Source organism: Mobula hypostoma, chromosome 1 (assembly GCF_963921235.1).
Source record: "Mobula hypostoma chromosome 1, sMobHyp1.1, whole genome shotgun sequence".
Lineage (NCBI taxonomy): Eukaryota > Metazoa > Chordata > Chondrichthyes > Myliobatiformes > Myliobatidae > Mobula > Mobula hypostoma.
Genome location: NC_086097.1, coordinates 88,541,268 through 88,810,626, shown reverse-complemented (window position 1 = coordinate 88,810,626; position 269,359 = coordinate 88,541,268). Strand labels below are relative to the sequence as shown.

The following is a 269,359-nucleotide window of genomic DNA, read 5'->3' as shown; positions in this document are numbered from 1 at the left end:
TGTCCCTACACCTCATCTCTTGCAACCATTCAGGGCCCCAAACAGTCCTTCCAGGTGAGACAACACTTCACTTGTGAGTCTGTTGGGGTCATCTATTGCATCCGGTGCTCCCGGTGTGGCCTCCTTTACATCGGTGAAACCCGACGCAGATTGGGGGACGGCTTCATCAAGCACCTCCACTCTGCCACGACAGACAGGATCTCCCGGTAGCCATTGTCCATACATGGCCTCCTCTACTGCCATGATGAGGCCAAACTCAGGTTGGAGGAGCAACACCTCACATACTGTCTAGGTAGTCTCCAGCCCCTTGGTATGAACATAGAATTCTCCAACTTCCGGTAATTCTCTACCTCCACTTCCTCTAACCCTATTTCACTCTACCCCCTCCCCCAGCTCCCTCATGGTTCCCCCTCCTTCTTCTACCCATTGTTTTCAGGGCTATGATGTCAATGTTTCCCCTCCCCCACCGCTTTGTCTTTCAAATTACTGGTCTATCAACTGACGCTACAAGCATTCTTCAAATCCTTCCCCATCTTTCATTCTTCAGTCCTGACGAAGGGTTCCGGCCCGAAACGTCAACTCATCGTTTCTGACTGATGCTGCCCGACCTGCTGAGTTCATCCAGCGTACTGAAAGTGCAGTTGATAGATGAAGGCAGGTGGGTGGGATGCATATTTTCTTGCAGTTCTCTGTATTTGTAAATGATCCTCAATATACTTTCAATGTTAAAATAAGTACCATATACATATGCAGATTCCTTACCTGCTCAATGTCGTGCTGAAGGTGTGCTTTCTTTATTTTCCTCCTTGCACAAATGTAAATAATTCATGGTGCCTTTTGAGCAAAAGTTGAGGAAAGTTCCTGGTGCATTGGCAGACAGAACTAAGAGAATTAGTTGTTCATTTACTAAGTTTCAGTTTCTGGGATGTAATGTCCATAAATTGGCTGCAGAGTTTACTTCGTTACAGCCAGAAAGTACATTTTGCAAGTTGTAATTGTCACAACATGGACTCTGCCACGGAGTCTGAGTGCCCTCACATGTGGGCAGCTGAATGGGGTCAGCAATCATGCTTGTGAGTATTCATATTCCATATGTACTCTTGTCTAGGCCTTTCAACATTCAAAAGGTTTCAATGAGATCCCCCCTTATCCTTCTAAATTCCAGTGAATACAGAATCAGAGCCATCAAACGTTCCTCGTATGATTGTGCTGTATTTCACTCCCTTTGTTTCACTGTCATTTTGAGTCTTGACCAAAGCACAGTGAAATCTATGCTCCCTGCTTATCTTAGTCTTTGTTCCGGGGAAGAATACTACAGCTTAGATTGACGCTGTAAAGGGGGTGGAATTAATTTTGTATTAAGTTCCTGCTTCTGAGCTGCAGCGCTGGTGCTAGCTTTAGTTTGAGAGTTTTAGTTAATGACCCTGTTAGCCTGACATTTATTATTTTTTCCTTTTGTTCTGCACAGTTCTTATTAAAATTTAGTGAACTGTTCAATCTGCTTCAGTGTCTCTCCTCTACACTGGGCCATCACCACACCATCTTGTCAGCAAGACCTGAACCACCAAAATAGAGCCAGCACAGAGAGAGAGAGAGAGCAGCTGACATGGATCTAATAATTATTGGTCAGCTAGGAGAATAGTTAAAGTCAATAGAGGCTGTGATGGCAGAGGTGGCTCATGTAAAGCGACAGCTACTCGCAGATTGATAAACTCAGCTCAAACTGAAGTTCTTGGAAGAGAAGTTAGTCAGTAGAGACTGGGTTGGCAGAAGTGACCCACGATGTGATAACTACTTCCAGAGTGGTGAACCCAGTCCAAGCAGGAAGGACAGGTGTCCAGTTGAGCACTCACCACAGACAGCCAAAATCAAGTTACATTTATTACTGCTCCCACTGCTACTGTTCAGCAGATCAGCACTCCATTACTGCTCTCGCTGCTGCAATTCAGCAGCCTCAGCTCCTAATGCCTCAACTCCCGTGACAGCATCCGGACTGCCAGACAAATACTCTGGTGACCCCAACAGCTGCAGGAATTTTAATACCCAGTGTGTGAGCTGAATTTCCGATCCAGCCATATTGGTTCAGTCCCTCAACACCAGCTCCATAGCAAAGAAAGCCCAGCAGTGTCTCTACTTTCTGCGAAGACTGAGAAAAGTCCATCTCCCACCCCCCATCCTCACCACATTCTACAGAGGTTGTATTGAGAGCATCCTGAGCAGCTGCGTCACTGCCTGGTTCGGGAATTGCACCATCTCGGATCGCAAGACCCTGCAGCGGATAGTGAGGTCAGCTGACTCTTCCCACCATTAGAGACATTTACACCACACGCTGCATCCGTAAAGCAAACAACATTATGAAGGACCCCACGCACCCCTCTTACAAACTCTTCTCCCTCCTGCCATCTGGCAAAAGGCACCGAAGTATTCGGGCTCTCACGACCAGACTATGTAACAGTTTCTTCCCCCGAGCCATCAGACTCCTCAATACCCAGAGCCTGGACTGACACCAACCTACTGCCCTCTACTGTGCCTATTGTCTTGTTTATTATTTATTGTAGTGCCCGCACTGTGTTGTGCACTTTATGCAGTCCTAGGTAGGTCTGTAGTCTAGTGTTGTTTTACGTAGTTCAGTGTAGTTTTTGTATTGTTCATGTAGCACCATGGTCATATCTCGTTTTTACTGTGTACTGTACCAGCAGTTATGGTCCAAATGACAATAAAAAGTGACTTGACTTAACTTGAAAAAGAAAACCTTCCCACACCAGTGTTCTCCAGAACCTTCTCCCAATTCCACCATCCTGATTGGCGGACACCACATTCCTAAGTTGAGCAGCAAAGCCCTTCTTACCGAGCCTCTTCTTACGAGGGGGAACTTCTTTTCTCAGAGAGTGATGGCTGTGTGGAACCATCTTCCAGTAGAAGTGGTAGAGGCAGGTTCAATTTTGTCATTTAAAAAAAAATTGGATAGGTATATGGACAGGAAAGGAAAGGAGGGTTATGGACTGAGTGCAAGTAGATGGGACTAGGTGAGAGTAAGCGTTCGGCACGGACTAGAAGGGCCGAGATGGCCTGTTTCTGTGCTGTAATTTTTAAATAGTTGTATGTTATATGGTTATCTCAGCTCAAACCCAAACAGGATGAAAGCAGAACAGACTGCTCTTACAGAACTGCTAAAATGAAATACCTACAGCATAACTGTAAAAATCTTAACCAGGGCTTAACAGGCATAAATTGGCTTACATGGTAAATCTCTCAGACAGACCCCCACTTAGCCTGTTCAATGCTCTATGAGAACAAGGTTCTCTGCAGCCCAGTCTTTCCACCAATTTGTACTTGAGTTCAAGAGAGTGTTTGATCTTCCAGTATGGGGCCATGAGGCTGACTCCTGGACCGCGCCAAGGGGAAGGAACAGTGGAGTGCTATGCAGTAAAGTTCTGCACACTTGTGGTTGAGACTGGGAGGAACAAGAGAGCCTTTATCACTAGTTTCCAGCGTAGGCTAGACACAGGAGTTTGCCTCTGCAAAGGGGGATGAGTGGAAAACAACATTCAACATTGCCAATGGCCACTGTGAGTACCTCATTTCAATTGGTCTGGCCAGTGCTGTAGCTGTTTTCAGGCTCTGGTCAATGATAGGCTCTGGAACATGTAGAATCAATTAGTTTTTATGTACTTGGACGACATTCTTATCTATTCCCACTCTCGTCAGGAACACTTCCCGAGAGGTCTCAAACAGCTCCTCGAGAACAAACTTTATGCCAAGCCAGAAAGTGTAAGTTCCACAAAGAGCAGGTATTGTTCCTGGGCTGTATCTTTACCTCCTTCAGTGTTCAAATGGGCCCATGTAAAGTTCAGGCAGTCACAGCGTGGCCAAACCATCCACGATCAAATAGGTGCAGCACTTCATGGAGTTTACAAACTTTTATCATAACTTCAGTTCCATTGTGACCCCCAAAATTGCACTCACCAAGAAGACCTCTGCAGGATTCCTACAGACAAGTGAGGGAGACCAAGCAGTCTCAGAACTAAAGCAAAGCTACACTATTGCCAGTGATGCACGTCCAGATCCATCCCATCCATTCATCTTCAGAGCTGATGCATCAGATGTCGGCATTGGAGCTGTACTCTCCCAACGCTCTTCTGTAGAGAATTGGCTGCCCCACTGCACCTTTCTTTCCCACCGCTTGACTCCTGCAGAGTGTAACCATGATGTTGGGAACTGAAAACTTCTGGCAGTCAAGGAAACTCTGGAGGCATGGCGACACTGGTTGGAGGGGGCCGAGCACCCCTTACTGGTATGGACAGATCACAGGACCTTTTCTATACATCTGTTACGCCAGGGGATTCAACTCCCATCAAACCCATTGGACTCTCTACTTCATTCGTTTTAATTTCTCCCTACCTGCTGTCCAGGCAACAAGAATACCAAGGCTGATGCCCTCTCCCACCAGTTTGACACCTCTGAGAACAGTGCCAATCCAGAGCACATCTTTTCTTGCTCTTGATTAGCTGCCCCAGTAATCTGGGGGGTTGAGGGCCACCCAACATTCAGATCCAGGCCCAGGTGGGGAGCCTCCAAACTGGCTGTTGGTCACTACCGCTCTGCACTCCAGAGTGTTGGAGTGGGGTCATGCTTCCTGTCTGGTTGGCCATTGAGGATTCAATGGACCTTGAATTTATAAAGAGACTACTTTGGTGTCTGTCTAAGTCTCAGGATGTCCCCAACTTCATCTCTGCCAGTCCCACTTATGCTCAGAACAAGATGACCCTCCTGTCAGTGTCCTTCTGGTCTACTCTATCTGCTGCCCGTGCCTCATCACCGCTGGTCCCACGTCTCGGTGGATTTCACACAGGCCTAGCTCTGTCAAATTGAAACACTATCATTCTGGCAGTGTCATAACCATGGATTCGGTAGCGCAGCAGATACTGAAATTACACTCATGAATATGCACGTGTCAGCTAATTATTATTTCATTGTGATAGCACTTAATTCCATTAATTCTGTTGTAGTATTTGTCGAGACTTGGACACAGCCAATGCTTCGCTACCTGTTTGCATTCTGCCTTGTGTGAGAAATTGGTCTGTCGAGTCAACTGACTCTGAAGACTAGCGGTATTCGTTTTATTCTGAGTTGTTCTTTTCAGCTGCAGTGTAGGCTCCGGTTTCCGTTTGAATGTTTTAGTCAACGGCCCTGTTTGGCCCAGCATTTATTGTTTTCTTTTTCCCTTTAACACTGTTCGCATTAAAGTCTGTGAACTGTCGACCTGTTTTCAGTGTCTCTCACTCCACACTTGAGTCATTTCCGCATCAGGTGACAGACAGTCTCGACTACACAAAGATGGACCCAGCAGAGAGAGAGCAGCTGACCTTGGCCATGAGATCCATTGGTCAGAGTAATATGTCAATGCAACAATGTTTCGATGGAATTCCTATGTATAAACTGTTGTTTCTGTCTCCATTGTGACAGAAGGATTTTGCCAAGTGATGGGCCCAGCAAAGTTTGAACAGTGACGTTTTGACATTGGTGGCTTGAAGAGAGGGTGCCTTTATTTTGAATGCATGTCCTGACTCTACATTCCGAGAGTCCCGAGTCTACATTCCGAGCTTCTCTAGTCTACATTGAGTTATCCGGCATCCATTCCAAGCTTTTCAAATCACAAGAACCCAGGTTCCCAGCTTTGTGGTGCTGTGACTCAGGTCTGCATAACAAATGAGTGCTTCAAGCAAGCTTATCGATTGATTCAACAAATCATCATTCAAGTCAATAGTGTAAATTCTGGAAGAGCCCTACTCCAAAGGCTGATCCCTGGCTGGAGTGTGCAAATACACAAATAAAGTAACCCTATCAAGGGTATTTTTAACCGCTTGATGAAAGTCATGGTGCAGACAGGGAAAATTGAACTGTCATGTAGCAAATTAGACAAATCTACAGAGAACAACAGGAATTCTGCAGATGCTGGAAATTCAAGCAACATACATCAAAGTTGCTGGTGAACGCAGCAGGCCAAGCAGCATCTATAGGAAGAGGTACAGTCGACGTTTCAGGCCGAGACCCTTCGTCAGGACGTCCTGACGAAGGGTCTCGGCCTGAAACGTCGACTGTACCTCTTCCCATAGATGCTGCTTGGCCTGCTGCGTTCACCAGCAACTTTGATGTAAATCTACAGAGAAACAGCTATCTTAGCGATGAAAGAAACCTGGCTATGTTGTCTTGATCTGTAAAATTGAGAGTATATCCTAATTTTCTCTGGAAAAATTGTGAAAGATAAAACACTGTGAACAAGATTTGAAAAGGTTCCTTCCCTAGGTTTCAAGTTTCATGTTTTCAAGGTTTCCCAAGGACATTTCTCTATGTTCCCAAGGTTTTTATTTTTCCGATTGTTTCCAAGGCTTCTTCAATGTGTTTAGGGTTTTTCAATATCCTCCCCATCTTGGGGACTCCCAAGCCTCCCTCTCAGCTCCGCCTGAGGTTTCTTGATCTCACTCGAGGTTCCCCGGTTTGTCAGTCTGTTGGGGTTCCCAGGACTCAGTCTCTCTGGATCCCCAAGTCTCCCTGCCTCTCGAGTTCCCCATGCCTCCCTCTTAAGTTCCCTAGGTCTCTTGAGTCATCCCTAGATCTCGAGTTTTCAGATCTTCCTGGGCCATCAGGTGCCGGCTAGTGGGAGGGGGGTCCTGTAGTGTCTTCTTCAGTCCTGTTCAGGGCATCAGAGCATTAGGCTCTGAGGTTTTAGAGCACCTGAATTGGTTAATTGTTGCTTAACAACAGTTATGAATGGTTTAAGATTTCCTTGTGTTTTTCTCGGGTGACTCACTCTTTGTAAAGCGGGTTTCCTGGTGCTTTCTGTTTAAGTTTGTTAAGTTTATTTCAATAGGCTCAGAGATTCTGTGTTAGTTTTATTCTCGAAGCAGACACCTAATGAGCTCCAATCGGAGGGTCCTCATTTTGATAATGATTCATCTCATGGTGTCACTTGGTCGAGCTACCTCTGTATAAGCTCTTGTTTCTGTCTCTACATAGAAGTCTTTGATTCCGATATTGGCAATGCACGCCATGGTTCTTATCTATCAGCATCACTGAAGGACATCTTGGACAAGTTCCTCATTTGGGACTTCTAGTGGACACAGGTCTGTGGCGCCTCAGGGGCTGTGCCTAGAGAGGGGGGCCCTGTTACATCTACGGATTCAGCAGCGCAGCAGATACAGCAATTGTGCTTGTGAATATGCCCATGTCAGCTAATTATTATTTCACTGTGATAGCATTTAACTCCATTCATTCTGTCATAGTATTTGTCGAGACTTGGACACAGCAACGCTCCGCTGCCTGCTTGCATTCGGCCTTGCCTGAGAAATTGGACTGTCGAGTCAACTGACTCTGAGGACTCAAACACAAGGAAACCTGCAGTTGCTGGAATTTCAAGCAACACACATAAAAGTTGCTGGTGAATGCAGCAGGCCAGGCAGCATCTCTAGGAAGAGGTACAGTCAACGTTTCGGGCCGAGACCCTTCGTCCTGACGTCAGGACGAAGGGTCTCGGCCTGAAACGTTGACTGTACCTCTTCCTAGAGATGCTGCCTGCTGCGTTCACCAGCAACTTTTATGTGTGTGACTCTGAGGACTAGCGATACTCGTTTTATTTTTAGTCGTTTTTTTCAGCTGCAGTGTCGGCTTCGGTTTCCATTTGAGAGTTTTAGTCAACGGCCCTGTTTGGCCTAGCATTTATTGTTTTCTTTTCCCTTTAACACTGTTCGCATTAAAGTGTGTGAACTGTCGACCTGCTTCAGTGTCTCTCACTCCGCACTTGGGCCATATCTGCATTGGGTGACAGACAGTTGTAGACCAGTTCTCCAAAGCTGCCTACGTAAATGCTCTCCCCAAGTGCCTGTCAGCTCATGAAACTGCCACCCTCAGCGTTCAGCACGTGTTCATGCTCCATGGCTCCCCTCAGCACGTAATGTCTGATCAAGGACCACAGTACAGATCTCATTTTTTGGAATGCTTTCTGTTCTCTTTTGGAAGCCACAGCCAGCTTCTCATCTGGTTTCCTCCCGCAATCTAATGTCCAGGCTGGGAGAGTGAATCAGGAGCCGGTGACAACCCTGTGCTGCATTGTCTCTTCCAACCTCATGACCTGGAATTCCCAACTAGTTGGGGACAGAGATTGTCCACAATAACTTCCAATCATCCTCCACAGACATGTCCCCCTTTGAATGCCCAAAGGGATTCCAGCCAGCATGCTTCCCTGACCAAGAGATTGACGTGGGAGACCCTGCTGCTGAACTGTTGGTCTAATACTACAAGCATTGACGTGGGAGACCCTGCTGCTGAACTGTTGGTCTAACACTACAAGCACACGTGGAGACGGGCCAAAGCACCTCTGCTGCACAGTCAGCAACAATATGCCCGGCAGGCTGATTAGCTCTGCTGACACATGAGGACTCTCAAGCCTGGGGAGAGAGTCTGGCTGGCACCTAGAGTTCGTCCTTTGAAAGTTCAGAGCTGCAAGTTGGCCCCACCCTATGTGGGTCCATTTGTAATGGAGAGGGTTATCAACTGAGCCTTCTATACATGGCGCTTACCATCATCGATGTTTCCCAGCTCAAGCCGGCAACTGTCTCCTCTTTTAGTCCAGTCAGCACCCCCCCCCCAACTCCGCTTAGTGGATGGACCTCTTGTCTATTCTGTGTGGCGCCTCCTGGCATCATGTCGGGTGCAGGGTAGAGTCCAGTATCTTGTGTATTGGGAGGGGTGTGACCCTGAGGAACGTTCGTGGGTTCCCACCAATCTGGGCAGGTCTCTCCTCCAGGACTTCCACCACAGGTCTCTGGAACTGCGCCTAGGGAGGGGGACCCTGTAACAACCACAGACTCTGCTGCCGAGTCTGAGCACCCACGCAGGCAGGCAGCTGAACGGGGTCGGCCATCATGCTCCTGAGTATGCATGTTCCAGCCAGTTAGTGTTTCATTGTGGTTGTGTTTAACTCCCTTCCTTCCACTTCAGTCTTGTCAACTCTTGACCAAAGTACAGCGACAGCAATGCTCCCTGCTTACCTTTATCCTCATCCCGAGGAAAGAAGACTACAGCTCCAATTGACCCTGTAAAGGAGCGGAATAAATGTAGTATTAAGTTACTGCTTCCGCACCACGGTATTAGCTTTAGCTTTAATTTGAGAGTTTTAGTTAATGGCTCTGCTTTTCTTTTTGTTCTGATATGTTCTTATTAAAATTCAGTGAACTGTTCAATCCTCGTCATTGTTTCCCCCTCTGTACTTTGGGGCATCACCGGACATCGTTGTCAGTAAATATGAAAATTTGTATGTATAGTAGATGTAATTTCTTTATACTTAACCTAGCAACAGTCTTTAAAATAATAAATTTAAGTAGCGATCGGGATATATTCCTTATAGATCTCCCCTGGCATATGTTAAAACAAAAACAAAAATGCTCACCAGTTAAAATTAACTTGATTCCCTAGTATCAGATTATGGATTGGGCAGCTCATTCCTTCCCACAGGATTTTTAAAATTATTCCAGAAGGGTGGTATCCAAATATCAGAATTAGAATCTGGAAAGCACTGCTTTAAATGGTGGTGTAGACAGGTACTCTCACAACATTTCTTAGATGTATCTTGACAAACGTGGATAAACCAGGGAAGTTGAGATTATCCTCTGTAGAAAAAAGTTGAGAGACTCAAAGTTCAGCTCCTCAAAATTGTGAAGTGTCAAGACAAGGAGAAGCTGTTCCCATTGATGGCTGGTTGCCAAGACATGGTCGGGTATAGCCCATGTACTGGAAAACCGGATTATATATTGATGGTTGTCATGGGCTTAGTGGGTTAACGTGACTGTTTATGTCCAATATGAGTCTATGACTCTAAAACGTTGGTTCAGTCATCAGAATCTAGTCTTTTATGTTCACTCAATCTTTCTACTTAGGATATGTTCATAGTTCATCATATGTTCATAATGTTCATAGAGTCCTACCACAATAGAAATTTATTGCCTGGTGATCCACAGAAGTCTAAGAGAGAACACAGCAAAAGTGAGAAGATTAGGTCTGAACACCTGCTGTGGCAGAGAGGGATGAAAATTAGTTCGACATTGAGACATGACGTTTCTTTTCCCCTCTATATTGTATGTGTGTGTGTGTGTGTGTGTGTGTGTGTGTGTGTTGACTGCATTGCCCAATCATAACTGGCTGCTTGACTGACATCAACTCTGATGGTCTACCGGGTCATCATCGTACTTCTATTTGGGGGAGGGTGCTGTGTGCAAGTTACTGTTCCATTTCCTCACATCACCATAGTGACTGTGCTTCAGAAATTGCTGTATTAATTCCAAAGCTCTTTTGGTGTTGTACAAACATGATTCACTGCTTTTTGGAAAGAAGCCATCAGCCATCAAGCCAACTTTAGTTTACTGCAAGAACAGTCCAGTCAGTCTCATTCCTTAGATCTTTCCCTGAAGCCCCAGATTGTTCTTATATTTGATTGATTTGTATTTGAACAAATTCTTTGAACTATTTTGTTTTGACCATTACTTCAAGCAGAAGATTCCAAATTACAGCTAATCAATGTGTGAAAAATCTTCCTTCCTGGTACTTTTACCAATTATTTCAAGGAGGAAGGAGAAGATGGCGGCGCAATGCAGTGCGCACGGCCACTTCAAATTGATATCATATCTGTGAAGTAGGATGCCATGCACAGTCCTGATTTGATAGAGACAGACGTGAAGAAGCACGGAGGAACATCTGGAGTAACTTCTGAAATGCCTGCTTCGCTGCCACTGCTATTGTGTGATTGAGAATCTCCGGAGGGAAGGCCCCAAATCCTCAGCCTTGCCTATTGCCTGTTGCTGGGGCCAGGGTTGAAGCGCTCGGCAGAGATGGTGCTCGGTGCATCGGTGTCAGACAGCTGGTCGGAGGCTCGGAGTTTTCGGACGGACTCGGAGTCGGACTGTGGTCGGATGCTTCCAGGATGCTGGATCAGCAAGTTTACGGCGCTGGAGGTTTACTGTCTGCGTCAGATGATGGGACTTTCAAGAGACTTTGAGACTTTACCATGCCCATGGTCTGTTCTTATCAAAATACGGTATTGCTTTGCACTGTTGTAACTATATGTTATAATTATGTGGTTTTTGTCAGTTTTTCAGTCTTGGTTTGTCATGTGTTTCTGTGATATCGTTCTGGAAAAACATTGTATCATTTCTTAGTGCATGCATTATTAAATGACAATAAAAGAGGACTGCGTGTCCTTATAATCTAATCTAAAGTCTATGTCTTCTGATTCTCAACACATCTATCAATAGGAAGTTGCTTCTTATTTAGCCCCATTCACTCTAGGCAAAATAGACTCAGCCCATCCAATTTCTTATAACGCAGGACCTCCAGTCCAGATAACATCCTTGTTAATCTTTTCTGTACATTCTCTTCTTAACCCCATCCAACAGCGTGGTTGGAGAACTTTATATGTGACCTAATCAACATTTTGTATAAGTCTAACATAACATCCCAGCTCCTATATTTTTATATGCTAAACAGCGAGATTATTTCCATTCTTGGATAATCTAAGCCAGGGGTTCCCAACCTGGAGTCCATGGACCCCTGGGTTAATAGTAGGTATCCATGGCATAAAAAATGTTGGGAATGCTAGATCTAAGCTCTTAATTCTCTCCGATTTTTAAAACGGGAATGTTATCAAAAAGCACACAGTCCCATTCATTTATTTCTATACCCACATTTAAGACGCTCCAGCCAAGTATGGAATACTCTAAAGCAAGTTCTAAAGTTCCTTTTAGAGTGGAAGCACTTTATACAGTGGTTCCCAAACTTTTTTGGGTTAATGGAGCAGATCATATCCCCAGCATCCCCTACTTTTCCGGCCATTACATAAAAACTATAAAGAATTTTGATTTACAATGCACAGTGAAAAAATATAAACTGCAAATTCAAAGGAGTAACAAATAATTGAAAAAAATATTCAAGTATATTTGAAGCTACAAATAAAATTACTTACTTATTTAATTACAGTAAAACAACTTCCGTCAACAATTTTAGAGCATACGTTAGTAGTCCAACTTGTCATGACTTCATTTGTTTTTCAGTTTTCAGTGAGATGGATGGATTTGGTGCAGTGACATCAGCCTCGCAATGTCAGGCTGAATGTCACTCAGGAGTCTCAGATCCCTATGTTCAGTAATTTGAGTCTGTTTTGTTGATTTGATCAAAGCTGGGCGACTGCATTGAAACAGCACTCCACTAATTATGTTGTTGGAAAGCCAATAAAGAGCATCTTGACTTTTCTCCAGAGTGCAGGGTGGTGTTCAGAGATTTCTTTCTACAACCAAAAATCCTGATATGGTTTTTTGAACATCGGCTTCAGCTCAAGCTCATTTTGTAGCAAGATCAGTTCTTCCTTCATCCTTTATGTTAATTCCTCTTTACAACTGTTCAAGAATGGATTGATTACCCAATCTGGAATTTGGATTGAGAGAAGATCCTGAAATCTCTTTTGACATGTCCTTACGCTCACCCACGTGGGCACAGAGTACTTGGAGATCAACATCTGGTATTTTTTCTTTCTCTTCCAATTCGGAGAGGCTTGGAAATTCGAAAAGGTCAGTGGCAAACATGTTTTGAAGTGTCTTCTGTTTCTGAAAGTTTTCACAAAGTGACTGAAAATAAGCCAAGTTGTGGTTCTTTTTATCGGAGTGTATTCTCTTCAAATGTTCAAGGAGCCTGGATAGTTTCATTGCCTCATTTGAAAAAACATTTTCATACTGCAGACAGATAGACTGCTGTTGGTTGCTTGGTGCTGGTATAAATCCATATTTCAGATGCTCCACACCATACTGTCTACACTTCTTTTTCGTTTGGCCTGCTTCCGCCATTTTCATTATGAATTAACGACCACGGTCAATTTCCGGTTGTTTAAGTCTAACTTCAAGTGCTGTGAAAAGTGGAAACTTATGGTGTCATCATAGCTCAGGCAAAATCTGATTCTCTGTATGAAGGTACATAAGTGGGGGCAGTGATATCCTGGTTGAACCATGGACTACGGAAATGCAGTAAAGACCATTCGAAAGGGCAGATTCTGAACTTTACCCCATTGAATGCCATACTCTAATTCTCAAGAAATGCATCACTGCATGATTAGAGAATGGGAATTGTACTAGCTGTCACTGTACCACAGTAGTGAATGGTAGTTGATGTGTAGGGCAGGCCTGGAAGTAAACATAATTTCTTCAGTCCAGGTTTCTCATGATATGCCAAGTTCAGAAGTGTCACATTGCTTTTTAATAACCATAATGCACTTTGAACGAATTCTGATAACGGTGTGTTAGCAAGAGATGAGGTGATTACGTGATCATTGTAATCAATTATGAAGCACTGAGGATCAAATAGTTATAATAACTAATTAATTTCTTAAATTAAGCCTGTAATCCCTCAGCTGCCCCCCTTGCTACCTGCAACATGAAGGATTAACTTGCCTGCCGGTCGAAAGCCGCTTCTGCTGTGCCAGTCACTGAGTGGCCTGTTCAAAGGATGTGGTTAGCTCTCTCCCACTGGCTGTCTTCGCGCCACGGCACCAGCTTCCAGATTCGGGCACTGCAGGGGTATACCAATAGTGCACGTGGGAGGCTCGGTCTACTTACGCTAGGGCCTCCCTTCAGGCTGGGTCACGATCAGGACTGAAGAACCATTGAGAAAGTATGCTGCAGGTAGGAAGGCCCATGCGCACACTTGGGTAAGTACCTGTTGATTGAATGCTGTAGTTGTGTAATTTGGGGGCACCTGTTTGAGTTAGAGAGGTTATTGAATGTTTAATATCATAGTGTAACTTGGGGGGCTTAGATAAGTACTTGCTTGATTTAGATGCTTGGTTGAGTGTTTCACTGTTTGTTTGTAAATAAATAGTAAATTAAAAGCATGCTTACTCGCAATCAGTGTCCTCTGTTCCACTTACCGAATCCTCAAATCTGTTTCCCCATAACCCTACTGAGCACTTCCGCCCCCCGCATTACCCCTGCTATTTTTATCACCCCTTTATAAACTCGCACCACCCCAGAGAGTTGATGTTGCCCACTTTGGGAACCACTCCTTTATACTAAGGATGACGTGTGTGGTTCTCCTCTGGAGATTTTCCAAGGCTACTATATCAACCAGCATGTGGTAGGAACAAATGTAGACACGGTACTCCAGATGTGGTCTAACCAGTAACCTGAATGGTGTCATACAGGGGAAGCACGGTTAGCTGTTCGAGAGGCTGTGAGTTGGAGAACATGCTGATCTGAACGGGCAGCTACATCTAGTGAAAATGAATTCAGTTTTACATGATAATAAGGAGAGGACATATAGACTAAAAAATAAAGGAGCAGAGAGATTTATAAGTTTGCTACAAAGTAAAAGGAAAGTAAAACAAAATATGGAATTTTCACTTTTGCAGCTTTGACAGCAGAATGCAAATTCAAATTATTGTTATCATAGGCCAAAGTTCTGGAATTCTAAACTTGATAACACAGTACAAGTATTTCACCCAGATGATTCAAATGACTTGCCGCGACTCAGATTCGATGAGGGCAGTTAATGTCCGTTCTGTCTTTGTGTCCAGATATCAAGCATAAATAAGAGATGGTGCTGCCAGGGGCATTGTCTGCCTGTTACTACAATTTACATTTGTGCAATATCTTTGAAGTGTCACAAGGTGTTTTATTATTTTAAAGTACTGTATAAATTCAAAGTTGTACTCTATCAAACAAAACACTGTATTGGGAATAGGAGACCTGCAGTCATATGGCTGATACATTGAAATTCTTGTCATTAAAGAATTGCAACAGAACATTAAAATGTATTCATCTCAATGAAAGCTTAGAAACTTACATTTGTTATTTACAACACTATTTCTCCCTCAGTTAAATTTCGGCCCATGACTCATTCCTGGAGATCTGTTATTCCATACATAAACTGTCTAAATCCCATATTTAGATTCCACTTTGTAACTTTCTTCCTGATCTCCATTATTCTGTACTGAAACCACCTGAACCCATAGTTTTGATTCCAATTTGAACCTTATTCCTAGTTAATTGGTTTGCTATAAATTTACACTACTGGGGCCTCTTGATTAGATTCCGGCCAAGAACTCGACATTCTTTCTAATGAATATTTATGCAAATTCTCCTTCTCTGGGTGCTGTAGTGGTGTAACAGTTGGCCCGATACTATTACAGCTCAGGGCACCAGAGTTAGAGTTCACTCCTGGCATCCTCTGTAAGGAGTTTATACGTCCTCCCCGTGAAGTGGGTGCGTTCTCCCCCGCATGCGCCGGTTTCCTCCCACAGTCCAAAGACCTACCGGGTAGGTTCATTGGTCATTGTAAATGGTCCCATGACTAGGTTAGGGTTAATCAGGGGTATTGGGGGGGCTGCTGGGGGTGGGGGGGCTTGGCTGGAAGGTCTGGAAGGGCCTACCCTGTGCTGTATCTCTGAATAAATAAATTCATTTTTGATTGATGGATACAACAGAATTAATTGTCACAGGACGTTCCACGGAAAAATATTTTTCAGCCTAATTGCTGTTGGATTTCTAATTTTCTTGCCAGAATATTCAGCAGAGGATTTGGCTGTTTTGTAAAAACCTGAAGTGGGAACAGGAACAAACAAAAGTAGTAATTAGATATGCTGAACGGAAATAATTTCAAAATTAACTTAGGCAAAAAAAATGTTGAGTTATGTTACTGAAGTATTTGCTCTAAACCTTTGGCCTGCTTACTGTTTTCTGCTGTGTAAAAGTTTTCTGTCTAATTCAGGACAGAACAGAGGTAGCTCTTAATGCGTTTGACATGTTTGAATACCACAAATCTCTGAAGCTGCACACACATAACTGTGCCATTGAGAAGAACTGGCACACGCTGGTGTGATCAAACGCTGCAAAAACGTCAGTTATGTTCAGCGGAAGCATCAAAGTGGAAATCATACCCCAGGTCGAGTCTGTTCTGTCTTTCCCCTAGATTGCTGGCGATATTGTGGCTGGAATTTTTTTAACCGTTTTCTACCTTCGTATGGATACCTTGAACATAGGATGCAGAAGGAGAAGTGAAATGCTGCAGAAAAGATGAAATAAAACAGAAAGCCCAGGAAACTCTCAGCAGGACGAGCACAGAGTTTGTCCTGATGAAGGGTCTTGGCCCAAAATATCGACTGTTTATTCCCCGGCGTAAATGCTGCCTGACCTGCTGAGTTCCTCTTCATTTTGTGCATTGCAATTGGGGCGGACAGCCTTGTTTGGAGATAGCAATAGAGTAATGTGTAGATAGATTGTCACAGAATTGAAACATTAAACTTTGATAAAGATAGGAATGTGTGAAGATGATTCAATCCCCCATGCTTCTTCCCATTCAATTGCATTTAAATATTAAACCTATCTACACTCCTAATATTCCCATTTAGTAAAAGTCTACCAGTCACTTTTTGGATGATTCTAATGACCCTTAGAAGCCATTTGAGAGAGCGAGCTCCAGAATTCTGAAAAGATGTGCTCCCAAACATCGGCCCTGTGTAGCTTCAATCTCACTTCATTGTCACCCACCCTTGTTGTGAAGTTCCCACCAGGGGAACCATCCACTTGCAACCATCCTAAGCTCTACACCCCCAATATGACTCAGTTGACACCATTCAGTCAGCTGGAGTCCACGCTGGAGTCAGTGCTGTCCCCAGTGTTCACTCAGCAGAAGATAAGCCATATGGTGTTTGACTGCAGACTGCTGCAACGTTCATAGACTCAGGGTCTTTGACTGCTTATGACTGTATTTTGCTCATTTCTTCTAAGTGCTTGCTATATGTGCTGTGTATATTGTATGAATATTGGTACAGTGCTTTGCTCCTTGGCTCCAGAGTAACGTTGTTTCATTTGGCTATATTCATGGATATTCATGAATGGTTGAATAGCAATTAAACTTGAACTTGCAGGTTCTGAGTTCAAGCCCTGTTTGGGAGAATGAATGCATTTGATCCAAACCAACACTCCAGTGAATGTTCCACCAACAGAGGAAATGGCCTTTTAAACTGAGAGCCCATTCAGTTTCTCAGGTGAACTTCATATTTTCTTATATGATTTGGATTTCTTTATGGTACAGAAGGAAACTTTGGTCCCATCAAGTCTTTGCTGGCTTTCAGAGCAATCCCACCAAATCCATACCTCCCACTTATTTCCCAGTAACCTATTCTCTTTCTGTTATGTTTCGTAACTTCAAAACATCAAACTAATTCAAAGGAAAACTAGAGTTGAGAGATACATACTGTACATAGAACATAGAAATTTACAGCACATTACAGGCCCTTTGGCCCACAATGTTGTGCCAACTATATAACCTACTCTAGAAACTGCCTAGAATTTCCCTAGTGCATAGCCCTCTACTTTTCTAAGTTCCATGTACCTATCTTAGAGGCTGTTAAAAGACCCTGTTGTATCCGGTTCCACCACAGCCACCAGCAGTGCATTCAATGCACCCACCACTCTCTGTGTGAAAAACTTACCCCTGACATCCCCTCGGTACCTATTTACAAGCACCTTGTTGTAACATGGATGAAATCATCGGAGAGGCAGAGTCACTGGTAGATACAAAGCAGCTTCTTTATTCGACCCAACAAGGTACAGCAGGCATCTTACGGATGGAGACGCTTTCCACAGAAAGGTCTGCTAGCTCAATGTGGGCTCGATATTTATATGCTAAACACAAAGGCAGTCGCTACTTAAAAAGTTATAGACAATGCATAGATGATGTTTTCGATTGAAGCTACATACAAAATATCACACCATCCTTTCCTTCCGACGCCAACATGTCTGGGTTGGTATCCACAGCCTTTAGGATTTACTTGGCATTTTATGTGCTAACATAGAAGACAATTAATATTTATAATGTATAGATAATACTGTTTTCAAAACTACAGCATTAGGTCAAACTATGGTGCCAGAAGCATCTGGTATTCGCACCCTTTTAGGAAGCACATTGTCAAACAGTTAAAATAGAAGTCTGGTGGCCAAAGTCATCGTCAAAGTCAAAGTGTAAACAAATCATCTACCTAAAAAAAACTCACTCTAACACACCTTAAAACTATGACCCCTCGTGTTAGCCATTTCAGCCTGGGAAAAAGCCTCTGACTATCCACACGATCAATGCCCCTCATCATCTTATACAACTCTATCAGGTCACCTCTCATCTTCCATCGCACCAAGGAGAAAAGGCCAAGTGTACTCCACCTATTCTCATAAGTTACACCCTCCAATCCAGGCAACATCCTTGTAAATATCCTCTGCACTCTCTCTATAGTTTCCACATCAATCCTGTAGTGAGGTGACCAGAACTGAACACAGTACTCCAAGTGCGTTCTGATCAAGGTCTTATGAGTATTAGTTCGTGTTTACTTTAAGCAAGGTACACATTTATCACATTGTAACGTCATGATGTTTACAATTTACGCACTTTTATACATCACCCACAATGCGTTATGTAAACAACAAAGAATGCTTAATCAAACAATATTTTTACAATAATGCACAAATACTACTGAAATGTTAAATACACAACTCTCACATTTTATCAACAGGGACACCTCTTTTTCCCTTATTAGGGAGAGAGAGACAGCTGAATTACTGGGTGAACATGTAGTCTTTGGGGTACTGCAACTCTGTTTCTTTATTGATGCTTTGCTGCATGTTTGAGTGCTCGGTGGGGGGTGCTGATGCATTTTGGCTGGTGGTGGAGGGGGGGTTATTGCCTTGCTGCTGTTTGTGTGGGAGGGAGGAGCTGGGGGGGACTTTGGGGTTCTAATGTTTAACTATCATTCATTCTTTGGGACACTCCTCTGTTTTTGTGGATGTTTGTAAAGAAAAAGAATTTCAGGATATATATTGTATACATTTCTCTGGCATTAAATGTACCTATTGAACTTCAATACTAGATTATCTATAAGAAATTTGTCCATGGTCAGTAGTGAAAACCTACTATGTTGCATCATAATCTGCTTCTAAAATTCAGCTCCATTGAAACTAATGGAATAAATTTCAATAGCAGAGTAGAACATACTGATACAATAACATACTGATCTTAAATGCGCTGGAACAGCTTTTGGACGTCTCTGAACAAGAGTCTTTCATGATTGTGACATCTGAACAGACACTAAAATGTTAGTGTACAAAGCAGTGGTAATCCCAACGCTCCTGTATTCATCAGAAACCTGGACAACATACCGACGACATCCGAAGGCACTTGAAAAGTTCCATCAATGCTGTCTTCGAAACATCTTAAATATCAGCTGGGAAGATAGAAGAACCAACATCAGTGTGCTAAATGAAGTAAAAACAACAAGCATTGAAGCCTACATCATCAAGAACCAACTAAGATGGAGCAGTCATGTTGTTTGGATGAAAGACGGACGTCTGCCGAAACAAATCTTCTGCTCCCAGTTTAAAGAAGGCAAACGTGAAAGAGGTAGACAACAGAAGAGATTCAAGGACGTCTTAAAAACCAACATGAAGAAATGTAACATTGACATTAACAATTGGGAAACCAATGCCAAGGACAGGAAACTCTGGCAAGGCATCATCAGAGAAGGAACAGCAACTTTCAAAGCCAACAGATGTGCAGAATTAGAAGAAAAGAGAAGAAAATGGAAAGAGAGGTAGCAACAACCAAAGCCCAATCTGCCATCTGGAGCTACCTGTTCTGAATGTAGAATAACTTTCAAAGCCAAGATTGGACTCATAAGCCACTTGAGAGCCCATAAATAGATCAACAGAACGAAGACCATCACCAACCTCGAGGGATAGCCACGATGACCACCACAATATAGCTCCTATATACCCTTGAAGATAAGCAGAGTAATATTATCCCTCATTTTCTGTCATCATTATGGCAATGTTGTCTGTAGAAGCTTGCTTTGAGCAACTGTCTATTGAGAACAGTGCATGTAGAACCTTGGTTTTTAGCACCAGTGCAGAGAACAAGTGTGCCTCACATCTTTCCTGACCCTGCTGTATCTTCACGGCTGGGTTATAGCAGGTGCCACTGGATCACGTGTATTTCACTGTTGTTCTCAGTACACCAATTCCTGCCTCACTCTTCCCCACCCAGCCCTTTGTAGTGGAATGGAGTCCGGAGTGCTCCATGTAAGTGAGGAGATCCAGCTCGAACACAAGCTATGTAGCTACTGCACCTACTTCAGACTGTCATTTACTAGTTCAGTGCTCTTTTTTTGTTTACAGCCCATGGAAAATAGAAGTAACATCTGACATAAAACGCCTGTTATCTTAAACTTTGGCACCAAAAGGATAAATTAAAAAGCTGTGTGTTTATATTATGGCCCTCAGGAACTCAAGAATTTCCAGAGCACTTTAAAGGCACTGAAATACCTTTTGATAATATAATCCTGGCAGCATCCCTTTCAGGCTTCATTTTACCTGTTGACTTTGCCCAAGAAATCCCTGATGCATACAATCACACATCCAATAATATCCCAATTTCTGTGTGATTTCTTCTCTTACTTCCGTCAGCTCTGCTGTTCATAACTTCTTAGCCTCAACGATTGTCATTTTCATCTCAACTCTCATGGAGTTGTACAACTGAGAAAGGATCCTCCAGCCCATTGCATCTAATCCCATGTACCTACATCCTTTGATGCCTTGCCTATTTGAGTGCCTGTCTAAATATATCTAAAACAGAGTAATTGCATCTGTTTCCACCACCTCCTCTGGCAGCACATTCCAGATACCATCAACTTCCTTTGAATGCAAGTTATGAAGTTTGTAGCTAGTTTTTAATCAAAAGATTTTCATTGTCTATAAAGCACTCTGGAAATCCTTAAGTTCCTGCAGCCGTAACATAAAATAACTTGGAGTGCGTTATATTGAGATGGGCAATGGGAGACCATCCTGATATCAATGTCTTGAACTGCCAGCTACAATGATGGGGTTATTTGCCACATCATATCTGCTGCAGTGTGGCCTTTCTACATGATGCACAGCAGAGCTTCACACTGTTACCTTCCACCTTGCAGATTATCATGCACCTCATGGTGACAGAGGGTAGGTGTCAGCCCCTCCAGTTGAGCTATGTCTTTTTGTGTGTTTCCGCCTCGCCGTCATTCTGTGTTTTGTATTGCCATGTGCTCTTGTTTGTTTTCATGCCCCATGTGTTCCTGTACCTGCCCCGGCTCTACTCCGGCCCCTGTATCACTGATTACTCCACCCCTCACCTGTTTCCATTATTACCTGTATTGCTGCCACCTTTGTCTCATTGTGCTCCACCTATCTAATGCCCCTGTTTATTGCTCAGTGTATTTTAGTCCTGTGTTTTCACCTGTGTTTCGCCAGATTGGGCCAGTGAGTTCTCCTGAGCCTTTCCAGCATTCATATATAAACTCTGTCCTTCTCAGTATTGACCTTACCTGTTTATCTTGATTGTCCTGGTTTTTGACTCTGCCTGTTTCTTGATTCTGATTTTTGGATTTCTCTGGATTTTTGATCTCTGCCTGCACTTTGACGCCAACTTTGTTGCCCCCCTGGATTTGTTACTCAATAAATTTCGCAGTGTGCTCAGTACTGGGTCTGCGATTGGGCCCCTGCTCCAGTGCCCTGACAGGCAGGAGTCAATCACAGAATGGGACTCAAGCAGGTCGATGAAGAGGTGGGATGAGCACATTTACTGAAGACTCCTGCCCCTTGTTGTCCCTCTCTTCCAGCTGACAATCCAACAACACAGATTAAACACCATAGAAATAATGACCAGGCATTTCCCAATGAAGTTAATTGAAAATAAGTATTGGGCAGGACATTTGATCATGAAATACTTCTATTTGATCCCATCCCAAGGAAAAGATGAGATCTTTGTTTCATATGCCATGTGAAAACCAGTAGCTGCAACACTGCATCTTCTTCTCAAGGACTTCATTGGAGAATCCTTCCAGACATTTATATTCATGATTCAGGAGTGGGGCTTCAACCTATAAAGTTCTGTTGCAATATCATGTGTCCTAGCCAGAGATACTGGGGAAGTTCTGAGGGGATTACAGTTAAGACTGTCACAATGAATACACTTCTTCTACTCTGAATTAGTTGACCTGTTGGAGGTGCCCTTTTGAGGGATGAGATGTTGAAACTGGCATCAATTAATGCTTTCAAATGGACGTAGGAGGTCAACATTTTTCTGAAGAGAGTAAGTTCTGTTAAATTCCCACTGATTCAATCACTACAATCATTCAAGATTGCTCTGTGTCATTTCCAGCATACAAGTGTAAAGGAGAACAAAATAATTGTTCCTCTAGGTCACCTGCACTGTCACTGATGTTATTAACTCTGGGGATCTCCCATCCACTGCTACAAACCTCATAGTTCCTCGACCCCATACCTCCCATTTTTACCTCCTCCCCAACATCCATAAACCTGCTTGTCCAGGTAGACCCATTGTTTCTGTTTGTTCTTGCCCCACTGAACTTGTATCCGCATACCTTGACTCTGTTTTATCCCCCCAGTTCAGTCGCTTCCTACTTGTATCCATGACACCTCACATGCTCTTGATCTTTCAATGATTTCAAGATCCCTGGCCCTGAGCATTTTATTTTCACCATGGATGTCCATTCCCTATACACCTCCATTCCCCATCAGGAAGCCTCAAAGGTCTTCGCTTCTTTCTGGACACCTGATGCAACCAGTTCCCCTCTGCTATCACTCTCCTCCATCAAGCGGAACTTGTCCTCGCTCTCAATAATTTCTCCTTTGGCTCCTCCCACTTCCCTCAAACAAAAGGTGTCGCCATGGGAACTTGCATGGGTCCCAGCTCTGCCTGCCTTTTTGTCGGCTATGTGGAACAGTCCATATTCTAAGCCTACACTGGTGTCACTCCCCAACTTTTCCTGTGCTACTCTAATGACTACACTGGTGCTGCTTCCTGCACCCATGCTGAGCTCATCGATTTCATCCACATTGCCTCCAACTTCCACCCTGCCCTCAAATTTACCCGGTCTATTTCTAACACCTCCCTCCCTTTTCTCGTTCTGTGTCTCTATCTCTGGAGACAGTTAATCCACTGATGTCTTTTATAAACCTACTGATTCTCACAGCTACCTGTCGCACCCTGTCTCTTGTAAAAATGCCAGTCCCTTCCCTCAGATCCTCTGCCTCCACCACATCTGCTCTCAGGAGGAGGCTTTTTATTCCAGAACGAAGGAGATGTCCTCCTTCTTCAAAGAAAGGGGCTTTCCTTCCTCCACATTCAACAATGCCTTCACCCGCATCTCTTTTATTTCATGCATGTCTGCCCTCATCCCATACTCCCACCGCCACACCAGGAATAGGGTTCCTCTTGTCCACCCACCAGCCTCAATGTTCAGCACATAATTTTCTGTAAGCCACCATCTCCAATGGGATCCCACCACCACGCACATCTTTCCCTCCCTCCACTTCCTGCTTTCTACAAGGATCCATCCCTATGTGACTCCCTTGTCCATACGTCCTTCCCCACTGATTTCCCTCCTGGTACTTATCCTTGCAAGCTGAGCAAGTGCCACGCCAGCCCCTACACCTCCTCCCTCACTGCCGTCCAGGGCTCCAAACAGTCCTTCCGGATGAGGCAACACTTCAGCTGTGTGTATTTTGGGGTATCTGGTGCTCCTGGTGTGGCCTCCTGTATATTGGTGAGACCCGACATAGATGGGGAGACTGCTTTTCCAAGCCAGAAAAAACAGGGTCAGCCATTTCAATTCTACTTCCCATTACCAGTTAAACTTGTCAGTCCATGGCCTTCTTTATGCCATGATAAGGCCACACTCAATCTGGAGAAGCAACACTTTATGTTCTGTCTGGGTAGCCTCCAACCTGATGGCATGAAAACTGATTTCTCAAATTTCCAGTAATTTCCCTCCTCCCTTTTCTTTCACCATTCCCCATTCCCTTTGCCCTCTCTCACCTTATCTCCTTGTCTGCCCATCACCTCCCTCCGGTGCTCCTCCCCCTTTCCCTTTCTTGGATGGCCTTCTGTCCTCTCCTATCAGATTCTCCCTCCTCCAAGCCTTTACCTTTTTCACCAATCAACTTCCAAGCTCTTCACTTCACTACCCCCCCTCCCGGTTTCACCTATCATCTTAAAGAAGTACCTTCCTCCCCTCCCCCCACTTTCTTACTCTGACCTCATCTCTTTTTCTCAGTCCTGATGAAGGGTCTCAGACCAAAACGTCAAATGTTTATCTTTTCCATAGATGCTGCCTGGCTTGCCAAGTTCCTCCAGCATTTTGTGAGCATTACTTTGATTTCCAGCATCTTGCTTTAGCTTTAAAAAGATTCCTTCCTATTGCCAATGCAGCTTAGACCCAGCTTATAAGTGTAAAGACTGAAGCATGAGCTACCATGTTTGTCTAGGAACTTAACCTTTCTAGTTGATGGCAGAGATCCCACATTACAAAAGCCAGATTTCAGTCATGAAGTGCCACAGTTGAATTAGAAACTGTTAGGAAGATTATGGACAGGGTTTCTTGAATTCCCTTTGGACGACTTTATGTACTTTTGCCTTATTCAGTCTTAGCAGAATGACAGTACACCACCCTTTGCTGTGACTCCAGCAACACCTCCCTCCTTGGTGAAGATTCACTTCAGATCTCCATTATGTCTTCCATCTCTGTAAGTACACTTTCGGTCTTTGATTCCACCCCCCGTCCCTTTTCCTGTTCACATTCATATTGAATATTTTCATGTTGGTTGCCAGTCTATTCTCAGCCTCTGTGTTAATAACTTCTGTCCTAAACTTCTGGCTTCTGTCCTACGCTCTTTTTTGAAGTTCTGTGGTTTTTTTTTCTCTTTCTCTTTGTTCTCCAAGGAATCTGGCATTAATTGCCCCACCCTTTCCTTCATGGGAATATACCTAGTCACTAGCTGATGCAGATCTACTTGAATTACAGTTTACTTGCCAAAATTGGGTTCCAGTTTATCCAAATCAGATCTGTTCTCATTGAAATGAACTCTTCGCCAATCAATTATTTTCAGCATACATCTTCCATTTTAACCTTAATAATATTATGATCTCTGTTTCCTCAATGTGCTTTGATTGATACTTTCCCGACATGATCTGGCTCAATTATCATAACAGATCTGAGGATTTTGCCTTACTTGTTGGTCTTGATATGTACTGACCAAGGGTGTTCTCAGAACAAGATTGTCAAACTTCTCACCTTATCCATCCCTTATATTATTGCCATCCGCTCTATATTTACCACTGACTGGTGTGGTGTGGATAATCAGTCATACTATCTGCTCCTGAGATCAAACAAAAGACCATTTCTTTCAGTTGATTTTACACTTGCAAATGAGAGGGAGCGGTTCATTTTATGAGGTTTTGTCCACACATACTCTGTCATTTTACAAAGCACAGCGTTCTGCGGAATAAGGTATAGTAACCCATTCAATATGGGGGAAAGTTTGTTTATTTATATTTATTACTTATTTAGTGATACAGGGCAGAACAGGCCCTTCCAACCCAATGAGCCACACTACCCAGCAACCCCACTATTTAACCCTAGCCTAATCACTGGACAATTTATTGACATACTAACCGGTATATCCTTGGAATATGGGAGGAAATCATTGAGCTTGTGATTGGTCCTTTCTGACATTAGTAACGCTACATGTTCAGCAATTGTGAGAATTCCATACTCTGGTGGTTTCACAGCTGGGTCCCATCCTTAGCTATTCTAATTAGGCCTCAGAATACTCCTGGAGGCCTTCCAGGGCTATCTCTGGCTCTGGTCTTCAGCTGGCCCCATACACTGCCAATAGGCTTGGCCACCTCTCTGCAATATGATGAGAGTGCCTCTAGCAAAGGGTGTTCTACAGATCTGCTGTCATTTTACAGAAATCTATGCGTATCTTAACTTGTCATGCACCAGCAAGCTTTTTGCCAAACTTGTAGAATTGTTACTGCAGAATGTCTAATTAACTACTAAATAAGGATTCCCCATTTCCTCATAACTAACTATAGATAAATGCTGCTGTCGCTTTGTGGGCATGGACAATATTTCTGTTGTCTTATTTAGCACGAATTCCCATTTAATTGCTCCTTCCTTTTTTTTGCACCGTTTTGGCAATATTCCTGCAGATTTTCTTCTCAATGTCCCCATGTTGGCAACCTGCAGGATAATCCCTACATGGAAAATCAAACAGTACAGCATTGTACAGACCACACCTTTCAGCCCAAAATCTTTTAATATACAACAAGATCAACCTAACCCTTTCCTCCCACATAACCCTTCATTTTTCATTCACCCATGTGCCTATCTAAGGGACTCGTAAATGCCCCTCATGCTTATTTAATTTATTTTTTTATACATATTTCTTTTTGTAATTTATAGATTTTTATTATGTATTGCAATGCACTGCTGCTGCAGAACAACAAATGCTGGTATTAAACCTAAAACAAAAATCTCCTCCGCACCCCTCTGAAACTTCCACATCCTTCCTATATGAGGCAAGCAGAACTAAAAGCAATACTCTATGGGTCTAACCAGAGTCACCTACTGACTCCTATGGTTATCTTGACTGTACCTCTTCCCACCGTATCTCCTGTAAAAAATGTTATTCCCTTTTCTCAGTTCCTTTGCTTCTGTTGCATTTATCCTCAGGATGAGTTTTCCTTACCAGGACATCAGAGGTGTCTTCCTCCTTCAAAGAAAGGGGTTTCCCTCCCTCCACTGTTGATGCTGCCCTCTCCCGCATCTCCTCCATTTTTCAAATGTGCACATTCACCCCATTTTTCCGCTGCCTTAACAGTGACGGAGTTCCTCTTGTCCTTACCCACCACCCCAAGAGCCTCCACATCGACACATGTTCCTCCGCAACTTCCGCTATCTCCAAAGGCATCCTACCACTAAACTTATCTTTACCACCCACCTTCCGCTTTCCACAGGGACCTCTCCCTCTGCGATTCCCCGGTCCATTTGTCCTTCCCAACTAATCTCCCTCCTGGCATTTAACCCGGCAAGCGACCTAAGTAATACCCCAGCTCATACAACTCCATTCAGGGCTTCAAACCGCCTTTCCAAGTGAGCCTGCACTTCACCTGCGAATCTGCTGGGATCGTCTGTTGTGTCCAATGCTCCTGATGTGGCCTCCTCTACATTAGTAAGACCGGTCGTAAGTTGGGGGGCCGCATCGTCAAGCACCTCTGCTCCACCTGCCAAAAGCAGAACTTCGGGTGGTCAAACATTTTAATTCCCATTCCCATTCCTGTTCTGACATATCAGTCCACGGCCTCCTCTAATGCCAAGATGAGGCCACCCTCAGGATGGAGGAGCAACACCTTATATTCCGTCTGGATAGCTTCCAACCTGATAGTATGAATATTGATTTCTCCTTCTGATAATTATTTTTTTTCCTCCCCATCCCCTCTTACTCTATTCCTCTCTCTGGCCTTTTACCTCTTCTCACCTGCCTATCACTTCCCCCTGGATCCTACCACTACTACACCGACTCAGGCCTAGGGGGCCGGCGTCGGGCATGATGACGAACTCTCCACTTCTCCCTCTTCCTCATCGGTGTGTTCAGTTCATCTACATTAGCCGCGCCGCTGTCTTCTAGGAGCGTGTTGACCATAGTCTTGGGAGGGCGCCCAGGGTTCATCCTCCCATGCTTGGGCTCCCATATGATGACTAGGCTGGCAGGTTGCTCGGAGTGGCGTAGACAGTGCCCAGCTAGTTGCAGTCTTCTTGCCTCGATTTTAGTGGTGAGCATCGGTAGGTCATCATAGAGCACAACGTTCGTTATGTGCTGTTGCCAACTCACGTAAAGAGCCATCCCCTGGATCCCCTCCTCCCTTTCTCCTGTGATCCACTTTCCTCTCCTATCAGATTCCTTCCTCTCCAACTCTCTATCTTTCCCACCCACTTGGCTTCACCTGTCACCCCCCCCCGCCCAGCTATCCTCCTTCTCCTCACCCCACCTTCTTATTCTGACGCCTTTCTCCTTTCCTTCTCAGTCCTGAAGGAAGAGTCTCGGCCCGAAACATTGACTGTTAGTCAATTCTATAGATGCTTCCTAGATGGCTGGTGATGTTGTGGCATCTGCACCGGACTTTGAGGCGAATGGTCCTGGGTCTGAATCTGGCCGGTTCCTTGCACGCTTTCTATCCGTGCCGGTTGAGCATCGAGCTAGCAACTCTGCCTCGTAAAATCAGCCAAAATGCTAAAGCTAGGGTAAGGCTGCAGCCTGCTGCACCACAAGGTGCAGAGAGGAACAACAATAGATGCTGCCTGATGCCCTGAGTTCCTCCAGAATTTAGTGTGTAACTTTGGATTTCTAGCATCTGGATTTACAGCTCTTGAACTTAGTCCCCTGACTAATGAAGGCCAAACACCATATGATTTCTAAACCACCCTATCAACTTTTATGGCCACTTTGAGGGAATCTATGGACTTGGACCTCAAGATCCCTATGTTACTCCCCACTTCTATGAATCCTGTCATTTACCCTGTATTCTGGCTTCAAGTTTGACCTTCCAATGTGCATCACGTTCTCACTTTTCCAGATTGGCCTCCATCTGTAACTTCCTAGTGCAGCTCTGCACCCTATCAATGTTTTGTTGTAAACTACGCACCACTTTATTATACACATCTGTATACCTGCTTGTTAATGCAAATATCTAATTAACCAATTATGTCTCAGTATCTCAATGCCTAAAAGTATGCAGGCATGGTCAAGAGGTTCATTTGTTCTTCACACCAAACATCAGTAAGGGGAAGAAATGTGATCTAAATGACTTTGATTGTGGAATGATTGTTGGTGCCAGACAGGGTGGTTTGATTATCTCAGAAAATGTTCACCTCCTGGCATCTTCACGTACAACAGTCCCTAGAGTTTACAGAGAATGACGTGAAAAACATAAAGTCAAATCCAGTGAGTGGCAGTTCTGTGGGTGAAAATGCCTTGTTAATGAGAGAGGTCAGAGGAGAATGGCAGACTGGTTGAAACTGACAGGAAGGCAACATTATCTCAAATAACCACGCATTACAACAGTGGTTTGCACAGCACGTCAGACATTGAAGCGAAGTGGATGGGCTACAGCAGCAGGTCCACAAAAATACGCTCAGAAGCCACTTTATTATGTATAAAGTATTATTATACATCATATTTTATGTATAATAAAGTAGCCACTGAGTGTATGCCAACCTTCAGAACTGTCCACAATACCACCAACCTTTATGTCATCTGCAGTTCCTTTGTAGTTTCTTAATATAAATTAGATAAAATCCAATTTCATTGAAATAATGTTAACTTCAAATCTATTCTAAGTTGCTCTCTAACAGTCGCTGCCTGACCTGCTGAATATTTCCATCATATTCTGTTTTTAGTTTAATTCCCATAATCCTTTCAGGAACTATCAAAACTTTGTAGCACAGTAACGTAACTTTAATAAGGGGTTGGCTACTTTGAAATGAAGTTAGGATAAATCTTTTCATTGAGAGAATTGATCAGTCAGTTCACTTAAAAAAGACAATGATAGATCCCTGCGTACCAGAGAAATAACAAGGAAAGAAATAATAATTGAAGATGGTTTGAGACAGGTGATCGGATATGATGTTATCGTATGGCAGTACAGGGTCAGGTTACCTACTCCCACTTCTAGTTCTTATGTTCTTGTGCTCTTTATGGATCTATTTCCTTTAGAGCAATGATTCCCCTTAGCACTACGCATGCACACTGATCTGTTATCTACGCATGTATATTGCTCTCTCTTTCTCTCATTGCAATGTGAATACACTAGTTAAAGCCATCCTGAGTATGCGCTTTTATTTTATTTGATATGTAGTTATACAGCCACAATAAATTGGCAACGAGTACCAACCTGAAAATTAGTGAATATCACCAACTGCACCAACAGTCATGGGGAGACAGCAAGAGGAAAGAGTTAAACAGTGCAGAGAAGATCATCACGGACGCTAACAAAGGGATGCGTGAGTAACAGTGAAGGACACACGACTAGCAAAGTTGAAGTAAAAATAATGCGATGGTGGCCTCGGTTGGGAAAGTTGGCGAATTGGATAGAGCTAATGAGGACCGGGAATCGTATACAGGTTTCCCCGCCATCCGAAGGTAGAGCGTTCCTATGAAATGGTTTGTAAGCCGGAATGTCATAAAGCGAAGAAGCAATTACCATTTATTTATATGGCAAAAATTTGTGAGCGTCCGCAGACCCAAAAATAACCTACCAAATCATGCCAATTAACACATAAAACCTAAAATAACAGTAACATATAGTAAAAGCAGGAATGGTATGATAAATACACAGCCTATATAAATTAGAAATACTTCTCTACAACGATTCCCTGCACTGTTCTCGGTAGCGAAAATCTCACGCAAGCACTCTCAGCAGAAACACAGCGCAAGTGCTTTTGGCAGAAAAGCTCACGCATGCGCTCTTGGCAGAACATTCTCTCCAGTAACCTTTAAGCTATGAAGCTGCCGAATCATACCAAATAACACATAAAAATACATAGCCTATGTAAAGTAGAAATCATGTATGTACAGTGTAGTATCACTTACCGGAATTGGGACAGTGCCGAGCACACTGATGCTGGTGTGTTAGACTGAGTCATTGGAGGTTGGGGTGGTGCAGTGGCCCCCACCCTCCAGGCCGCTGTCCGATACCGATCCGCGAAGCGTGCAGGGGTCCAGCGGTAGCCGGGAGGCACCCAGCACATCTTTAAGAAAAAAGCTGAAATAAACAAGTTAATTACGCCCGGCACATAAATGTCGGCCCAGATCAGCGGCGACGCAATTGGCAATTGCCTCTGATCTGGGCCGACAATTACGTGCTGTGCGGCACCTAATTAATTAGCTTGTTTATTTCGGCTTTTTTCTTAAAGATGTGCTGGATGCCTCCCGGCTACCGCTGCATTCTCTGCGAATCGGTATCTGTCCGTGGCCCGGAGGTTGGGACCACTGGGGTGGTGGGGCAAAGTGGTGTCATCTCATCGTCGATCAGGGCAGGCAGGTCATCTTCTTCTATGTCTGCCTGCCTCGATGGCGAAGGTTGAGGTTTGTCGTCTGCTGTGGCTGATGTGGAAGGCTTGAAAAATGACAGTATGCTTGACTGCTAGCCTCATGCATTTTTCTATCATTCAGTTCTTTGTAAGCACTCAAACCATCCTGCAAATATGCCCTAAACCGACGTACCCGTTCAAATTTAAAGTCGTACTTTATCATTGCAGCGAAAATCTCACGCAGTTGCTTCATGTTCAGTTCCTGGACGACTTCACTTTCTGTCCATTCACTACTGCATTTGGTTTTGATTGTTATCCTTTCCTCTTCCAATTGCATCAGCTCTTCTTCTATCAGTTCTTGGTCATGAGATGCCAAAACCTCTGCAACGTCATCTTCGTCAACTTCCACAAGCCAAACTCACTTTGTCCTTATTTCGCTCACCACGATCGAAACGCTTAATTATGTCTAGTTTTACGCTAAGTATAACACACTTATGAGCTCTTTTAGGCTTTTCCGATACCTTAGAACTCATCTTGCTAACGGATGCTCACAGGCACGTGTTTCAGCAATGCCGGCGAGAATGCAGTTCCGAATCTGGGGGAGAGCGGCTGCCCGGGGAACGCGCTTTTTTTCGCGTGCTGCTTTTTTCATAACAGTGAAAACACCTTCTGTTAGCGAAAACAGGTAACTAATGTAGGTCTTTTGTAACAGCGAGGTTTCGTAAAGTGAACGTTCGAAAAGCAGGGGACACCTGTATTGAGAGGGTTGAACTGTATTGTAATGCGAACAATGTGGATGGGGTAAAGAAAGCCACCATACTTTTTAGCTTAATGGGTGCTAAAATGTACAAGCTGTTATGTAACCTAGTAACTCCTGAAAAGCGAGCAAGCAAGACGTCCGACAAAATTGTTACAATTTTAAAAAATCACTTGAGCCCTAAACTGCTGGTAATAGCTGAGAGATTTAGATTTTACAAAAGGAACCAGTCAAAGCATTTCTGAATCTACTGCAGAACTGCACAAACTTTCCCAGTACTGTGACTTTGGAGGTGGACCTTCTGATGCATTAAGGGACAGCCTTGTGTTGGGCACGCGGCCAAGTGGTTAAGGTGTTCATCTAGTTACCTCAAGGTTGCTAGTTCGAGCCTCAGCCGTGGTAGCGTGTTTGTGCCCTTGAGCAAGGCACTTAATCACACATTGCTCTAGTCTGTGCGAGGAGTGGCGCCCCACACAGACTTCCAATCTGCGCCTTGTAAGGCATGAAAATGCTCGACGCAGGCCTCTCATGGTCTGAGTTGACGTTCTCCCTGTATGTGACATTAATGTCAAAGCACTCAGAAGAGACTACTGTCAGAAGAGACATAACCTTAGAATGGGCATTGACCATTGCAATATCATAAGAGACTGCAGCAAAGGATACAGCAGAACTACAGAAATAGAGTTTAGAATGTGAAATGCACAAGATGTCCTGAATGGTGCAAAAATCCAAAAATGTTTTCAGTGGGGCAAATCCTCCCGTGATGCAAATGACTGTTGGTTCAAAGAAGAAGTTTGCAGAAAGTGCCACAGACAAGGTCATAGAGCGTGAAAGTTAAACAAAAAGCACAACCAAGGAGAAAAGCCACACAGAGTGAAATGTTTCAAACACAAAACTAAATAAATGCATAAAGTGACTAAATATGAAATGGAATTAGACAATACAGAGTCTGTCAAAGGTGAGCTGTCATGCCTAGAACTGCATAGTATAACTGAAGCAGATCACAAAATCATCTGGATCACAATAGATGTGTCCAGTGTAAAACTGAAAATGGAGCTGAATACAGGGCCAGTTTTGGGCATGATTCCAGAGGCCGACTACAACAAACTGTTTTCTCAGATACCATTAGAAAATACCTCAGTGATGTTAAAGACCTACACAGGTGAAAAAGTGTCTCCTAGTGGAAAACTGAAAGTGAATGTGACTTACGGAGGCCAAACACAGCAGTAAGAAGTACTAACTAGAGACTGGCAAAGCACAATCGACCAAGTGCTCCAAGATATCCCAGGAACACAATGTTACCTTGATGATGTCATCGTGACTGGGAAAAATGATGAAGAGCCCCTGAAGAACCTTGGTAAAGTGCTTACCAGGCTAAGTGAGTATGGTCTGAGTGCAAAGAGAGAGAAATGTGAGTTTTTCAAGTATAAAATCTCATATTGTGGACATGTCATTGACAAGCATGACTTACATAAGTCACAAAAGAAGATTGAAGCAATATTACAGACACCCAAACCTGAAAATTTGTCACAATTCAGGTCATACTTGGGCCTTGTAAACTACTACCACTGGTTTCTCCCAAATATTGCTGCAGTGCTGCACCCATTGAATGCACTGTTACAGACAGCAGCAAAGTGGGAATGGTCAGAAAGATGTGAAAAAGCATTCAAGGAAACATAGAGACTAATAACATCAGACGAACTGCTCACCCATTATGACCCATCCCTGCCCATCAGACTGCATACAATACATCCCCTTAGGGCATTGGATCTGTCTTGTCACATACTGTAAAAGATGGATCTGAACATCCGATTGCGTTTGCTTCAAAATCACTGATGAATGCAGAATGCAACTATGCACAGATTGACCAAGACACTTTTAGTCTACTATGGGGAATAAAGAAGTTCCACCACTACCACTAGGGACAAAAGTTTATGCTAGTGACAGATCCCCAGCCCCTTGTGTCTATTTTCAGTCCCAGGAAGGAAACTCCAGTGATGTCTGTTACCCTGTTGTAACGTTAGAAACTTTTCCTAGGAGCCCACGCTTATGTCATAGAGTTCAAGGGTACCAAACAACACAGCAACACTGACAGCTTGTCATGTCTTCCACTGAAAACAACTGAAGCAGAGAAGTCTTCATTCTGTGACACAGCAGAGATGTTCCACACTGCATTGGTGGACCAGTTGCCAGTAAAAAATTCTGAAATACAAAAAGAAACAAGGAATGACCCAACATTGTCAAAAATCTTTGATATCGCCATGCACGGATGGCCAGCTCATGGTAATCCTATGTTTCCACAGTTCTCAGTGAGATCAAAGAACCTTGATGTGGGGATCTTGTGTTGTGGTTCCCTCTAAACTGTGCACCAGAGTGTTAGAGAATCTGTGTGAAGGACACCTGGGCACAGTCAAGATGAAGTCTCACCTGGAGTTAGGTGTGGTGGCTGGGAATAGATAGACAGATTGAAGACTTAAACAAAAACTGTTCAGGATGCCAAGAAGTTCAAAATGTACCCCCACAGGCACTGCTACACCTGTAGGAGTGTCCGTCTTCACCATGGCAAAGAACGCCTATTAGCTTTGCTGGGCCATTCATGGATTCCATGTTTCTGGTTGCTGTGGATGCTCATTTGAAGTGGCCAGAGGTTATACCAATGAAGTCAACCATTTCAGTAAGGACTTTCTCTGCTTTGAGGACTATCTTCACCAGAAATAGCTTACCAGAACAAACTGTGAGTGATGTGGACCACAATACACATCAGAATAATTCAGTGTTCATGAAGAAAAATGGCATCAAACATTTCGAGTCAGCTCCTCACCACCCAGCAATGAATGGCTTAGCTGACAGGTTTGCCCAAAACTTCAAGAAATCCAGTAAAGTGATGGCCAAGGAAGACATTTCTCTACAGCACAAAGTGGACCCCCTCCTTTTTGTGCATTGGAACTCTGTTCATACGACAACAAGTCAAACACCTGTCATGCTGCTCATGAGCAGATCTGAGATCTCGTATAAATCTCTTGAACCCAGATCTCCAGAGGGAAGTGCAGAATAAGCAGTTCAGCCAGTTGCCGAGTGAAACAGCAAGGAGCTTCAAGACTGGCCAGAAAGTCCTAGTGTGTGATTACTGAGAAGACAAGCGGACACCTGGTAGGATAGCTACAAGTACTGGACCACTGATGTACTCAGTGGATGTTGGAGATCAGACATGTGGACTGGATGCTGGATGCTCAGCTGAGGAACACACCTGAGTTGACTACATCCAACAAGACGGACACAATACAGCCACTGGACTTACCTCTCCGTGGTGATCATGTCACTAACAACAATATGATATCAGCAACTGAGAACGTTGTCTTTGACAAGACACCGGCCAAACCTGATGCTACTCCACAGGTCCAAAGGCTCTATCCTGAAAGAAACAGAGTGCCACTCAAAAGACTGAACCTTTTGTATAGTGAAGCTAATTGTGGACTCCGTGAAAATTTGAATATGCTTGTTAAAGGGAAATTGAATGTTTTGTTACATATACAGTTTTTTATCACATTAATTTGAAAGGGGAGGAAACGTAATGTATGGATCTGTTTCTTTTAGATCAATGACTCTCTTTAGCACTACGTATGTGCACTGATCTGTTGTGTACACATGTGGATTGCTTTCTCTCTCTCTCTTGCTGTAATGTAAGTACACCAGTTAAAGCCATTTCACATGCAAGCATTTATTTTAATTGATATGTAGTTGTACAGACACAACACTCTTGATTGCTCTATTTAGCACATAAAATTGAGGGAAAGCAGAAAGGACTTATTTATCCTAGGCATTAAGATCAATAACTGGTGGAAACAGATTTAAGGATTAAGGAGATAAGCCAGCATGGTTTCCTTAAGCGAAAATCTTGCTTGACAGACCTGTTGGAATCCTTTGAGGAAATAACATGCAGGATTGACAAAGGAGAATCAGTAGATGTTGTATACTTGGATTCTCTGAAGGTCTTTGACAAGGTGCTGCACCTGGGGCTGTTTAGCAAGATTAGGAGCCCATGGTATTACAGGAAAGATACTAACATGCATAGAGCATTGGCTGATGAGCAGGAGGCAAAGGGTGGCAATAAAGTGAGCCTTTTCTGATTGCCTACCTGTAACTAGTGGTGTTTCCCCAGGGATCAGTGTTGGGACCACTTCTTTTGAAGTTGTACGTCAATTATTTGGGTGATAGAATTGATGGCTTTGTGGCCAAGTTTGCATACGACAAGAAGCTAGGTGGAGGTGTAGGTAGTGCTGATGAAGCAGGGAGGCTGCGGAGGGACTTTGACAGATTAGGATAATGGCAAAGAAGTGGCAGATGGAATAGAGTGTTGGGAAGTGCATGGTCATTCTCTTTGGGAGAAGGAACAATAGCATAGACTATTCTCTAAATATGGAAACATTTCAAAAATATGAGGTGCAAAGGGACTTGGGAGTCCTATTGCAGGATCTGCGAAAGATTAACTTGCAGGTTGGGTTGGCGTTGAGGAAGGCAAATGCTATGTTAGCATTCATTTTGAGAGGACTAGAATATAAAAACATGGATGTGGTGCTGGTGCTGGTGATGCGTCCCTTGAAATAATCTGACCAGTTTTGAACTCCTCATCTAAGAAAGGATGTGCTGACATTGGAAAGAGTTCAGAGGAGGTTTATGAGAATTATTCCGGAAATGAAAGAGTTAACATATGAGGAGTGTTTGATGGCCCTGAGGCTGTACTCACTGGATTTAGAAGAATGAACGAGGATCTCACTGAAACCTATTGAATGTTGAAAGGAGTAGATGGAATGGATGTAGAGAAGATGTTTCTATAGTGAAGGGATCTAGGACCAGAGGGCATAGCCTCAGAATAGAGGGCCATTCATTTAGAATGGAAATGAGGAAGAATCACTGTAGCCAGAGGGTGGTGAATCTGTGGAGTTTGTTGCCACAGGCAGCCGGGGAAGCAAGGTCATTGGGAGTACTTGGGGCAGAGGTTGATAGCTCTTTGATTAGTCAGGGTGTGAAAGGTTACGGGGAGAGGGCAGGAGAATGAGATTGCGAGGGAATTGGATCAGCCATGATGAAATGGTGGAACAGACTCGATGGCCAGAATGGCCTAATTCTTCTCCGTTGTCTTACGATCTTAGGTCTTAAGGTGAGTTTGTTCTGACTGGAAAGGATGTTGGAGGAATTCCATCTCATCATTCTTAAAAAAATTACTTGCATGAACACTTGAAGAGACATAACCTTCATGGGTTTCTTTGGGTTTAGACTAAAGTTTCACTAAACATGAAAGAGGTGGACCAAATGGACAGTATATTTTTGTGGTGCTACATTGTGTTCAGTTTTCAGCAGCTGCCTCATAGTAGATTCAACAGAGCAATGCATTTATTTCAAGATTCACTAAGCTGTAAGGAATTAAATCACAATGTTTGATTATGTTGCAAGGTCTGATTGCATTGACTAGACTTGCCCCTTGATATAGAAAAAGGAATGGTGAATTAAAGGAGGGAATTAAGATGATTAAAAGATTTGTTAGGGTGTCTCTGTCGGGGAATGTTTATTGCTGTTGCTGACTTATATTCCCACCTCTTTGAATCTTTGAATCTTTTTAGCCAATGCAAAGTTGCGCAATTTGTAGGTAAGATTCATTGCCTTAACAAGTACCAAGTCTCTACTCAACAAGTGAAAATGGCTCACGACTGATTGCAAAAGGATGCTGCAATGAACTTTCATGCTCAGAGCCACAACCAATGCAGACAGAGATGAGGAGAACATTTAAAAATCTGGAATGATTAGAGCTTTATGTGTAAATTGTACATGAAAGATTAAACTGGATTACAGCGCACTCATGACAATTTCTAGGTGAAAGAGCACCTAGTGTAAAACTGGGTTCAGCACTTCGATATGGAACTTGTGTTAGCACATTTGATATTCTGGCATCAGTTGTGCACCTAACGATGTCACTATTGATTGACTGCCTACCAGCATTGATTAGTTCTTCAGAGCACAGTCTGTAACTTTTGAAAACGATCATGGCATCAAAAATAGCACATTGGACTACTTGATGGTGCTTCCACTATTTAAAAGAACTCACTAACATTGGGTGACTTAACTGGGTACCTTTGACATGCACAGCAGAAACACTTTTCCAAAATCCACTATAGGGTCTATGTTGTCCCCTGTACAGCTATTGAAATACCTATACAACTTGTACCGTGGTGTTGATGTGGCAATGCCTAGCTGCATCTACTCTCTCCATGGGTCAGTACAAGTGATCACACAATTGTCCACCATGCCTCCCCATTTGCTGCTCACCACTGCATCAAAGAAGTCACCCATACATTGTGTTTGTAGCAAGATGATCACATTTACTCAGATTTCTGTGAGAAACATGTGGCAGATACAATAGACTGCAGATGCTGCAATCTGGAGAAAAAGCAAATTTCTGGAGCAGGGGTTCCCATCCTGGGGGTCGATGAACCCCTTGCTTAATGGTATTGGTCCATGACATAAGAATGGCTGGGAACCCCTGCCTTAAAGGAACTCAGCAGCCAGGCAGCATCTGTGGAAGGGAATGGACAGTTGATGTTTCCAAAAGTTGGTTGCCCATTTCCCTCCACAAATACTGCCTGACCAGTTAAATTCCTCCAGCAGCCTGTATGGAAGAGAGAGCATCTCAGATGCCAGGATTTGCCAACAGGGCTCCTTCCTACACATGTGAGCAGGCATTGGCTGCATACATGTTCTCATTAGAGCTGGTCTCAACAACCTGGACTTTTTCTCCTAAATAAAAGTTTCCCCATGCCTATATCTCATCCTGAAGACAGCTGCTGATGGGGTCTAGCCAGTCTTTTGGTCCTTTTGTCCCATCTCTTCCCTTAGATTACTTTGCTGTTGAGAATGTTCAGAGTCTCCCAGAAAACTATGGAATTTTCTGTCTTCTCTGGTTTGTGTGACTGCTACGGGTAAGGCTTTGTTAAAGGCCACACACTTTACGGACTGGTTTACCACAGTTTGTCAGAAATGCTGTTCACCTAAGTGTTTTACAGGAGTTGCACAAGTTCTGTTCTACCACATGTCCTTTGTGTAAAGCACCACTACCCCGTCTTAATTTCTTTTTTGTGAATTTCATTACATTTTCATAGGGAAATTAAATGAGTGCTAATGATTTGGTGAGATTTACAGCTCAGTACACCAAAAAAAAGGCATATACATTTTCTAGGCAAAGCTTACTTTTTGCTTCTAATGGAGTTTGACATTGTGTAATGACTCTGGCTGGTTCCTCATTTGTTTACCTCAGTCAGTTCAGATTGGTAACAACATTTCCTTCATGATCTCCATCTGCAAAGTTGTACCACAAGGCTGTGTGTTCAGCCCCCTGCTCTACTCGCTTTAAACCTATGACTGTGTGGTTAAGAACAGCTCCAATGCCATATTCAAGTTTGTTGGTGTCACCACTGTCAGGGGCTGAATCAAAGGTGGTGATGAATCAGCATACGGGAGGGAGGTTGAAAATCTGGCTGAGTGGTGTCATAGCAACAACTTTTCACTCAATGTCAGCAAGATCATGGAACTGATCATAGACTACAGGAGAGGGAAACCAGAGGACCATGAGCCAGTCCTCATCGGAGGATCAAAGGTGAAGAGGGTCAGCAGCATTAAATTCCTGGCTGTACTATTTCAGTGGACCTGTCCTGGGCCCAGCATGCAAATGCAGTTGTGAAGAAAGCACAGCAGCGTCTGTACTTCCTTAGGAGTTTGCGGAGATTTTGCATAACATCTAAAACTTTGATAAACTTCTATAGATGTGTAGTGGAAATTATATTGACTGGCTACATCACAGCCTGGTATGGGAACACCAATGCCTCTGAATGGGAAATCCTACAAAAAGTGGTGGGTTTGGCCCAGTACGTCATGGGTAAAGCCCTCCCGATCATCGAGCACATCTACGTGAAATGCTGTTGTAGGAAAGCAGCTTCCATCATCAAGGACCCCCAACACCCAGGACTTGCTTGCTTCTCACTGCTGCCATCAGGTAGAAGGTGCAAGTTCCTCAGGACTCGTCCCACCAGTTTCAAGAACAGCTGCTACCCCTCAACAATCAGGCCTGTGAACAAAAGGGGATAACTACACTCAACTTCACTTGCCCCATTATTGAACTGTTCCCACAACCAATGATCTGACTTTCAAGGACTCTTTATCTCATTATCCCCGTTCTCTTTATTTATCACTATTTATTTATATTTACACTTGCACAGCTTGCTGTCCTCTGCACTCTGGTTGATGTTTCATTGATCCTTTTACAGTTACTGTTCTATAGATTTGCTGAGTATGCCCACAAGAAAATGAATCTCAGGGTTGGATATGGTGACATAAATGTACTTTGATAATAAAAGTTACTTTGACCTTTGAAAGGACAAGCCCAAAGAGACTTTGTTGCTGTTTATATACATATGGTTCTGTGCAGTTAGCTTATCAACTTTACCGAGTATTGGAAGTGAACACTTCAGAGTAGTTGTACATAAGGTGAAGAGTGAAAGCAGCTACAATAGCAGAGTGGAAGGGCTTTTAGACAGATACAAACATTTGCAGGGAGTAGAGGGAAAGGAATCATGTGCAGGCAGAAAAGATTCAGTTTAATTTAGCATCGTGCTTGGGGCATACATTGTGGGCCAAAATGTTTGTTGCTGTGCTGTACAGTTCTCTGGTCTGTGTTCAGTGCTGTGGAAAGAAGGGAACTATTTCCAGAAATAGTAAGGGACAGAGGGTCCAGTGAGATGGAGGAACTGAGCGAAATACATGTTAGTAGGGAAGTGGTGTTAGGTAAATTGAAGGGATTGAAGGCAGATAAATCCCCAGGGCCAGATGGTCTGCATCCCAGAGTGCTTAAGGAAGTGGCCCAAGAAATAGTGGATGCATTAGTGATAATTTTTCAAAACTCGTTAGATTCTGGACTAGTTCCTGAGGATTGGAGGGTGGCTAATGTAACCCCACTTTTTAAAAAAGGAGGGAGAGAGAAACCGGGGAATTATAGGCCGGTTAGCCTAACGTCGGTGGTGGGGAAACTGCTGGAGTCAGTTATCAAGGATGTGATAACAGCACATTTGGAAAGCGGTGAAATGATCGGACAAAGTCAGCATGGATTTGTGAAAGGAAAATCATGTCTGACGAATCTCATAGAATTTTTTGAGGATGTAACTAGTAGAGTGGATAGGGGAGAACCAGTGGATGTGGTATATTTGGATTTTCAAAAGGCTTTTGACAAGGTCCCACATAGGAGATTAGTGTGCAAACTTAAAGCACACGGTATTGGGGGTAAGGTATTGGTGTGGGTGGAGAATTGGTTAGCAGACAGGAAGCAAAGAGTGGGAATAAACGGGACCTTTTCAGAATGGCAGGCGGTGACTAGTGGGGTACCGCAAGGCTCAGTGCTGGGACCCCAGTTGTTTACAATATATATTAATGACTTGGATGAGGGAATTAAATGCAGCATCTCCAAGTTTGCGGATGACACGAAGCTGGGTGGCAGTGTTAGCAGTGAGGAGGATGCTAAGAGGATGCAGGGTGACTTGGATAGGTTGGGTGAGTGGGCAAACTCATGGCAGATGCAATTTAATGTGGATAAATTTGAAGTTATCCACTTTGGTGGCAAAAATAGGAAAACAGATTATTATCTGAATGGTGGCCGATTAGGAAAAGGGGAGGTGCAACGAGACCTGGGTGTCATTATACACCAGTCATTGAAAGTGGGCATGCAGGTACAGCAGGGGGTGAAAAAGGCGAACGGTATGCTGGCATTTATAGCGAGAGGATTCGAGTACAGGAGCAGGGAGGTACTACTGCAGTTGTACAAGGCCTTGGTGAGACCACACCTGGAGTATTGTGTGCAGTTTTGGTCCCCTAATCTGAGGAAAGACATCTTTGCCATAGAGGGAGTACAAAGAAGGTTCACCAGATTGATTCCTGGGATGGCAGGTCTTTCATATGAAGAAAGACTGGATGAACTGGGCTTGTACTCGTTGGAATTTAGAAGATTGAGGGGGGATCTGATTGAAACGTATAAGATCCTAAAGGGATTGGACAGGCTAGATGCAGGAAGATTGTTCCCGATGTTGGGGAGGGCTAGAACGAGGGGTCACAGTTTGAGGATAGAGGGGAAGCCTTTTAGGACCGAGGTTAGGAAAAACTTCTTCACACAGAGAGTGGTGAATCTGTGGAATTCTCTGCCACAGCAAACTGTTGAGGCCAGTTCATTAGCTATGTTTAAAAGGAAGTTAGATATGGCCCTTGTGGCTACAGGGGTCAGGGGGTATGGAGGGAAGGCTGGGTTCTGAGTTGGATGATCAGCCATGATCATAATAAATGGCGGTGCAGGCTCGAAGGGCCGAATGGCCTACTCCTGCACCTATTTTCTATGTTTCTATGTTTCTATGAACTGCCGGGGGTATGGGGACCATTGCTGACCTGCTTTGTTCAGAGAACCATTGTTCCAGGAGAGCACACTAGAGTAGTCAGAAAGAGAACACATTCCTTTGCTAAGTCGAAATCACTACACCGGATGATGTCAATACCATGGTTACCATCAAATGTGGCGTGAGTCATAGATGGCTAAAGAACAAACAACACAGGATCAATCACACACACACACACACACACACACATATGGACTCTCTGGCTATCCATCCCATAGGATGATGATGGTTCCTTTCAGTCAGTTAGTGGGGTTTGGTATGTGTGTCCTGGAGTGGCTGTACAGGACTGCTTGCCACATACTGGGCAGGTGAGGCCTGGACGGGCAGCAGGGGCAGAAGCTCTGTTGTGGCACTTCCTGTGCCTTTCCTCTGTTGCCTCGTTGAGCTTGTTCTCAGCAGCGTCCACACCTTTTCTGATGGCGTCCCTCCACCGTGAGCGATCTTGAGCCAGATCCTCCCATGTTGATGGGGCAATGTCAGCTTTCTTGAGGCTCCTGTACAGAACATCCTTGTACCGTAGTCGCTGGCCTCCTCGTTTTTGGGTACCACTGGACAGTTGGCTGTACAAGATGTCCTTGGGCAGTCTTCCGTCAGGCATTCTGACAACATGTCCTACCCAGCGCAGTTGGGCTGACATCACCAAGGTTGAAACTGCTGGCATTCCGGCTCGAGAGAGGACCTCAGTATTGGAGACCTTGTCTCATCAGGTGATCTTCATCAGAGAACGTAGGTGATGCTCAAGCTGGCGTAAGTGACTCTGATATGAGCACCACGTCTCACATTTGTATAGCAAGGCTGATATGACAACGGCCCTGTATACCTTGCACTTGGTGGCCAACCTGACGTTCTGTGACCAAACTCGATCTTTCAGCTGACCAGAGGCAAAGCAGGCTTTTCTGGTTTTTGACTCAGTCTCTACATCCAGAGAAGCTGAGGATGTTATTGTGCTGCCCAGGTAGCAAAACTTGTTGACAGCATTGAGACGAGTGTCATCAATGAGGACAGTTGGTTCTTCGTAGCTTGAGCCAGGAGCCGGTTGGTACAAAACTTCCGTCTTGTTCAGGCTGATTGTCAGTCCGAAGCTTTTGGCTGTACTGGCAAAGCGACTGGTGATCGCCTGTAAGTCTTCGAGAGAGTGGGCAACCAGTGCACAGTCATCAGCAAACTGCAGCTCATGCACCACGATGTCCCTGACTTCTGTTTTTGCTCTCAGTCTTGCGAGGTTGAGGAGCCCGCCATCAGCTCTCATTTGTGGGAAGACCCCTGACTTCAGGTCTGATGTGGCATCCTGAAGAACAGCAATGAAGAATAGTCCAAACAGAGTAGAAGCCAGAACACAACCCTGTTTTACGCCATTGCTGATGGAAAATGGGTCTGACCACTCACCACACATGTTGATGTGGTTTTCCATGCCTTCGTGGAACTGACAGATGATGTTGGTTAGGCTTGGGGGGGGGGCAACCGAATTTTGGTAGGAGCTTCCACAGGCCATCACTACCAACAGTGTCAAACACTTTAGTTAGATCAACAAATATGACATAGAATCTTCTCTGCTGTTCAACACATTTCTCTTGGAGCTGCCTCAGTGAAAAGATCATGTCCACTGTACTACGACCTGTTCAAAAACCACACTGGCTTTCTATAAGAATGTTGTCACTGATATTGGACAACAAGCGTCTAAGGATGATCTTCGCGAGGCATTTTCCCGCAACTGACAGAAGAGAGATGCCATGGTAATTGTTGCAGTTTCTCTTTTCTCCCTTGTTCTTGTAGATGGTCACGATTGATGTGTCTTTGAAGTCTTGTGGTAGTTCTGCAGCTCCCCACAACTTTGTGAACAGCTGGTGCAGGCATGATGTCAGTGTGTGACCACCATACTGGTAGGTCTCGGTTGCGACCCGGTCAGGTCCTGGTGCTTTGTTGGGTTTTAGCTGTCTGATAGCTTTGATGATCTCATGAAGAGTAGGGGGAGCATCTATCTCGAACAGTATGGGTCGAGGGTGTACTCTGCCCAGTGCTTCATCGGTGATGGTTCCTGGTCTGTTCAGCAGCTTGTAGAAGTGTTCTTGCCATCTTTTCATGCGCTCTGACTTCTCAGTGAAAATGGGTGTACTGTCCTTGCTCAGGAGTTGTGAGGTGCCTTGTTTTGATGGACCATACACAACCTTGATTGCTTCATAGAAGCTTCTTGAGTCATCACAGTCAGCGAAGGCTTGTAACTCCTTGGCCTTGTTGGCCCACCACTGGTCTTTCATAGCTCTGAGCTGCCTCTGCAAAGTTGATATTGCACTCAAAATGGACTAGGGAGAAATGCAATATGCACACCCAGTGAAATATTTTCATAGCAGATTGATCAGACAGAAGCTGTGGAGAGGCAGTAGAAATAATTGGAATCATGACAATTTGTAATCAGTGTTCATCGTTTGAAGGTTGTGATATAGAAGGATGGCATGTATGCTGAACAGTATTTACCTTGGAAGAGCTGTGTGATGCAAACTGAGACAAACAAGAAAAATCTGCAGATGTTAGAGTGATTTTATTTTACTGAGAGAGGAAGTCCCACGCTTCTTCCCAAATCCACACTGGCTCTCTGGTAGAAGTCCCCAGTCAAGGTGTCATCTGAGACAATTGAGAAGAAGCCTGGCAAAGGTCTTGCCTGTGATAGACAGCAAGGATACTTCCTGATAGTTGTCGCAGGACTATAGCTTTCCCTTCACTCATGCAGGTGAATGATGGATACGTCTTTAAATTCCTGTAGAAACATCGCTTGCTGCCACATGTGTTAGAAGAGCTAATGGAGCTTTTCTGTTGGCATTGCACTGCCTTCCTTGTAGGCCTCAGCTGGTATTATGTCTGATCCAGGCGATTTGCTGCTAAGAGCTGACTTTATGGGTCTCAGCTACGGTCGGTGGAATATCCAGTGATTCATTGACAGACACTTGACATGATGTTTGCTGCAAGGCAGCTGCAGGAGAAATGGCGGGAGCAAATGCTGACCTGTTCTGCTATGTCAATCTGACTAAGGCCTTTGACACTGTTAGCGGAGACATTCTGTGGAAGATCATGGTGAAGTATGGATGCCCGAGGAAGTTCATTACATTGGGCAGCAATTCCATGATGGCTAGAGTTCTGGACAATGGTGAGATATCTGGGTCTATCCCTATTTGAAGCCAGGCTGTGTTCTTGGTGCTATTCAGTCTGGTATTTTCTGTCATGTTGACTGATGCCCTCAGAGATGGCGGCATAGGCATTGACATCAGATCCTGCATTGATGGGAAACTATCCAAACTCAGAAAGCTCCAAGCAAAAACTAAGGTTATGACATAAACATGAGAAAGACTGTGATGCTGGAGATCCAAAGCAACACGCAGAAAATGCAGGTCAGTTAGCAGCTTTGGAAATGAATAAACAGTCGACATTTCAGGCCGAGATCCTTCTTCAGGACTGGGAAGGAAGGGGAGGGAGATGCCAAAATAAAATGGTGGGGGCAGGGGAAGGAGGATAGCTAGAAAGGTGAAGCCAGGAGGGTAGGAAAGATAAAGGGCTGGAGAGGAAGGAATCTGATAGGAGAGGAGAGTGGACCATAGGAGAAAGGGAAAGAGGAGGGGACCCATGGAAGGGTGTTGATAGGTAAGTGAGAAGAGGTAAGAGGCCAGAGTTTGGAATGGAAGAGGGGAGGGTGAGGGAAAATTTCTTTTAATGGAAGAAATCGATATTCCTGTCATTAAGTTGGAGGCTATCCAGATGGAATATAAGGTGCTGCTCCTCCATCCTTGCTGCCTTGCTGTCTACTACATCTGGTATTCCCAATACTGCCTCCTCTATATTGGTGGTGAGACCCATCGCGAATCTGGCCATTGCTTCATTGAGCACCTCCACTCCATCTGCCAGAAGTGGAACTTCCCGGTGGTCAAACAGTTTAATTCCCATTCGCATTCTGACATGTCAGTCCACGGCTTCCTCTTGTGCCGAAAAAACATAGGTACTTCATGTTAGAATAGACAGGGTGGTGTTTACTTAGAGGGGGATTGCAGTGCACAGTGAACAGTGTTTTACAGAGGAGGGACAGTATGCAGTGGACTGCGCCTTACAGAATGAGAGCTCTGTGTACTAAACATCAGTTTGTACAAAAAGACATATGGTACTCAGATACTGTTGTAGTGTTACATGGCTTAAAAATTTTGTCACAATTTGGACAGAAAGACAGTTAAGTAAATACATAGGAGAAAACAAGCAACAGTCCTGAATCATCTTAAGTAACTAAATTGATTTAGTCACATTTGTGCTGAATACAGACATTTTATAAACTTTTCTTCACTTGCTAGAAAGGGAAACTATCTGGGATAAACTCAAAATATTTGTTTCAGAATTTGGGCCTGTAGAGGCAATATGATCTGGCTTAACTGAGAGTTCAACTCTGATGTTAGGCTGCCCTCTGCCTATAGTAATCTGAATGTTCTGGACCAGCAATTATATGTGTGTTGCTTGAATGTTCTGGATGTTATTTTTATTGATTGTATGAATTTTCTTCCCTGCACATTGGGTGTTTGTTAGACTCCTTTTAAAAAAAAAAATCTGTTCCATTGGGTTTCTTTGTGTTGTGGCTGCCTGTAAGGAGATGATTCTCAAGGTTGTATAAAGTATACATACATTGATAATAAATGTACTTGGAACTTTGAATATTGAACATCAAGCCTGTCACTGACATCGCCTCCACTGGAGATCATCCCACCATCCCAACCCATTGTCCCCCAGTGCTACACCCCTAGTTCTTGAATGGAACTTGACATATTGGGGAAATTCACATAAATGGTGGGTATAGAAATCAAGGCAAATCATGCTTCCTGATGTAAGTAAGTTGTTCCCAGAATGAAAACAATTTTTTTTCAGAACATCATTGCACTATCCCCGTAAGTATCTTGTCTCTAATTCTCTGGGGGAGCTTGACAATAATAATCTTTAGGCAATGGAAGTCACTTTATGTAGATAACAATTAAATAACAGAATCCCCCTTTTTATTACTCAACACTTTCAAAAAGCACAGTGCGCTCTGGAATAAAAAATTCTCTGGTTGCAGTTTGGTAACGTTCAAATCATGTAACTATACTAACCCCACTGGCCACAGTGATTACGGTTTTTTTTTGCAATCTCTATTAAAATTCGAGGTTAGGTTCTCATGGTTTCAGCAAGCACTCTAGAAAACTCTTACATCAGAAATACACAGCCACAGCCCCGGGAGACAGCCCGAATGAGGGCACACTCACTAGTGATACAACCTTGCAACTTGCAAGAATCAATGTTGCATAAAGGATGGTTGAAACAGGGGAGGGAAGTTTCGCCCCTTCTTGGCAAAATTTTCTACAGAAGTGGTTTGCAATTGCCTTCTTCTGGGCAGTGTTTTTACAAGGGGTGGGGGGGGGGTAACCCCAGCCATTATCAATACTCTTCAGAGACTGTCTGCCTGGAGTCAGTGGTCACATATCCGGGAGTTGTGATTGCACCACCTGATCCCATGGCTTCATGCGACTCTGATTGGGGGACTAAGCGGGTGCTATGCCTTGCCCAAGGGTGACTTGCAGGCTAGCAGAGGGAAGGAGCACCCTACACCTCACTTGGTAGAGACGTATCTCTATCCTGCCAACTGATAGGAACATTGAGAATTTATTAGAGGATATCACCAGCAGCAGAGGTGTCCTGTGTAAGAGGCTGTTCAATCATAGCAGGAGGTTACTGGGGGCGGCGGGGGTGGGGGTGGGGGAAACACAAAAACAGACCACACTGGAGCATCTGTGGAAAGAGAAACCAGTTAATGTTTCAGGTCTGTGACCATTCTACAGACATGGGGGAAGAATGGAGTTTTCTAAACAGAGTGAGGTGTAAGACAAAAGGCTTTATGGAGATTGGTTAGGACAGATCAGGTGATAAGGAGCAAGCGCTCTTTACACTAATGGGGGGGGGGTCTGCGTTCAATGAAAATAGATGAGAAAATCATAATGGGAAACAACGAGAGAGCAGTTTACCTGAAGTTGAAAGCAGCTAACTCAGTGTGGTGAATCCCATCTGATTCAGTGCAATGTAGATAACAATCTACTGGCTACACTTACCTGCAGAGCTGTTGTGATGAACAGTGTGTACCATCAGTTCTAGATCTCTCACGATAGAAAAGGGGGCAAGGAAGAAACCTTCCACTGGCTCACAGAGGACAGTAAAAAGAGAATCACCCCTTCCATTGACATTTAGGGTCTTTGTTTTTATTTTTAAGATCACAGAGTGATACAGCAATGCTCAAGCTTTGGTGCATTCCATTAAAATAGCAAACAATCAGTAAACTTTGAATGCTTGTCATTTCCTCCCTCTTTCCACCTGGTGATTAACTAGCACTCCAGAGAACAGCAGTTGTACATACTCCACATGCATAGTTTTATGCTAGCAATATTGTGCTTCCAGACAAAGTGAAAATTTTGTGTGTTTACTACATCTCCTAACAAGTTCCCAAGATATGACAGGAATATAGACCGGTTGTAGCCTCAGGTACATGGCTCAGCTAGGGCTTGTTGTTGCTCAATGGTTTATAGGGTCCTCTTTAGTATTATTGAGATTTCTTCCAAGGATGACATCTTTGCCACCACAATCATCTTGATTTCTAAAGACCCCTAGTTGGTGAACACCATTACATATTTGTACGGGTTTTCATGATTTCAGTCAGGACCAGTAGTCGGCCATTCATCCTCTCAAATCTGTTCCACTACAGCTGGCTTTATACGCATTCCCAGCTACAGGTACCTGAACAAAAATCTATCACAAACAACTAAAAGTTTCAATTAACCTTAAGCAAGCTTTCAGGGAAGAGAATTACAGGTTACATGTGTTGCAATGTGCTTAAAGTAATAGAAGTCAGTGCTTTCAAAGTTTAAGTTGTAGCCATACTCAGCCTCTTTCTGTAGCTAGAGGCTGATCTTCTGCTCATGAACTGAACTTGCAGTTGTAAGTAGACATATTCGTGCATGTACATAAACTATTAAAAAATTATAGACCAGTACAAAAAGGCTTATAGAATGCTGGAGGTCAAGAATACAAATAGAAGTTATGCTAACACTGTACAAAGCTTTGCTAAAACTGTTGATGCAGTCTTGTGAGCAGTTTCAGGCACAGACTAGGATCAGAGTTGACAAGATTTCTGAACAGATTTACTAGAATAGAAACCTAGATTCAAGGATTAAATTACGAAGTGGAATTATGCAAATTAGTGCTGTAAGAGACAATTTCCATTGGAGTATAACATAGATAATCATCCAGGCCTCTTAGGATGGTCACAAAATAGACAGAGGGTGGCAGAAATTTGTAAGTCACTTCTGCAAATAGGAATGCATGCTAGTTCTGAAGCTAGATAGGTCTCATTAGCTCAGAGTTCAGCTGTAAATTTATTTAAAGTTTGTTTGAAAATATTGAAAACTTATCCAAGCACTGCCTTTTTGCATTGAACTCTTCCTACTCTCATCTCAAGGACAGTGATATTATACTCATCTTGTGAACTGTACAGTGTGGTAGTCATCCTGGGCTGAACCACGGTGACCATTCGGATTTTACTCTGGGATCCACAATAACCAAACTCAGTCTGGTCCTCACCTGACACTGCCTGCTTGCACCTTCCACGCTGAAAGGAGCCTGTGGTCCTCCAAAGCCCAGCTGTCACAGTGAACACAATGGCCCTCTGACACTTGCATTGGCAGCAGCTAACTAAATGTGGCTGACCCCCTTCTCATTCAGTTCCATAATGGCTGCCTGCAGTTTCCTTTGGAACTGTTATAGAAAATAGGTGCAGGAGTAGGCCATTCGGCCCTTCGAGCCTGCACCGCCACTTATTATGATCATGGTTGATCATCCAACTCAGAACCCCGCCCCAGCCTTCCCTCCATACCCCCTGACCCCCGTAGCCACAAGGGCCATATCTAACTCCCTCTTAAATATAGCCAATGAACTGGCCTCAACTGTTTCCTGTGGCAGAGAATTCCACAGATTCACCACTCTCTGTGTGAAGAAGTTTTTCCTAATCTCGGTCCTAAAAGGCTTCCCCTCTATCCTCAGACTGTGGCCCCTCGTTCTGGACTTCCCCAACATCGGGAACAATCTTCCTGCATCTAGCCTGTCCAATCCCTTTAGGATCTTATACGTTTCAATCAGATCCCCCCTCAATCTTCTAAATTCCAACGAGTACAAGCCCAGTTCATCCAGTCTTTCTTCATATGAAAGTCCTGCCATCCCAGGAATCAATCTGGTGAACCTTCTTTGTACTCCCTCTATGGCAAAGATGTCTTTCCTCAGATTAGGGGACCAAAACTGCACACAATACTCCAGGTGTGGTCTCACCAAGGCCTTGTACAACTGCAGTAGTACCTCCCTGCTCCTGTACTCGAATCCTCTTGCTATAAATGCCAGCATACCATTCGCCTTTTTCACCGCCTGCTGTACCTGCATGCCCACTTTCAATGACTGGTGTATAATGACACCCAGGTCTCGTTGCACCTCCCCTTTTCCTAATCGGCCACCATTCAGATAATAATCTGTTTTCCTATTTTTGCCACCAAAGTGGATAACTTCACATTTATCCACATTAAATTGCATCTGCCATGAATTTGCCCACTCACCCAACCTATCCAAGTCACCCTGCATCCTCTTAGCATCCTCCTCACTGCTAACACTGCCACCCAGCTTCGTGTCATCCGCAAACTTGGAGATGCTGCATTTAATTCCCTCATCCAAGTCATTAATATATATTTTAAACAACTGGGGTCCCAGCACTGAGCCTTGCGGTACCCCACTAGTCACCGCCTGCCATTCTGAAAAGGTCCCGTTTATTCCCACTCTTTGCTTCCTGTCTGCTAACCAATTCTCCACCCACACCAATACCTTACCCCCAATACCGTGTGCTTTAAGTTTGCACACTAATCTCCTGTGTGGGACCTTGTCAAAAGCCTTTTGAAAATCCAAATATACCACATCCACTGGTTCTCCCCTATCCACTCTACCAGTTACATCCTCAAAAAATTCTATGAGATTCATCAGACATGATTTTCCTTTCACAAATCCATGCTGACTTTGTCCGATCATTTCACCGCTTTCCAAATGTGCTGTTATCACATCCTTGATAACTGACTCCAGCAGTTTCCCCACCACCGACGTTAGGCTAACCGGTCTATAATTCCCCGGTTTCTCTCTCCCTCCTTTTATAGGGAGCACTCTGCGATATCAGTGCTTATGCGTTAGGCTCTTTTCCAACAACCACTGGACTTTTCAAATACTATAGTGAAAACAGGCTGAAAGGGTTAAATAGCCTTCTCTTATCCCTGTATATATAACTGGCCTGGAATGGTCCGCTATGAGGCTAATGTCCTTTCTCTAACATATCCTGGTATTATCTGGAAAATGGCATTCATTGCTATAGTGAGGTTGAGCTTATTTTTGACTGAGGACAAGACATTTGCATTGACTTGCGAGTGTGAATCAGCATCATTCCATTTCTTAAGCCTTTTAAGCCCCTCTCTAGATTTGCCAAGATCCCTGTGCAGATCTCTGCAAGCCATCTTGACTGGCATGCCAGTCGCCACAACAAGAATTAATTCACGTTTGAAAACATTCCAAAGCACTTGGCAGGAGCATCGGCAGGCAAAATTTGACACCAAGGCAAAGGAGATATAAAAGCACTTGTCTAAGTGTGCAGACTGTGCCATGTTACTAATTGATTACGAGTTTCACAAGTATAATTGCAAGAGTGTGGAGTGAAAAATTGCATCACCAAAACAAAAAGAAAACTAGTGGACTACCTTTGGAAGTGCTACCTTACGAAGTATTTCAAAATGAATTTTCTGTAGCTATCTGTGCCATCACACTAAGTGCAACGTTGTCTCTGATCTCAATCATAACATTGCAACAGCTTGCTGCTTTAATCCAATTATTTGCCATTTTCTACATTCATAATTTATTTTGCTGCAGCCATTAGAAATAACCATGAGAATATAATCACTTGCTGTTTTTATGATTTGAGATCATCTGCGTTTGCAGAGGAAGCTCTTTGATGGTGGAAAAATGTCCTGACCCTGTTACACAGCACTGTCTATAGCTTGCTGCCAGAGCTGTCAGGTACGCAGATGGATTCATGGCAGGGCACAGGCTCCTGTGCTTCCATTTTCAAGTTATGGTGCAGGATGTGTGGTACAATATAAATATAAAAGATGTGGAAGAAACAGTGATACATCATCTCTAAGACGTAATTAGGTACAACAATTGGCCATAAAATAAACCTTTAATATGTTTTTAATTATAATTACTAATTACGTTGTGAACTGTACAATTCTGTCTCCTGCCCCAATGACTGACATAAACACGCAAAAACTAGCAATTTAAGTGTTGTAAATATATACATGCTTAACCTTATAGTATGTTTTTTACATGAGGATTATTTTCATGTATCTGCAAAGGACGACATTGCTGCAATTTAGTTTCCAAGGACACCTTCAGGTATAAATCTTTTGAGGCTGTCAGTGAAACTTAAAGCAACTGGTTTTCTTCATTTTAGTAGTGCTTTATTCGGACTAAAATGCATCAAATATTAAAGGTTTGCTTTGACATGCTGCCATATTATCTATTGCAAACACTTCTAGAGGCAAAACACATTGTAATTCAGTATTAATTATTTGGTGTATAGAGTACTAGATGAATTATGGGTAGGGTAACAGGGGAGCCATAGAGACATTCAGCTCAGAAACAGCTCCTTGGGCTCTCCATTTATGTGCCAGCCATCAGGCACTCAATTACAATAAACTTACACTAATCCTGTTCCATTCTCCCCTCATTCTCATAAACTCCACATGGATTCTGCCACAAACTCAGACTAGGAGCATTTACAATGATTAATTAACCTACTGACCTGCAAAATCTTTGGGATGTGGGAGGAAATGAGAGCACTGGAGGAAACACATGTGGTTCACGGTGAGAAAGTGCAAATTGCAGAGAGAGCACTGGAGATCAGAACTGAACCCAGGTCACTCTCCTGACGTGTTATGCCAGTGTGTCACTACAGTTTCAAGATGCATGTGCAGGAATTCATCTGAAACAATGCAGCTTTGTCTCAGTAGTGGACTGTTCGCCCGGATTGTATAGTCCAAAGTCAGTCTTGAGTACATCAGCTCATGGGAGGAGTAAACAGTATCGGGAAAGACAATTATTCTCTTTAAACTGCTTTTTACATACCCAATGGAAATATCTGTCATGGGGAGCAAAGAGGTCTTTGATAAAGCACGCATTGTGGTAAATATGTTCTGAAGTAGCAACAGCAGAAATGCAAACAAATCTTTAATATGTCCTGCTGTATTATTTAAGTAAAAGTATAATCCAGATGAAATAATTAATCATTTAATTTAAAGATTCACTGTGAAAATCAGTAAAATAAAAAAATATTGCATTCTTTACTACTTTGCTGGACGAATCACTGCTTGATCTAGTAATGAATCAGAGGGTGCAGAGAGATCTAGCTAATAATGGTCATGACAGAAGACTTAAAACTGAGGATACTTAAAATAAAGGCAAAATGGCAAAAATGACTTAGAAGTAATGAGAGACATACTATTTTAAAAACTGTTCATTATAGAACACAGAAGATATATATTTCACTGAAAGGTTAAGTCTATATAGGCAACCTCCACAGAGCGATTGAGCAAATTTTCAACTAAAAAAAAACTAAGCACACACTAGCTGCATGAGTAATAATGGAGAGAAAGACAAATGGAAATACAAAGATGGTAGAAAAGAGTCAGAAAGGCAAAAGTGAGCTACATGATTGAAGTATCAAGGAAATTGAACATTTGACAGATCCATGCATATATAAAGAAAAATTATGAAAAGAGTGGTCTCACCAAGGAATGCACAAACCAAATAAATATTGCAGGTTAGGCACTGGCTATGTTCTGCTGAATGATTCACCTCATGACATAGCATAGCTTTTTCACCATCTATAGTCATAAGTGCGGAGAGATGGAATCGTTTCCCACTTGCCTGGATCAGTGCAGCATCCAGGAGAAAGCAGCTACTTTGATCCACCACTCTAAAAGCTAATGCCCTCCACCAATGGCACTCATAGCTGCAGTATATACACTAACAAGTATTTTCACCTAGGTGACTCCAACCTTCCAAATCTACAGCTGTCACCAAGAAAAACATCAGGGGCAAAGAGCATAGGGGAACCTGAGCACTGCAGATTGTCTTTATAGATATGGCAGAGAATCAGATAGATCGCTCTTATGTAGATGTGATATGCAGATAATTGGCCAAGTGGCGTCCTTCTGTTCAGTAAAGATTGCGGAATTTTGATTCTGTAGTTCTTCATTATGTAAATCCTGAAACTCCCTGCCCAGCAACATCGTGGGACTTCTTTAACTGGAAGAAGTGCAGCAGTTTAGCCTCACCATCAGCTTCTCAAGGGCATTTATCACTGGACAATAAACGATGGTGTTTTTACCCCTGCAAATTCCATAAACAGATTAAAGAAGTCAATCACAATGTTTTGACTTTGAAGAATAAATTTCAAAGTTTGCAGATGGCAGAAAATTGAAAGGTTAGGTCAATACAGAAGAAAATTACATAAAACTATGGTGAGCTGTTAATAAACACAAAGAACGGGCAGTATAGGCTTCCACGTGCTTCCTAGAGTTAAGTGTTTAAATGTGAATAACAAAGTCATTTAGAGAAAAGTGTTAACAAATAAAAACAAGCAGCTACTCGATAATAAAGCCCTAAACATGCAAACATAAACAGAATAAATTCTGTTTATGTGTGAGGCCTTCAAAGCGAAATTTTGAGAGTACAAAGCTTGCATGTGCCTGTCAGAATAAAAGGTAAAGTTAACAGGTTTGGGAATATCGGTTTTCAGGAGATTTTGATGCCATGGTTAAGGGAAAAAAGGAGATGCATAGCAGGTTTCGGCAGACAGGAATAAATGAGGTACTTATAGAGTATAAGAAATGCAAGAGAACACTTAAGAAGTAAATCAGGAAGGATAAAAGAAGTTTTCCCTAGCAGATGAGATGAAAGAGAATCCTAAGGGATTCTACAACTATGGTAAGAGTGAAAGGATTGCAAGGGACAAAACTGGTCCCCTGGAATATTAGAATGGTAATCTATGCATGGAGCCAAAAGAGATGTGGAGGTTGTAAATCATTTTTTTTTGCATCTGTATCTACTCAGGAGACAGACACAGAGTGAGGCAAAGCAGCAGTGAGGGCATGGACCCTATACAGATTACAGAGGAGGAGATGTTTGCTATCTTGAGGCAAATAGGGGTGGATAAATCCCAGGACCTGACATGGTGTTCCCTTGAACCCTGTAGGAGGCAAATGCAGAAATTGCAAGGGCCCTAGCAGAGATATTCAACTCATCCTTAGCGACAGGTGAGTTACTGGAGGAGTAGAAGATAGCTAATATTGTTCCGCCGTTTAAGAAAGGTTCTAAAAATAAACGAGGAATTTATAGGCCAGTGATCCTGACATCAGTAGTGGGAAAGTTATTGGAGGGTATTCTAAGGGTCTGGATATATGAATGTTTGGATAGACTGGGATTGATCTGGGATAGTTAGCATGTCTTTGTGTGTGTAGGTCATGTCTAACCCATCTTATTGAGCTTTCAAGGAAGTTTCCCGGAAAGCTGATGAAGCAAGACAGAGGACGTTGTCTACGTTGACTTTAGCAAGGCATTTGACAAGGTCCCACATGGGAGGTTGGTCAAGAAGGTTCAGTGCTTGGCATTCAAGATGAGGTAGCAAATTGGATTAGACATTGGCTTTGTGGGAGATGCCAGAGAGTGGTAGTAGATGGTTACCTCTCTGTCTGGAGGTCTGTGACTAGTGGAGTGCCACAGGGATCGGTGTTGGGTCCATTGTTGTCTGTCATCTATATCAGTGATCTGGATGATAATATGATTAACTGGATCAGCCAATTTGCAGATAACACTAAGACTGGGAATGCAGTGAGCAGTGAAGAAGATTGTCACAGCTTGCAGTGGGATCTGGACCAGCTGGAAAAACAGGCTGAAAAATGGCAGATGGAATTTAATGCAAACAAGTGCAAGGTGTTGCACTTCAGTAGGACTAACCAAGGTAGGTCTTACACAGTGAACTGTAGGACACTGAAGAGTGCAGTAGAACAAAGGGATCTAGGAATACAGGTCCATAATTCAGTGAAAGTGACATCACACATAGGCAGGGTCATTAAAGAAAACTTCTGTCACATTGACCTTCATAAATCAGAAAATTGAGTACAGGAGAGAGGATGTTATGTTGAAGTTGTATAAGACATTGGTGAGGCCTAATTTGGAGTATTGTGTGCAGTTTTGGTCACCTACCTTCAGGAAAAATGTCAATAATGTTAAAAGAGTACAGAGAAAATTTACAGGATGTTGCCAGGACTGGAGGACTTGAGTTAAAAGGAAAGATTGAATAGGTTAGGACTTTATTTCTTGAAATGCAGAAGACTGAGGGGAGCTTTGATAGAGGTATACAAAATTAGGGGTATAGGTAGGGTAAATGCAAGTAGGCTTTTTCCACTGAGGTTGTGTGCTACTACAACTAGTGGTCATGGTTTAAGGGTTAAAGGTGAAAACAGTAAGGGGAACTTGAGGGGAATCTTCAGTCAGAGGGTCCTGAGAGTGCAGAATGAGCTGCCAATGCAAGTGGTGCATTCATTCTTGACTTCAACGTTTAAATTTGGATAGGTACATGGATGGCAGGGGTATGGACAGCAATGATCAGAGTGCAGGTCGATGAGACTAAGCTATTTAAATGGTTTGGCATTGACTAGAGAGGCCAAAGGGCCTGTTTCTGTGCTGTACTCTATTGTGCAGATGCTGGAAATCCAGAGCAACATACACAATATGCTGGAGGAACTCAGCAGGTTAGGCAGCATCTATGAAAGTGAACCAACTGTTGACGTTTTGGGCCGAGACCCTTCTTCAGGACTGGAAAGGAAGGTGGAAGATGCCAGAATGAAAAGGTGGGGCGAGGGGAAAGAGGACTAGCTAGAAGGTGACAGCTGAAGCCAGGTTGGTGAGAAAGGTCAAGAGCTGGAGAAGGAGGAATCTAATAAAAGAGGAGAATGTACCAGCACAGAACAGGGAGATGATAGGCAGGTGAGAAGAAGAGCTAAGAGGCCAGAGCAGGGAATAGAATAAGAGTGAAGTGGGAGTGAAAAATATTACTGGAAGGAGAAATCAGTCTTCACACCATCAGGTTGAAGGCTACTTTGATGGAATATTAAGTGCTGCTCCTCCACCCTGAGCAGGGCCTCATCAGGCAAAGGAGATAGCCATGGACCAACATGTCTGAATAGGAATGGGGATAGGAACAAAACAGTTCCCCAATTTAGCGATCTCACCAATGTAGAGTCTGCTGCATCGGCAGCACCAGATACAACAGACAATTGCAACAAATCCACAGGTGAAGTTGTTGCCTCACCTGGAAGGGCTGCTTGGGACCCTGAATAGAGGTGAGGGAGAAGGTGAATGGGTAGGTGTAACATTTCTTTTGCTTGTAGGGGTATGTGCCAGGAGGGAGATTAGTGGGGAGAGAGACATGGACAAGAGAATCATGAAGGGAGCAATCCCAAAGGGAAAACAGAGAGTGGGGGGTGGGGAGGGAGAAGGTAAAGATGCTCTTGGTGGTAAGATCCCATTGAAAATGGCGGAAGGTGGATGCAGAGGTTCATGGAGTGGTAGGTGAGGACAAAAGGAACTATCACTTTTAAGGCGGAGGTCACAAAATGCAGGAGGAACTCAGCAAGTCAGGCAGCATCTATAGAAATGAATAAACAGTTGACGTTTCGGGCCGAGACCCTTCTTCAGGACTGGAAAATTGTCGAGCACCTTTGCTCCATCCACCAAAAGCGGTATTTCCTGGGGCCAACTGTCTTAATTCCTATCCCCATTCCCATTCCAATATATCAATCCATGGCCTCCTCTTTTGCCATGATGACACCACACTCAGGGTGGAGGACTTCCAGAGTGGTTATATTTAAGATAGAAATGGCTGCAGTTGCTTTCCATTTCAGGAAGCAGTATGTTTAGATACCCGTTGTGATTAAATGAACAAAGTTGTGACTAACATATTCTATACAGGATTCTAAGAAAAACGTGGTAGGAATATGAATGAGTTCCTATAAGAAGTGTCTGATGATGAAAGCAGAGAAGAATTCAAAGCAAAGTTAGATAAACAGTTGAAGAAAAGAGAAACAGATGGCTAAGTGATGAGGGGTGGGATGCTATGCATATAGAACAGCAACATAATCCAATTAAGTCCTCTTTCTCTACTTTTCTCATGTGTTCATCTATGTCATAGAAGGAGGCCACCCTGCACATCGGTCTGTGCCAAGTCTCAGAGCAATCTCACTTCCCAGTCTTGAACTGAAAGACTGGCCATCCTTTTGTCTCCACCGACGCTGTCTAACTTGCTGACTTCTTCCGGATTTTTACTCTGGATATTAGAAGTTACAATCTCTTCTGTCTCTATTTCCCTGTAACCTTTTCCCTCCCCATGCTCATCAAGTTCCCCTGTATATTCCTGCCACTCACCCTCAATGGGAAAACTATAAGTAAATTTAATTCAGAATCTCTGAACAGTGCTCCTGACTTCCAAAGGGAAATCTCTGTCAAAGAGATGGTTAGCTTCCTGCACATCATCAGAAAGCCTTAAAGCATTTTTTAGACAATACAGTTGTTTTAAATTGTAGGGAATACGGTGACAGCAAGCATAACAGCAAACTTCTGCAGAGCAGGACTCCTATTTGCTGTTAGTCAAGCTAAATCTGCTACTGTAAGGGCAATTGAAGAACTAATATTGGCCAACATATATTTTCACTGGGCCGCTTTTCCTCTGAACTTGCAAAGTTTAGGTCTGAACATAATCTAAATTTCTGACCTGTACGGCGATATAGCTACGAAGGTGCTGGCTACTTTCTTAACAGTGTGTTGTACAGTCTGTACTATGGTGTCTTTTCCTTTGGCGTTATTAGATCCCGATCTGTCAATAACTGTACCAAAATATCCAAAAGGTAATGATAATAAAGCTAAACTGAAATGTGGCTTCTGTATGCCAAGCTGAAAAACACTTATGAGGCTCCTTTAATTAAACTTGAGTTTAAAGCTAACCTATGCATTGTTATAGCGTTACTTTCCATCCTGTGTTTCACTGTGATCAGTCAGAATAGTTCATAACTACACTTATGCTGGAACACCTTTATAGTTTACACAAGGTGCATTAAATACTCTAAGGTGCAAAAATGAGAAAGATGGAAGACTCATGGTTGGCTGAAGTGAATGTGAAGCTCAGGGAAACTGAGCTGGTTATTGCCTATAGATACATCAATCTGCCTCATCCTTGGCAAAGGACCTTCAATATAAGCACCTGCTCCCTTGCTTGCAATTTATAAACCTCCTCCTAATAGTTCTCAGTCACATGTGGTTAAAAAGTTCTTTTATACAAATTGATTCTGTGAATTCACAAGCAATTCCCATTACAATATCTAGAAGGTCAGAACATTCACATAGTTTCACTGGCAGCCAGAAATTCTATCTCTGCTTCCCTGCGCCTAAGATAATCTAATTTTATTATTTCTTAGTAAAAAAAAAGGTGATCTCCTTTGATACAGTTGTGGTAATTCGTTCTGCACTGAGGAAGGATTAAAATGTCCTGATGTCGAGTTGTACCATAGAACTCCTCACAGTGCTCCTTTACATGGTGACTCCCAGGAGTATAGGTACAAGTCTCTTCTCATCTCATTGCAAACAGCAAGCCCGAGTTGCTGTCAGGACGACTGCATGAGACCGGTAAGCCGTTTGCCAGTCAGAGATTTGCCCTACAAAACATAAAGGCATTTTCAAATACAGTACATCTAACACTGGCACTTATCATTACTTGAAACACTGATTAGACTATTGATAAAGCTACACAGGAATTCACTGTGGCTGCTCGAAATTTTCATAACATTTCCAAATCAAACACACCCAAAAACATTTGGAGTGTTGCTTTCTCCAAATATGAGTTGAAGGCCTGTAATGAGGAAAGTCTGAGTTTATACAAAAAAATGCATGGCTCTTAAAAACACACCTTTCATACAATGAATTCTTTTAAAATGCAGTCATTCCTGCATAAACAAACAATTTCATGAACCACAGGTTCAACAAACCCAGGTATACACAAAAAAATAAACTATTAGTTTAATTCTGTTGGTCAGTACACCAAAAGCTGTCTATTATTCTTTGGCCTGACACCTGGGTTCTTCACATTCATCTGACAACTGGAGAGGGAAGAAAGAATTAAACATCACACTCAAAGAATGAAAATGATGGCACGGCATATCACTCCTGTGTTAAATTTTCAACCTTGATTATGACAGCATGAATATTGATATGGGGTTGGACTTGACCTCCCAAACTGCTACTGTTGGTGGATGTACTGATGCAATGGCTTAAGTAATTTTCCACTGGTACTATTAGTGTTAACCCACAAAATCCAATCAAAGCAGAAAGGACAATGGACAGTAAAGAGCATCTGAAGAGTAAGGACACCAATATTAGACAATTGTTTATTGACTGCAGCTCTGCCTTCAATACCATAATTGCCAGCAAACTCATCTCCAGGCTCCTAGATCTGAGACTCAACATCTGTCCCTGTCACTTTCTCTTTCTGCTTTCCAATTACCCCTGCCAGTCATTCCTCCACACCTCCTGTTTGTTCCTCTGTCCTTCCTTTTCCTTCTGGCATCACATGTAGATAGGGTAGTTAAGAGAGCTTTTGGCACATTGGTCTCCATACATAAAACTATTGAGTACTGGAGTTAGGATGTTATGTTGAAGTTGCATAAAATGTTGGAGAGGCCAAATTTGGAATGTTGTGTGCAGTTCTGGTCACATATCTACACAGGAAAGATATCAGTAAGCTTGATAGACTGCAGAGAAGATTAACAAGGATACTGCCAGGACTTGAGGAAAATTATAGGGAAAGTTTGAATAGGTTAGGAGTTTATTCACTAGAGTGTATGAAAATGAAGGGAGATTTGATAGAGATATACAAAATTATGAGGGGTATAGATAGGGTAAATGCCAGCAGGCTTTTTCCACTGAGGTTGGGTGAGACTAGAACCAGAGGTAACGGTAAAGTGAACATGAGGGGAACTTCTTCAATTGGAGGATGGTGAAAGGGTGAAACGAGCTGCCAGTAGAAGTGGTGGATGTGGGTTCGGTTTCAACATTTAAGAGAAATTTGGATAGGTATATGGATGGGACGGGTGTGGAGGGATATGGTCCCGGTGTAGGAAAGTGGCTCAGAAAATCACAGCCCAAACTTTGCTGAAGTTTTTCCAGTGCTGCATTATCCTTATTTATATGAGGTGCATGATCAATATGACATGCACATCAATGAACTCTGTAATTAAATAATATGGAGTATATTTGATATGCTGTTGGTTCTCTTAAAAATCTGCTGCAGCATACATTCAATCCGTCAGTACACTTATAACTATAAATAGGCATCCATTCCTATAAACATGATTTCTACATATATACTGTATATGGTTTAGTATTTAATCATATGCAAGGGTGGTGACAGATTTTGTGCGAGTGTGCCCAAATTGGCATAAATTTTCTAAAACATGCTCTCATGTACCATGGTAATTTTGAGCAGAGGTTATTATTGATTAAGAAATTAGCAACAATAATTATAGACTCCTGTGAAAACATCTCACTGTCCTCTAATTCTGAAAGTTCATTTGTTGTTTCATTTGGCAGTAAAGATAAACATTATGTATCTTTTTACTATGGGTGGCGTTTAAAGAATTGTGGGTCAGCACTACTTGCCACATGCCAACAAAATTTTTCAGTGTTCCATCTCCAGCTGGCATGCCATAGGTTTGCCATCCTTGAACATAACAATTGAAGAGTTTTCATATACTCAATCCCAGCTTTGACTATAAATGGTGATTTAGCAGCTAATACATCAGATTCCACAAGACCATAAGAGAAAGGAGCAGAGTTGCATATTCTCTGCCATTTTATCATGGCCGATCCCTTTTCTCTTTCAACCCTATTCTCCTGCCTTCCAGTCACCACTAGTCACCCCATCAGCCATATGGCAGATATAGCAATGACAATGTGGTCGTCATCCCAACAATCTGTCACTAGAATAGGAATTTGAATTCAACATGCATCATGAATAAAATATTATCTTTTCTTTCATTTATTCCAAGGAAAATCACTGATAATGTTTCCTTTAATCTAAAGTCAATTCCAGAGCGCGCTAGGTGGAATTTCATTGCCAGAAATTGGGAGGCAAAAGGAAGGAATGGAGGCATTAAGGAGGCAAGGCTGAGAAGCTAAGACTTAAAGCACTGAAACATTCGAACTGAAGCTTGTGTGAATGTAACTGCTCACACAGTGACAAGTAAATGTTTTACTGACAGACGACGTGTAGAAATCAGCAGTTTTAAAATAAAATTCATGATTGCTTTTATCTGCTCAGTCTGAAAAATAGTTTATCTTAATTTATTTGACTCATTCAGGGAAAATATTGTCCTAATAGGAGAGATTAAGTAGACTTCAGGTTGGGTTTCCTTTCATTGGACCATAGGAGGCAACACGGGAAAATGGGGCTAATTTGTAGCCTCTATGGTCAGCATGGCCAAATTGGTCTGGAGGGCCTGTTTGCATTCTGCATTACTCTATGTCTTTAAGCTGAGGGATAACCCTATTGTCACTTATATGGCCATGCTGTCGATATGAATCTTAGCATCAATCTTTTTCTCCAGGTCAGATGAGTTTAGAACTGGAGGGCATGGGTTTAAAGTGAGAGGGAAGAAGTTTAAAGGAGATTTGAGGAATAGGTTTTCACATGGAAGGTAATGAATATTGTGAATGAGCTGCCAAAGCTGTGGTGGAGGCAGATACAAATCAAAAGTTTAAAATGCATTTGGACTAGTACTTGGATAGGAAAGGTGTAGAGGGATATAGATAGATATATACTTTATTGATCCCAAAGGAAATTACACTGTCACAGTAGCATTACGAGTGTGGATAAATTATATTTTCTTTATTTAGATATACTGCACAGTAACAGTAACAGGCCCTTCCATCGTAACGAGCCCGTATTGTCCCATTACACCCAATTACCTTACTAACAGGAACATTTTTGGAACGTGGGAGGAAACTGGAGTAGCCATGAGAATGTACAAACTCATAAACAACACTTCTAATTTTCTCCAAATTTAAACACAGCATAGTTTGAGAAAACCAATGAAATGTAGCAGGAGGATTAATCCCTTTCCAATTCAGCAAAATGGATCTTCTAGCCATTAAAGTAAGAAATGCAATCATCCGACGAACTGAAGAGGTTAAATGATTTGATTCTATCATTGGTAACCCAAAAGTAGCAGTAATTGGGTGAGGTTGTAAGTCTATATTCAAAACGGTTGAAATAATATCAAAAATATCTTTCCAATATTTTTTCAACAAAGGACATGACCAAAACATGTGAGTTAAAGAAGCTATCTTGTAGTGACATCTATCACATATAGGATTTATATAAGAGTAATAACGAGATAATTTATCTTTGGACATATGAGCCCTATGCACTACTTTAAACTTATCAATGCATATTTAGCACATATGGAGGATGAGTTAACTAATTGAAGAATTTTTTTTCCCATTTTTTATCGGTACAGTAATCTTGAGTTCTCTTTCCCAATCAGTTTTGATTGGGAAAGACTTGGAGGCCATTTATTCAACATTTTCATATGATGTAATTTGACCATTTCCAAACTTATTTTACTTCTTCGTAATGTTGGTTGAGAGGAACAGAGTCGTCGACACTAAGGTTTTCTTTTTTCTCTTTGTTTACGATGTTACAAAACAAAGAGAAACAAAGAGTTTAGTTTTTTTTGGGGGGGTTATTATTTTTTTCCTTTTTCATGATTTTTTTAGATATTTTTCTTTGTTTTATATTATTCATTTGTATCCTATATGATTGGGAGTTTTATCATTTAAGTGTTATCTGGCTTTATAATCACTTATGTTAATTATAACAATGTATTCCCAATAACTTCGTACTACTACCATGTTATGTTTATTTTTATGAAATTAATAAAAGATTGAAGAAGAGAATGTACAAACTCCTTATAGATTGCAGTGAAATTGAAGCTGAGTCACTGACGATATAATATCATTATGCTAACCACTGTGCCACAGTTGAGCTGGCACTACATTAGATTGGTATTGATCCAACCACTGTCAGTGTGGAGAAGCTGGGATGAAAGGGCCCATATTTATGCTGTACAATATTATAATTTCATGTAACACATTTTCAGTAGGTATGTGAACAGGAGAATTGGGGTTTGTGGGCGAATTACAGAAACAAAGGTAGGGTGAAGGAGATGAGGGTTATATGATACATGTAGTGATGCTGCAGAGTAAGACTGGACAGTAATGGGAGCAATATGAGTGGAAATAACAGTATTATTAGAAAAGCTGTTGCTAGTTAAAATGGGAGGAATTGTTAGATCTAGAAGTGTTGAATTCAGTACTCAGTCTGAAAGGATGTAAGATGCCTAATGAAGAAATTAAGTGTTATCCTTTCAGTCTGCACTGAGTTTTGGAGACTAACAATGTAAAGTTCTGAACAACATTAGGTGGGAGAATTAAAATGGCAATTTGAAAACTTAAGTTACTCATTAAAAACACACACACACACACACACACACACACACACACACACACACACACACACACACACAGTAGCTCAGTAAAGTAGAGGCACTAAATCTGCTTTGTTCCTTTGCCTGAGCTATTGCCCATGCCCACCACTATCAGACAATGTTTGAATAAGGGAAAACATGTATTACTCTGTGACTCTACGCTAAAGGGACAGAGCAGAGCAGCACCACACGAAGCAAACCAAATCTTGGGGCCATCCTTGAAGCTAGATCTTCTTCATAGAAACAACCCTCCTGGAATTGGTCTGCCCAGTGTAAGGAACAGCACATCCCGAGTAGTGGATATGTACACTAAACAACTAAAACTCTTGGAAAAAGTGTCTGAGTTGTCCGAAGTGGAAAGAGCAAGGGCTCCATATCTTCTGGGTGCACAGAAGATGGCGTGGTGGGGGGAGAGAATGAGAGTGGTTGATATGATTGTGGATTGAAGCTGATGTTGCAGAAGGGATGATTTCGTTAAGAATGCTACGGCAGTGGAAACTAAGTTTGAAGGTGGTGTTGTCTTGGATGTGGCATAAATGGGAAAAGAATGAATGGGGGAGACTGGCTGAAGGCAAACTGAAGACCATCACGGTTCATGGAAGGAATGAAGGGTTGAGTGCAGGAGTGCGGGAAATGTGATCTGAGTGAAGTGTGCTGGAGGGAAAAAGGGAGAAATATCTGATGTCCTTGAAGGGAAGGAAACATCCTCAAAATTGACGATGTGCAGGTGGACAAAAGAAATAAAGTCCTTACAATGCAGGGAGTAGATGCTCATTTTGCTAAAGTAGCAAAGGGAATCAATGCTTATAATTGATATTGGCTGGAATTTTAACTAATTGACCAGACAACTACCGATCTATATCTCCAAAGTAACCCTGGCCTCCTGCAACAGAAATATTTCCTTTGTTCTTTCCATCTCTTCCTACCTTTTGTGCCACTTAACTGTCTTCTTCCTTTCACAGTTGTGATCAAGGTTTTCATCATAGAACAGTACCGCACAACCAACCTATAGTTGCTGTGCTCAACCAACTAAATTAGTAATCAAATGACCAACTAATCTCTTCTGCCTACACAATGTCCATGTCCTTCCATATTGCTTACCTTCATGCACTTATCTCAAAGTTCAAAGTACATTTATTATCAAAGTATGTCATGTATACTGTATACAACCTTGAGATTTGTCTCCGTATGTCTGCCTTTACCACCACTCCAGGCAGTGCGTTCCAGGCACCCACCATTTTCTGTGTAAAAAATTTTCACCTCACATCTTTGGACTTATCCCCTCCCATCTTAAAAGCATTCTCTCTGGTATTAGACATTACCACCTGGGGAAAATATATTGCCTGAACAATCTATCTATAGTATACCTCTCATAATTTTATTAACCTTTATCAGATCTTCCGTTAGCCTTCGACGCTCCAGAGAAAACAACCCAAGTTTGTTCAGTCTCTCGTTGTAGAATATGCCCTCTAATCCAGGCAGCATCCTGGTAATCCTCTTCTGCACACTCTCCAAAGCCTCAACATCTTTCCTATAAAGAGGTGACCAGGATTGATTGCAATACTCCAGATATGGCCTAACTACAGTCTTATTAAGCTGCAATATAACTTGCTGACTTTTGAACTCAATGCCTCCACTAATAAAGACAAGTATGCCATGTGCTTTCTTAACCACCCTATCAACCTGTGTAGTCACTTGCAGGGAGCCATGAACGTAGACCCCATGACCTCTCTGTTAAGGGTCTTGTTCTTAACTGTGTACTGTGTCTTTACATTTGGCTGGGTTAAACTCCATCTGTGAGTTCACTGCCCATATCTGCATGTGATCTACTATATAATCCCGCTGTATTCTTTGCCAGTCTTCTGTGCAATCCACAACACCAATCATCAGCAAACTTACCGACCCACTCATCTATATTTTCATCCAGGTCATTTATATACCTCACAAACAGCAGAGGTCCTAGTACAGATCAACGTGGAACACCAGTGACCACAGACCTCCAGCTAAAGTAAATCTCTTCAACCACTACCATCTGTCTTCTGTGGGCAAGCCATTTCTGAATACAAACAGCCAAATCACCGTGGATCCCAAGGATCTTACTCTTCTAGATCAGCCTCCCATAAGGGACCTTGTCAAACGCCTTACTAAAATCCATGTAGACAACATTCACAGCTCTCTTTTCATCAATCATCTTTGTCACTTCGTCAAAAAACTGAATCGAGTTAGTAAAACATGACCTGCCCACACAAAACCATGCTGGTTCTCCCTAACTAGACCATGGTTTTCCAAAATGCTCATGAATCTCATCCTTAAGAATTACCTCCAGTAACTTCCCTACACCTGGCATAAAACTCACCAGTCTATAGCTTCCAGGATTATCCCTGGTTCTCTTCTTGAGTAACAGAACAACATTAGCTATTTGTCAGTCTTCCAGGACCTTGCCTATGGCTGGAGAGGACATGAAGGTATTAGTCAAGACCCCAGCAATCCTTTACTTTGCCTCTTTCAATAACTTGGGGTACATATCATCAGGTCCTGGGGACTTACCAACTTAATGATCCAAAACTACTTGCTCGGCTCTGATCTCCCTCTCCGCCATGTCCTTCTCCTTAGTAAATACTGATGTAAAGTATTTATTAAGGACCTCACCCATATCCCTTGCATCCAAGCAAATGTTCCCCTCCTTTATCCTTGAATGGTCCTACACTCTCTATAGTTATTCTCTTTCTCTTGATGTACAGAATGTATAGAATGTCTTGGGATTCTCTTTAATCCTACTTGTCAAGGATATTTCATGACTGCTCCTGGCTTTCCTAATTCCCTTCCTGAGTTCTTTTCTGGCTTCTTTGTAATCCTCAAGGGCTCTGTTTGATTTTGAATACCTAAGTTTTACATACTTTTCTTTTTTCTTCTTAACAATGTTCATCACTTCCCTCGACAACCAAGGTTCTCGTACCTTACCACCCTTGTCCTTCCTTCTGACTGGAACATACCTGTCCTGTACTCTGTGCAGATGGTCTTTAAACACCCTCCACATGTCAGAAGTAGACTTGCCCAAAAACAGCTGTTCCTAATTAACTCTCCCTAGTTCCTGCCTAATGCTCTTGTAATTTGTCCTGCACCAATTTAAAACTCCCCCGCAAGATCCATACTTAACTTTATCTATATCTGTCTTAAAACTTAAGGAGTTGTGGTGACTGTTCCCTAACTGTTCACTCACTGAAAGGTTGGTCACCTGGCTAGGCTCATTATGCAACACCTGGCCCAAAAAAGCCCCTCCTCTTGATGGTCTACCTACATATTGAATAAAAGGAACCCTCCTGGAATCACCTAATAAATTCTGCCCCATCTAAGCATCTTGCACTGAGGGTCCCAATTTATATTAGAGAAGTTAAAGTTCCCCATAACAACAACCCTATTGCTTTTACAGTCTTCCTTAATCTACCTGCATATCTATACCTGAATATCCTGGTGTCTATTCGGGGTCTGCAGTACAATCTAATCAGAGTGATTGCACTCTTCCTATTTTTGAATTCTACCCATATAGACTCAGTGAATCATATCCCTGCATCATATCCCTTCTGAGTCCAGTTGTGATACTGGCTCTGATTAGTCATGCAAGTACCCTGAATCTTTTATATTCCTCTCTAAAACATCTAAACCTTGGGACACTAAGCATCCATTCCTGTCCCTCTCTCAACCGAATCTCTGCATTGGCCACGACAACATGAAATACTAACTTAGTTTCTTTTTCTATTAATGCTGCCTGACCAGCTGTGCGTTCCCAACAGTTTCTATTTCTATTTTAACTAACAGGTTCCAGTTCACGCAACATCCTCATAAATCTCTTTTGCACTCTCTCCATTGCAATCAAATCCTCTGGAAAATTTAGTGTCTGGAAATTCATGCAGGACACAAGTTATGATCTAATTAGCACTTCATCAAAAGATTCTGACGAAAGGTTGCTAACTGTTTTTATCTCCACAGATGCTGCCTGAAGTGCTTAGCATATTCAGCATTTTCAGTATAATTTCATAATTCTAGCATTTACAGTATTTTTTCTTTATGTGTAAAGCAGTTAGTCTAAGGCCATTAAAAAACTGTATAATCAAAAGAAGTACTTCGCAGTTGTCCTTCGTTAAGTTTTCCTGTCCCAGAGGATGAATGTGGTTTTACAAACTCGAGCTTTATGTCAAGAGGGTTGTGAAACTCACCACACTGCGAGTGAACTTTTCCAGCGAGGTTCTGCGGCCCTGTTCATTCTCAGGCTAGAGCAGAAGGAAGCAATCAGAAAATAAAGCTGAGAGAATGACAACATAAACTCCATATTTATTAGCAGCAAGTGGGAGTTAAAGTGAGGGAGGGAAAATTAACTTATTGTTAAACAGGCAGCTTAACAGTGGAATGGAGATAAAAATACACTGAAGTGGATGGCTTACATTGAGCAAAGCTCTACTGCTCTGACAACAATTCTGCTATATTTTATTTATTTAATGACACAGCACAGAGTAACCCTTCTGGCCCTTTGAGCTACGGTGCCCCAGCAACCACGATTTAACCCTAACCTAATCACGGGAAAATTTACAATGACACAGTAAGTCTTTGGACTGTGGGAGGAAACCAGATCACCCGGGAAAACCCCATGCATTCAACAGGAAGGACGTACAGATACTCCTGACTGATGGTGCCAGAACTGAACTCTGAACTCCGATTCCCTGAGCTGTAATCGGGTCATGCTAACCACTTTGCTACCGTGGCACCCAGAGTATACTCTAGTTCCTGTGTTGAAAGGGAGTGGTGTGCTGACTTAAAAGCTGCTGACAACTAGGTGCTTCTTGCTATATAGATACACAAGAGAATGCCAATGTCCGAATCCACATCAGCGTCTTGATTTAGGGCCTCGACCTGAAAAATTGACCATACCCTCATCTCCACTGATGCTGCCTGATCCATTGAGTTCTTCCAGCAGTTTGTGCTTTGCTCATTGTTATATGTCATTTTAGCTGATTCCCCATGCAATACAGAAAGGATCTATCAAAGACTTGAGAAAGAGACTGTTGTTCCCAGAAACTACCACGACTAAAAAAAGATTTTGTGAGTTGAGAATTGTCAAATCAGCCAGGTCTCTGCTCCTGATTGCTGTCCCATTACTTGTCTACGTATGGGCATCTCTGCCTTTGAATAATCCATTACTGACTATGAAGCTCACAGGATACTAATCAGCTGGGCTAGGCATCTGACACTCCTGAAAACAGCTACCCATACAAAGGGAGGAAAAATTGGCGCAGATTTGAGAGAGAACAATTTATGAAAAGAGCATCTTAATAATTCCTAGTGTCTTCATTTGTAAGCCAACTTGAAATGCATCCCACCTGTACACTGTTCCACAGACTCAAAGTTTGTTGCTTTTCCAGGACAGGCAGATGGGACACCTTCATTGGTTCACATTTTCTCACAAATCTCTCTGGTTATCCTTGGACTGACCACTCCCTTGCTTCCCAGGGACACTAAGATTAACCTACAGCAATCCAAAGAGTGTGCAAGTTGACATCAGCCAATATTGTGTGAGCAGTGGTCGGATTCTGCTGCCACTTGTCTTTACTAATAAATGGAAGCAGAATATTTTGCCTAAAACTCGGAACAACCCGCACGGACATAAATGCTTAACAGATGATGAATAGAATGATCACTTCCCAATGTAAGAAGACACAGCTTTCTTGGACAGTACCTTCCTTTTTGCCTGTAAGAGTTCCTGATAGGCATTGGAACGCAGAAAACGAGCATAACTGTCACTTTTCATCAGCTTATAGATGTGTTCCTGAAAGACAAGATGATTTCTGGCTGTTTGCTTTCAATTTATCACCACAAACATGTAACCATTTATGAAAAAGAAACCAATATATCAACATAAGAACTTGTGATGAACATGGTATGTTGAAGGTTAGTTCATTCCTAATGGCAAACCTTCTAACCACAGGACTGTTATGCTTTCTTACAAATTGCAGTGCTTAGCATTTGTACCTTTATTTACTTAGAGGCTATGGAATTTTGGCATCTCCCCAACTAGATGCACCATAGAGAACACCACATCCAGATGCATTGCAGCTTGGTATGGCCATTGCTCTGCCCAAGACTGCAAGAAATTGCAGAGAGTTGAGGATGCAGCTCACTCCATCATGCAAACTAGTTCCCCCCAAATTAACCACCTACACCTCTGTGATGGATATTCACTTTCCAGAGCCTGAGAGGCTTATTGCTGACCTCAGCTTTCGAGCACAGCAGCATAGCCTTTCTGAAGGATCGGAGTTGCTTGTGACGAAGTTAAACTTCTAACGGGTATTCCTTGTTCAGCTTCTTGTTGCAAACAAGAATCAGTCTTCTGTTCTTAATGTAAGTTGCAACCAGCAATCAGTTTGAAATTAAAAGCACAGCTTTGCCGACAGCATTGTTTACACAGCACAGGCTGCTGGCCCACAGAAGGGGCTGGCTGCCCAAGAGATATGGTTTGCAAAGGAGAGTGACCATGAGACTTCTTGTTTTGCATTAGTCAAACGCAAGACAATGGAGTTATGTTAGTTGGCCTACATCAAACCAGAGAACTACAGCTAAGTTATTTACATCATTGTGATTACCTGCAACTCATTGGTATGTTCTGTTAGCTTGTAAGTTTCATACCTGTGCTTGGAAATCCTTTGTAGTTTATAAATCATTTGTAATTTGGAAATCTTTCGTATATCAGAAATACTCTGTGTGTTAAGAACTATTTGTCTAAATTTAAACATGTATTGTTAAATGCGAACACGAGGAAATCTGCAGATGCTGGAATTTCAAGCAACACACATAAAAGTTGCTGGTGAACACAGTAGGCCAGGCAGCATCTCTAGGAAGAGGTACAGTCAATGTTTCGGGCCAAGACCCTTCGTCAGGACTAACTGAAAGAAGAGCTAGTAAGAGATTTGAAAGTGGGAAGGGGAGGGGGAGATCCAAAATGATAGGAGAAGACAGGAGGGGGAGGGATGGAGCCAAGATCTGGACAGTTGATTGGCAAAAGGGATATGAGAGGATCATGGGACAGGAGGCCTAGTGAGAAAGACAAGGGGCGGGGAACCCAGAGGATGGGCAAGGGGTATAGTCAGAGGGACAGAGGGAGAAAAAGGAGAGAGAGAAAAAGAATGTGTGTATATAAATAAATAACGGATGGGGTACGAGGGGGAGGTGGGGCATTAGTGGAAGTTTGAGAAGTCAATGTTCATGCCATCAGGTTGGAGGTGTTTGAGAAGTCAATGTTCATGCCATCAGGCCATCCTTCTGTCCCATGATCCTCTCATATCCCTTTTGCCAATCAACTGTCCAGCTCTTGGCTCCATCCTTCCTAGCTTATCGATCAGGGCTGTGGGAATGATGACGTTAAACGCTGAGCTATAGTCAATGAGCAGCATCCTGATAAAGGTGTTTGTGTTGTCCAGATGATCTAAGGCCGAGTGAAGAGTCATTGAGATTGCATCTGCCATAGATCTATTGTGCTGATAGGCAAATTGCGGTGGGTCCAGGTCCTTGCTGAGGCAAGAGTTGATTCTAGCCATGACCAACCTCTCAAAACAATTCATCACTGTAGATCTGAGTGCTACTGGATGAAAGTCGTTAATGCAGCTCACACTACTCTTCATGGGCACTAGTATAACCGTTGTCCTTTTGAAGCTTGAAAATACTTACCACCAGGCTCAAGGACATCTTCTATCTCACTCTTAAATGGACCGCTTGTAGAATAGAGATGAACTCTCGATCTCTCAGTCTACCTTGTCATGCCTATGCCCCTTATTTGTCTCCCTGCACTACCTTCTCTGTAGATGTAACACTATATTCTGCATTCTGTTGTTGCTTGTCCTTTAGTTCTACCTTGATGTACTTGTGTTTGGAATGATCTGCTTGGATAGCATGCACAACAAAGTTTTTCACTGTGACAATACTAATTACTAATTAAATGCACGATCCAACTAGCCTATGCTTTCTCCTCCTGAAACTGGGAAAACAAAGCTTTTTGTCAGACATCTCCACACCTGACTGAACTATTCAGCACGATGGAAGGATGAGAAAATATGATGAAAGAATATGTTCTGCATTCACTAATGTCTTTAATCTCAGCCACTTCGTGGAAATTGTTTGGACAGATTAACTACTTATTATAGATCTTGCCTGACCTGGTGACTTTGAAGTAAATCATCCCACTATTGTACAAAGGAGATTCCATCTTACATTAATTATATTACCGGATTCGAGCTTGTTGCCACCGACGAGTGGACTGAGAAGTCTAAATGATTGACAAGTAATATGAAGCACAGATCAGGATTTTTAAATTTTAATGCTGGTTTATAATGTAACTGCAGGAACCCCGTGCTGTAACACTAAATAAAAATGTAACACCCTGGGAAAGGCTTCACTGCTAACATAATGGTCTTTCTGTAGAAGCAGTGTTGGATTATGGTTAGAGGTAGCGGGTATTTTGGAACGTGAGCTGTCTCAATCAGGGGTTTGGCAGGACCTGAGTGTGTATTCCCTAGACTTACACAGCCAAGGAAACCAGTGGGAGTTCAAAAATAAAAATAAAAATAGAATATATGATTCCCATTGATGAAAACTGGCCATGATCCCAGTGTGAAATAAATGAACCAACTATCCAAAGAAGTTGCCCATTTCTGACGCCTTAAGACTTAGTGCCAATTAGGGAGCATATGTCAGGGCAGAGAGTTGATCAAGATTTTCAGGAGATGGCTTATGTTAAAATTTACCTCCAATATAAAACTAAATACAGCAGTTTCATTTCTAAGCAACAGACAGAAAATGCTGGAGGAACTCAGCAGGTCAGGCGGCACCTACGGAAATGAATAAACAGTCGATGTTTCGGGCCAAGACCCTTCTTCAGGACTAACATATTTCATTTCTAACACATTTTTATCTTTGTGCTTATCATTGTGTTTGTTTATTTTTGGTCTATAGGCTACATTTGGTACATTTAAAACTTTTAATTATGACAAAAATTTTATTTATAAAAACAAAATCCTCCTTCACAATATCAAACTATGGGTTTAAGGAACTTACACCATTGTTAATATAAATAAGTTCAGGAAGCTAGCAATTAGATTGTCCCAACAAATCTATTTGATCATTCAGAAGTGTCTCCCACTTCCCACTGGCATTTCAAGGCAAAGTGAACAATGTCATTGTCAAGGCAAAGTAGAGTCAAGGCAAAGTGAACAATGTCATTGTAACTACTGAAACTGTACTGAATCACCTACAGTTACCATTGATCTCAAAGGTATAAAATGTGATGTACTTTTAAGTTTGTGAGCCTCTACTGAGAGTGTTTCCACAAGAATACCTGCTTGTGCTGAATAGATTTCTATATCACCAGCTTCAGTGTCTCTCCAGTGACTTCAATCAGTCACAACATTAATTTGCACATAGTAAATTCTCAAAGTATTGTGTTGATTTCCTGTTGATCTACCTTGATAACTAATGTAACATGCTGTAAGGATTCACTGCTAATGTAATGGCTTCTCTGTAATGTTCACTGCTGAGGTAATTGTTTCTCTGAAGCAGCAATGTTTGGGTTATGGCTGGAGATAACAGGACTATGGTTATGCATGTTAGCCAATCAGGAGATTGTTGTTCTGTCTTGTGGATCTGGAAGGAGACTTTTCACGGTCTTTTGCCGCAGAAAGATGAGGAGAGAAGACAAGAATGGAGAGAGTTGGTAGACCGCTGGACGGGGTGGACTTGGAGCGAGGGTCCAAAGTGCAGCGATGATCGGAGGAGGTTGATAGTGGACGACCGGCTTGTCAGTGAGATCCAACATTACGCAACAGAATGTTTAATAAGATTGGGCCCCTTATCTTTTTTTTTGTTTTCTTTACTAACCATATAGTCAAAGTCAGAATTATAAAGCTTAATCGTTTAATCGCGTATTGTGTACTGTTTGTTATTTCAGGGTACTGATTTGTAACAGGGGACACATCATGCAGCATCCACCCAAATGAGATTTCTTAAGTTTGGCCTGGCTGGGGGCTATCACTCCCTAAATTAAGCTGCTAGCTGAAGTGAGAGTTACACTTAAAATATGGTAACATACAGGTGAAGAACAAGGCATTATAGAGTCATACAGCTTCGAAATGCATCATCTGGCCCATTACATCCAAGCAGATATTTTGCCTCTCTACACTAATCCCATTTGTAATATATCCCTCAATGCTTTGCCTATCGAAGTACCTGTCCAAATGCCTCTTAAATGTGGTAATTGTTGTTAAATATACTTTCGTGAAAAAATATCTTACAAATATATTTCACTGTATTAGTAATGTGGGCTCAGTGATAACAATGAATAATTAATTAAAATACGTTGGTTCATGGAAAAACTCTTGATCTTCTGCAGGTTTTCCCTATCTCAGGCTGTACAATTGAGTGGAAACTTGAACCAACACTTTGGAAAGGCCATGAACTTAAAGCACAATTTGCACCCAGTTTGCTAATTAAATCCAAATGGAAACTTCACTCCCAAAATTGAAACTGAACAGGTGTCCTGACTATAAACTCGGTAATAAAAGGCTCTTGTCAATGGAAGGGCAGCTGATTTACATTGTACCAGCTTTTAACAGAGCTATATCAAATTGCTATTTATAGTTCTCTGCAGAAAGTAAAAAGAACATTTGCCACGAGCTATAGCCTTTGTGTTTTATCTTTGGTAGTCTGACTGCTGCATAAGAGTTTGAAATTTGAAAATTAAAAATATTAACTTAAGTACATACATACTTTATGTCCATTATGATATTCTTGACTGGATTGAGTTCAGTAGATAGTGCACACTTTAGCTAGTTACCAACTTCAGGCAGGTATGGGAAGCAGGGGTTATCAAGCTCATCTTATGTGCGATGTCCATCTTAATTCATTAAGCTTGTTAACATTCATCCAGGCAGCCTTTTGCGGGTGAAACAAGAGAGCTGCCACCTTTGGGCATATTTACATTGTGAGGCCAGCTCCAACATAAAGGAAACCCTGAGTTGCTGTGTAAATTAAAGTTCGTTCCACCTTAAGGATATCAGATGATCAACTGAGTGTTCTAACATTTTCCATTTTTATTTCAGATTTCTGGCAGCCGGTTAAAATGATTAACTTTTAATTAGCCACACCATGATCACTGGATTGCGAGTGCTTACCAATTATCTTTGCAGAATTGAATTGCATAAGCGTTAATGACACATCACTCTCTGACGAACTTAATGCTTTTAATTCATGCTTTGAGAGGGAGAACTGTGACGTGCCTGCATTAGTCCACACAGCAACGGATGATGCTGTGATCTCAGTCTCAGAGACTGACATCAAGGCATCCTCAGGACAGTAATTCCATGGCATCAGGTGTACCCCTGATGGTGTACCTGAACGGATACGAAAACCTTGCACTCCAACTGGTTGGAGTGCTCAGTAACATCCTTAACCTCTCACTTCTGCAGTCTGAGATTCCCACCTGCTTCAGATTGTACTGATGTCTAAAAAATGTCGGGTGACCTGCCTCAATGACTACCAGCCAGTAGTGCTTATACCTACCATAATGAAGTGCTTCAAGTGGTTGGTTATGGCTTAAGTCAACCCTTGCCTCAGTGAGGATGTGGACCCATTTCAATTTGTCTATTACCACAACTGGTCTGCAGCAGATGCTACGTCGCTAGCTCTCCACTCTGCTTTGGATGGCTGGACAACAGGAAAATGTACATCAGGGCTTTGTTCAATGACTACAGCTCATCATTGAACACCATCATCTCCTCAGAAACTATCATCAAGCTCCAAGACTTAGGCATCCATACCTTCCTCTGCAATTGGATCCTTCACTTTCTCATTGGGAGATCATAATCAGTCCAGATCAAAAACCTCATCTCCACCTCAATGCCCATCAAAACTGGTGCACGGGAGACTTGGTGATTGAACCTCTGCTCTGCTCTCCATATACTCTCCTACAATTTTGTGGCTAGGCATACAGTAGGTTCAATACCATCTACAAGTGTCTCAATTATGCAACTGTTGTTGGCACAATGGAGGATGGTGACAAGGAAGCATGCAGCAGTGAGTTAGGCAAGCCGGTTAAATGGTGTCATAGCAACAACCTTACACCCAATGTCAGCAAGAGTGAGGAAGTGATTGTGGATGTTAGGAAGTGGAAGCCAGGCAAACCCACACCAACTCTCTCTGAAATGTCTACAGTAGAAAAGGTTGAGCAACTTCAAGTACCTGAATGTCAACTTCCGAAAGACTCATCGTACGTTCAGCACATACTGTAGATACAGCCACAAAGAAGGCTCACTAGCATCTCTACTTTTATTCAGAAGTATGAGGAGATTTGGTATATCATCAAATACTCTAACAAGCTTCCACAGATGTACAGTGGAAGACATTCTGACTGGTTGCATCATGGTCTGGTATGGAAACTCCAATACACAGCAACACAAGAGACTACACAAAGTGGTCGCCTCAGCCAGCGCTATCATGGGTAAAGCTCTCACTACCATCAAGGACACCTAATGTCTCAGGAAAGCATCATCTATCATCAGTGACCCCCACCCTTCAGGCTGTGTGTTCTTTTCATTGCTGCCATCAGCCAGGAGGCACAGGGGGATGAAGAGCTACACCTGAATGATTAACTACAGCTTCTTTCCCACTGCAATCAAGTGTTTGAACTGACTTGAAAAGCCTTGACACTACTATGGACTATATTTTTCTCTTTTTTCTCTCTAGCTCGCACTTTTGTTGTCATTAAAGAAGATTCCTTCTTCTTGATTCCTTAAACTTTTCCACCTGTCATCTCTCAGCTTCTCACTTCATCCCTCTCCCCCCACCCACCGTCCCCTTCACTTCGCTTCATTTGTCAGCCCGTACTCTTGCCTCTCCCCAACTTTCTTATTCTGGCTTCTTTCCCCTTCCTTTCTAGTCTTTAATAAGGCTTTTGGCTCAAAATGTCAATTTCTCCTTCACAGATGCTGCCTGACCTGCTGAGTTCCTCCAGCATTTTGTAAGGATGTCTCTGGACTTCCATCATCTGCAGAATCTCGTGTTTATGTCGTCGTCATTGTTTGGTTTGAACATGTTGAAGTTACGTATAACTTATGTTAATTTGTGTTTGCCCTTTTCTTGTAATGTATCCTATTAGTACCATATATTTCTAATTTTCATGGCATTTACTGTGTCTGTATGCCCATGGCAGTGATAAACTTGAACTTGTGTGTATTTTGCAGAAGTGTTCAGCGGGAATGACTTCATTAGCAAATGTCTTGCTAAAATACAGTTTTAGCAAGTATTAAGTTAGAGATATAAACTATGTGTAAGCAAGAATAATAATTTGAACTTGTTTCTTTGGAGAGAGGTTACAAGGGACCTATTTGCTCCTTGTACTTTTAGCAGCACAGTCAACAATGGGACCTCACATAACTGACTAAACAAGGGAGTGGCCATTTCTACATCTTGACTGCACAAAATCTATCACTAAGGATTAAGGGAGATTACTGTGGAAATAAAGCATGTAATCCAAACGTGTGGTAGCACAGCCATATAAGCCTTACAGCTCTGATTGCCTTTGTTTGTTTTTAAGCAGATGGACTTTTGGCTCAAGTGACTCAAATAGCAGGGAAATGCCATCTGCCAGTAGTCTCTTTAAGGCCAATAAAAACAGGAGTGTATCCCAGGTGTAGGACCAGATGGAGCACTGACTAGATTGACTTCAGAAACAGGTGATCACAAGCTACATCTTCAAGCATAAAACTGTGGATATCCGACAAGGCTGTGGCTCACAACTGCCTCCTCAAGGGAAATGACAGAAAGGCAATACCGGCTGGCTTTGCAAGTAATGCCTTTCAAAGTAACTTGGCTGGTTGTATTGTGGTTCGATACAGCACTTCGAATGCACGGAAATGTAAGAGGAATGAACTCAGCCCAGATACATCATGGTTCACTGGTTCAATTTGATATCAGAGAACGTACATAGTATACAACCTGAAATTCTTACTCTCCGCATTCGTGAAAAAGAAGAAAACCCGCAAAGAATGAATGACAGGAAAATGTTACAACCTCAAAGCAACAAGCTAAAGCATCAGCCCTCCTCCCTCTCCCGTCTGCCTCAGCAAAGCATCAGCTCTCCTCCCTCTCCTGTCCATCTCAGCAAAGCATCAGCCCTCCGCCTTCTCCTGCCTGCCTCAGCAAAAGCATCAGCCCTCCTCCCTCACCCGTCTGCCTCAGCAAAAGCATCAGCCCTCTTCCCTCTCCCGTCTGCCTCAGCAAAGCATCAGCCCTCTTCCCTCTCCTGTCCATCTCAGCAAAAGCATCAGCTCTCCTCCCTCTCCTGTCTGCCTCAGCAAAGCATCAGCTCTCCTCCCTTTCCTGTCCATCTCAGCAAAGCATCAGCCCTCCTCCCTCTCCTGTCCATCTCAGCAAAAGCATCAGCCCTCTTCCCTCTCCTGTCCATCTCAGCAAAAGCATCAGCTCTCCTCCCTCTCCTGTCTGCCTCAGCAAAGCATCAGCTCTCCTCCCTTTCCTGTCCATCTCAGCAAAGCATCAGCCCTCCTCCCTCTCCTGTCCATCTCAGCAAAAGCATCAGCCCTCTTCCCTCTCCTGTCTGCCTCAGCAAAAGCATCAGCCCTCCTCCCTTACCCGTCTGCCTCAGCAAAAGCATCAGCCCTCTTCCCTCTCCTGTCCATCTCAGCAAAAGCATCAGCTCTCCTCCCTCTCCCATCTGCCTCAGCAAAAGCATCAGCTCTCCTCCCTCTCCTGTCTGCCTCAGCAAAAGCATCAGCTCTCCTCCCTCTCCCATCTGCCTCAACAAAAGCACAGGCTCCTCCACCACCCACCATGCAAGCAATAGCAAAGACCCCAAAGAGACCGTGATCTAAAGTCCATCAGAAACCACTGTTCACCCCAAGAGTTCAATGAGTCACAGGCTCTCTCTCTCTTTGTATAGCAACACTATGCCCGCGTTAATCACATTGCACCCCAATGGATGATTTATTTTGTTTTAATTGTGCTCTTTCTTGTATAATTTTGTCTAATCTATGTTTTCCTTGTTAATGCTATGTATTTGCAGCTATGTGCCTGTGATGCTGTTGCAGGTAATTCTTTTCACTCTACCTGTGCATACTTTCATTTGTGCCTATGGAAATAAATTGAACTGTCAATTTTATGCCCAATGAATAAATTGCTATGAAGACATGGAACTGAGATGCACTGTGGCTCCCTACCCCTCTCCTCCCTTCACGGTAGGAAGTCAGTGTCACTAGCACGGCTTGCATTTATTACCTATCACTAATTGCCCTTGAGAAGTCAATGCCACTTGACCCACACTTCGGAAACTCTGAATGGAGATGAGGGTAGAGGTGTATAGGCAGCTGTAGTTCTTGCAGGGATAAATACTGAGAGGGACAAATGGAGTAGGGAATTGCAGGGTAAGGTAAGGACCTTGTTTAGTGGTAGGATCCCTTTGGAGATGGAGGAAGTTGTTGAGGATAAATGAGCTAGGGTTTTCTTTTTGGAGCAATGGAGGATGAGAGACGATGATAGAGGTGGATACGATTATGAGAGGCATAGACAGAGTGAACAGCCAGCACCATTTTTTTCCCAGGACAGCATCGGCCAATACCAGAGAACAGTCATTTAAGGTGAGTGATAGAAAGTTTAGGGGAGATGTTAGAAATAGTTTTTTTTTAAACAGGGAGTCAATCATGGGTACGTACTACTAAGGTAATAATAGAGGATAAAGCAACAGGGGCATTTAAGAGGATCTTAAATGGGTGTAAGAAAAATGGAGGGTTATGCACTATGTATGAGGTAAGGGTTAGATGGATTGTGGATAAGTTCATGGCATAATATCATGGGCTGAAGGTCCCCTACTGTACTATGCTGTTCTATGTGTTATGAGATTTGAACAGGCAGGAAATGGAGGGATACAGACAATGTGCAAGCAGATGTACAATTGACTAGAAGCTCAACACTTCTATAATGATTGGCTTAAGTTTGACCAAGTGTTTCAAACCTTCACAGCTGAAATTGGGGTGTCATGGTCAGCACAAACATTGTGGGCTGAAGGGCTTGTCCCTGTGCTTTACTCTTCTGTGATCGGTGACGCATTGTTAGGACCTTGCAACACAATTATTACGTACGGTCTGAGACAGCATTAGCAGTGCAGTGTGCAGCTAAGGTTTACAGTCTGCTTTGACCCTAGGGGTCCTACCTAATTGCTACACTACAAGAGTGGCTGATTGGTTAATGCCCAACATTCAGGCATATTCAGCCATTAGTTTATAATCATCTAATACTGCTTGACTTTTAAAAACATAGTTTATTTGATGTTAATGCAATTAAACTTAAAACTAACAAACCTGTGCATCTTCAAAAGAATACCTCCCTGGATCCTTGACATTTTGACTGGTTATCTCATATGAATGGGAATCGAGATTAATAGCACTGGGTGCCCCAGGAGCAAGAAATTCTTGCCAGGTTTCTTGAACTTTGTCTGGAACTTCCACGAGCGGTTGCTTCTTCAAATCTTCTGCGGCTAACCAAAATCTGAAGATGGAAAAAATGCATAGGAACTTAAAATGCTCTCAAAAGATTACAAATTTAAGGCAGTAATCATTAATGGACAAGTATAGTCATTGCTCCAACAAGCTAGTTGGCAATGATCTGTTATGATTAAACACTTTCAATGCTGGAATTAATATTTGTTCAAATGTAGCATGTTCAAACATTACAGATACATCAGATCCATAATTGTTGCACAGCATTAAGATTCCAGAGAATTATATATATAGGAAAGACATACGTATTTTGTCATGAAACCTATAATATTTATTTACTGAGGATCTGCATTCCCAAATTACAGAGAATCAATTCCATAGATTTAGATCTGACTTCCAATGGAATGCCCTACATTTCTTCACACCTCAAAGACTAATCATCTCTCACAAAAACTGTCCATCTCAAACTTGTATATTGCTCTTATCTTGGGAAAATTTGGTTCATGATCTCTTGCATTTCAGAGGAGAATGAGAATAAACACAGGTTGACTTCATGGCATGTCAGAGATTATTGGTTTAATGCCATGCACTATGGACAGTTGTCCATGATTAATTGTTTTAAGCTGGCTCTTGTGTTTCAAACCTTCACAGCTGGATGAACAATGGCTATTTTATTCTATACATAAATCTGGCATGGATTTAAACACATCTCCAAGTTATGAGGAGAATGTGTTAATCCTCTCTGTACTATCTACTCTGTCACATCAGTGTTTTTGAAAGAATTTTGATAACCAACCTTGGATTCATGAGCTTTTGGTACTTACACAAAAATTTATTCTATAATATTTATTGTGGAAAAATTATCTCTGGGTTCGCTGTGTCTTCTCCTGTCCATGCTTGGCAGGGAGCTACGTCTCAACAAAGGCAAAATGAAGTGCAAATATGTCTTAGACAATACAACATTGCTTCCATTTTCCAATGGCATACATGAGCAATGCACTACCCTTGTATAACAATTCACATAGGTTAAACAGCACGGAAATTTGTTTCCCTATGTAATCTTTTGTTTTCTCTTGTATACCTAACCAGCTTTCTTTAAATACTGCTACAATATTCACCTCAATCACTCTCTGCAGTAGCCAAATTTTCTATTAATATTGTAACACCTGTGTAGTGCTTGTCTTATCTCATATGACTGGTCGTCATATTCTTTATGAGAAGATCAAATTACATTGAGCTACACTAGGTGCTTGTGGGCCATCAGAAACTCTAGATATCGGAAGAAGGCAGTGAATAGAAAACACACACTTCTGGAGGTAAGTTTTGTCTATAAAAATACTAGATATACAAAACATTTACATGAGTAAGAACAATTGAAAATTACAACATTTCGTTTAGGTTCAAAATCTCAGATCTCAAACAAAAATCAAATTCCTGTTTAGTTAGAGTCAATGATATTTACTGGAATAACATTCGTTACTCCAATTTCTCTAACACTACTATTACTCCTTATTTAAAGGTTTACAGGTTAACTTTTCTTTTTTTAATCCCTAGTTAGTTAGAAAGCTAATTGAATTCCTATTCTTAAGTATTACAGTTAACTTAAGTTTCAGTTCAAGTCAGTATGTCTACAAATTCAAAAATTATACATCTATACAGCTGAACTCTTTTCACAGCAATTCTCCAATATCACAACTTTTAAACAAAGTAAATCTCATTCACTATTATCAAAGTCTTTGCAAAAAAACAATCAGTTCCCGCAGAAAATCAAATTCAGATCCTTTGAATGAAAATGAACTTATACATCCAACCGTATTAAACCCCCTAAGTCAAACATTTTGTTCCCGCACTGTTTCTTCATCTTGGGTGGCTTGCCATCTTGATTTATTGGATGAAATAGTTGATCATCCAGGAAAGTTGCTTCACAATACTTGCACAAAAAAAACTAACCAAATCCCTTGGTATGATTTAACAGAGCTAATTCCCAGTTACACAGGAGAGATCTTGGACACTTGTCTCTGCCGATATTGTCTTGTTACAGCTGTAGCTTCAACAGGTCTTTTATCGCTATCATCTCTCCTCCAGAGGTTTCATCCTGAGGTTTTCAAGTAAATAAGGTAGAGATACTCACTACTAATTCCATTTTTAACAGTTTATATCTTTAGTTTCTAATAGTTTGCTGCGTTTCTCTCACTTTCCCGCACTGCGTCAGCCAAGCCTCGTTCTCTCCCCTCCCCCCCTCAGTTCTTTTTTTTTAAATTTGGTAAACCTTGTTTTTATCCCTCCACAGGCAGAGCTTTCTAACATCACATCTTTGGGTTTAATTAACCTGGGTTACAGTATATCTCTTTTTATAGGATTGTGGCATGGCTGACATTGTGAGCATTACCCAAAGAAGGTGGTGGTGAGTTGCCTTCTTGAACCACTGTATTATTTTCTGGGGAAGTTGTTGCTGTTGGAGACAGGGTTTCAGAAATTTAGATCCATATAGAGTGAAGGAATGTTGGTATAGGTATTTCCAAGTCACGGTGGTGTACAACTGGAGGGGAACCCACAAGTGCTTGAGGTTCTTATACTTCTTGGTAGCAGTAATTATGAATATGGGAGGAACTGCAGACCTATAGACCACTGTTGAGCTCATGGTGGAAGAAAATAACGTTTAGGCTATAGATGGGTTGCCAACCAAATGTGCTGTTCTGCCCTCTGTAATGTTGAACTTATTTCGTGTTTTGTAGCGATAATCAGGTAGGTAAGAGGAGATTAGACATCATGCTCTCAAATATGTATCTTAATTATAGTGGAAAGACATTGAGATTTCAGGAAATGAATGATTTGCTGGAGGATATCTAGTCCTTGAGGTACTCTTGTAGCAACAATATTAAGGTGTTGAGCTTCTAGTCAATAGCGCCCACCATGAGGTAGACGGCAATTCCAGAAGTAAGATTTTCTTGCAGCAGACGGTTCATTGTTTGACACTTCTATGGCATAAAAGTTACTAAACACTTATCAACCTTTGTCTCATTGTCAGTTACTCTCGGTTATTTCTTGATATCATGTGGAACGAATCAAGCTGTCTGAAGCCTGACTACCATAACCCATTATTCCCTTCTACCTCCTACCTTAAACATATTTATGCTGCTTGCTTGAATCACTCTAAACTTCAGAGTTCCACATTCCTTTGCTCCTTAGGTAAGGAATTTTCTTCAGAAATCTGTGCTTTATTTTCTCTTGACTACTTTAATTGAAGACCTCCATTTAGTGCATACTCTCATTATATCTACATGGATAAAACTTATTAAAGTTCTACAGATCAGGTCCCCTTGGTCTTCCCTTTTTAGGTGAAAAGAGATTGACTGTACCACAGTACATAATTATCTATTTAAATGTTTATTTTCCTTTTATATCATCTCAATGTGTACTTAAGAATGTATAAATAATTGTAGTTTTATACATATAAAAAAATGGAAAAGGTTATATGTGTGAAAAAAGTACATGATAATTGTGAATTCCTTATCCAAATAAAAATAAAATAAAAAAAAATACGCAAAAATCACTTGATATGGTAACCATTCTACCATAGTATTGTAACAAGTGGTATCAAAATCTCATAAGACTGGTTTGGAAGGACAATTATTAAAGGTAGAAAGAGGAGACTAGTTCGGCTAATCATAGGAATAAACATATGTAAGTATAGTAATACAGACTTCAGAATTTAACAATATAATAATAGTCATGTATGGGGGTTCATATTGTAATGCATTTTTCATGTGGGAATGACCTGTACAAAATTTTCAAATGTTATCTAAGCAAGATTCAGTTCAAGTTGATCATTTCACTTCTACAACTTTATTCACTCAGATATATATACTAGAGCTCATTTTATTTCTTATTATTTTAAGGTTTTAAGGAGGCAAAACGTAATCATTTGCATTCATGTCCTCAAGGTCTATTCTGCTTCTCAATGCAGTTTTAATTTCACATTTTCAACAACTGCTTTCTTACTAATGAAGTTTTGATTCCAAAATCCATCTTGTAAATTAGAGTGGAATAATAATAGTGCTAAAATCGTGATTTTTATTAACAACCTGGATGTGGGGGTAGAAGGGTGGGTTGGCAAGTTTGCAGACGACACAAAGGTTGGTGGTGTTTGTAGATAGTGTAGAGGATTGTGAAAGATTGCAGAGAGACATTGATAGGATGCAGGAGTGGGCTGAGAAGTGGCAGATGGAGTTCAACCCGGAGAAGTGTGAGGTGGTACACTTTGGAAGGACAAACTCCAAGGCAGAGTACAAAGTAAATGGTAGGATACTTGGTAGTGTGGAGGTGCAGAGGGATCTCGGGGTACATGTCCACAGATCCCTGAAAGTTGCCTCACAGGTGGATAGGGTAGTTAAGAAAGCTTATGGGGTGTTAGCTTTCATAAGTCGAGGGATAGAGTTTAAGAGTTGCGATGTAATGATGCAGCTCTATAAAACTCTGGTTTGGTCACGCTTGGAGTACTGTGTCCAGTTCTGGTCGCCTCAGTATAGGAAGGATGTGGAAGCATTGGAAAGGGTACAGAGGAGATTTACCAGGATGCTGCTTGGTTTAGAAAGTATGCATTATGATCAGAGATTAAGGGAGCTAGGGCTTTACTCTCTGGAGAGAAGGAGGATGAGAGGAGACATGATAGAGGTGTATAAGATATTTAGAGGAATAGATAGAGTGGATAGCCAGCGCCTCTTCCCCAGGGCACCACTGCTCAACACAAGAGGACATGGCTTTAAGGTAAGGGGTGGGAAGTTCAAGGGGGATATTAGAGGAAGGCTTTTTATTCAGAAAGTGGTTGGTGCGTGGAATGCACTGCCTGAGTCAGTGGTGGAGGCAGATACACTGGTGAAGTTTAAGAGACTACTAGACAGGTATATGGAGGAATCTAAGGTGGGGGCTTATATGGGAGGCAGGGTTTGAGGGTCGGCACAACATTGTGGGCCGAAGGGCCTGTACTGTGCTGTACTATTCTATGTTCTATGTTCTAAACAGCGACTCCTTTGCTTGCATCTTCAGAAACAGCTCCACTTTCATCTTTAATATATTTATTTTTCCCTTTTAGGGTTCTTTTGAAGACCCTGACCTGGACTTGTGCGCTGACTTTGGTTCTTTGCGGGAATGGGACCCGTTCTCGGGGTTTCACAACTGGCTGTTGTTCGCACACCAAGGGCTTGACCTAAGAGTCTGGCTTGGATTTGGAAGCCTAGGATCTCGGGGCTCTGGAGATGGGCAGATTGAGGGTTGGTGTCACGGCATGAAACCCGTGTATTGTCGGGGAATATCTACAGTTGTATGCCAAGTTTTTTGGATACAGAGCTCGAAAAAATTGACATAACGAAATTTTAAAATCGTAAACCAGCGAGTTGTTTGTTATGTCTCCCTGCTCACTGGGAAAACGGAGACACCTCTTTCTCCCTTATTAGGGAGAGAGAGAACCTGTGGTATGTCATATACCAGGTGAAACGCGAAGTCTTTGGGGTAACTGCAAGTCTGTGTCTTTGCTATTGCTTTGCTCACACTTGAGTGCTCAGTGGTGGGTGCCATTGCTTTTTTTGCTAGTGGGGGGAGTGGAATTGTCACTTGCGTGTGAGAGGGAGGGGAGCTGGGCGGGACTTTGGGGTTCTAACATTTAAATGTCGTTCATTCTTTGGGGCACTCCTCTGTTTTCGTGGATGGTTGCGAAGAAAAAGCATTGTATACATTTCTCTGATATTAATTTGGACCGTTGAACCCTTGAATCTTGGAATTAAGGTTAAATATGTCACAGATCGTTCTGCCATTTGATGACAGTATCTTGACCCCAAATCTTTCATTAATTCTGATTTTGTTCATAAAACAAAATGTCTCTTAATGAAGAAATTTACATAACTATACAGGGAAAATGAAGGGAAATTTGTCTGGTGCAAATGACAAAGGTTGTTTGGATAGCAGTAAGCGCTACTTTGATATTAGTGCTGAAAAGAAATGGACAGATTTTCAATTTAGTAGCAAGTAGCACAAGTTGACACATCAACTTGCATATCAGTCCATTTGCAATGTGAACCTTTGGTTAATACCATTGTTAAAGATATTGGTTGAAATTTCCATTAGTGAACATAATGAAACTAGAAACCTTTGATCATGGATGGCATTTTGTTACATCAAGGCGCTGGTCTAAATTTTGATATCAGTATTGAGCTTTATACAGTAAGTGGTCTCTTATCTGTTAAAGTAACAGACAAACATGAACTTTTGCAGTTATTAAATAATTGAACAATTCATGGATTTTCATTAGCTAGCTTGCTAACAGGATAGATCAATGTTTAAATGCTTTCACTTAAGTGGTAGTTCTTTGATTTTTGTAAATATATTAATTATAATAATACCCTCCAAAATTTAAGCCCTTCTTTAGTTTATTTCATATTTTGACTGCAAGGTAAAGATACAATTATAATAGAGTGCACAGAAAGAGAAGCTAGAGTTTAGGAGAATGTTTCCAATATTTAAACCAGCAATCTCATATAATTTTGGCTAGATATTCATCCAACAGTGGTACAGTTAGTGGAGCTGCTCAGAGGCCTGGGTTCTATCCTAAATTCCCACCCTGTCTGTGTGGAGTTTGCACATTCTCACTGAAACCACGTAGGTTACCCTGTGGGTGCTCTGGTTTTCTCCCATATCCTAAAGACATGCAAACTAGTAGGTTGTCACGCAGGTGAGAAACTGCTAGAAAATTCAGCAGTCTAATGAACAAGGAGGCAATTAAAAGAGAGAGAGGACTCTGACTTTGTTTTGATAACACTTTTAATCGGGGCCTGCGTCCCGGATAGGAACAGATTTGGTTGGAGCCAATTTTTGAAATTGTGTCGGGGCTTGTCTTGATTGGGGAAATCCCTTGTAATTAATCTTTGTGTGGAAAAACAGCAGAAATGGATGTTGTGAAATTTCTGGCAAAGCCAAACCCTGCGGTTTTGCCGACAGCTAAAAAGGATGATGTGCGGGACATTGCTAAAGAATTGAGAATTGAGGTAAAGAAGGGTATGACTAAGATAGAAATTCAAAGAGAAATAGTTGAATCTTATGTTTCGACGAAACAATTTACTGAGAATGTATTGAAAATGTTTGCTGGAGGTAAACTTACTGGGTGGAGCAACGCAGGCTGCAACTGAAACGTCTCGAGGCCAAACAGGCAGAAAATCAGAGAGAAGAGGCAGAAAGACAGAGGGAGTTTGAGAGGGAGATGCAGCATCAAGAGGGTCAAGTGTCAGGCAGTGGTGGTGAGAGGGGTGCATCAATTAATGTCAGTCAGGAAATTAAGTTGGTACCTCCATTTGCTGAAGGAGATGTTGATAGGTACTTCCTACATTTTGAGAAAGTGGCTCAGAACAGGAAGTGGCTGACGGAGGACTGGGCAGTATTGCTGCAAAGTGTGTTAAAAGGGAAGGCGCAGCAAGCATATTCTGCCTTGTCTGTGACTGAGTCGACTAATTATGATGCTGTGAAGGAGGCTGTGCTTAAGGTCTATGAAATGGTGCCAGAAGCGAACTGACAGAAGTTTCGGGGTTTGAGGACGTCTGGGAACCAGACATATATAGAGTTTGCCCGTGAAAAGGAGAAGTACTTTGATCGGTGGTGTGCCTCAAAAGAAGTAGACGAGGACTACGACAAAGTGAGACAGCTGATGCTGATCGAGGAATTTAAAGAGTGTGTCCCTAGTGAGACACAGACATACTTTGAAGAGAAAGAGGTTGAGACTCTTTCCACGGCCGCTAGGTTAGCGGATAAGTTTGCCCTGACTCATAAGATTACGTTTTTCCCGAACAAGGGTTATCAGAAGAGTTACCAGGATAATCCGCCGAGTAAAACAGAAAACAAGGCAGAAGCTAGTGACAGAGGTAAAGGGGAGGGGAAACCAACCAAAGATAAGTTTTCCAGTTTTACCTGTTACTACTGAAGGAAGCCCGGCCATGTGGCATCTAACCATCTTATTCAGAAGAAAGAAATGGGAAAGGAGAAGGGGAAAACCCCCAATGCATGTGCACCAGTGGCTGAGACCACACAAAGGAAGGTGGGATCTGGCCAAGTTCAGGAAGGGATTGAGTAGTTTATTATCAAGGGTCTTGTGTCTGTGAAGGAGGGGTCACCCCTAGTTCCAGTGAGAATCTGGCGCGATACTGGAGCCGTTCAGTCACTGATATTAAGTGATGTCTTAGAATTTGGTGACGAGACAAAAACGGACCAAATGAATATTCTGGAAGGTATTGGCAAGGGAACAGAGGTCGCGCCTTTGCACAAAATAATTTTGAAATGTGACTTAGTGTCTGGACCAGTTGAGATAGGCATATGACCTAAATTACCGATAGCTAACGTGGACGTCTTGTTGGGAAATGACCTGGCAGGAAAAGATGTATACCCAGAGTTACAGCTAACAAGCCGGCCTGCTGTTAGTGAGACAAGTGCAGACAGTGAACTTTATCCCACATGCGCAATCACAAGACGCACGACAAGGAAGGCTGCAGAAGTGAAGCGATCTGAACGGGAGGGGTCAGGTGCCCGCGATAGCAAAGACAGGGGTACAGATCCTACTGACTTATCTGAAACTTTTCTACCATCTGTGTTCAACCAGGACCCAGGTAGTGAGGCGGATAAGAGGGGTTTGTCATTGTCCAGGTGGAAGCTTGTGGAAGAGCAGGATAGGGATCCTGAGATTGCAGTTTTAAAAGGGACAGCTCTTTCTGAGAATGAAATTCAGAGGGAGTCAATGGGTTACTATCTGAAGGATGCGGTAGTAATGAGGAAGTGGAAACCACTGACAGCACCTGCCGATGAGGATAGGGCTGTGGTGCACCAGGTGGTGGTTCTGAAGGGTTACCGTACAGAAAATTTAAAGATGACTGATACAATGCCTTTAGGGGGACATCTTGGAGTTAGAAAGACAGGGCATGAGATTATGAAAGAATTTCATTGGCCCGGTATAAGAAAGGATGTGGTGGTTTTTTGTAAAACTTGTCACACATATCAAGTGGTAGGGAAACTGAATCAGCCTATCCCACAAGAGCCACTTCGCCCCATACCAGCTTTTGACGAACCTTTCTCTAGGGTCATTGTGGATGTGTTGGCCCACTGCCAAAGACTGCAGGGTACCACCAATACCTGTTAACCATTATGTATGCTGCCTCTAGGTTCCCAGAAGCAATACCCCTCAGGAACCTAAAGGCTAAAACAGTGGTGAAGGCACTTATTAAGTTCTTCACATTAGTGGGTCTGCCCAAGGAGATACAATCGGATCAGGGCAGTAATTTTACTTTGGGTGTATTTCAACAGGTAGTTACAGAACTGGGAGTGAAACTAATTTCGTCCACAGCATACCATCCCCAATCCCAGGGAGCGATAGAGAGGTTTCACTCTACCCTCAAAACCATGATTAAAACATGCTGTATGGAAAACGGAAAACATTGGGATGAGAGTATACCTATACTCCTAATTGCAATAAGAGATTCGATCCAGGCATCATCCATAAGGCTGCAACATGTCCAGTTAGAAGATGGGATGTAGTTCCTCAAGCTTGTGTTGGACCTTATTACAACAGTACAAGGCCACTGACTGAGAGGGCAGTAGGATGGAGAACACAATTGGCAGGCAATAGGAAGCTCTGGGTCACCCATGTGGACCCAACACAGCGGTCCATGAAGCAGTGACACAATTTATGTTCAGTTGCTCCAAGTATAGAGGAATCAACATTGTTAACACTGAATACAGTCTACTAGATTTAAGACCATAAAACATAGGAGCAGAATTAGGCTACTCAACCCATTGAATCTTCTCCATCATGGCTGATTTATTATCCCTCTCAACCCCATTTTCCCTGCCTTTTTCCCTGTATCCTTTCACACCCTGACTACCCAAGAACATATAAAACTCCGCTTTAAATATACTCAGTGGTTACATACTCATGCCCTCTTCTCATTGTTACCATCAGGTAGGATGTACAGGAGCCTGAAGGCCCACACTCAGTATTCAGGAACAGCTTCTTCCCCTCTGCCAACCGATTTCTAAATGGACATTGAACCCATGAACATTACCTCTCTAATTTTTTAAAGATTATTTCTGTTTTTGCACTATTTTTAATTTAACTATTTAATATACATTTATACAGTTACTGTAATTGATTTACTTATTTTTTATATATGTATCATGTACTGTATTGTACTGCTGCCACTAAGTTATCAAACTTCAGGACATATGTTGGTGATAGTAAACCTGATTCTGATTCTGATTTAGCATCCACCAACAGTGGCAATGAATTTCACAGATTCACAACCCGGTGGCTAAAGAAATTCCTTTTCATCTCTGTTCTAAATGGATGTCCCCTATTCTGAGGCCGTCCCTCTGGTCCTAGACTCCCCGACTACAGGAAACATCCTCTCCCTATCCACTCTATCTAGGTCTTTCAATATTTGATAGGTTTCAGTGAGATTCCCCCCACCCCCCAAGTTTTCTAAACTCCTGAGAGTACAGGCCCAGAGCCATCAAACACTCCTCATATGTTAACCATTTCATTCCCAGAATTATTCTTGTGAACCTCCTCTGGATCCTCTCCAATGCCAGTACATCTTTTCTGAGATAAGGGGTCCAAAGCAGCTCACACTACTCCAACTGCGGTCTGACTAATGCTCTGTAAAGCCTCAGCATCACATCTAACTTATATTCTAGTCCTCTCAAAATGAATGCTAATATTGCATTTGCCTTCCTTACCACCAGCTCAACCTGCAAGTTAACATTTAGGGAATCCTGCACGAGCACTCCCAGGTCCCTTTGCATCTCTGAGTTTTGAATTTTCTCTCCATTTAGAAAATAGTCTACCCATGATTCCTTCTACCAAAGTGCATGAGCATACAGTTCCCTACACTGCATTCCATTAGCCCACTCTTCCCATCTGTTCAAGTCATTCTGCAGATTTCCCCCTTCCTCAACACTACCTGCCCCTCCACTTACCCTTGTATCATCTGCAAACTTCTCCATTAAGCCATCAATTCTGTCATCCAAATCACAGACATATAACTCAAAAAGAATTAGTCTCAATAAGCACCACTAGTCACCAGCAGTCAACCAAAATAGGCCCCCTTTATTCTGCCTCCTGCCAGTCATTCAATCTTCTATCCATGCTAGTATCATTCCTGAATACCATGGGCTCTTATCTTTTTAAGCATCCTCATGTGTTGCACTTTGTCGAAGGCATTCGGAAAATCGAAGCAAGATCCATTGACTCTCCTTTGTCTATTCCGCCTGTTATTTTTTCATAGATTCCAACAGATTATCAGGCAAGATTTCTGTTTAAGGACTTTGGCTTACTTTAACATGTGGCTCCAAGTACCCCGAAACCTCATGCTTAATAATGGACTTGAACATCTTTCCAACCACTGAAGTAAGGCTAACTAGACTGTAATTTCCTTTATTCTGCTTCCCTCAGTACTTAAAGATGGAGTGACAATTGCAATTTTCCAGTCTTCCGGAACCATTCCAGAATCTAGTGATTCTTGAAAGATCATTACTAATATCTCTACAATCATTTCTCTTTCAGAGCTCTGAGGTGTAGTCCACCTGGTCTGTTTCTTTGTCTCCCATTATTACCTCTCCAGAGTAATGTTCCAACAGTCCAATATCCACTCTCACCTCTCATTTACTGTTTATATATGTCAAAAAACTTTTGGTATCCTCTTTAATATTATTTGCTAGCTTTCCTCCATAGTTCATCTTTTTTCTCCTTATGGCTTTTTTAGTTGCCTTCTGTTGGTTTTTAAAAGCTTCCCAATCTTCTAATTACCCACTAATTTTTGGTATTATATACCCTCTCTTTTGCTTTAATGCTGTCTTTGACTTCCCTTGTCAGCCACGGTTGTGTTATCGTCCCTTCAGAACACTTCATCTTGGGATGTATTTATCCAGAAACTTCCAAATTACCCCCAGAAACTCCAGCCATTGCAATTCTGCAGTCATCCCTGCCATTGTCCCCATCCAATCAACTCTGACCAACTCCAGCCTCATTCCTCTGTAATTCCCTTTCCTCACTGTAAGACCATAAGACATAGGAGGACATCTCTGTTCTAAATGGATGCCTCTGTAATATTTTTACATCTGACTTTATCTTCTCCGTCTCAAACTTCGGGGTGAATTCTATCATATTATGATCACTAGCTTCTAAGATCTTCTTTACCTTCAGCTCCCTAATCAAATCTGGTTCACTACACAACATTCAATCCAGAATTGTCTTTCCCCTAGTGGGCTCAACCACAAGCTGCTCTAAAAAATGGCATCTCGCAGGTATTTTACAAATTCCCTCTCTTGGAATCTACCACCAACCTAATTTTCCCAATACACCTGCATATTGAAATCCTTCAGGACTATAACATTGTCCTTATTACATGCCTTTTCTACTTCTTGTTGAAATTTATATCCCACATCCTGCTTGGGCACCTGTATACAACTCCCATCACGGTCTTTTTTCCCTTGCAGTTTCTTAACTCTACACAGAAACATTCTACATCTTCCAATCCTATGTCACCTCTTTGAGTGTTTCATTTCACTTTTTACCAACAGAGCCACACCACCCCCTCTGCCTAATTGCCTGTCATTTCAATACAAGGTGTATCCTTGGATATTAAGCTTACAACTATGATCTTTCAGCCACGACTCAGTGATGTCCACAATGTAATACCTGTCAATCTCTAACTGCGCTATAATATGATCTACCTTATTCCATGTACTGCGTGCATTCAAATATAATATAACACTTCAGTCCCGTATTCTTCTTGCTTTTGCTCCCATGTCACACTTCAACTCATCCCACTGACTGCAATTGTGCCCTATCATCTGCCAGAAGAAGTGCAAGTTTTAGTTCTCTGGGAGTGAGGTCTCAGCCTGACCTGCACAGCAGTCTATGTTCTCATTGAATAACTGTTCCCATTGTTTATCCCAAAGGTCACTCTGGGTTTTATCCTAGAGGCATCACCCCTCCTTTATACTTACTGTAGATTAACAAGTTTCTTTCGTTTCCTTCCCTGTTCTGATGAAGTCTCCAACCTTACCCATTAATTCTAGTTTCCCTTCCTACAGATATAGCCTGATCTGCCATGTACTTCCAACATTTTCTGTTTCAATCACTATTTCTACAGATGTTTTCCATAGCCTCATAGCATTGTAAAATAAAGTTTTCTGCTGTTCTTTGCCATAAAGAACGGAAGCTCGAAGTTTTCGGACGGATGGACTCAGTGTCGGCTGTGGTCAGCTGCTTCCAAGTCATCGGCAAGTTGACGGTGCCTGGAGGTTTATGGCAGGGAGTTTCTCCCTTTTGCCGCCTGCTATCGGGGACTCGGGAGTCGATTGACTTGGGGACTTTGAGACTATGAGACTATTTTTACCGTGCCTATGGTTTGATCTTCATCAAATTATGGTATTGCTTTGCACTGCTGTAACTATATGTTATAATTATGTGGTTCTGTCAGTGTTAGTCTTTGGTTTGTCCTGTTTACTGTGATATCACTCCGGAGAAACATTGTATCATTTCTTAATGCATGTATGCATTTCTAAATGACAATGAAAGAGGACTGAGTGTTCTCATAATCTAATCTAAATGTAAACTTACATTTAAATACACCCCAGTCTATGGACTGATTTCTTGATTAAAGATCCTTTAGTACAGGGCTAATCACTTTACCTCAGATTCTCGGAGCTAAACTCAGACTCCAGGAACTTCAGGAACTGTTCACGTCCTACAGGGTCCTTTAGCACTTCATCGAAGGAGAATCCCCATCTCCTCACACGTTGCTGGCTGGGCTCTTTGCTTAATGTACATGAAAAAGAAGAGGAAAATCTTTTCAGAAAAATAAATCTCATGTTTGTTGTTTCCAAGAATTCTTTCAAAGCAATTAAGGCAAGAATATGCATTTATATGCCACCATATCTCAATCTGATGCTCTAATACCATGACTTGCCACTATTGAATTGAATTGAATTGACTTCATTACTTATATCCTTTAAATACATGAGGAAAAGTCTTTTATGTTACATCTCGGTTCAAATGTGCAATGTGCATTTATAGTAATTTATAATAAATATTATGTACAACGGGATAGTTAAAATAACATAAGAATACAGTAGCTTCAGCATGAATTAAGCAGTCTGATGGCCTGGTGGAAGAAGCTGTCCTGGAGCCTGTTGTTCCTGGCTTTTATGCTGCAGTACAGTTTCCTGGATGGTAGCAGCTGGAACAGTTGTGGTTGGGGTGACTTGGGTCTCCAATGATCTTTCGGGCCCTTTTTACGCACCTGTCACTGTAAATGCCTTGAATAGTGGGAAGTTCACATCTACATATGAGCTGGGCTGTCCGCACCACCCTCTGCAGAGTCCTGCGATTGAGGGAAGTACAATTCCCATACCAGACATTGATGCAGCCAGACAGGATGCTCTCAATCGTGCCCCTATAGAAAGTTCTTAGAATTTGGGGGCCCATACCAAACTTCTTCAACCATCTGAGGTGAAACATGTGCTGTTGTGCCTTTTTCACCACACAGCTGGTACATACAGACTATGTGAGATCCTCGGTGATGGTTATGCTGAGGAACTTGAAGCTGTTCACCCTCTCAACCCCAGATCTATTTATGTCTATAGGGGTTAGTTTGTCTCCATTCCTCCTGTAGTCCACAACTAGCTCCTTTGTTTTTGCAACGTTGAAGGAGAGGTTGTTTTCTTGATACCACTGTTTTAGGGTGATGACTTCTTCTCTGTAGGCTGCCTTGTTATTATTTGACATTAGGCCAATCAATGTAGTATTGTCAGCAAATTTAATTAGCCGATTGGAGCTGTGGGTGGTGACTGTCATGGGTATACAGAGAGTAAAGGAGGGGGCTTAGTACACAGTCCTGAGGGACACCTGTGTTGAGCGTCAGAGGGGCAGAGGTGAGGGAGCCCAATCATATCACCGGCCAACAATCCGACAGCAAGTCCAGGATCCAGATGCACAAGGCAGGGTGAAGGCCGAGGTCTCTGTGCTTCTTGTTGAGCCTGGAGGGAATTATGCTGTTGAATGCTGAACTGTAGTCCAAGAACAGCATTCTCACAAAAGCCTTCCTCTTCTCTAGATGTGTAAGGACAGTGTGTAGAGCTGTGGTTATCTGTCGATCGGTTGTGTCAGTAGGTGAATTGTAGGGGGTTCAGTGTGGGTGGCAGCATGGTAAGCTGCAGATGTAGTCCTTGACCAGTCTCTCAAAGCATTTGCTTATTATTGAGGTGAGTGAGACAGGACGCCAGTTGTTCAGACATGTTACCTTGGTCTTTTTAGGTACAGGGACAATGGTGGATGATCTGAAGTAGGAGGTCACTCTACACTGGGAAAGGGAGAGATTAAAAATGTCTGTAAACACACCTGCCAGTTGTGCAATGCACATCCTAAGTACCCGTCCTGAGATACCGTCCGGTCCCACAGCCTTGGGACTGTCCACTCGTTGGAAACACCTGAGTACTTCAGCCTCAGAGATGACCAAGCTGCTGGTTGCATCATCAGCAGGTCTCCTCAGGGGCTCAGTATTGGCGACATCGAATTGAGCATTAAAAAGATTTAGCTCGTCTGGGAGACAGGCATCAATGTTGGAAACTCCATTATGTTTAGCTTTGAAGTTTGTGATGGTGTGCAGATCTTGCCATAAGCTGCGTGTGTTGTTGGTGGAACATTAAGTCTGAATCTTGTCTCTGTATTGTTGTTTTGCTGCTTTGATGACTTTGCGCAGATTGTAGCTACATTTCTTGAGTTCATGTTGGTTACCAGCAATGTAAGCTCTGTGTCGCGCGGTAAGTGCTGCTCGCACGGAACTGTTGATCCAGGGTTTCTGATTCGGGAAGACCCTGACCGATTTTGGGAGGACAACATCCTCGATACACTTTAGGATAACCCCATCCGTGAACTCGAAGACATCCTCATCAAGGAAGACTTTCCAGTCAGTGTCATCAAAGCAGTCCTGCAGCATGGAGGCCGAATGATTGGACCAACAGTGGATGGTTTTAACTATGGCCGTCTCTTGTTCCAACTGCTGCCTGTACTTTGGCAGCAACAAGATGGAGGAGTGATCTGATTTTCCACATGGATGGTGAAGGAGTGCTTTGTAAGCGTTGCGGAAGTGAGAGTAGCAGTGATTGAGTATGCTATCTCCCCGTGTGCTCAGCTGGATGTGTTGGCAAATCGTTGGAGAGACTTTAGTCAGTGACGCTCTTTTAAAGTCACCAGCGACGATGAAGGCAGCCTCTGGGTGTGCAGTCTCCAGGGTGCTATGGTCTCGTACAGTTCCTTGAGAGCCAGGTCAGTATCAGCCTGCGGCAGAATATACACAGCTGTGATAACAACAGCCGTGAACTCCCTAGGCAGCCAGTAAGGTCTATACAGCAGCACCAGGTACTCCAGATCTGGGGAACAAAATTAGTTGAGGGCATGCAAGTTCCGGGGGTCGCAGCATGCATTGACCATGAAGCATACCCCACCTCTCTTACTCTTCCAAGTGAGGTTTTTTGACCTGTCCACCCGGAACAGGGAGAACCCGTAAAGCTTGATGGCATGATCCGATATCTCCTCCATCAGCCAGGTATCCACGAAGCACAAAACGTTGTATTCCTTTGTTTCCTGCTAGTAGGAGATTCTGGCTCTCAGTTGACACAGCTTATTGTCCAGGGGCTGAACGTTAGCCAGGAGTATGCTAGGGAGCAGTGGCCGATTAGCACGCCGTCTCAACCTCACCAGAATGCCATCCCTTCTCCCCCATCTCCGACGCCGCTTCCGAGGTAGCAGCAGTGTAGTAGGCGAGTTTCCATTGATAGCGCAAGCAGGGTATCCCAGTGTAGAAAAGGCGGCACCTAGTGGGTAAATGCCATCCTCTTGATGTTCAGGAGAGTCAGTCTATTCAATCTGATGCAACTATCAGCCACTTGAACAAGAAATGCGAAGGAAATCGCAGAAATCAAAAGTATACTGTTTGGAATGGAGCTCGCAACATGGCCACTATACGTGGCGCCATCTTGTCATTGCTCTTTTATCATAACAAAATTACACCAGTTGTACAATCCCTATGTCCTGATAATTAGCTTGTCCATTAGCATTCGACACCAATACTGCCTGGTATAAACAAATTATTTCATATGGTTTAATGAAGCATATAAATATGTTCAATAGTGATATTATTGTGAACATAAAAAGTGGTTACCGTCTTTGCAATTCAAGAAGACAGAAACAAAATATGATAGATTAGACTTCGCTCTGTTGAATTCCAGGTTTTGTTGTGTGTCCTGTGGGCAAATATCAAATAGAAGGCATCTTTCTTCTCTGGAATTGCCCAATGCCCTGTTCCACACATATAGCAAATTTTGTTATTCTAGCTGAGGGGGTAAAGTGGGCCAGACAACATGACATTGCTTGCCTTCCCTTTAGATCAGGGGTTCTTTACCTTCTTTATACCCTACCATTAATCAAGGGGTCCGTGGACCCCGGATGGGAACCCCTACTATAGACATAGTTTCTTCTGTCCAACTGCACAACTCATGAAGAGCAAATGTTGAACAGAGATAATGTTGCTTTCTCTCAGCCTTTTGAATCCTAAAGTAATCTAGCGCCTGTCTCAATAAAGAAATTCTGAGCATAGGACTTATTATCCATAAAATCAAGAGTACAAATTTAATCAAACAGAGGATCTCTAAATCTAAGATAGATAGAAGCAAATTTCATCTGAAGTACATTTTCTATCATTTTGGCGAAGGAGGTAAAAGATGTCCACTTTCAAGACTGGTTGCCACGTGACTGCATCAGCTCCTTCACAAACCACTCTGAACATCCCTTCCAAAACCTCCCTGATGACTGTGACTCCTAACCACCCCTATCACTGTCACAAGACCTCCTTCAATACTCTCAGTGACTGCTGCAAGCAAGCTACCGCCACTCGCAGTCCTCCAACCACATATCTGATTGGCACTCCGTGACAGCTCCTGTTCCCTTCAATTTTCTCAGTAAATGTTCATGAATCCTCTTTGTTTGCTGACCTTTTTCACCCATCCTCAGTGATGCCATTACTGACCTCTTTGAATGCCGGCTCTTGTAACTACCTCTGCGACTATCTCAGCACCCCTTACCCTACTACCCTCAATAAAGTACTGTTCTGATTACCTTGACTGCTTACCTCTAAACCATCTCTCCACTAATCCTTCACCCCAACACTCACTCTCGACTGCCTGGATTAGGACCACTGACTACCTTGAACTCCAAGCTCTCAGTTACCGCTCCCCAAGCGCCATCTGTTCAGTCCCTTGCTTCCTTCCACCACAACTCAATCATTCCCCCAATGCCAATGTGAGCTCTAAACGGAGGAGCAAATCTCAGACTAATTTCAAGATAAGCATACAAGAAACAGTGATAAACTGAAAATTTCTGTTATTGTAATGTAAATTGAGAAAAAAAAACAATGCCGGGAGTACGGAAATGAAAGTATCCCTGAAACTCTTTGATCAGCAAGCTATGAGAAACCCAGTGGACACTGGGGTAAGTTTAAAGGCTGATTTATACTTGTGTGTACTAGCTTACGCTGTAGCCTATGCAAGTGGGCTACGCCGTTGTGAACATTTATACTTGTGCGTTGGTGTGTCTGCGTCGCTCTGCAATTCACCGGCAAAACGCTAGCTGGTGGTGGGGTTTCTATGCCACTGTGTTGAGTTTCTTCGTGTTGAAACTCAACACGAAGAAACTCAAACTTCAAACAAGGTGACTGAAACTGAAGGAGGGTGAATTTTCTGTGCTTGTCCGGCCACTGAGAGACATGGACGAGGAAATGCATTTCAAATATTTTTGGATGTCGGCAGGTAGATTTGATGATTTGGTTCATCATCTCCAACCATTTATTTCGCATCGGTGTACGCACAGTATACTCAGAGACTGGCAATCACCATTCGAGTTTTAGCTTCAGGTGGAAGTCAACAGGCTGTAGCAGCTAGCTACAAACTGGCGTCAAGCACAGGGTCCTCCATAATTTCAGAGGTCTGTAAAGCTTTATGGAAAGCATTGCAGCCAGAGTTCCTTCCCTGCCCTTCAGTCACCCAATGGGAAGCTGTTGTAGCGTAGGAGGAAATGCAATTCTACCAAGTGGACCAATCACAGTTGTTGCGGTCTGTGTTGCCGTGACGTGTAGTTACATTTTGGGAGAGGTGTGCGTTAGGCTACAGCGTAGGGTTGGTGTAGAGTACAGCGTAGGGTACGCTGCTACACCGTACATTTGATGCACAAGTATAAATCAGCCTTCAGGATAACATCAAGGTGATGACTGCATCACAGAGGGTGGTAGGTCGAATAGCAATGAAAGGGGACAAGGGTCAACCAGTGGTCAAGGTAGCAAATGGAAGAGAACTAATTTCATTCAATTGAAATATGATCTGATGCAGGGAACATAACTAAAAACTACAATAAATGAGGAGGAGGAGGGAGATTGAGTATACAGTAGATTCAACACATTCATGCGAAGGGAAAGGAATTAAGATTTTAATTGCAATCAAACGGGGTGACAAATAAACCAGGCCAGTTTCAGATCAATCAGGCATCATCAACGGATGGGTTTCGTGGGTTGGGGATTAGGGGACCATTGAAAGATTGGACTTGAAATTCATTTACATAAGAGGGCTGTTCAGATGAAAATTTGCACAACTGGGTGTGAAGGAGTGTAGCACCCAGCTCCAGGTTCTCACTCATTGCAGCACTCTTTCTTACAACTCAGGGTGGCACGGTGGCGTAGTGGCTTGAACAATGCTTTACAGAACAGGTGACCCAGGGTTCAGTTCCTGCAGGAGTTTGTACATTCTTCCTGTGACTGCATGGGTTTCCTCCGGGTGCTCTGGTTTCCTCCCACAGTCCAAAGGCCTGCTGGTTGGTAGGGTAATTGGTTATTGTACATTGTCCTGTGATTAGGCTGGGGTTAAATCAGGGGATCGCTGGGCGGTGTGGCTCGAAGGGCTAGAAGGACCTATTCCACACTGTATCTCAATACATAAATAAATAAATAAACTTTCCCAAATTATGTCAACAAAAATGAAGCACTCAAAGTTCATCTCTAAAATGATCTTCAACACCTTTGGTCTGAAAAATTGCTCTAAGCAACTGAATTTTACTGAACCTCTTCCCTTATTTACACTCGGTGCACTTTATTAGGTACACTTATACATCTGTTTGTTAATGCAAATTTCTAAGGAGCCAATCATGTGACAGCAACCCAATGCATAAAAGCAGGCAGACATGATCAAGAGGTTCAATTGTTGTTCAATACAAACATCAGAATGGGGAAGAAATGTGACCTAAGTGACCTTGATCATGGAATGATCATTGGTGCCAGACAGGGTGATTTGAGTATCTCAGAAACTGCTGATTTCCTGGGATTTTCATGCACAATAGTCCCTAGAGCTTACAGGGAGTGGAGCAAAAGGCAAAAGAAAACATCCAGTGAGCATCAGGTTGGTGGGTGAAAACACATTGTTAATGAGAGAGGTCAGAGGAGAATGGCCAGATTCGTTCAAGCTGATAATAACTCAAATAACTATGCGGTACAACAGCGGTGTGCAGAAGAGCATCTTATAACCATATAACAATTACAGCACAGAAACAGAACATCTCGGCCCTTCTAGTCCGTGCTGAACTCCTACTCTCACCTAGTCCCACCGACCTGCACTTGGTCCATAACCCTCCATTCCCTTCCTGTCCATATATCTATACAATTTAACTTTAAATGACAACATCAAACCTGCCTCAACCACTTCTGCTGGAAGCTCGTTCCACACAGCTACCACTCTCTGAGTAAAGAAGTTCCCCCTCATGTTACCCCTAAACTTTTGTCCTTTAACCCTCAACTCATGTCCTCTTGTTTGAATCTCCCCCACTCTCAATGGAAAAAGCCTATCCACATCAACTCTATCAATCCCCCTCATAATTTTAAACACCTCTATCAAGTCCCCTCTCAACCTTCTACACTCCAAAGAATAAAGACCTAACTTGTTCAACCTTTCTCTGTAACTTAGGAGATGAAACCCAGGCAACATTTTAGTGAACCTCCTCTGTACTCTCTCAATTTTATTGACATCTTTCCTATAATTCAGTGACCAGAACTGTACACAATACTCCAAATTTGGCCTTACCAATGCCTTATACAATTTCAACATTACATCCCAACTCCTATACTCAATGCTCTGATCTATAAAGGCCAGCATACCAAAAGCTTTTTTCACCACCCTATCCACATGAGATTCCACCTTCAGGGAACTATGCACCATTATTCCTACATCCCTCTGTTCTACAGCATTCTTCAATGTCCTACCATTTACCATGTATGTCCTATTTTGATTAGTCATACCAAAATATAGCACCTCACATCTTTCAGCATTAAACTCCATCTGCCATCTTTCAGCCCACTCTTCTAACTGGCCTAAATCTCTCTGCAAGCTTTGAAAACCTACTTCATTATCCACAACGCCACCTATCTTAGTATCATCTGCATACTTACTAATCCAATTTACCATTCCATCCTCCAGATCATTAATATATATGACAAACAACATTGGACCCAGTACAGATCCCTGAGGCACACCGCTACACACCGTCCTCTAATCTGACACACTGTTAACCACCACTACTCTCTGGCGTCTCCCATCCAGCCACTGCTGAATCCATTTTACTACTTCGATATTAATGCCTAACGATTGAACCTTCCTAACTAACCTTCCGCGTGGAACCTTGTCAAAGGCCTTACTGAAGTCCATATAGACAACATCCACCGCTTTACCCTCGTCAACTTTCCTGGTAACCTCATCAAAACATTCAATAAGATTTATCAAACATGACCTTCCACGCACAAATCCATGTTGACTGTTCCTAATCAGACCCTATCTATCCAGGTAATTATATATACCATCTCTAAGAATACTTTCCATCAATTTACCCACCACTGACGTCAAACTCACAGGCCGATAATTGCTAGGTTTACTCTTAGAACCCCTTTTAAACAATGGAACCACATGAGCAATACACCAATCTTCCGGCACCATCCCCGTTTCTAACGACATTTGAAATATTTCTGTCAGAGCCCCTTCTATTTCCACACTAACTTCCCTCAAGATCCTAGGGAATATCTTGTCTGGACCCGGAGACTTACCCACTTTTATGTTCCTTAAAAGCGCTAGTACTTCCTCTTCTTTAATCGCCATACTTTCCATAACTACCCTTCTTGTTACCTTTACCTTACACAATTCAATATCCTTCTCCTTAGTGAATACCGAAGATCCACTCTGATTCTCCAAGGGACCAATCCTATCCCCCACTGTCCTTTTGCTATTTATATAACTGTAGAAACCCTTTGGATTTATTTTCACCTTACTTGCTAAAGCTGCCTCATATCTTCTTTTAGCTTTTCTAATTTCTTTCTTAAGATTCTTTTTACATTCTTTATATTCCTCGAGCACCTCATTAACTCCAAGCTGCCTATATTTATTGTAAATCCCTCTCTTTTTCAGAACCAAGTTTCATATATCCCTTGAAAACCATGGCTCTCTCAAACTTTTAACCTTTCCTTTCAACCTAACAGGAACATAAAGATCCTGTACCCTCAAAATTTCACCTTTAAATGACCTCCATTTCTCTATTACATCCTTCCCATGAAACAAATTGTCCCAATCCACTCCTTCTAAATCCTTTTGCATCTCCTCAAAGTTAGCCTTTCCTCATCAAAAATCTCAACCCTGGGTCGAGTCCTATCCTTCTCCATAATTATATTGAAACTAATGGTATTGTGATCACTGGACCCGAAGTGCTCCCCAACACAAACCTCGTCACCTGCTCTATCTCATTTCCTAACAGGAGATCCAACACTGCCCCTTCTCTAGTTGGTACCTCTATGTATTGCTCCAAAAACCTATCTTGCACACATTTGACAAACTTCAAACCATCCAGCCCTTTTACAGAATGGGCTTCCCAGTCTATGTGTGGAAAATTAAAATCTCCCACAATTACAACCTTGTGCTTACTACAAATATCTGCTATCTCCTTACAAATTTGTTCCTCCAATTCTCGCTCCCCATTAGGTGGTCTATAACACACCCCTATAAGTGTCACTACACCTTTCCCATTCCTCAATTCCACCCAAATAGCCTCCCTCGATGAGTCCACTAATCTATCCTGCCAGAGGACAGCTGTTATATTTTATCTGACAAGCAATGTAACACCTCTTGCCCCTCCTATTCTATCACACCTGAAGCAACGAAATCCTGTAATATTTAGTTGCCAAACACACCCCTCCTGCAACCACGTTTCACTAATAGCTACAACATCATATTTCCAGGTATCAATCTAAGCTCATCCACCTTTCTTACAATGCTCCTAGCATTAAAATAGATGCATTTAAGAAACTCTCCACCTTTTACTCTCTTTTTGTCCTTAATGGAGCAAACAACTTTGTTATCTTTTTCTTCCTTCTCCCCTACATCTTTGGTCTGAGTGCTCCTGATCTCTGTCCCCTGCCTATCCTCCCTCACACATTGTCTACTAGCTTTCTCTATTTGTGAACTAACCTCCTCTCTCCTAGTCTCTTTAATTTGATTCCCACCCCCCAACCATTCTAGTTTAAAGTCACCTCAGTAGCCTTCGCTAATCTCCCCGCCAGGATATTGGTCCTCCTAGGATTCAAGTGTAACCCGTCCTTTTTGTATAGGTCACACCAGCACCAAAAGAGCTCCCAATGATCCAAAAACTTGAATCCCTGCCCCCTGCTCCAATCCCTCAGCCACGCACTTATCCTCCAACTCATTGCATTCCTACTCTCACTGTCACGTAGCACAGGCAGTAATCCCAAGATTACTACATTTGCGGTCCTTTTTCTCAACTCCCTTCCTAACTCCCTATATTCTCCTTTCAGGACCTCTTCCCTTTTCCTACCTATGTCATTGGTACCTATATGTACCACGACCTCTGGCTCCTCTCCCTCCCACTTCAGGATATCTTGGACGCGATCAGAAATATACCGGACCCTGGCACCAGGGAGGCAAACTACCATCCAGATCTCCGGACTGTGTCCACAGAATCGCCTATCTGACCCCCTTATCTTTGAATGCACAACACATTGAACTTTGAAGTAAATGGGCTACAGCAACAGAAGACCACAGACATACACTCAGTGGTCACTTTATTTGGTACAGGAGGTATCCAATAAAGTGGCCATTGAATGTATATTGCTAACATTCAAACTGCAATCTGCTACAGGGAGAAGACAGGAGAATTGGGTTGAAAAAAGTCAGCCAGGATTGAACAGGCCAGATGGCTTAATTCTTTTCCTATATCTTCTGATCGCAGCAAACTGGGCATCCAACAAGCACACCCAAAGCAGGTAAACTGCAACTTCTTTTCAATGGGCTGGTGAAATAGGCTGCCATATTACAGAATAAATGTAGTTCTCCTTGCAAAGAAGAGTACGGAGAGAAAATATAATTTAAAAAAACAAATTTTGATCTTGTTAAATCTTCTAATAAATCTTCATCTTGAACTTATTTGAATATTGCATACAGACATGGTTTTATATTTTGAGTTTCTAACAAGTATGCATCTTTAACCTTTCCCACTTTTGAAAGGATTGCAATAATCCCTGGAATGGATCCCACATCAGATCTCAGGGGTGGAGCAGCAATAATCACTTTGCATTGATACGATGAGCTGAAAGTTAGTTTATCTTTTTATGTCATGACTTATCTCCTCCAATTAACAAATCCTTTTTTTTTTACCTGGCTTCCATGTCCCAGAATGTGCTGTCATCACTGATCCAAGGATTTGGAGGATCTTGTGGAGTCAGGAGGGGATCATATTCGAAATACTGCTCAGTGTAACTGACTAAACTGAAAATCAAAACACCAGAAAAGCATTAGTAAAAAGGAGGAACTACTGATGAAATCTGAAATCAGAACAGGAAGAGTTGGAAATACTCAACAGGTCAGGCGGCATCTTTGGAGAGAAACAGAGATACGCTTTTTGAGTCAACGGAATTGGAAAAAGTTAGAGATGTAATATGTTTTATGCAAAAACTGGAGAAAGGAATGGGGAATGATGAGGGGGAATTCGCAAAGGAGTGACGGTGCAAGTTATTAAGTGGTTGGAATGGAACAAGTAAGTTGCCAACAAAAATAAATCTCTTCAGAGGAGCTTTGAATAGAAAGAAGAGAATGTTACCAGAACCAAATACAGCAGCAGTGGTGTGATCTAAAGCTGTCTACCTGAACAATGAGGTAATGCTTCAGACACTTCTGTCAGATCTCATTAGCAGCGTGTTTAAGGCAGACAGAATAAAGTGGGTAGGTGGGGAACCACAGTGGCCAATAAACTCAAAGTCATGACTGCAGATTGAATGGAGCTGTAGCTGGTGCCCAGAATGCCTGTTCCCTTTAAGTTCACTGCCTTCACTGGAAAAATTATGACACAATGTAGATTGTAAAAAAATACATCAAGTAAATGTGTTTGAATATTAATAGGAGTAAAATAAAAATCTGAAGAATGTCCAAAGTCTGGAATTATCAAAGGGCTCTGTAATATAAACAAGTAAATAGGGAAATTGGTTTATTATTGTCACAGTGAAAAATATTGTTTTGCATGATGTCCATACAGATCATTACACTCCAGGTGACCCAGGTTCAATTCCTGCCATGTGGGTTTCCTCCGGGTGCTCTGGTTTCCTCCCATAGTCCAAAGACATACTGGTTGGTAGGTTAATTGGTCACTGTAAATTGCCCCGTGATTAGGCTAGGTTTAAATCAGGGGATTGTTAGGTGGCGTGGCTTGATGAGCTGGAGGGCCTATTCCGTGCTGTATCTCAATAAATACATAAATAAATCATCTGATCATATCAGTACATTGAGGTAGTACAAGGGGAAAGCAATAACAGAATACAGTTACAGAGGAAGTGTGGTTCAGGGAGACAGTAAGGTGCAAGACAATAATGAGGTGGATTGTGAGATGGATATTCCATCTTACTGGAAAAGTGGGCAGTGCAATAGTTTCAGCCTGGTGGCAAACACTCTCAGGCTTTTGTTTCATTTACCATAATCGCATTATTGAATACGAATGGCGGCATCATCAACAGCTTTATAAAGTTGAAATTTCAAAAAATGTTCAAAATAGATTTATTATTAAAGTACGTGTATGAGATTCATTTTCTTGTGGGCATTCATCATGGAACATAGAAATACAAAAGAGTCAATGAAAAACTACACAAAGTGGGAAATATAAATGGACACTATTGTAAGTGAGTCTATCATTTTTACTGGAATGGATAGTGTGTCTTTAATAATTGGGACACTTCATTAGCACTTAAATCAGGCCTCACAATAGATGCTGGTGTTAATTTGGCTATTGATAGTAGTGAAATGGAGTCAACAGTTCTCAGCTCAGGAAGGTGAGCATGATAAATCAGGAGGAATAGGAAATCAGTTCCTCCTCCACCTACTGCAACCCACTGCCTGCCAGCCCGCAACAACACCATCAGCAACCTTTGTTAATCATCATCTTATTCAGTACCTTTGCAAATGGCAACCTGAATCATTGCCACTCGACACATCACTCCTCTGAGACCTAGGCTGAAATATGCCGGCCCCATATATCACAATCTCCATCATCAGACCGCAATCCAGGGATCAAACCATGACTTGGCTTGCCCCCTGCCCCATCCAGAGCTCATCCCAACCCCATTGCCTGACTGCAGCCGGAAAGGCTGTGCTGATGTACTGTTGGCAAGGAAATAAAGTTTGAAAAAGAATAATGAAGGCTTGTTGTTAATTATACAGTGTTAAGGGAGAGATGAGTGGTGGGGCCGAGATGCGTCTCTATCGAAAGAGGTGTAAGGAGTTCCTTTCCTCCGCTGGCCTGCAGGTCACCCTTACAGCACCTGCTTAGCACCCGGATCAGGGTCACCTGATGCCAAGGGAGCAGCTGGTGGAATGTCATACGAACAGCTGGTGCATATCACAAACCATTGACACCAGGCAGATAATCTCTGAAGAATATTGATAATGGCTGGATTCACACATCTTGTAAAGTCACTGCCCAGAAGAAGGCAAAGGCAAACTATTTCGGTAGAAAAAATTGCCAAGAACAATGATGGTCATGGAAAGACCATGTCGCCCACATCATACAATACTGCACATAACGAACGAATGATCAGGGACAGAATTATGGCATTGGGACAACTGTTGTTTATGGCCAAAATGAGCTTTCTCCCACTTATCCCATCTAAGCTTTTCACAATCTTTCTTATTCAGTCATACAAGATGGAAGCAAGCTGTCGGTCCATCAAGTCCATATCAACCATAAGGCAGCTATTTACACTAAATGCATTTTATTCTCCCCACTTTCCCATCAACTCACCCCAGAATCCAACATTCATCTACATATCAGGGGGGATTATATGGTGGCTCATTCAGTTTACCAATCCGCATTTTTACAGATATGGGACGAAACAGGGAACACTTAAAGGTAGCCCACACAGTCACAGGGAGAATGTGGAAGCTAATCACAGTGACACTGGAGGCTCTGGTGCTGTGAGGTTACAGCTCTGTCAACCATGCCACCGTGCTTCCCCTATCCTGTTTCTTCTTATTTTCTTTATGGTAGTAAGTTCTAGAGTTTCTTACTCCACAGGATAAAGAAGTTTCCCTTGAATTTTCAGCTGAACTTATAGATGACTATCCTTTTAATCAGAACTACTTTGAAAATATCAGCCGATCAGACTTTTTTTTTTGCAGGAACCTTACTGAGAAAAGCCCTTACCTTTCTGCTACTTTGGACATTTTTAAACAATGTCTGTCGAGCTGGAAATTCAAAAATGTTATCTGGAAGTAGAAAGAAATAGTTATTGAGACAGCACATTAGTGCAGTTCCAGCTACCACATACATCATACTTGAGGCCAACATTCTGACCATATATACAGTACATCCAATCCAAAATGTATGCATCAATAAATAAAACTTCATTTTATGCTGGAGGGACAAATCTGATTAATGCCATATAACAAATCACCTTCTGGCAATGCACTCAGGTTAGTTTGCAGGTTCAGTCTGTGAGAGCTCAGAAATTAGACTGACAGGTGAGCCAGGTAGATGTAGATTATGAAACTGACTGAGTATCCACATGTGCATTAACCGAGAATAGCTCTGTCTAGACTTACGTTACCTGTTTCTTCAGATCATCTTTTGCAGGTTTCTTAGCTGTTTGTGTGACTGTATGTGCAGGGCTGTGTGTCTGTAAATCTTCAGAAATCCCATACACTGACTGAAAGAAAAGAAAATACAGTAATGCAAATCACTAATATTTCATCATCAAATCGTGTCACAAAATGAGTGCTACTTTGTTCAAAATTATGAATTTCAAAGCGTGACCTAAGATCGCATCTCCAAAAGCCTGCTGCTTACAAATGATTATTGCCTTTGCAATATGTCATAACATGCCAAGGGAGTCATATAATCAACAGCTTATTTTTCACATTTTGCCAACAATATATCAAATTGACTACTACTCCCTCGATTCCATTAGTATCAAAAAATCTATTGATTTCTGACTTGATTATTTTCAGCAACAGAGCCATATCAACCCCTTTGCATAGAGCATTTTAAAGAAAACTCGGTCCTAAAGAAGCATCTGTCAGGTGTTTTAGAATTCTTTACCCTATGGATGTCCAATTGCTGAGTATATCCAAAATACAATCCTTCAGTATTCTTACTTCCACTATTTCCAGAGATTTTTTATATGTCTGGATTTAGTTGTAGTGAATCTGAAAAAAGTCAAGAACCATCGTCGTAAAGAGAGATTTCCTCCCACTATTTTATGCATCTATTGTTTCTGGTTTAAGATGGTTCTACCAAAGGCGTGCAACTGCTTACTGGTAGCTTTAAAGGCAAGAAAATGACTAAAAACATTACTTATAACATCTTTTCCGAAGCGAATTGTGGTGAACTATTGCTGCAGACAGTGAGGAGGCAGGTGGAGGCGAGGCTGGTTTGGGGGATCAGCCGTGCTGATATTTGGTTGGGGGATGATGAACATTGTGAGGCACAACATGCCTGAGCCGGGGTCGCAGATGGAGTTGGTATCACTGCTGGAGTGAGCGATTTGGAGAGGAGTCGATGCGGAAGAGTTTCGATGCCTGGCCACCTAACTTGGCTGCAAGGCTGAATCGCTCCAAGTGCCAAGCTGATTTGGTAAGATCGAGAGTGGCTTTGGGCTGGCTGGCCCAAGCATATCATGGAGCTGTTGCTTGGATCCTACAACGAAGCACTATCCGTTGCGTGGATAATTTAAACACCGGCACAGATAGACTGGAAGCCCGATTATTGGGGCTGGAGGCGAGGGTCAGGCTGACTGTGCTTGCTCTCCCGTGTATGCTCATTCCTTTCACTGTGGCGCCGAGGCTGTGAACTGATACAGTTGCTGTGCATTTTTGCCCTGCTGGGGTGATGAACTGGGACCGAGGTTTGGCTTGGGCCTTCTCTGGCTGCTCTAAAAATGGTAGGATTCCACACCAGGTGTTTTTGAAAATACCTCTGTCCACATTAAAATGGGTATTTGGGCAAATCTCCTCCTACTGGGCATGCGCAGGACACATCTACAGAAAACAAGTGAAGAGGAAACGGTATACTATTTCCGTTTTTGCGGCGGCGTTGTGCTATTTCCATTGGTCAAAAACTAGAATACCTACAACAGCAGCGAAAGAACGTTTTCAACAATGTCTTCGAGGAATACAAAGAAAACCTCCACTGGAAAAAGCAGAACGGACGACTTCTTTTGGACAGATGATGAAGTTGAGCTGCTTCTGCAAGTTATGGTGTGGGGGGTTGCGTTCAAGAAAACAATGAAATGCCGCGCTGCCACCACCGTCTGTTCCGGCACGTCATGACAGCGGTTTTAAAAAGCTCCGGTTACCCCGTACACGGTACACCGCCCAACTGGCGTTTTCAGATTTACACACTCTGGAGAGCGTTTTAGAAAAGCTCTGTTTTCGGGGGAGGAAAACGCCGTTTCAGTGTGGATGGAGGGACAAAACGAAGAGAAAAAGCTTCGGTTACGGATTTATCCGGTCTCGTGTGGATGTAGCCTCAGTCTGATTCAGAACACTGTTGGCTTGCTTCTATTGTTTGCATGATTTGTGTTTTCATTCTCCCTTTCTCTGTGCAGTTGTTTGGCCTTTCTTTTTTTAAATCGGGTTATTCGGGCTGCCTGTAAGCAGACGGCTCTCAAGGTGTATAATTTATACATAAATGTGCTTTGAGTCATTGAAATATGGACAAATGTTTCTGTCAAAACTGCATGTTATTTGCATATCAATGCTTTCATTTAAAAAAATAAAAACACACCATTCTCTTGTACTTAAACACGTACACACACAAAGATGAGGAAATCCTAAACAGAAGATTCCGTAATAAACAGCAATTAATTTATGAACAGAAGTGGTTCCATGCTTCACTAAGGAATGAAAACAGATGTTAAGTAGAATTTACTGTGTCGTTTTGGAAGCTCTTGTAGTTGTAGTTCTAGTTATCAGCACAACAGGGTTCTAACTGCTTCTAATCAAGGTTCCTGTTCCAGATCAGACTGAAGAAAGCTGGAGTGGCAGGAAAAGGTAGTGATTTGTTTTATTAGAATTTTACTACGCACACAGTAAATTATGAGCAGGCTGCTTGAACACACCTTTTTTACATTGTTGGGGTTTTTCATCCTACGACATTTCCTGATGTCCATTTCTGTGGTGTTCACACAGCCAGGCTGCAGAAAGGACAGCAAAGGAGAATTTAAGTAAAAGATCCTGTGAGAGTCAATGACCATTCGATTTTTCATTGCTAGTTATATTTCAATTTCCAGTCAATATCTTTACTATTTTCCTCCTTTCTACATCTGGAGGGACAAACCCTTGCATGTATATCAGTACCCTCCAATAGCCATAATGCATAAATGAGAATCAATCAAACTGTACATGCTGGATATCTGTAATAGAAACAGGACTTTTCTCTTACCCAAGTCAGATGTGAGTGATTTACAGCAATCTGATTGTAATTTCAAAATTATGAGAAGAGTTGTCAAAATTAGTAAGGAATAAGGCACTCATATTTAGATTGAAATTCCTTCACAGTAAAATATCCACATATCAAAATAATTACACAATGGAAGTAAGAACTTTGAGAGATAGAAATGAATATATAGCTTCACATAGAGTCAAGCAACATATAAACAGATCTTTTGGCACACCATTTCCATACTGACCATAAAGCACCCAACCATATTAAAACACTTTCCCTCTTGCAATCCTATCAACTTGTACCCAACCGAACTCTCCTGACTCTTACCCAACCCAACTCTCCTGCTGAACGTACACAAAGACAAATTTACAATAGCTAATTGCAGATGATGGAAGAAAAGCTAAAATACATGATTTAATTGCACTGGAGCATCACTTCAACCTGAAGAATCTTGATGGGTTGGAAGTGGAGAAAATGTTTCCTCTTGTTGGAAAATCCAAAATTAGGGGTTACTTTCTAAAACAAATGGTCACCTATTTAACAGAAATGAGGTGATTTTTCTCCCGTCCAGAGAGTCTTGAATCTTTGGAACTCTCACCCCCAAGGCAGTGGAAACAGTACTAGTGAATATTTTTAAAATAGAGGTAGACAGGTTTTTGAAAAGGTGAAAGATTTTTAGAGGTGGGCAGCAATGCGGAGCTGAGATTACAATCAGATCAATTCCAATCTTATTGAATGGTGGATCGGGGTTGAAGGGCCGAATGTTAAAAGGCCCGAACAGATTAGATATGGCAAACAACACACATCAAAGTTGCTGGTGAACGCAGCAGGCCAGGCAGCATCTGTAGGAAGAGGTGCAGTCGACGTTTCAGGCCGAGACCCTTCGTCAGGACTAACTGAAGGAAGAGTGAGTAAGGGATTTGAAAGTTGGAGGGGGAGGGGGAGATCCAAAATGATAGGAGAAGACAGGAGGGGGAGGGATAGAGCCAAGAGCTGGACAGGTGATAGGCAAAAGGGGATACGAGAGGATCATGGGACAGGAGGTCCGGGAAGAAAGACAAGGCGGGGGGGGACCCAGAGGATGGGCAAGAGGTATATTCAGAGGGACAAAGGGAGAAAAAGGAGAGTGAGAGAAAGAATGTGTGCATAAAAATAAGTAACAGATGGGGTACAAGGGGGAGGTGGGGCCTTAGCGGAAGTTAGAGAAGTCGATGTTCATGTCATCAGGTTGGAGGCTACCCAGATGGAATATAAGGTGTTGTTCCTCCAACCTGAGTGTGGCTTCATCTTTACAGTAGAGGAGGCCGTGGATAGACATGTCAGAATGGGAATGGGAGGTGGAATTAAAAGGTGTGGCCGCTGGGAGATCCTGCATTCTCTGGAGGACAGAGCGTAGATGTTCAGCAAAGCGGTCTCCCAGTCTGCATCGGGTCTCACCAATATATAAAAGGCCACATCGGGAGCACCGGACGCAGTATATCACCCCAGTCGACTCACGGGTGAAGTGTTGCCTCACCTGGAAGGACTGTTTGGGGCCCTGAATGGTGGTAAGGGAGGAAGTGTAAGGGCATGTACCACCATTCAGGGCCCCAAACAGTCCTTCCAGGTGAGGCAACACTTCACCCGTGAGTCGACTGGGGTGATATACTGCGTCCGGTGCTCCCGATGTGGCCTTTTATATATTGGCGAGACCCGACGCAGACTGGGAGACCGCTTTGCTGAACATCTACGCTCTGTCCTCCAGAGAATGCAGGATCTCCCAGCGGCCACACATTTTAATTCCACCTCCCATTCCCATTCTGACATGTCTATCCACGGCCTCCTCTACTGTAAAGATGAAGCCACACTCAGGTTGGAGGAACAACACCTTATATTCCGTCTGGGTAGCCTCCAACCTGATGGCATGAACATCGACTTCCCTAACTTCCGCTAAGGCCCCACCTCCCCCTCGTACCCCATCTGTTACTTATTTTTATGCACACATTCTTTCTCTCTCTCTCCTTTTTCTCCCTTTGTCCCTCTGAATATACCTCTTGCCCATCCTCTGGGTCCCCCCCCCGCCTTGTCTTTCTTCCCGTACCTCCTGTCCCATGATCCTCTCGTATCCCCTTTTGCCAATCAACTGTCCAGCTCTTGGCTCCATCCCTCCCCCTCCCCCTCCAACTTTCAAATCCTTTACTCACTCTTCCTTCAGTTAGTCCTGACGAAGGGTCTCGGCCTGAAACGTCGACTGCACCTCTTCCTACAGATGCTGCCTGGCCTGCTGCATTCACCAGTAACTTTGATGTGTGTTGCTTGAATTTCCAGCATCTGCAGAATTCCTGTTGTTTAGATATGGCAAAGTTATTTCCCGTGGTAGGGGAGTCTAGGAAAAGAGAGCACAACTTCAGGATCGAAGGACATCCATTTAGAACAGAAATGCAGAGAAACTACTTTAGTCAGAGAGTGGTAAATCTGTGGAATTTGTTGCCATGAGCGGTTGTGGAGGCCAAGACATTGGGTGCATTTAAGGCAGAAATAGATAGGTTCTTGATTAGCCAGGGCATCAAAGGGTATGGGGTGAAGGTAGGGTAGCGGGGATGACTGAAAGAATTGGATCAGCCCATGATTGAATGGCGGAGCAGGCTCGATGGGCCAAATGGCCTACTTCTGCTACTATATCTTATGGACCTAGCATTTTGTGCGTGTTGCCTTGGATTTCCAGCATCTGCAGATTTTTTCATCCATGTATTTCTGTCAACTTTAATTTATGGTCTAAAATCAGCACATTTATACTTATGATATAATTAAGAAGTTCAGCTGAGGCTCCTTGCTTAGTAGCATAGAGCTTGGAATTGTGACTTTATCAAATACTCAAGGAATTCTTGTAAAAATTCAGATATACTCACAACTGGTCGGTGGACATCCCAGAATGCTCTTTCTTGACTGTCTAGGATCTTACGTTCCGTTTTATCCTTCTTTCTGTCAATTCTAAAGGAAAATGATATCAACTTCCAAAGGAAACACTACATTTACGGGACTGCTATTTCATGGTTGGAATTAATCCTTGCAAAAATAACAGTTACTGAAGTTCAACAGTGTTTCTTCTTCACAAATTATCTTCCGTTCTGTCTGAGATGAGTAATGAAATTAAGTCAGAGTGTACATACTTGTCAACCACCTCTTTTCTATTCTCTATACTGCATCACTACATTGTCCTTCCCCTCAAGTATCAATTATGTTATGGACTTGTGGTGCCCAATTTTCCCAAGTCCAAATAAATGGGGCCAGGATTTACACTAGACAAGAAAGTATGGGAAATATCCAACACATTATCAGCCTGAAATGAAAACATTGCTCCTCTCTTCAGAAATGCTACCTGGACTGTGGAGTATCTCCATTATTTTCTGTGTTATTATTGTTCTTGAAAAACTTAGCTGATGATAAATCTAAATTAGTGTCTTGGATAGTTTAAGTTCACAAAGGTAGTAAACCTAAATCTCGAATTAACCTTTAAATAAGATTAATGTTTATTATTCCTAATAAAAGTCACTTGACTTTTTCTAGAGGAGAATATAGCTAATATGAAATGTCTTAAACACAATTTAGTGAGATCTGAGGAAACCCCTGACTATTGAAGATTCAATGGGAAAAGGGTAAGGGCTTTTCTCCTTTCCGTTGCCTGAAATTAAGGAGTGGACATGGGTGGGAAGTAATGCACAATGGAGCAGCTAGCAATGGAAGTTCTCATTCATTGTGGATACAAAGAAAGGTGAGATTGAATCAACATATATGCTGTGATTGGGAGATGTTCTCTTCCAGACTGATGGTACGGGATAGTGGAGTGTGCGTGAGAAAGACCTGCTTCTTGTTTTACTTATGTTCTGTGGATGCTGCTCTCATAATGTATCGGCCATCAATCATGTCCTTTAATAACAGCAGTTGGAGACTAGGTCTAAAATACATTTTCCATAGTCAGTTTCTCTAGGTATCTAGAAAACAATCTTGTATAGCCATGAATTAATCCTCCATGTTATTATTACTAATCTGACCTATCCAGTCTCAATGTGAAGTAAAGATCTCACAATTACTGTATTATACCTGTTATACCCATCTCTAATTTCCTGATTTATGCCACGCCAGACATGACAACTACTATTTTGTAGTCTATAAGTAACTCCCATCACAGTTTGGTGCGTCTGAGCTCCACTTAAAATGAGTTTAATTCTACATGATGACCTGCTGAGCCAAGATCGCTTTTCAATACTGCAATGTTCTCATCTTTCATTAACAGTACTACCCCTTGTTGGTGCTGACTGTTTAATTGTCATTTTCTTTGCAGTTTAACAATTAATTATCTACTTGCATTTTAAGTAGTTCTTATATGCATAACAGTTTAATATGCCTCTAGATGCTATACAAGTATAAATATGAAAACTTCTTTGTACTTCATTAAGTGAATAGGTGTTTTCTCATTGGTTATTTTTACTGCAGAATTGATTAAGTATTTTCTAATTGGTTTATTATTATCTATAGATTTGAATGGAATTTTCTTATCTGCCGGTATAAACATAGCTATTCTATGCTAGGCACTATCCTTACTTTCTCTTTTCTTTAATCTTAGCTTTTCCTGTCACTATCTGTTCTGTTTCCTTCATTCTATCAATTCTTAATAAAACAATCATGAAGCAGAAGTTTTGTGCCTCCTTCCTGACTTCTAAAAGAACCTTGAATCACAAGGCCAAAATCCATCACCTTCCTCCTTTTCATTTTTGACTGTCCTTCATAAATGTTGAACAACTTTGAATATTCATCTACTAGCTTTGGTTGTTCTGCAGCCGGAAGTTTCCTCAACAACAATTATATCATAATGATTTACTCGTATGTGTCAGTAATTCATCATCTTTATTGTGAATGTTGTGTGCATTTATATAAAGTATCTTTAATTTTGTCCTTTTAACATATTTCAATATTATGCCCCTAGTTACTGATTGCCTGTGTTTTGCCTCTTTATTCAGTGTACTCCTTTTATAACTCTTGTTATTGTCCTTCCTGAATTCCCTCTGAGATTCCCATCACTTTACCAAATTAGTTTAAGCCCCAGTAAAAGTCCTGGAAACCTCCAATTCCACATCCCCATCCTCTTCTTCTACCTTCTCCCGCAAGAGAATATTGGATCTGGTCCTGTTAAAGTGAAAAGAACTGACTTGTAATGGCCCCACTTTCTCTAGAGAAAGTCCCAATGTTTCAGAAATCTGAAACCCTCCTTTCTGTACCATCTTTTCAGCCATTATTTATTTGCTCTGTCTTCCTATTTCTATATTTGTTAGCACAACTCCAGAGAGTAATCCTGGATTTGCTTTCTATTGCAAAAGAAATGCCTGTCTGCTCACCTAGCTAATAAATCCACTAATACTACTGTTCTCTCACTCTCCTTCTGCTCCTGTGATTCTGGGCGGATCATGACAGCACTTTCTTGCTCTGACTATTATGTTCCCTAGGATAAAAAAATAACGCAAGGAAATATATTTTGTGGTTAATAGTTAGGTTAAAGCCAATTAACCCAGCAGAAGCTCAACTGAATGGCAGTAAAATGTTTTCCTTGCTTTTCTGAAATGACTTGTACATTCAAAGTTATAAGTGTCCATCATTTTCCAAGTATTACATAAAAACATCAATGAGTCACAAATCTTAAATTGAACACTTGAAGACAGAAATCCCAGTTATTTCTTGTTCCTTTTTATTCTGGGTTTGCAAGCGAGACCAGGTAACCTAGAAAGACTTGCTGTCAATCAACTGGGTAAACTCTAATTGACTTCAGGTCATATCCAGGGGCAATTCCCCATGGGCAGTCCTGAACACAGCTAAATATTATAATCATGTTCTGGTTATCAGTTAAATATTATAATCATGTTCTGGGGTCAGATCATATAAAAGTAATGGCATATGAGATCAGCTTGCACACGTAATAAGAGATCTGTTATTTTCTAATGTTTATGTTCACTTTATATATTCACAAAGTTGAGAGTTACGTACTTTACTTGGGCCTCTGCTTGCATAAAGATGAACTCCCACTTTCTTGCAAAAGCTCGTTGCAACCTGGCCAAATTTTCCTGTAGAATGAACAGTCGTTGAGTTACAACAGAAAACAGGTTTCAGCTTTTTATTGTTAATATATGTCGGTGCAAGGTCTGAATAGAATCCACACTGTGGTGTTCAAAAGAAATGATTGGTGTTACAATATCATAATGCTGATTATAAAACTAGTATACCTACGGCTTCATAATCTGCAAGTTCCAGTCTTGCTTTGTTCTGCATTGTCCGCTTGCACAGGTAGATCGCTATGATGGTTAAAAAAAATGAAACAATTAATAACCTTCTTAAAATATATACTTCTTCCTTCCCAGAAATTATCCCAATTAATTGTTTTTTTTTGTTATAACAAATGCAAGGTGTATTGTATAAGTGTCTTCTTCAAAGCCATCTACTTTCTCCAAGAAGATGTGAAATTTAACTTTTATAATATTTCTGGCCATCACACAAATCCCGGGACTGAAAAAATTCTGATAATGCACCTAATTTGTTCTTTGAAAATGTAAGTGGTTTGTTTACCTCAAAAACTGAAGAGGATCCCATACCAGCTCAAGGGCTGAGGTACAGAACATAAGCATGACCACGACTTCAGTGTCCATAGTTTATTGAGTAAGGAGGTGATTTTATTTTGAAAGTGCAATTATTGAACTTAGTTTAAATGTTAGATCTTGTTAATCCTGTAACTTACATATTTACTGGTAAAATAATATTATGAAGAATAAATAATATTATTATAAATAATAAATAATATAAATAATATAATAATATATTATAAATAATAATAATATATAATAATATATTATAAATAATATTATCCAGTTGAAATTGATTAACAAAAGATATTTCACTCAAAACTACCAGAACTTGGGGATAAAAATCTGCAGTTTCTGTTAAGACACAATATATTTTAGCCAAGGCACAGTGCTCAATGTGTGTAGTGTCTATTAATTGTGGATTTTGAGAAAGAGATTTTGGTGAGCTATACACTAACTGCGTGGCTCAGAGATTGAAATGGGAAGAATGGATTTTAATTCATGAGGCACTGACACCAGTAGTGAGTAAAGAGGCAATTGCTCCACTAGGACAGACTTCACTCGAATCAAGCCAGGATCTCCAAGTTAACAAATAGGATAACTATAATCCTAGATAAGGCTCTAAGCTAATAAGGCGTTAGTAGGGGGTAGGGGAGAGGGGGATTCTGGTGAGGAGAAATTTTGGTGAATTCAGCTGAGCTGATACTGTAGAGGGACAAAATGGGTGATGACAATGGATTTCAGCAAGGCTTTCGATAAGGTACCCTATGCAAGGCTTATTAAGAAAGTAAGGAGGCATGAGATCCAAGGGGACATTGCTTTCTGGATCCAGAACTGACTTGCCCACAGAAGGCAAACAGTGGTTGTAGACGGGTCATATTCTGCATGAAGGTTGGTGACCAGTGGTGTAGAAACCATAGAAAAACTACAGCACAGAAACAGGCCTTTAGGCCCTTCTTGGCTGTGCCGAACCATTTTCTGCCTAGTCCCACTGACCTGCACATGGACCATATCCCTCCATACACCTCCCATCCATGTATCTGTCCAATTTATTCTTAAATGTTAAAAAAGAACCCACATTTACCACCTCGTCTGGCAGCTCATTCCATACTCCCACCACTCTCTGTGTGAAGAAGCCCCCCCTAATGTTCCCTTTAAACTTTTCCCCCTTCACCCTTAACCCATGTCCTCTGTTTTTTTTCTCCCCTTGCCTCAGTGGAAAAAGCCTGCTTGCATTCACTCTATCTATACCCATCATAATTTTATATACCTCTATCAAATCTCCCCTCATTCTTCTACACTCCAGGGAATAAAGTCCTAACTTATTCAACCTTTCTCTGTAACTGAGCTTTTCAAGTCCCAGCAACATCCTTGTAAACCTTCTCTGCACTCTTTCAGCCTTATTAATATCCTTCCTGTAATTTGGTGACCAAAACTGAATGCAATACTCCAGATTCGGCCTCACCAATGCCTTATGCAACCTCATAACATTCCAGCTCTTATACTCAATACTTTGATTAATAAAGGCCAATGTACCAATGTACCTCAAGGATCTGTTCTGGGACCCCTATTCTTTGTGATTTTTATAAATGACCTGGATGAGGAGGCGGAGGGATGGGTTAGTAAATTTGCTGATGACAAAGGTTGGGGGTGTTGTGGATAGTGTGGAAGGTTGTCAGCGGTTACAGCAGGACATTGATAGGATGCAAAACTGGGCTGAGAAGTGGCAGATGGAGTTCAACCCAGGTAAATGTGAGGTGGTTCATTTTGGTAGGTCAAATATGATGGCAGAATATAGTATTAATGGTAAAACTCTTGGCAGTGTGGAAGATCAGAGGGATCTTGGGGTCTGAGTCCATAGGACACTCAAAGTTGCTGCGCAGGTTGACTCTGTGGTTAAGAAGACATATGGTGCATTGGCCTTCTTGGGATTGAGTTTAGGAGCTGAGAGGTAATGTCGCAGCTATATAGGATCCTGGTCAGACCCCAGTTGGAGTACTGTGCTCAGTCTTGGTCGCCTCATTGTTTGAAGGATGTGGAAACCATAGAAAGGGTGCAGAGGAGATTTACAAGGATGTTGCCTGGATTGGGGAGCATGCCTTATGAGAATAGATTGAGTGAACTTGGCCTTTTTTCCTTGGAGCAATGAAGGATGAGAGGTGACCTGATAGAGATGTATAAGATGATGAGAGGCGTTGATCATGTGGATAGTCAGAAGCTTTTTCCCAGGGCTGAAATGGCTAGCACGAGAGGGCACAGTTTTATGGTGCTTGGAACTAGGTACAGAGGAGACGTCAGGGGTTAGTTTTTTACGTAGAGTGGTGAGTGTGTAGAATGAGCTGCCGGCAATGGTGGTGGAGGTGGATACAATAAGGTCTTTTAAGAGGCTCCCGGATAGGTACATGGAGTTTAGAAAAATAGAGGGCTATGGGTAACCCTAGTAATTTCTAAAGTAAGTAAATATTCGGCACAGCTTTTTGGGCCAAAGGGCTATTGTGCTGTAGGTTTTCTATGTTCTATGTTCTACAACCAGAGTCTGCCAGGAAGGGACGGATATACAAATACACATCTGCAATGAAACTCAGAGCAGGATAAAGTGGCATAAAAACAAAACTGAAGATGCTTTATCTGAATGCATGTTGCATTAGGAACAAGACAGATGTACTGTTGACAAAAATGAAGCAATACGTGGGTACAATCTAAAAGCAATTACAGAGATGAGGTTGTGAAACAAACTGGATTGAAAATTAATTTTAAAAAATGCTTGACTGTTAATTAGAAATAATTAGTAGTATTGATAATAATCTGTGGGATAAAAAACGTTAGCTTGGAAAACCAGGATGTAGAATTGGTTCAGGTAAACTGGAAGGTACAGAAAAAACTGTATTATTGGATGTGTCCATCAGTCCCCAATCAGCTGAGGTGAAATCGAGCTTAGTGTAAATCATAAAGTTAGACACACTGATTACAAGGGTAAGGCAGAGTTTATGGATCTTAAGTCTACAAACTAGCAGTGAAAGTGGAAAAAGCGAAATTCATAGAGTGTAGAAAAGAGGGTGTACAAGAGAAGATTATAAAAGCTATCTGAAAAATACAGTGATTAACAAAAGTTAATGTGGGTCAACAGACTGAAACAGGAAAAATTATATCGAGGAATAAGAAAAATGATGGAGAAATTATTCAGATATTTTGTGATTTTGTAAAAGACACAGCAGATCTTTGAAAATAGTAAACAGCCATTTGAGGTGAATGAGAAGCTGGAAGAAATTTACTTCAGATTAAAAATGAGGAAAGGTGATCTATATCCAAAAGTTTGAAAAAGATGCTGTAGATTGAGATTTCATTTACAGACAGCAAACAGAGTAATAATAAAAAAGAACATTTTATTTCTGTAGGGCTGTGGCAACAGGAACAATGGAACAACTAAGGTTGGGTCTCCATTGGTTAACCGTGTATACTTAGATGAAGGCCAAGTGTAATGTACCCAGATCCGTTGTTGATAGAAAACCATGTGCCATTGTGGAATGTGAGGAAGATGCAGAATAGATTTTTGGTGGGTGGAGGGTGGAAAGATAGATGGCCTAACTGAAAGGACCATGATAATTCAGATGGAATATGATGTGGAAAACTGTTGAGAAAAATAGGAATGTATGATATATTTTAAATGGTGAGAAACTGAAATATGTTTTATGTTCAGAGCAACCAGGCTTGCCCATGACTCAGTGAAAGTTAGCATGCAGATACAGCAAGAAATTCGGAAGGTAAATCGTAGTACGTCCTTGATTGCAAGTGGATACGAGTCCAAAGGTAGTTCAGCATTTAACTGCAATTACCCAGTAATTTATAAGACTTCATTTGGAATATAATGTCTAGTCTCCCTACTAAAGGAAGGGTATACTTGTAACAGTAATATTCTCCAGATTGCTTCTTGGTATAAGGGAGCTGGAGTGGGGGAAATGCTTATCCTATGAAGAAAGATTAAGCAGATAGGATCTATATCAGTGATTCCTAATGGGGGCGGTTACGTGTCCTAAGGGGGTGTTAGGGGAAGTAGGAGTCATTGGAGGGCATTCAAGGTTCTTGGGAGGGCCATAAGTGGCACCCTAACTTAAGGCACAAGAGTTGTCCAACTAGTTGTTGAGCAAGCACTTCCAAAAAAATAAGCAGGAGGCACTGAGACACAGGAAGAACCATAGCTCTGCAGGCAGTGTCACAACATGTCCGAAACTCGGCAATTTCATCTGACCTTGCCAACGAAACGTACATTATTGGGGATGCAGAAATTGGCAGCCAGGGTGCTCAACAGTTCCCCTTGACTTGCGGCACTGAACAAGTTCATGCAATTTAACAGCTGGTAAGTCAAGTACACCCTCTCAATTTTCTCTACAGATCTACGGAAATAGGTTGCAGAACAATACAGTGCTGGCCCAACCAAATGTCTAATGAAGCCATGAAACCATCAAGATTGCAAGAACACTTCCGTAAAAGACACCCTGAAAAGGCTACTTATGGTAATCATTATGGAAGATGAAAAAAGTATTTGAAAAGCATTGTACACTCAAGTCATTTGCCACGAAAGTTAAAAATGACCTTGATAGTGGTCTCATTGTTTCTTATAACGTTTCAAAAATGATAGCAGTGTGAAAAATCTCATATAATTGGTGAAAGATGAATAATGCTCGCTGTATCAGAAGTGCTCACCACTCTTCTCAAAATGGATGCCAGTATTTTAAAATCAATTCCTCCGAGTAATAACTTTGTAGCTCATCGTATTGACGAAATGAATGAAGACATTGAGTATCAACTATGCACAGAGCTACAAAAAACAGAATTTGAGATACAAATGGATGAGTCAATTGTACAAGACAACGAAGCAATGCTAATGGAATATGTGCAGTTCATCAAAAATGGATAAGTGTATGAAGAGATTCTCTTTTGTAAAAAGTTAAAAACAAATAGCAAAAGAGAATCAATCTAAGATGATCTCAAAATATATATTGAGGATAAAAGTATTCCAATTAGGAATATGATTTCTTGTGCAGAAGATGGAGCGGCATATATGACAGGTCAACATGCTGGCATTTTATGAAAAAAGAAATTCCAAGTTTGTTTGCAATCTATTGTGTAATTCACCATCAACATCTCTCAGCCAAAAACCTCAGCTAGTGACTTTTTTCAGGCATGACTCTTGTAATATCTGCTAACAAAATTAAAGCTTATCCATTAAATAGCAGAATATTTCACCAGTTATGCCAAGATAACGAAGTAGAGTTTGAATGCTTGCATCTTCATGCTGAAGTGCATTAGCTGCCAAACAGCTGCTGCTTCAAACACTTCTTTGATCTTTTTGACACTGTGGTTAAATTTTTGCTCGAAGTTGACAATTCTTGAAAAACAAGATTGACTTCTACGTGGAGATGGGGCATATCTAGCTGATCTGTATGACAAAATGAACTTTCTAAATATGAAACTGCGGGGTGAGAATTTTAATTGAGTCAGGCAAAAAGTGCAGTGTCCTGTTTTATTGGAAAATTTGAAGCAAAACATTGAGAAAAGAATGTTCTCACAGTTTCCCTGCATGGAAGGTATGGCACACTCTTTCAGAGACAGTGATTTGCAAGAGTACTGCTTACACCTGCAGTCACTGAAGAAGCATCTTCAGAATTGATTCTAGGCTTTGAACAATCTTGAAATTCTGGATGGGGTAATTAACTCATTTCTTTGCAAGGTCGAGGAACAGGAAGTGAGCTTCCAAGAAATTATCGAGATTCAGCATGATGAAGAAACAAAAATGTTTTTCAAAAATGTTAGCCTGTCACAACTTGAACCAGATACTTTAACTCTTGCTAAGAACCATCAAGTTCAAGGGTCAAATTGATATTGAAGCTACTGTACAGTGCACAGGTACTGCGTAAGCTAGGTATAAAGACAAATAAAAATTTAAATCAGAATCATCTTGCTCATGTTAGCATACGGCAGATGTGTTTTTACATTATGGGGGTGCTGGAAAGTATGTTGTGCCGAAGAGGGGCCTTGGCAAGTATGGAGGTGCTTTAGGGGAGCATTGGCAAGTATGGAGGTGCTTTAGGGGCATTGATAAGTATGGAGGTGCTTTAGGGGCATTGGTAAGTATGGAGGTGCTTTAGGGGCACTGGCAAGTATGGAGGCGCTTTGGGGCATTGGCAAGTATAGAGGTGCTTTAGGGGCATTGGTAAGTATGGAGGTGCTTTAGGGGCATTGGCAAGTATGAAAGTGCTTTAGGGGAGCATTGGGCTAAAAAAGGTTGGGAAACACTGACCTATATTCTCTTAGATCAACGAGAGTTGAGTTATACAAAATGTGAGCTGGGTTTGAAAGACCATATGAAGAAATAATGTTCTGGGATGCCCTGAACCTAGGGTCACCATCTCAAAATAAGAGATAACAATAGAGTTTCTAGTCTTTAATTGAAGAATAAGTGGCTCAGAAAAATAAGTGCAAGTTTAGTCTGTCTCTTCTGGAGGTGGCGTGGCAACTCTGTTTGTCAAATGTTTCATCCTGTTAGTTTTTTCCTCTTTTGAAGAATGGGCTACATAGCTGTGAGCAGAATTGCTGTATTGATTTGTAGCTATTTGATAATAAATGAGTGGTGTACTTGGTTAGTTGCACTTTCATAAATTCCTCTGCACATGGGTACTTCATGTATATTTCCATCTTGTGAATGCATTGTGTCAGTTTTAAAGGTTGGCAATGTTAAACCTGATAAAGGATGATATTAGGGTTAGAAATTATTATTTAGGTATGCAGTATGTACTTTTACACTTTGTTGGCAGTTGTTGAATTGAATGACAATTGAAAACTATCAAAATAGATTAATTTGTCATGTTTTTAAAAAGTTGATGCATTTCCTTCAAGAGAAAAATTAACGAAGCTTAAAGCTTAGAGTCAAAACTTCACATATTTTCACTAACACAGTCAAAAGCTTATTACTGAAAATGAGCAATTTCAATTTATTCCGTTAGCTTGGTAAAGAATCTTTTGCAGATAACTAGTTTGGGGTAAAATGATGCTTGATTGATTTGATAGTTTTTGTGCTGGGCCACGAGAGACGTTGTTGAAACGGTTTAATTGTGGCACCACGCCACCTTGTCGTCATACGTGTTCGATCAAAACTGGATGAATAGTAATGCTCTCTATTTAATTTTCTTAAATCTTGATGATTATTGTGCAGACACTGTAATACTTGACATTTATTGGCTTCATTATCCTGAGCAAGTGGCCTCTTTGGGCTATTTAACCACATAAGAAATGTCTTTGGAGAATGTAGACACAAAGCTCAAAGTTCTGAATGCACAATATTGTATTGAGGGATGTTATTCGTATTCAAAATCTTCCTGTGTTTTCTCCATCTATAAAAGATTTTGATCTTGTTTCATGGACTCTCAAAATAAAAAGAGTAGTGCAGTAAATGCTCTCTACATGGACTATTAACAGATAACTAAAGTATTGTGTGTTGGCTCTATTTGTATCAGCCAGAATGGCCTTTCAAATTTTGGGGTGTAACATGGTCTCAAGGCCTGCAAATGAATATAAGGAAGGATTTTGCCATTTTTAACTTACAAGATACTTTATAAGGTAATTGAGAGATCTTTTTTAAATAGTTAGAAATAATCTTGGTCCTTGAGTTTTTGCCATATGATTGGTGGATAAAAATAGATATTTTGGGTTTCATTTGCACTGTTCATCTGTGGCAATGTTAAGCTAGGACTCAATCTAACTCTAGAGTGAGACAATTAAGAAAAGAAAGTTGTTTGTTTTGTAGTGACTTGGACCTAGGCCAAGAGCAGAACTTACACTACAATATTTAAATGTAAAAATTAAAGAAAGCTGCTTGGCACTAATGCATCATATTAATGTGAAAGAAATTATAATTGATATTAAATGAATCTCTGATTGGGTTGGAAGAGCTTGGCACTGAAACTGCCTGCACAAAAATAGAAATATTCAGCTCCTCAACTCCTATATCCTCATCATTATTTAGCAGAATGCTTAACAAAAAAATTCACTCACAGAGAGATGTTGCAAGGAAAAAGACTCTTTCATCCAAATATGTCCCAACCATCAAATGGCAATTTTTATACTAATTCTACCTGAACCAAATTTTTTCTCCTCTCATTGCTGTTGTCTTTCATTGATTCTGTTTTGGTTATTACCCTTTCATGGATTTATTGAGTATTACCACAATAAAATGAAACTGTGGTTGTATATGGTGACATATATGTACTCCGATAATAAATTTACTTTGAATTTTGAACTTTAATCTTTCACGTAACTTTCCACATGCCCATTAATCCTATATCCCCTGGCCCAATTCTACCCCACAACTTCACACCAGAGGTAACTTACAGTGGTAACTTTAGGATATGGGAGCAAACCAATGCACCCGGCAGAAACACAGGGAGTCACAAAAAAGTGTCTATCTCACACAGACCACCAGAGAGGTCAGTATTGAACCTAATCTTGGGAGCTATGTGGCAGCACCTCAATCAGTCATGCCAAGGTCAACACACGCGAAAGGGGAGTACACAGTTGACTTTCAGGACTGAGACCCTTCATCATGACTAGGAAGAATGGAGGCAGAGGTCAGAATAAAAAGGTGGTGGGTGGGGGGAAGGGGGAAGAAGTACAAGCTAGCAAAGTCTATTGTTTATTCCCCTCCATAGATACTACATGACTTGCTGAGTTCCTCCAGCATTTTGTGCATGTTGCTCAGGATTTCCAGCATCCGCAAAATCTGTGTTTATGATAAACTGCCCCATGGTGCTGCTCCAAACAGACTTTCCCTTGTAATTCTCCAACAAATCCCATTTTCCTCCCAACTTGCACGAAACCGGCAACACCGCTTCCTACCAACCTATGTGATGAAGTGATGAAAGGTTATTGACCTTCATTTCATTTTACTTTGCCTTGATGCTCCCTACAGGGCTCAGTGTTTATTATAAAAGGCATGAAATATACACTTACCATAATCTGTGTTTTCTGGCTCCCAGCAGTTTGATGGCCAAAAATATGGAGCCTATAATGAAAATTTATTTGTTACTGCTCTGAAGTCAACAATACCTAGGAGATCAAGAGAGCCTAGTTACATGTTTGTTGATGGAATCAAGTTTAAAGAATACTTGAAAATAACTTCAGTTTATTGTTGTTTTAGATGACCATTGACCTAACCTCACTATTCACAGTGAACACAATGTTCCAAGTCAATTTCCATCGTCCAAACTGAAACTAAAGGTTTAAACTGCCAACCAGCAACAGCATGAACATCATTTTCTCCAATTTCTGGTAATTTTCCCCCTCCCCCCTTCCCTCCTCTATTCCCCACTCTGCACTTCATCTCTTCTCCTCACCTGCCTATCACTTCCCCTGGTGCCCCTCCTTTCTCCCATGATCCACTGTCCTCTCCTATCAAATTCCTTTTTCTCCAGCCCTTTATCTTTCCCACCTATCACGTCCCAGCTTCTTACTTCACCCCCACCCCACCCACCTGGTTTCAACTATTACCTTCTAACTTGCATCCCCTTATCTTCCCTCAGTTTCTTATTCCTGCATCTTCCCCCTTTCTTCCCAGTCCTGATGAAGGGTCTTGGCCTGCAACATCTGTTGGATTAGATTGCTTAATTGTTTCTTTCTTTAACAATTAATTACCCACTTGCATTTTGTATAGCTACTTAGATACATATAATTGTTTAGTATGTCTCCTAGTAGCCACAGTATGTATATGCAACTGTTCAGTGTGTCCACTAGTGATGACTTTTGTATGATTCTGGAAGCTTCTCTTGGTACTGCATTTTTTGAATGGGAGCTATTTGACTGGTTGACTCTTAACTGTGAATCTGAATGGAATATTTCTCATCTATGGGGTATAAAAAGATCTGACCATGCAGTTCCACTATATTTTTTTCTTCTCTCCCTTGCTTACTAGCCTCGGGCTCTATTACTGCCAATTTCCAGTTTCCTTTGTTCTGGTAGCACTTAATAAAGCGGTCTTGAAGCAACAAGGTTTATGTCTCTTTCCTGATTTCCAAAAGAACCTTGGATCAAAAACAGCAGAATCTAACATGTTGACTATTTATTCATTTCCATAGCTGCTGTCTGACCTGCTGAGTTCCTTCAATATTTTGAGCATGTTGTTCTGGATTTCCAGCATTTTCAAAATCTCTTGTGCGTTAGTCCATAACTCCATGAAATCTAGCACCACGTGTGAAATTTCAGTGCAAATCTTAAGGAACTGCACTTCATGTTTTCCACATACTACTAAAGAGCAAAGAGAATTTACTGCAATGCAACGTCTCAGATCAATATTCATTGTGTAAATCTGAGGCGCTGATGAATACAATTTCTGTTAAATGCATATTTTATGGTGATTTTTTTTTTTACTTTGATGTCTTGGTTCAATGATTCCAGTCACTGCTTAGAATAACTGTAATCCAATCATCTGGAGGGAAGGGAAATGTTTTTTTCACCTTTAGCATACAGAGTTTGCAATGGTCTACTGTTCGCAGCCCTTTCTTTTCATTAATAGCTTCAGGTGCATAAATCCTGGAAAATGCCATGATGTCCCGGTGTTAGCACCAGTGTGCACTCAGACCAAATGAGTGCTGAGCCAATGTCCTTTCCAAGGTCCATGTTGTCATGATCCACATCCTAACCCCAGCTCCAACCTAATACCTTTCCCACAGCTCTCACCCTATTGCCATTTTATGAAAGAGGACTTCACCGAAAAGGAAGTGCTGTCAGTCAAAGTGAGAAAAGGAACCAAGTTCTTATAAATTGTTCTTTTTCTTTCTCTATGGATGTTGTCCAATTTTCCTATTTTCTTTTCTTTTTATTCTAGATGTTAATTTCTCTAAAGGACCAAAAGATTTTTAGACACCGAAATGAATTAAGCAACACGGGGTTGGTGCTGTCAAGTGAAGCTGCACTGAAAGGTCAGATCTTACTGAATGCTTTAGCAGGCATGAGGAGCTGATAGGTCTTTTACTCATTCTACATCTTAAGTTCCCACACACAAAAGTTAGTGTGAGAACCTATAGGCAATCAGTTTTCAAAAGTTTCAGAATCCATTCATTCTTCGAGGTTTCAGATATGATCCTAGCTTTGAATTTGATTGACTGAATCTCACCAGGGATAGGGGCTAAAACTGCTCCTCCCAATAACTGTGAAGCCAATGGAAAGGAAACTCTGAGACTTGCCTCCAAACTGGACAAGGACAGATTGAAGAGGATAGAGCAGATATTGGATAAGCCACTTCTCTGCTGTCTTGGTGATTTCTTCCCCAAGTTAAGGTGGAAGAACATTAAGTAGTTGCTGAAATTTGGTGTCACAGTAAATAAATACTGAAAAATGAGTTGGCCCACGTGAAGTACCTGAGGCAGGAAGATCTCTGATTCCGAAGAAAGAGGCACAATTGCTCACCTGAAACCTGTAAAATGTCCCATCATCTTTCAGTGTCAGAACGTGATCAGAGATGGGAAAGAGGTATCCTTGAGCTGCAATGAGGCTCCCTAAATGTATTGCTTCACCTGTGAACAAGGAAACAGGAAATATATCTTGAATCCCATTGCTACTGGCACTAATTCCATTAATGCAGTCTTCCTCCTGAGTTTTCTTCTGCACTCCATGGCCCTTTTAATCATCATAACCCACTGCAATACATACTTATTCAACAAGATACATTTTGGCTATTGCCCATCATCAATACAATTCCATAGTTTCTGCTGGTTTTCAGATTGATACTTTACATGAAAATATATGACTAGAAAGTAAACTGCATGACACTGTTTATTTCAGTTTTATGTGATTGAAACTATACAATTTTTATAGGAATCAGATAATGAACATCTTTGGTTTGGATGCGCATCCACCACCATTGGACACGAGTTATCTTTGTCTGTCAATACGAGTTCCAGGTCAGGGGTACATAAAATGATGTCACTCCCACTGCACTCTTCCCTGTTGGACACTCTGGATTATGTCTGTCACAGCATATGACTAGGAGACTGGCCAGGCATGTCCTTTGCCTAACTTTTTTACTTTTACTTTTATTTTCCCATAAACAACATATTTCTTTGCCTGATTTTATCCAGAAATGTGTGGATACAGTACTGTGCAAAAGTCTTAAGCACATATATTTAAAAACTAGGGTGCCTAAGACTTTTGCACAGTACTGTAGTAATTTTATGCATTGCACTGTACTGCTGTCACACAAAGAAATTCATGACATATGTGAGTAATGATAAACCTGATTCTGATATGGGTCTCTATTGCAGACTGAGTGGGCAGGGAGAGAGGGATCATGGTTGGGAAAATGGAAAGGGAGAGGGGAAGAAGTGGGAAGCACCAGAGAGGCATCTTGCAATGATTAATAAACTAATTATTTGGAATCAAATGACCTCACCTAGTGTCTCAGGACTGGTTGTGCCTGCACCCGTGCCACCCCATGCTCACGGCACTCCTTCTCTGCCACCCATCCCAGACCACTTCTGCTTCGCTCCACCCTCACCCTCACAACATCCTTTGTTCCCACCAGATTTACAAACCTGCTCTCCGTCCCATGTTAACAAACACAGTACTGTGCAAGAGTCTTAGATACCCGACCTCTATATATATGTGTGTGTGTATATATATATACCTAAGCTCCCATATTTACTTTCACTTCTGAGGATGTCTGGTGTATCATGGGTGCTGGCCATGTTATATTGTCAGTATCTACAACATTCTGTGTCCATCTAAATGTATGTCTGGGAGATATAATATAATGAACACATAAAAAACGAAATATTTTTCAAACAAATCACTAACTTAAAGATCTTCCCCACTCCCTTCACCCCATCACCTTCCCCTGATGACAACTTCCAAAGGATGGAACCAATTTGGCTTTTAGAGCTACTGTGTGTATCAAGGTCTAAGTAAAATCTTCACTGTAAATCAGTAAGTGAAACGGCCAATTCATCACACGTACCACCATGACGAAGCAGATGACAATGCACTATAAGGTGCAAGTATTAGAAGCCTGACTCATGAAAGACTGCCACTTGTTGATGGTTGTCTGTTGCCTCCCAGTTCTGATTAAAAAACTGTTTTGCAACCATAGAAACCATGGAAACTACAGCACAGAAACAGGCCTTTTGGCTCTTCTTGGCTGTGCCGAACCATTTTCTGCCTAGTCCCACTGACCTGCACATGGACCATATCCCTCCATACACCTCCCATCCATGTATCTGTCCAATTTATTCTTAAATGTTAAAAAAGAACCCGCATTTACCACCTCGTCTGGCAGCTCATTCCATACTCCCACCACTCTCTGTGTGAAGAAGCCCCCGCTAATGTTCCCTTTAAACTTTTCCCCCCTCACCCTAAACCCATATCCTCTGGTTTTTTTCTCCCCTTGCCTCAGTGGAAAAAGCCTGCTTGCATTCACTCTATCTATACCCATCATAATTTTATATACCTCTATCAAATCTCCCCTCATTCTTCTATGCTCCAGGGAATAAAGTCCCAACCTATTCAACCTTTCTCTGGAACTGAGTTTCTCAAGTCCCGGCAACATCCTTGTAAACCTTCTCTGCACTCTTTCACCTTATTTATATCCTTCCTGTAATTTGGTGACCAAAACTGAACACAATACTCCAGATTCGGCCTCACCAATGCCTTATACAACCTCATCATAACATTCCAGCTCTTATACTCAAAACTTTGATTAATAAAGGCCAATGTACCAAAAACTCGCTTTACGACCCTATCTACCTGTGACGCCACTTTTAGGGAATTTTGTATCTGTATTCCCAGATCCCTCTGTTCCACTGCACTCCTCAGTGCCTTACCATTAACCCTGTATGTTCTACGTTGGTTTGTCCTTCCAACGTGCAATACCTCACACTTGTCAGTATTAAACTCCATCTGCCATTTTTTAGCCCATTTTTCCAGCTGGTCCAAGGCTCTGAAAACCTTCCTCACTGTCTACTACACCTCCAATCTTTGTATCATCAGCAAACTTGCTGATCCAATTTACTACATTATTATCCAGATCATTGATGTAGATGACAAATAACAATGGACCCAGCACTGATCCCTGTGGCACACCACTAGTCACAGGCCTCCACTCAGAGAAGCAATTCTCTACCACCACTCTCTGGCTTCTTCCATTGACCCAATGTCTAATCCAATTTACCACCTCTCCATGTATACCTAGCGACTGAATTTTCCTAACTAACCTCCCATGCAGGACCTTGTCATCACTTCCTTATTCAGCAAAAATACATTTCTAAGGCATCCACATCTGCTCAATTTTCCATTTTTTAAAAATTTGAAACCTTGTCGAACATCATCAAAATATCAAAGTATATGATAATAACATTTCTCAAGTCTGGTCTCTCAGTGATGCTTTGAAAACCTGGTAAAGTACTGTTTCCAGACTCCCTGTTAGCAACCAGTTCCAAAACATTCCCAGCAGTTGACCTGCCAATAAAAACATTGCTTAAGGATGGAAACCCTTCAGCTCCCATCTCCTTTGTCTATTTGTATTATGTATGAGTTTTGAACTCATTATCTTGAGGGATGTCAGTGGAAGAAAATGGAATGATTTTCATTTCAGCACCCTGTACTAAGTTCCCACGACCAAGCGTAACTCAACCAGATAAAACATAGTAGGGTGCTAAGTTATGTCTGCCTCAGCTGAAAGATGCAGTGGCAGTTTCAGAAAGGCACATTCTAATGTTCCACAGCATTCTCATATCACACACCTGTGCAGTCACTACATGACATTGTTCATTTGGTGCCCAGTTAAAATCAGTGAAGTAATTTCATCCAGGCCCCGTAACTGGGTGTCTGAATGCAGAGACCCTACATCCTTCTACATAGATCTCATACAGCTAGCTGCCAAGTACATCAATATTTTATTCCAAATTCATTTGAAAACAAATCCCAAAAGTGAAGGAATTGTGTTGAAGGCCAGATTTACAAATTCAATACAGAATGAAAATAGTATAGCCATCAATGCAAACTGCAAACAGGCTATCAATTTTTTTTTAACAATTTGTGGGAAATTAAAGATTGAAGATGACTTAATAGATCCATTTATAATTATCAGAGAGATTGATGGGTAAGCAGAAAGATTTTTTTTCCCATTTGGATGGATACTATGACAACTGTGCCGCTCCAAAGAGCGCTATGTGAGGTCTTGTTTACCCTCGGCCATTAGGCTCTATAATGAGTCAACCTATAGACCCCTCCTGTTAGACTGTTTGTAGTAGCTTATTTTTATTCTTTCTACTTCTCTCCTAATAGTTACATCTGTAATGCCACTGTGACACTGTAATTTCCTTCGGAATTAATAAAGTATCTTCCTGTAAGCCACAATCAGCTGCCATTGTTAAGCAAATTAATAGGTTGTTTAGAGTAACTGTTTCACTGGTTGAAAGGTTAATGTGGGAGACTGTACAGTATATGAAGATAAAAAGGTATAGAAGGGTACGTTGGTGATGTTAAATGGAATGCAGGCAGGAGGCTTGCGTAGAGCAATAGCAATGGCATAGAACATCTCCTGTGTTGTAAGTACTCTGCAGTATCATGCATCCCGGACCTTTTCAAACACCCAGCATATTTGCAGCTATGTAAGTTGTTCTTTGTATTTACATGGAGCATGGGAAGAGGATGTTGACTTTAATCTCTTTAATGGCATTTCTGAAATGATGGAAACTGCAAACACATATGAACAAGAAGCAACCATTCAGCCCCAAGAGGGTTACATCATTTAGCTGGATCATGGTTGACCTACAAATCAGCTCCAATTAACCCATCTTCGCTTCCCATCTCTCCATACCCTTACTATGTAAAGTCTATCTGTCTTACTTTCAATATCTTTAATTGATCCAAGATTTTAAATAAGAGATCCCATTTTACATCACTCTTTTAAAAAGGGAAAAAAACCCTACTCATTTCACTCTTAAATGAGCTGGCTGTAATTTTAATATTTACTCTTTTGTTCTGAGCTCTTGCATGAAAGGAAAGACTTCCAATGCATCAAACACCTTTATCATTTTAAACATCTTGATTAGGACATCCCTCAAATATCAGAACTCACAGAAGTTCACTCACAGTCAGTGTATACAATAAATAAGACTTGCATTTACCTTTCAACTTTCTCAAAGCATTTTATGCCCAAGGATGTATTTTCTGATTCGCATTCAACTGAACCCTTCAACCTCTGGTATCACTCAGCACTTCCAAAGCATTACTGTAACATTCTAGCCATCATTGAGTGATAGAAAAACAACACGAAAACAGGCTTCTCAGCTCACTAAAGTCCATGCCAACAATTTATGCACACCAATTCTATATTAATCCCATTTTCTTTTGTCCTCTCCACATTCTCCACTAAGGTTCTGCTATTCACCTAGAGGTACCTTACAATGGCCGGCTAGACTACCAACCTGCATGATATTTGGTTGTGGTAGTGGTGGTGGTGTGGGTGGGGGGGGGGGGACCGGAGCACCTGAGGGAAGCCCATGTGGTATATAGAAGAACGTGAAAGCTCCGTATAAGCAGCACCTGAGGTTAGGATTGAGCCCAGGTCTCTGGCACTGTGAGGCTTCTCAATTCTGACCAGTTTTAACATACAAAGGACACTGTTCCATTGAGCACGGCTGAAGAGAAGGAATTCTGACGAAGGAACTTTGACTGAAATTTTAATTCTGTTTCTCTTTCCGCTTGTGCTACCTGATGCTCAGTGATTCCAACAATTTGTTGTAGTAACAAAAACAAAGAGGTTAGGGCTTGCTCAGATCTTCAGCCTGAAACGTTAACATTATTTCTCTTTCCACAGGTGATGTGTTCATTTTCTGTTCTTGTTCTGCAGGTCAATAGCTTTCAATTCACTGATCTTTCAAATACTTCAGCTGCTCAAAACTTGATCTCCCTTTAAATATCTTTAGTATCTTAAGCAGCTATTGCATTAATAGTGAGAGCTTCACGATCAAACTTCTCATTATTATTTTTTTTATTGAAATAGGATCTCTCACACCTTATTGCTGCAAGTTTTTTTAAAAGCCCCTTTGTTGTTAAGTGACATTTTCAAAGAAATCTGTCTATGATCCATTTGGCTGACCCAGCTCCTCTTTATAAAACCATTCAAGCCTGTACTCTTCGATCATATCTGAGGCAGTGGCAAGTCACATATTTAATTTGCTTGGTAAAAGTACTTTGCAAGGTAACCAATAATTGTGAATTCAGATCTTTGTCTTTACATGTTGCATAATTAAACTTCCTTACCTGGGTCTTCAATGCTCAAGCTCTTCATCAACCACTGTACGATATCTGCACCTAAAATGTAAAGGTGTTGGAAGTGAATTGTTGCACTGGGATCCCAAGGCAAGTGCATTGTCATTATCAGGTCCCTCTGTGAGTTTTGAAAGAAATTATATTTTACAATGAGGCTAAGAATAGACAAAGTTTCAGAGGTCCCACAACAGCAATCCAGGAACAGCTAACAGGCTCCTGAACCGACATGGATAACCTCAGTCTCCGAACTGATTTTATACCCTACAGTCTCATTTTCAAGGACTCTTTACAACTTGTGTTCTCAGTATTATTTTTTGTCTTTACACAGTATGTCTTCTTTTGCACACTGGCTGTTTGTCAATCTTGATTGTTTGATGTATAGTTTTTCTTGAATTCTATTGTATTTCTTTTTATTCCAGTCAACGCCGGCAAGAAAATGAATCTCAAGGTAAGCACATGTTGGGCACAGCATTGTGAGTCGAAGGGCCTGTATTGTGCTGTAGTTTTTCTATGTAGTATACAGTAACATATAAATACTCTGATAATAAATTTACTTTGAACATAGAACTTTGAACTTATAATGAAGGTCAATAGCAGAAAACCAGGATTCAGATTAAGGATCTCCCGCTTGCCCACACCATCAATCTGCCACCAGATTGCATTGGAAAACTCCCAATTTGTGAAAAGCTATCCTTATAGAGTACAGATGTTCAAACAGAACTGAATGTTTGTGGTTATGGGGACCACAAACTCTGTTTCCCTTCCTGAGGGTGCTATAGGACTGTGGTCACATACAAGCAACAAGTTTTGGAATTAGGTTTTGTTCCCTGAAGGATATTGCACTGACAAGAGCATGATTAGGATGTTGATCCAATGCACTGCAGAGGGCAGTGATGATATAAAACCATAGACCGTAAGACACAGGACAGAATTAGGCCATTCAGCCCATCAACTCTGCTCCAGCATTCCACCATGGCTGATTTATTGTTCCTCTCAACTTTATTTTCTTACCTTCTCCCCATAACATCTGAAGCCCTTACTAATCAAGAATTTATCAATTTTTGCTTTAAATATACCCAATGACTTGGCCTTCACAGACGTCTGTGGCAATGAGTCGCACAGATTCACTACTCACTGGCTAAAGAAAACCCTCCTCATCTCTGTTCCAAAGGGACTTCTTCTATTCTGAGGCTGTGTCCTCTGGTCCTAGACTCCCCATTCAGAAACATCCTCTCCACATCGACTCTAGGCCCTCCAATATTTGATCGGTTTCAATGAGATCCTCCCCCTCACTTTATTCTACTAAACTCCAGTGAATACAGGCCCAGAGCCATCAAATACTTCTCATATGTTAGCCCTTTCATTCCTGGAATCATTGTTGCAAACTCCTCTGCACCCTCTCTAATGCCAGCAAGTCCAAAACTGCTCACAATACTCCAATTACAGTCTGACTAATGCCTTATAAAGTCTCAACACTACATCCTTGCTTTTACATTCTAATCCTCTCAAAATAAATGCTAATATTACATTGGCCACTGACTCAACCTGCAATTTAATCTTTAGCGAATCCTGCATGAGGACTCCCAATTCCCTTTGCACCTCTGATTTCTTAATGTTCTCCCCATTTTGAAAACAGTCTACCTTTTTATTCCTTCTACCGAAGTGCATGACCATACATTTCCTTACACTGTATTCCACCTGCCACTTCATTGCCCATTCCCCTAATCTGTTCAAGCCCTTCTGCAGACTCCCTGCTTCCTTAATACTACCTGCCCTTCCATCTATCTTTTTATTGTCCACAAACCTGACCATAAAACCTTCAATTCTATCATCCAGATCATTGACATATGAAAAGAAGTGGTCCTAATACAGACCACTGTGGAATACAACTAGTCACTGGCAGCCAATCGGAAAAGACCCCCTTTATTCCCATGCTTTGCCACCTGCCAGTCTGCCAATGTTCTATCCATGCTAGTACCTTGGACTTTAGTACCTAGTACCTTGTAAAGCAGCTTCATGTGTGGCACCGTGTCAAAAGCCTTCTGAAAATTCAAGTACACAATATCCACTGATTCACCTTTGTCTATCCTGCTTGTTATTTCCACAAGGAGTTCCATATTATTTGTCTGGAAAGATTTTCCTTTAAGGAAAGCATGCCAACTTAACCCTTAATCCTGAAAAGTGTGTCCTGTGGTTACTGACTTTAATGGCAGAATGAATAAGTCCTTTCTGCTTCCCCCTTTGGGCCTCTCAATTTTATATGCACTAAATGAAGCAACCAAGAACACAAGGGCATAAGAACTGGAAGTGGGAATAGGTAATGTGCCCTATACTGCCATACATTAACATCATATTCGATCACCTACTTCAGGCCATCTTCCTTTCTTAGTTCCTTTTCTTTTTATTTCTCTGTTATCTAGAGATCCATCATCATCTGTTTTAAGTGAACTCTGTGACTGAATCTTTTGTTTTCTCAGTGAAAAAAATTATCCTAGCTTTTCCCTCTCAAACTGCAGGGTGAATTCCATCACTTGCTCCTAAGGGTTCCTTTACCTTAAGCTCCCTAATGAAATCTGGGTCATTGCATACTGTAACTCCCAGTGGAGTTTACTGCCTGAAAAGGCTGGTGATGGCAGTTAGTCAGGACTTTAAAGAGTGAATTAGGTAAGCAATTGAATTAAAATAATTTGCCGTCTTCAAGAGAAATGGACCCATTTCCAAGAAATCCAAGATTTCTTGCACTATTCTAAATTGGTGCAGCATAGACCTGGTAGCCAGGGGCCCTGTTTCAATTCATTCACTCCCTTTCACTCTCCCTCTCCCTTCCTATATATATCCCCACAATTGTTCTCACCCCATACAACTGTCCAGTATTCTTCTCTATAAACAGAATGTGGATACACTGAAAGTGATAACTGCAATAAAAAACATCAGTGCATTTAGCATTGTTATCCTTTTAACCCAGAATATACACACTCACTCTCCAACTCATGTTCATTACGTTAGATCGGACTGATAGCATCACAGGTCAAACCAGCCATTGAGCTCCCAGAAATAGACTTAACTTAAACATTTACAATGGATGGATGTTGGGTGGAGCAACACACTCTGTCTCCCTCACCCACCATCAACCACTCCCAATCATTATTCCAGTACTTCACCACAGCAATCACTAACCTGAACTTACGATTATTACTCACAACACTTGCAACATGGTTGCATTTCTAACACCTCAATTTTGAACAAATAAAATATTTCCAAATGTCATCTAGTTTGCATACTGCTGGGAATCAGTTGATTGATTCATCAAATTCATTACTTGTCAATACCAGATTCAAATTCTGTGTCTCGACATAAAGTTTAGTTATGTGTTAATGCTCCCAATTTTCTGAACAGCATGATTTATTTCAGTACTATGTGGACCAATGGAGAGGAAATAATTAAATGTTTTAATGACATTTAAACACCATGCACTATTAATGCTTGTATTAAATGTAGAAGAACAATCAGATGTTTTAATATCATGGTGATAATGCTGGGTACTGGAGCCTGACTCAGATATACGCCCCAGTTACACAAGGGACAAGAGGCTTACTTCTACACATGGAGTCAGAGGTTCATACTTGGCACTGAAATAGACTCTTCAAGTAAGCACCTGATGATTCAATTTCCTGTTCTCCACTCATGCCCAGTAACTCACCCAACTTTTGACCAATCGCCTGCACAGCTGCAACAATTTGCACTGGTGAACTAATCCTCTGACCTACCAGACGTGGGAGTAAACAAGAATACCCACAGGAAACCAGCACTGCCTGGGGAAGACTCTGCGAACTTCTCAACGACAACACCAGAGGTAAGAACTGAACCCAGTACACTGGAGCTCTGAAGCAGCAGCTCTTCTGGCTGCGTCACTCTGCTGCCTTAATATACACTAAGCAACTTTAGCATGGGCAATCAGGAGCTGAAATGTCCACATTATACACATGTTTTAATAATAATATTAAGTACTTTATTGATCCTGAGTGGGAAATTATTTCGTTACAACAGCAACATTAATAAACACAATTAGCAATAATAATAAATAATAAAGTACAGAATAATAATATACACAATAATTTACCAATGTGCAATAATAATGTACAAAATAATAAAACAGAGACTATTGTACTAAGATGTGTGTTTGCCTGTTGGACAGGGATGAACTGTTGTATATGCTTATTGTATTTGGTAGGAAAGACTTCCTGTAATGATCTTTGTGACAGCAGAGCTGAATGAGTCTGTTTGAAAGGGTGTTCTGCTGCTTATTCAGTAGGTCATGGAGAGGATGTGCCGGATTGTCCACAATGGATAGCAGTTAGTTTAGCGACCTCCTCTCCACCACTAACTCAAGAGTCCAGGTTGTAGCCAAGGATGGATCCAGCCTTTTTGATGAGCTTATTTCGTCTTTTTTCATCACCAGCACCGATGCTGCTCCCCCAAATAAAGCCTCAAAGAAGACAGCACTCGCTACAACAGACAGGTAAAAGATCTTCAACATCCTGTTGCACACGTTGAAGGGTCTCAGCTTCCTTAGAAAATAGAGTCTGCTCATCCCCTTCTTGTAAACAGCCTTGGTGTTGGTTTTCCAGTCAAGTCTGTTGTCGAGTTGAACACCCAAGTATTTATACTCCTCCACCATCACAACGTCTTCTCCCAGAATGTACACAGAATTCATTACAGTCCTCTTCCTCTTAAAATCAATCTCCATCTCCCGGGTTTTGGCCACATTCAAGAGCAGGTGATTCCTCCTGCACCACTCCACAAACTTGTCCACCAGTCCTCTGTACACTGACTCCTGCCCATCTCTGATATACCCAACCACCACAGAGTCATCAGAGAACTTGGGGTCTATCTGTCAGGTAGTCAGTAATCCAGGAGATAGTGGATTTGTCTACGCCCATCCTTTGCAGCTTCTTGCTCAGAAGAAGTGGCTGGATTGTATTGAAGGCACTAGAGAAATTAAAAAAATGTGATTCTCGCAATGTCACCAGCATCATCCAGGTGTGAGTGAGCTCTCTGCAACAGGGAGATGACGGCATCATCCACTCCCACATGAGGTTGGTAGGCAAACTGTAGAGGATCCAATGAAGATCTCACCTGCGGTCTAAGGTATGTCGGGACCAGCCTCTCCAGCACCTTCATCACATGAGACTGAGGGCAATTGGTCTGTAGTCATTAAGTCCAGATGGAGTCACCTTCATGGGTACAGGAACCAAGCAGGAAGTCTTCCATAGCACTGGTATCTTTTCCTGACTCAGAGTCAGAGTGTAAAGCTGCTACAAAATACCCAACAGCTGGCTTACATAGGCGTTCAGTACCCTAGGGCTGATACCGTCTGGTCCAGTAGCCTTGCCTCGATGTAGTCTCTCCAGCTGTCTCTTAACTTGACCTGCAGTCACTGTCGGGCAGGGGAGGGTGGTCATCCCCATGGAGGCAAGATACTCCAGAGTTGCGGGGTTTGGAACACGAGCACTCACCAGAGGGGAGGGAGGGGTGGAGGGAGAAGGCGTCGGGGACAGGGAGGGTGTCAGGTTGAGCAAGTGGGGGAGGGGGACAGCAGGAGGTCTCATGCTGAACCTGTTGAAAAACAAGTCCAATTCGCTGGCCCTCTGCAGGCAGCCCTCGATCTTCCTTTCCCCAACCTTGAAGCTTCATGCCCGACCACATGTCCCTTCTGCTATTCTGCTGGAGCTTGTACTCCAGCTTCCTCTTGTAGGATTCTTTGCACTCCCTCAACTTTACCCTCAGTTCACTCTGAACTCACCTCAGTACTTATCTGTCTCCAGGCCTGAAGGCTTTCTTCCTCATATTCAAAATTTCTTTCAGGTAGAGCCTGTTGGGGAAGCTGGCAAGATGGTGTTCCTACAGAATTTGATATAGTCTATGATACAGTCATTTTGTTAATGTCCTCCTGTGTGGCTCACATAACACATTCCAGTCTGTCCTCTCAAAGCATTCCTACAGTGCCTCATGAACATCCGGAGTCCACCTCCTTACAATCCTTGTTGACACAGGCTGCCGCTGGACTAGAGGCACGTACCTGGGTGCTGGCAGGACCGGGTTGTGATCAGATCTGCCAAATAGGGGAAGGGCAGTGGCAGTGTATGCATCTTTCACATTTCCATACAGAAGGTCCAGTGTTCTATTGTCCCGTGTAGGGCAGCTGACATATTGATGAAAAGTTAATACCGTTGCCTTGAGAGAAACATGATTAAAAGCCCTAATAACAGGCACAAAAGCATTGGGATATTGAGTTTGTATTCTAGCGATGGTCAGAAGAATAGCAACGCACATTACATTCACATCAGCCGAGGCTGAATGTTAACAACTAAAATAGCAATTGAGAATTCCTGAGGCAAATAATATGGTTGTATCCCAATAGCTAAAAGCTCAATGTCCAGCTACATAAACGTTCATTTACAGTAGCATGTCCGGAATTACACCATCTTTCATTCACAAACACTGCAATCCCTCCTCCTTTCTTCTTATTGCTCAATGTATTGTCTCTGTCCAATCTATGGATTAGTGAATCATATCCCAACTATTCTCCAGGTAGAAGAGGTTCTCTTGAATTTCTTACTGGATTTACTTGTCATAGGATCGAATAACAAGTAAATAGACTCTCTGGCCCAACCCATCTAGGCTGACTGTGTTGCCCAGTGAGTTAATCCCATCTGCCTGCTTTTGGCCCATCATCCTCTAAACCTCTCCGACCATGTACGTAGCTAGATAGTGTTTAGATGTTGCTGTAGCTCTCGCTTCGGCTAGTGGCTTAATATAGGGAGTGATAACCTCCGGCCCGGCCAAACTTAAGAAATCTCGTTTGGGTGGATGCTGCGCGATGTGTCCCCTGTTACAAATCAGTACCCCGAAATAACTAAAAGTACATAATATGCAATTAAACGATTAAGCTTTATAATTCTTACTTTGACTATATGGTTAGTAAAGAAACGAAAAAGAAGAAAGAGAAGTGCCTAATCTTATTAAGCAGTCTGTTGCGCAAAGTTGGAGCTCACTGATAAGTCGACTGTCCACCATCGACCTCCGCTGATCGTTGCTGCCCTTCGGACCCTCACTCCAAGTCCACCCCGTCTGGCGGTCTACCAATTCTCTCCATTCGCATCTTCTCTCCTCATCTCTCCCCAGCAAAAGCCTGTGAAAAGTCTCCTTCCAGGTTCACAAGACAGAGCAACAATCTCCTGATTGGCTAACATGCATAACCACAGTCCTGTTATCTCCAGCCATAACCCAAACATTGCTGCTACAGAGAAACCATTACCTCAGCAGTGAAACATTACAGAGAAGCTATTTCATTAGCCTTTGCAGTGAAACATTACAGAGAAGCCATTACATTAGCAGTGAATCCTTACAACGCGTTACATTGCTAATGTGCCCACCTCATCCACTGTTTCTGGCAGCTCATTCCAAATATGCATCAGCCTTTGCTGATCTCCCACCTGCAGGGATGTAGTCACCCCTAAGTTGCAGAAGGCAGGTACCTGAGTGACTGTCAGGAGAGGGAAAAGTAATGAGCAGCCGTTATAGACGACCCCTATGGCTGTTCCCCTCAATAATAGTAATAAGATAATAATATCTTATTTATAGTAATAAGTAATAATAAGGTAATAATAAATAATAAGTAATAATAATAAAGTAATAATAGTAATAAATAATAGTAATAAGTCCCCTCAATAATAAGAGCTGTTCCCCTCAATAAGAGGGAGGGAGGAGAAGATGGCGGTGCAATGCAGCGCGCGTGGCCACTCCGAATTATATCGTATGTGTTGACTAGGATGCCGTGCAGAATCTTAATTTGATGGAGACAGCCATGAGAAGCACAGAGGAACCCCTGGAGAAATTCCTGAAATGCCCACTTCCAGCACTGTAGCTCAGAAAGGAAGGTGGAGGGGGGGTTAGAGAGAAAAGGACTAGTAGTGATATGGATTTTCCAGAGTTACAGTAGACACGAGATCCTGTGGATGCAATAGAGACACACAGATGGTACGTTACCTCCCAGGGGCAGGATCAGGGATGTCTCGGATTGGGCCCATGACATTCTAAAGGGGAAGGGTGGTGTGGTGTGGCTCTGTTGGTAAAAAAAATGAAGTCTGATCTTTAGAAAGAAGTGACATAGGATTGGAAGATTTAGAATTATTGTGGGTAGAGTTAAAAAGCTACAAGGGCATAAAGGGCTTATGGGAGTTATATATAGGCATCCAAACAGTAAGCAGGATGCGGACTACAAACCACAACAGGAGATAGAAAAGGCATGTCAAAAGGGCAATGTTACGATTGTCACGGAGCATTCCGATATGCAGGTAGATTGGGAAAATCAGGTTGTGGCTGATTTTGGATCCCATGAGAAGAAATTTGTAGAGTATCCAAGAGATGGCTTTTTAGATCAGCCCATGAGGGGATCAGCTATTCTGGATTGGGTGTTGTGTAATGAACCAGATTTGATTAGGAAGCTTACAGTAAAGGAACCCATAGATGGCAGTGATCCTATTATGATAGAATTCACCCTGCAAGTTGAGAAGAAAAGCTAAATTCAGTCATAGAGTGGCCCACTAAATCTAGGCCAGTCCAATTTTCTACACAGATTTGCAACTTTACGATACATTGCCACAGATGGCTGTGGAGGCCAAATCATTGGGTATATTTAAAGCAGAGTTTGATAAGTTCTTGATTAGTAACAGCACCAAAATGTTACAGAATGAAGGCAAGAGAATCAGATTGAGAGGAATAATCAATCAGCCATGAAAAATCATTTCGGGATGTATATTGTATACATTTCTCTGACATTAAATTGAACCTTTGAATGGTGGAACAGGCTTGATGGGCCGAATGGCTTAATTCTGCTCCTATGTCTTATGGTCTTATCCCAAAAAATTACAGGATTAGATTATAGTTTCTTGTTCTTACTGGTAATATTGTCTTAAAATAAATAGTCTGGAATAAGATTACTTTTGGGGCTTCACTTCCAGTAACTATTAAAGAGAGAATAACACTGCATTGATATGGCATCTTTCTCATCCCTTTTGGTATATTTTCAAGCTTTTCATAACCAATGAAACAATATTTTAGTGCAGTAGCTGTTATAGGAAACACAACATTCAAGTTGCACACAGCAACATCCTTCAAACTCTAAATGTGATTATAATCTGATGTTCTAGTTTGGTAATAAATATTGGTCAGGACACAGGGTACATCCCCTGCTCTTCCTCAAAACAACACCTTGAGACTTAAGACCATTCACTCAGGACAATGGAAGTGCTTCGGTTTAACATCTCATCCAAATAACAGAAACTCCAATATTCTCTGGGTTCTCAAGCCAAAACTTTGAACTCAAGTTTCTGGAGTGGGACCAGAACCTACAAACCTCTGACTCAGAGATATGAGCTCTATTAACCAAAACACTGTCAATAAAGGCAAATAGTCACCAAAAATATTGACAGAATTTATTTTATTTTTGATTTATCATATAGGATAAATAAAACTTAAAGCAATAGGACTCAATTTCCCGCAAGGCCATTTCATGTACTGGAACGATTTTGTCTACTATTGCTCCCTATGCTTCAGATCTCCCCGTGTCATAATTTTCTGACCTCTTTCCTTGTTGCTCCTTAACTGGTACATAGCAGCAGACTACTTAGCCCTACTGAATTTCATATTCACTCTTGTAACCAGGTTTTGACGGGACAGCTGGTTTTTACCCAACATGTATATGTGCCAGTTATTCTACCACTTTATCTCAGATTAAATGGTTCAGCATGGACTAGAATGGCCAAGGGGCCTGTTTCTGTGCTGTTCTTTTCTATGGCTTTATGATTCAACCAGCATGGAGTAGGTTCAGTTTTAATCATAACAACTTTCTCATTTTGTCCTTCACTTTACTGGAAGTTTTTGTTTTATTCTTCGATGTCCAAGTGCATTATTTCAACCTTACAGTACTTGACCCAATCTGCTAGTTTCAATAAGTTTCATGGAATCATAGAGCACAGATATAGACTATTTGGCCCACCTTTCCTAATGCTGACCTTTTCGTCACTCTGATGCTGCACTTCATTGCACTCCTTCATACATTTACTTGTGCATATGACAATAAACTTAACTTGGCTTTGAATATCTGTACTGTTAACCCCATGGATCCACATGAACCTATATCTTTCCAGGCCTCGATTTGCTATCTCATTTTCAAAAGAAGTGTATTTATTTTTAATTTGATTGCATAGCAGTAATTCTTGACAATGCTTCTTAATCAGTAAAAATGGAATGGCTTCCGTTAATTCCTGGAAGCAATCTACTACTTCCAGATGTAGGGAAAAGATGAAATATGAAAGCAAGCTAGCAAATAATATCAAAGTGGATATAGGACCGTTAGAAAATGAAGCAGGAGAAATAATAATGGGGGGCAAGGAGATGGCTGATGAATTAAATGAGTATTTTGCGTCAGTCTTCACTGTGGAAGACCCTAGCAGTATGCCTGATGTTGTAGTGTGTGAAGGAAGAGAAGTGTGTGTAGTTACTGTTACAAGTGAGAAGATGCTCAAAAAGCTGAAAGACTTAAAGGTACATAAGTCAACCGAATCAGAGGGAAAAAAAAATTGAAAATGTTACTTCACTCTTTAAGAAAGGAGGAAGGCAGCAGAAAGGAAATTATACACCAGACAGCCTGACCTCAGTGGTTGGGAAGATGTTGGAGTCAATTGTTAAGAATGAGGTGATGGAGTACTTGGTGACACCGGACAAGATAGTACAAAGTCAGCATGGTTTTTCCTTCAGGGAAAATCCTGCCTGACAAACCTGTTGGAATACTTTGAGGAGATTACAAGTAGGATAGATAAAGAGGATGCCGTCGATGTTGTATATTTGAACTTTCAGAAGGCCTTTGACAAGGTGTCACACATGAGGCTGCTTACCAAGTTGAGAGCCCATGGTATTACAGGAAAAATACTAAGATGGTTACAGCATTGGCTGATTGTTAGGAGGCAGTGAGTGGGAATAAAAGGATCCTTTTCTGGTTGGTTGCCAGTGACTAGTGTTGTTCTTTGTTGGGACCACTTCTTTTTATGCTGTATATAAATGATTTAGATGATGGAATAGATAGCTTTCTTGCCAAGTTTGCAGATGATACAAAGGTTAGTGGGGGGCAGGTAGTGTTGAGGAAGCAGGAAGGATGCAGAAGGACTTAGCCAGATTAGGAGAATGGGCAAGAAAGTGGCAAATGAAATACAATGTTAGAAAATGCATGGTCATGCACTTTGGTAGTAGAAATAAACGTGCGGACTATTTTCTAAACAGGAAGAAAATCCAGGAATCTGAGATATAGAGGGACTTGGGAGTCCTTGCGCAGAACACCCTGAAGGTTAACTTGTAGTTTCAGTCAGTGGTGAGGAAGACAAATGCCATGTTGGCATTCATTTCAAGGGGTCTAGAACACAAGAGCAAGGATGTGATGCTGAGGCTTTATAAGGCACTGGTGAGGCCTCACCTTGAGTATTGTGAACAGTTTTGGGCCCCTCATCTAAGAAAAGATGTGCAGGCATTGGAGAGAATGCAGAGGAGGTTCACTAGGATGAGTCCTTGAATAAAAGGGTTATCATATGAGAAATGTTTGATGGCTCTGGGTCTGTACAAAGTGGAATTCAGAAGGATGAGGGGGTGGATCTCATTGAAACCTTTCAAATGTTGAAAGGCCTAGACAGAGTAGACATGGAAAGGATGCTTCCTATGGTGGGGGAGTCTAGGACAAGAGGGCACAGGCTCAGGACAGAGGGGTGCCCTTTCAAGACAGAGATGCAGAGAAATTTCTTTAGCTAAAGAGTGGTAAATTTGTGGAATTTGTTACAACATACAGCTGTGGAGGCCAGGTTGTTGGGTGTATTTAAGGCAGAGATTCATAGGTTCTTGATTGGACATGGCATCAAAGGTTACGGGGAGGTGTCCGGGAACTGGGGTTGAGGAGGAGATAGAAAAAAAAAGGATCAGCCACGATTGAATGCTGGAGCAGACTCGATGGGCCAGATGGCCTAATTCTGCTCCCATGTCTTATGGCCTATAGTCTAGATAATACTGTGGTGAGTATTCGGTCCATGATGGCACATGAGTATGCCCGTTAAACTCAATAACTGTTTTTATTGTGATAAACACAAAAACAGACTGGGTGCTATGGCCCAGGTTGAGTGGACCCACTCAGTCACATACAGACTAGGGAGGTGATGATCACACACCTCGGTTACAGTCAGCGTGACCCACAAAAACACATGCGAATAACTGTATAACCCAAGCTAAAATGCAACAATAGATGAATTTGAACTTCCCACCATAATCCCACAAAAGCATTTTAGCACGAGAATGATAAACAGGACTGGTCATTAGAATTGCGGGGAGCTGGCTGTCAACCACACTGCCCCCACCTGAGGGGTCAGCCGTCCTCAGCAACCCCAGAGTCCATAACGAAGTCCAAAAGTCCTAGTGGTGGTTGACGCTGCTGCCTGAGACGCTGGGGGTTTTCTGCAAACCAGCCCCCCCCCCAACCTCCCAGGCTCTGTTGGTGAGGCAAGAAACGTACAACATTGGAGATGCGGTCAAACATTTCTCCTGACCCCTTCCAGCAGCTTCCCAGCTTGGGGGATATTCCCTTCTTCCGGAAGGGGCACTGGACCCATACTGGGGCCCCCATCATGTACTGCTGCACTGGTGACCTAGACCCTTCTGGGACGTGCAAGTGTCACAGCAGTGCACAAGCAGCCCCGCATCCTTCCTGTAGCCATGCCAGTGGAAGCGTTCACACAGCTTGCCCAGCATCTTTGCAACCCCAAAATGGCTGGCCCCACCAGCCCATGCACCGACCACAGCACCGTACGCGGAGCACCTGGCGAACCATCAGCTGCAGGAGATGTCCATCGCCATCGGACAACTGCCTCTGGCAGAATAGCAACCTGGTCTCCACTAAGAGTATAGGGTTTTGGTCTCCCGATCTAGGGCAGAGAACTTTGCCCACTCTGGCTGCCACCCACGCTCAGCCAGGCCCGCATGGGATCACTCACCTGCTCTCAGCGCAGCCACTGGTGGTCAATGGTGGGGAGGTCTACCTTGCCACCAGCTGCCACCATCACTTGCCCTGGGTCCGCTGCCTTGCATTGGATTGCTACGGGTGTGCTGCACTGCTGCGGGCCACTGTGAAGCTGCTGGTGGTTGTTGCTGCACCTGCCTGGTCTGCTTCCTGAAGCTGCCTTGCCAGAGAGCCACAGCTTCAGCGCGGAGGTAGAGTGTTACCCCTGGCACATCTACATGGCCTCCCCTGCAGAACAGCAGGTCCAGGCCAATGATGCAGCACTCTCGGATGTCAGCTAGCCACACCTCGTACTCCACTGTGTTTCTCCCCACTGTGATGCAATCCACCTCTTTCTTCTCAGCACCACAGTCGCCGGAGACCATAGCAGCTAGACTGGCTTCGTTGCCCACCTAGGCGAAGATGGCTGGTCTGTATTGGGGAGGATACTCAGATGGATGATAGTGATGGTTGATCTCATGCCAACCAACTCACGGCATCTGATGCCCTCCACCATGCAGTCCACGTATAAGCCTTGTCTTTCACCCAAACAGACAACCCAGGGAAGCGACAAGGGAGGATTTCTGCTGGAGGTCTCAGGCGGCGCTGCCCACTTGGCGTTGCCCGATGGCTGTGCTGTGATATGGCACTGGTGCGGGGCAAGTCCAGCACATGGTCTGTAGCAGGGATCGTTCTGTGGCCTGTGGCGGGATCAGTGCGGTGCTGGTCGGGCCTGTCTCATGAGCTCCACCTTGTCAGTTCCCTCCTCTGCCTCAGTGACACAAACACGGGTTTGTGGCATGCGGGGCAATGCTAGAATGCCTTGGGGGTTGGGGGATAAAGTTGCTTCTGCTGTCTCTACCTTGGCCAGCGATGATGGTGATATCAGGTGAACATGCTGCCAAACACACTCCGGCATCAGCGCCTTTACAAAGGCGTGGAGGGCAAGCTCTTCCTGGGTCTCGGGAGGGAACTGAGGGTAGCCATGCCGAGCACAGTGGTGGCCATGCCGAGCACAGTGGTGGCCATCTGCTGCGAACATCCCCAAGCTTTCTCCCATACTATCCAGTTCTTCCCTCGTTACTTCCTCCAAAGGCCTCTGCTCGAAATGCCACTCCAGCGCCGCTATGAGGGCCTGTAGTCATGCTGTTCGGCTGGCATTAGGTCGAGGAGGGCCCACAGGGCAACCCCTCCAGTGCCAAGGCAAAGTGCACCGCCGTCTCATTGGGGCTCCACCCGTTGTGCCATGCGGCAAGTTTGACTTGCACTAGCTAAGGCTCCAGGTGACTGGTACCATGGTATCTGGAGAGCTTCAGGGTGGACCTTGAGGCGTGAATTGCTGAGGTCCAGTGGTCCTCCTCTTGCTTTGGCATCTTGGGTCACCGAGTGCGAATCGCGAGGGAGGCGGGTGATGCGCACCACTGTGTCCCCTGGGTCAGGGAGCCTGGGTATGCTTGCTCTGTCGGAGCTGCCTGGGAAGGCACGTTGCTCGGTTCCCAGGTTCTCCCTCCGGGTCTTGCCTTCATGAGCCTGGCCCGGGAGTGTGGGGGAAAGCATACTGCTTGGTCCTTCGACTTACTCCCCGAATCTTAAGGCGCTCTATCCGATGTCGTAGCTCTTCAATCTCGTCGTCAATCTCTAATCCCACTCCTGACACCACTGTGGAGAGCATTCTGTCCGTGATGACTCGTTAAACTCAACCACTTTTTTATTGTGATAAACACAAAAAACAGACCGGACGCTGTGACCTGGGGATTGAACCCACTCAGTCACATACAGACTGGGGAGGTGGTGATCACACACCTCGGTTACAGTCTGGGTGACCCACAAACACACATGTGAATAACTGTACAACCCAAGCTAAAATGTAACAATAAATGAACCTGAAATTCCCATCATAATCCCACGAAAGCATTTTAACACAAGGACAATAAACAGCATCAGTCATTAGAAATGCAGGGCACGCTGTCAACCACGTTCCCCCCCACCCCCAGGAACGTCACAATATGATACATTGCAATAATTATTTGGATCTTCCTTTTCTCACAGAGCATTACGAATTGAAAGGGGAAAGTGCTGGAAATACTTGGCAGGCCAAGCAGCATGTATGTGTAGAGGAATAGTTAATATTTCAGGTGGACAACATTCTTTTAGAACTGAGAACCTGAAGAGGAGGTATGTTTAACCTTACTGAAAAAGGGAGAGGTAGGGTGAACTAAAGGAGTGTTTTGTTAGGATGATAACCAAGCGAAGATGGATGCCACTTGGTTTTGGCCGGGGTGGATGCTAAAGTTCAACTGACCGGAGGAGGTCTGAAAAGAGGAAGGACAGACGAGGAGGTAAATAGGCACTAGTTGGAATTGTGAGAAATAGAATACAGCAGTCAATGCAAACCTGAAATAAAGGGGATTGCTGGAAATGCCCTAAGTACAGGCGCCATCAATGAGGAGAGGAAAAATCGAAATACATTAGAGCTGGTAAGAGTTTGAAAAGTAAAACCCGCAGATGTTTGAAACCTGAAACAAAGTCCCACTTACATAGGCGATATCTCTGATACCTTTTGTACTCATGATCCCAATTAGTTTAATTCCACTATGGTCTTCAGCCTCTCTACACCCCTAGCCCAGGACAGAGTAAAACTGATTCTGTAAGCTTACTGATAGTTGTATCACTAGCCATTGCCAGGTAAATTCAGTTTTGTGAAAGAATCATCTGTATAAAGGGTGTTGTGGTCGCACTGATATGTAACGAGTGAAAGTAACACACTGAGTTGAGCAGGGTCCGGTTGAACTGTTTACTGTTTCAATCTGCGCACGCTTAGGTGCTCGTTCCCAGCAACCCCCGCTCATTGCGGGGCAGAAGTCACGTCGGCTTCCAGGCCGAGGTCTGCCCCGCACTCAGAGCCCCCTCGGTTGCTGCTGGCTGCGGACTCGCCCGTGACTTCCGGAGCCGGTTCGCTTGCTGCATGGGTGAGCCACCACATGAACGCCCCCCCCCACCCCAGAACCGGCGCTAGGAGGTGCAGAGTCCACAGCCTGCACACTGTCAGTTCTTTTAGGTGGCCGGCTTCATCGTCGTGGGGGTGGCACCGCAACCGGGCGTTCAAGGTCTAGATGCGCCGGTTTGAGACGGTCAATGGTAAAAGTCTCTTCATGACCGCCGATGTCGAGAATGCAGGTCATCCCATTATGGCGCAGCACCTCGTAGGGTCCTTTGTATGGTCGCTGCAGGGGTGGTCTGTGCACACCTCGGCAAACGAAAACATACTTGCTCTGTTGTAGGTCCTTGGGCATGAAAGAGGGTGTTGTTCCGTGATGGGACATCGGGACTGGGGCAAGTGTTCCAAGCCACTCCCGGAGTTTAGCTAGGACTGCCGTAGGTGTGTCCTCCTAGCCACGGGGTGCTGGCACAAACTCACCAGGAACTGTGGGCAGGGCACCGTAAACAGGTTTGGCTGATGATGCAGCCAGGTCCTCCTTGGGTGCTGTGCGGATGCCAAGCAGCACCCAGGGGAGATTGTCAACTCAGTCTGGCCCTCGAAGGTGTGCCATCAGGGCTGACTTCAAGTGCCTGTGGAAACGTTCCACCAGGCCGTTGGACTGCGGGTGGTAAGCAGTCGTTCGGTGGAGCTGGATTCCGAGGAGTTGTGCCAGTGCAGACCACAAAGCCGATGTGAAGTGCACACCCCTGTCTGAAGTGACATGGGCTGGGAGTCCGAACCGTGTCACCCAGGTGGTAATCAGGGCTCTGGCGCATGTCTCCGTGGCTGTGTCAGCGAGTGGGATGGCTTCTGGGCACCTCGTGAACCTGTCCACCATGGTGAACAGGTATCTCGCTCCTCTCGAAATCGGCAGTGGGCCGATGATGTCCATGTGGACATGTTCAAACCCCCTATGTGTAGGCTGGAAGGGTTGCAGTGGGGCCCTCACGTGCCTCTGGACTTTGGAGGTTTGACAGTGTGTGTACGTCCTGGCCCAGTGCCCAACCTGTTTGCATAGGCCGTGCCACACAAACCTGTCTGCGATCAGCCAGATGGAAGGGTGTGCTAAACCGTGCAAGGTATTGAAAACGCAGCACCTCCAAGCGGTTGGGACAATGGGCCAAGGTTGCCTGGTGGGCACATCTCAAGGGAGCTCATTACCTTCGGGCCCATGGGTATGTCTTCGAGGTGGAGTCCTGAGACTGCGGTTCGGTACACCGGCATCTCGCTATCCAGTCGTTGCGCCTTAGCTAACGCCGCGTAATCCACTCTCCAGACAGAGAGTGCACTGATTGGACGGAGGCGCATGACAGTGCGTCGGCTACCATGTTGTTCTTCCCGGAGATGTGCTTGATCATGGTGGTAGACTTAGAGATGTACAACAGGTGGCATTGCTAGCGGCCTGAGCACGAGTCCGACACTTTGGCAAACGTGAAAGTGAGGGGCTTGTGGTCTGTGAAGACCGTGAACTCCCTCCCTTCCAGGAAATACCTGAAGTGCCGGATGGCAAGGTACAGGGCCAGCAGCTCCCTGTCAAAAGCGCTGTACTTAAGTTCCGGAGGTTGTAGGTGTCAGCTGAAAAAAGCGAGCGGCTTCCACTGGCCTTCGATGAGCTGCTCGAGCACGCCGCCAACTGCCACTTTGGAGGCTTCCACAGTGAGGGCAGTGGGGACGTCGACCTGGGGGTGGACTAGGAGCATGGTGCTTGCTAGTATGTTCTTGGCTTGTTCAAAAGCCACCGTCGCCTCCTCTGTCCAGGTGACCTCTTTGACCTTGCCGGACATCAAGCCGAGAAGGGGCCGCTGAGGATAGGATACAGTGATAAAAGTTAACCATCCCAACAAATTCCTGCAGGCCTTTAACAGTGCTGGGCCTGGCGAATTGGTGGATGGCTTCAACTTTTACGGCTGGGGCACAGCTCCATGGCGGTCGATCTGGTGTCCCAAGAAGTCAATGGTGGGTAGGCCAAACTGGCACTTGGCAGGGTTGATAGCCAGGCCGTAGTCGCTTAGGCAGTGGCAGAGCAGGCGGAAATGTGCTAGATGTTCCTGGTGGGAGCGACTGGTGATAAGTATGTCATCCAGGTAGATGAACAGAAAGTCCAGATCTCGCCCTACTCCGTCCATCAGGCACTGGAACGTCTGCGCCGTGTTTTTGAGCCCGAATGGCATCCTGAGGAACTCGAACAGGCCAACGGGGGTAATGAGGGCCGTCTTGGGTACATCGTCTGGGTGGACTGGGATCTGATGATTCCCTCGGACCAGGTCAATCTTCGAAAAGATGCGCGCCCCGTGCAGGTTGGCCATAAAGTCCTGGATGTGTGGTACCGGATAGCGATTGGACGTGGTGGTGCCTTTCAGCCTCCTATAGTTGCCGCATGGTCTCCACCCTCCCGCAGACTAGGGCACCATATGGAGTGGGGAGGCCCACGGGCTGTCGGAACGCTGCACAATCCCCATCTCCTCCATCTTCTTGAATTCCTCTTTTGCGAGCCGGAGCTTGTCGGGCGGCAGCCTGCGGGCCTGGGCATGAAGAGGAGGTCCCTGTGTGGGGATGTGGTGCATCATGCCGTGCTTGGGGTTTGTTGAGGAAAACTGCGGCATGATGATAGATGGGAACTCTGATAACACTCTGGCGAACTCGTTGTCGGAATAAGTGACGGAGTCCAGGTGCGGGGCCGGTAACCTGACTTCATCAAGGGAGGAAGTCTGGAACGTCTTCGCATCGACCAATCGTTGTCCCTTCAAATCCACGGGCAGGCAGTGCGCACGGAGGAAGTCCGCACCTAGCAATGGCTGTGATACTGCGGCCAGCATAAATGTCCATGTAAAGCGGCTAGAACTGAACTGCAAGGGGATGGTTCTTGTGCCATAGGTGCGGATGGTGCTGCTGTTGGCTGCCGTAAGTTCCGGTCCTGTTCTTCTAGTTCGGGTATCGTGGCTTGAGGGGGGTAGGACACTGATTTCCGCCCCATGACCACCAGGAATCTATGCTCGGAGTGCTTGTCCCAAACGTAGAGGAGGCTATCACGGTGACCAGCCGCCGTAGCCATCAGCGACGGCTGGTCCTGGCGTTTCGCTGGAATGAGCATGGCGGTTGGCAGCGGCGGGCCCTGGAACCCCACCTTTGATGATAAAAACACCAAGACTCAGAAGTGGTGCTGTCCCTTGGTGTGGGTGTTCGGTGCTCCGCTGCTGGGGTGTGGGAGGGCTGGACTTTCGGCCGTGCCGCAGCACTAATTTTGTTGGTGGTTCCGCCATTTTGTTTGGCGCGCCAAAGCACGTCCGTGCGGGCTGCCACCCTGTGCGGGCCTCTGAGTCTCCATCTGCTAGTAGAAGGTGGATGTCTTCTGGCATTTGCTCCAGGAAGATCTGTTCAAAAAGCAGGCAAGGCTTATGGCCGTCTGCCAGTGCTAGCATGTCGCTCATCAGGGCTGATAGCGCGCGGTCGCCCAGGCTGTCCATATGCAGTAACCGCGTGGCTTGATCGCGATGGGAGAGGCCAAATGTGCGGATTAACAGGGCCTTGAGTGCCTTGTAGCTGTCTGTTGCTGGGGCCTGATGCAGAAAGTCAATAACGCGGCCTGCTGTCTCCTGGTCGAGGGTACCCACCATGTAGTAATATCTGGTGGCATCTGAGACAATTTGCCTGACTTGGAACTGGGCCTCTGCTTGCTTGAACCAGACTAGGGTTTGAGTGGTCCAGAAGGTTGGCAGTTTAAGGGAAACTGCATTCTGCACAGCCGAGTCGTTCATGCTGTGAAAAACTTCTTCACACAGAGAGTGGTGAATCTGTGGAATTCTCTGCCGCAGGAAACAGTTAAAGCCAGTTCATTGGCTATATTTAAGAGGGAGTTAGATATGGCCCTTGTGGCTAAAGGGATCAGGGGATATGGAGAGAAGGCAGGTATGGGGTTCTGAGTTGGATGATCAGCCATGATCATACTGAATGGCGGTGCAGGCTCAAAGGGCCGAATGGCCTACTCCTGCACCTATTTTCTATGTTTCTATGTTTCTAAATGCGGTTGGACCGTCGGGGTCACCAATGTGGTTGTGCTGATATGCAACGAGTGAAAGCAACACACTGAGTCGAGCAGGGTCTGGTGAACTGTTTACTGTTTCAATCTGCGCACGCTAAGTGCCTGCTCCCAGCATCCCCCGCTCTTTTCGGGGCGGAAGTCAAGTCGGCTTCCGTGCTGAGGTCTGCTCCACATTCACAGCCCCCTCAGTTGCCGCTGGCTGCGGACTCGGCCGCGACTGCTGGAGCTGGTTCGCTTGCCACGGGCGAGCCGCCACAGTGTGAAGTAAATGGATAAAATAATTCTTTGAATTCAGTAACTGAATTAGTGCTATAATTTTAACTTGTCTTTTGCAAATATTTATTGTCTATATAATTATAATGAATATGATTAATAGGTAATTCTTATTAAAAGAATTACCACTTCTTCCTGTAAGATCTAGCCAGCCACTTCCACCCCTGTCCTCCTCCACTTGCTGTAGATGACTCATTCTTACATTGAACAATTCTGCTTAATTTCAAATATTTTCTCTAGACCAAAGTTATAATAATGGGAACTGGCATGTGCCAAGTTTTACCAGTCTGTCTGAGACATGTGAAACAATTGTTTCAGTCCAGCTTAATGCCTCTCTGTTACCTCTTTTCAAGGACACTGATAAATATATTGGTATTATTTGGAAAGTTTTGTCACCTTTCCTGTGATCTATCTCCAACTCTTCTCTTCCTTTTCTTGACTTCTCCACATTTGACTCAAGAGTTAAGTTGGCAATTAAAGACAATTAAAGCCCACAGATTCCTACAGCAGTCTTGACTACACCCCTTCCTATCCTACTTCCTGTATGGACTCCATTCCATTTTCCCTAATCATTTGGCTCCGCTGCATCTGTTCTGATGATTAAGCTTCCCATTCTGTCCTTCTGAAATGTCTTTCTTTATACATAACTCTGAATACCTCTCTACGATAGTTGACATTTAATCATTCCTGTTTCATTTTCTTTCCTCTCCACCTGGTGGATATTTAAAGCATTTTCTTTTCTATCAGGTCTGTGGTGACGCAGTTGTACCTCACAGTTTCATCATGGTTCTGCCCTTCTCAATCTTTCTCTATTTACACCTTCAGACAGATTAGTTGCCCTTTATACGACTACAACACCCTCTCCAATCAATCTCCAACCCACTTACCCATGATCTCCACCGGGCATTCACTTTATTCTCTCCTCACAAAGAGGTCAAGTATGCATTTACCAAGACAGAAACAGAATCAGTGCCAAATATCAATGATGTGAAACGTTCATTATTTTCTCTCCACTAGCATACCTGAACTCCTCAAGCACTTTCTGCATCACTGCTACATTTTGTTGTAGTAAACAACAGGAATTCTGCAGATGCTGGAAATTCAAGCAACATACATCAAAGTTGCTGGTGAACGCAGCAGGCCAGGCAGCATCTATAGGAAGAGGCGCAGTCGACGTTTCAGGCCGAGACCCTTCGTCATGTTTCATTGTTAGTACTCTGTCCACTTTAGACCATAAGACAAAGGAGCAGAAGTCAGCCATTCGGCCCATCGAGTCTGCTCCGCCATTTTATCATGAGCTGATCCATTCTCCCATTTAGTCCTACTCCCCCACCTTCTCACCATAACCTTTGATGCCCTGGCTACTGAGATACCTATCAATCTCTGCCTTAAATACACCCAATGACTTAGCCTAATAACTTTCTTCCCATTTGGCATACAGATTGATTAACCGTCTCTTTGCACCCACATCTTGGCTCGATGTTCAGTGTGAAAATTAGGCAAATGTGAGTTTCCCTTTGCTGGCAATATATGGTAAATGCCAGGAAGCATCTCAGAGACTAAGAAATTGGATAATGTCTGTGGCACTTTGTATACAAAGCAAATACTTCCTGGTCAAGTTCCAAAACACATTACAACTTCTGATGCCTTCCACACAGAAGCAGTGAATGCAGAGATAAGTAAAAGCAGACAATTGGCATGAGTAGGGTAGAAAGGATTTTAGACTTGGCTGGCGTCTGATTGTTAGCTTAGTTCTAAGCTACCCTCGAGCTCCAACAGTGTCCGACATCTTAACCTCCTTCCTCCCCACTTCCCAGCAAGATGCATTCTATCGACAGCACTTTGTACTTAAGCAGGTATAAATTTAGCTTTTACTTTTTTCAACCCTACTTATTTGATGTTTTCCATGGATTTTTACGCTACTTTTTAAAAATCCTACAGGTTGATGATTTTCAGCTGGGTTTCCTACTGGTCTGTCCAAGTATCCGAGTGAATCAGACCCAATTAATATTGTCCTCGCAGTGAAGATCACAGGATGACACCCTTTTACAGAAATCCTTACTGATTTTCTCCACAATAAATCAGATGTTTTGAGACAAAATGGAACAAATCTATCAATTACTCAACATTCTTCTATAATAATGTTCCTCTGAAGCATTGGTATTAAAGGTGCTGTATAAATATGTGCTCCTGTATAATTTCCCATTAGATCATGCATAATTTCTTGCCATCTGTTATCCATTTGATATTCAAACTCACTAGACTCCTCCTTGGGCCTAGTGCTTGGCCAGACATACTGAGTATTAGGCTAATGTGCTTTTTCCTTTTGATGACAGTTTTAATTAATTGGTATAATTACAGGAATACTCCAAGTAGTTACTCAAAGAACTGAGAAATTGGATGCAGCTTGCAAATTTCCCAGATCATTGAATAACTTCCAGAATTGTCAACATAATCTGCCAAACTATAAATTGTGACCTGGAAATACAGCACTTAAACTTCCACAGAAACACTATTGCTCCTGGTGAAAGGGATGCTCACATGAGGGCTGTGAAGCACACATTTTGTTATGAAAGTTGACAGCAGAGTTGTGCAGTTAAGAGAGATGGCAATGTAATCATTAAGTGAAAAAGAAACCACTCGATGGTGTTCTTAAAGTCATCAGCAAATCAGTTTGATGGTAAACACAAAATAATCTGCAGATGCTGGGGTCAAAGCAACACTCACAACGCACTGGAGGAACTCAGCAGGTTGGGCAGCATCCGTGGAAACGATCAGTCAACATTTCGGGCCGGAACCCTTCATCAGGACTGAAGAGGGAAGGGGCAGAGGCCCTATAAAGAAGGTGGGGGGAGGGTGGGAAGGAGAAGGCTGGTAGGTTCCAGGTGAAAAACCAGTAAGCGGAAAGATCAAGGGGTGGGGGAGGGGAAGCAGGGAGAGGATATGCAGGAAAGGTGAAGAAGGAATAGAGGAAAGCACAATGGGTAGTAGAAGGAGGCTGAACCATAAGGGAGGTAGTAGGCAGCTGGGGGAGGGGGCAGAGTGAAACTGGGATAGGGGAAGGGAGGGGGAGGGAATTACTGGAAGTTGGAGAATTCAGAGTTCATACCCAGAGGCTGGAGACTACCTAGATGGTATATGAGGTGTTGCTCCTCCAACCTGAGTTTAGCCTCATCATGGCAGTAGAGGAGGCCATGTATGGACATATCTGAATGGGAATGTGAAGCAGAGTTGAAGTGGGTGGCTACTGGGAGATTCTGTCTGTTGTGGCGGACGGAGCGGAGATGCTCGACGAAGCGGTCCCCCAATCTGCGTCGGGATTCACGGATGTAGAGGAGACCACATTGGGAGCACTGGATGCAATAGATGACCCCAACAGACTCACAAGGAAGTGTTGCCTGCCCTGGAAGGACTGTTTGGGGCCCTGAATGGTGGCAAGAGAGGAGGTGTAGGGACAGGTGTAGCACTTGCACTTACAGGGTAAGTGCCAGGTGGGAGTTCTGTGGGGAGGGACGTGTGGATCAGGGAGTTTGATGGGAAGTCCATTCAATTTGAGGCACTATGCGTTCATTTTATTTTTCAGTGCGTGATTCTAAGCATTGGTGTAAGTTACTAAAGTATGATGACCGTCAGGCCTGCACATGCAGCCTCCACCCAGTCTCTATCCAGTTAACCGCAGTCATCTGCTACTTGTTTCCAACTCATCGCCTGCAGTCTATTTCAACCCAGCCCTCCTCCACAGTCCTAGTTCACTCATTTGAACCAGCTAGTCGCTTCTAGCCTTCAGTTACCTTGCTGCTTTGTCATGTTAAGTATCAGTTCTCTCTCTGGTTTTGTGGCCCCTCATGCTTTGTTATTTTGCAAGTTATTATTAAAGTTATCATTCACTGTTAATTGTCTCTGCTGTTCTGCATTTGGGTCATGCCTCCTCTCCATTTCATGAGAGGCAGCTACAGAAATTGGGACAGATTGGCTCTGAGAATATTGTAAGGAATATCAGTAGAGATGGCAAACACATGACATTCTATTAATCACCCGTATGACACCCTGTCTGATGTTGACTTCAACAGTCCTGAATATTACACTGGATTTTGTGAGTTTAGCATCTGTTCTTATATTCATTTTAATTTATAATCACAAATGATCTGATGATAACTATAAGATTGCCTAAATAGGATGATGGTGGATTATAATGTGTAGTTTTGAGTTAAAACTCTTGTTCTTATTGGCCACTTGCCAAGAGAAAAATTAAGTAGGGAAGACATGAGATGCACAATTGGCAGGAGATGAATCAATTGCATCAAATAGCCTAGAGGGAATGATTGTAACATATTTTGATCTGTATGAGATTGTAAAGTTTTTAAGGTGAAGCTTGTTGGTTTCTAACACTCTAATGACAATACAAAGTGATGTACCATAAATAATGCAGCGGCTTTTGGCTTCTGTAAAGGAAAATGCAAATATTTTAGTGCAGACTAAAGAACCCCTTGGTACTGTTTCACTAGTATGCATCACATTTTGAAACATTAAAGATTTGATTTTTAATTTTCATTGCTTCTCAAGACATTGAATGCACTATCTTGCTGGTAGCAGAAATCACTTAAGTAAAATGCTTTAGTATACAGCTCCATCAAATCAGCAAAAGAGAACAGTGCTTTAATATATAGATGTAGATCTGAGCTAGAGTTCAGATCTATATCCAAATGGGGAAAGCCAAATTAGCTGCGTTCTTCAGGCACTTTCTGCTTCTTTGTTTCAAATCTGCACTATTTTTTCCTGTTATTGAAAGAGATCTATATGTTTACCCTTGGGCTTGGATGAAGATTGAAAGAGGAAAGGAAAATGGGGAAATATTAAAGAATATGCTTCAAATTTGATTTTAAACAATTGAGAAATAATTTTCTGAAATTTCTTACATAACTTCTGTATTACACTAAGAAAAACAGAACTGTGAAACTGGATCAAAAATAAACCAGTCAATTTCACAGGTTTTATGGAAAATCCAGAGCCATTTTAAAGTACTTCAACTTTTCAGTAGTAACAAATGAAAATGGAAACCATTTAGCTACCAGGTTTAATTCTCTCAGACTGAGATAAAAGTCAGAAGGATATGGGTTCGATCCAGGGGCTCAAACACACAATCTAGGCTGACAGTACAGTGCTATACTGAGCAATGGCACCACAGCTGCAAATGATGTTTCTCAAATAAGCTGAAACATTTATCTTGATTTATTTATTTATTGAGATACAGTGCGGAACAGGCCTTTCCGGCCCTTCGAGTTTCATTGCCCAGCAATCCCTTGATTTAATCCTAGCCTAATCATGGGAGAATTTACAATGACCAAGAAGCCTACCAACCGGTATGTCTTTGGAATGTGGGAGGAAACCAGAGCAACTGGAGGAAACCCATGTAGTTACGGGGAGAACGTACAAACTCCTTACAGGCAGTGGCGGGAATCGAACCCCTGTCACTGATACTGTAAAGTGTTGTGCTAACCACTATGCTACTGTGCCGCACTCTCATGTGGCTAATGCTCCCGTGGCGTTATTTGAAGAAGGTTTTTTTTGCATCTTTGTATTTGCAGCTTAATGTGAAAAAGACTAAGGAGCTGGTGGTAGACCTGAGGAGAACTGTTTCCATCCAGGGGGTCAGTGTGGACATGGTGGAGGACTACAAATACCTGGGGATATGAATTGACAATAAACTGGACTGGTCTAAGAACACTGAGGCTGTCTACAAGAAGGGTCAGAGCCGTCTCTATTTCCTGAGGAGACTGAGGTCCTTTAACATCTGCCAGACGATGCTGAGGATGTTCTACGAGTCTGTGGTGGCCAGTGCTATCATGTTTGCTGTTGTGTGCTGGGGCAGCAGGCTGAGGGTAGCAGACACCAACAGAATCAACAAACTCATTCGTAAGGCCAGTGATGTTGTAGGGATGGAACTGGACTCTCTCACGGTGGTGTCTGAAAAGAGGATGCTGTCTAAGTTGCATGCCATCTTGGTCAATGTCTCTCATAATGTACTGGGTGGGCACAGGAGTACATTCAGCCAGAGACTCATTCCACTGAGATGCAACACAGAGCGTCATAGGAAGTCATTCCTGCCTGTGGCCATCAAACTTTACAACTCCTCCCTTGGAGGGTCAGACACACTGAGCCGATAGGCTGGTCCTGGACTTATTTCATAATTTACTGGCATAATTTACATATTACTATTTAACTATTTATGGTTCTATTACTATTTATTATTTATAGTGCAACTGTAACGAAAACCAATTTCCCCCGGGATCAATAAAGTATGACTACTACTACTACTGCTACTACTATATTCTTAGAGCTGATTTATTGAAATTTAACCTGCTACTTGCAGCCCTTTATTGCAGAAATTGAACCCCAAAACTCTTGGAGTACGTCTGAGCCACTTCAACTTGTTTAGTTCCTCTCAGATTAAAAAACAAGATGAACAACCCATATAGTTTTAACCAATGTGATTCAACAAAGACAGAGTTAACATAGAAATGGTATAGCACAGGAGGAGACCCTTCAGCCATGACGTTGTGCCATACTAATTAAACTAGTAATTAAATGTCCAACTAAATCAATCCCATCTCCATATTCCTCCATTGATGTGCCTATCTAAAATGCTTTTGAAAGTCTCTGTCACAACATAGTACAATGTTCATTGCAGTCTGGTTGGCAGTAAAAATCCCCCACATTAACATCTTGGGATTTATGCTTAATTGGAAGAGCTGAAGAGCTCTCCCTTAAACTAGGGGTTCCCAACCTATTTTATGCCATGGACCCCTACCATTAATCGAGGGGTCTGTGGACCACAGTTGAGAATCCCTGCCTAAAACAGACCAAGTCATAGATTTCAGCTAACGACACAATCTTCTGCAGTACCATCACCAGGTATTTCCCATTGGTGGTCCAACCCAAGAGATAGCAACAGAATAAGGGCGTAGCATTTGGAGCCTGTCGAGTACCTTTTCGCTACATCTTATAACAAACAACAATTCACTCAGTGTGGATCAATCATAAGTACATTTATTTTACTTACAGCAAGGGAAGACTAGCACTATATAAGAGCCGGTGATAGCTTAGAAAAAACAGACAGCATAGTCATTCCTTTATACACAAGTGGCTCCTTTTGCTACTGCATGTCAATTCAAGGACAGGGTGCATTCTGTTCACCTGCTTAATCACTGTACTTGGCATTCCTCCAGTAACACATCTGCTGGGTCTGCAGTTTGTCAAGGACTCAGGTTCTGTCGACATAATTTTTATGAACACTAGTAGCAAAGTACTCTGGTACAATACAGCTTCCATTATGTTACAGACAAAAATGCCAGTTTGTTATTGTAAGTGAAGTATATTTCTACAAGTCCTGAACATTGACTGTTTACCATTGTTCTCAGGTCAAAACTATTGAATACTAATTCATTAGCTGCTGATTTGATGTACTTCAACAATGAACATTTCTTAAAGTGGCATTGAGTTAGCAAGGACACTGACTTAACACTGGGTAATGACTTGGTGATACCATTGGCAAATGCATTGTTTGAGTCCTGAATGGCATAGATGTTATTCTGTGCTTGCAGCAGGTAGTGAGAATAACACCATGAGAGAAAAATGCACTTACAAATCTAGCTGACACAGCTGTATCTATTCATGGCAATATTGGTAGGAGAGACATCTACATGGACCCTGAGGATACAAAGACCTCACTTTGTACTGAGAAGACCTTAAATCATGTAGTTCCATGTTCAGTGGGGCAGACATAGAACAGTCCTATCAATCTAAAGCTGGGCATCACTAATGGGCTTAGAGGATATCCAAAACTGACTTGTTATATCCTCATCAAAAAATGATGAAGATTATTTTCATCAAGTATCTTGAACACACTGAGTATACAATCTTTTAAAACATGGTGGATGGTGTGACGAAGGGTCTCGGCCTGAAACGTCAAGTCCTGACGAAGGGTCTCGGCCTGAAACGTCGACTGCACCTCTTCCTAGAGATGCTGCCTGGCCTGCTGTGTTCACCAGCAACTTTGACGTGTGTTGCTTGAATTTCCAGCATCTGCAGAATTCCTGTTGTTTGTGGATGGTGTGAAGTGTTTTTATACTCTCTCATTACTGCACCTGTATTACTGTGTTTTGCTAGACAAAACCAGTTAATATCTGAAAATCCCCTTCACTTAAATTATGCAGACCTCTTAAATAGACAATTTTTATTCCAATATTCATTCCTTTAAACTAACGTCCGCAGAGTTCTATGAATGTTTAGCTCCGGGGACAAGGATATAAGTATTAAATTGCCTCCTAATTGTACTGCTGGTCACATTTTGTGATAAATTTTCTATTACACATGAAATCTCCAAAGTAGCAATTTCATCAGGTCACAAAGTCTTTCCCAGATAAATGTAGATTGTATTAATAAGGCAGGACTCTGAATGTCTGAATTTAGCTAGGGGTTTTGGTCCTAATTGGTGATTACTATAATTTGAGTTTATCTTCAGCAAAACCAGCCACATATGAGGGATTGGCACTGAAGCATTGATAGGATGCATTCTTTAGTGGAGCTGTGCATGTGGGCTGCTCACTCACTTTCCATTGCACCTATCCCCTGGGTAGCGAAGAGACAAAGTGAAAGGGTTTATTCTTTATTGGATGTGGCAGAGGAAGAGAATGTCCAATATGCTCGGTGAGGAAGGATGGCACTTTACCCTCCTGTCCCTCTATGCTGCAGCAGCTGTGATTTAGCCAACCCCCACTTTCTTGCTCCATTTCTTCTCCTCTAGAAAGAAAATCAGTCAACATCCTACAACTTGTGGGGCAACATATCAACTATACTATTTAGATGAAGTCCTCAGAAAAAAACACCCAAATAATTGTTGCTGGAGTCTTAACCATATTTCTTAGTCATATAGTGCATATTATATGTCCTCTTTAGGGCCTAACAGCAAATCTTAATAAATTCTTCAAAGAGACGCTCAAAAGAATAGTTGTGCTTTGTTTAGACTTAATGAGTAGACCACATTAAGAAAGAGCACCAGGGCATCATCATCATTATGTACTGCGTCGTATGACATGGCTGATCATGGTCTTCCATCTGCCTTTAAGCTGAGAAGTTCTAATAAGCTCTTCAATCCTTCTTCTAATTTGAGCATCTGCCCTACTGTCAGATGTTGTTGTGTAATTGAAATTCCATGTTTGTTTAATTCTTTTGTTACCCACTTTCAGTTGGCACCTCTGTATTTCTTCTTTGTGACATCCACACATTCGGTCTTGTTGCAATTGATGGTCAATCCTCCCTTTGCATTTCTTACATAGAAACACAGAAAACCTACAGCACAATACAGGCCCTTCAACCCACAAAGTTGTACCGAACATGTCTCTACCTTAGAAATTACTAGGCTTACCCATAGCCCTCTATTTTTCTAAGCTCCATGTGCCTATCCAAAAGTCTCTTAAAAGACCCTATTGTATCCGCCTCCACCACCGTTGCTGGCAGCCCATTCCACGCACTCACCACTCTCTGCGTAAAAAAACTTACCCCTGACATCTCCTCTGTACCTACTCCCCAGCACCTTAAACCTGTGCCCTCTTGTGGCAACCATTTCAGCCCTGGGAAATAGCCTTTAACTATCCACACAATCAATGCCTCTCATCATCTTATACACCTCTATCAGGTCATCTCTCATCCTCTGTCGCTCCAAGGAGAAAAGGCTGAGTTCACTCAACCTGTCTTCATAAGGCATGCTCCCCAATCCAGGCAGCATCCCTGTAAATCTCCTCTGCACCCTTTCTATGGTTTCCGTATCCTTCCTGTAGTGAGGCAACCAGAACTGAGCACAGTACTCCAAGTGCAGTCTGACCAGGGTCCTATATAGCTGCAACATTACCTCTCGGCTCCTAAATTCAATCCCACGATTGATGAAGGCCAATACACCGTATGCCTTCTTAACCACAGAGTCAACATGCGCAGCTGCTTTGAGTGTCCTACGGACTTGGACCCCCAAGATTCCACTGATCCTCCACACTGCCAAGAGTCTTACCATTAATACTATATTCCGCCATCATATTTGACCTACCAAATTGAACCACTTCACACTTAACTGGATTGAAATCCATCTGCCACTTCTCAGCCCAGTTTTCCATCCTATCAATGTCCCACTGTAACCTCTGACAGCCGTCCCACACTATCCACAACACCTCCAACCTTTGTGTCATCAGCAAACTTACTAATCCATCCCTCCACTTCCTTATCCAGATCATTTATAAAAATCACGAAGAGTAAGGGTCCCAGAACAGATCCTTGAGGCACACCACTGGTCACCAACCTCCATGCAGAATATGACCCATCTACAACCACTCTTTGCCTTCTGTGGGCAAGCCAATTCTGGATCCACAAAGCAATGTCCTCTTGGATCCCATGCCTCCTTACTTTCTCAATAAGCCTTGCATGGGGTATCTTATCAAATGCCTTGCTAAAATCCATATATACTACATCTACTGCTCTTCCTTCATCAACGTGTTTAGGTACATCCTCAAAAAATTGAATCAGGCTCGTAAGGCACGGCCTACCCTTGACAATGCCCTGTTGATTACTCCTAATCATATTATACCTCTCCAAATGTTCATAAATCCTGCCTCTCAGGATCTTCTCCATCAACTTACCAACCACTGAACTAAGACTCACTGGTCTATAATTTCCTGGGCTATCTTTACTTCATTTCTTGAATAAAGGAACAACATCTGCAACCCTCCAATCATCCGGAACCTCTCCCATTCCCATTGATGATGCAAGGATCATCGCCAGAGGCTCAGCAATCTTCTCCCTCGCCTCCCACAGTAGCCAGGGGTACATCTCATCCTTTCCCGGCGACTTATCCAACTTGATGCTTTCCAAAAGCTCCAGCACATCCTCTTTCTTAATATCTACATGCTCAAGCTTTTCAGTCTGCTGCAAGTCATCACTACAATCACCAAGGTCCTTTTCCCATCGTGAATACTGAAGTAAAGTATTCATTAATTATCTCTGCTATTTCCTCCGGTTCCATACACACTTTCCTACTATCACACTTGATAGGTCCTATTCTTTCATGTCTTATCCTCTTGCTCTTCACGTAGAATGCCTTGGGGTTTTCCTTAATCCTGCCCACCAAGGCCTTTTCATGGCCCCTTCTGGCTCTCCTAATTTCCTTCTTAAACTCCTTCCTGTTAGCCTTATAATTTTCTAGATCTCTAACATTACCTAGCTCCCTGAACCTTTCGTAAGCTTTTCTTTTCTTCATGACTAGATCTATTACAGCCTTTGTATTCCACGGTTCCTGTACCCTACCATAACTTCCCTGTCTCATTGGAACGTAGCTATGCAGAACTCCACACAAATATCCCCTGAACATTTGCCACATTTCTTCCGTACTTTTCCATGAGAACTCTCTGTTCCCAATTTAAGCTTCCAATTTTCTGCCTGATAGCCTCATAATTCCCCTTACTCCAATTAAATGCTTTTCTAACTTGTCTGTTCCTATCTCTCTCCAATGCTATTGTAAAGGAGATAGAATTATGATAACTATCTCCCAAATGCTCTCCCACTGAGAGACCTGACACCTGACCAGGTTCATTTCCCAATACCAAAACAAGTATAATCTCTCCTCTTGTAGGCTTATCTACATATTGTGTCAAGAAACCTTCCTGAACACACCTAACAAACTTCACCGCATCTAAACCCCTTGCTCTAGGGAGATGCCAATTGATATTTGGGATATTAAAATCTCCAATCACGACAACTCTGTTATTATTACACCTTTCCAGGATCTGTTTCTCTATCTGCTCCTCAATATCCCTGTTACTATTGGGCGACCTGTAAAAAACACCCAGTAAATTTATTGACCCCCTTCCTGTTCCTAACCTCCACCCACAGACACTCCTTGGACAATCCCTCCATGACGTCCACCTTTTCTGCAGCCGTGACTATCTCTAATCAACAGTGCTATGCCCCCACCTCTTTTGCCTCCCTCCCTGTCCTTTCAGAAGCATCTAAAACCTGGCACTTGAAGTAACCATTCCTGTCCCTGAGCCATCCAAGTCTCTGTAATGGCCACCACATCATAGCTCCAAGTACTGATCCACCCTCTAAGCTCATTCGCTTTGTTCACAATACTCCTTGCGTTAAAATGGACACATCTCAAACCGTTGGTCTGAGCGCATCCCTTCTCTATCACTTGCCTATCTCTCCTCATCACTGTCTCTAAGCTTTCTCTATTTGTGAGCCAACTGCCTCTTCCCCAGTCTCTTCAGTTCAGTTCCCACTCCCCAACAATTCTAGTTTATATTGTTTTCCCACTTTCTTCAGACCAGGGGTGTAGCTATGGGCACTCGCATGGGCCCCAGCTATGCCTTCCTCTTCGTTGGTTATGTGGAACAGTCTGTGCTCCAAACCTGTTCTGGTACTGCTCCCCAACTTTTCCTTCGCTATATTGACGACTACATTGGTGCTGCTTCCTGCATCCATGCTGAGCTCGTCAATTTTATCGACTTTATTTCAAATTTCCACCCAGCCCTTAAATTCACTTCATCTATCTCAGACACTTCGCTCCCCTTTCTCGATCTCTCGGTCTCCATCCCTGGAGACAGACTGTCCACTGACATCCACTACAAGCCCACTGACTCTCATAACTACCTCGACTATACCTCTTCCCATGCTGCCACATGCAAAAATGCCATTCCCTGTTCCCAGTTCATCCGACTCCGCCGCATCTGCTCCCAGGATGAGACTTTCCGTTCCAGGACATCTCAAATGTCCTCTTTCTTCAAGGATCATGGTTTCCCTTCTGCCATCATCAATGATGCCCTCACCTGCATCTCCTCCATTTCCGGCACTTCGGCCCTCACCTCATCCTCCCGCCACCACAACAGGGACAGAGTTCCCCTTGTCCTCACCTACCACCCCACCAGCCTCCGGATCCAGCACATTATCCTCCGCAATTTCCGCCACCTTCAACAGGACCCGACCACTAGGCACATCTTTCCCTCTCCACCCCTCTCCGCTTTCCACAGGGATCGGTCCCTCCGCGACTCCCTGATCCACACGTCCCTCCCCACAGATCTCCCACCCGGCACTTATCCCTGTAAGCACAAGTGCTACACCTGACCCTACACCTCCTCTCTTGCCACCATTCACGGCCCCAAACAGTCCTTCCAGGTGAGGCAACACTTCACTTGTGAGTCTGTTGGGGTCATCTATTGCATCTGGTGTGGCCTCCTCTACATCAGTGAAACCCGACGCATATTGGGGGACCGTTTTGTCGAGCACCTCCGCTCCGTCTGCCAAAACAGACAAGATCTCCCAGTAGCCACCCACTTCAACTCTGCTTCCCACTCCCATTCAGATATGTCCATACATGGCCTCCTCTACTGCCATGATGAGGCTAAACTCAGGTTGGAGCAGCAACACCTCATATACCGTCTAGGTAGTCTCCAGCCCCTTGGTATGAACATAGAATTCTCCAACTTCCGGTAATTCCCTCCCCCTGCCTTCCCCTATCCCTATGTCACTCTGCCCGCCCCCGCCCCCCCCGCTGCCTACTACCTCCCTCTTGGTTCTGCCTCCTTCTACTACCCATTGTGTTTTCCCCTATTCCTTCTTCACCTTTCCTGCCTATCACCTCCCTGCTTCCCCTCTCCCACCCCTTTATCTTTCCCCTTACTGGTTTTTCACCTGGAATCTACCAGCCTTCTCCTTCCCACCCTCCCCCCACCTTCTTTATAGGGCCTCTGCCCCTTCCCCCTATGGTCCTGACGAAGGGTTCCGGCCCGAAACGTTGACTGATCGCTTCCACAGATGCTGCCCGACCTGCTGAGTTCCTCCAGCATGTTGTGAATGTTGATCTAGTTTCCCTTGTTGCCCACTCACATTTTTGTAGAATGAGGGTGAGTCCAGCAGCACGAATATTCCCCAGGACCCTGCGCAGATGGTCCAGGTGCTCTGAGCATGTCTGGCTGTAGACAATCTGGATCTGGATGGGCCACACTGCAGTCCTTACAGTCTTGGATCACCCAGTCCATCATCCACTGGAATGTTGCCGGTGCACCATGAAGATCAAAGGGCTTCATGGTGAATTGAAACAGACCCAGGAATGTACGGAATGCAGTGAGGGATTTTGATTGATCGTACAGGGGAACCTGCCAGCAGCCTTTACAAAGGTCCAGGGTAGGAATGTAGTTTGCTTGTCAAACCCTTTCTAGTAGGCCATCAAAACGGAGCATAGGATAAGCATCAAAAAAGAAACGGCAATCAACTGTGTATACCCTCAGCATGCCATCCTTCTTGAGACGATAACGATAGGACTGCTCCACTCAGTATTTGAAGGCTCGATGATACCCAGCTCCAGCATGGTCCGAACTGCATCCTTTAGGGCCCTCACAAGTGACTCTGGGGCCTTGTAGCAGTGCTGGCACACTGGACACTTGTCAGGTCTGATCCTGGTGGAATGTTTCAGGAGCTTTGTCAGCCCAGGTCTCTGCTGAAACAGCAGTGGAAAATCAGCACCATCTGAAGCTCCACTGGTTGGCAGCCATCAAGGTGGGAGAGTTCAAATTCCCCAGGCCTCCGCGACCCCTTCAGAGTCACTGTCAACGGGTACGTCATGGGTACAGTTAACAACAGAGGCAGGAAAACCACCACATTTCCCATGGCGCCACTGCTGGCATGACTTTCTAGGCCTTTTGGTTCCTCCCTCACACAGAATAGCATTCAAGTCAGGCAGGTATTGTAACCCGGCTATTGCTTGGTTTTAGCACAAGTCACAACAAAATGGGAAACAGCATTATCTACTTCTGGATTAATAGATAAACGTGATTGGCTATTTTTCTTCTTCAGTAACTCATGTAACACAGACAAATCTCTCCCCAGAATCAGGTCAAATGGTGTTGCTCCAGCATCCCCACTTTCATCATAATACTTGTGGTCATCCAGTTCAATGGTGAGTGTGCCAGTGGCCCAGACTTCCAGTCACCATGGACACAATGGACAGGTGTTTGGTGACTGTGGTCAACCCAAAGGCAGGGGCATGAATTTTCCTAATAAATGACTGTGACCTACCAGAATCTAAAAGAGCTTTACCAGGTTTTCCATTAATTGTGACTATTATAAACACCGGCTCTTTCTTCTCACAGTCTGCTTGTTTTCTAAAAACATACTCACAACCATTACAGTCATTATCAGCATCATCACGTTCTCATTTTCTTGGTACGTAGCACACACCTGACAATTTGGACTTCTTGACAGTTCACAGAGAGGACGTATGACCTGGCTGCTGACAATGGCAGCAAATAAAAGTCTTAGAAGAAACCACTAAAGGTCCTTTGCCCTTGTTTCTCCCAGTCTCCAGTTCAGCAGAGTTAACCTGAGAGTCTCTTGGTGTTTTAGAGTTACCGTTCCTTCAGAATGATGGTGTGATGGTGCCCCCTTACAGGTATCGAGGTACTGCAGTGAGTCCATCCGCTGGCTCGTCCTCTTGGACCGGACCCATGCTCGGGTATATGGAGGAAGAACCCACAGCACCTGCTCCAGAACAATAGCCTCACTAATCTCCTCCTTGGACATCTGCTCTGGTTGAATCCATTGCCAGTTGAGACCCCTCGGCAATGATACGTTTCCATGGGTGACTCACCCGATGTAGTGTACTGGAATGGAAGCGTTGATGATAGGTTTCTGCTGAGATATTAAGTTGAGCCAGCAGCGCCTCCTTCAGGCCAGGATAGTTGTTGGACCTTTCTTCATCCATTGCAGCGTAGGCTTTGAGAGCTTTATCCATCAGCAGTGGCACTAGTTGGCAGACCCACTCCTTCTCTGGCCATCCCCTCATCTGGGCCATCCTCTTGAACCTGAGGTGATAGTTCCCAAACTCATCACATTGTTGATAAGATTCTATCTTGGGACGCTTTCACCATTTGTTAAACTGTAGATTATGACTGAAAGAAAATAAAATGGCTGGAGGTGCTTAGCACTTCGGTGCAAGGATGTTTATTAGATTCAAAAGTCCAATTTAATGTTAGAGAAATGCATACAATATACATCCTGAAATGCTTTTTCTTCACGAACATCCAAGAAAACAGAGAAGTGTCCCAAAGGATGAACATAGAAATATAGAAAATAGGTGCAGGAGTAGGCCATTCAGCCCTTCGAGCCTGCACCGCCATTTATTATGATCATGGCTGATCATCCAACTCAGAACCCTGCACCAGCCTTCCCTCCATACCCCTTGATCCCCGTAGCCACAAGGGCCATATCTAACTCCCTCTTAAATATAGCCAATGACCTGGCCTCAACTGTTTCCTGTGACAGAGAATTCCACAGATTCACCACTCTCTGTGTGAAGAAGTTTTTCCTAATCTCAGTCCTAAAAGGCTTCCCCTTTATCCTCAAACTGTGACCCCTCGTTCGGGACTTCTCCAATATCGAGAACAATCTTCCTGCATCTAGCCTGTCCAATCCCTTTAGGATTTTATACGTTTCAATCAGATCCCCCCTCAATCTACTAAATTCCAACGAGTACAAGCCTAGTTCATCCAGTCTTTCTTCATATGAAAGTCCTGCCATCCCAGGAATCAATCTGGTGAACCTTCTTTGTACTCCCTCTATGGCAAGGATGTCTTTCCTCAGATTAGGGGACCAAAACTGCACACAATACTCCAGGTGTGGTCTCACCAAGGCCTTGTACAACTGCAGTAGTACCTCCCTGCTCCTGTACTCTAATCCTCTCGCTATAAATGCCAGCATATCATTTGCCTTTTTCACCGCCTGCTGTACCTGCATGCCCACTTTCAATGACTGGTGTATAATGACACCCAGGTCTCGTTGCACCTCCCCTTTTCCTAATCGGCCACCATTCAGATAATAATCTGTTTTCCTATTTTTGCCACCAAAGTGGATAACTTCACATTTATCCACATTAAATTGCATCTGCCATGAATTTGCCCACTCACCCAACCTATCCAAGTCACCCTGCATCCTTTTAGCATCCTCCTCACAGCTAACACTGCCGCCCAGCTTCGTGTCATCCGCAAACTTGGAGATGCTGTATTTAATTCCCTCATCCAAGTCATTAATATATATTGTAAACAACTGGGGTCCCAGCACTGAGCCTTGCGGTACCCCACTAGTCACTGCCTGCCATTCTGAAAAGGTCCCGTTTATTCCCACTCTTTGCTTCCTGTCTGCTAACCAATTCTCTATCCACATCAATACCTTACCCCCAGTACCGTGTGCTTTAAGTTTGCACACTAATCTCCTGTGTGGGACCTTGTCAAAAGCCTTTTGAAAATCCAAATATACCACATCCACTGGTTCTCCCCTATCCACTCTACTAGTTACAACCTCAAAAAATTCTATGAGATTCGTCAGACATGATTTTCCTTTCACAAATCCATGCTGACTTTGTCTGATGATTTCACCGCTTTCCAAATGTGCTGTTATCACATCTTTGATAACTGACTCCAGCAGTTTCCCCACCACTGTTAGGCTAACCGGTCTATAATTCCCCGGTTTCTCTCTCCCTCCTTTTTTAAAAAGTGGGGTTACATTAGCCACCCTCCAATCCTCAGGAACTAGTCCAGAATCTAACGAGTTTTGAAAAATTATCACTAATGCATCCACTATTTCCTGGGCTACTTCCTTAAGCACTCTGGGATGCAGACCATCTGGCCCTGGGGATTTATCTGCCTTTAATCCCTTCAATTTACCTAACACCACTTCCCTACTAACATGTATTTCGCTCAGTTCCTCCATCTCACTGGACCCTCTGTCCCCTACTATTTCTGGAAGATTATTTATGTCCTCCTTAGTGAAGACAGAACCAAAGTAATTATTCAATTGGTCTGCCATGTCCTTGCTCCCCATAATCAATTCACCTGTTTCTGTCTGTAGGGGACCTACATTTGTCTTTACCAGTCTTTTCCTTTTTACATATCTATAAAAGCTTTTACAGTCAGTTTTTATGTTCCCTGCCAGTTTTCTCTCATAATCTTTTTTCCCCTTCCTAATTAAGCCCTTTGTCCTCCTCTGCTGAACTCTAAATTTCTCCCAGTCCTCAGGTGAGCCACTTTTTCTGGCTAATTTGTATGCTTCTTCTTTGGAATTGATACTATCCCTAATTTCTTTTGTCAGCCACGGGTGCACTACCTTCCTTGATTTATTCTTTTGCCAAACTGGGATGAACAATTGTTGTAGTTCATCCATGCAATCCTTAAATGCTTGTCATTGCATATCCACCGTCAACCCTTTAAGTGTTATTTGTCAGTCTATCTTAGCTAATTCACGACTCATACCTTCAAAGTTACCCCTCTTTAAGTTCAGAACCTTTGTTTCTGAATTAACTATGTCACTCTCCATCTTAATGAAGAATTCCACCATATTATGGTCACTCTTACCCAAGGGGCCTCTCACGACAAGATTGCTAATTAACCCTTCCTCATTGCTCAAAACCCAGTCTAGAATAGCCTGCTCTCTAGTTGGTTCCTCGAAATGTTGGTTCAAAAAACCATCCCGCATACATTCCAAGAAATCCTCTTCCTCAGCACCTTTACCAATTTGGTTCACCCAATCTACATGTAGATTGAAGTCACCCATTATAACTTATATTCCTTTATTGCACACATTTCTAATTTCCTGTTTAATACCATCTCTGACCTCACTACTACTGTTAGGTGGCCTGTAGACAACTCCCACCAGCGTTTTCTGCCCCTTAGTGTTATGCAGCTCTACCCATATCGATTCCACATCTTCCCGGCTTATGTCCTTCCTTTCTATTGTGTTAGTCTCATCTTTAACCAGCAATGCTACCCGACCTCCTTTTCTTTCATTTCTATCCCTCCTGAATATTGAATATCCTTGATCATTGAGCTTCCATCCTTAGTCACCCTGGAGCCATGTCTCTGTGATCCCAACTATATCATAATCATTAATAACAATCTGCACTTTCAATTCATCCACCTTGTTACGAATGCTCCTTGCATTGACACACAAAGCCTTCAGGCGCTCTTTTACAACTTTTAAACAACAGTTAAGCGTCAAAAATCAAGCTTACAAAGATTAGAATTACAAAGAATTGTGAAAAGAAAGCTGCCAATAGCTACAAAAGGATACCTACCAGAAAACACAATAACAGCTCCATACTATATTTGTCCAGTGTGAACTCCTGGCAGTCCAATCTCTTTCTGACACTGAGAGTGATGAACCCCACTTATTAGGCACCAGGTCATACTATCTTCAATTGCCCACAAAGTTAACTTAAGATTACAGATAAATGAGAATATGATGCACCCAACAATGCAGTTACAAACATATTACCAAATAAACAGAGGTAGCTATCTTGAATACGAACCAGGTATGCACATTTACACATCCCCATGAACAAAGCAATGGAATATTTCACCGTGCATGGTGGGGAAGGCACCATAAAGCCAATCCTCTCTTCGACGGGAGTTTAGTGAAACCATCTCTCACTGCTCCCCATCTGTAATTTCTTCTGCTCTTCAACTTTTCGACCACATTTTGACTCAGACTCGCTATCACAGATCCTCTCGTATCCCTTTTGCCAATCACCTGTCCAGCTCTTGGCTCCATCCCTCCCCCTCCTGTCTTCTCCTATCATTTTGGATCTCCCCCTCCCCCTCCCACTTTCAAATCTCTTACTCACTCTTCCTTCAGTTAGTCCTGACGAAGGATCTCGGCCTGAAACGTCGACTGTACCTCTTCCTAGAGATGCTGCCTGGCCTGCTGCGTTCACCAGCAACTTTGATGTGTGTTGCCTGTAGGACCCGTCATTTGAATATACCGGGGAAAGTTACTGAAGTGCGTACACTCAGCGCGACGACACAGAATGACAAGGTAATGTTTGTTTGCGTGTGACAATGCGCATGTGTAAGGAGTGCGTTTACTGAGTGCTCTCCATCACAAGATGGGTGGTATCAGAATGCCACGCTATAGCACACCAATGGGTATTCAATCCCATGGGAGAGACATCATCATCCCCCATGTTCAGAGCATCCAGAATTAAAAGTACCTATTGAATCCTCAACAGGAGTACTACACTCTTCATTACCTCACCTCATATGTATACTATTATATTGTGAAATTATGTAACTGATGAATATAATTTTCTATAACTAAAATGTGAGATTACTAATCCTTAGGCAAAAAGAAGACAGCAATACGCAACCATTTTCTTGCTTTCAAGACGCAAACACGAGGAAATCTACAGATGCTGAAAATTCAAGCAACACACACAAAATGCTGGTGAACGCAGCAGGCCAGACAGTATCCATAGGAAGAAGCACAGTCGACGTTTCGAGCTGAGACCCTTCGTCAGGACTAACTGAAAGAAGAGATAGTAAGAGATTTGAAAGTGGGAGGGGGAGGGGGAGATCCAAAATGATAGGAGCGAGCTCTCCTCCCCCTTTCTTTCTCCCCAGGCCTCCCGCCCCATGATCCTCTCCCTTCTCCAGCCTCGTATCCCTTTTGCCAATCAACTTTCCAGCTCTTAGCTCCATCCCTCCCCCTCCTGTCTTCTCCTATCATTTCGGATCTCCCCCTTCCCCTCCCACTTTCGAATCTCTTACTATCTCTTCTTTCAGTTCGTCCTGACGAAGGGTCTTGGCCTGAAATATCGACAGTGCTTCTTCGTATGGATGTTGTCTGTCTTGCTTTCAAGACTTGTTTTCAGAAAACCTGAATGATAATCCTGCACTGCATCAAAATGAAAGCAAACACCCCGCGAAAGAAATGAACATTTTCAGCTATCTTTAGCGGTCCTGTTGAACTAATGGTGACAGACACAGTGAGTTAAACTTGCATTAAGGAAACAGCAAGAACTGTTTTTGAGAAAGAAATTCTTAAAGATGAACTAACGTAGACTTATAATATGGACATTGAGTCATTACGTGTTTATGGAAAATTATAATGGTAACAATCCTTTGAGCTTTCAGAAATGTGTGCAGCTGAGATTAAGGAAGTGAATATTCTGAAGAGAAGATCACACAGAAACCCCTACATAAGGGAGTACTCAATGAGTTCTCTTAGCATCGGATCAAGACTTCTAATCAAGATGGTGCCAGCGAACAATGATTCCTCAGACGGCATCTTCCAGATAGCAAATGTCTCCAATTATTTCACTTTTTCTATGCCTTCTGCTTGTTCCTTTTGTCTTGTTTGTGTTATGGAAATGGTTGGAGCCTGTGGCATAGTTTGGAACTAGCACTATGATGTGTCCGGAGAGCTGCTTTGTGGAGATTAAAGATAGGGTGGGGGGTAAAAAGGACTGAGAACACATGATGACTTATGGAAAAAGACCAGAGACGAGGCACGGGATCATGACCGGCTCCATCTCGAAGCAGCGAGGAAGATTGACGCATCAAGGTGAATGTGGAGGGAGTCAAAGATGGCTCCCAACAGAGACAGTCAGCAGCCAGATAGGAGGCATTAGGATCCAGGTTGGCGGTCACGCTTTACAGAAGGACTGAGTTCATGCAGCTGCTCTTCTCGTATGCAGACAAATAGACGTTTCTGATATTCTGAGGCTTATGTGATTATTGGACTGTACTTTACATTGGTTTCCTTCAGTTTTTTTGGTGGTTTCTTTCTTGTGGCAGATTGGTGGGTGGGTAATCGGTTAAATTTTTGCATGTGGGGGGTTGGGGGTTTGGTATTACTGTTGCTGCTCTTTTCTAGGAGTGAGGGGGTTGGGACTGTTATTGTCGTTTTTTTACTGCAGGGGTGGGATAGATTTTGGGCTTTGTGAGTTTTGCGTGCCGGGGTGGTGGTGGTGGGGGAGGGGGAAGCTGATGCATTTTCTTTCATCAACACCCATGGTCTTTCTCTATTTAATGGCTATCTGGTGAGGACAAATATCAAAGTTGTATTGTACATGCATACTTTGATAATAAAATGAAGCTTTGAACCTTTGAAGAAGAGCTCTGCATTGGTAACTTACTGGAACAATTGGTGGAGTGGTAGAGAAGACTTGGTGGGGGTCTGATCTCAAAACTGACTTCCAGAAGGAGAAGTTAGAAATCTTTGCTTAGGAAGAGGAGGGAGGGATGCGATGAATATTCACTGATCAGGGCTACAGGGCCTTTTTCGCTAAGCGCAGCTTTCTAACATAGCAGCTGACACTTGTAGAGATCAAAGAGTTGATTCTGAATAAGTTAAACTTCTGACCAATATTCTTTGATCAGCTTCTTGTCATAAACGGGAGCCAGCCTTCAGTTCCTAATGCGAATGATAAGCAATAATCAGTCTGAAGTTAAAAGAACAGTTTTGCAAACAAACATCACTGAGTACTCAAGAGATGCAGTGTAAGGTGATAGGTTACGTTAATTGGCCTGCTTCAAACCTGACAATGCTGGCTAATTTATTTAGTTCAAGAAAGCTTACAGACTAGATTGATTCTATCACTTAGCACATCAAATAACTGATCTATTAATAGTTGGAAGGATTGTGTTCTCAAAGAGTCAGCTTTATAGCATTAATTGTGGGTATCTAGGAACTCGGTCTCTAGAAGCTTTTAGACAATTTCTGTAAAAAGGCATCTGGAAAAGTATCATATGCATGTGAAGTCACCCAAATGGCAAAAAATTCAGTATAAATGTAAGAGAGCAGTTGGGCTTGTGAGGAATATTTAAATAACATCAAGAAGAATGACAGAAAGACAGGGTGAACTAGGAACCATTCCACTGCCTTCAATTTCTACGACGGGCTATTAATTTGTCTGTGTTTTGTTGGTATGTCTTTTTGGGAATTGCATGCCTGCTTTGGAAACTTTTGTGTTTGTAATTTGCAAAGATAGAAAAACTCTGTTACTTTTAAATATGTTTTAAGACTTTATGGCTGGATTTAAACATGTATCACTAAAAATAATGAACTATATTTAAGCTGCTTTGTTAGCTAGAAGTATCTCCTCTTTGGTAGGAAGGGGGAGGGGGAGCTACCATTTAAATAATGGATGTTGGGCAGCTATACTAGCCATGGAGGATAAATAGGGAAGTGAAGTCGACTTTGAAGAGTAAGTGATTACAGTACAACCTCTCTTTAGTGAGGATACCTGTAGTTATCTATATTGGATAGGGTTTAAGATCTTTGTTAGAGTTTAGAACTTCATGGTCAGCAAACCCAATACAAACACATGACTGGCAGGGCAAAAAGAGTGGTGGATGAGGGTGAATGAGGTGGTAAATGGAAGTGGTTATTATTTGAATAAATGTAGTTCTACATGGTGTGTAAATAGAAAGAGGAATAATTATCTAAAGTTACAAGTGGAAAGAAATAAGAAAATCACTGTTTCACCTAGCAAAAGATTTGTTTTCCCAGACCACAGGAAGGAAGGAGGTGTGCCTTGGACAGTGACACAGGAAACCTGGCCTGTTGATTATTTGCAGTTTTCACAGTTTAGTTTAGATTATGAAGACACGCAGTCCTCTTTTATTGTCATTTAGTAATGCATGCATTAAGAAATGATACGATATTGCCTCCGGTGTGATATCACAAAACACAGGACAGACCAAGAATGAAAAAACTAACAGAAACACATAATTATAACATATAGTTACAACAGTGCAACAATACCATAACTTGTTGAAGAAGTCCATGAGCACAGTAAAAAGTTCAAAGTCTCTCAAATATCCCACATCTCACGCAGGTGGAAGAAGGAAGAAAAACTCTCCCTGCCATGCCCGACCACAGTCCGACTCCGAGTCATCTGAAAACTTCGAGCCTCCGATCAGCTCTCCGACTCCGAGTACTGAGTGCCATCTCTGTCCGAACGATTCAACCTCAATCTCGGTCGCCAGCAGCAGGCAAAGCCGGGGATTTTGAGGCCTTCCCTCTGGAAGATTCCCAACCGTGCAGTAACAACAGCAGTGAACTGGCATTTCAGAAATTTCTCCAGATGTTCCTCTGTGCTTTCACGTCTGTCTCCATCAAATCAGAATTGTCTACAGCCCCTATTTAACAGATATGATATCATTTTTCACTGGAGGGCTGCGCACGCACAGCGCGCTGCTCTCTCTCCTCCCGTTTAGCTGCAGGAAATCAAGTGGGTACTGGTGAAAATGGAAAGTGAAACAGGAAGTTATAGAACAAATGATCCCTGAAGAATGTTGTGGAAGAGGAGAGGGATAATGTGTCCAGATGGGACACCACACTGGAGATGTCAAAAATTAGGGAAGAAAGTCCATTGAATGTGGAGACTGATGGGATGAGAGGTGAGGACTTCCCTGCTCCAAATGAGAAGGGTTGAGAAGAGAAGGGCTGAAAAAGAGAAGGGTTGTGAAGAGATGGGTTGAGAAGAGATGGGTTGAGAAGAGATGGGTTGAGAAGAGGTGGGTTGAGAAGAGATGGGTTGAGAAGAGGTGGGTTGCGAAGAGATGGGTTGAGAAGAGGTGGGTTGCGAAGAGATGGGTTGAGAAGAGATGGGTTGAGAAGAGGTGGGTTGCGAAGAGATGGGTTGCGAAGAGATGGGTTGAGAAGAGGTGGGTTGCGAAGAGATGGGTTGCGAAGAGATGGGTTGAGAAGAGATGGGTTGAGAAGAGGTGGGTTGCGAAGAGATGGGTTGCGAAGAGATGGGTTGAGAAGAGGTGGGTTGCGAAGAGATGGGTTGAGAAGAGATGGGTTGAGAAGAGATGGGTTGAGAAGAGGTGGGTTGCGAAGAGATGGGTTGAGAAGAGGTGGGTTGAGAAGAGGTGGGTTGAGAAGAGGTGGGTTGCGAAGAGATGGGTTGCGAAGAGATGGGTTGAGAAGAGATGGGTTGAGAAGAGGTGGGTTGCGAAGAGATGGGTTGAGAAGAGGTGGGTTGCGAAGAGATGGGTTGAGAAGAGATGGGTTGAGAAGAGATGGGTTGAGAAGAGGTGGGTTGCGAAGAGATGGGTTGAGAAGAGGTGGGTTGAGAAGAGGTGGGTTGAGAAGAGGTGGGTTGCGAAGAGATGGGTTGCGAAGAGATGGGTTGAGAAGAGATGGGTTGAGAAGAGATGGGTTGAGAAGAGGTGGGTTGCGAAGAGATGGGTTGCGAAGAGATGGGTTGAGAAGAGATGGGTTGCAAAGAGATGGGTTGCAAAGAGATGGGTTGAGAAGAGATGGGTTGAGAAGAGATGGGTTGAGAAGAGGTGGGTTGCGAAGAGATGGGTTGCGAAGAGATGGGTTGAGAAGAGATGGGTTGAGAAGAGATGGGTTGAGAAGAGAAGGATTGAGAAGAGGTGGGTTGCAAAGAGATGGGTTGAGAGCAGAAAGGCAGGAGATGCAACAGCTGTAGTTAAATAGCCTATTTGTTATGGTGATTGGTAATGCCCCCACAAAGTAGTTGCAAAGGACAAAGGTTATTAACAAGGAATTTTATTTTCCACTCAATTGCTACCCAGTCTACTGAGAATATCCAATAACCTAGACTTTTATTTTTGATTTTTTTTAATGCAGGTTATCTATATGTAGCAACTGAACTTATTCAGGATGCCCTTTCCTAGGGCATATCATAGTCCAGAACTGCATTACTTTTTAACTTCCCAAGTTAATTTTTATAAGCTAATTAAGTACTCAGTATTTTCTCTTAAAACCATTATAGGTTAATCACAGTACATTTTGGCTGCACTGCAGTCTCCTTAGTTTTACAGCCAGAACAGCACATTATATTTCAAAGCAATACACACAAAATGCTGGAGGAACTCAGCTGGTCAGGCAGCAGCTATGGAAAAAAGTAAACCTTTCATCAGGACAGAGAAGGAAGGGGGAAGATGCCAGAATAAAAAGGTTGGGGCGAGGGGAAAGAGGCTAGGTGAAGCCAGGTGGGTGGGTAAGGTCAAGGGTTGGAGAAGAAAGACCCTGATAGAAGAGAGTGGAAAATCGGAGAAAGGTAAGAAAGAGTGGGCCCAGAGGTAAGTAATAGGCAGGTGAGAAAAAGTGAAAGGTCTGAGTGGGAAGTGGAAGAAGGTGGGTGGTGAGATTTGATCATCAGAAGGAGAAATCAATAGTCATGTCATCAGGTTGGAGGGTACCCAGACGGAATATAAGATGTCGCTCCTCTCCCTGAGGGTGGCCTCATCTACATGTTAGTTTGTAAGAAGCAATATCCACATAGTTAATTTGGCGAATCTGATATATTGATCCGTGAGGCAGCGCCTCACTTTGTAAACACTGCAGCAGCTCAGCCCTATTTATGTCTCCCATTGATCAATACACCCCTCCCACTGCGGTACCATTCAGAAGCCTGGTGCAGAGACCTCAATTTGCATTTATATAGCACCTTGTACAAAGTAAATCAACTCCCACTGGAGACCTGCATCCTTTGCTCTTACTTCTCTGCTTCCGCTGCCAATCATTCTTTCAAAAATACCCTTGTGTGCAGCAGGAATTATTTTGGTTTGATGTAATAGCTTTTCATTCTGTTTTGTTGGTCCTCATTGACCTCTCTCTGACATATCCAAACATTGATTTTGGCTGCAGCCCACATTTTAGGAACGTAAGCAAATAAAGAAAACATTCTAAAGTGTCAGTTCTCCTGCAATGTTCTTTTGTAATAATCTTGCTTTGTTCCTATTAAATCCACTCACTATGGGGAGAACTCTTAGAATAATTTCTTGTGATTTACTTAATAAGCAAGTGTGTTTTTTTGTTGGTTTAAAACTTTTACATCACTTGCTATTTCACCCTTGCTTTTTCCTGCCCTTCCTCTGTATGTTTATTTTATTCATATTTATGCATATTACCGTCCAGGATTCATTTATTACTCACACTTGATCAAAAGTTAATCATAAGTTCAAAGTACATTTATTATCCAAGTACGTATTCTATATACAACCTTGACATTCGTCTCCATGCAGGCAGCCACAAAACAAAGAAACCCAAAAGAACCCATTAAAAAAGACCGTCAAACACCCAAAGTGCAGGCAAAAAAAAACAAATCATGCAAACAATAAAAGTAAGCAAATAGCCTTCAGAACTAAAATTCATGAAAATGAATCCACTGCCACAAAGCCAGTCATCACTGCAGCCGATCTAGGAGCCTGTTAGTTGCAGACCGCAGCCTCAGTTCAGTGTAGTAATGAGTAAACTTTGCTGACTAGTGAGCTGAACTCTGGCCCCCTAACCTTGACCTTTCCAATCTTGTCTGGCACTTAAATGTCCAAACTTTGGGTCATTCCTCATTCTCAGTCCCAGGCCCTACCACTTTGATATGCTTTCGGGCCAGGGCCCCACCGCTCGATTCAGCCGGTACCCGACCTTTCCAGTCTGGCCTGGCACTTAAATCAGCCAATCAGCAGGCCGTTCCTCACTCCTGGGCCTGCGACCTGCCGCATCAACTCTGCCTCACCTCGGTTCTGCCGCTACGAATCAACTCCAAGGTCTGCTCCAGCAATGGCCAAGCATTAGCTCATCCCCCACTCTCGGGCTCGGGCTCGGACCCCACCACCTCAATTCGGTCTGTACGAGCCACGCTACAATCATCCTGCACCTTCGAGACTTCAGCTCACACCGCAAAAATGCAAGGTCATATAGGCGGTTCAAAAGTTCACCTCGAAACTGGAGCTTACAGGCTACTGATTGCAGTAATCGCTTTCCAGAAAAAGTGTGATTAGTAAAGTAGTTAATAGTTAAGTTTGCTGCCAGCAAGTCCATACTGTGCTTCACCAACACCATCTTAAACCGCAACATAATTTCCTCTATGAGTGCTCAGTGAAACAATGCCTACTTCAGCCAATCACACAGGAGCACGCATCAGAACTGCATCATTAGTAGTTAAGCTCCCTGCCCATCATAAGCCCTACCACAATCTCAAAGACATTATTGGTAAGAGCACAATAAAAATACAAATCTTCCATCTGATGCACTGATGCCTTAAGTTAGGCTAGATTAAGTTAAGCTTAACTTAAGTTAAATTAAGCCATTGTTCCAATTCTACTCTGACAAGAAGCTGATGATGTAAGTTCTGACCAAATGGGATTCTGTATTTGTTTTTAACAGATGACTAATTGTTCAAATTGGTGGCTTCTGTCCCTGGACTGTCAAATTAATCTCTATCCATTTGATCGATTTAGCATAAATTTAAGATGAAAAATGAGAGGCTCAGAGTGTATCTGAATAGAAATTATTTCCCACAGAGAGTGGTTGGAATCTGGAATATGTTCTCTGGGAAAGTGGTGGATACGGGTACTGCCACATTTAAGATACATCTGGACAAGTAGTTGGACTGTCAAGTCATGGATTGATATGGATTGACAGGTGAATGGTGTTAGTCTAGATGGGTGCAATGTCTGGTGTGGACATGGTGGGGTGGACAGCCTTTTTTTTCACCCTGTACAACTCCGTGACTATTCATCAATAATCAAGAATCTGAACTCTGAGAATGACTATCGACCCATCAGGCTGTGAATGAGTGGACGAGGAAGCAGAAATTTTCAGACTGTTCTGAATAAAGACAAACCCTGATCTGGTCTCAGCTAAACTCAATGGCAAAGGATTTCTAAATTAAAAACAGAAAATGCTGGAAACTGTCAGCAGGTCAGATGGCATCTGTGGTAAGAGAGTTAACATTTCACGTCCAGATTGGCAAAGACTCTTCAACCTGCTGCTTTACAGTTTACTGCTGTTCTTTCATCAGATACTGACTGCCTGGCCTGCTGAGTGTATACAACATTTTCAGTTTTTACTGCAGATTTACATTAACTGCAGATTATTATTATTTTAATTGATCAAGGATTTCTGTCTCTTGAAATGGCCTCAGAACCCCTGCACACTTTACCACTGGTCTCCTGATCCATACCTCCAGTTCACTCTGGGTACATTAGCATGAGGTGAACGAAGTTTCAGGCTAACACTTCACCAGCATTCACTCGCCCATTTTGAACAAGGAAGAGTGGTGCCTCGGTACAGCTTGCATGAAGAATCACAGCTGTGCTACAGCCTCCCAGTTAGACACATGAAAGTCTGTGGATATTAAGCCTCTTTTGCACCTTTTTTTTGTAATTTTTAGGTATTGTGCTGTACTACTGCCACACAACTAATGTCATGATGTAATTCAATTATATTAAACATGATTCTAATTCAAGTAGCAAAAGAGTTTCTCAAAACATCAATGTACTTTTGAAAGTAGCTGAGTCCTCATATGTTCTAACTTGAAATGGACTGAAGACTCCATCTATGAAAGAAAAGCCAAATTAAAATTATAGGTATTTAGTTGCCTCCCACTATTGCAGAAAGTGGCACAATAAATTTCCCAGTGTTAAACATTACAAAACTTGAAAACACCTATTATGTTTGAAATTCATGGAGGCTTTTGCATGTAGCTACAATCTCTGACCACTGGGTGTCAGTGTGGGCCATATTACATCTAATCCAGCACGTAAGCAAGGTGCTGTCAGGTTTCCAAATCAGAAATCAATTTTATTATCACTGTCTTATATGCGGTGAAACTTGTTGTTGAATGGCAGCAGCACTGTGCAAAGACATAAGATTACTAAATAAATAGTGTAAACGTGTAATGAGGTAGTGTTCATAGTTCATTGTCTGATTTATTATTGTCATTTGGACACGTACATGTATGCAGGGGCACACAGGTAGGCATATATAATTTGAAGCAACACATACAAAATGATGGAGGAACTTATCATGTCAGACCGCATCTAAGGAGAGGAATTAGCAGTCAACATGAGAGCCAAGACCCTTCATCAGGATTCAAGTGACTCATAGGACTCATCAAGAGATATGAAGTTGTTTCTTCATCTTTTGTAAATAGTTCTTTGCTTTTTGTTGCCCTGGACACATTGCTGCTAATTCTTTCTTCTCTATCTCATTGACAGATCGCGTGGGGCTTTGAGTCCTCTGACTCAGAGGTAGGACTGCTTTGTGAGGAGTCGATCATTATTTTCCCTTTAGGGCGGTCATGACTATTTTATTTCCTGACAATACAACACGCGGCAAAATTTAGTTCATGTTCCTGTGCATCAGCATTCAGAGTGATTGACTCAAACAATAACAATAACAACTTCCATTCACATTGTAACTTTGACATATCAAAAGGCCACTAGAGACAGAAGTCCAAGCTGACTTCCACTGCAGCACCTGTGTTGAGGAAGATGCTGTCAATCAGACCAGCTCCAATAACTCGCTATGGTTTGGCACCATGCTCACCAGCTGCTGTTTCTTGTGCACCCTTTGAACCATGCAGGCCAAAGACAGGCAACTAGGATTAGCTCAGACAGACTTCTTGGTTGGCGTGGAAGAGCTGGGCTGAAAGGCCTGTTTTCTTGCTGTATGACTTTATGAGTTAATGAGCCTTTTGGAAGAATATTACTCACTGGTGCCCCATTTCTATTTGAATTCACTGAAGCTCCATCTCCAGCACCCCCTTTAACTTTATGGCACCTCATTTTCTGCATTTTTTCTAAACTCTTAAAAGAAGGTACAGGAGCCTCAGGACTCACATGACTAGGTTCAGGAACAGTCATTACCCCTCAACCATCGGGCTCCTGAACCAAACCGGATAACTTCACTCATCTTCATTCGCTCCATCAAGTGAAATGTTCCCACAACCTATGGACTCACTTTCAAGGACTGTTCGTCTCATGGTCCCCAGATTTATTGCTAATTTATTTATTATTATTATTTCTTTCTTTAATGTATTTGCACAGTTTGTTGTCTTTTGCACACTGGTTGAAATCCTAAGTTGGTGCAGTCTTTCATTGATTCTATTATGGTTATTATTCTATTATGAATTTATTGAGAATACCCACAAGAAAATGATTGTATATGACATGTATGTCATTTGGTAATAAATTTACTTCATGGGCTTTACTGGAATATATATTACAATATTTTGCAACATCTAAAATAAAATGAATTAAGAATGTATTGAGATACCAGTGAGAGTAATATCCAATAGCTCAGAAAATCTGTCTGCTTAACATCACCAAAGTCCTGAGCGTGACTGGGGTTCTATTCTACCTGAGACCCATATGCTCTTCAGGTTGTGATGGAAGATCTCATGGTACCTCTATGAAGCATTATGATCAGACACCTTGACAATATTTATCGTGGAATCAGTACTATTAAATTAAATTGCTTGAAAATTATTCTAAGTTGGGACTGGCATACTATATGGACTAGAACAGTTTATAATGGGAACCCAGTGCAATATTCTAATCTGGAGAAAGCCAGTGCTAGCGTCCCCACTGCAAAATTTTATTGCTTGCAAGATCCAGGTTGTTGTGCAAATCAGAATGGGACTTGCACACTCCTTGTGCGCGAAGGCCTTTTCTTGTGTTGCAGGATTGTGGGTTCAAATGGAAAGAGAGACGAGAGACAAGACCTTATGTAGAGGGCACCAAGACTCCGAAGATTTGCAGTCAGTTGCGAGTATATTGACTGAGGTGATGAACAGGTCCAGGTTGTGATCTTGGCATGTGTGGGTGGTGGGCTGAGGCTAGGAGGTTGTAGTGATTAGCAGTACATGGCATCCAGAGATAGGGGAACCAAAGGAACCTCCGGTGAAAATAAGCAGATTACTTAAAAGTAACCCAGGTGCAGCTGGATTCATGTGCCAGATGCAGTCATAATCCTGCATGTCAACTTCAGCACCAGTAGATGAAGAAGGCTTAAGCTTTGCAGTAATAGTCTTCTTCAGCAAAGATAACCACTCATCCACAGCCCAAACTCACACAACTGTATCTTGCCAAAGTGCCATCCGAATGTCAGATTTCATTGGTCACGTCCATTCATCCCTGCCACACCATTCACAAAGAGAACCCAGAAGCGCGTTAGCATCTTTCTGGAACAGTGCATTGGAGTCTGACATAAAAATTCTGGGTCCCTATCCACATCTGATCACATTGCAGTCATTAGCAGCCTGCTAGGCACAAGCTTGGCAGCCATGACTCAGCAGTGGTTACACTTCAAAGATACCTCACTTACTTAAAATGACTTTGAGATGTGTGGCAAAAGAAACCTAAGTCTCTCTTTACATTGCCAAACAGTCTCTAAAAGTAAAGGTGCAAGTAATCATGTCAATGGCTTTTCAATTTTCAATTATCTTTAAAAGCTATCCAAAGGTTACAGAATTTAAGCATCTCACAGTAAAATATTTCTCACTACTTGCTTGCTTTGTAGCTTTCAGAATATCTAATTAAGCTCTTCCGTTTTACAAGTGTAAGTCTGTCAAAATATCTTATGACCCCAGAAGATGTAGCCTCTGAATTCGTCATCAATACAAAAGCAATGTGACTCACAAAGTCTTATAAGTGTCAACCGCAATCTATTTATATCCAAAGAACATGACTGTATCTAAACTAACAAAATAGTGTTATTTACAGAAAATTAACAAAGCATTTAAACTTCAGGTGTAACCTATAAATTCGGCTTTATATTCAGTGAACTTGATTACTAATTTTAATAAGCTTGGTGTGTATGTTTCAGTTTCCCTGTACCAGGGGACCCTTCTTTGTGAAGGGTGCAGCATGTTATGGGTATGTAACTATGGGCAAGGAGCAGAATGGTTCTCTCTGACCAAGGAGGTGGGACACATATGGCACAATGGATCACACAATCCATTCCATCTAGATGTGAAATAACTTTATTGCAGCCATATTACATACAATTTGACATAATTCAGGCATACTACCCTACTGTCACTCTTTTAGATGCAATCTGCTGAGGGCCAGATCAGAGGCATTCAAATCTGGTGACCATGAAAGTTACAAGTGATACAAGGCCATTTCACAGGTGAAGTGGCAATTCCAAACTAAAGTTCAACCAAAGAAGGAAGCTTGACAGCTGTGGCAGGGCTTGAATGCTATCACCTCTTATCATAAGGTGAAATCAAGCAGCATGGCTTTGCTTCCAGGTGACCTCAATGCCTTCTATGCTTGCTTTGACCATCAAAACATGGAGGAAGCTTCAAAAACTCCCACAATCCCTGATGATCCTGTGATTTTAGTTTCTGGAGCCAACATGAGAGCATGCTTCAGGAGGGTAAACCAGAAAGTATACACTCCACCACACATCTATAGAAGTTTGTTAAAGATTTTGGTGTCACGCCAAATCTTTGCAAACTCCTAAGGAAGTAGAGGTGCTGCCATGCTTTCTTTGTATTTGCACTTAAGTGCTGGGCCCAGGACAGGTCCTCTGAATTGATAACACTGAGGAATTTAAAGTTGCTGACCCCTCCACTTCTGATACCCCCAATGTGCACTGGCTCATGGAGCTTCATTTTCCTACTCCTGAATTCAAAAATCAGCTCCTTGGTCTTTTAACATTGAGTAAGAGGTTATTGTTATGGCACCACTTAGCCAAATTTTCAATCTCCCTCCTATATGCTGATTCGTCATCACTTTTGGTTTGGCCAATGACAGTGATGTCATCAGCAAACTTCAATATAGCATTGGAGCTATGCTGAACCACATTTTCATAAGTGTAAAGTGAGTAGAGCAGGGGGCTAATCACCTGTGCCGATGGAGATTGTGGAAGAGATGTTGTTGCCAATCCAGACTGACTGGGTTTGCAAGTGAGGAAATCAAGGACGCAAGTGCACAAAGCAGTACTGAGGCCAAATTCTTTTGTGGGGATGAAAGTATTTAATGTCGAGCTGAAGTCAATGAAGGGCATCCTGATGTATGCATTTTCACAGTCCAGATGTTCCAGGGTTGTGTGCAGAGCCAATGAAATGCCATCTGCTGTGGATTTGTTGCACCGGTAGGCAAACTGGAGCAGATTCGAGTCGCTTCTCAGGCCAGAACTTGCTATGTTTCATCACAAACTCTCAAAGCACTTCATCATTGTGATTGTAAGTGCTACTGGACAATAGTCATTGAGACAGGTTACCACATTCTTCATCAGCACCGGTGCAATTGAAGCTTGAAGCTGGTGGTACCTCAGACTGCTGAAGCAGGAGTTTACAAATCTCAGTGAACACTCTAGCCAGTTGATCAGCACAGGTGTTTAGTACTCGCCTGGGCATCCCCTCTGGTCTGGATACTTTCTGTGGGTTTACCCTCCTGAAGGAAGCTCTCATGTTAGCTCCAGAAACTAAATCACAGGATCATCAGGGATTGTGGGAGTTTTTGAAGCTTCCTCCATGTTTTGATGGTCAAAGCGAGCATAGAAGGCATTGAGGTCACCAGGAAGCAAAGCCATGTTGCTTGATTTCACCTTATGATAAGAGGTGAGAGCCAGCGAAATCGGCTCTTGCCTCCAATCTGGGCCGCCATTTAAATTGTTTAAACAGTGCATTGCACCTCTCACTAACTCCCAGTCACTGCTGCTGTGAAAGGTCCTGGGCCTAGACCATGCTGCTCAGCAACTCGCTCCGGTCCGGATTTCATCGCCCAGCCCGTAGCTGCTCTCAAGCTCTTCATACCGGCTTGGCATCCAGAGTGATCCAGCCTCCCACGCGGGCCATCTGTACAAGCATTGAAATCAGTGCCCAGGCCATGACTTCTCCTTACAGGGCCCAGAGTGATCCAGCCTCACTCCCAGGCCAGCTATAAGGGCATTGGAACTCCATCTGCAATGATTCAGCCCCTGAACTCACCTCAGTATTGCTCATTCTTTCACTGTTTGCAGTGATAATTTAACACAGTTTACCTCCTAAAATATACTTTTAGTGGTGTTTTCTAGACAGATTGCTAGCCTTTTTTTTACTACCAGGAAGCTGTTGCACATGATCAGTAGCACCATCTTAACCAGAAATCCCATCTCATTTATCGCTTATTTACTTATTATTATTTTTGTTTGTATTTGCAAAGTTTGTTGACTTTTGCACACTGGATCTCTGCCCTGCTGGATGAGGTGTTTCATTGATTCTGTTATGGTTATTGGAGTTATTGAGTAAGCTGAAAAGAAAATGAGTCTCAGAGTTGTATATGGTGACATATATGCACTTTAATAATATATTTACTTTGATTTTTGAACATTAAGCACTCCAGATATTAGGGATACTTCTGGTTAAAAATCCAACTAACATAAAGAACCATCAACTTTGAAGACACAAGCAAGAACACCAAACCTAATTGAAAAGATGTATGAAAATTACAGGGCCTGTTTCGTACTGCTCAGATTTTCCCACAGACTGGTTTCGATTTTCCAATGGACAAAATGGTTCTGTGGATCTATTTCAGTCAACTGTATACAGATCAGGAAGTTAATGTTGGTGAGGAAAGGAATACCAGACCAGTCATTGACATTGGCAATCCTGGTGAGGTACGGCGAGGCAAAGATTGGCAAAATTTAGACCATTATGCATCTCAACATGAGAAAGCATAGAAATGGACATAGCAATTGGATTGGATAGGGAATAGGTTAAAATGCTGGAACGTGAAAGTAGTGACCCAAGACTGCAGAGAGTTGTGGACATAGCCCAACCAGTACGACGAAGGAGAGCTTCTCGCAGGTCAGAGGCGGTTATTTAAAACAAGAGCTTCGCGGTCGTTAGTGCATTGTGCAGGGCTTATCAGCAGCGGCAACTGAGCTCGATGAACTAAATAAAAGTACAGATGGGATAAGCGGAGCAGCCATTGTCGGGAGTAGGCCAGTAGCGAGAGTAGAAGTGACAGGCTTTGGCTCATTCAGGCTTCGGCGAAAGCGGGCTCTGACAAGGTAAGTGGGTAGATGGACTTTGTTTTTGGTTTTTCTTTGCATTTTTTTGAGGAACAGAGAGCATGTCGGTAGGGTTAGTATTTTACTCTGGGTGTCGGATGTGGGAATCCTGGGAATCTTCCAGTCTCCCAGATGGCCACATCTGCGCCAGGTGCACCCAGATGCAGCTCCTGAGAGACCGTGTTAGGGATCTGAAGCTGCGGCTTGATGACGGCTTATTAGGGAGAGTGAACAGGAGATAGAGAGGAGCTATAGGGAGATAGTCACCCCGACGCTGCAGGAGTTAGATGTGGTGTACTTGGGTTTTCAGAAGGCCTTTGACAAGGTGCCACACATGAGGCTGCTTAGCAAGATAAGTGCCTATGGAATTACAGGGAAGCTACTAGCATGGGTGGAGCATTGGCTGGTCATCAGAAAACAGAGAGTGGGAATAAAGGGATCCAACTCTGGCTGGCTGCCGGTTACCAGTGGAGTTCCACAGGGGTCAGTGTTGGGACCACTGCTTTTTACGATGTATGTAAATAATTTGGACTATGTTGTTAATGGATTTGTGGCTAAATTTGCCGATCATACAAAGATAGATGGAGGAGCGGGTAGTGTTGAGGAAACAGAGAGCCTGCAGAGAGACTTAAGGGAATGGGCAAAGAAGTGGTAAATGAAATACAATGTTGGAAAGCGTATGGTCATGCACTTTGGTGGAAGAAATAAATGGACAGACTATTATTTAGATGGGGAGAGAATTCAAAATCCAGAGATGCAAAGGGACTTGGGAATCTTTGTGCAGGACACCCTAAAGATTAATCTCCAGGTTGAGTCGGTTGTGAAGAAGGCGAATGCAATGTTGGTAATCATTTCTAGAGGTATAGAATATAACAGCAGGGATGCGATGTTGAGGCTCTATAAGGCACTCGTGAGACCACACTTGGAGTATTGTGTGCAGTTTTGGGCTCCTTATTTTAGAAAGGATATACTGACATTGGAGAGGGTTCGGACAGGGTTCAGAGAAGATTCACAAGAATGATTCCAGGAATGAAAGGGTTACCATATGAAGAACGTCTGGCAGCTCTTGGGCTGTATTCCCTGGAGTTCATGAGAATGAGGGGGACCATATAGAAACATTCCGAATGTTAAAGAGCCTGAACAGATTCGATATGGCAAAGTTATTTCCCATGGTAGAGGATTCCAGGACAAGAGGGCACGACTTCAGGATTGAAGGACCTCCTTTTAGAATTGAGATGCGGAGAAATTATTTTAGTCAGAGGGTGGTAAATCTGTAGAATTTGTTGCCACGAGCGGCTGTGGAGGCCAAATCATTGGGTGTATTTAAGGCAGAGATAGATAGGTTCTTGATTAGCCAGGGCATCAAAGGAAATGGGGTGAAGGCAGGGGAGTGGGGATGACTGGAAGAATTGGATCAGCCCATGATTGAACGGCGGAGCAGACTTGATGAGCGAAATGCCTACCTCTGCTCCTATATCTTCTGGTCTTATAGTCTTATGTGTCATGAAAACCAGCCTCTCCTTCAAGAGCTCTGCATTTCCAGCTACCTCAAGAAGGCAATCGACGTAAACGAAAAACCCTTCCCAAACTGGTCATTCTCTCACTTTCCATTGGACAGAAGTTACGAAAGCTTGAGGGCAGGCTCAAGGACAGCTTTTATCCCACAGCCATAAGACTCCTGAACTGACCTCTCATACGACAATGAAAGCTTGATTTCAAGATCTATTTCGCCATGGCCATTGCACCTTATTGCTGGCCTGCACTGCACTTTCTCCATAACTGTAGCACTATACAAGGGGTGATTGATAAGTTTGTGGCCTAAGGTTGAAGGCATCAATTTTAGTAAACGTAGCACATTTATTCTTCAACATAGTCCCCTCCCACATTTACACACTTAGTCCAGCGGTCGTGGAGTATATGGATTCTTTTTTTGTAGAGTCGGCGTTTTTGACCTCCAGAAAGTGGTCCACAGCAGGGGTGATTGATAAATTCGTGGCCTAAGGTAAGGAGATGAGTTACACAGCTCTCGTTACATGCACGTGCTGTTCAAATCTTTGAGTGATTATGCAGAAAGTTTGAAGTTAATTACTCATCTCCTTCTAAGTGTGTAAATGTAGGAGGGGACTATGTTGAAAAATAAATCTGCTAGGTTTTCTAAAACTGATGCCTTCTACCTTAGGCCACAAACTTATCAATCACCCCTCGTATTTTGCTTTCTGTTATTGCCTTGCTTTTGTCCCACCTGAATGCACTGATGCATGGAATGACTGTCTGGATGGCATGCAAACCCAGCTTTTCACAGTATCTCAGTACGTGTGACAATAATTAACCAATTACCAGTTATAGCTGTAGTATATATGGGACATAAAGGTAAAAGGACCCTGGTGGCAGTTATATACAGGCCACCCAACAGTAGCTGGGATGTGTACCACAGTTTACAACAAGAAATAGAAAAGGCATGTCAAAAGGGCAGCGTTATGATAGTCATTGGAGATTTCAACTTGCAGGTGAATTGGGAAAATCAGATTAGTAATGGATTTCAAGAGAGTGAGTTTGTTGAAAGCCTACGAGACAGCTTTTTAGAACAGTTTGTCGTTGAGCCTATTTGGGGATCAGCTATACTGGATGGGGTGTTATGTAATGAACCAGAGGTGATCGGGGAGCTTAAGGTAAAAGAACCCTTAGGAGGTAGTGATCACAATATGATTAAGTTCAACTTGAAATTTGACAGGAAGAAAGTAAAGTCTGATGTAGCAGTATTTCAGTGGAGGGAAGGAAATAACGGTGGTATGAGAGAGGAGTTGGCCAAAGTAAATTGGAAGGAGCTGCTGGCAGGGATGACAGCAGAGCAGCGATGGTGCGAGTTTCTGAGAAAAATGAGGAAGGTGCAGGATGGATGTATTCCAAAAACAAGAAATAATCAAATGGCAAAATAGTACAACTGTATCTGACAGGGGAAGTGAAAGCTAATGTAAAAGCAAAAGAGAAGGCATAGAACAAAGCAAAAATTAGCAGGAAGATAAAGGGTTAGGAAGTTTTTAAAAACCTACAGAGAGCAACTAAAAGAATCATTAGGAAGGAAAAGATGAAATATTAAAGCAAGCTAGCAAACAATATCAAAGTGGATAGTAAAAGCTTTTTCAAGTACATAAAAAATAAAAGAGAGATGAGAGTGGATATAGGACTGCTAGAAAATGAAACCAGAGAAATAATAATGGGGGACAAGGTGATGACAGATGAACTTAATGAATATTTTGCATCAGTCTTCACCGTGGAAGACAGTAACAATGAGCCAGATGTTGAAGGATGTGAGGGAAGAGAAGTGAGTGCAATTACTATTACAAGGGAGATGGTGCTCAAAAAGCTGAAAGACCTAACAGTACATAAGTCTCCCAGACCAGATGAACTAGGGTTCTGAAAGAGGTAGTGGAAGAGATTGTGGGGGCATTAATAATGATCTTTCAAAAATCACTGGGCTCTGTCATGGTGCCAGAGGACTGGAAAATTGCAAGTGCCACTCTGCTCTCTCAGAAAAGAGGAAGGCAGCAGAAAGGAAATTATAGACCAGTTAGCCTGACCTCAGTGGTTGGGAAGATATTGGAGTTAATTGTTAAGCATGAAATTATGGTGTACTTGGTGACACAGGACGAGATAGGTCAAAGTCAGCATGGTTTCATAAGGGAAAATCTCGCCTGACAAACCTGTTGGAATTTTTTGAGGAGATTACAAGTAGGATAGATAAAGGGGACGCAGTGGATGTTGTATATTTGGACTTTCAGTAGGCATACATACCACACATGAGGCTGCTTACCAAGTTAAGAGCCCATGGTATTACAGGAAAGATACTAGCATGGTTAGAGCATTGGCTCTTTAGTAGGAGGCAGAGAGTGACAAATGAAATACAATGTTGGAAAATGCATGGTCATGCACTTTGGTAGAAGAAATAAACGTGCAGACCATTTTCTGAACAGGCAGACAATCCAAAAATCTGAAAAAGGGACTTGGGAGAACTTGTGCAGAACACCCTTAAGGTTAATTTACAGGTTGAGTCAGTGGTGAGGAAGGCAAATGCAATGTTTTCATTCAAGAGGTCTAGAATACAAGAGCAGGGATGTGATGCTGAAGCTTTATAAGGCAATGACGAGGCCTCACCTTGAGTATTGTGAACAGTTTTGAAATTCTTATCTAAGAAAAGATTATGTTGACATTGGAGAGGGTTCAGAGGATGTTCACAAGATTCTGGGTATGAAAGGGTTATCATAAGAGGAACGCTTGATGGCTCTGGACCTGTACTAGAAGGATGAGGGGGGTTCTCATTGAAAACTTTCAAATATTAAATGGCCTAGACAGAGTAAACGTGGAAAGGATGTTTCCCATGGTGGGGGAGCCTAGGACAAGAGGGCACAGCCTCAGGTTAGAGGGGTGTCCATTTAAAACAGAGATGTGGAGAAACTTCTTGAGTCAGAGGGTGGCAAATTTGTGGAATTTGTTACCATAGGCAGCTGTGGAGGCCAGATTGTTGGGTGTATTTAAGGCAGAGATTGATAGGTTCTTGATTGGCCACAGCATCAAAGGTTACGGGGAGAAGGCCGGGTAGTGGAGCTGAGGAGGGGAGAAAGGATCAGCCATGATTGAATGGTGCAGCAGACTGAGTGGACCACATGATCTAATTCTGCTCCTATGTCTTTATGGTCTTGTAGGAAAGAGAAGCAGGAGTAGGATTTCAACCCCTCACACCTGCTCTGCCATTTCACAAGATCATCTGTTCTTCGGCCTCAGTACCATTTCCTGACCCTAATTCCAGAAATAGGAGGGCTGGAGCCCTCCCTCAAAACTATAGCAAACATTTTGAGTAAAATCAAGAGATTCGATTGCATTCATCTTGTACTTTGGACATCATATGTAAACTTCAAATTTAACACAAAGTCAACATTCTTAGATGAAATTGTGACAGATGCAATGTTCGACCAGGCAATTCTACATGAAATTCACTGGCACCAAGCAGGCACATATCAAATGAAACATAATTTGCCTAATTCCTATTTCCACCCACACCACCGTAAATTGTTATTTAAAGAGGCACTTTTCTTATATTTGTTGATAGGACTGGGCACTTTCAAAACAAGCAACAGCTGTTCAGTGTATACAGAGTGGTGTTCAACTAACCAGGAGTGTTTTGCTTAATGTTGGGAGCTGTGACAGCACTAGAACTACAATTTTATTAATCCTTTGAATTCTCTAATTTCTTTTACATTTATTCTTTCTGCATTCCTGATCCTTGTTTTAAAGGAAAGTTTCAGTGTTGCTTCTTTCTATGGATTACCATGATGGTCTTTTCAATCATTGAACCAATGTGAGACATCATAAAAGATCAATAGAAACTGGAGAGCATGTTAATTGGGTTACCATGGAGATCCAGCTACATCCTCTTGTCTTATCCAGAACCTTTCAATTCTGATAGACATCCAATGAGTACGAATAATTTTTCTTCCTGTCCCATGGTTTTCCACTCCCTATCTCGAGATCTGCTGTAGTCACAATGACTCTCCAATATTTCAGATGGACTCGGCTGTGGTCGGGTGCTTCCAAAGTACTGCATCGGCAAGTTTGCGGCGCTGGAAGCTCATGGCAGGGAGAGTTTTTCTTCCTTCTACCGTCCACGTGAGATGATGGGACTTTCAAGAGACTTTGAGACTTTTTTTTTAACCGTGCCCATAGTCTGTTCTTCATCAAATTATGGTATTGCTTTGCACTGTTGTAAATATGTGTTATCATTATGTGGTTTTTGTCAGTTTTTCAGTCTTGGTTTGTCTTGTGTTTCTGTGATAACTTTCTGGAGGAACATGGTATCATTTCTTAATGCATGCATTACTAAATGACAATACAAGAGGACTGCGTGTCCTCATAATCTAAAAAAAAATAGTTCCCTTTGGTTCCACTTTGCCCACATCCTTCATAATGTTAAATGCTGCCACTGGATTTGCTGACAATCACTCCTCCAGTTGTTAGCAGTTTTGGTCACCACATTACAGGGAAGATTGGAGAGGGTACAGAGGAGGTTTACCAAGATGCTTCCCGGATGAAAGCTCTAAGGAGAGGTAGCACAAACTTGAGTTGTTTTCTCCACAGCATTGGTAATTGAGGAGAAACCTCACAGAAGTTCATAAAATTATGAGGTTAGATAGTCAGAATTTTTTCCTAGGGTAGAAATATCAAATACTACAAGTCATACATTTAAGGTGAGGGGGAGAAGTTTAAAGGAGATATGAAGGGCAAGTTTTTCATACAGAGAATGATAGGTGTCTGTAAAGGGCTGTCAAAGGTTTTGGAGGAAGTAAAGATGATAGTCGTGTTTTTAGAGGCTTCTAGATGGACATGAATGTGCAAGAATGGAGAGATATGGATCATGTGCAGGCAGAAGAGATTTATTTTCATTTGTCATTATGTCAGCCCAGACATCGTGGGCCAAAGGGCTGCTTCTGTGTTCTACTCTTCTATATTCCCAGTTTGTGGGCAAACTAGTATTTTATAAAAGTTCATTGTGACATTTTTTGCTCTTGAACTTCATGCTTTTATTTATAAAGCTGAGGACCTTGTATTTCTTAACCTCTTTCTCAACCTGTTCCTGTACTTTTGATAATTTATGTACATTCTTCTGTTTTTGTATTTCCGTTAACAAATGTGCCCTTTGGTTTATATATAAAACTGCATTAATCTGACATACTCAGGACTTTGGGGTGCTGAAGTAGAAGATATTCCACATTATTGTTAGATATTCCTATTAATACTCTATAACACATTTCTAATTCACTTTTTTCAGGTGTAAATCATTAGAATAATACATTTGAAGTGAACCTGGTAAATTTCAAGTGAGTGTGGGTAATATAACTAGTTGAGTTTAAAGGGCTGTAGGAACCAAAGTGCCAGTGAATTAAAGGGAGTGTGCAAAGAGTCATTGAGTCAATTTTCTACCCATGCTATGATGGTAGCTTTTATTCCAGGGACTTCTCTCTTGAAGACTAGCCTATTTGTGGCATTTTATTGAGTGCCTTTATAACAAGTGCCTTCTTTCAATGGCCCTTTCTGTGAGTTTATCAAAAACTATTAATTAAGCACAATTTGCCTTTAACAGCATTTCTACAGGTGTCCAAAAGATTACAGGTAATATTCTGCAATTTCCACCCTACTTCCCTCAGTATCCTGACATGCATCCCAACTGAACCAGGTAACATACCCACTTTAACACGAGGAAGTACTTGCCTTGTTTTAGGCAAATTCTTGAGTAAAATCCTGTCTCTTCAGGATAGTTGAGCACAGAAGACATATTAAATGGAATGTACCAAAGTCTTCATGTTTAAAAAATCTGCATTATGTATGTAAACTATTCAAGCAGTTTTTCACAGTTTATTAATAAAACAATTACAAATTATTGTTAGTAGCTCCTAAAAACTAGGGTGACAATGTAGGAGCACTACTTAATGCCTCTTACTGTAACATATTCAGTTAACAATGCTTCTCATTAATCAAGTGACATCAAATCCATCTCGGCTTTGTTAATTGCTCTTAATTCTTTCATTGTTCTTAATTTGTTAGCTGTTGTTCATTCTTGCACAGTACTTAAAAGTTGTTTTATAGAAATAGATATCACAGAGATTTAGTTGAAAACCAATGGTCACAGGCCAATGACCATTGTCTGTATTCTTTTGTTCCAAACGTTCCTTTCCTTTTTTGAGAATTAATCATCATCCCCCATTTGATCAACTGCACTTCTGACTTCACTTTAAAGTGATAAGTCACTTTGTCTATGGTACAATTCTTGGACTCAGGTACATGCTTCAGTATGGACAGCGGTGGCTTCTGCAAAGGGAATTTGTCAATGACAACTGTAAAAGATTCTATTTTGTTCACAAATATCATGGCTTTCAGCCATAAAGATATCCTGTTCAGCTGCTTGGAAATCCATTGCCTTGCTTTTTGACTATTGTTGGAATTGGAATTGGTTTATTATTGTCATGTCCACCAAAGCTAAGGTTTGCAAGCCATCCATGCAGATCATTTCAGAACATATATACTATATATACACATATACAGACATTGAGGAAATAACAGAATGCAAAATATAGCGTGATGGTTACAAAGAAAGTGCCACACAAGGAAACAATAAGGTGCAGAGGTCATAATGAGGTAGATTGTGAATTCAAGAGTTCATCTTTAATGTGCAAGAGGTCCATTTAGGAGACTTAGTGTAGCAGGATAGAAGCTGTCCTTGAACTCGGTGGTGAGTACTTTCAAACCTTTGTATCTTCTGTTTGATGGAAGGGGAGAGAAAAGAGAATATCCGAGGTGGGAGGGGTCTTAAAATGTTTGGAAATAACGCCCAAGGTTAACTTTATTTCAAAGCTTAAGATAGATCTTCTGGCTCATTACACTTCAGGTAGTGGAATTTTGGTTATCTACCTGATCAATGGCTCTCAGAACCTTGAATATTTTTATTACTGGTTAGCATTCTTCAGGCAAAACAAGGACAGCCTATCCAATCTCTCCCCATAACTTGAATTTTCCCATTCAAGCAACATCCTGGTGAAGCTCCTCTCCCCTCTCCACTGCAATTACTTCTTTCCTATAGTGTAACAACCAGAACTGTGCACAAAGCTCCGGATGTGGCCCAACCAATGCTTTGAAAATTTGCAATATGATGTCCCAACTATTATACTCTATTCTCCGACCAATAAAGGCAAACATGCCACATGACTTCTTCATCAGCTATTGACCTGAGTTGCCACAAACAACAGACTAGGGACCCTGTTCATCGAGATTCTGCTTATTGCCCTAGTATTTACTGCATATTTAGGGCAGTGGTTGCTAGACTCTTGATTAATCTGGACATGAAAGGATATGAGGAGAAGGCAGGAGATTGGGGCTGTGACAGAAAATGGATCAGCCATGCTGATGGGCTAAATAACCTAACTCTAATGTGTTCCCATCTGACTTCCCAAAATGCACTTGCATTTTTTGGGATTAAATCCCATCTACCAATGCTTCTCCCAACTGGCCATCCGATCTATAACCTGATATACCCGTAGACAACCTTCCTTGTTATCCACAATTTTCATGCCATCTGCTAACTTATTAATCAAACCTCCAACATACACATCAAATTGATAACGTGTATCATAAACGGCAAATATTCCAGCACAGATCCCTGTGATACAAGACTGTTTACAGATTTCCAATCAGTAAAACATCCTCTGCAACTGCATTCTAGAATAAAGCCAACCTTGGATCCAATTAGCTAGCATGCCTAGAATCCCTCATTCCTTCATCTTTTGTACCAGTCTACCAAGAGGCACCTTATCAGGATGTGTACTCAAGGCTGGGGTATCTATGACTAGGGGACATCAGGAAGTTAAATCCAGGCCCAGCAGGACTAATGTTAGGAAACTTTTTCATATGCATCCTGTAGCAGAAACTTGGAACATTTTGTTTTGCAAATGGCAATTGGTGGTACATCAATCATCGGAAGGTATTTTGTAAGGGAGTGGTTTCAGGGATGTGGACCAGTGGGGCAGGGCAAGAGAACTACTTGAAATTTGGCAGACGGAGTCACACTACCACCAAGAAAGGATCAATGGTTCAATAGGTAGAAGGTGGGGTCAAAAGGGGAGACATTTTTAGTGGAAAGCAGTAGTCACCCAGGACAGGCCAGAAATCATTTATTAAGCCAATGCCAATGTACAAACAAAGGAGGTATTACAGTGATATACACAAACACGCAACACTGGAGGAACTCAGCAAGTCAGGCAGTATCTACCGAGGGGAATAAACAGTTGATGTTTCAGGCTGAGACCTTGGACTGTTTACTCCCCTCCACAGATGCAGCCCAACTTGCCGAGTTCTTCCAGTATTTTGTGTGTGTTGCTCAAGATTTCCAGCATCTGCAGAATCTCTTGTGTTTATGTTTACAGTGATATTTCTCTGCTGTTATCAATCACAGCCACCCGAAAATAAATTATAACTGTTGCTTGACGTTTACAATAGCCTTGGGAATGGACAGGACGGCTCAGTGGAGGTGATGTGCTTCTATCAATCACTCTCATTTTATTACCTCTGAATGATTATGGTGCAGTCGAGGCATGAGACAACATACTCTGCAGTGATTTACAACTCCACTTGTGACAGAAGCAGAGAATTTATCCTCATCATTTAAATTCCTTGGGGGAAAATGTACATGGAATTTGAAGTTGTTACATATATATTTCAACTCCTGTGGTTCAGATTCTGCTAAAAAGAAGCTTTACTAATATGTTTTGTGAATGTGTGGTACATGTTAAAGTCACCGAGCAAAGAAAGGGTTGACTTGTTTTTTTCTTCTTTGGGGGAAAAAAATTACAGATATCCACCAATCTTTGCATTAAAATGCACTTCTTGATTTCATTTCAAATTCCCTGGAATTATATGAAATCCTCCCCCAGAAAGACTCACATCTACCTGCTAGTGCCCTTTAGATTTCATAATCATCTCAACGAGATTGTCACTTAATCCGCTACAATGGATAACAGTTTGTTAAGAATCACTGTAATTCATTCCCACAGCAGCTCAATTTGAAGCAATGTCATCTCTGAGTTAAAAAATTATCTGGAGGTAACAGCACAACAAGATCTGCACTGACATTCCCATACAGTTTGAGGGCATGCTGCAGTGACAGTGGATCTCTCAGATAAACTGTTAAATTGAGGCCATTACGCTCACAGGAAGACACAAAAGATTCTACAGAGCTATTTCAGGAAAGAATTGTGGAATGATCTATCAGTCAATATTTATCTTTCATTCAGTGCTACTAATGAAACAGCTGATTATCTATTCATTGTTATACTGTTGCTTGTGGGAGTTAGCTGTGCCATCTTTCTTATAACTGTGACTATACAAAAAATGTTTGCTAAAAGCTCCTTAAAGAGGCACTGTGCATATGCACGTTGGCTTTTTCTTTTCAGAAGTCCTTATTTAATTCTGATGAATGTGTGCTGCATCAAGGTCAGGATAATACCCTTGGAGGTTTGGAACCCAAATCTGAGTGAACACTCCTGATGGGATCTAACCTTGACAGTTTTTAACTGCATCTATCCCCCCACTTTTGCAATCCAGCTTCTCATGATAAAGCCTGACATTTCCAATTATTACCTGAACTTTTTGCTTTCCGTCCACATATGGAACTGAAAAGGCTTTCATTAGGGTCACAATTTTTAGTCGATTTATGGTGACAATGGCAAAAGTCTCCCTCATCTTCTTAATGCGTCTACAGCCTTTCATGTGATTGAGTACAGCATGCCTCACCACCAGTGTCTGGTTGGATAGGGACATTCCCACCTAGTCCAATTCTTTCCCATCCATTCCAAGCCGTTGAATCACCTGCAATGGCTCATCTTCCCTTACCCATACAGTACATATCTTTCTCATTTCTCATTTACATACCCGTCAGCAAGAAAATCCAAAAACATCATACAGTGCTCTCGATGACAGCTAAGTCTGTTTCATCACCACTTTCTCAAACTCTCCAGTTCCTACAAATTTTCATACTGCTTCTTCATTATCTAATGCTGGATAAACAGAAATTTCCTTCAACTCAGTATTCAGAAAGCCGAAGCCATTCTCTCCAGTTCCTATAAGAAGCTATACTTACTCACCCAGCGTCTGAACCAAATCTATTATACTTTGGGCAAACATGAGGAAATCTGCAGATGCTGGAAATTCAAGCAACACACACAAAAAGTGCTGGTGAATACAGCAGGTCAGGCGGCATCTCTAGGAAGAGGTACAGTCGACGTTTCGAGCCTAGACCCTTCGTCAGGACTAACTGAAAGCAGAGATAGTAAGAGATTTGAAAGTAGATCTCCCCCTCCCCCCCCACTTTCAAATCTCTTACTATCTCTTCTTTCAGTTAGTCCTGACGAAGGGTCTCGGTCCGAAACGTCGACTGTACCTCTTCCTATAGATGCTGCCTGGCCTGCTGCGTTCACCAGCGTTTATTGTGTGCATTGCTATTATACTTCGGGGTTTTCTCTCACTCCAAGTGAGCTTCTGTCCATCTGCTTACATCATCGTAAAGCCACCTATTCCCACCTGTAATGTTACCTAGTTTTGCCTTGCGTAAGCTCATCTTCTGCAGAAACTCTTTACCACCTCCAGATCTTCACAGGCAGCTCCAAAATTTTAGTTAAGATTGTCCAAAACACTGTTGCCCATGTCTTATCTTGTATTTACCTGCCAACTCTTTTCTTGCTGACTTACATTGGCTCTTGTTTGTTCAATGTAACAGTTCCAATCTTCCCTATTATGGCAACCTTCAGCCCATCAGTTCTCTCAGCAAATCTGTGCTCCTGCACTTCTGCCCCCTTAACTGAACTCAACTGCAATTGCTTTCCTATCACAGGGGGTACACTTCCAGCTACCAACCTATAAATTTTCCCATCTTGTTACCCAACTTTCCACTTTTAGGACATTTTTCAGCAAGTCACTACAGCAAGTAATTAGGAAGGCAATAGTATTTATTGATAATAAACAGCCTAGCGCAACCATCACAGAAATTTGCTTCGGGAAGTACATGGTAAAATTTAAGGAAATTGCGTGTGGCCTCCAGCCTTGGGGATCAATAGCTGTCCAATTGGCCAAGATAATAATCATTACAATCTAGAAGTCATTTATATGTGAGATCTTTTAAGTCATTTCAACTGTATGAAAAGCTAGCACAGGATTTAACTGAGAGGCCCTTGTAATGCACCTCTCGTAACTCCAAATGCATTGATGCAAACTCATTGCAAGAAGTACGAGGACATTTAGTCAATGCTGTTGGATAAAGTGCACAGAGCCTCTAGACCAGGGGTTCCTAACCTGAGGTCTATGGACCCCACAGTTAATGGTATGGGTCCATGGCATAAAATGGTTAGGAACCCCTGGTCTAGAATGACTTGTGATGAGGTAGTGGTATACTCTAGGTGTGTTCAGGGACTGAGCTGGCATATCCAATGGATCTGATGTGAGGGATATTTGTTACGTTCAGCTTCGTTCAAGACATCAGTGATGATAATTGGCCAAAGCTAAGAGCAATCCCAGTTACTTTTCCTGCTATTATCCTTTATTCCATAGTCCCAAACTTCCAGCCTCACAGCTCTTTCTATTCCAAAATAGGAGCTGTCTACAAATGTCTACAAGTTGTCATCTCAGGCTGTGGATGCTGAGGCTTCATGCCTGGTTGACCCTTCCAACCCCTTGAAAACTCGAAGGCATCTTTAACTATTTTTTAAATTTTGCTATACTGGAAAAGTGTTCTTATTTAATAACGAAAATCTAATGTTAATAATAAATATCGAATGCTAAAAGGTAATACATCACTTAAAAAAGTAAATCTAAACAATTGAAATAGATTGAAAATATTAAGTAAATTAAAAAAAACAAAATCAAAATTATTTACCTGCACATACTATTCAATTCAGATCAGTGATACCATTCAAATAAATAGTTACATATATCAATCAACCATGACATAAAGTTGGAACAGCTGGTTGTGAGTTGCTTTTGGTCCTTCAACACAATCAAGTCAACCCACAGAGTGAGTAGTCAGACGTTCAGACACTTAAAATCCAGCTCATCTCAGAGATCCATTACGCAGGGATGGACATTAGGAATAAGCTGACCCAAACACTGCAGTTAGCAGGAAACTGCGGGCAGTAGCAAGTCGCATAATCCAGCCAGATACTCTGGAGGATAACTTCAATGGCATTTGCCATCCCATGGTCCATGTATACTTCCACAAAGAATAAGAGAAGCAAATGGAAAGATTGTCACTAGGAATCAACAATATTTTGACCCGGACAGTTCCTAACATTCTTCTGTTAGTTCTAGTTAAAGTCCTGGAATTTCTTTCTATTCACAAATGCATTTCGTCAGTGCAAGCACCACAGGTCTATATGACTTAAATATGCAATGGTTCTTAAATATCTGTACAGGGCAACTCAGGAGAAGCAAAGACTGCAGCCTTAGCAACTTGCATCACATCCTGACTATGAATACTTGAAGTCCTAGTGCCCATATTACTATTTCAAGGGGAGAATACCATTTCAGTTTTGAGTTCAGGGAAGTCCAATAGGGTATTATTCACTGTTCACGTTTTCAGTTTTTGTCACAACTGAAAGACTAATTCTGCCTTCTAATTTGAAAGATTCATTTTCCTAGCAGTTTCAAGGTGAATGGACGAAAAAATATGCTACAGGAAATTATCGCACCTTAAACCTAATAGCAGCTTGTGCCTACCAGCCTATGGACATTATCCTGTCAGCCAATCTGGTAAAGAATCAGAGGTAAGCATAATCTTACAAATGCAGCAAGACAGCCCGTTTGACAAAGAACATAAGACCATAAGAAAGAGGAACAGAATTAGGCCATTTGGCCCACCAAATCTGCTCTCCCATTTCATCATGGCTGATCCAATTTTCCTCTCAGCCTCAATCTCCCGCTTTCTCTCTGTATCCCTTCATGCCCTGACCAATCAAGAATCTATCAACCTCTGCCTATATATATATATATGCATACACACACATAAAGATTTGGCCTCCATAGCTGTCTGTGACAAATTATTCCACAGATTCCCCACTCTCTGGCTAAAGAAATTCCTCCACATCTCTGAGTTCCAGGGAATACAGAACCAGAGCAATCAAATGCTCTTCATATGACAAGCCATTCAATCCTGGAATCATTTTCATGAAACTCGTTTGAACCCTCTCCAGTTTCAGCACATCCTTTCTAAACTAAAGGGCTCAAAACTGTTCACAATTCTCCAAGTGAGGCCTCACCAGTGTTTTATAAAGTTTCAACATTATATCTGTGCTTTTATATTCTAGTCCTTTTGAAGTTATTGCTAATATTGTATTTGCTTTCCTCACCACAGACTCAACCTGCAAATTAACCTTTTGGGAATCCTGCACAAGGACTCCCAAGACCCTTTGCACCTCAGGTATTTGTATTTTCTCTACATTTAGAAAATAATCTACCCTTTCATTTCTTCTACCAAAGTGCACGACCATATTCTTTCACTTGCTATTTCTTTGCTCATTCTCCTAATCAGTCGAAGACCTTCTGTAACATCTCTACTTCCTCAAAACTACCTATCCTCATATCATCTGCAAACTTTGCAATAAAGCCATGAATTCCATCAACCAAATTATTGACTTATAACATAAAAAGTATCAGTCCCAACACTGACACCTGTGGAACACCATTAGTCAATGGCAACCAACCAGAAAAGTCTCCATTTATTCCCACTCTTTGCCTCCTGCTGATCAGCCACTGCTTTATCCATGCTAGAATATTTCCTGTAATACCATGTGCTCATATCTTTTTAAGCAGTCTCATGTGTGGCATCTTGTTAAAGGCCTGAAAATCCAAGTACCTGTACACAATATCAGCTGATTCTCCTTTGTCTATCCTGCTTATGATTTCTTCAAAGAATTCACCCTCTGGAGACAGACAGATCGAAGGTCGGCATCCCGGAAGGAGATCGGTGTGTCGTGGGAGTTGGAAGATCTGTGGCTGTGTGCCCAGAGATCTGAGATCTTGGGCACAGAGCTCGGAAAAAGCAGCGCAATGTGCTTTTAACATTGTAAACCAGTGAGTTGTTTGTTATGCCTCCCCTTTCACTGTGAAACGGAGACTCTCTTTCTCCCTTATTAGGGAAAGAGAGAGAGAGCCTCTGGTATGTTGAATACTGGGTGAATGAGTAGTCTTTGGGGTACTGCAAGTCTGTGTTGCTGCACTCTTGAGTGCTTGGTGGTGGATGTTGATGCTTTTTTTGTTGGTGGAGGGAGGGGGATCGTTGCTTGCTGCCACTTATGCACGGGAAGGAGGAGAGCTGGGGGGGGGACTTTGTGGTTCTAACATTTAATTGTCATTCATTCTTTGGGGTCACTCCTCTGTTTTCGTGGATGGTTGCAAAGAAAAAGTATTTCAGGATGTATATTGTATACATTTCTCTGACATTAAATGTACCTTTGAAACCTTTGAATTCTAACAGATTTTCAGGCAAGATTTTCCCTTCAGGAAAACATACTGACTATGGCCTATTTTATCATGTGCCTCCAAGTATCTTGAGACCACATCCTTAATAATTAAGTCCAACATCTTCCTATCTACTTCAGTTAGACTAACTAGTCTATAGTTTCCTTTCTTCTGCCTCTCTCCCTTCCTGAAGAATGAAGTGATATTTGCAATTTTCCTGTCTTCTGGAACTATTCCAGAATCTAGTTTTCTTGAAAGATCATTATTAATGCCTCCGCGATCTCTTTATCCACCTCTTTCAGAAACTTGGGGTGTATACCATAAGGTCCAGGTGACATACCTACCTTCAGACCTTTCAGTTTCTTAAAAGCTTTCTTTCTAGTTATGGTAACTGCACACATTTCATGACCCCTGATTGCTGGAATTTCCACCATACTGCTGGTGTCTTCCACAGTGAAGTCTAACGCAAAATACTTATTCAGTTCATCTGCCATTTCGTTGACCCCCATTACTGCCTTTCCAGCATCATTTTGCAGGGGTCTGGTATCCACTCTCGCTTCTCTTTTACACTTTATGTATCTGGAGAAACTTTTGGTATCCTTTTTAATATTATTGGCTAGCTAACTTTCATATTCCATCTTTACCTTCTTAATTACTTTTTTAGTTGCCTTCTGTTGGTTTTTAAAAGCTTCCCGATCTTCTAACTTCCCACTAATTTTTGATCTATTATACGCTCTCTCTTTGGCTTTTATGTTGGCTTTGACTTCTCTTGTTAGCCATGGTTGTGTCACCTTTCCTTTAGCATACCTCTTCCTCTTTGTAATGTTTATATCCTGTGCCTTCCAGATTGCTTCCAGAAATTCCAGCCATTGTGCTGAGCCGTCATCCCTGCCAGTGTTCTTTTCCAATAAATTCTGGCCAACTCCTTTTTCATGTCTCTGTAATTCCCTTTACTCCGCTGCAATACTGATACATCTGACTTTAGCTTCTCTTTCTCAAATTTCAGCATAAATGTAATCACATTATGATCACTTCTCTTAAGGGTTCTTTTACCGTAAACTCTCTAATCAATTCTGGTTTATTGCACAGCACCAAATCCAGAATTGCTGATCTCCTCATGGGCTCAACCACGAGCTGTTCTAAAAAGCCATCTTGTATGCATCTAGAAACTCCCCCTCTTGTAATCCAGCACCAGCGTGATTTTCCCAATCAACTTGCATATTGAACTCCCCCATGACTATTCTAATATTGCCCTTTTAGAATGCATTTTCTATCTCCCATTGCAATTTGTAGGCCACATCCTCACTACAGTCTGGGGGTCTATATACAATTCCCATCAGCAACTTTCTACCCTTGTAATTACTTAGCTCTTTGCGCAATGATTCATCATCTTCTCACCCTATGTCACCTCTTTCTAATGATTTGATTTTACCATCAGAGCACTCGCGCCCTTCCTGCCTATCCTTTCAATATAATGTGTTTCCTTGGATATTAAGCTCCCAGCTATAATCTTCTTTCAGCCATAATTCAGTGATGCCCAAAATTCGAAGAAGGAAGTCTGAGAATCGGAGCGGGAGTGCGGAGGAAGCCATTTTTGGATTTTTCGGGTTTTTTTTTCATCGGTGTTCAGAGAGGCGGGACTGCGCAGGCGTGTGACGTCGGGCAGTAAGGCGTGGAAGATTTAAAAGGACAGAAATCCTGCTTCGGGTTTAATTTGAAGAAGGAAGTCTGAGAATCGGAGCGGAGTCCAGAGGAAGCCATTTTTGAACTTTTCGGTTTTTTTTCCATTGGCGTTCAGAGAGGCGGGACTGCGCAGGCGTGTGTCGTCGGGCAGTGAAGCACGGAAGATTTAAAAGGAACAGAGCCTTATATAGTGGGTAGCGTAGTTTGCGGGCGGCGGAGTGAGCCAGGAGCAGATTGACGGCTTAAGGGCTTCGGCTCAACGGGCTTAGGCGGAAACGGGCGAGGCGAGGAAGGTTTGGTATTCATTTTTTGTTGTTATTTGAGGAGAGGGGCAGTATGAGTGTGAAGGCAGCTTGTTGTTCTCGGTGCCGGATGTGGGAGGCCCTGGAGTCTCCAAGCCTCCTGGACGTCCACATCTGCGCCAGGTGCGCCGAGATGCAGCTCCTAAGGGACTGCGTTAGGGAACTGGAGCTGCAACTCGATGACCTTCGTCTGGTCAGGGAGAGTGAGGAGTTGACAGAGAGGAATTACAGGCAGGTGGTCACACCGGGGCCACGGGAGGCAGACAAGTGGGTCACGGTTAGGAGGGGAAAGGGGAAGAGTCAGGTAATAGAGAGTAACTCAGTGGCTGTGCCCCTTGACAATAGGTACTCCTGTTTGAGTACTGTTGGGGGGGACAGCTTACCTGGGGGAAGCAACAGTGGCTGTGCTTCTGGCACAGAGTCCGGCCCTGTAGCTCAGAAGGGTAGGGGAAGGAAGAGGAGGGCAGTTGTAATAGGGGACTCGATAGTAAGGGGGTCAGACAGGCGATTTTGTGGACACAGTCCAGAGACCCAGATGGTAGTTTGCCTCCCTGGTGCCAGAGTCAGGGATATTTCTGATCGTGTCCAAGATATCCTGAAGTGGGAGGGTGAGGAGCCAGAGGTCATGGTACGTATGGGTACCAATGGCATAGGTAGGAAAAGGGAAGAGGTCCTGAAAGGAGAATATAGGGAGTTAGGAAGGTTGAGAAAAAGGACCGCAAAGGTAGTAATCTCGGGATTACTGCCTGTGCCACGCGACAGTGAGAGTAGGAATGCAATGAGGTGGAGGATAAATGTGTGGCTGAGGGATTGGAGCAGGGGGCAGGGATTCAAGTTTTTGGATCATTGGGACCTCTTTTGGCGCAGGTGTGACCTGTACAAAAAGGACGGGTTACACTTGAATCCTAGGGGAACCAATATCCTGGCAGGGAGATTAGCCAGGGCTACTGAGGTGACTTTAAACTAGAATGGTTGTGGGGTGGGAATCAAATTAAAGAGACTAGGAAAGAGGAGGTTAGTTCACAACAGGGAGATGGGAACCAGTGCAGAGAGACAGGGGGGTGTAAAATGAGGGTAGAAGCAAAAAGTAGGAAGGTGAAAAGTAAAAGTGGCAGGCCGGCAAATCCAGGGCAAAAATCAAAAAGGGCCACTTTACAACATAATTGTATAAGGGCTAAGAGTGTTGTAAAATCAAGCCTAAAGGCTTTGTGTGTCAATGCAAGGAGCATTCGTAATAAGGTGGATGAATTAAAAGTGCAGATTGTTGTTAATGAATATGATATAGTTGGGATCACAGAGACATGGCTCCAGGGTGACCAAGGATGGGAGCTCAACATTCAGGGATATTCAATATTCAAGAGGGATAGACATGAAAGAAAAGGAGGTAGGGTAGCATTGCTGGTTAGAGAGGAGATTAACGCAATAGAAAGGAAGGACATTAGCTGGGAGGATGTGGAATCGATATGGATAGAGCTGCATAACACTAAGGGGCAGAAAACGCTGGTAGGAGTTGTGTACAGGCCACCTAACAGTAGTAGTGAGGTTGGGGATGGTATTAAACAGGAAATTAGAAATGTGGGCATAAAGGAACAGCAGTTATAATGGGTGACTTCAATCTACATATAGATTGGGTGAACCAAATTGGTAAGGGTGCTGAGGAAGAGGATTTCTTGGAATGTATGCGGGATGGTTTTTTTGAACCAACATGTCGAGGAACCAACAAGAGAGCAGGCTATCCGAGACTGGGTATTGAGCAATGAGGAAGGGTTAATTAGCAATCTTGTCGTGAGAGGCCCCTTGGGTAAGAGTGACCATAATATGGTGGAATTCTTCATTAAGATGGAGAGTGACATAGTTAATTTAGAAACAAATGTTCTGAACTTAAAGAAGCATAATTTTGAAGGTATGAGACGTGAATTAGCTAAGATAGACTGGCAAATGATACTTAAAGGGTTGACGGTGGATAGGCAATGGCAAGCATTTAAAGATCGCATGGATGAACTACAACAATTGTTCATCCCAGTTTGGCAAAAGAATAAATCAAGGAAGGTAGTGCACCCGTGGCTGACAAGAGAAATTAGGGATAGTATCAATTCCAAAGAAGAAGCATACAAATTAGCCAGAGAAAGTGGCTCACCTGAGGACTGGGAGAAATTCAGAGTTCAGCAGAGGAGGACAAAGGGCTTAATTAGGAAGGGGAAAAACGATTATGAGAGAAAACTGGCAGGGAACATAAAAATGGACTGTAAAAGCTTGTATAGATATGTAAAAAGGAAAAGACTGGTAAAGACAAATGTAGGTCCCCTGCAGACAGAAACAGGTGAATTGATTATGGGGAGCAAGGACATGGCAGACCAATTGAATAATTACTTTGGTTCTGTCTTCACTAAGGAGGACATAAATAATCTTCCGGAAATAGTAGGGGACAGAGGGTCCAGTGAGATGGAGGAACTGAGGGAAATACATGTTAGTAGGGAAGTGGTGTTAGGTTAATTGAAGGGATTAAAGGCAGATAAATCCTCAGGGCCAGTCGGTCTGCATCCCAGAGTGCTTAAGGAAGTAGCCCAAGAAATAGTGGATGCATTAGTGATAATTTTTCAAAACTCGTTAGATTCTGGATTAGTTCCTGAGGATTGGAGGGTGGCTAATGTAACCCCACTTTTCAAAAAAGGAGGAGAGAGAAACCAGGGAATTATAGACCGGTTAGCCTAACGTCAGTGGTGGGGAAACTGCTGGAGTCAGTTATCAAAAATGTGATAACAGCACATTTGGAAAGCGGTGAAATCATCGGACAAAGTCAGCATGGTTTTGTGAAAGGAAAATCATGTCTGACGAATCTCATAGAATTTTTTGAGGATGTAACTAGTAGAGTGGATAGGGGAGAACCAGTGGATGTGGTATATTTGGATTTTCAAAAGGCTTTTGACAAGGTCCCACACAGGAGATTAGTGTGCAAACTTAAAGCACACGGTATTGGGGTTAAGGTATTGATGTGGATAGAGAATTGGTTGGCAGACAGGAAGCAAAGAGTGGGAATAAACGGGACCTTTTCAGAATGGCAGGCAGTGACTAGTGGGGTACCGCAAGGCTCAGTGCTGGGAACCCAGTTGTTTACAATATATATTAATGACTTGGATGAGGGAATTAAATGCAACAAATCCAAGTTTGTGGATGACACGAAGCTGGGCGGCAGTGTTAGCTGTGAGGAGGATGCTAAGAGGATGCAGGGTGACTTGGATAGGTTAGGTGAGTGGGCAAATTCATGCAGAAGCAATTTAATGTGGATAAATGTGAGGTTATCCACCTTGCTGGCAAAAACAGGAAAACAGATTATTATCTGAATGGTGGCTGATTAGGAAAAGGGGAGGTGCAACGAGAGCTGGGTGTCATTATACACCAATGATTGAAAGTAGGCATGCAATACAGCAGGCGGTGAAAAAGACGAATGGTATGCTGGCATTCATAGCAAGAGGATTCGAATACAGGAGCAGGGAGGTACTACTGCAGTTGTACAAGGCCTTGATGAGACCATACCTGGAGTATTGTGTGCAGTTTTGGTCCCCTAATCTGAGGAAAGACAACCTTGCCATAGAGGGAGTACAAAGAAGGTTCACCAGATTGATTCCTGGGATGGCAGGACTTTCATATGATGAAAGACTGGATCGACTAGGTTTATACTCATTGGAATTTAGAAGATTGAGGGGGGATCTGATTGAAACATATAAAATCCTAAGGGGATTGGACAGGCTAGATGCAGGAAGGTTGTTCCCGATGTTGGGGAAGTCCAGAACGAGGGGCCACAGTTTGAGGATAAAGGGGAAGCCTTTTAGGACCGAGATTAGGAAAAACTTCTTCACACAGAGAGTGGTGAATCTGTGGAATTCTCTGCCACAGGAAACAGTTGAGGCCAGTTCATTGGCTATATTTAAGAGGGAGTTAGATATGGCCCTTGTGGCTAAAGGGATCAGGGGGTATGGAGGGAAGGCTGGTACAGGGTTCTGAGTTGGATGGTCAGCCATGATCATACTGAATGGCGGTGCAGGCTCGAAGGGCCGAATGGCCTACTCCTGCACCTATTTTCTATGTTTCCATGTAAAACATCACGTATGCCAATCTGTAACTGTGCTACAAGTTCATTTATCTTATTCTGTGTACTGCACACATTCATACATAACAGCTTCAGTCCTGTATTCACCCCTTTTGATTTTGTCTGCGTCTTACATTGCAACTCATCTTGTTCACTGCAATTTTGCTCTATCAACAGCCTCTGCTCACTACACATTACCTCTGTAAACCAGGTACCTCATCTTCAGCACTATTATCCACCTTTCCTACGATACTTCTTGCATTGAAATATATGCAGCTCAGGACACTATTTGCATCATGCTCAACCTTTTGATTCCTAACTTTGTCTGAGGTCTTAGCAACAGCTCCCACCACAAACTCTCCTCAAGCTGTCCTGCACTCTGGTTCCCATCCCCCCGCAACTCTAGTTTAAACCCCACCATGCAGCAGTAACAAACCTTCCCGCTAGGGTATTAAACACCCCCCAGTTCAGGTGCAAGTCGCCCCTCTGTGCAGGTCCCACTGTCTCTGGAAGAGAGCCCAATGACCCAAAAATCTTATGCCCTCCCTCCTGCACCAACTGCTTAGCCACATTTTAAATGGTATTATCGTCCTAGTTCTGGCCTCATAGCGCCTGGCATGGGTAGTAGTCCCGAGATCACAACCCTGGAGGTCCTGCCCTTTAACCTCACACCAGTGCAGAACCTTGTCACTCATCCTACCCATGTCATTGGTACCTACATGGACCATGACTTCTGGCTGTTCACCCTCCCACTTAAGAATGCTGAGCACTCGATCCAAGATATCCCGGACACCTGCGGGGGGCGGTGCGGGGGGGGGGGGTACATACCATCAGGCAAACTCATTCTTGCCCACAGAGCCTCCTGTCCATTCCGCTAACAAATCCCTTATCACCACAGTGTGCCCTTTCTCCCCCCATCCCTTCTGAGTTACAGAGGCAGATTCAGTGCCAGAGACATGACCATTGTGACATTTCACTGTTAGATCATCCTCCCCAACTATATATAAAGTGATAGACCTGTTGTTGAGGGGGATAGCTGCAGGGGTACTCTGCACTGGCTCCTTAACCTCTTTCCCCTTCCTGACTGTCACCCAATCTCCTATGTCCTGCACCTTTGGGTGTAACTACCTCTCTATATGTCCTATCAGCCTTCTGAATGATCCAGGATTCATCCAGTTCCAGATCCAACTCCTTAACGCAGATTGTTAGAAGGTGCAGCTGGATGCACTTCTGGCATTGTAGTTGTCAGGGACACTGGAGGTCTCCATGCCTTCCCACATCCTGCAAGAGCAGCATTCCACTATCCAGCTGAGCAGATATAAAGAAGGGAAGGAGAAAAAAATAACTTAACCTCGAGCTTTTTTTTTTGTTTTGCCTCCACTGAATGAAGCCTCTCTTTTTCACTGTAGTGACCTGCTGCTGCCATTTGTACTTGGGCAGTGGACCTGATTGAAGTACCCTCCTCTCAAAACTTCCGATGTCTGGATTGGTCGCTGGTCAAAGCTCATACATCCCATCTTTTAAAAACCCTGATCTCCCTTTTTTTGTCCACTTAGAGGATAAGTGTGTTACTAGCAAGGACAACATTTATTGACCATCCCAAATTAACCTAGAGAAGGTGGTGACGAGCAAGCTGTCTTAACCACTGCAACCTCCTGATGGAGGAATCTCCACTGCTCTGCCAGGTAGGGAATTCAATTTTGAAGTTAGGTTGGTGTGGAATACATTAGGGAACCTACAAATGTTGCTCTTCTCATGCACCTGGTGCCACTGCCCCTCTTTGTGTTATATCTCATGTGAAGGGGCTGATGAATAAACCATTGCACCTCCTCAGTCTTGGATTATTATGCCAGCTGCACACAGAGTAAAAGTCCTCAAACCTCTGAACAGCACTTGGCAAAATCAAACCTGGCCCTATTTGGGAAATGAAAATACTCAAAATAAACATTGAATAATTCTCTCAGTAAAAGTTTGCAGTGCCCATCATTGTTTGATTCTGTTAATCTGCATATCTACTGTGCACCAGGTGCTTGGCTCCTGGTATCAATTTATTTCAGCAATAAGCAGTATTCTTAAGTAAATGGGCTTTCCATAAAACATGGGGCTAATTTTCAGCTCCTGCAGGGAAAGATAAATATACTGACAGGCCAAATAGCCAGGTGGAATATTCAATTGAACCAAGTCTTTACATAAACCAGACAACCTGGTATTCTAGTGGGTTGCAATTCAATGATGTTTTCTTTTCTCTCAAAATCTTCTCTGCACAAGCTGGAACATGGATAATGTGTTAGTTTGTGAAAGCAAATAATAATATTCTGATGAGAAAACATTCTCTACTGAAATTATCTATGTTCATCATTATCTCAGTGGCAGTCAGAACCTTGTATGGAAAGCAGGACTTTACTTTTGAGCTGCTATTTCTAGAAGTCTGGGCATGATGAATGAGGTGGCAACAAAACAAATGATTAAAAATATCAGCTCCCAAAATCCTTGAAACTATGTGAAGTTTGTGATTATGGATCTGGCAGAGGGATAGTAATAACCTTACAAACAGGAAGCAAGGGCAAGTTGTCTATAACTTGTGCTGAGGAACAGGTCAGGCTGATTACTAAAATGTAGATTACAGAAGTTTTCCCCTCTTACACCTGTGACTTGAATATTTTTATTCTTATAATTTTGTTCACTTTCAACTTCTGTCCCAGTTTTGTTGGCATTCTTATCACTTTCCTGACAAATTGGGGACAGCTCTTTTTCCCTTATTAGAGAGTGAGAGAGAGAGCCTGTGGTATGTCGAATTACCGGGTGAACAAGTAGTCTTTGGGGGACTGCAAGTCTGTGTCTTTATTGATGCTTTGCTGCACGCTTGAGTGCTCAGTGGGGGTTGCCGATGCTTTTTGCTGGTGGGGGAGGGGGAGGGTTGTTGCTTTACTGCTGCCTGTGCGTGGGAGGGTCTTTGGGATTCTAACATTTAACAGTCATTCATTCTTCGAGGCATTCCTCTGTTTTCATGGATGTTTGCAAAGAAAAAGAATTTCAGGATATATACTGTATACATTACTCTGACATTAAATGTACCTATTGAAACCTATTGAAATTGTCTGCACCATTACGTTACCTTAATTTGTTTCAGATACCATTCAATCACTGAGGATTTCTACCACTTTATACTTCCATATACTCTACACATCAGTCGCCACAATTGTACCCAGTTGTAAATTGGAGGCAGATTTTACAATTTGTTCTGGTTGCTTTGCTTGCTGCAACTGTTCAGAAAACAAATCAATATGGTGTCAAAATTGTTTTACTCTGCCAGCTATGTTTAAGTCTCTTGGTTTTCCTATCTTTTCACCTTAAATTTATGAGTGAAACATGCAATATTGTAGCTGGTAAAGCCAATGTGCAAGAGAATCTTTCAAAATTCTTTCTCATTTGGAGCGTATGTATTGGATTAACAACAGAACAAACTCTTTCTAGAATCCTTTATTCCTCCTCATGAGAGCTGCAGGACTGAATTTTTTTACTTCGGTTATTTCCCAGCCCATAACCCACTGCCACCTTCCTAAATCCCACCACCCAAAAATCACCCTTCAGTGAGGAAGCATTGCATCACCTGTTGACACAAAGCACAATGATTCAACCAGCAGAGCTGCTGCCTCACTACTTTTGCGACCCGACTACCGTCTTAATCACAGGTGCTGACTGCGTGAAGTTTGCTTATTTCCCCTTTGACCATACAGAATTCCAATGAGTACTCTAGTCTCATCCCAAAGGCTGATGGGTTAATTAGCAGCTCTGTCTAGCCCCTGTGGCTGATTGGTAGGAGGCAGTGAGTAGGAATAAAAGGATCCTTTTCTGGTTGGCTGCCAGTGACTAATGGAAAAAAAAGGATCAGCCATGATTGAATGGCAGAGCAGACTCAATGGACCACATGGCTTAATTCTGCTCCCATGTCTTATGGCCTTGTGGTCTGAATTGTCTGCTCAAATATACCAATTTGCATTCTTGGCAGAAACTCACTGCTGGCAGTAAAGTTACTCCCTCAAGTGACATAAGTTCCAATATATCAGAGTTTTGATCATTGATCTGCCTTAGCTAATAATTCTGTAATTTTACTTTACATGGAAACAGCTGGTAGAAGTAGTTTCCTTGCTTCTTAGTACATTGTCATTTAGTTTCATATCAAGTAAATACTTGTACGGTAGAAATGGGTCAAATAGAGTTGCACCAGAGCAATTATAGCTGAAAATTTTGACTACAGAGGTACAGAATAGATTTTCTCTAAATTCACCCTGGGATATTTAGTAGCATTTTCCTCTCTGGATCTCAGAAAGCATGAAGAATCTGCTCTTTAATAATCGTTATAAAAATATACTTTATTCATAAAAATCCGTACATATGCAATGCAGAATATTTAAGGCAATGTTCTAATTCTGTCCTGCTGCTCCCAAACATAAGCTACTCTTTATATATCACGGCTGAGTAAATAGTTCACGGGTTTTTTAAAAATTAATTTTTTATGCGTTTCTACAGCATAGCTACAGAAAAAAACCTTCAACAAAATGGAGATTTATACAGTGCAAAACAAACACGTCCAACATATAATTCATAACAATAAAGAAAAAGCACCCAAAATAGACTCATTTAAGATTAGTATCCTCCCCAACCTCCCACTAAAAAAAAACCCAGGCCAACCACTTCTGTGTATAAAAGAAAAAAATAATCAGAGCATTCAACCCCACAGAGCTGTAAATATATATATATATAAAGAAAATATAATGCCAACTACCAAAACTATAATGTAATTCACAACAAAAAAACCGTAAAACTTGCAGGAAAAAAGCTGAAAGTAAGGGATTGTAGTACAAAAAAAGGGATGGACTTAATCTAAAGAGGAGTTATGAAAGTATTCAAGAAAAGGTCCCCACACCTTATGAAACTTTATGTCCAAATTAAGAAGTGAATAATGAATCTTTTCAAGGTCTAAACAGGACATAATATCACTAAGCCATTGAGCATGAGTGGGTGGGGCAGCATCTTTCCACCTAAGAGGAACTAACTATCTAGCCAAGAGAGAGGCAAAAGATAATGTTCGACATTTAGTCGGACTCAGGTGCATGTCTACTTCACCCAAGGTGCCAAAAAGAGCAATCAGAGGGTTAGGTTCTAAGTGACAATTAAGAATCACGGGGTTTTAATACAGATCACATATTAGTATTCTGTGGCATTTCAGTAACAGAGCACCACTGAACCATGCTACATACTTACCCATGGCTACAACTGCACAGACACACAAAGAACTCTTTGCCAGAGTTGGCTAAGGTCACATTGACCATGCATTTCTACACTTCATGATCCTTCCAGCTGGAGATAGAGACTTCTACCATATATCTCTCTCTGATGCTCACCACTGAATAAAGAGATCCAAAAGAATGTTCTTCCATGCCTAAGGAGAGCAGGCAGAGCAGGGAGTTGGCTTTGTAGTATGGACTTCCCTCATGGTGCAAGCTGCTATCAATTGTACTCACATATCAGCTAATGCATATACCACAAACAAAACAGATTCCTTCAGTGTCCAACCAGAGCATATCATGCAGTTCATACTCAAGACTATCTCCAGCAGCGTCACCCGTGTTTAATCTTTCATAACAAAGTGGTGGCAGGCCAAAACTTGCTCTGCACTAACCACTTTGCCACCGGTGTACAACTCATGCATTTACAAGTTGCTAAAATCTAATAAGCAGATACATAGCTGGAAGAAGGCTTTTATTGCAAGAGGGTTTTAACATAAGAATGAAGAGAAACACAAGAGGTTTTACAGATGCTGGAAATCTGGAGCAACACACAGAACACACAAAATTCTGGAAGAATTCAGCAGGCCAGGCAGCATCCATGCAGAGTTAAAAACAGTTGACATTTTAGGTCAAGACCCTTCATCAGGACTCGGCCTGAAACATCAACCATTTATTCCTCTCCATACAGTAGATGCTGCTTGACTTGCTGAGTTCCTCCGGTATTTTTGTGCATTTAACAATGAAGGTGTTTTGTTATAATTATATATGACACTGTTGAGACTACACCTGATGTGTTGTGAAAAATTTGGTTTTCTTACCTAAAAAAAGGATGTCTTTTTAACTTTATCCCATATACTTAATTGTTATTTGGAACCTAACGCTCTGATTGCTCTTTTCGGCACCTCGGCAGAAGTTGACAAGCATCTGAGTCTGGCTAAGCGTCGTACATTGTCTTTTGCCTCTCTTTTGGCCAGATGTGCAGTCCTTCTTAGGTGGAGAGATGTTGCCCCACCCTGTCATACTCACTGGCTTAGAGACATGATGTCCTGCTTAGACCTTGAGAAGATTCATTATTCATTTCTTAATTCGGACATAAAGTTCCAAAAGGAGTGGGGTGTCTTTTCTTGAATATTTTCATAATTCCCATTTAGATTAAGGGTTTCTCCCTCCTTTTTTTAATTTTGCGTTTAAATCCCTTACTTCCAGCTTTTTTTTGGTTAAGACAAGTTTTTTTTAATGTCTAAACATATTATAGCTCAGGTAGTAGGCAATATACCTTCTTTTTATAAATATAGCTCTGTGGTGATAAAAGTTCTGATTGACATTTCTATATATTCTAAGGTTGGCTTGGAGTTGGGTAGTGGGAGGGTGGGGTGGTAACTAACTTTATATGTTTCTACTATGGATGCTTTTCCTTAACTGTTGTGAACTGTACATTTGATATGTTTGTTTTGCACTGTATAAACCTCTTTTTTTTTTACTGTTTTTCTGTTGTTGCATTGTAAAAAACTTATTAAAAAATTAATAAAATAAAAGGATATATGTGCTATAGAGCAGGGGCTCCCAACCTTTTTATGCCATGGAGCCTTACCATTAACTGATGGGTCAATGAATCCCAGATTGGAACTCCTGCTATAGAGGGAGATGGACCTGGCCAATTTCTGGGATGGTGGTGATCTGTCACAAGAGAAGTTGAGTAGGCCAAGACTTTTTTTCTAGAGTTTGGAAGAATAAAAGGTAATTCCGTTGAAAATCTTCAGAATACTCAGTGAACTTGACTGGGTCAATGGAGAAGGATGATTCTCCTGGCTGAGTTGCTCAGTCAAGTGTAAGTCATTTCAAAATGATGAGTAGACTGCTCAGGATTTAAGTAAGGAGAAGTTCGTTTACTCAAAACAGATTGAATCTTTCGTATTTTCCACCCTGGAATAAAGCTCAGTTACTGATTGCAGTGAGAAATGGGATTGATAGATTTTTGGATGTTAGAAGGATCCAGGGATATAGGGATAAGACAGAGTGTATGAGGTAAAAAATCAGTCATGATCTTGCTAAATGGTAGAGCAGGTTTAAGGGGCTGAATGGCCTACTCTTATTCTGAATTCTTCAGTTGATGAGTGATTTACTTACAATGAATGCAATGATTCCACACACAATCTGATAGAGATTGTGAATAATTGATGTTAATTTAAATTTACATTTGTCAGATTTGTAATGTACTGTGCTACTGCTGTAAAAAGCTACATTTCCTGGAATTTACACTCCAGGCATGGATGCCCATGCCAATAATCTTGAACTTGAAACCTGAATTGAGAAGACTGCTGATGAGTTCAAGCAATCATTCTCAGACATCCCACCCTGCAAAAACTCATTTCAGGGAGGTAGCACCATCAATTTGCGGGAGACTTCCGGGAGAGGTGAGATGTCTGCAATAGAGTAGCTCCTTAGCAGCCGACCAGCTAGTTTAAATAACGTTAGCTATGCTAATGAACGAATGACACCTGTTAAACTTACCTCAACATGTCTTTTACAGTCTTAATCCACCATGGGCAATAGAAAAGTCACTGTTGCAAACAGTGCAGCGAGCAACACTGTCATTATTTTGACCCCTATTAGGCAGGGGCACCCTTTAGTGTAGTCTGGGGTGACGTACGTTTTATATTTTTTTGGAACACTCTGCCATGGCGTGCTCTCGCTCGCGCGCGCTCTGTCTCTCTCTCGTGGTCGCTCGCGCGCTCTCAAGCACTCTCTCTCGCTTTCTTGCTCGCTCTCTCTCTTGCTCTTATACAGTGAAACATAGAGTGAAATGTATCATTTGGGTTTACAACCAACACACCAAAAGATGTGCTGGGGGCAGCCCGCAAGGGTCCCTACACATCCTGGCACCAACATAGCATGCCCACAATGCACAGAACACAACAAAGCAGCATAGACCAAGCGACAAAGCAACAACTTCAAAACAAGCACTGTGCCCCCCTCCCAACCATTCATCCATGAACATACACAGTCCCCTAACACCAGGACAGGTCACCTTCTTTGGACTCCAGCCTCCACTTGACTGGTGGATGCGCAGATATTTGGCCTTTCATTTCCCCAGTAGTCTGAAGAGATTTTCAGGCTCAGGATCTGGCCATTGGACCTTAACTTCTAATTGACCTTCAGGCTTCAATCTGGACCTCTGAGTGACTTTCAAACTTCAGTACTGAACCAGGACTCAAAAATGATAACGAATGAGAACTCGAAATCCAGGCTTACAGTTGTAAAGTTATGAATGGCAGAGACAGACTGTCAGTCCACCATACCTATACAGACCATCAAGCAACTATCTATATTCATCCTATTTACCAGCAATTGGTCTGTAGCCTTCTGTACTCAGCATGCCTTGCAAATCCTAGGTGTTGCCTGCTCCACTTCAAAAGGATGCAGTCTAACCATGTACACATTCAGAGAAGTTATTCAATACGAACGGGTGCTGAGACGTTTACTCGACACAAGCAACACTCAGGATATTCTGTGTCTGATTTACTATCAGTTTATTCCTTTCATAAATCACACTAGCTCAGACAATAACCATTAAAGCTATTTGGATGGATAGTTAATTTTCCAAATTTGATTTCAACCTGATAGGCAGCTCTGTAACAGCAGTGACACTGAGCAAAACACACTTCTATCTAACAGCCTTTCAACCTAACAGGGGGAGCTGATCTAATCACGGCTTTCAAGTGTTGTTTTGGATTGTGCAATGAACTGCCGTGATTTAATGGGGCATCAAGTTATTACATATTATACATCAGTGTGTCGCTTGTGTTGAATATTACAGACCTATTAAGATTATAGAATTTAAATATAAATGCAGTAGAAATTGCATCAGTGATTATAGTACAACAAACTCTTCAAATGATTTATTTACTTCCTAAACTGCAGAGTAAAGAGCTGTTCGGCAGAGGTCAGAAAGAGCATCCAATTGTCCCATGTGTAATTTCTCACAGTCAGAATTAACGTACATCTCTTCCAATAGCAGTGCCTCTGCTTGTTTGCATTTTCTCTCTCTTTTTCTTTGTTTCTTAAACAATTTCTACTGTTCTCTCTACTCCTCTCTCTCTAAAAATCCATTTCTCACCTTTTCTGTCTATGAAATTCTGCATTGTTCTTGTCCCCCCCGTCCTTTATCTACATCGATTTAATCAGTCTCCATCTTATGATAGGTGGGCGCCATTGAGTAGATGACCATGTACTCGGCTGAAAAGGGCAACGGGGAGGAGAAAGGCAGGGTTTAAGTTCCTGCCAAGTATGAGAGAGACAGACCAAGAACCGGGGCTAAGGTCCAAGCTATGGAGGACCAGAAGCCTCAGTTGGATGGAAGGAGGAGAGCAGAGGAGGGGCATTGGTGTTTTGACATATAAGGTGGAAAATAGTTCTAAGAGGGAAAAGAAGATCAGTACTAAAACAAAACAGAGGAAGTGTGTTTGCTACTGCAGCAGAACACCATATCAAGAAAAAAGGATCTTTCTCTCATGTCTTTGCACCTATTCCACCAGGTTTATCCCATTCTGCTCAATAGGATCTCCGGGATATTTTTTTCTTCCTTGCAATATCTGCTTCTCTCTTTTTCCCCAACTCTTTTTCTAACACTGAAGCTGGTGGCATCTTACAGGAATATTCTCCCTCACCCCTTCTTCCTCTCTTTCTCCCCTCTCTTTTTCCATCTCTGTCTTCACACACACACACATTATATATATACACACACACCATAATGAACTACTTAAATGAAGAATGCTTAATCAACCTATATACAAGATTGCTCAAATATTACTGAAATATTAAATTACATAGCATTCCTCCCCATTGAGCTACAAACTGCAGCTCAATAGAGAATGTGTCTCAACTATACAGTGTATTATATGATGCAACTACTATAAACAAATATCCACAGCATAGTAAATCTTAAATTGTCCCATTTAAGCCTAAAGATTTAATCACTCTTGTGGGATAACATCTTTCCTGACAAGGGGAATCACTCTGCTTGGCAGGTAAGATTTGTGCCTGTGAAACAATCTCAGGTTCTAGGGCCTCCTCCATGGTGGCTGTAAGAGTTTATTCTGAGACTGTAGGAAGTGGTTCTGTCAGTGGTAGCCTGCTTTCTTCTCTAACAGTTGACTTTGCTTTCCTCAACTGATTGATGTGCCATCCAAGAGTGATAACTCCTTGTTTGAGGAACCTTCAATTTTGCCTCAGCTGTTTTTCCTGCACACTCCCTCCAAGACAAAGATTGAGGAGATCCAAGTGTGAACGCAAGGGATGGCCCAGGAACAGCACAGCTTGTGAGTTGTTGGTTTTGGTGTGTGCCTCATTACAATAGGCAAGCAGAATATTGGCGAACTGTGATTCGGTGTCAGTGTGCTGCATTCTGCTGACATTGCTCACTATGCATTCCTAGACTTTGAACAAACCTTTCCACCAAGCCATTTGTAACTGGGGTACGGTGCAGATGTAATATGTCTTATTCCATTCAGTTTTAGGAATGACAGAAGTTGTTCCACTACATGCTGTGGTCCATTGTCACTGACTAAGTGTTCTGGAACACCAGTCAATGCAAAGAGGCTTCTCAACACATCAATAGCATGTCAGGCTGTTGGAAATACTTCTGGCCACTTTGTAACTGCACCCACTACTAACAAGAAATTTGTGCCTATGAACAGTCCAGCAACAGCCACATGAATACTCTGCCAGGGCAATGCATGGCATTCCCAGGGATGGCGAGGCGCTACTCTTGGCATCTTCGAGATGTGCCGGCATCCTGTACGGTGCGTGACAAGCTACTCAATCTGTTGATCTATCCCAGGCCACCAGACAAAGCTTTGAGCCAACGCTCTCATTTTGACCACGTCAGCATGTAGCTGCTCCAACACTTTAGCTCTCAGCTTGGGTGGTACAACAACTCTCAATCCCCATGTTACGCAACTTCCATCAAGGACAAATTTATCTCGGTGCTGTTAAGAATGGGAAGAATGGGGAAACTGGAATTTCTGGAACACATTCCATCCATTTTGGGTTGCCATGTAGACCTGAGACAGTGTGGAGTCTTTTCTGGTTTTCTTTTGGATCTTCTATGATGTAATAGGGGGACTTTCAATTTGCGTTAGGGAAAATACATCAAGCGGAGTATATCTTTTGGTAAATATTTCTGATATTTCCTTTTCCAAGGGTAAATAGGACAATCCATCAGCAGTTCCATGATAATTCATCCTCTTGAATTCAGTCTTGTAATTGTGTCATCCAAGAAACAGAGCCCATCTCTGCAATGATGCTACTGCTGTTAGTGGAACACACTTCTGTGGATTGAAAATGGACACTAGTGGCTATGATCAGTAACGAGGGTAAACTCTCTCCCACACAAGTACTGGTAAAAGAGTTTTACACCCCAAACTAGAGTCAAAGCCTCTCTGTCAATCTGTGTGTAATTTTTCTTTGCAGCAGTAAGGGAACGTGATGCAAAGGCTCTGGGGCATTCACTTCCATCACTCAGAACATGTGACATGACTGCACCCATACCATAAGGTGAGGCATCACAGGCAAGTTTCACCGGATGGTGTGACTAAAGCATCTGACATCACCATTTCCTTACCTTTTTGAAAGACACCTCAGAATGCTTTGTCCATTGCCATTTCTTCCCAATCTGCAGTCATGATTTCAAGAGATGGAGCACAGTCACCAGGTTTGGTAGGAACCTGTCATAGTAATTGACAAATCCTAAAAAGGAGCACAACTGTGAACCATCCTTGGAGTATCCACCACTGCTCAAATTTTCTCAGCACACTTGTGTAATCATTGTGCATCACAGGGTGACCATAGTAAGCGATGCTTGGATTAAGAAATTCACAACATCATCTTGATATTTTGGAGATGTTCCTTATCAACTTTACCAGTACTAATGATGCTATCCAGGTAACACTGAGTGCCTGAGAAGCCTTGCACCACCTGGTCCATAGGTTTCTGCTGGAGTGCAGGTGTGGATACTACTCCAAAAATCAGCCTATTATAGTAATAAAGCCCTTTGTGAGTGCTTTTGGTGAGAATCACTTTGGACTCTTTTATTTCCAATTATAGATAGGCCTCAGTTAAGTCTACTTTGCTGAAGTGTTCTCACCCAGAAAGGTTTGCAAAGATATCCTCTAACCTGGGCAGAAGGTATTGACCTACTTTCAATAGAGTTCATGGTGACATTAAAATCACTACAGATTCTCACAGACCCATTCTTCTTGGCTACTGGGGACACTGGTGTTGTCAATGACCTCCACTCAATCTCTGAAAGAACTCATTCTGCCTTCATGTGATCTAGCTCACTGGCTACTTTATCAGGAATGATATAAGGAACTGGGTGGGCATTGTAATACTTGGGTGTGGCATTTTCATTTAACACTATTTTACCCTTGATATGTTTGAGTTTTCCAATGCCATCCTTGAACGCTGCTCTGACATCATCCAGTACCTTTCTTAATTTGCTTACAGTTGACGTTATTACAGGAGATGTGGCATGCAAGTGGTGGATGGACTCTCCAATCAAGTTGTAGTTGTCTCTGCCAGTCACACCCCATAATGTTGATCCTCCTGTTTTTACCGCATACAAGCTCATGTTAGTTGTTGTATTTCACTGTCAAGAAACTCATTCTCACAGGAGTTATCCTTCCTCCGGTATAAGTTCTTAGTTGGATATCTGGAGGCTTCAGTTCAGTATATTTGAAATGTTGTTCAGACTCATTTTGTGGAATAACTGAAACAGCCAAGCCAGCCTCCAATTCCATTTTAATTAATTTGCCTTTCACTTGTGACATAAGCTTGTCTATTATCAATTTTCACATTGTAAATCTCAAGGCCACTCAGTCCTGTGTCACTCTCATCATTATCAGGTTTTTCATCAACAGCATGCAGATTAGTGCTCTTTTTGAAACTTGAACTTTTTAAAATCTTTTTCTCTTCCTTGTGCAGTCCATTTATTTTTGTCTGCCTGACATGCTTTTTGCATGTGTCCTACTTTGTTGCTTTTTCTGCAAGTTTCACCTTTAAATCTACTTTGGCACAGTGAATGTGAGCCCCTGCCACAAACATTATTTTGTTGACACTTACTTTCATTCCTGACTGACTATAACTCCATTATGTCTCTGTCTGCAGTTTCTGTTCAAACAGTGATTTCAACTGCTCTTTTAAGTGTAAGTTGTGCTTCAGTTAGAAGATGCTTTTGAAAACTTTCTTGTAAGATTCCACAACCAAATGATCTCTCAGTACACCATTAAGGCCATCATTGAACTGACAATGAAGAGAAAATCTGCAGATGCTGGAAATCCGAGCAACACACATAAAATGCTGCAGGGACTCAGCAGGCCAGGCAGCATCTATGGGAAAGAGTAAACAGTTGATGTGTCAGGCTGAGACCCTTCATCAGGATCAGAAAAATCAATGAGAAGTTAGAGAAAGAAGGTGGGAGAGGGGAGGAAGAAGTACAAGGTGGTAGGTGATAGGTACTTGAAAATTGACTTGGAAGCTATGTGGCATAAGATGGCAGTGAAGATATGTTCCCAGGAAGGAGACCTGGCTGTGGTAGCAGGTCTGGGTGAGCACACAGTTGAAGAGTCGCCTACTACCTTGTACTTCTTCCTCCCCTCCCCTCATATTAGAAAGAAAGAAAACCTACAACACAATACAGGCCCTTCGGCCCACAAAGCTGTGCTGAACATGTCCTTACCTTAGAAATTACCTAGGGTTACTCATAGCCCTCTATTTTTCTGAGCTCTATGTACATGTCCAGGAGTCTCTTAAAAGACGCTATTGTATCTGACTCCACCACCGTCGCTGGCAGCCCATTCCATGCACTCACCACTTTCTGCATAAAAAACTTACCCCTGATATCTCCTCTGTACCTACTTCCAAGCACCTTAAAACTGTGCCCTCTCATGCTAGCCATTTCAGCCTTGGGAAAAAGCCTCTGATTATCCACACGAGCAATACCTCTCATTATCTTATACACCTCTATCAGGTCACCTCTCATCCTCCATTGCTCCAAGGAGAAAAGGCCGAGTTCACTCAACCTGTCTTCATAAGGCATGCTCCCCAACCCAGGCAACATCCTTCTAGATCTCCTCTGCACCTTTTCTATGGTTTCCATATCCTTCTTGTAGTGAGACGACCAGAAATGAGCACAGTACTCCAAGTGGGGTCTGATCAGGGTCCTATATAGCTGCAACATTACCTCTCAACTCTTAAACTCAATCCCACGATTGATGAAGGCCAATGCACCATATGCCTTCCTAACCACAAAATCAACCTGTACAGCAGCTTTGAGTGTCTTATGGACTAAGACCCCAAGACCCCTCTGATCCTCCACACTACCAAGATGAACCACCTCACACTTATCTGGGTTGAACTCCATCTGCCATTTCTCAGCCCAGTTTTTCATCCTATCACGAACACCAGATATTCTTGCTTTAACTTCTCATCTTTCTTCCTGATGAAGGGTCTTGGCCTGAAACATCGACTATTTATTCTTTTCCATAGATGCTGCCTGGCCTGCTGATTTCCTCCAGCATTTTGTGTATGTTGCTTGGATTTTCAGCATCTGCTGATTTTCTCCTCTTTGTCCAGAAATGCCTACCCTAAAGAAGTTCAAATCCTCTCACTGCTCAAACCCTCTACTGCTCCCCTCTGACTCTTTGACCATGTTCTCACGCAGATCTTCTATTCAGCCACATATGCTGAAATGGACTCCCCTTCTTTTTAATTTCACTTATGAAACCTAACACGTTCTGAAATCAACAATGGTTTTGGTCCTAAATGTTCCTGCATTACGTTCATGATATTAGCATAACTCATTTCGGCTGGTTTGGTTGGAGCATTTAAACTGTGAAGCAAACTGCACACCTCTAAACCCAACGCACTCAGCAAAATTGGTACTTGCTTCATTGGCTATTCCATTTGCTTTAAAATACAGTTCATTTTGCTCAGTATACATGAGCCTGTTACCTGTTGAGCAATCGAACATGTCTATCTTTCTGAGGTAGCCAGCCATGTCTGCTGTTTTTTTTAAATGATTATTATCATCTTGTACTCACTCTTTATGAACCTGTGAGTTCTTCCATTTTCTGCCTATTTTTAAAAAACTCAGTTTTGTCTTTCCATCTAAATAAAAACATACTGTGCTGCTTTCTTTTAACTTGAATAGCAGTCATCTTGGGTTTGTTTTAAAAATATCTTGTCTCCAATGTTATGTTTTGTAACTTCAAAGCATTAAACTGGTTAAAAGGAAGACATGGAGTCTGAAATGTGAATCTAACTTAAGTTTTTACTTTAAGCGAGGTATGCACACATCACATGGTACTGTGAAGACCTATGCAATTCATATATGTAACTCACATATAACCCATAATGAATTATTTAAAGGAGCAAAAATGCTTAATCAACCAATATATATACACACAAGATTACTCAAACATTACTGAAATATTAAATATACAACTATCACCTCTTCAGCTAGAACCCCCAAGCAGTGATCTTGCTGGCTTGTTTTTACAGTTAATTAAATCAAAGGGCTACTTAAATAGCAAGTAAAATTGGATTCCACATTAGACAATAAAATGCACTAACCTAAGGAAAATAATTTTTGTTATGATATAACCCTTCCTGAATTGAATTTGCATTCTTACTCTAGTTAAATTTCCATTCCAAGTGAATGAATTAGTGGATTTGCAGAGTTTGCCCATATCAGTAACATTAGTTATACCTCAAGAGATAACACTCCTTTGTCTCTGAGTCAAAATTTATGGTTTCTAGTCTCCCCCCCTACCCCCCACCAAAGAGACTTGTGTTTATAAATTGTGCCAACTGTGCACTAGTGAGAGAGTGCTTCTCCGTCATCGGCCCTGTCTTTTTGATGGGGTGGGTATTAAAATGAAGTTCTGTTTGCCCTCTAAGTCAGAAGAAAAATCCATGATTCTGAAGAGAAGCAGGGGTCCAATCCCTATGCCATTTAAAATTTATCAGTCAACCAAAATTTATCTCTTCACAACCATTACTATATACACCAAAGTGGCCACTATATTAGGTACAACTGTTCATTAAGGCAAATATCTAATCAACCAATGATATGGCAGCAACTCAATGCATGAAACCATGCAGACATGGTCAAAAGATTAAACTGCTGTTCAGACCAAACATCAGGATGGGGAAGAAATTTGATGAAGTGACTTCGACTGTGGTATGATTGTTTGTGGCAGACTGGGAGGTTTGAGTATTTCAGAAACTGCTGATTTCTCAGAATTCTCTAGAGTTTACAGAGAATGATGTGAAAATCAAAAGAAAAACTTTCAGTGAAGAGCTGTTCTTGGAAAAATATGGCATGTTAATAAGAGAGGTCAGAAGAGAATGGACAGACAGCTGACAGGAAGGTGGCAGTAACTCAGATAATCATACATTAGAACAGTGGTGTGCAAAAGAGCATCTCTGAATGCACACATAAAACCCTGAAGTACATGGGCTACAGCAGCAGAAGATCACAAACACACACACAGTGGCCACTTTATTTAGGTGCCTCCTATACTTTAAAAAGTGACCACTTAGTGTATCTTGTCATTATCACAATGCTCTTTGTAGGTTTTTTCTGCATACAAATTACTTGCTTTTCTCCTGTCATGGCAAGTATAACTGGAAGTATGTCATAAATGTACTTCAATAATCGTAAATTCCTTTAGAATGTCGCAGGATGTGAACGGACATACGAAGATGTATTGTACATCATTGTTAAGAAACAAAGGCATTAAGTCAGAGGTCAAATTTACTTTGATACAATCAGGTATATTTTGGAGGGATGCTGAATATTACCTAACCTCAAATTTTGATTGTATCCTTGCTTCTTGCTTCTATTTGCCAGTGCAAAACCTTGTTAACAACAGCTGAGGAGGTTCTGGTAGTTGCACACCAATGCTTTTATTCTCCCTCTCTAAACCTCTTGTTAACCTATCAATCACTACCCTAGCCTCACCCTCTCAGAGATATTCCCTCTACCCCATTTTTTTCTCCTACACTCTCATACGAACTTAAAAATAACCTGTTTCTCTCTTTCCCTTTTCTGGAAAAAAAGGGTCTTTGATCTGAAACACTATTTGACCTGAATAACACTATTTCTCTTTCCATTGCTATCCAGTGTTTCCAGTATTTTCTGTTTCAGGTTGCCAGTATCCTCAGTTCTTAGATTTTTCACAATGTCAGTTATTACTGACTTCCTCACGCGTCTTTTGCCTGATATAAATGAGTTTAATTTTGAATCCTCCATTAGCAAACCTGCCATCCAGGACTTGCTTAGTGTAAAATCAAGTTACATCATCATTTCCCACTCTCGCTCTGCCTATCTGTTAGTCTCTAGTATTAATGTTACCCCCGTCTTCATATCCTGTAAATCAATAAGATCTGTATGGAAAGGATGGCTATGCTGGGTCACATCACTTACATCAGGTTAGATCCAATTACTGAGTCAGTGAAAGGAATTCAATACATTCAGTGAAATGTAGACTAACACCAGAAAAGCAAACATGAACATTGAAAGACCACTGTGAAACTCCCACTGTTTCATTAAAGCCATTTAGGGAAAGGACCTTGTTACCTCTGGTCTTCCTTACATGTGAGTTCTATCTACATCCCCGTTGAATGTTACTGTTCCCTAAAATGATCCAGTCGTTATGCCAAAGGCAATGTCCATATTTCAAGAACAAATAATATCATGGATGCAGGAAAGACTTCTCTAGGCTGGATGTCAGCACAGCACATGTGAAGAACTAACTTTTGACTGGAGAAACCAACTAAAGAAACCAGATATCAGCTGAAGAAATACTGAGCAGCATTAAAGCCAGCAGCAGACAAAAGCAAGAATTAAAATTCTGCAACAAACAATCTGCTGAAGGAATTCAACAGGTTGAGCAACTTTAACACGTATTGTTGATGTTCCGGGTCTAAACTCTGTATCAGAGGTAAAAGCTTGCACGTCCCAGTGCCAGGTAAGCAGCAGGGGAGGAAATTGGAATGGGCTGTGAAGAAGAAGGGACATTGGCAGGGGATATCAGCAAAGGTAGGAGAGAGTTGCAGGGCTGATCACAAATGATGAGTATGAAGTTAACTTAAGGGAAATCGACACTTCGTAATCTCCAGCAGTAACATAGATAGGGGTGGCCCTTTAATATTGATATATTAAACATGCCTGCAGCTTGGGCTTGTAGACTTGATCAAGGCCTGAACCACCTGCAAAAATCAAATGTGTAACAGAACTGACATTAATTCACGCAAGCAGTCTTCATGTACATATGTGTCACCTGCACAGAGGGTCTGCTCTGTTTTTTAAAGAAATGCTTCGCACAACTAATTGCCAATCATGCTTAACAACGAATAAGTAAAAATTCACATGTAGTTCAAATGAATTTGTATGAAAAAAATAACCTCAACAAATCCCTATGCAGACTTCAATTTAACAATGAACAATCTGGTATCTCAATGAGAAAGCTTAAAATGTAACATTCAAATAATAGGCATGCGATTTATATCATGTACATTTATATCTGAACAGCTGAAATCATAAACAGTGCAATTTTTCCTCAGGATATACCTTTTGAATAACACCATAGTTTTCCAGTATAACAGCCATTTAATTGCACTATCCAGATTTTTTAAATTAGTTAAGTAATCTTGATGCTCAAAACACTTGTGAACAACACAGATGGTTCGATACAATTTTATTTTTTGTCACCTAAACACCAGGATTGAGTGACTTTCTCCTATTTCTGTCCCAAATGTTCCATTATTGGATTTAGAGAAAGGGTCTATCAATAGGATCTGATGTGCAAACTCTGCCAAGAGCAGAATCAAAGGTAAGCAGATAATAAAGAGAAATGAATGAGTTCTAGTCATTCTTCCAGTGAAGCTGGTCCTTATATCAAAGCTGCACATGCTGTACTCTTTAAATCACCTTCTCACATACTTGCAGCTTCAATAAATGAATGAACACACAGCTCTGTCTTTTTTGTGACTAATATCAGAGAGATGCTACTTTGTAGACCCAGCGGAAGTCTAACTCTCCTGATATTTCCCATGTCAATGTTAAATGCATGGCTTTGATAAATCATTCTTTTCTTTTATTTATGATTTGATGTTTATTTACTTGATTGTCAACAATGGAATGTAAAATATTTTGATCAAATGACAGGGTATATGGTACAGCTTCTCCAGAGCTGACAATAATTTGTTTTCCCACTTCCTCTAGGGCTGAGTTTACTGACCCAATTTTTGGATACAATTACACGTTGTGTCTCTGCTTACTGGTAGATGAGTTGAAATTGCCCAACCTTAGATCACATGATATCTTTTCAGCTGAAGAAGAGGTGAAAGTCTTCATTTTTTTGACAGTACATTGGATTTAACCAAGATGTTGGAACTGAAATTTTACTGTGTAAATTATTCCACGCAATGCAATCACATTTGTTAGTAACTGTGAATCCAAGCTTCTCACATTAGAGAACAGCATTAAAATAAATATTTGAGTGTGGTGTTAATTCTCCTATCCATTATCAACATAAGATATGGATGTGATGCAAAATTGATCTGAGCTAAAACTGTCCACTTTCTATGGTTTGTTTCACTTAAAATTACCCTTAAATACTTAAGCACATGGAAGCCTGGTTTGTAAATGTAGCTCCACTAATCAGCCATTGAAAAGCAAATAAAAGGACATAGAGAACTGAGGTGGTATTGGATGATGTTCATATTCAGGTTGCTGTCATTGTAAGCAGCATCATAGAAACACTGTCATGAATCTAGATAGTTACACTTATCAGCTGAAAGCACTGACATTTGCGTAGTTTTACCTTCTGTTTCATTGCTCATTGCTGTGTGTTTTAGATCCTATCAAGTGTTCAAATTTACATAATGCTCGTCACTTCCCTCATCAATATCTCATAAAGTGAAATGCTGTTGCTGATGTGACGTTGGCGGAAGTGCAAGTCATTTTGAATGCACAAATATCATATTTGAGCTCCTTTTGATTAGTGAAATGTTAACAAGTGTACTGGGGGTGAATTTCTCGCAACACCAACAGATAGAAAATGCTGGAGGAACTCAGCAGGTCAGGCAGCATCTACGGAAATGAATAAACAGTCGACATTTCAGGCTGAGACACCTTCCTTCTTCAGGGCTGGAAAGGAAGGGGGAAGCTGCCAGGATAAAAAGATGGTGGGAAGGGGAAGGAAGATAACTAGAAGGTGATAGGTGAAGCCAGGTGGGTGGGAAACATAAAGGGCTGGAGAGGAAGGAATCTGATAGGAGAGAGGAGTGGACCATCAGAGAAGGGGAAGGAGGAGGGGACACAGGAGGAGGTGATAGGCAGGTGAAAAGAGGTAAGAGACCAGGGTGGGGAATAGAAGAAGTTGGGGGGGGGGGAGCAGTATTGAAATATTTTTTACCAAAGGTGAAATTGACATTCAAGCCATCAGGTTGGAGGCTACCCAGACAGCAAAAGATATCTGAGAGGCCATCAGATTTAATCTAATACTTGTTAATGATAAACTGCATTCCAACAGACAGAAGGGTTTTGGTTAAGCAATGTGCAAAAGATAGACAGCCAACCTTGTTTGAACGTTTATAAGACAAAGGCTATATAATTTCTGTATAAATAAAGTAGATTTATAGTTCTATGATGCACATGTAACAGTATTTGTACAAATCCAAGTTTGAACTTAAACACACAGGCATAACCTTGCAAAAATTGTACTGAGATTCATAAGTGAACAAAAAGCAGAAAATACTGGAAACACCTAGCAGGTCAGGTAGCATGTGTGGAGACAGTAACAGAGTCAATATTTTGGGGGTAGAGAGAAAACAAGTTAACTTCAAGTTGCAGAGGAGGTTGCAACCCCTTGCTTCATCCCAGCAAGAATATCAGAGACATTCCATTTGTCCAGTCCTCCTCAGGTTCTTTTCAACTTATCACTGACTTGTTTCCTCTCTTTCCCAATTCTGAGGAAGAGCCTTCAATGTGAAATGATAACTTTGTTTCTCTTTCCAGAGCTTCTTTTCCAGAGACTCTGTCTCTCCTGCTGAATGTTTTCACCATCTTCTGCTTTTACTTCTGATTTCCAGCATCAGCATCTTGTCATTGATTCTCATTTACATGTTGCTCTATCTGATTATCAAACTGCGCATGTGCAGTGTAGGAATGGCTGCATGAGCTTTATGTAAATCTGGCCAAGTAGACTTGCCTGTGATGACACTGGGAATCTTTGACAGAAAGCTCTTCACTGTTCGAATAGGCACTCCACCCGCTTTTTCATCCTGCATCCGCATGATAATGTTTTCTATCTGTTGAAGAAAGAAAAAGACTATTGGTTGATTCTCCTTTTTGTTAATTTAATAAACATAAGCCCTAACAAGCAGAGCATTCTGGCATCAATACCAACTGCGATCAAAATGCACATGGTCTGGTATAGTCAAGCATTTTGTGGTACCATTGGTTTCTCACGCTGGCTGGGAGGGAGATTGAGGGAGACAGTTGAATCTTAGCGTCACGCAGTATGGAAACAAGCCCATCAAATCCAAGCCAAACATACACTTAACATTGTATTTGCTGCTCTTTCTCATCAATTACCTCCAGTTTCTATCACTCACCTACATGAGGGGTAACTTACACTGGCCAATTCACCCACCAACCTGCGTGTCTCTGGATGTAGGAAGAAACCAAAGAACCCAGGGGAAACATATATACATATACTGACATACTATACACACACAAGCACGCATACAGATATAAATGCAATCACACACACACACACCAAACACAATATACCTACATAAATACAGATCCCCTAGTCCACACCATTTTTTCAACTCCTCCCTCTGCCAACTTTAATTCCTCTCTTTCCTGTAATTCCCTCTCCACTAACTTTCTCTTTTGCTCCCTCTTTCCCTCAATACCTTTCTCTCTCAGCTTTCCTCCTTAGATGCTCCCCTTATTAGATCTCTCCCTCAGATGGCTATGATTACTATATCACCTGCTGAACTGGCAACCCTCTAGATTGCCTCTGCAGTAAAATCCACCTTCAGACATCAAGGCCTCAGTTTAGTTGTAGCAGAGAAATCAGTCATGATCTGAAATCTGCCAGGTTGTGGCATTATTCCCAATAACACCAAAATGATATGAGATACTTATTTCAGTAGTACCCACTTTCCTGCCAAGGGTACTTTCAAGCTTACTTGAACCCAGAGAGTGAAATTTCAAAAAAACAATTCCCAATATAATTCCATAATTACCTTATTTAATGCCTTCCCAACGTTTATTTTAGTAACAGTGGTTATAAAAGTGGCTAGTGGAGAGGAGTCTTTTAGTTTCGTTGACGATTGAAGATTCAAGTTTGTTTAATGTCATTTCCTGTACACAAGTGTAAGGAGAACAAACTAATTGTTACTCCAGATCCAATGCCCCACAAAATAACCACAAGAGATAAAGAACACAACAATAATAATAATATTAACAATAATAAACACAATATGTATGAATACATAAGAAAGTTTATAAACATAGATTGATTGTATGTCCATAAAGAGATGCTAGGCTGCACATAAGATGACTGATGGCAAGTAATAAAGTAGTGGTGGATGTGCTGATCAGCCTTACTGCTTGGGGAAGGTAACTGTTTTTGAGTTAGCACGGGTGTTACGCAGCCTCCTTCCTGATGGGAGTGGGACAAACAGTCCATGAGCAGGGTGTGTTTAATTGTCTTTGCAAAAGCAGATTTCCCATGTAAGAAAGACTAAAGGAGATAGAGAATTATTCAGTGCATCATAATTGTACTTTAGACAAAGTAATTGTTGAACCATTTCACAAAACTGGAAAAAATCTCCTTTCAATCAGTCACACTGCAAAGAAATCTGAGAAAAGCAACAAATATGGGCAGTAATAGTTCTTGTCAGATGATAAGATAATCTAGTGAATGCGAGGGTATGACGACAATGAGTAAAGTCTAAGGCATACATTGCAGATTGGTGGGTGAGATGAATCATGCTAATGCAATTTTATATTGCAACCACTTCTAACTATGATCCTGCATGTCATTTGTAAGAACTGTTCTATTTGTATTATTGATTCATTTTGGCAGTTCAGTCAGATTTTCTTTCAGTAAATACAGATCCTTCTTTCAAACAATGACCCAACTGTAAACAGGGTTACGGTCATCAGTAAACAGTGTTCCGATAACCTTCACTGCAGAGCTATAACCCTTTCGTTTGCTAGAGTGGCAGCTATTTTAGCAAAGTTTGTTCTGAACAAATGAGAACAAACACATCATTTATTAATTTCTAAACTGAACTTACTCATAAAAATACACAAGTAGAAGAACCAATGTGTGGCTCTCTTTGCACTCACTGTGTTGTCAGCTCTGTACATTGGTAGTGTTAACACATTTTGTGTACCTAGCACTATTGCCGGGATGGTACAGATTTCAAGTGTTTGCTACACAAGACCCATCCACACAATGTCTAGTGGCAGAAGGACCTTCAACAGCATTTCTTCCCCATGTATTGTGGGATGGAATGACCCCTGTGGAGAGAGATGAAGTACACTACATCTCTACATTTGTGCTTAGAAGATCGAGGTGAACCATTAACAAAAATCAAAATTCTCCTGGGGTCAGACAGGGTGGTTAGAAGTATGATGGTTCTCTTGATTGGGATTTTCAGAACCATGAGTCACAGACTCAAAATAAAGGGTGAGTGGTTGGAATTCTCTACACCAGTGAAGACTGATTTGCTGAGATACTCAAGACCAAGATCTTTGAATGATATGAGAATCAAGAGATGTAAGATTAGTACAGGAAAGTGAGGTTGAGGTGAAAAATTCATCACCATCTTATTGCATGGTGCTGCTGTCACAGTGGGACGAATAGACAAATTCTGCTTCTGTTTCTTATGTTTAGGCCTTGAAACTGCACTTTGTCATGATAACAGTAATTTTTCTATTCAAATGGATGTGTTAACTTGTTTAATTTAAATGCTTAAAGAGAAAATTACAGTACCTCATAGCAAGCAAGGAGTTCCCTAATCTATTTTGAAAAACTACTGAGGAAAATCAGTGGGTTGGACAGCATCTGTAGAGGGAAATAAACAGTTGATATTTTGGGTGCATTTCCTCCCACAGATGCTGCTTGACTCACTATGTTCCTCTAGTAGTTTTTTTTTGTTTCCAGATAGCAGTATCTTGTGTCTTCCAGTGTTTAGCCTCCTCTGAGCTTTAAAGAAGCCTTTCAGAGCTGATTCAAGCTCCTGCTCCTGGCCATGATATGGTGAATCTTACTCTGCACTACTGTCTGAGCATAAAGTGCAAAGGTCAGCTTTGTGACAAGGTGGCCAGTGAGGATTGAGCTAAGAGGCAGACAGCCTATGTGGAAACTAGATCTCAATGTGAGGTTAACTTATATGGAAACAATAACTTTGGGTGGTAGGGTAGTGTAGCACAATTACAGCCTCATCAACCCACATTAAATTCTACCACTGTCTGTCATGATCTGTACGTTGTCCCTGTGGCTATGTGGGTTTCTCCGGGTGCTTAGGTTTCCTCTCACATGTTGTGAACAGTCTGTGAACTAGGGAGAAATTCCTCCATTTCTACATAAGTATGACCTAAAATGTGATCAAATCTTCATGCAAGTCCTAAAACTAAATAAAGAGAACCCGATTAAATAAATAACACCAAAAATGTTATATTTATTCATTTATCTATTGAGAAAAATGATCCAATATTACAAGTATTTGTTGGAAAAAGTATGTGAACCTCCGGGGTAATGCTTTCTACAAAAGCTATTTGGAGTCAGGTGTTTCAATCAATGAGATGAGATTGGAGGTGTGGGTTGTGGAGGTGCCCTGCCCTATAAAAACGATGGGCAAAGTCAGGTTACTGACACAGCCTGCCCTTCTCGAGAAAGATCTATTTATGTGCACCATGCCTCGATCAAAACAACTTTCAGGGGATCTTAGAAGAAGAATTGTAGAGATGCATGAAGCTAGAAAAGGCCACAAAACTATTTCTAAATATCAGAGTGATCATCCATCCACAGTAAGAGAAATTGTCTACAAATGGAAGAAACTCAGTCCTTTTGCTACTCTCCCTAGGAATGGGCATCCTGCAAAGATCACACCAGGAGCACAACATGCAATGCTGAAGGAGGTGTAAAAGAACCCAAGGTAACAGCACAAAACCTGCAGAAATCTCTAGAACTTGCTAAATTCTCTGCTCATGTGTCCATTAAAAGAAAAATACTGAACAAGAATGGTGTTCATGGAAGGACACCATGTAGGAAACCACTTCTCTCCAAAAAAAACATTGCTGTAAGTCTCAAGTTTGCAAAAGACCACCTGGATGTTCTACAACACTTCTGGGACAATGTTCTGTGGACAGATGAAAGAAAAGTTGAAGTTTTTGGCAGAAAAGCACATTGCATTGTTTGGGGGGAAAAGAGCACTGCACATCAACACCCAAACTTCATCCCAACTGTGAAGCATGGTGGAAGGAGCATCATGGTTTGGGGCTGCTTTACTGCCTCAAGGCCTGACTGCTTGCAATCACTAAGGGAACAATGAATTCAAGATTGTATCAAGACATTTTACAGGAGGATGTCAGTGTAGTTGTTACCTGAAGTTTAATAGAAGCTGAATAATGCAACAAGACATTGATCCAAAAGACAAGAGTAAATCAACAACACAATAGTTTAAAAAGAAGAAAATTCATGTTTTGGAATGGCCCAGTCAATGTCCTGACCTTAATCCTATAGAAATGTTGTGGAAGCTCCTGAGACAAGCAGTTCATGCAAGGAAGCCCACCAACATTCCAGAGCTGAAGCAGTTTTGTGAGGAGGAATGGCCTAAAATTCCTCCAAGTCAGTGTGCAGGACTGATCAACAGTTATCAGAAATGTTTGGTTGACGTTATTGTAGATGAAAGGGGCCACACCAGTTACCGAAATATTGGATCATTTTTCACAATAAATAAATGAACAAGTATAACACTTCTGTGTTATTTATTTAATTGAGTTTGCTTTATCTAGCTTTAGGATTTATGTGAAGATCTGATCACATTTTAGGTCACAGTTATGCAGAAATAAAGGAAATTTTACAGGGTTCACAAACTTCCTAGCACCCCTGTAAAATAGTTAAATTAAGTTAGCAATGCAAAAAAAGTACTGAGGTAGTGTTCATGGGTTCAATGTCCATTTGCTACTCTGATGGCAGCTGTTCCTGAATCATTGCCTCAGGCTTCTGTACCTCCTCCCTGATGGCAGCAGTCAGCAGCATTCCCACACAGACAATTTATTGTACTGAACAGCCAACAAGTTTCAAACAGATGAAAGAGCCACTTTGACCTATTGTCCTCTGAACTTAGACAGGATGAATGCATGCCATCTTTAATTCCAGAAAAGAGGAACTTAGAACTAGATTCTAGTTATTGGAGAGTACAGGTTTAAGTTGAGAGGTGAAAAATTTAAAAAGGACTTGAGCGGCAACTTCTTCATGCAGAGGGCACTATGTATATTGAATGAGCTGCCAGAGGAGGTGTTTGAGGCAGACTCTATTACACATTCAAACGACATTTGTAGAAATACATAGACAGGAGAGAGCTAGTAGGATAATGGCAAAATCCAGGCAAATAGGACTGGTTTGGTGAGTACGGACAGATTGAGCCAAAGGGCCTGTTTTGTATTGTAGAATATGACTCTGGAATCAAAATCAGGTTTAATTTCACTGGCATGTGTCATGAATTTTGTTGTTTTGCAACAGCAGTAAATTGCAGGACATAATAAAAATAAACTATAAATTATAGTAAGTATATACTGCACATATAAAATGAAATAAGTAGTGCAAAAAGAGAGCAAAAAAGGAAACAAAAATAATGAGGTAGTGTCATTGTCCATTCAGAAATCTGATGGTGGAAGGAAAGAAGCTCTTTCTAAGACATTGAGTGTCTCTCTTCAGGTTCCTGTACCTCCTTCTTAATGGCAACAAAGAGAAGAGGACATGTCCTGGGTGATGGCGGGGGGGGGGGGCCTTTAATGATCGAAACCGCCTTTTTGAGACATCATCTTCTGACGATATCCTTGATGCTGGGGAGGCTAGTCCCCATGATGGATCTGGCTGAGTTTGCAATTTTCTCCAGCTGTTTCTGATCCTGTGCAGAGACTCTTCCACACCAGACGGTGATACAACCAGTTAGAATGCTTTCTACAGTACATCTACAGAAATCTGCGAACGTCTTTAGTGATGTACCATCTCCTCAAACTCCTAATGAAATATAGCCGTTGCCATGTCTTCTTTGTAATTGTATCAACATGTTGGGATCAGGATAGATCTTGTTGACACCCAGAAACTTGAAACTGCTCACCTTTTCCACTGTTAGTCCCTCAATGATACTGATGTGTGTTCCCTTGACTTCCTCGTCCTGAATACCACAATCAATTCCTTGGTCTAACTGACACTGAGTGCAAGGTTGTGTGACACCTCTAGACCAGCGGAGCTATCTCACTCCTGCACACATCCTCATCACCATCTGAAATTTAGCCAACAATAGTTGTCATCAGCAAATTTATAGATGATACTTGAGCTGTGCCAAGCCACACGATCGTGGGTGTAGAGAAAGTAGAGCAGTGGGCTAAGCACACATCCTTGAAGAGCACCAATTTTTGATTGTCAGCACGGAGCAGACATTATCTCCAATCTGCTCTATTGATGTTTGTCTTGGTATACATCCCTACAAACGGCCTGTAAATCAGAGGGTTCTCCATTGCACAGCTTTTCTGGATACACCCTGACATGGCACCTTGGATCCTTCTCCAGGCCTTCTTTGTCAATACACAGTCTGCACAGAGGTCAGTATTCATCACATCCTCATTGCAAACGCCCCAAGCGCAGCAGGCATTACGAGTGTGACTCCCAGACTGTACACGAAGGACCTAATAAGGAGGGACCCTTTTACTACCAGCCAAGTGAACTCTTGGCAAATTCTGGTGAAGAAGTATTCTGCAAGGTGATATGGAAGATCTACGCAGGAGGCTATCCCACAGGATCCATCGTGTCTTTGTCCTTCTCTGCTTCTAATTTGTTCCATGCACTCTATTGCCTGATGGACCCACGTTTCATCGTGTTTCTCTCAAACAATACAATTGATAGAATGTTGTGTGGCAATGGGACCAACACCCTTAGGCTGGATCTGTTTTTGCCCAGTAACAGTCCAAGTAACAGTAGAAAACCAGGTCCAACTACATTCCTATCAGATCTTAAGCTGATTCTAAATATTGTCTGGTAGTATTAATATAACGCACAAATAATACTTGTGAAGAGAGAGAGATGCTAATAGTTTTCACAGTGGATGACTTTGATTTTCTTTTTGGCTAAAGCTACGCTGTTGATACGTAGCATAGTAGACGTAGCATGTAATGGTAGCCATACAATTAACATGCACATTATTGGTTCCACAGACCTTATCTACAGAAACAATTGTTCAAGTTGAATGAGGGAACTTACTCTGATAAGTTTGCATACAGTATTCTTGCCATGGACCCCACATATTTGTGTACAATCTGTTTCTGTTGGAACGAACAAGCCATTTTGATCTACTGCTTTATAATGGGGAAATTTATAAATTGTGGAAAATTGATACTCTTGATATGAAGTTTTCAACAAAGGGTTCTGCAAACAGCAAAAAAAAATGGGTCCAAGCTCATCCTTTGTGATACCAGGGTCAGGTAGAAATTCAGCACGTGGTGATAAATGGTTCTAATGTACTTAAGTTCCAAACACAGACTGATACAATGAAATGCAAAACTGCCTATCAGGAACAGCTCCTTTAGTCCACAATGATTAAATTAGTGATTAACTACCCAAACAAAATAATCCCTTCTGCCCACACAAGGTCCATATCTCTGCACATTCATGTGCCTATCTAAGAGTTTTCTGTTCACCTCTATCATATCTGCCTGCACCACCACCCCTGGCTGTGCAATCGAGGTACCAACCACTCTGTATAAAATACTTGCCCTGCACATCTCCTCTCACCTTCAATGCATGCCCTCTGATATTAAACATTTTGACTGTTAGTAAAGATACCAGCTGCATCCCCGATCTAAGCCTCATACAGAGCAAGATAAATATCTGGAACGAGCTGTCAGATGAAGGAGTGGAGGCAGACACTAGTACAACATTTAAAAGATATTTGTACAAGTACCTGGCTGGGAAAGGAGCAGAGTGATATGGACCTAAAGTGGGCAAATATAATTAATGTTGCTAGGCTTTAAGGCTGGCATAGATGAGCTGGGCCCATTTCTGTGCTGTGGGATTCTGTGACTCCATGTATAATGATAAGCCACATTTCCTACTCAATCCATGGTCTCAGTTGCTAAATTCTTCACTGTTCTGAGGCTTTTCTTCCCCACCACATCGTCATACAATGTTCCATCAATTGGTATCCTCTGTGAAAAGATTCAGTGCGTAATTCTTTCACTTCAGAGCTGGTAAGTTACAGGTTCAAATCTAGAGAGAGAGACAGAGATGGGGGGTGAGAGAGACAGATAGACAGAGATGGGGAGAGAGAGACAGACAGACAGAGATGGGGGGAGAGAGACAGAGATGGGGGGAGAGAGAGAGAGAGAGAGAGAGAGAGAGAGAGAGAGAGATGGGGAGAGAGACAGACAGACAGAGATGGGGGGAGAGAGAGAGACAGAGATGGGGAGAGAGAGACACAGAGATGGGGAGAGAAAAAGAGACAGAGATGGGGAGAGAGAGACACAGAGATGGGGAGAGAGAGAAAAAGAGACAGAGATGGTGAGAAAGAGACACAGAGATGGGGAGAGAGAAAAAGAGACAGAGATGGGGAGAGAGAGAGAGAGACAGACAGAGATGGGGGGAGAGAGAGACAGACAGACAGAGATGGGGGAGAGAGAGAGAGCGAGAGAGAGAGATGGGGAGAGAGAGAGGCAGACAGATGGGGAGAGAGAGACAGACAGACAGAGATGGGGGGAGAGAGAGACAGACAGAGATGGGGAGGGGGAGGGAGAGGGAGAGGGAGGGAGGGAGGGCGAGATAGAGAGAGAGAGAGAGAGAGAGAGAGAGAGAGAGACAGACAGACTGCCTTTTGAATGTGCTCCCAGATCCTAGTCTCTCCTACTGGTGGAAATGTATGTCCACTCTCTCCACATTTACCAATATCACAAAAACAAATTATCTGATAATCATCATACTGTTGTTTGTTGGAGGCTTGTGTGATAATTGGCTGACACATTTCCCATTTTACAACCAAATGCATTTCACTGACTGTAAAGTGGGCTGTACAAAAGGAAGCCTTTCTCTTGAGATCTTCAAAAGGTGTGATGCCTCAAAATAAAAAAAAACAGGATCCATCATTAAGGACGTTATCACCCAGGACACGCTCTTTTCTTATTACGACCAGACAAGAAGAACGAGAGCCTTAAAGACACACACTCAATGTTTTATGAATAGCTTTTTCCCTCTGCCATCAGATTTCTGAATGGACAACGAATCAGTCCATGAACACTACCTCACTATTTTTGCTCTCGTTTTGCACTACTGATTAAATTTAATTTTTACATATATTTATTGTTGTAATTTATAGAATTACTATAAAATGCACTGCACTGCTGCCACAAAACAAATTTCATGATATACTGTATGTCAGTGACATTAAACCTGTTTCAGATCAACTCCATCTGACTTGAAATCGGCATACTAGATCTTTACTTTCTGACAGAATACAGGGACAGAGATTGAATGCTGTACTTTCTCCTCCAGTCAGTCAGTTTTTGTGGGACAGAATGATCTCCACCAGCCAGACCACAAGGGCAATGGAACACAGTAGGAACTGAGTTAGCAATGAGCTTGTTAAATCAAGCCAGGTGACCTGTTGCTCTGGGGATTCATAGCTTGTTCATTATTTTCTGCTACAAACATATGAACATATTAACAAGGGACAGTAACAGGCTAGTCAGGCTCTCAAGCCTGCTCCACCACATATTAAGATCACAATTTCTCTGACTGTAACTCCAGTTCAAACCCAGCGCAGAGGCAACACACAAATGGAACAGTGCAGGTGGATATGTGCAATCATCAGTGACCAGTCCCTTTTCGGATGTCAGGATGGTAATATTATGCCCAAAAGACTCCTGGGGGCAAGCTCTCCGGTTCACAACTTGCCATCAGTCACTACACATCTATTGTTTTCTACCTCCTGGTTGACGCATCAACTTAACAGGAGGAGATGCCAAGTGCCAGGGTTCTTCCTGACTTGCTGTGTGTGTCTCAGACTGAGTCAAAACTACTTATCTGCAGCCTGACATGGCAGGGCTGTCATCAGCTAAGCATGACGTAATGTGATTTAATGATCCCACTACTTAATTTCCTTGTAAAAAAAAGGTTAGTTTCATCTTACAAGCTACATAAGGCAAGTTTTAATGTGGCAATAACAAACTGCAAGCAACATGCCACATAATTAGGGAGCAGCAGCCATAAAAATGTGCTGACGTAAATTAATTTCTACTCCATAGATTCCTATCGGCAATGCTGTATACTTCATTTTCCATTTCCACTTCTCTTTAGTATTTGATTGCCCCTCTGTGCACACCAACTCTGGTTGCTGTGTTGACACTGTGCCCTTGTAGTAAAAATGTCTGAATCTCACATACTTGATTTGCCTTTGAAACATTTTCCCTGTAGGGGAATTGGAATTCTTCTAGTTAATGCATCAATGAGACGCTGAAGGAGAGGGAATAACACAATATGAAATATGCAGTACTGTGCAAAAGTCTCAGGCACCCTAGATGTTTATATGGTTTCAGATGGTATGGTCTCCACACAGCCCTGATCTCAACATCATCGAGGCTGCCTGGGACTACTGGGAGAGACAGAAGCAAGTGAGATAGCCGTAGCCTTCTGTCCTCTCCTATCAGACTCCCCCTTCTCTTGCCCTGTATCTCTTTCACCAGTCAACTTCCCAGCTCTTTACTTCACCCCTTCCCCTCCCAGTTTCACCTACACCCTGTGTTTCTCCCTCCCCCCTCCCCACCTTTTAACTCTACTCCACATCTTTATTTTCTCCAGTCCTGCTGAAGGGTCTAGGCCTGAAACGTCAGCTATAATCTTTTCCACAGATGCCGCCTGGCCTGCTGAGTTCCTCCAGCATTTTGTGTATGTTGCTTGGATTTCCAGCATCAGCAGATTTTCTTGTTTCAAATTAATTTCTCTTCTTTTCCATTTCATATGTCTTTACTTTCAACCAAAGGGATTACAGGGTTACAGGATTACAGGGTTACCAGGTGATTAAGAGAAATGATCCAGAGAAATGAGTTCAAATTGCATAATTTTAAATGGTAAAAGTTACTTACTGTCACATGTACTGAGATACAGTGAAACTTTTTGTATGCCACCCACACAGATCATTTCAAGTCAGTACGTAGAAAGGAAAGGCAATAATAGGATTGTCACAGAGAAAGCAGAGTTTAGGTGGACAATAAAGTGCAAGGCCATATCGAGGTAGGTAGTGAGGTCAAAAGTCCATCTTATCATACCAGGGTATTGTTTAATAATACTATAACAATGGACAGAAGCTGCCCTTGAGCCTGGCGGTTTGTGCTTTCAGACTTTTGTACCTTCTGTCCAACTGGAGGGTCAAAAAGAGAGAATGTTTGAGGTGGGAAGAGTGGGGTTGTAAAGGATTTTGAATTCAGGTACTTCAATAAATATTGAATTTTAAAAATCCCATCACAATTACTAAGAGTCTATCAGATTCTCTTAACCCTCATCTGTCCCACAGGGAAAGAAATTGCCATCCTTAGCTTGATTGAACCATTAGTGACTCCAGCTGCACTCATGTGGTTGACTTATCTACAACTTCTCTGCAGGGTGGACAATAAATCCAAATACAGCAGATTACACATGGTGTGAATGAATAACTTTTAAAATTGCATAAAATGGAGAGAATTCACAGGGAATACAAGAGCTCTCCAAATTCTGCTGCCAAGTATGGGTACCATCTTGAAGCTACCAGCGCTCTGATACCAAGCTGTGAATCCTTAGTTGCGGTTAATTTGGAGCTGCAATACATCTTGTTCATGGTTAATTTTTCAACCTTGTGTCCTTTTCAAGAGGGAGCACACACGCAGTGGCCATTTTATTAGGTACACCTGCACGTTAATGCAAATACCAAATTAACCAATCATGTGGTATCATCTCAATGCACGAAAGCATGCATTCATGGTCAAGGGGTTCATTTATTGTTCAGACTAAACATCAGAGTGGGGGAAGCATTGTGATCTAAACAACTTTGACTGTGGAATAATTGTTGGCATCAGACGGAGAGGTTTGCGCATCCCAGAAAACGCTGATCTCCTGGGAATTTCACATATAATAGTCTCTAGAGATTACAGAACAATTAAAAACAAATCCAGTGAGTGAAAATGCTTTGTTAATGAAAATGGTCAGAGGAGAATACCCAGACTGTTTCAAGCTGAGAGGAAGGCGACAGTAACTGAAAAAACCACTAGTTACAACAGAGGTACGTAGAAGAGTATCTCAGAATGCACATTGTAACTTGAGCTACAGCAGCAGAAGATCAAGGGCATACACTCAGCGGTAACTTTATTAGGCAAAGGAGGTACCTTATGAAGCAGCCACCGAGTGTACCTGTAATGCTACCACTTGTAAACACATGGAAGAGTGCGGACTATTAAGACATGTGGAAAATTAATGTCATTACTTGCTGACCAAATGCTTCCTGGTCAATGTATCAACGATAAGCAGTCTCAACAATAACAGCCCTAAGCAAAATTGCAGAGAAATCTATCTCCACTTAATTAAGTAGTGTTCACCTCAGGCATACAATCATTAGATCATACAGAGTCATTGAGCTGTACAGCACAGAAACAGACCATTCAGCCTGACTCGTCAATGTGGTTCTACCTGAGTTAGTCTCAGTTCCCCACAATTGACCAAAATCCCACTAAACCTTTCTTATTCATATTCCTATCCAAAGGAAAACTTTGTAATTATACCTGCCTCTATCATTTCCTCTGGCAGCTTGTTCCACATATCCACCATCCTCTGTGGAGAAAGTTGGCCCTCGGATCTCCTTTATCTCGGATCTCGGATTTCCCCTATCACCTTAAAACTATGGCCTCTAGTTTTGGACTCTCCACAGAGGAAAAATACTGTGACTGTTCACAGTACCCAAGCCCTTTACTAGCTCAGTTCATTGAAGTACTACCAGTTCTTTGATTGAGTCTTCCAGTTAGTGCTATCTTCCATGGCTCTAAAGGAGTATCTTTTTTCAAGTGTACTTCCAGTTCCTATGTCTTCCTGTTAACCTTTGTGACTTTCATCAACTTGTAGTATTTGCCCATTAATTGCCAATTAAATTTACTGCAGACTATTCCGTGACATCTATTTATCATTTTAATGATGCAATTTGCCTTCCTTGAATGACAGACAACCTTTTCAGAAACTGTGGGGTCTCATTTTAAAATACTTTAATACATTTTGTTGGCATGTGGCCAAGCAGTTAAGGCATTCGTCTAGTGGTTTGAAGGTCGCTAGTTCGAGCCTTGGCTGAGGCGGCGCGTTGTGACCTTGAGCAAGGCACTTAACCACACATTGCTCTGTGACGACACCGGTGTCAAGCTGTAAGGGTCCTAATGCCCTTCCCTTGGACAACATCGGTGGCGTGGAGAGGGGAGATTTGTAGCATGGGCAACTGCTGGTCTTCCATACAACCTTGCCCAGGCCTGCGCCCTGGAAACCTTCCAAGGCGCAAATCCATGGTCTCATGAGACTAACGGATGCCTATATATTTTAATAACAAAATTTGTTTTTGTTTCTCTCTGTTGTACAAACATGTGACACGGCTGGAAGGCTTTTTATAAGTGCAAAGTGGGGATGCTACATGTACATGCAATTATCCAGTACCAAAGAGCACAGAGTTTCTCTTCACAATGTACAGACGTTTGTATGTAACTTAGACAAACTTCCATAGATGCACAGTGGAGAACATCTTGATTGGTAGCATCGTGGCTTGGTATGGAAACACCAATGCCTAAGAACAGAAAAGCCTACAAAAAGTGGTGGATACAGAACTCAGGAAAGGCCCTCCCGACCATTGAGCACATCTACAAAAAGCAATGCTGCAAGAGAGCAGCATTCATCACCAATAACCCCACTATTCAGGCTATGATCCCTTCTCGCTGCTGCCACTGGGAAGGAGGCACGAAGCTTTGGGTCAGATTCAGGAACAGTTATTAACCTTCAACCATCAGGTTCCTGAATCAGTATGGATAACTTCACTCACCTCAACTCTGGAACTGATTCCACAACCTGCACTCGGTGGCTACTTTATTAGGTACCTCCTGTTCGTGATCTTCTGCTGCAGTAGCCCATCCATTTCAAGGCTCGACATGCTGTAAGTTCAGAGATGCTCTTTGCATACCACTGTAGTAACATATGATTATTTGAGTTGCCTTCCTGTCGGATTGAACTAGTCTGCACATACTCCTCTGACCTCTCTCACCAACAGGACAGCCGCTCACTGGATGTTTTGTGTTTTGCACACCAAATTCTGTTAGCTCTAGAGACTGTTGTGTGTGAAAATCTTGTGCCACTGTAATTCCTTTCATCAGTATTACAGTGCAGAAAAGGAAATTCCAGAGGAATGAAAGAGGAGCTGACAAAAATTGATTGGAAGGGAACAATAGCAGGGATTACAGCGCAGCAGCAATGGCTGGAATTTCTGGGAGCAATTTGGAAGACGCAGCATAGATACATCCCATAGAAGAAGTAGCCTAAAGGAAAAATGACACAACCATAGCTGACAAGCAAAGCAAAAGCCGACATACAAGGGATGATTGATAAGTTCGTGGCCTAAGGTAGATGGAGTCAATTTTAGAAAACCTAGCACATTTATTTTTCAACATAGTCCTTTCCTACATGTACATACTTAGTCCAGCGGTCATGAAACATACGGATCCCTTCTTCGTAGAAGTGGTCAACAGCAGTGATGATTGATAAGTTTGTGGCCTAAGGTAGAAGGAGATGAGTTATTAACTTCAACCTTTTTGCGTTATTACTCAAAGAGTTGAACTGCACGTGCATGTAACGAGAGCGTCTTGGCCTATGGTAGAAGGAGATGAGTTATACAGCTCTTGTTACATGTACGTGCAGTTCAACTCTGAGTGAAAATGCAGAAAGTTTGAAGTTAATAACTCATCTTCTACCTTAGGCCACAAACTTATCAATCACCCTTGCTGTGGACCACTTCTGGAGGTCCAAGACACCGACTTCTACAAAGAAGGGATCCGTATGCTCCACGATCGCTGGACTAAGTGTGTAAATGTAGGAAAAATAAAAGTGGTAGGTTTTCTAAAATTAACTCCTTCTACCTTAGGCTACAAACTTATCAATCACCCCTCGTAAAAGCCAATGAGAAAGCATATAATAGAGCAAAAATTAGTGAGAAGTTAGAAGTTGTGAAGAACGTAAAAGCCAACAGAAGGCATCTAAAAAAGTCATAGAGAAGTGAAAGGTGGAATATGAAGAAAAGCTAGTCAATAATATTAAAGAGTATACAAAATATTTCTTCAGATATATAAAGTCTAAAAGAGAAACAAGAGTAGATATCAGACACCTGGAAAATGATGCTGGAGAGGTAGTAATGGAGACAAGGAAATGGTAGACAAACTGAATGAGTATTTTGCATCAGTCTTCACTGTGGAAAACACGAACAGTATGCTGGAAGTTTGAGCGTGTCAGTAGGCAGAAGTGTGTGAATGTGCCAGTACCAGGGAGAAGGTACTTGGGAAACTGAAGGGTCTGAAAGTAGATGTGTCAACTGGACCAGACGGTCTATACCCCAGGGTTCTGAAAGAGGTGGCTGAAGAGATTGTGGAGGCATTAGTAATGATCTTTTGAGAATCGGTGGAATTTGGCATGGTTCCAGAGGACTGGAAAATTGCAATTATCACTCCACTCTTCAAGGAGGGAGGGAGGCAGACAGAAGGAGACTATAGGCCAGTTAGTCTGACCTCAGTGGTTGGGTAGGTGTTGGAGTCAATTGTTAAGGATGTGGTTTCGGGCCACTTGAAGGCACATGATAAAATTGGCCACAGTCATTATGGTTTCCTGAAAGGAAAATCTTGCCTGACAAATCTGTTGGAATTCTTTGAAGAAATAACAAGCTGGATAGCCAAAGGAGAATCACTGGATGTTATAGAAGGTCCTTAACAAAGTGCCATACGAGGCTGCTTAACAAGTTAAGAGCTCTTGGTATTACAGGAAAGATACTAACATGGATAGAGCATTGGCTCATGGGCAGGAGGCAAAGAGTGAGAGTAAAGGGAGCCTTTTCTGGTTGGCTGCCAGTGACTAGTGGTGATCCACTAGGTACCACGTTGGGATTGCTTCTTTTTACGTTATATGCTAATGATGTGGATGATGGAATTGATGGCTTTGTGGCCAAGTTTGTGGACAATATAAGATAGGGGCAGGTAATGTTGAGGAAGCAGTGAGGCTACAGAGGACTTAGACTGCTTCGGAGAATGCAAAGAAGTGGCAGATGGAATACAGAGTCCAAAAGTGTATGGCCATGCACTTTGGTAGAAGAAATAAAAGTGTAGACTATCTTCTAAATGGAGTGAAAGTTCAAAAATGTGTTGCAAAGGGTCTCATGCAGGATTCCCTAAAGATCAATTTGCAGGGTGCAGGTTAATTTGCAGGTGAGGAAAGCAAATGTGATGTTCATATTCATTTTGAGAGGACTAGAATATAAAAGCAAGGATATAATGTTGAGACTTTATAAAGCATTGGTGAGGGCTCACTTGGAGTATAGTGAGCAGTCTTGGGCTCCTTATCTAAAAAAGGATGTGCTGACATTGGAGGGTTCAAAAGATGTTCATGAAAATAATGTGGGATTGATAGAAAGGCTTATACGAGGAGCGCCTGATGGCTCTGGGCTTGTACTCACAGGAATCTAGAAGAATGAGGGGGGATCTCATTGAAACATATTGAGTGTTGAAAGGCCTCGATAGAATGGATGTGGAGTGGAGGTTTCCAGTGGTGGGAGAGTCTAAGACCAGAAGAGACAACCTCAGAAGAGAGGGGCATCCTTTTAGAACAGAGATGAGGAGCAGAGAGTGAGGAAGCTGTGGAATTGGTTGCCACAGGCGGCTATGGAGGCCAAGTCATTGGGTATATTGAAAGCAGAGGTTGATATATTCTTAATTAGTCAAGGCATGAAGGGATATGAGGAGAAGGCAGGAGACTGGGGCTGAGAAGGAAATGGATCAGCCGTGATGAAATGACGGAGCAAACTCGATGGGTCAAATGGCCTAATTCTGCTCCTATATATCATGATCTTATGGAGATCTGCAGTACCTGAGACACTCACACAACCCCATCTGTCACCAGCAATCATTCACTTTCAAAGTTACTTTGATCACATTTCTCCCCATTCTGATTTGCTCTGAACTACAAGTCGAATTGCTGCCACATGATTGGCTGATTAGATATTTGCATTAGTGAGCAGGTGTACCTAACAGAGTGGTCACTGAGAGTATGGACTCACTTTCTCGGACTCTATAATTCATTTTCTCAGCAATGTTTATCATTCACTTTTCTTGTACTTACAGTTTGTCTTCTTTTGCAAATTGGTTGTCAGTCTTTGTGTGTCTTTTCATTAGTTCTATTGTAGTTCTTTGCTGTACCGTGAATGTCTGCATGAGAATTAATTTCAGGGTAGCATATGGTGACATATACATACTTTGATAATAAATTGACTTTGAATTTTAAGATTAACGGATTTGGATTTCATTGGTTTGGCCCTTTCACCTAAAAGTCAAAGTTGAACTTATTATCAAAGTTGACTGTGTATGCACAGGTGCAATGAAAAACTACCTTAGCGAAAAACTACATGCGTATTGCATCAGATAAACAATATACCTCAAAAAAACATAACTTAGTCATAAATTATTCAAATTTATAGAAGGAACACAATTACAACCAAAAAATGTCTATTATAGTGCAAAGTGGTCATAGTGTCACTATGCTAAGGTAGTGATTAGGGTTGTGCAGGGTAGTTTAGAACTGGGTGGTTGGAGGGAAATTGCTGTTCTTGAACTTGGTGGTATGGAACTTTGGGCTTTCTGTACATCCTGCCCCATGGTGTCTGCAAGAAGACGACAAGGTCGTGATGGTGAAGAGCTTTGATGATAGATTTGCAGTGATCTCTCTCCTAAACCTAAACATGGAGGGCCCACTTTGCTAACTCAAAATTTCTGTCTCTCATGACTAGAGTTCTAAAAAACAAAACCAACAAAAGGTCTCCCAACACTTGTTGCCCCTCATGCCAGTTCACGATCCAGCTCACCCAGAGATGTTCAGCCTTCCAGACACCCACTGTCATCATTTATCTGATCCCATATTAGCTTGGTTCTCTAAATACTAGCTTCCACAAGCTGAAAAACCTAAAGCCCCAACCAAACCAGTGGATCTTTAGAGCGAGAAAGTGATGTACATAGCAACAAGAGATTAGAAAAATAAGGAGCATTAGGGTGCAAAAATCTTCATTGATATCCAATGAAAATCACAGTCTATTGCCAGACTCATGCTTTTTCCTCTCCATTTTATCTCCTGACCTCTTGAATTAGGATCTTCTTCCAAGGAATCGTCGTGACAATAAATTCTCAGTCAGCGAGCTACATTAGCTCACCAGGCTTGTTCCTACAGTGGGCTAGTTTGGGAGCCAACATACCAATGCCTTCAAGATCTCTGGGTTTTGCCAGTTCAGAAAACAATAAGAAAATAAATGGTAGATAGAGACTTATAGCACTGTGCAAGAGTCTTAGGCACATATATATAGCTAGGGTGCCAAAGACTTTTATAAAGTACTGTATATTATGTCTTTCTAGTTACCAAATAACACTTAATACTGCTGAGCTAGTACAAAGATAACTACTCTTATTTCTGTTTCCCAACCACCTTCCTATTTTAACCAATATACAGTACTGCACAAAAGTCTTAGGCACCCTAGCTATATGTATGTACCTAAAACTTTCGCCTAAAACATCAAGATGAGAGCTACTGCTCTGTGCTGTATATTTGTATTTCATAAAGGAGAGGAAATCATTTGAAATATTCAATGAAAGCGAAGGCAGAGGGAATCAAGTGCTGGCACTGGACAGGTTACTGGAGAGGTAGTGAGTGATGTTTGGTAGGTTAATAAAAACAAACATGCTGGAGAAGCTCAACAGATCAGTTAGCAATGATAGGACGAGAAACAGGTGACATTTCAAGTTGAAGACCTTTTGTCATAACCAATATTCTCACACCCTGCTGAGTGTTCCAGCATCTTCTGGTTCTGCTTCAGGTTTCCAACATTTATCTGGATTTCTTTAAAATCATAATATTTACTGCTTCTTTTTAGCAATCCACGGTGGCACAGGACTAATAGAGACCAGGATCATTCAAAAACTGAGTGGGAATACTAGGATGTCTACGTGATGGCATCAAAAACGTTGTGGAATGGGGAAAAGTCATAAAAATTCCAAACGTTTGGGACATCTTCTTGACTGTAAACACAGAGAGTGATTGGACTGGGTGTGCATTGAATCAGAATCTCAGTCCTCCCATCTGTGGTTACTGTACGACCATGTTGTTCTGTTCTATCTACTAATAGACTCTCAATCTTCTTCATCTTTCCATTGCTGCCATCCTGAAAGTTTAACTTACTAATTAGTGGCCTGAGTAAAATTCGAGGCCAGCAAGCTGTGCTTGTCCGCTGTGAAACTCAGTGCCTTCCTGGTCATTTGTGGGGGCATGCTTTTTGTTGTGTTGTACTCACATTTCTGACTACATTGCAGCAGGTGCAATAGTATCTGCAGCTGCATATTACTTGGTTTTCTTCACAGCAGTTGATACCACAATCTAAACATGGCACCAGCACTAACACATACATGCGATAATGTGCAAAACCAGCACTGTCTTGAAGAACTGTTGCTTTCGAAAACATGATAAACATGACTGCACTCAATGGAAATTATGGTACTGAAAGTGTGTAAAAATCCCATGGAAGGGAGAATGGACCAAAGGTAAATTGAGCTTCCCATTAATAGCCTCTTCGCTGGTAGTCTCGTATTGTTCCATGTTGTTTTCTTCTATCTACTAATGGAATCTCAATCTTCTTTCACTTTCCATTGTGTTCATCCAGGAAGTTTAACATCCTAATTCCTGGCCTGAGTAAAATGCGAAGTCAGCACACAGATCTGAGCATTTGGGGGGAAGGTGAGAAAAATGCTTAAAAGAATGAAAAAAAAGGGACAAAATGTAAATTGAACTTCCCACGGACACTCTCTTCTCAGGCAGTCCCCTAGCATGGGGGATGACTCCTGCCTGATGAGGCTGATTCTGGATCTACAGACTCTGCCAAGTATGGGGTGGGTGCTGCACAAGGGAGTGGGTTGTATGGAACTTTGTGCCTTCCTTCTGTTTGTTCACGGTACTTGTCCACTGTGAAATTCAGTGCTTTCCTGGATACACCTCCTCCACTTTGAGTAATAGCAGCAGAGTTGTCGTTGATATAGAACTGTAAGAACATCCTTAAAGCATCTTTTTACAACAATTAACCAACATATGTGAATGCCAACCTCATAATCTGTGTAAAACTTGCATCGCCCCACGACAATTAAATTTAGTCCCCATGTATGCCCTGTTTTATGCCACAGAATCTCACCCATAGTATATTGGCTGATGTTGAAATTTCTTTCAGAGCTAGTGCATCCCACGAGCCTGAGCTGGACTTGAAGGTGGGTCCAACAAATAAAAGGCAACAGTTGTAGATAGTCATGACATTCACTGGTGGCTGGAAGCTACTATCATATGAAACATTTATAGACTAACTCCCTGCATGCTGCAAACATTTAAGCAATCGATTTTCAAAGGAACAGGAGGGTTACACTTCAGGAGTTCACACTCACTGGCAAGCTCCAAGTCCTTTATCACCTTGTTGATAGTGTGTACCAGCAAAGTTTTTGATCCTTGCTACTTTCATTTATGAACTAAAAAATACTTCAGTTCCAGTAAGTTCCAACATGCCGAAAGAAAAACAAACTTTCACATTCACAATGAGGCCAAAAACCAGCGATACAAACTAAAGCTAGCTAGTCAAAAGCCTTTTCAAAATCCAAATGCTCACATAGAACCATTCTATTCTTTTGTCAGTTCATTCAGCAACTGTTGGAAATCTGCAAGGGGTCCACGCTCATTGAAAACCCACACTGCACGGAGCTATCCAAGTCTTACTGCAGCTCGCTTCAATGCTGCTCCACTTGCTCTTGGCTAGTTTTGTTATGGAGAATGAGCTGAAGAAGAAGAATGATGGAATTTGGAAGCAAAACTTAATTTAAACGGGGACAGTTCTAAATAATAAAAACTAAATGTGTGAAAATGCAAGAACATGTTGAGAATATAAACCAGCTTGGCCTTGGGCCTGGACTTAGTGTTGTGAAGATGGAATTAAGAGGCTGGAATACCATATAATTTAGTTGCCCTGGGGGTTCTCAACTTTGACTCTAGTCCTCATGAAATATAAAGTCTTCAAGTCAAACATAGATAAAGAAATCTATTAAGTATTACCTTCTATGCCCCCTTAGTTGATAAATCAATACTTTTCCTTAAGGACATAAATAATAGGAACAATTGTGGGTCTTCCGGCCCTTCAAGTCTGCTGCATCTTTCACCATGATCTTGACCGAGCTTCTACCTCAGAAACATTTATTTGCCCTATCTCTGCATTCCCTGATTCCTCTAGTGTCCAGAAACCTATTGTCTTCCACATGTGTGAGGGCAAGAGAACGTTTGTCATGGTGGAGCAAAGGGACAGTTTCCGTGCTCCATGACTCTACAAATCTGAGGCTGGACATGTTGTAGTTGGTGAGAACAAAGGCTAATCCATATCCCCCTGTCCTCACACATCACACCCAGAGCATTTTCCCATGAAATAACCAAAGGACAAATAACTTTGGAGGTTCACTCTCCTGTGACAAGTAACCTGATAACCCCTGCTGCATTTGGCTTCATTATCACTTATTATCTTTTCATGACACATTTTAGTAAAGATGTCTATCTCCATTCTGAATCACTTTGTTTTAAGACCATTTTTCTGCCCATCATAGGTGGATCTTTAGCCTCTGGTGAATGGGCACAAAACTTTTGAAAGTGAATAGAGCATGGACCTATGATAATATCAACTCCTAACCTCACAATCTAACTCATCCTTGTTTAACTGCACAGCACTTTCTCTCTAACTGTAACACTATATTCTGCATTCTGTAATTGCTTTACCCCAGTGTTGTGAAATGATGTGGATATTTCATTCTAGCTCAGTACATGTGACAATAAAACAATTCCATTTCCAGTTTCAGTTTCTTGTATGAATAGTAAATATATGGAACTTGCTCTAAAGCTAGGTCTCACCATCAATCCTTATGGCATTTCACTGGTCACAATCTGCTAATCCACAGATGGGGTTACACTGTATCTTGGTACATGTGACAGGAACAAACCAATGACCAATAAGTCTATCATTACACAATCTAATGGAAGGGTATTGTGGATACCCTCACTCCTGCAGTGTACCATACTGAGTTAGAAATAATTCAGCATTCCTTCGTTGACTATGTTAAAAATCCCACCCATCCCTCTTTATCAGCATGGTAGGACTACCAGGTTTCAAGGGAATACTTAAAATAACTTATCTTGGACAACTTAGGACAGCACAGTAGGGTAATGGTTAACATGATGATTTAAAATAACAGCAGCCTGCGTTCATTTTCCGCTGAAGCCTTGTAAAGAGTTTGTACATTCTCCCCATGACTACAAAGGTTTTCTCTAGGTGCTCCAGTTTCCTCCCACAGTCCAGAGATGTACTGGTTGTTAGGTTAATTGGTCGTTGTGACTTCTGGTGTGATTAGGCTAGGTTTAAATGAGGGGATTTGCTGGGTGGCATCGTTCGAAGGACCAGAGGGCCTATTCCACACTGTATTTCAATTAAAAAACTAGATCAGAGCATGATGGACCATATCTCAAATAATGATAGGAAAGGGATAGAGAGTTTAATAACATGGTGTTGTGGCAATAACTTTTCCCTCTATATCAGCAAGACAAAAGAGCTAGTCATTGACTTCAGAAAGGCAGATGTGCACATGTTCCTGCGGTGAGGTTGAAAGATTCAAGTTCCTAAGAGTGAACGTCAGCAAGAGCTTGAACTGGTCCAAATGCAATAATACCACAGTCAAGAAAGCTCACAATGCCTCTACTTCCTCAGGACGTTAAAGAATTTTGACACATCCCCATTCACACTTACCAATTTTTATCAATGCACCACAGAAAGCACCCTAACTGGATACACAGTGGCTTGGTATGACAACTGCTCTGCATGTGACTGCAAGAAACTGCAGAGTTGTTGACACAGCTCAGCACATCACGGAAACCAACTTCCTCCTTAAGGACTCTGTTGGAGTAGAGGTGAATAACCACTCTCCTCAACTCTGAACTGATTCCACAACTAACAAACTTACTTTCAAGGACTCTACAACTCATGCTCTCAATATTCTTTCTATTATTTGCACAATTTGTCTTCTTTTGCACATTGGTTGTTAGTCAGAATTTGTTTATGTATAGTTTTCATAAATCCTATTGTACTTCTTTATTTTCCTGCAAAATGCCTGCAAGAAAATTAATCTCAAGATAGCATGTGGTGTCATACATGTAAGTTTGCTTTGACTCTGATTTTCATACTTCACCACTGCCTCAGTAAAGTACCAGCATAACTGAAGACCTCAACCACCACAGGCATTCTCTTTTCTTCCTTCTTCCATAGAACAGCAGATAGGCTGTATTCCCTGGAGTTCAGGAGAATGAGGGGGGATCTCATAGAAACATTCCGAATGTAAAAAGACCTGAACAGATTAGATACGGCAAAGTTATTTCCCATGGTAGGGGAGTCTGGGACAAAAGCCAGAAAACACATAGCACCACTTTCAAGGACAGCTTCTAGCCCTCTGTAATAAGACTATTGAATAGCTCTCCAGTACGATAAGATGGACACTTGACTCCACAATCTACCTCAATACGATCTTGCACCTTATTACTTACCTGCACTGCACTTTTTCTGTCGCTGTTGCACTTTATTCTGCATTGTTATTGTTTTACTTTGTTTTACCTCCATGGACTGTCTAATGATCTGATTTGTATGTACAGTGTGCAAGTAAAGCGTTTCACTGTATCTCAGTACATGTGACAATAATAAATTGATTCCAATTTCGGTTCCAATAAACAGCAGTACAATCAAAGATTCAAAAGTCAGAGTGCATTTATTATCCAAGTATGTATACAGAATACAACTCTGAGATTCATATTCTGCCAGGCATCCATGAAACAAAGAAACACCATGGAACCCGTTCAAGGAAACATCAAATACCCTACAATGAATACAAAGATCAAACTGCACAAGCCACAAGAAATATGCACTAAATTTGCACTGTTGTAACTATATGTTATAATTATGTGGTTTTGTCAGTTTTAGTCTTGGTTTATCCTGTGTTTTCCTGTGATATCATTCTGGAGGAACTTTGTATCATTTTTTAATGCATACATTTCTAAATGACAATAAATGAGGACTGAGCGTCTTCATAATCTAATCTAATCTAAAATAAGGGAACAACACATAGAATATCAAACACCAAACCAGTAGTATTCAGTTCCGCAAGTCAATGCGAGTCAATGCAGGCCACACAGTCATTCTCCACCGAAGTTCGCCAGTCTGTATTGAACGGCCCAATCAAACCGCTCAAAAACAGCAAAAAAAGAGTAACTGCAATCCAGGAACGCATGCAACATGAACCTCAGAGTATTCTGAGAATACTGCTTCATTAAACAACTTCTGCAGAAAAACAAAACAGCAGAGGCAGAAATCAAATCTTGCCACAGTGATATTGACCATCCGGGGGAGACAGAAAGTAATTCATCTTTCATTAATCTGAATTCTGTTCTATCATGTATACTAATATAATTTCCTTATAAGTGAAAACTAGCAATTAAATTAATTCAAACTCTGTAACATGTAAGATTTCTAAGTTCCACTTCAATGATGCACCAAATTATGTTTCAAACACCGTTTTACAGTAATATCTGTCTTACACCCATTGGATCCCACTCTGCAATCTCAGAAATGAATTGTATGTTTAACGCTGATGATCCCTTCAGAAACTGTGATAGACAAAATATTTTCTATGTAGCCTTACACATTGGAAAATCTGTCAAAATCGCATTGTAGAGGAAGGATGGTAGGAGCCATGGGATTGTAATGCAAAGTTCAAATATCCAAGTAAATTTATATCAAAGTTTGTTTATGTCACCATTTACTATCCTGCGATTGATTTTTTTTTCAGACATTCACAGCAGAACACAGAAATCCAACAGAATCATATCTCAATTCAGTAGTGAAAGAATGCCGTTTGGGATATCTGGGTTTCCAACAAAGATATTCTTGACAGTTGAAATATACTCTTACTGTAAATAGATGAATCTACAGAGATTTATATCTACACCATGAATGTTGAAGTAAACTGTAATTGTGACAACTGAAATTACATACAGATTTATTTACTGACCTGCAGCTATCTTTGAGTTTAAAGAGAGTAAGACTTCCTGGACTTCAGAGATCAATGAGTTTCTCTGAGAAAGCCTGCTTGTCGTGCCTTTGCATCTACAAGTCCAGCCTCTGTGTAGCTCATTCACTGTCACAACTATGCTCAAAACCTCCACCTAATATCAGGTCTGAACCAAGGATTTCAACGCACAATCCATCAGCATCACAAGAGCTTGAAAAGGAGCACCTCAACATGAGCCAGTACTTCATGTAGTGGGAATTCTTTGAAGCAGACTTGCCGTCAGTTGGCAGGTGGGAAATGGAAGGGGCACCTTGGAACTCTGGATGGCAGTAGTCAACAGACACGTAGTAATCCACCCTGCCAAACAGAGCTTTGAAACCTGTCATGCTTCTATTGTTATCAGTGATTGTTTTAGCACAAAATCAAGTACGTGGTCAAAGTCCTGCTCAGTGAGTACAGAAGACCTTAAGACCAAAAGATATAGGAGCAGAATTAGGTCATTTGGTCCATCGAGTCTGCTCCGCCATTTCATCATGGCTGATCTATTTACCTCACAGCCCCAGTCTCCTACCTTCTCCCATATCCCGTCACTTCACGCCCTGACTAAGCAAGAATCTATCAACCTCTGCCTTTAATATATCCAATGGCTTCGCCTCTACAGCCGCCTGTGGCAACAAATTCCACAGATTCACCACTCTCCGGCTAAAGAAATTTCCGCTCATCTCTGTTCTAAACCAAAGTTGAAAGTTCAAAGTACATATATTATCAAAATATATATACTTCATACAACCTTGAGATTCATCTCCTTACAGGCAGCCACAAAAACAAAGAAACACAATAGAACCTATTAAAACAAAAGAAGACCGTCACACACACAATGTGCAGAGAGAAAAAAAATGCTAACAATAAAAGTAAGCAAATAATGGTGAAGACTGATGCAAAATACTTATTCAGTTCATCTGCCATTTCCTTGTCCCCCATTATTACCTCTCCAGCATCATTTTCCAGTCATCTGCTATCTACACTTGCCTCTTTTACACTTCATATATCTGAAGAAACTTTTGGTATCCTCATTAATATCACTGGCTAACTTACCTTTGTATACCATCTTTTCCTTCCTTATGACTTATTTTAGTTTAGTTTATTTTAGTTGTTTTGGTTCGTTTTTAAAAATTGTCCCATTCCTCTAACTTCACACTATTTTTTGCCCTGTATTTACATGACTTCTCTTTGCCTTTTACGGTGGCTTTGACTTCTTCTATCAGCCACGGTTGTGTCATGCTGCCTTTGGAATACTCCTTTCTCTTTGGGACGTACATATCCTGTTGAGTACTGTTTGTATTCCATGTTCTGCACACTGAAGTTTGCCAATAGGAAAGGGCCCTTGTAGTTTGCACCCAAGACAGGGTCTGCAATATTTTGACATTTGTGCCAAGGAAATAAAGCCTTATCTGTCAATTTTTAAAGTGAAGTATGAATTCTAGCCTCTGCAATAACAATAACGGTTATAAGGGGCAAAACAGCGTTGCAGCTAGTAGAGTCACTACCACACAGCACTGGACACCTAGGTTCAATCTTGGCTAGCCACACTATCCGAGCAGATTTTGCATACTTACCCAATACCACATGTGTTTCCTCTGGACGCTCTGGTTTCCATAAGACCGTAAGATATAGGAGCAGAAGTAGGCCATTTGGCCCATTGAGTCTGCTCCACAATTCAATCATGGGCTGATCCAATTCTTCCAGTCATCTCCACTCCCCTGCCTTCTCCCCATACCCTTTAAAACCCTGGCTAATCAACAACCTTAAATGCACCCAATGACTTGGCCTCTACAGCCACTTGTGGCAACAAATTCCACAGATCTACCATCCTCTGACTAAAGTAATTTCTCTGCATTTCTGTTCTAAATGGACATCCTTCAATCCTGAAGTTGTGCCCTCTTGTCCTAGACTCCCCTACCATGGGAAATAACTTTGCCATATCTAATCTGTTCAGGTTTTTTTACATTCGGAATGTTTCTATGAGATCCCCCCTCATTCTCCTGAATTCCAGGGAATACAGCCCAAAAGCTGCCAGACGTTCCTCATACAGTAACCCTTTCATTCCTAGAATCATTCTCGTGAATCTTCCCAAGGTCAGTATATTCTTTCTAAAATAAGGAGCCCAAAACTGCACATGATACTCCAAGTGTGGTCTCACGAGTGCCTTATAGAGCCTCGACCTCACATCCCTGCTCTTATATTCTATAACTCTAGAAATGAATGCCAACATTGCATTCGCCTTCTTCACCACCGACTCAACACATCATCTCAAAAAAAAATGTGCGATTTGGTAAGTTAGTTGTCCACCGTAAATTTCCCTTCATTTGTAGATGAGAGGTAGAATCTGCGGTTGGATGATGAGAATGTGGGAGAATAAAAATTGTGAATAAGGTAGGATTGGGAGACCAGTGACCAGCATGGACTTCGTTTGCTAAAGGGTCTGCTCTGTACATATCTTTCCATGACTTATTACTCATATTCATTTACAGCACGCAGTTCCATAGGCAATATCCTGTATGATTGTTTACGCTCTAATCTGGTAAGAGCTATTAAAGTAGGTTTATTGTAACCTTACTGATTACAAGCACTTTTGAACTAGTCTGCTCAAATGGAGATAAATAATTGTTAACTAGGATTGGATTAGTCTTTTGTTTCCCTTTGTATTTCTGCTGGTTTAACAAGTGTATGATGGGCTGCTGATTGGGTTATCCTATTAACTGTCTGGAAAGCAAATGCAAGATATTTTCCATTACAGTACCGACATGCTTCATGCATGAGAGAACATTATAATTGCTCCTGTTTCACATAACAGGCTGAAAAATTACAGCATAGGACAGAGAAGGTGAAATTATACAAAAGCATGTCAGCAAATGAAAGAAAACTAACTTTGGGAGAAATACTGCAGATGCTAGAAATATGAAAGTGCAATATTCTGTTGCAGCTATACAAATCTGTGGTTGGGCCATACTCAGTGTGCTGCCTGCAGTTTTGGGGACTATTTTTCAGTAATTTTTGTTGGCTTCGGAGTAAATTCACTAAAAGCATTGTAATTGAAGTCTGTCACAATAGTCATAAATGATATCCTATGTAGGAGCCATCGTTCATGACCTATACATCCAGAAGTAGCCATCTGACCCACTTGAGCAAGCAGGTTCCTCCAAAGCCTCTGCACATTACTGAGCTGAGAAGCACTATCATTAGCTGATCAGTTCTAATCAGTCTTATCATGATTAGAGCACCGCTTTCAAAGTCTTTTGTTCTCATGACTGCACCCCTGTATCTGGTGTTCTCCAAAAGATTTTATCTTTGGGCTCCTGAAAAATTTCAGCTATGGGCTCCATTTTAGCGCCATTGTCCAAAAACAGAAAATAGGATTCCACATAACTCCACATAAACACCTTTCTCCATTCGTCCTTTCAGTTGGTTTGTCATACTGCTGAGCAGATGTCCAATACTAGATTGACAGAAAATTCCTCTATCGAAAGACTGGAAATCTAAAGCCACTGTTGGACTGAACTGTATTATTGTGGTTTAACTGTCTAATGCTTGTTTGTATGTTTGGATCGTTACCTATATATAGTTTGTTGTGTATTTCTGGAAACTTCTCAGTTTCAGTGGCAGCTATTGCATTACTTGAATAGGGGCTATCTTAATGTTAATTTAAGCAATGGAATTTTAATGTTTTATATGTGTTATCAGCAATGTGGTATTAGAGGACCAGGCCACGTTGAGTCTCACTCTGTCTCCTTTGTCCTTTCCTCACCACTAGGCCCTTTGTCTTTTGCTCACCGTTATCTTCCTTTCCCCTTGTAACACTTAAAAACAATCACAAGTAAGCAACAAGTTTTAGCCCTCATTTTTGACTTCCAAAGAGCCTTGGGGTGAAAAAAAAAACTTCAGACTCCAAACAACACACATAAAAGTTGCTGGTGAATGCAGCAGGCCAGGCAGCATCTCTAGGAAGTCGATGTTTCGGGCCGAGACCCTTCATCAGGACTAACTGAAAGAAGAGCTAGTAAGAGATTGCAAGAGTTCAGAATCCAACACCACTATCCTTGGCCCTCAAAGCAAATTTCATTGTCCCACCACCATCACTCCTCCTGACAAACAATGACGGCTGAATTAGTCTGTGCCCTACCTTGATGTCATTTTGCCTCCTCAGTGAGCTCACAACTACATATCCTCTTCATCACTGAGACCTAACTCAACTTAGAACACAGAACAAGACATACCCTTTAGCGCATGAAGCTTGCCAAACTAATTAAACCAATTACACTTAATTCACCTAATCCCACATTGACCATACCGCTCCCTTCTCTGCATATTCATGTGCATAACCAAGAACCTCTTTCTTAAACACTCTAGTACTATCTGCTTCTGTTACAATTCCTGGCAGAGTATTCCAGATCTCCATCAGTCTCTGCATAAAAAGCTTGCCTCATACACCTCTGTTGTGTTTTCTACCTCTCACCTTAAATACTGTACATTTCAACCCTAAGGAAAAAAATACTGGTTGTCTACTGTAGCAGTGTAACATTGTACCATAACATTGTAACAGTAGTCCGATACCACTGCTTCTCCATAAACCTGATGCAGAAACTCTCATCCCATGCAGAAACACCCCCATGCCAGACAGCGATGGAATAAAATAGGAATGCTGTTCTCTGTACATGTACAGAAATTGCTGGTCCTTGGTGACATAGCAAATCTCATTAAACTCCAGATGAAATATAGCCACTGCCTTGTCAGCTTTGGAATTGCATCAGTATGTTGGTCTCAGGATAGATCTTCAGAGATACTGACACCCAGGAACTTGGAAGTGCTCACCCTTTCCATTACTGATCCCTCAATGAGGATTGGTGAGTGTTCCCTTGATTTCCCTTTCCTGAAGTCCATAATCAATTCCTTGGTCTTACTGACACTGAGTGCAAGGTTGCTGTCGTGACACCACTCAACCAGCTGATCTATCTCACCTCCTTGTCACCATCTGAGATTCTCCCAATGATAGTTGTGTCATGGGCTAATTTATATGTCATTTGAGCTGTGTCTAGCCTCACGGCCATGGGTATAGACAGAGTAGAGCAGTAGGTTAAGCATGCATCCTTGAGGTGCGCAAATGCTGACTATCAGCAAAAAGGAGATATTATTTCCTATTTGCACTGACCACGGTCTCCTGTTGAGGAAGTCAAGGATCCAGTTGCAGAGAGAGGTACAGAGGCCCAGATTTTGAAGCTTTTTGATTTGTACTGAGGGTATGACAGTGTTGAACACCGAACTGTAATCAATAAACAGCAACCTGATATACATATTGCTCTTGTCGAGATGGTCCAGGGCTGACTGAAGAGCCAGTGAGACTACATCTGCTTTAGACCTATAGTGGCGATAGGCAAATTACAGGTGGTTCAGGTCCTCAATTAGGCAGGAATTGATACTGGCCATCACCAAAATCTCAACCCACTTCATCAAGTCGATGTGAGTGCAGCTGGCTGATAGTACTGAGGCACCTCACCCTCCTCTTCTTGGGCACTGGTATAATTGACACCCTTTTGCAGCAGGTGGGAACCTCTGACCACAGCAGTGAGAGATTGAAGATGTTCTTGAACACTCCCACCAGTTGGTTGGCACAGGTTCTTTTAGTGTCCTACCTGATACACCATCGGGACCTGACACGTTGCAAGGGTTCACCCACTTGAAGATGTTCTGACGTTGGCCTCCGAGACAGAGATCACAGGGTCACCAGATGCTTTAGGGATTTGCACAGGTGCAGTTTTATTCTCCCTTACAAAGTGCTCATAAAAAAAACATGTGAATTCATCTGAGAGTGAATCTTCACAGCTATTCATGATGTCAGGTTTTGCCTTGTAGGAACCCCTGCCAGAGCTGATGTACATCTGATTCCATCCCTAACTTCCATTGGAATTGTTTTTTCGCTCATAAGAAAGCCTTCTGCAGGTCGTATCTAGATTTCTTGTATAATTCTAGATCACTGGTCTTGAATACCACAGATCTAGCCCTCAGTAGACTGTAAATCTCCATGGCTTCTGATATAGGCACGGCTGGTAGGTCCTCGAAGGCACACAGTTATTCACACAGGTGACGATGAAGTCAGTGACAACTGTGGAAAATTCATTCAGATTTGAAGATGTATCCCTGAGTATCGTTTTGTCCACTGATTCAAAGCAGTCCTGTAAGCATTCTTCCATCTCCCTTGACCATACTTTGGTGGTCCTCACCAATGGTGCTGCAGTTATTTATAACCCAGATTTTGTATGATACAGATATAATAATTAGAATGCACTTCTGGCTAATATCCCACCTGCATAAACGTAAATTTATCCAGCAATCAGCTGAAAAATCTTAACTTGCATCAGGTCCCCTTCAACGATCACCTCTGGTCTACATTGGCTAATGTTAACATTATATATTTTTTAAAACATTCATGTTGGCTTTCAAATTCTTTTCACTCCCCATCTTCCTTTTCTCAGTAATTGCTTAGAACTATGAGAAATTTCTGCATTTGAGACACTTACAATTACTTACTTATTGTTGCTGTACCGGCACGAAACTTTGAAATGATCTCCCTGAACTTACCAGGTTCCCTCAGGCTCTCTCCTCTAACATCTACCTCTTTGATCAGGCTGTCAACATCAGTTACTGATACGGAGAATACAGTGGCAGAAGTGGGTCAATTAAGGACTTCTTGATGCTGGTTTCTGAGCCTATTTTACAAAGAAGCTCAAGGCACATTCTACATAAAACGGTGGGAAATTGAACATGGATCACTTTGCCCATTATCTGTGGTCCCATGCAAATTCTTCAGGGTCACCTATTGTATCTGATGTTTCCGGTGAGACTCGACAGACCGGGGGATTGCTGCACTGAGCAGCCTCACTCCACCCGCTGTAGCAGCCAGGACCTCACGGTGGCCAACAATTTTAATTCCTCTTTGACATGTTCTGTCTATAGCCTCTTTCACTGACATGTGGAAGCCAGGTGCAGACATGAGGAGCAACACCTCATACTCCATTTCTGTAGTTTCCAATCTGACATATGAACTTCAATTACTCCAACTTTGGGTAACCACTTGCATCTGGTTTTCCCTACCTCCACACCACTTTGTTTTCCCTTAACCCTGTGGCTTCATTAGCCCTTGACTTTCCCTTCTCCTGACCTCATGACCTGCCCATCACTTTCAATTTCCTCCTTCCAGATATCCACCTCTTTCCATCTATTTCATGGTCTCCTGCCCTCGGCTATTGGATCTTTCCTTTTTCACTCTTTGATTTCCCCTCCTATCACCTCCCAGCTTCTCACATTACAAGACCTTAAGATGTAGGAGCAGAATTAGGTTATCAGGCCCATTGCGTCTGTTCCACCATTTTATCATGGCTGATCCAATTTTCCTCTTGGGCCCAATCTACTGCCTCCCCTTGGCAGCTCTCCATGCCTTGACCAATCAAGAATCTATCAACCTCTGCCTGAAATAGACATAAAGACCTGGCCTCCACAGCTGCCTGTGGCAAAGAATT

At 42.2% G+C, this 269,359-nt stretch overlaps 1 protein-coding gene across 1 annotated transcript; it reads right to left on the bottom strand.

The window, feature by feature from the left end:
* Positions 1–51,218: 51,218 nt before the first annotated feature.
* LOC134348657 (regulator of G-protein signaling 6-like) lies at positions 51,219–236,389 on the bottom strand. The gene is made up of 16 exons (XM_063052410.1): positions 236,296–236,389; positions 136,578–136,628; positions 130,725–130,831; positions 128,274–128,325; positions 118,921–118,985; positions 118,681–118,757; positions 115,554–115,635; positions 112,340–112,414; positions 109,829–109,927; positions 109,426–109,487; positions 106,395–106,505; positions 95,284–95,409; positions 81,423–81,609; positions 70,748–70,837; positions 69,234–69,287; positions 51,219–60,132 (listed from the first exon to the last, which is right to left on the bottom strand). Exons 1-16 carry the CDS (start codon positions 236,378–236,380, stop codon positions 60,082–60,084), a joined length of 1,374 nt encoding a protein of 457 aa, XP_062908480.1. The 5' UTR covers positions 236,381–236,389; the 3' UTR covers positions 51,219–60,081.
* Positions 236,390–269,359: the final 32,970 nt, after the last annotated feature.

Bases quoted from the DNA above. Each gene is read 5' to 3' on its own strand.
- LOC134348657 (XM_063052410.1), bottom strand. From the start codon at position 236,380: ATGCGGATGCAGGATGAAAAAGCGGGTGGAGTGCCTATTCGAACAGTG. The intron at 118,986-128,273 runs GTAAGTGTATAT...TAACCATCATAG, and splicing joins GCCAGAAAACACAGATTATG to CGATCTACCTGTGCAAGCGG. The intron at 109,928-112,339 runs GTGTGTTCAAGC...CTTTTCTTTCAG, and splicing joins ACCCCAACAATGTAAAAAAG to TCAGTGTATGGGATTTCTGA.